At 42.7% G+C, this 288,358-nt stretch overlaps 6 protein-coding genes, 2 long non-coding RNA genes, 1 other non-coding gene and 1 pseudogene across 24 annotated transcripts in view; 3 read left to right on the top strand and 7 right to left on the bottom strand.

Annotated features, from left to right (window-relative positions):
• The window catches only part of SLC31A1 (solute carrier family 31 member 1), a gene marked incomplete at its 5' end in the record, with an annotated part of 40,830 nt that extends 12,334 nt beyond the window's left edge, over positions 1-28,496 (bottom strand). Inside the window, one exon of the mRNA XM_042963495.1 lies at positions 28,132-28,496. Within this exon, the coding sequence (XP_042819429.1) occupies positions 28,132-28,496 (365 nt within the window). The remainder of the gene's footprint in view (positions 1-28,131) is intronic.
• On the top strand, positions 28,440-85,751 carry FKBP15 (FKBP prolyl isomerase family member 15). Of its 5 annotated transcripts, none has more exons than XM_042964967.1 (28): positions 28,440-28,622; positions 37,783-37,898; positions 44,786-44,870; positions 45,319-45,388; positions 49,187-49,261; positions 49,590-49,688; positions 52,019-52,168; positions 52,939-53,007; positions 54,759-54,905; positions 57,160-57,302; positions 57,784-57,859; positions 60,354-60,461; positions 62,671-62,773; positions 63,250-63,356; positions 64,814-64,928; positions 66,560-66,669; positions 66,957-67,064; positions 67,513-67,607; positions 68,416-68,488; positions 73,544-73,715; positions 75,985-76,121; positions 78,056-78,211; positions 78,770-78,922; positions 79,894-80,016; positions 80,611-80,718; positions 81,002-81,672; positions 82,786-82,882; positions 85,128-85,751. In XM_042964967.1, exons 1-28 carry the CDS (start codon positions 28,570-28,572, stop codon positions 85,203-85,205), a joined length of 3,597 nt encoding a protein of 1,198 aa, XP_042820901.1. In that variant the 5' UTR covers positions 28,440-28,569; the 3' UTR covers positions 85,206-85,751. The 5 variants fall into 5 exon arrangements, with proteins under 5 accessions (XP_042820901.1, XP_007094362.2, XP_042820900.1 ...); XM_007094300.3 differs by having other exon boundaries at positions 28,441-28,622; positions 57,802-57,859; positions 68,416-68,518; XM_042964966.1 differs by having other exon boundaries at positions 28,441-28,622; positions 68,416-68,518; positions 78,785-78,922.
• Positions 52,429-52,550, bottom strand: LOC122233361 (annotated as a pseudogene).
• SLC31A2 (solute carrier family 31 member 2) lies at positions 82,331-97,117 on the bottom strand. Of its 2 annotated transcripts, XR_006210743.1 has the most exons (5): positions 97,000-97,117; positions 93,042-93,108; positions 90,323-90,512; positions 87,309-87,564; positions 82,331-82,790 (listed from the first exon to the last, which is right to left on the bottom strand). XR_006210743.1 is itself a non-coding variant. In XM_042964969.1 (4 exons), exons 2-4 carry the CDS (start codon positions 93,106-93,108, stop codon positions 89,143-89,145), a joined length of 426 nt encoding a protein of 141 aa, XP_042820903.1. In that variant the 5' UTR covers positions 97,000-97,114; the 3' UTR covers positions 87,730-89,142. The 2 variants fall into 2 exon arrangements, 1 of the variants encoding a protein (XP_042820903.1); XM_042964969.1 differs by lacking the exons at positions 82,331-82,790; positions 87,309-87,564 and adding an exon at positions 87,730-89,311 and having other exon boundaries at positions 97,000-97,114.
• A 25,893-nt stretch (positions 97,118-123,010) lies between these two features.
• On the bottom strand, positions 123,011-128,176 carry LOC122233256. 3 transcript variants are annotated; one of them, XR_006210789.1, is made up of 5 exons: positions 128,051-128,176; positions 127,929-127,987; positions 127,353-127,480; positions 127,162-127,254; positions 123,011-123,773 (listed from the first exon to the last, which is right to left on the bottom strand). It is a non-coding gene; the product is annotated as an uncharacterized LOC122233256 (long non-coding RNA). The 3 variants fall into 3 exon arrangements; XR_006210790.1 differs by lacking the exon at positions 127,929-127,987 and having other exon boundaries at positions 128,093-128,176; XR_006210791.1 differs by lacking the exons at positions 127,929-127,987; positions 128,051-128,176 and adding an exon at positions 128,012-128,045.
• A 26,932-nt stretch (positions 128,177-155,108) lies between these two features.
• Positions 155,109-200,977, top strand: ZFP37 (ZFP37 zinc finger protein). Of its 8 annotated transcripts, none has more exons than XM_042963975.1 (7): positions 179,654-179,880; positions 181,240-181,318; positions 181,622-181,704; positions 181,893-181,937; positions 187,642-187,792; positions 197,338-197,427; positions 199,206-200,977. In XM_042963975.1, the coding sequence occupies exons 3-7, from the start codon at positions 181,645-181,647 to the stop codon at positions 200,450-200,452; spliced, it is 1,593 nt and encodes a 530-aa protein (XP_042819909.1). In that variant the 5' UTR covers positions 179,654-179,880; positions 181,240-181,318; positions 181,622-181,644; the 3' UTR covers positions 200,453-200,977. The 8 variants fall into 8 exon arrangements, with proteins under 8 accessions (XP_042819914.1, XP_042819907.1, XP_042819909.1 ...); XM_042963974.1 differs by having other exon boundaries at positions 181,237-181,318; XM_042963976.1 differs by lacking the exon at positions 179,654-179,880 and adding an exon at positions 179,883-179,901 and having other exon boundaries at positions 181,237-181,318.
• On the bottom strand, positions 194,821-194,927 carry LOC122233367. The gene has a single exon (XR_006210916.1). It is a non-coding gene; the product is annotated as a U6 spliceosomal RNA (small nuclear RNA).
• Positions 200,978-206,626: 5,649 nt separating the features above from the next.
• On the bottom strand, positions 206,627-209,182 carry LOC107180757 (60S ribosomal protein L32-like). The gene is made up of 2 exons (XM_042963981.1): positions 208,889-209,182; positions 206,627-207,094 (listed from the first exon to the last, which is right to left on the bottom strand). The coding sequence occupies exons 1-2, from the start codon at positions 208,944-208,946 to the stop codon at positions 206,676-206,678; spliced, it is 477 nt and encodes a 158-aa protein (XP_042819915.1). The 5' UTR covers positions 208,947-209,182; the 3' UTR covers positions 206,627-206,675.
• Positions 209,183-209,341: 159 nt separating this feature from the next.
• On the top strand, positions 209,342-242,686 carry LOC102958697 (allergen Fel d 4). The gene is made up of 7 exons (XM_015543007.2): positions 209,342-209,418; positions 239,043-239,178; positions 239,898-239,968; positions 240,697-240,807; positions 241,134-241,235; positions 241,439-241,484; positions 242,410-242,686. The coding sequence occupies exons 2-6, from the start codon at positions 239,111-239,113 to the stop codon at positions 241,474-241,476; spliced, it is 390 nt and encodes a 129-aa protein (XP_015398493.2). The 5' UTR covers positions 209,342-209,418; positions 239,043-239,110; the 3' UTR covers positions 241,477-241,484; positions 242,410-242,686.
• LOC122233024 lies at positions 224,757-244,275 on the bottom strand. 2 transcript variants are annotated; one of them, XR_006210447.1, is made up of 4 exons: positions 244,072-244,275; positions 243,120-243,193; positions 242,432-242,556; positions 224,757-224,863 (listed from the first exon to the last, which is right to left on the bottom strand). It is a non-coding gene; the product is annotated as an uncharacterized LOC122233024 (long non-coding RNA). The 2 variants fall into 2 exon arrangements; XR_006210446.1 differs by lacking the exon at positions 224,757-224,863 and adding an exon at positions 240,822-240,973.
• Between the last annotated feature and the right edge of the window lie 44,083 nt (positions 244,276-288,358).

Genomic DNA, 288,358 nt, shown 5'->3' with positions numbered 1-288,358 from the left:
GCATTGACTTTCCTTTTAATGGATTTATTCTAAACCTCAAATTCTTTTTTATTTTCCTGGTAGTGTACAATGATGGATAAGAAACAATAATCATAGGGACTATGGAGATCAGACCCCACAAAAAGACTACACAGAAGTAGTCAGACATCGGCCACATGGTCCCTTTTCTCCAGCTCAGACATAGTCTGGAACCTTAGACAATTGTTTGAGACTGCCTACAGTGTTTCCTGATAAAGAAAATAAGGAAGAGAGTTTTTATTTTTAAAATGATAAAGGTCATGTTCCTCTTCAGATGTGTAAAACCATAAAACAAAGACAAATCTATCTAGTTGCTCTTCTGCTTTCTGCAGTCATTATTTTTATTGAGGACTTCTAAGCTTTCGGCAAGCACAGATAGGGAAAATTCAAGGTCACAGACACTATGCTACCATAAACAGGGATTCATGCTTATGGACTATGTTCTCATGATCAAGCAACCAGTTAAACTGAACTAATCCTGCCTTTTGATGACCTGTACGGGGTCAGCAGATATTCTGAGAAATGGCTCTGGCCTTGTTTCAAGTGCCCCTATAGGTGAACTTCAAAATTCTCTTGATGACTGTAATTCCACACTATGTTGTCCTTTGGGGAGGGAGGCCTCTAAGGAGACGCAGAGGTAAAGGAGAGATATAATGCAATAACAAAATAGGGTCTAGGTGTACCTCCATCACATGGCATTCCAGCCCAATATACTAGAGTTTTGTTTTGTTTTTTAAGCTTATTTATGTTTGAGAGAGAGTGCACGTGTATGTGCGCTTGCGAGTGGAGGATGGGCAGAGAGAATCCCAAGCAGGTTTGGGGCCCGTTCTTTAAAATAAGAGCCAGATGCTTAACCAACTGCACCACCCAGGCACCCCTACTAGGGTTGTTTTGAGAAAAAGTAGTAGCTCCCAGTAAATAGGAGGGGGAAATATAATGATGAACACATAGGGGAAGACCCTTCCCCTTGAAGGCTATATTGTTGTTCCATTCATCCCTCGGCCCTGGCCTCATTCTGATACCCCAAACTGACTGGCAGAAATATTGGTCATAATTGTATGACCACAATAACCACATAACCCACCTAACGCTTTGGATATTTTAGCTGCCTCTCCTTGGCCTGTGTCCTTCTTGAGGACACTGAATTTTACCAATTTTATTTATAAAAGGCTTGAGTAAATCGTAGGTTTACACAGGTTCTCAGCCAGTACTGGCAAAAACTTATGAAGTTCTGCCGCATCAATGTACTAAATACAGTTAAGTAAAATTATGCAGTAGAGGTAGAGAGAAAATAGGTCAGGTCAATAAGAAAAAAAAAGTAAAAGTCCCTAAAATCACAGACACACACATAGAGCTGTCCCCAGATTAACTCTGACGGGTGATGGGACATGATAGTGATGAGGGAAGGGAGCTTGGGGCAAGCTGAGGGCAAAATACAGGCTGGCACCCCATGCCCCCGCCACCCTGCCGGTGGAATATGTGTGATATTCCTCAGACACTCCCAGCTACCCAAGAACAAAGGAAAGGGGTTTAAGTGCTTGCCATGGCAATCTGGGAAATTAAGGCAAATGAAAAATTAAATTCCCTTATTGCCTACAGCCATTGACAAGTCCTCGAACCAGCAGAGTGACCTTGACCTCCCTCTAGGATCTCAGCTGCCTCAAGGATAACACTTTGCTAGGGGCAAAAGAGAACCTTGGCTTAACATTGTCCCAACTTCACCGATCCTATAAGTCCTAAAAGTCGATCCTATAAGTCCTATAAGTCGACTTCCTTTATCTCAACTGCCCCAGGATATATGCTGGCAATCATATTCCAAGTTTACGCCAACACCCGCCCGCCCCCCCCACCCTTAATATGCATCCGAAGGGTCTCATGACTGAGGTTTTATTAAATGGTAATAAATGGTGTTTACCTAGCAACAGCTAGCCCCTCAAGGTCCTGGAAACCTTGCTTCCAAAATTCCTTAGCGACTTCCTATATCCCTGATCCTCTCCCAACCTGAGGGTATACAATGAGTTACCTCTCACAACCCCAATGCAGCTCTTCCTGACCATGGGTCCTGTCCCCATGCTTTAATAGAATCACCTTTTTGCACCAAAGTCTTCAGGAATTATTTCTTGACCATAGGCTCTGGACCACCCAACCATCAACCCAAAACTTCATCAACAGGGCACTTGCTACGACTAAAGGTTTATCAATGGTCAGAACTCAGGAGTATAACTGCCAAAAACCCACCACTAACACGACTACTACCAATACAAAAACACTTAGATTTTTATCCTTTTAAAAATTCTTCAATGAAACAAAGGCTACTGTTGTCCCTTCTAACTTTTTGCCTTTGTTGATAATAAAAATAACTCCAAGCGATCATCTACAACAAATTCTCACTTTCTTTTCTTCATGGCAATGGCTAGGCTGATCTGATAGAACTGGCAAAGAATTCATGTAGTGATTGTTTGCTAATTTCAGTATTATTTTCTTTTTCTTCACCATCTAGCATACCACTAGATGAGCTCTACCACTTTGCACCATCCCCTGAAAGCGCCTTTCATGGAAAGAAACCAAACTAAGCAGTTTACATACCCAATAAGAGCAGAGTCTATGTGGCTGAATTACTCATATATCAGACTGATGGGCTTCACCAAAGGTAACTGCCAGAGTCATAAAGGGGAAAACTCCTTCAAACAATTACATTTAAAACTTAAAGAGCCTTCATTTATGAGTAGCCAGTGATCTAGGCAAACAAGAAATGTGGCGTGGACTGACAAGTTTTTAGAAAAATAAGAGGAGCCAGGAATTAGTTAGAGTAGCTCTTTACTGAGAAGTTCCTATGTTAATAAAAAAGACTAAGAATATCTATGTTAATAGAAAGGACGATAACTCAGCTGTCCTGAAAATCTCATTCTAACTATCCACAGAAAACACAAGATAGCAGACTCTGATTCTATCTCATTCTAACCATCCACAGAAAAGACAGCAAGACTTGTAATCTGATTCTAATCAAAGCAAGATGAGCACTTTGTTTCCAGATACTGGTTCAAGGTCACCCTTTTCTATCATAAATTTCATCCTCCCACATCTCCGGTCCACCTTATTAAGCTGCTCAGGCTCAGCAAGGTAGATAAGAAACTGGCTGGGGCAGGACAGATCCCGGAGGAACTGATCACATGGAAACCTTTACTGGCAGAGACGGCTATCATTTTCAACAGAAAGTACGCTAAAGACAAACTTAAGTTTTAAAATACTCATTGTCCCATTTCTAGATCACCTAAGCCTTGTGGGCAAGCCTGAATGAACCAGGCTATTACCATGTAAGCAACAAAATATAAAGGCAAGAGAACAAGTTTAAATGTGAAAGGGATGCAGGTGATAAACACTATATTGGGCAAGTAATTTTATATTTTATAGCTTCATTTTCCGTAACTGTATAAACACTGAATTATATGATTAATCAAACTTCACCCAGAGCTAAAACTTAATTCTATATTTTTTCAGTTCAGTTTCCAGAAGAATAGAATGCTTTTCTATCCCTATCCTTATTATTGGGTTGTAAGTTCTATGAGGACCCTGTCTTGTTTATTCATGAATCTCCTGCATTTCCTAACATCCTGCACACCGTAGTAAGTGCTTGCTGAAATAAATTTTTTCTCTGTACTTCTTCCCTGGCAACTTAGACATAAGACAGACAAATCAATTCCTTAACCTGTTAATGACACACTGGGCAAACCTCAATTTCCTCTCTACCACTTTAGTGACTCTGAAATGCTATGTAATAATATTTGATGGATATGCTTAGAAATTATTCAGTAGTTCTACATTAAGAAGTAGCAAAATGTAGTTGATATAGAAGTAACATAGACAAGTTGAACCTAAACATTGTTTCTTTTTTTTTTAATGTTTACTTATTTTTGAGAGAGAGAGCACAGGCACAAGCAGGGGAAGGGCAAAGAGAGAGAGAGACAGAGAGACAGAGAGACACAGACAGAGAGAGACAGAGAAACAAAGGATCCAAAGCAGGCTCTGTGCTGTTAGCCCAGAGCCCTATGCGGGTCCTAACCTCAGGGACCTCGAGATCATGACCTGAGCCAAAGTCCGATGCTTAACCAACCAAGCCACTCAGGTGCTCCTGAACTTTTTTTTTTTTTACTGTTTATTTATTTTTGAGAGAGAGAGAGAGAGCATGGGCACACATGTGCACATGCGTGGGGGAAGGGCAGAGAGCGGGACATAGGGCTGGAATCCATGAACTGTGAGATTATGAGCCAAGCTGAAACCAAGAGTTGGAAGCTAACCAACCGAGCCACCCGGAAAAGTTGAACTTTTTAAGAGTTGGAAGGGGATTATGAATTCATCTAGTCCTACTTATTCATTTCATGGAAGCCTAGAGTATGAAACCACAAAGCACTTGGGAGAATCTAATATTTACATGTTCTGGCCTAATCTGCCTTCACGGATACTTTTATAAAATGTTTGGTGACAAATGTAAGGAGACTGTACACAAAACTCACACCTGTTTTTAAAACGGAAGGAAGAGGACATACTGCTGTTGACCTTCCAGTGGTGTGAAATGCCAAATCCAGATCCTTTATATGAATCAAAATCTCTAGGGCACTAATCCTGGGTAAATGCCACTTCCTTGAAATGGACAGTAGAGAAAACAGACCAAACTGTAAGATAAGATCAACTCGAAAATACTTTTACTCTGCGCATCTACCCAATGAATCACGGTGTGGAACCTGAACAAATGGTATGTGGTATGAAGTAATGGGGTCCCTCACCATCTCTCTTCTCAGAACCAGAGGTGCTGAGAGCTTAAGCAATGCTATTTTAGAAAGCTCTGGAAGCGCCTTTGCTAGAACTTATTATCTATCTTCACTCCCTGCCCAGGACTTAAGTCTTTATTAAATCTGCCTTATTATTTACCCAATGTCACAATTTTGTATCCATTAAATGTCACAGTTTTGATCACCCTTCCTAATCCCAAGTACATTACAAGGTTCACCCAGACTGCTTCCGGTTTTGCCACCAGCGATTCTATTACAAACATGGGTTTTCCTAACAGTACCCCCTACCCCGTTCATCTTAATGTGATACACCAATGACAAATTCATCTACCTAAGGCATGGCTCTACTTATTTGTTAAAAAAATTCCACTGCCTACGAACCTCTCTCCCTTGTCTACTAACCTCCTTGTTCTGAGATCACAGATCTCTAAAATGAAGGCCTCAACCTACCTTTCTGCCTACACATACTTGGAGTTCCAGTCGAACAAGTCTAATAGCCCAAAGCTTTAATTGGACAAACCCCACACTTTTCTGTCTGGTATCTTTGCTCACATTGTTTCTTCAGTCTGGAACGCCCATCCTTACAGCTCTAATGCAACAAACCCTCCTCATCTTTCAAGGTCTCCTGCTAAGCCCTCTGAACATTCAGAGCACATTGTGCCTTTCCTAAGAACTCCAGCTTGGACTAGGTCTCACAAAATACCCTGAAATGTTGTTTTGATCTTTTCAATCTGTGCCTATTTCTGTCATCATGTTGATAGAACAGTATTGAGAAAAGGTAGGGGACACAGTTGAATGGAGTACTTCTCCAAAATTCCTTCTCAGCTTAATCAACTGCAGACATTTAATGAGCTCCTCTTGAATGCTTCTCCTTCTTGGCCCACCCAAGGAGAGAAGCCTAGCTTGGACAATTAGGCCTAGAAAAAGATGCATGGGCCACTTCTTCAACTATATACAGACCACCTGAAATTGAAACTTGAATGCCCTCTTAATCTGTGGGTCATAGAAATCTCACGAAGCATTGGAAGGACCAATCACATGGAGGTCATTGCATGGAGCTCTGCAGTAACATACAAATTCTGTAATAACTGTTTGAACATGTCTAGGAATTTCTCAGGCTAGCATGTTGCTCCCTTCTAGAAATATAATAAAGAAAAGCCTCTCTTTCCAGACAAACCAAGCACAGAAGATGTTCCACAGGAATCTGAATCTTGCTATTTGAGGGTGATGATGTTAACAACCAGTACTCAAAACTAAACCAGTATTTGTACTCCAGGTACTATTTGCATGTATTTCTGGAGCTATAATTGCATTTTAGGCTTCACTCCCCTGAACTACCTACCTACTGTCTGCAAAGAGAAACCTAAGTATCTTTATATCTAACTTTTGATAGTGGGTATGCTTACTTTATGCTCACTCTCTGGCATTTAGGTTTTTCTATCTGTTACTGACTTACTTTCCAGGCTATTTCAAACTAATCCTTTTTGCCAATATTCCACTGAAACTGATCTACTTACTTTTCCTGAATAAACTGAGCACTTTGACATTTGTATGCCTTTTTGGCTTGGGTCATTCCCCTAATTCCTCTCTCTCCCCCATTTCCTGAATATGTGCAAACCATTATTAATTCAACATTTACCCAGTTAAATATACCAGAATTAGGGTGAAGTTAAAACATGGCCCTTGCTCTTCTGAGTTTACAGTCTAGCTCATTCTTTTAAAAAAAAAAATTTTTTTTTTAAATGTTTATTTATTTTTTGAGACAGAGAGAGACAGAGCATGAACGGGGGAGGGTCAGAGAGAGAGGGAGACACAGAATCTGAAACAGGCTCCAGGCTCTGAGCTGTCAGCACAGAGCCCGACGTGGGGCTCGAACTCACGGACCGCAAGATCATGACCTGAGCCAAAGTCGGACGCTTAACCGACTGAGCCACCCAGGCGCCCCCAATCTAGCTCATTCTTAAAGGATTATTTAATATGCCATCTCTTCCATTAGGTTTCCCTTGGAATCTTGACAGAAGAAATCTCTTTTCTGAATTTCCCTGGCAGTCTTCTCTTATGGAAAATTTGACTTACAGTTCTTAAAATACATGATGAAAAACACCATTTTTATACAGCAAGTTCCTTAAGGACAAGTAAACTTTCTAATTTCTACCTCCTTACTGCATCTGGAAGAACATTCAACAGACGTTCATTCATTCCCAAAGTACCATCCACGTAGGTTTCAAGATCTACCCCCAGTGAGCCAGATGCAAAAAGACAAGATTCTTGCCTTCATGGGGCTTACTCTAGGAAGAGAAAGCCCTCATTAAGTATGTAAACAAATAATTATGTGTAAGTGTTTATAATTACAAATCGTGATATATGAAATGAAGGAAATAAATATGGCACTGCAGCGGAGAACAGAAAGAACCAATTTAGATGGCAGGGGAGAGGCATGTGGAGAGAGAGACAAGCCCTCTCTAAGGAGGTAACCTTCAAACAGACTGATAAATAACTGGAGTTGGGTAGAAAGGTAAGGGAACAGCATCCCGGAGGCAAGAAAAGAATCAAGGGCATTCAAGGTCAGTATGAATAGAACACAGTGAGTCATTTTAAGGGGACTATATTTTATTTGAAGGGCAACTGGCAGCTATGAGGGTAATGAGCAGGGAAGGGATATGATTAGATTTATATTTTAATAGAGTACTTTTGCTGCTGTGTAGAGTAACTGGCCTTTATTTGCTCTTCCCTAACATTTTCTGCTCAAGTTCTTCTGTGAGGTATTCACAGGAAAAAAAAAAATCCTTATGGAATCATGGGCTATAATCCTCTGATTTGCCAGAAACCAGAAAGACATCTGTTAAAGCTTTAGAAGGATCAGAAGAACCTTCTAATGTCTGGGTTATAAAATGGTTTGAGGGTCAAAATTGAAGAATATTCTACAAGGACTATCCCGGGTTGTAAGAGCTTTTCAAGTCCCATGCCACCCTTTGTCAATGAGAGTTAAGCTTACAGAATATTGTTAAGAGCATGAGTTTGGAGCCAGATGGCATTCAAATCCTGGCTTGGTTAATTTCCAGCTGAGTGTCATGGTGACATTTCCTATAAAACTTCCCTGGATCTTTAGGTTATTAGTGGGTACTGTGTTCAGAGTATGCTAAAGAGACTGTGTCCAGATTACAATAGTATTTGGATAAATGATTCAAATTTGGTAATGTGCTCAATAGAAAAATATGATAAAAGTACACTAAGCTCTCTGCAGGACATGAACGGCAGACTGAGGTACATGGCAAGTACTTAATAGATTTTTAGTGGATTATACAATCTATACTATACATGGAAACCTTCAACAGTGATAGAAACAACTCCATTTTTCACTTATACCTTTTCCAAACATTAGCAACAAATCCAGAATTTATGTGATTCCAGTTTTTAATTGCTCCAATGTTTTGAGGACAGTGGAACACACATTAGACTGAGTCTAAGATCTGGATTCTGGTCCATGCAACTCCATCGCTTTATGTTCTTTCGGATAAAACACCTATGTCCGAGTTTCTCAATTTTGGCATTACTGACATTTGAAGCTGAATAATTTCATTGTTGAATGAGCTGTCCTGTCCATTGTAGTATGTTTAACAGCACCCCTAGCCTTTACTCACCAAATGCCAGTGGCAGTGTCCCAGTTGTGACAACTAAAAATGTCTCCAGACATTGCCAAAAGTCCCCCGAGGGGCGAAATCACCCTACCTTTCTGAGAACTACTTTGATCTTGGAGTTTCAGTGTCTCATCCAAAACTCGGGGAAACATAGAAATAACATCTGTTCGCCTTTAGGGTTGTTACGTCATTCAAATGAAATAATGAATGGGAAGAAATACTGAGGGGGAAAAAGACCATATAACATATGTAAAAGCATTATTATTCAGTGCGTTATTATTATTTTGAAGTTTTTACTTCTATTCCACTCAGTTACCATACTGTGTAATACCAGCGTCAGGGGCACAATCAGTGACTCGACACCCACACACAACACCTGGTGCTCATCACAACAAGTGCACTCCTTAATTCCCATCACCTGTTTCACCCACCCTGTCCACCTCCCTTCTGGCATCAGTGAGTTATTATCATGCTGAGTGATCAATAATGAGGCTGAAGAAAACTATTCACATCTTGCTTACAGGATGCATCGTAAGGCTTAGGTTAAGGCTGTTATGCTGTCTAATACACCTTCTAGGCATTCAATAAATATTTGTTGATTGACTCTAAGTCTGGGTCCAATAATCACTTCATTTACTTTTGTGGCATGTTCTTAGGTCATTCTGCTGAGCTACAACAGTGTAGTGTGCTTCCAAACTTAACGGCACTTGAAAGATGGGCCTGGGTTAAACGAGAATGGCTACGCACTTTGCAGATGGAAAATTGAGGTACTCAAGGTTAACAGACTGGCTGAGGTCATCATGTGGCAGTCAGTCTGGTGGCAGTCTGCAATTAGAATCCAGATTCTGACCTCTAGCGCTCTATCATTTGTGCCATGGCACTTTCATCCACCCGCCTTGTGTCTCCGTCTCTTAACACAAAGTCAGCTATTCTGCTTTCCAGCTGCAATCCTGGAAAATTGCGATAAGGAAACAGAGTTGCAACTTTTTTTAATTAAAAAAAAAAAAAGTTTATTTCTTTATATTGAGAGAGAGTGAGCAGGAGAGGAGCAGAGAGAGAGGAAGAGAGAGGATCTTAAGCAGGCTCTGCACTCTCAGCACAGAGCCAGACCTGAGGAACCGTGAGATCATGACCTGAGCTGAAATCAAAAGTTAGAAGCTTAACCAACTGAGCCACCCAGGCACTCCTGGGGTTGCAGTTTTTAATGAGAGAGGTTTACAAAGAAAAGTGGACCTATTTTTATTGGGAGGCACACGTGGTTATTCCCTGTCTTCGGGGTAAACCAGTGCCAAGTTATCCAAGCGCCTTGCCAAGTCTCTAAGTCCTTGCCCAGTAAGCTGCCCCAGAGGAACTAAGTCTACTGTTAGCTACCCCTAGAGCAGTTGCACTGCTTTCTACTGTGCTACGGCATACAATTTGGGCTAAAGTTGTAACCTACAGTAATCCTGACTGTTCTACCTCTACATGGCTCTAAGTAAGGTGAGAAAAGACTTCTCTCCTTACCTACTTTCTCACCTAAGTAAGGTGAGAAAAGACATAGCCCGAGCTCCAGGCCACATTTCAGCATTCTGTTAAAATTCACGCAATCCCAAAATGCCATCATTCTACTATAGGTTTTCAGTGTCAGAACCAGAACTCTTACAGAATAACTTGTAAGGGCACCTGGGTGGCTCAGTTGGCTAACTGTCTTGACTTCAGCTCAGGTCATGATCTCAGGGTTCAGGAGATCGAGCCCCTCACTGGGCTGGGCTCTCTGCTGTCAGCGCAGAGCCTGCTTAGGATCCTGTCTCCCTCTCCCGCTCTCTCTCTCTCAAAAATAAACATTAAAAAACAACAACAACAACAACAACAAAAACTAAGGGGCACCTGCAGGGGCTCAGTGGGTTAAGCGACCTACTCTTGATTTCGGCTCAGATCATGATCTCATGATTTGAGCTCTGTGTCCAGCTCTGTGCTGACAGTGCACAACCTGCTTGGGTTTCTCCCTTTCTTCCTATCTCTCTCTCTCTGCTCCTCCTGCTCCCTGCCATGTGCTCTCTCTCTCTCTCTCTCTCTCTCTCCCTCAAAATAAACAAACATGAATAAAGATTTAGAAATAAAATAAAATACCAGATCACCTCTAATTATTATGCCTCTGTACAAGCTTTCAAATGCTGAATATCGTCACAGAGTCATCACTCCCAACCAATCCTCTGGATAAATTGCAGCCACCCTTAATCCTTACCATTATTATAATTTGAAAGAATACTAGAGAGTAAAATCAGGAAATTTTGGTTCTAGCCTAGGTTTTTCCATTATTTCAGGTAATTTAATCTTTATGGGCACAGTTTCCTCAGTAAAGAAAATAACTCATCTTTAGGGCCTATTTCAATTAGAAAAGTTTAGGTATATGTAATATTTTTCAATGAGAAACAAATGCATATCTGTCTTTTCTAGATGCACTGTGAATATTGATATGCTTTAGACATTCTAACATCTCAGTGGCTTTAACACTTATCAAACACATTTCAGAGCATACTGTTCATATCGCCCTGTAACATTTTCCAATTCACCAATCTTAACCATCTCTTCTGAGAGATACCTTGCTGAAGCAGAAACAGTTAAGAGCAAGAGCCCTCTTGGTCTGGGAGTCAGCCTGCTAACTGTTGAAACTCAAAACAAGTTACTGAAACTTTGTGGGATAATAGATCCATAAAAACCAGGAAACAAAATCTCATAATATTTTGAACATCAAAATGTAAAAATACATATGAAAGTGACTGGTACATTAATCACATAGAAAACAGTGTTAATTTCCTCCTAACTCAAGGGTTTCTTTCAGTGTGTCCTAGGACCGCCTGAATCAGAATCATTTAGGATATTTGGCAAAAAATGAAAATTATAGACCCCACTCCAGACTAGTGCATCTTCTCTCAGGGAATGTGCCTCAAGATCTAGACATTTATCAAGCTATATAGGCAATTCTTAACACCCTAAAATCTGAGAACCATAGTTCTGAATTATAGAGATGTATAAAATAGATATATACTACTCAGAATCTAAGGACTGGATGTTTAACAAGTGAGAGCTTAAAGAAAAGAAAGAAAGGAAAAGAAAGCCAAGATTCAACCAGGGACTAAAATAAAGCATTGTTTGTTGTGATATTCCAAAAGGGGAGAGCTAGCCTACCCTCACTTAAAAGGTACACATACCATCACCTAATAATCAAAGAACTTTCTGGGTTAACATTGAATTTAATACCAAATGGCTCATCTTTGGGATTTGAGAGAAGTTTTTCCACCTACTATGTGAATAAAATCTCTGAGTTTCGGATGAAGAGGAATTTATACATCTCTTGTAGTTTTATTTTTCTAGACTAGTTGTGAAATATACTAACTGAACTACTTGAAAGACAAACCTCAAATAGGAAATGCACTGTTTTACTGTCTAAAAACCAAACAAAAACCAAAAATCACCCCCCCAGAAAAAAAAACCAACCCCAAAATACAAACAACAAGACCCACAAAAAAACCAAACCGCCGTGTGAAGAAATTGTTGGATATAGTTCCCAACATGATTAATGAAATTAAGATGGGCTCCCAGGGTCTGTTCCTAACCAACCATTAGCTCCTGCATTGAAACCGGAAACTCTGAGGTCCTGAATAGCCTACCAAAAGCAACCAAAAAAATCATGAGCAGGAAACTGTGGGCAGAAAAGGTATTTTCCCTTTTTTTTTTTTATGGTGGCTCTCCAAGTACACAAGGGAGTATAGCCATTCCCCTAACTGGTAAGACTGTACCTACTGGTTGTGGGCCCTTGGGCAAATTACTTAATATCTCTGTCCCTCAGCGTTGGTAAAATCAGGGTAATAAAAGTAGCTACCTCCTAGGATTATTTTAAGGACTGCTATAAGGAGCTCACTAAGGTGACAGCATAGTAAAGAGGGCAAGTTAGCTTCCTCAGAGATAGGGATGTCAGTGGCACTGACCTCATCACAGTGTGCACCCAAACACATAAAACCCTGGAATACTGTATTGTATTACTTTTTCATCTACTGTTCTTGGCATAAGGGCAATTTTCTGTCTTTGATTTGTCTTTCACCCCCTACTCCATAGCTAGTCTTTCTTCCTAACCTTTGCTATTCTCATTTTGGGAGTTTTTGGGGTGAGCTAGTGAATCCTAGCCACTTACCTTCACACACAGGGTCATCCTTCACCTATGTTGAATTGGGTGGGTCAGTAATTGCTTTAATTTGATCCTAATTTGCATCTCTATTCTTTGAATGTCTCAAGGGGCACCTGAGTGGCTCAGTCAGTTAAGCGTCCCTCAGGTCATGATCTCACGGGTTTGTGAGTTCAAGCCCCACACTGGGCTACGTGCTGACAGCTCAGAGCCTGGAGCCTGCTTTAGACTCTGTCTACTACCCCCCCACCAAATAAATAAATAATAAAAAAAAAAAATCGGAAAGGTCTCAAATCTTCACACTTCTTTCTCCATGTCTTCTAATTATAATTATAAAAGATACTTTCTACGAGTGGTTTCCCCGCCAAGCAATTAAATTCTCCAACACCAGCTGGGTGTCCTACAATTCAAGTGGATTCTGACACTGCGCGGAGACAACATCAGATTCCACAGGTTAAGGGCTTAGTCCTATAAGACTGCCCTCCACGTCAGATGCCAATTACAAACTTAGGTTGTTGCCTGTGTTTCCAACTGGATATAAAATCAAAAGTCTCCACAACCCTTTCTCTTTGGGTTCAGTTAATTTGTTAGAGCAGCCCACAGATCGAACTCAACAGATTACAGATTTATCACAAAGGATATTAATACAAATTACTAGCCTCATGAAGAGAGGGCAAGATCCGGAACAAAGGAGCTTCTGTCCTGGCACATGTAAGCATTCTGGATTCCCAAGCTAAAAGCTCTCTGAACTTTTTTTTTTAAATGGAGGTTCCATGACAGGGGCATGATTGATTAAATGATTGGCCACTGGTGACAACTCGATCTTTAGCCCCATTCCCCTCCTAGGAGATTGGGGGCTGAAAGTCCAATTCTCCAATCATATTGGTTTGCTTCACTGGCAACCAACCTCAGGAGACCTCAGGGCTTTCTAAAAGTTACCTCATTAGAGTTGGATAGAGGCCTGGGAGGAAGGGCAGGCAAGCTGCTGGGTAGGATATAAAGGTAGAGAGAGGATAATATGGTGTGTGGTGGGTCCTTGAAGTTCCAGGAATATTTAGTGTTTTGATTTCACAATCAAAGAAAAACTAAATAAAGTATAATAATTTATTATAAACGTTTTCAATTATCTGCACATTAGACTGAATGGTATAATTAACTCCTATGTACCCACTGCCCAACTTCTACACTTAGCAACTCAAGGCCAGCCTGGTCTCATCTATACCCCATTCATTCCCATGGCCCATATAATTTTGATGCAAATCTTGACTATTATGATATTTTATTCGTATGCATTTCCACATCTCTAAAAGAGGGGGACCTTAGAAAAAAAACAAGAGAAAATACAATACCATTAACTCACCTGAAAAATTAACAATTCTTTATTCATCAAGTGTCCAGTTTGTGTTTGCATTTCCCCAGAGTGTCTTATTCATTTTTTAAGAACATGAACTTTACTTAGAAGGTTAAGTGACTCAAGTTCATGCTCTTGATTTCCTACTAAATTATAGACTGCTAAAAAAGAAGTTACCTCATTATAACATAACACAGGGCACTTATAGCTCTCATCACTTAGGAAATCTCAAGGATTTTAGGAGTTCTGTGCCAGAAATGGGATGCAGACCATATATTTCTTATCATAAATCACAATATCACACTTTAAAAAATGGGTTTTTAAAAAAAATTTTTTTAAATATTTATTCTTTCTGAGAGAGAACCTGAGAGAGTGTGAGCGGGGGAGGGGCAGAAAGAGAGAGAGGGAGACACAGAATCTGAAGCAGGCTCTAGGCTCTGAGCTGTTAGCACAGAGCCTGATGCGGGACTCAAACCCACAGACGGCAAGATCATGACCCGAGCCAAAGTTGGACGCTTAACCGACTGAGCCACCCAGGTACCCCAGAAAACTGTTTATATTTCTATAGTCATTTCACTAAGATTCTGGGAAGGAAAAGAAATGTGCTCAAAATGCCATCTTGAAATGGAAATAGGATACATTATATTTTTACCCATCTCATCTTTTTTACATCCTAATTTAAGAATAGGGAAAGGGTAGTAATACTGCCCCTTAATTCTAAGCTATAACATAGCACCATACACCTTGTGGTATTTCTGAAACCATAATAAAGTAAACTCTTTTCATGTAGCTAATGGCCCTTTAACAAGCTGTCCAAATAACAGGCAGAAAGAAGCCTAGTGAGGCATCTAGCTTGAGCTACCCAGCAGTAACTTCCCTGGGAGCCTGACATTTAGGAAAGCTTATATTTGAAAAGATGGGACCTACCTGGGGAAGCTGTGTGTTCGGCCCTATCATCCTCTCATCTGTAACTTTAGGAGGTATAGTGTACAAGAGGGCTGAGCTATCTCCTATCCCACAGAGTCTTTACGTGTTTAAAGCATGGTTCATAGACAAGTTTCTTTATTCTAAAATCAGAATGGTCAAAGGGCACCTGGGTGGCTCAGTTGGTTGAGCGTCCGACTTTGGCTCAGGTAATGATCTCGAGGTTCATAAATTTGAGATCGGGCTCTGTGCTGACAGCTGGGAGCCTGGAGCCTCTTCAGATTCTGTGTCTCCCTCTCTCTCTGCCCCTCCCCCGCTCATTTTCTCTCTCTCTCTCTCTCTCTCTCTCTCTCTCAAAAACAATAAACATCAAAAAATTTAAAAAAGGGGCACCTAGGTGGCTCAGTTGGTTAAGTGTCCAACTTCGGCTCAGGTCATGATCTCACGGTTTGGGAGTTTGAGCCCCACATCAGGCTCTATATTGACAACTGAGTCTGGAGCTTGCTTCAGATTGTTTCTCCCTCTCTCTGCCCCTTCCCCCGCTCATGCTAGCTCTCCAAAAATAAATAAACATTAAAAAATTTTTTCTAAAAAATCAGAGAAGCCAACACTAATCCAATTGCCTCTTCTAAACATATGACTGCATTTATAAGCCAGAGTTTATATTTATCTAATATTCCCTTTTATTTTTATGATTTCATACACATGAGACTTGTGGGAATAAAAAGATACATGTTTATTTTGAGATGAACCTCCTAGGTTATTGCTAGAGTGTGTCTAACTTCACAGCTGCCACTAGTGTGTAGTTAAGTAAATAAGGTCCACATTTTTAACCACAGTACAAAGAATGGCTGTGGGAGCCAGAAGGAATGTGTGTGTAGATTTACCCAAACACACACCCACCCACACATACACCCTTCTTCAAGACAATTTACTCGACCTTTTGTTCCTTCCGGAATCGTAATAGGTGTGCTCAGGGGTCGGTTGGAAGGTGTGTCATATATGGGGGTGGGGGAGGGAAGGAGAGATATGGCACCTTGAGAGGGTAGCGGGTAGCGGCACCTTGAGAGGGTAGCGGGATAGAGGCTGGATCACTCAGACATCTACTCAACTCAGTTCAACATTCAATTAGTATTAAGTACCCTCTGCCCCAGGGGCTTTAGAGAATGTTGTGATGACGCCCATGGAGGCTCTAATTGAAACCTACTACCTACAGAACAAATTTCACAAATTTGTCTTAAGACACCTAGAAAGAGAATGAGATGGAGGTGAGAAATGGAGGGAAGGTTAGTAGGTCCAGTCAAGAAGTATGAGGGGATGACAGAATTTCGATCTGCTTTGTGCCCCTAGCACCTCAGAAAGACATGTGATTGCTAGAGTATCACCTATTTCACAAAATTATCACATTCCACAATCATCAAAAACCTGGGAAGCCAGTGAAAAACACACACCAACAGACAGATCTCAGTTAGGCTCTACTTTATCTTTCTACTTTCATTCCCTACATAGACTGCCATAAACAGCTAATCTTCTGAATCCTCTATGAGGTGATGAGGGAGCATAAGGTCAGCTCAGGGCAAAGCACAAGCTTAACAACCGTCCCACTCCCACCCCAGGTGGGATATATAGGACACTCCTCAGGCACCCCTGGCTGCCCAAGAACAAAGGGAAGGAAAGAAAACAAATGGCTCACCGATAGAGATCACAGTCATGCAGGACAGGGGTATCCTTCAGTTTACAAATATCTTAGTAAATTACCAGGAAAAGGCAATCTTATCAATAGCCTAATCTCCAGAAACCTATAGACTCAGTTTCCTAGATTCCTTAATATCACCCTCCCCTCTATAGTGATGAAGGGAACAAAGCCAAGAAGGAAATGGCAGATAAAATTAAATTTCCTTATAACCTGCAGTCCATTGACAAATACTTGAGGTAAACACAGAGTATAATATTTCTCCAGGAACCCCCTACAGTCATATTGTTAATGCCTTACTAGAGGAAGAACAACCTTAGCTTGATAATAGTAAGGCCTCTGGCTTCTTTGAGTCCTGTTTAGCATATGAAAGTCCTTCTGGGGGAAAAAAAAAAAAGCCCTTCTGGAGACCTCCCTTTGGCCTTTACCTCCTCCAACTCCATAGTATATAACCAGTCACTCCTCACAACCCCAGCAGCTCTTTCTTCCCAGGGGTCCTGTCCCGGTGTTTTGGGTTTTTAAAAAAAATTTTTTAAACATTTATTTATTTTTGTGAGTGAGAGAGACAGCATAAGCGGGGGAGGGGCAGAGAGACAGAGACACAGAATCCTAAGCAGGCTCCAGGCTCTGAGCTGTCAGCACAGGGCCCCACCCGGGGCTGTAACTCAGGGACTGCGAGATCATGACCTGAGCTGAAGTTGGACGCTTAAAGGACTGAGCCACCCAGGCACCCCTAGGTGTTTTAATAAAATCACCTTTTTTGCACCAAAGAGGTCCCCAGAATTCTTTCTTGGATGGTAGGTCCAAAACCCCACCACTCCAAAACCCCATCGTAAGTACTGGTAAAAGTAGTTAGGCAACAGTTCTCTTTTTGTCCTGAGTTTATAACATAACATTGACCTTACAAATTAACTTCTGAGTAATAGCACACTGAACAGCACTAGAGAAATCTATAGGATTGTAATGTAGTAGGTGACTTTTGTCAAGTTTGCAATTCAACATCATTTTGGTAACATTGCATACTTGGCCTTTACTTGAGATGTAGTCTCTGAATAAAAAGAGATTAAAAATTAAGATGTCTGGGCGCTTGGGTGGCTCAGTTGGTTAAGCGTCTGACTTTGGCTCCAGTCATGATCTCATGGCTTGTGAGTTCAAGCCCCACACTGGGTTCTGTGCTCACAGCTCAGAGCCTGGAGCCTGCTTCAGATTCTGTGTCTCCTCTCCCTGCCCCCCTCCTGCTCGCACTCTCTCTCAAAAATAAACATTAAAAAAAAAATTAAGATGTTTCAAGAAAACGATACCTTCTCATCTCTTTTACTGTTCATTTTCAATTAAAATCTCATAGAATACCAGAACTAGGAGAGTGTTTAATTATCAGTCTGATGTACATACCCTTTGAGCCAGCACTTCAAGTTGACCCTTGAAGAACACAGGGGTTGGGGCATCGACCCACAAGCAGGTGAAAATCTGTGTATGACTTTTGATTCCCCCCAAACTTAACTACTAATAGCCTACTGTTGACCGAAAACCTTACTGATAACATAGTCCACTAATATGTTTTATATCTTATATATATTATGTACTGTATCCTTACAATAAAGTAAACTAGAGAAAACAAAGTTTTATTAAGAAAATCATAAGGAAGGGAAAATACATTTACAGATCAGTACTATAAAAAATCCACCTGTAAGTGGACTCACATAGTTCAAACCTACCATGTTCAAGGGTCAGCTGTATATATCCTAAAGACACATTGAAACATATGTCAACTGTTATAGGAACAAAGTTATCTGTCAGAGGACTGTGATAGCAAAAGATTGAAAATACAGTGTAAATAGGGGTGCCAGGGTGGCTCGGTCAGTTAAGAGTCTGACTTCGGCTCAGGTCATGATCTCATTGTGAGTTTGAACCCCCCATCAGGATGTGTGCCGACAACAGCTCTGAGCCTGGAGCCAGCTTCAGATTATGTCTCCATCTCTGCTCCCCTCCCCTGCTGGCTCTGTCTCTTTTTCTCTAACATAAAACATTAAAAAAATTAAAAAAAAAAATACAACGTAAATGTTCATTGATTGGGCACCGATTAAATAAATAATCATATTTCCATAAAATGGAATACTTTGCAGCCATAAACAATGAGGAAGCTCTTGGGGTGCCTGGGTGGCTCAGTCAGTTAAGTGTCTGACTCTTGGTTTTGGCTCAGGTCATGATCTCATGGTTTGTGAGATGGAGCCCCGCCTTGGGTTTTACACTGACAGGGGGAAGCCTGCTTGGGATTCTCTCTTCCTCTCTCCCTCTGACCCTCCCCCACCCCTGCTCTTTCTCTCAAAATAAATAAATAAACTTAAAAAGTATATACATATTATTTGTAAACATCTATACTATCAGGGTACAAGAAAGTGGTAACTAGGTCCCTAGGAGGGGAACTGGTCAGATGTGGGTAAAGAGTAGAAGGAGCGTTTTTCACTAATATCCTTTTATACATTTTGAATTGTCAACCATGTGAATATATTTCCTATTCAAAAATTATCAAGTCCAACTCCCTTATTTTACAGATGGAGAAACCGAGGCCCACGTTAGTAAACAATAACGCTAATATACTCTTTATTCAACTGAATCCGTAATACTTACTTCTCACATAAGGCTTCTGTAACAGTGGTCTAACCACGTACCCCGACCCTCTCATTTCTTCAGATGGTTCTTCAGATGGGAAGCAGCTAAGCAGGAGGGATTTCTGAGCTTTACATATCCTGCTTTAGTGACAAATAACATAGAAGCTCCTGTTTCTATGGCCCACTCTCACCTTTCCGTACATAGAAGATCAAGTGTACAACATTTTTCACAAAGGCCTTTGGCGAAGCTTTTATTTACCTGGTCTGAATAGGACAACTTAAATTTGATATGTCAAGCAAACAAACTGAAAAGGTCTTTTGGTTATGCAATGATACAAGGGCCTAAGTCCAATGGGGAGTGGACCTCCCAGCTACTATACTCCATTTCTCAGATACCCTTTGTTGTTGGCTAAGCCATATCCTGAAATCCAGCAAGCACAAGATGCACCCTTTCATACTCCTCTTACTGGATCCTTGTGTAGTCTTGACACATTTCCAACGTGCTGACCACAAGTGCTTTAGTATGATTTACATAGATTACAGTGTTTTACAGAGAGTGTGGTAAAAGTAGCAAAAACACTGGACTAGACACAGGTGGCCCCGGGCTACAGACGCATGTGCCATACGTTAGCCACATGACATTAAGCAAATCGCTCAAGCCAACAAATACTAGTTTATTGCAAAATAGATATAAAAATATACCTACACTCCATCAACTCATAGGGTTGGGAGGATCAAATAAAATATGTCAAAATACTTTTGATTCTAAGTTATAGTAAGGATGAAATCCTATTAGTAATAGCTTGCTTACTCATTAGATGACAAAAACTCTGCAAGGAGATGTCCAAATCACACATACGGCTCACTTCCACGTCACTTAAAGTATATAGCCTCTTGGGGGACCTGGGTGGCTCAGTCGGTTGAGCGCCCAACTTTGGCTCAGGTCACGATCTTATGGTTCGTGAGTTCAAGCCCCACATTGGGCTCACTGCTATCAGTGCAGAGCCCGCGCTTCAGGTCCTCTGTCCCCCTCTCTCTGTCCCTCCCCTGCTTACGTTCTCTCTCTCAAAAATAAATAAACATTAAGAAAAATGTATACAGTCCCTTACAGTTTGATTTAAAGAACACAAGCTAGGTTGTAACTGGTGGCTCAGTGGGTTGAGGATCTGACTCTTGATATCGGCTCAGGTCATGATCTCCCGGTGGTGGGACTGAACCCTGCACTGGGCTCAGCACTGAGCATGCAGCTTGCTTGGGATTCTCTCTCCCTTTCTCTCTGTACCTCCCCTACTTAAAGACTCTCTCTCTCTCTCTCTCTCTCAAAGTAAATAAACTTAAAAAAATAAAATAAGATAAAAAAGAACACAAGCTAGTCAGATAAACATACGTTGGCAAAGCATTGCTTTAACTGCCTTCCTGTTATAATCAAAGGCAAAGGTCCCCCTTGCTTAAATTTTCTTTTTTCTTTTTAAGTAGGCTTCCCGCCCAATGTGGGGCTTGAACTCATGACCCTGAGATCAAGAGTCCTATGTTCTACTGACTGAGCCAGACGGGCACCCCTAAATTTTCCTTCGGTTATATTACAAAGGATTTTAATCATCTAGATCATGTTTTTGGTTTGCCTCTGAAGAATACTGGGAATAAATTTGGTGTGAAGCAGAAACTAGAAAGCATCTTATCTGCTACTACTTTACTCCTCCCTCCCTTTAATTAATAAAGGATGATTTAATGAAAATGCACTGAGAGAATGTAAACCAGAAAGAGAAAAGTTGTTTATTACCTCAGATTGAGGTTGCATGGTGTGGTAGAGAAAGTACTGGGCTAGGAATCAGAAGACCTGGGTTCTAGATCTGGCTCTTGGGACTTACTGTATTTGTGACCCTGAGGAACTCACTCACTCACTCACTCATTCATTCATTCATTCATTCATTCAGTATATTGTGTACCTATTGAGTGATGGTACTGTGGTGAACTCTTATCCTCAAGAAGTCCAGTCTGTTGGAGAAGAAATACATACAAACAATAAAAAACAGTAGAAGATGTACTAAGATATAGATCATGCAGAGGGCTGTGTGGGAGCTGATAAAAAGCCATCAGAAAAGGTAGGAGGAAAAAAAAAAGGAAAGAGAGAGGAACAGGGTGGGGGTGGGGGTATACTTAGCATTCCTTTGCCTTTTATTTTATAAACCAAAAGACTAAGTTCCAGGTGCTCTTAAACTGCTTCAAAATTGTGTAAACAGCACATTTTTCACAGCACCTCTACTACCTATTTAGAGAAAAGACTCAACCTGACTAACAAAAAAGGTGCTTTAACGTGTCACTGGTCGCTAGAGTTCTGCTCTCGATAGAGATTCCCTCCAAACCATTTATCCATTTACTTCTGGAATGCAGGTTTCCATGTCAGTATACTGTATTGCATAATGTCCTCAGCCTACAAAAGCAGGTTGTATACAGAAGCCTAGGGCCTTTGTGTAAAAGGAAAAGAGGTAGGGTGGACCCTTCTCAAAGGTTTCCTTCTCTGCAGGGCTTTGCATTCCTAAGGATGGGCCCCTCCTCTGCTTGGGAAGGTCACCTAAATCTGAAATGATATGACTCAAAGCAATGGAACTTCAAAAGCATTTCCTTCCCAGTCCCTACTGTAAGATTTCTTTTGGCATAAAAGGCTCATTTTAAAGTATTAAGTATCACACTTTTGATGACTTCTCATACTTAGTCATGATCTACAAAAAACTTCTGATTTTTAAAGTGGCTTTATTATGCTAAAAGCTGCCTGTGGGAGTGCCAGCATCATCAACCTGCCCTCCCTTCTCCCTCCCCATCCCCCAATCGTGCCAGGCTTGCCAACCTTAAATGGCAGTTATCTGGGGGATGCCTGGTCACTGATTTATCTGACATCTTCCACCAGTTCAAGTCATCTTGCCATTGTAAACACTTGCTTTTCCAGTGATAATTATGCCACCTTCTTCTGTTTTGCAGCACTTCAAAAAGGGATCAACGCAGAGCCAAACCAGAACCGGGAGAGGCAAAGAACAAGGTTCAGAGACTCCTAGGAGTATGGCAAAATTGTTCCCTTTAGAGCATTTAGTTTTATTCACAGTCTAGAACCTTTATTTTTGTCATTCAAAACTGAGATTATAATCCGAAGAAAAACTGGACTGAGGTTTTTAACAGCTAATACCCATGCACCCAGTAGTGTTTACCATGCCTTATCTCATTCAGTCCTCGGGTCAACTCCACGTTCCAGGACTGTTAGAAAAATGAAGTGGATACTCATATGGGGCAGAGCTAGAGAGAATTTTACTTTTTACATCATATACTCTTAAACCACTTAAATTTTTTCATATAACTCATGTCATGTAGGATAAATAATCCCATTTCCCACATGGCTAAATACAAACTTATCCCCTTGGCCTTCAAAGTATTAAACAAATATGGCCCTGCTCTCCTTTTCAATCTTAATCCACTACTTCCTGATGTGTTCTGCTGTCCTACAATATTTTTTAAAAATTTTTTAATGTTTATTTTCGAAGAAGAGAGAGACAGAATGTGAGTGGAGGAGGGGCAGAGAGAGAGGGAGACACAGAATGTGAAGCAGGCTCCAGGCTCTGAGCTATCAGCACAGAGCCCGACGTGGGGTTCGAACACACATACTGTGAGATCATGACCTGAGTCGAAGTTGGACACTCAACCGATTGAGCCACCCAGGCGCTCCTGCTGTCTTATACTCTTAGCAAACCATCCTCACAGAATTCTCTTAACCAATTTAAATAACACAGTAACCAGGCTATTTTCTTTTCTTTCTTTTTTTTTTTTAAATTTTTTAATGTTTATTTATTTTTGAAGGAGAGAGAGACAGAGCATGAGCGGGGGAGGGGGAGAGAGAGAGGGAGACATGGAATCCTAACCGGGCTCCAGGCTCTGGGCTGTCAGCACAGAGCTTAACGTAGGGCTTGAACTCATGAACCACCAGATCATGACCTGAGCTGAAGTCAGATGCTTAACTGAGCCACCCATGTGCCCCTTGGCTATTTTCTAATATCATGGGATTCCCTTAGGGAATTTGTGTGCTTATCAAGAGTATCAGGTATGTTTGTTAATGAATCAACTGGGGGCCTTGGGTAGTTCAGTTAAGCATCTGGCTTCAGCTCTGGTCATGATCTCACAGTGGGTGGGTTGGAGCCCGCATCAGGCTGTCTCCGGCTCTGCACTGACAGCTCAGAGACTCGAGCCTGCTTCAGATTCTCTGTCTCCCTCTCTCTGTCCCTCCGCCACTGGCATGTGAGCATAGTCTCTCTCCAAAAATAAATAAACATTAATAAAAAAAAAAGAAATCAACTTATGCCAATTGTGTTTACTGTTATAAGAATATAATTTAATAAAGTATTATGTAAAGCAATTAAATGTAAGTGAGAAGAGGAAAACAACAGCAGCAGCTAATATTTTCTTACTACCTACCAGATGCTGTTCTAAGTGCTCCACATGAATTGACTCATACAATCTTCACAAGATCCCTAGAGACTGGATACTGTCACTGTCCCTTTTTTCCAAAGGAGAAAACCAAGCAACTTGCTCAAGGACTGCATAACTAATAAACGGCGAAACAATTTGGCTCCAGACATTAAGAGTTTAGCTACTATACTACATAGACTCTCTGGTAGTTACTTCTATGAAAACCAAGTTGAAAGCTTTGCAAAGACTAGATAAAGATGAGTCACACAGATACAGACAACTGTACTTTGTAAGTCAAAGTAGCCATAGATAATATGGCAACAAATAAGCATGGCTGTGTTCCAATGACACTATTTCCAGAAACAGAGGGCTAGGACAAGATTTGGCCGCCATGCTATAGTTTGCAGATCTCTGGGACCCACACCCTAAGAAAAGGCTTATTTTATGAAAACTATTAAATGTTTCTGTTGTTGTTATTGTTTTCTTAAGTAGGGTCCACGCACAATGAGGGGCTTGAAGTCGTGATCCTGAGATCAAGAGTTGGGTGCTCTATGGGCTGAGCCATCCAGGTGTCCCAAGAAAAGCCTTATTCTTTTTTATTTATTTACTTATTTTGAGAGAAAGAGAGGGCATGTACAAGCAGGTGTGCACAGGAGGCGCAGAGAGAATCCCAAGCAGGTAACACATTGTCAGCCTGGAAACAGCTTATTTTAAAGAATGGCAAAAAGATGTTTATGCTTTAAGTTAAAATTAAATGTTTAAGATCTGTGTGTAACTAATATCTGAATGATTCCTTGTTTTAACTTATTTTTGTTGTTGGCCAACTATTGGCCCTAACTGCGTCAGATAAAAGGGCAACTCTTGTGCCATAAGAAATTTGTGACTTCTAGGTTCGAGATTGAGCCTGCACTGACAGAGCTTGGGACTCTCTCTCTCTCTCTCTCTGCCCCTTCCCTGCTTATGCTCAGTCTCTCAAAATAAATAAATAAACATGAAAAAAAATTTTTTTAAAAAAGGAAAGAAAGAAATAAAGAGAAAAAGAAAGAAAGAAAAAGAAAAAGAAATTCGTGCCTTCTTTCCTGCCTTTTTGCTTTTGCCAAAGCCACCCCCTCAACCTGGAAAACCTTACTTTCTCATTTCACTAGGAACCACCCCAGTCATCTTCAAAGGCCATTATCTAGACCCACAAACTCCACCAAACCAGATATGATCTCTTCTTCCTTTGAAATCCCACAATAATTAATTTCTACTTATGGGACTTACTTTGCTATGTCTTCTCAATTATTTGTATACTTCAATTATCCCCGCTATTCAACCATAAGCACTTTGAGGGCAATGACTTATTCGTTTTCCTATTCCTTGCCAATACCCAGCACAGGGCCTTACACATAGAAGGTTTTCAGATATTTCTTGAACTGGGTTCTGACATTCTTCTGTTTTCAGTGACTGAACAGAAAGAACACTATACCAACTCCCCCAAACCTATATTCAATTCATATCACTATCACCACACCTATGATCTAACCTGGTTATAACTTTAAACATTAATAGTTTTTATAGTTTAATATTTACAATGCATTCACTAGTAGACTAGTATGGGTGTGCTTATATACAAGAATTATCATCTCTATGGCAAAATTACTGAGAATTTGAAAGGAATTGTTAAAATTGCCACTTCCTAGCTAATCTTCAGGGTCAATCCATTTCATAAATACACCTAAAAACTGTGTACTTAAAACAAACAAAAATGCTTAATTCACACTTGAGATGAGGGTTGTGCTTTACTTACCTCTGCATCCTCAACAGTACTTAATAGATGTCTGGGTCTAATTCACTCCCAAAGTGTTTAGGGAGTCTGGCCCAAGCTCAGAGTGAGTTAGAAGGGCTGGGATGGGAATTCAGGTTTCTTGATTCCTGGTCCAATATTCCAGTTCAGGAAGACAGTGGCTTTTTAGTGTACCCAATCTTACTGAGGACGCCTTACCATTATCTTCCCCTTTCTCATACAGCTGATCAGAACTAGCAGCTGTGTTCCCACAATGGTGACCTAGGCATGCATGTTTGCGGTGTCTCAAAAATGTTGATCCAGATTTTATGTTCCTGCCTATCTAAAAAGGCTACTTAAGTACCCTGCATGAAAACATTCCCAACTCAAGAATTCAAGATAAGCACTCAAATGATCCTTTAGCATTAAAAAAAAAATGTTTATTTTTAAGAGACAGGGAGAACTAGTGCGTGTGAGTTGGGGAGGGGCAGAGAGATAGAGAGGGAGACAGAGGATTCAAAGTGGGCTCCTCAGATGGCTGTGAGCAGGATGCAGGGCTCAAACTCACAAACAGTGAGATCATGACTTGAGCTGAAGTCAGCTGCTCAACCGACTGAGTCACCCAGGTGCCCCAATCCTTTAGCATTTTTTAAAAGCACTATTCAAGGGTGCCTGGGTGGCCCAGTTGGTTTGAGCTTCTGGCTCTTGATATCTGGATTCTTCTCCTTCTGCCCTCCCCCACTAGCCATCTTTCTCTCTCAAAATAAATAAACATTAAAAAAGAAATAAAACACTATTCTGATGTTTCAGTGCTGGAATGACAATGATCAGTACGAGGAAGAGGAATTAGAAAGAGCTATGTAAATTACTTATGCATTTCATTCTTTCTTTCCCTGAGAGATAGCCAAGTTCATATTCTAAACAGAGCTATGGCAAAGGGTTCCAGTTCTAGTGCTTAGGTTCCAGTGGCATCATTGTTTTCACACTGTCAGCCTTCACTGCTTTAACCATCTTAATCTTTAAAATAAACACAGGAAGCAGACCACAGCCCCATCCCTCGGTTTAACAAAGGAATCCTAACAAAAATTAGTAACACATAATATTTCTAGCTATCCTATTTCCCTCTTTCCCCTCCCCTAGAGCTTTAAACAATAGTAAAATCATCTTCAATTACCAAAAGAGACTAAGCAACCCTGACTGTTCATAGCTAGTACAACATATCTATCTTTCTGGAAGGCAAGAGTCATTGCTGGGCTCACTGGGTCCCACGTGCAAAAAATCCTAAGAGCATAAGTTAAGGAATGGGAACAAGGATGAATTCCATTACTCACTGTAACAAAGAATAAGAAACCATTATTGCCAAGAGGGTACAGTACTCTGTGGCACAGGTGACCTCAAGATGAATAAAACTGTCCCTGCCCTTGAGGAGCTCACACTTTAGTACAAGTACACAAACTATAATAAAAAGCAGAACCAGGGAAGTACCAAGAGGTGGGAAGTTCTCTAGGAGGTGAATCACTATCAATCACTTCACTTCAGTATCATGTTAACAGACTAAAACTTTCAGGTAAGGGACACTTGTTATACTAAACTGTTTGGGAGAAGCCCTGAGTGAAAGAGATCTATGGAAACGGATGCTATGCTACAGAGGCATCTGGGTGGCTCAGTCAGCTAAGCGTCTGATTGTTGGTTTTGGCCCAGGTCATATCTCAGTTCTTGAGTTTCAGCCCTGCATTGGGCTTTGCGCTGACAGTGTGGAGCCTGCTTGGGATTCTCTTTGTCCCTCCTGCGCTCTCTCTCTCAGAATAAACTTTAAAAAACTGTTTAAGAAACGGACGCTACATTATCTGCTTATCTACACCTTGGCTAAATCAGGCCTAACCAGAGATGGTTTCAGTAACTCTACCAGGTTAGTCAAAGAAACACTTACATAAGACACAGAGAGGGTGGAAACTGAAGAAAGAGAAGTCCCCGACAACTGATGTTGACTTAGGTCTGTGGCAAGAAGACGAAGCAAAACCCAGACCAAGACTGGGACTGGGATTTTTGCGCTTCTAAAGTTTTCTCCTTTCCAACACTCACCCCCAGAATATCCCAGCTCTTCTGCACCTCACTTGCATCGAGAGGGGAATTCTCTAAAGATGTATGCCTCAGTCCAGCAATGAGCACTCCGTAAAGGTGCACAGTGCTTAAAACCTGATAAGGTTCTTGCTCACCCATCAGCTTGCTAACTCCTGAACCAAGAGAGGAGGGATCCAGCCCCAGTCTGCCTGCCCTTTACTCTGTGTGACCTAGGACTAGTCATCCAAGGGTTTATTACTCTGTTTCCCTATTGCAAATTCTGGGATTATGAGGGGACTGGGATTGAATTCGATGACCTCTGAGGTCTAAAAGCTTCTTGACCAAGCCGGCACATGGAATTAGTGGACAAATAGCCCGTTGAATAAACAGTGAGGTCGGCCACAGGGCACAAGCGATAGGGACGTCAAGCCCGTTTTATAGACGGGGAAAGTGAGGCACCGAACACCCTGCCCCAAGGTCACTCTCCCTATGTCACTGTGGGGCCTGACCGAAAGCGCAGTTCTCCAGTCTGCCAGTCTCGGGCCCTTTCTCCTTTCACAGAGCGGATTAGAGTCGCATGGAGGGTCCTTGTCCTGGAGGCGAAAGGGCTGTTCCTGTGCCAAAGGTGGGAGAGGGCGGGGGGGGGGGGGGGTGGGGGTGGGTGGGTTGCTTACCTTCCAGATCCAGTCTTGCCACCGGCACCTCCCTCTTGGAACCTTAACCCGTCACCAATCGCACGACTCTTCGGAAGCCCCCTCCACTTATGCCCGGCTCGACGTGTCCACGACAGCCACCGAGGCCGCGGATTCCTGCCCCTGCCCCGCCCCCTGCCTCGTTGGCCAATCCCTGCGCAGGATTTTGGAGCTCCCGCGGATTTCACCGCCTCTGCAGGCTGGAGAAGCTTTACGTCACTGGCGCGCGTGCCTGCGAGGCCCTCCCATTTGCCTTTCCCCCACCTTCTCCAGACCTTAGGCCCCTCCCGGCCGATCAACCGTGCGAGAGTTCGTCCTGCCGGAAAGCAGCACGCCGCCGCGGCATTTCACGACGTCAGCGGGGAAAGGCCCCGAAAACCTTCCGACCTCCCCCCTTGCGGCTGGGTGAAAGGCACCGCGATGTTCGGTGCGGGAGACGAAGACGACACCGACTTCCTCTCGCCTAGCGGCGGGTGAGTGACTGAGAAGCGTGGGACCGAGGGCGTGGCTGAGAGAACCGGGCAAATGGTTGGAGGGGTCGCTCTCAGACTTCTTCCCTACTTCCGGGTCCAGACCCCTGCCACATTCCGGTGCTCTACAGGTTTCAGAATCCCGGCAGAGTTCGAAACTGCGCTGTATCTGTCCACCTCGATTCTGGACCCGGCATGTCCCGTGGCACTCAGTATGGCCCTAGGGTTCGCCTTTTGCTTTGTGGGTCAGTTTCTCCTTCTGTGAAATGGATTACTGATGAGAACATCTGCCTCAGGGTTTTTATAGGAGTCAGTTGAGGTCGATATGACACTTTCTGTTCCCCGGGGACAAGGCAGTGACACTTCAGAATTGGCCCTTCTGGGTCAGCTGCAGCATCCTTCAAGGCCCAGCTCAGATGGCACCTTTTGGTCCTTTCGCTACAGACCCAAGCAGAATGCATTGCTTTCTCTTCCTTATTCCCACAGCTAGGCTGATTACCTCCATCCTTGCAACACCGAACCTATTAGATTATGAACCCTGACGGAACAGGGACTGCTTAGGTCGTTCATCTGTGTCTAGCGCTCAGCGCTGTGCGTAGTGTGTGCTCCGTCAGTGCCTGTTGAATGAATGATAGTTGTGAAATTGCACTCTAAAGCTTAAAACCAGTGTAAGAGACAGCGGTTGCTATTCCCTGCCCCCAGTCATTGTGTCTGTTAGCCTGGGGCACAAGTCTTCACGTGGCAGGATTTTGTCTGTTCTGATAATCAGTTTAGCCTTTTCCCTCAAGTTGTGTCAGTAGACGGCTTGACCTTTGAAAGTGAGCTGCCAGTCCTAATCCTTGAAGAGCCTTTTTTGAACACATGTTTAACAAATTTAAGAATGTACAGAGAATGATGAATACATCAACATACACCCCTCATCTTACTGACTACTAACAGATTAAGCTTCTGTGCCTGCTCTCAAGATGCTTCTACTCCTGTTGGAGAGTTCAGTACAAGAATGACCATAAAATGACTCTGGCTGTCTTGGTCTTCCATAGGATCTTTTGACTTACTCTGTGACTGAATTTGTATTACCTATTCTTAAGTCCTTTCTTCACCCTCACCACCCCATTCCACTCTTGCTTTCACTTTGGATGGCCCACATCCACTGAGTTCCACTTTGGGTTCTTTCAGTTACTCAGTTATTTTAAGAGTTAAGCAATGCTTTGAGGGGCGCCTAGGTGGCTCAGTTGGTTAAGCGTCCAAGTTCGGCTCATGTCATGATCTCATGGTCCGTGAGTTCAAGCCCTGCATCAGGCTCTGCTGACAGCTAGGATCCTGGAACTTGCTTCAGAATCTGTTTCTCCCTCCGTGCCCCTTCCCTGCTCACGCTCTGTCCATCTCTCTCTCTCTCTCTCTCTCTCTCTCAAAATAAATAAACATTAAAAAAAAAAAAAAAGAGTTAAGCAATGCTTTGGTTCCTTTTTCCCTATTCTACCTAAAACACTAAAATTTCTACATAGTCCAGCCAGTTGCTGTTGACATAGTCAGCTTTTTGATTTAGGCCTAACTCACCTATTTAAAACAAACAAAAAAAACCCATTAGATGAGCTAGCAATTAGATCCAGTTAAAAAATAACAAGATGAACCCAATTTAAAAGAGCAAAAGATTTGAATAGATATTTCTCCAAAGAAGATGTACAAATTGACAATAAGTATGTAAGAAGATGCTCAACATCATTAGTTATTAGGGAAATGCAAATCAAAATCACAAGATACCACTAAGACAATAATGGGCCGGTAAGCATGTAGGGAAATAAGAACTAAATATGGGGAGAACTTACTTTGCATGGTAGTGAGTTACTGTAAATATGGCCATGCAAGCTGAAACTGTACAAAGCAAGCTTAATAATCAATGGGAAAGATTATAATTGTTTCACACCCCTTAAAATTTTTGGTTGAAACAAACTGTTGGTACATTGAGATTTAGTGTTTTATTTCTTTTTAAAAAAAACTTATCAAGAAAAAAAGTCAAGTGCTTGACTTCTCTTTGTATAACTTATGATATGGAGTGAGCATTTTTTCTGTTTTGGGAAGTTGTCATATTTCTAAGTTTGGATCAGCTTCTGATATTTTGTCCTTTGTGTTTTCAATGTTGTAAAATACTTGTAAGAGTTCCTTTAATGTGAAGTTTTTGCCTTGTCATTTATTCTAGGACATTTGTCATAACCACTTATTTATATTGATGTTTGCCTTCATTAAATTCCTCCGACTCTACATCTAGAGTCTCTCAAACAGCAGTGGTGTCAATTCCTCAGTTTACATTTCTCTATAACTTCATTTATATATGACCCAAATTCACTTCCAGCATTATCATGTTAGTTTCTGTGCTGCACTTTTATCTTTGTTGGCCAATTCCCTCTTTTGAGTATCTATTTTTGTAAAATGTCGCATAAGTTTATCACTGGGAGACAAGACAGCACAAGCACATGCTTTGCTCTTTGTCTCTTGAACTGGAAAACAGGTGTGCAATATCCAGTCACCAACAGACTGAAAGAAATGACACTCTTGGTCACTGATCATACGTGTGTCTGTCGTGTAGTGATCTGTGGACTGAAGAGCTAGCTGCAGAGTTTGCACTTTATGCATTTACTTACAGTTAATATACCTTTATAAGTGAAATTTGCACTGTGCTGTTGAGGGACGAGTATTAGTTTAATTAAGACATACTAACTGAAGATGCTGCATGTAGGAACTGTGTAAGCTGAGGGCTTCTTGTAGTAGAGCAGCAACTTCCATAAAGCAAAACTACAAGATATAAAAGGACAAATAGACACATTAATAAAGAAGACTGTAACAAACATCTCCCAAACCTAGAATAAGTGGATAAAAAAACTAGTAAGGATATATTTTTTAAAAGAGGGAAAGAGCCTTTTGAATCAGTATTTAAAAAAAGTTTCTTTTTAATATTTTATTTATTTTTTAAAATTTTATTATTTTTTTAAATGCTTATTTATTTTTGAAGGAGAGAGAGACAGGGTGTGAGTGGGGGAGGGGCAGAGAGCGAGGGAGACACAGAATGTGAAGCAGGCTCCAGGCTCCGAGCTGTCAGCACAGAGCCCGACGTGGCGCTCGAACCCATGAGCTGTGAGATCATGACCTGAGCCGAAGTCAGATGCTCAACCGACTGAGCCACCCAGGCGCCCTTAAGATTTTATTTTTAAGTAATCTTTACACCCAAAATGGGGCTCAAACTCCTAACCCCGAGATCAAGAGTCACATGCTCTACCAACTGAGCCAGCCAGGTGCCCCTATAAGAGATACTTTAAATTCACATTCTTCACTAGGTGAAAATATTGGGGAGAAGTCTATAAACGAATGTTAGAGCTCCCAACTTTTATGCAGCGAGCAGTCTGCTACTGACTGAAAAGGACAGGATAAAAACAGTCATGTGCTCTTTGCCAGATTGCTGGCCGGAGATAGTTCTTGGTGGCTCAGCTGTGCTGCTTTTCTGAGTAGGCCCATCAAGGACATGAAACATTTTAGTTCTGGGCATTTATCTATGCTCTTAAACGTAGACAGCAGCTAACTGAATGATAAAAGACTTAGTAAACAAAGTTGTGCATATAACTTATTTTTATTCCCAGTAATAACCAGAAAAAACAAATCAAATTTAAGATTGAGAATATCGTAAGTTTTCCCAGCAGTCTCTGATTTATCTATTCCTTCTTTGTTTTTTCCTGAGGAAGTAGAACATATGACAGTGGGTATTGCAGTTGCTTTCCACTTCCTCTTATAACTGTAGTTTGCTGTAAATATACTTGCTTATTAATTTTCATGTATTTTGACTTGCCTTGATTCCATTTAGGATATTCAGGCCTGGTAGAAGCGGGAGCATTAGTGTCTTGGATGGCTGTCAAGATGATTGATAATCTGTGTTCCAGTTTCCAGGCCTCTTCAAACCCATGCTTAACCTAGAAGTAGTAATCAGGAAGCTTGCCTTTTTTTTTTTTTTTTTTTTTTGGCTCTTTTCCTACCATGGTGACTTTGAAATGAAGAAATGTGTGAGTGTCTGCTTAAGTGTATGGTACTTCACTTCATCCAATACAGATAGGAATAAGGCACAATTCTTGCCCCTAGGAAACTCCCAGTTTAGTAGTGGAATAAAACCAATCCAGTAATAATAATCACAAAGCATTTTTAAGAGGCCAGATATGTAAATACTTGTTTTTTTGTAATACATGTTTTAGACTATATAAAAGGTATATGTAGGCAAATCTGATTAGCATAGTAATGAGAAGCCACCAGTGTAGAGGTAGAAAAAAGAGAAATCTAGGGGCACCTGGGTGGCTCCATTGGTTGAGCATCCAACGTCGGCTCAGGTCATGATCTTGCGGTTTGTGAGTTTGAGCTCCACATTGAACTCTGTGCTGACAGCTCAGAGCCTGGAGCCTGCTTCAGAGTCTGTGGCTCCCTCTCTCTCTGCCCCTCCCCTGCTCGTACTCTCTCAAAAATAAATAAACATTAAAAAAATGCATAAAAAAAGATAAATATGGAACTTGATTATCAGAAAGTATTTTAGGTTCTGTAAAGGATACAGAAAAGTCTAGATTCTAATGTTGATTCTGCCCCCAGTGAGGAGTGTAACTTTAGACAAATCACTTCTCATCTTTGGTTCTCCATACCCTAGTCTATTAAATATTAGGCTTGCCCTAGGTGATCTTTGAGACCTTTTCCAGTTCTATATTTTTGTATTTATGCTAATAGCGTTTTATAGTTACAGGTCAGTTTGTGCCCTGATTGAGCATGCTTTCTCCCTTACAGGGGTATCTGAGTTCAAATTACATTTTAAATATATATATATTTTAAGTTTATTTATTTATTCTTGAGAGAGAAAGGTGGGGGAAGGGCAGAGAGGAAGAGAGAACCCCAAGCAGGTTCCATGCTAACAGCGCAGAGCCTGACATGGGACTTGAACCCACGAACCCTGAGATCATAACCGAAATGAAGAGTCAGACACTTAACTGACAGACACCCTCAAGCAACATTTTTAGGTAACAGGAAATATGCACATGTGTCTAAAATACATACTCTATGCCAGGTACCATACTAAGTATAAATATACATTATCATATTTACTTCTCCCCACCGATCAATTAGGTGGTTTTTACTATTATACCCATTTTACACATGGAAAATTAAGGGTCAGAGAGGTGAGTTGCCCAGGATCACATAACTATAAAGTGAAAGAGCCTGGATTTGAAATCAGGCAATCAGATTTCTACTAGACTGCCATGTGCCCATTATTATTATTGTAAAAGTAGGTGTTTGATGCCATAGTTCATAAAAGAAATACTTTAACAGGGGCGCCTGGGTGGCTTGGTCGGTTAAGCGTCCGACTTCGGCTCAGGTCATGATCTCACGGTCCGTGAGTTCGAGCCCCGCATCAGGCTCTGTGCTGACAGCTCAGAGCCTGGAGCCTGTTTCAGATTCTGTGTCTCCCTCTCTCTCTGCTCCTCCCCTGTTCATGCTCTGTCTCTCTCTGTCTCAAAAATAAAAATAAACGTTAAAAAAAAAATTAAAAAAAAAAAGAAATACTTTAACAACAAAAAATCCCTTTTTATTAAAATATATTAATATAGTATAACTGCTGTGTGTTACTGTTTTTGATGAGAAAAGAAAAGGAGTATGAAACTAAGGCTAGATAAAGACTTTGGCAACTAAATGCATTGGCTAACATTTATTTTTAAAACGTAATTAGTGCCATGATGACTTCCCATAATTATAAACATAGACTCAAGTCCAGAGTTAGCAAGCCCATTCTTGCTACCAAAGAGAAATGTGTACATTTGAGAATACTTTAGAAGTAGAAAAATAATAATTTACAAGAAACTTATGCCCCTAAGTCTATATAGAGTTTATCTAAGAAAATTAATAGAAAATAGAATGGATTTGAGGGGCGCCTGGGTGGCGCAGTCGGTTAAGCGTCCGACTTCAGCCAGGTCACGATCTCGCGGTCCGTGAGTTCGAGCCCCGCGTCAGGCTCTGGCCTGATGGCTCGGAGCCTGGAGCCTGTTTCTGATTCTGTGTCTCCCTCTCTCTCTGCCCCTCCCCCGTTCATGCTCTGTCTCTCTCTGTCCCAAAAATAAATAAAAAATGTTGAAAAAAAAAATTAAAAATAAGAAAATAGAATGGATTTGAAAGATAATTGGGTTGACCTGGCTTTTGGATTGGTTTTGCAGTCATCAAGGCTGGCCTTTAGAGCATGTATGGAAACATAGTTTACATGACATTTCTGTCTTTCCCTTGAGAAAAACATACCTGCAAAATTAAAACAGCAAATCCAATACCCATACCCATACTAAAGATAACAAGGACATTCTTTTCTTGTCACTTATTTGTGCATAAACTCTTCTATGTTAACTAGGTTCTGAGTTTTGTAAATTTTTCACTGTGTTAAAGGCATTGCCCAAATCTCCCAGAATCTTATTCTTTTAGGGAATCTTCCCAGACTGTCTCCATAAAAGGAGAAATCTTGGTTTCCTTTTAATTTTATTAACATTTGTTGATGTCTTATTTAGGCCAGTACTGCTCTTTATGCTTGAAATCTCATTTAAACCTCTTAGTCCTTTAAAGTAGGCATTGTTGGTCCCATTTACAGGAAACTTATAGTACACTATCTTGAAAGAACAGGGTAGTAGTTGCAGATTATATTAAATTTATTTTGCAAAATGTTAGTATGTATTAAACTTTAAAATTATTGAGGGAAAAGACCCAAAAAAGCTGTGTAGTTTCAATATATTTTTTAAGGTTTTGTGTGTGTGTGTGTGTGTGTGTGTGTGTGCGTGTGTGCGTGTGTGCTTTTTAAATTTTTTTTGTTTGTTTTTTTGTTTTTTTTTGTAATCTCTATACTCAACAATGTGGGCTCGAACTCAACCCCAGATTAAGAGTCATACGCTCTACCAACTGAGCCAGCCAGGCACCCCTCAATATTTACATTACCTAAACCAAAGATGCCTTTGGAGAAAAGGAGCTCAGAGCTAGACTAGACTTTGAGTTCATTTATTGAGCCTGTTACATACCAGACCCTAGGCAAAATATTCAGTCAAGTGGTGATTACAATAAATTGTCAATTATCATGTTATATAATTACTGATTGATAACTTATATTAATCTATGTGGAGTATAACTCCATACAACAGCTGCCTGATATATATCTCGTATTATAGTTTGCAATTATTCATTATGTAATGCCAATTTCTTTGTTAGAGTATATAAGCTCCTTGAAAATAGAACCTAGTTTTGCTCATCAGTATATACTCAGCATTTAGCACAGTGTCTGATACATCTTTCTTGAATGAAGGAAGAAGACTCCTATGGGAGTTCCTAAGAAGGTCATCTAACTTAGATGAGATTTGAGATTAGGGGCAGCTTCCAGGGGAAAGAAGGAAGAGGAAGAATGTTTTAAGCAGAAGGAACTGCATATCCAAAGCTAGGGATTAGAAAGAGCTTGCCTTATTTGAGAAACGAAAAGTTCTGTGTAGCACACAGTTGGAGATGAGAAGTGGTCAGATAGGAAGCTGGGAAAGTATGGAGAGGTGAGGTCTTGAAGGGCTTTATAAAGCCATCTTGTGGAGTTTGGATTTTTATCTTGGTAATGTTGAGGTGTTATTGAGGGTTTTAAGTAGGGAAGAGACTTGGTCAAGTTTAGTTTTTAGAAAGAAAACTGTGAATGCAGTGGGGAGAATGGATAAGAAGCAGATAAGACCAGGGCAAGGAGGTGAGTCAAGAGGCTATTGGAGTAATTTAAGCTAGATGGATATCATGGTGACCTGAACCAGGCAAGTGGTAGTAAGAATGGGAAGTGCAAGGGTTCAAAAAGTACTGAGCAAGTAAAATCAAATGGACTCAGGGGTTGGTCATGAACACCAGGGGGGTAAAAGGCAGGGATGATGCCCAGATTTCAGTTTTGGCCGTGTATGTTTGCAGAAGAGTTAACACAGGGGATGTGACAACATCATCCTTAGAAAGTCCTGTTTACAAGGTTGGCTCTTGGCTGGCATCTGGGAACTTAATTGGTAAACAGTTCCACACACTGATACAAGCTTCCCATAAATGATGAAGTGACTTACTGTGCCTAAAGTGTTTATGCAAACAGTATGGTTTGTACTGCACCTTGCCTTCTTTCTGGGAGTGTAGAATTTTGGTTCAGGGGTGCCTAAGTGGCTCAGTCAGTTGAGCGTCCTGACTCTTGATTTCAGCTCAGGTCATGATCCCAGGGTCGTGGGATCGAACCCCCCCCCCCCCAAGGGAGTCTGCTTAAGATTTTCTCTTTCTCTCACCCTCTCCTCTCTCCCCCACTCACACACTTGCTTGCTTTCTCTCTCTCTCTCTCTCTCTCTCTCTCTCTCTCGGAAAAAAAAGGTTGGGCAAAAGAGGAAGAGTTCAAGGAGCTAAACAAGAAGCCAAAGACATGGGAAGATGAGAAGGATCCCATGAGCATTTCTTGATGTCTTACTTGGACCAGTTCCTCCTCCCACCCCTGCAAATATCCCCCCAGAAGTCAAGGGAAGAGTTTGTTTGAAGAAGAACAAATTAGTTGACAGTGTAAAAAGGCAGCATGAAGACCAAATAAGATAATGACTGATAAGCTGTGTTTAGTAACAAAGAGGTTGTTGGTGACCTTAGCAAAAGCAGTTTCCTTGGAATGGTTGGGGCATAGGATTCATTGCAAGGGATGGTAAAAGAATGGTTCTGCCTATTAGGTGAAATGGTAGGACCATGTTTGTTTGATGGAGTAAGTATGGAGTACAGTTTTATTTCAGTGTAATAAATTAGTAAAAGGTAGGAAACTATGACTTGCTAAAGGCAAGAATTTATGGTTTGAAGAGACCACAGAGAGCATCTAGACCAATCACCGCAATTTACATACAGAGAAACTGAGGTCCAAAAAGAAGAAATGCCTTGATCAAAGTCCTGAGGACAGGCAAGGTCATCTGATGCTGTTCAGATCAGAAATACAATCTTGATTTTGAAGACACTTAGCTGTCACTTCCAGTATTGAATGGCGGGATATACAATCAAGGAGGTATTCGTTCAAAGTTGGAGGTGAGCAGCTTTCATAATAATTCCGGGTTTGAGATATGTCAAATGAAATGTCATTTTCATTTTCTACTAACAGTGCCAGATTGGCCTCTCTTTTTGGCCTGGATCAGGCATCTGCTGGCCACGGAAATGAGTTCTTCCAGTACACAGCCCCAAAGCAGCCTAAGAAAGGCCAGGGAACAGCAGCAACAGGTAAGTTATGAGGTTACGATTGGCCCCTAACAGGTTAGTTGGAAGGATGAACAGCCTTCCAAAAGTGACATGCCTCAATCAGTCTGGCCAAGCTCACCGCCAGCGGTGCATTCTCTCTCTAAGCTCTGAGATCGAATTCCAGCAGCTGGACAGAGTGTGTCCTTTGTCGGAAGTTAATGGAGGGAGGTCTCAGGCAAACTCTTTTACCTCCTGTGAACAGCACTCTCTAAAACTGCCTGAGGCACTCTAAGTAGGCACTGTCCAATGTTTTGGCGAAAAGGAAGAGCTGCTTTTCACTTCTTTTACCTGGATAGGTTAGATGTATCCTGACAGTGAATTTTTCCCAGTTAGACAGTGATGCTCAGTGCTATATCCCCCGTACCCTTCATTGTGATGGAGATGCATTGAATGAACATTTGCTGAATGAAAGGAGAGAAAAGGGCAACTAATATTTCTAAAATGCCTGCTATGTGTCTGGTCTCAGATGCTTTACATAGATTGCCTTGTTTAATTATCTCAACAGTGCTGTGAAATAGGTAAGACTACCCCCAGTTTAGAGGCTCAGAGAGGTTTAGGGACTCCATCAAGGTCCTACAGCAGTAAGTGACATAATTGAAATTTGAACCCTAACCTGATTCACTCCAAAGCTCTTCCTCTATATTTTGCTTTCTTTGTGTAAGAACCTGAAGAGGAATGAAGGACCAATAGAAATAACCCTAAGCAGAACAGATGGTAAGGGACATTAAATTAAGTGTTTCCTGAATGAAGATGAAAGTATTGAGTGCCTTTTACATACTAGGCACAATGCTGGCCCTGAGGATGTTGTTGGGGTATTGAGGGTTTCGAAGAATTGCAACGGATATCATATGGCCCATAAGCCTAAATTATTTACTGTTTGGCCCTGTACAGAAAATGTTTGCTGACCTCTGCTCTAAATCTTACCTGTCACTTTTAGCATCTTTGGTGTAGATTTCTGGTCCTGTTCTCCAAGCCATCACCTGGCCAGATTTCTAGTAGGCTATGCCTCTACATTTCCTCTGGCATATCTCTTCATCAGCAGTGTGATTCTGACTCAATTTAAAGTGGTTGAGTTAATGGATGTGGATTAAAATAAACAACCCCAGTCCCCACCCAATGAGGTAACTTGATTTTGTTTTAATCAGAAAACAACAACTATGAGCTAATTACACTTTTAAAGGGAAATTATAGAGGCATTTCAGCTTAAAAATTACCTACACAGTAATGTAAAAACATTACATTTTGTATCTTATGTAAAAACATCAGATACAAAAGACAAACCTATGGATAACATTTACAACAACACCCGTTGAAAAGGTATCTTCATGAATATCCCAAAATATAAGCAGGTCTGGACAAGCCACAAGGCTGTGTAGTATCAGCATTTGCGTGGGAGCATACAGGGTAGTGGTGGGATATCTCCATCAGAAAATGGGAGAACCCCAAGTAGCCACCAAATGTTCTTGGAAAATATGGCAGGCCAAGCTGAAACTGGAAGGCGTTTTGCCCACTCTAATTGTGGCTAAGTACAAGGGGTTGATAACGGGGACTGGAAGAGCTAGAGTAGTCTCACTCCTATGAGCTATTTTTTTTTTTTTTTTTTTCTTTTTAAAAGTAGGCTCCATGCCCAGCATGGGGCTTGAACTCATGACCCTGAGATCAAGAGTCACAGTCTCTACCAACTGAGCCAGCCAGGTGCCCTGCTCCTATGAACTTTTGAAACTCACCCCCTAGCGTGGCCTTCCAGGACAGGCCCCCACACTGAAAAGAACCTTCTGGGAGTGGAATTAAAATTGAAGAAGATAGGGATATATTAGAAGTGAAGAAGAGAAGATCCAAATAAAAGTAGGGATGGGGTGGGGCGCCTGGGTGGCTCAGTTGGTTAAGTGGTCACATTGGGCTCAGATCATGATCTCACAGTTTATGAATTCAAGCCCTGCATCAGACTCAGTCCTGACAGCTCAGAGCCTGGAGCCTGCTTCAGATTCTGTGTCTTCTCCCTGCTCCTTCCCTACTCGTGCTCTGTCTCTCTCTCTCTTGTTCAAAAATAAATAACCCCCCCCAAAAAAAATTAGAAAAAAAAAAAAAGTGTAGGGATGAGGCACCTGGGTGACTCAGTTGGTTGAGCCTTCTACTCTTGATTTCAACTCAGGTCATGTCCCAGGGTTGTGAGATTGAGCCCTGAGTCAGGCTCCACACTGAGCATGGAGCCTGCTTGAGATTTTCTGTCTGTCTCTCTCCCCATCTCCCTCTCCCTCTCTTTCTCCCCCCTCCCCCTTCCCCTCCCCCTCCCTCTCCTTCTCTGCCCCTCTCCCCACTTGTGCTCTCTCTCTCAAATTAAAAAATAATATGGCACAAAAACAGACACTCAGATCAATGGAACAGAATAGAGAACCCAGAAATGGACCCACAAATGTATGGCCAGCTAATCTTTGACAAAGAAGAAAAGAATATCCAATGGAATAAAGACAGTCTTTTCAGCAAGTGGTGCTGGGAAAATTGGACAGCGACTTGCAGAAGAATGCCTGGACCACTTTCTTACACATACACAAAAATAAACTCAAAATGGATGAAAGACCTAAATGTAACGCAGGAAGCCATCAAAATCCTCGAGGAGAAAGCAGGCAAAAACCTCTTTGACCTTGGCCACGGCAACTTCTTACTCAACACGTCTCCAGAGGCAAGGGAAACAAAAGCAAAAATGAACTATTGGGACCTCATCAAAATAAAAAGCTTCTGCATAGCGAAGGAAACAATCAGCACAACTAAAAGGCAACCAATGGAATGGGAGAAGATATCTGCAAACGACATATTAGATAAAGGGTTAGTATCCAAAATCTATAAAGAACTTATCAAACCCGACATGCAAAAAACAAATAATCCAGTGAAGAAATGGGCAAAAGACATGAATAGACACTTCTCCAAAGAAGACATCCAGATGGCCAACCGACACATGAAAAAATGCTCAACATCACTCATCATCAGGGAAATACAAATCAAAACCACAAAGAGATACCTGTCAGAATGGCTAACATTAACAATTCAGGCAACAACAGATGTTGGCAAGGATGTGGAGAAAAAGGATCTCTTTTGCATTGTTGGTGGGAATGCAAGCTGGTGCAGCCTCTCTGGAAAACAGTATGGAGGTTCCCCAAAAAACTAAAAATAGGACTACCCTTCAGCCCAGCAATTGCACTACTAGGTATTTATCCAAGGGATACAGGTATGCTGTTTTGAAGGGACACATGCACCCCGATGTTTATAGCAGCACTATCAACAATAGCCAAAGTAAGGAAAGAGCCCAAATGTCCATTGATGGATGAATGGATAAAGAAAATGTGTGTGTGTGTGTGTATATATATATATATATATATACACACACACATACACAATGGAGTATTATTCGGCAATCAAAAAGAATGAAATCTTGCCATTTACAACTACGTGGATGGAACTGGAGGGTATTATGCTAAGTGACATTAGTCAGAGAAAGACAAAAATCATATGACTTCACTCATATGAGGACTTTAAGAGACAAAACAGATGAACATAAGGGAAGGGAAACAAAAATATAAAAACAGGGAGGGGGACAAAACAGAAGAGACTCATAAATATGGAGAACAAACAGGGTTTCTGGAGGGGTTGTGGGAGGGGGGATGGGCTAAATGGGTAAGGGGCACTAAGGAATCTACTGAAATCATTGTTGCACTATATGCTAACTAATTTGGTTGTAAATTAAAATAATAAAATTTAAAAAAAATTAAAAATAATAAATAAAAATAAAAGTAGGGATAGAAATAGAATCAGGAAGTCTCAGGAGGGAGCCACCATATTTTTTAACTCTGCAAAAGCAACAGAAGAGGGAGCTCTATGAAGTTAGGAAAGCCACTTGAACCCTATCTCCTTCTAAAAATTGAGAAAAGCAGATTTCACGTTAAAATGAGCAGTAGGAACTTAGCAGAATCCAACTCCGTGTAAAATTATAAGAACAAAGAGAGCAAGAAACAGAATAATATCCCTACAGTGAGAGCTGTAGAGATTCTGTGAGAATGTTTCTCAAAAACTACCACCACCTGTTTAACATTAAGAAAGTAATGTAAGACATGAAATGAGAATTAGAAAATCTCAGAAGTAAGTGACAAGACTCAGGCAAGAATTAGAGACGTAAGAATTATTTCAGAAACGAAGGCTAAACGAGCAGGAACACAAGAATGAATACAAAGAGCAGATCATGCCTGAAGAAACAGAAGGTTAACAGAAGGGCATTTTTAAACAATAAGAAATTTGAGAGATAAAAATGTTCCAAAAGAAAGTGTGATAAATATTAAAGATGGCAAAGAAGATCCAATACGTAGTGTGTGTGTGTGTGTGTGTGTGTGTGTGTGTGTGTGTACACAGGAAGGAAAAAAAGGGGGGAAAGAACAGACTTTAAAAACTATAGTTCAAGAAAACTTTACTCAAAAAAAAAAAAAAAAAAAGATTTGAAAGCACATATTAAAAGTCCTTGTCAGTGGGGAATTCAAGAATCTGCAGTACTGATTTCAGAGAGAAGGAAGTGCTGAGCCAATAAGATCCCACGATTGTGAGCACCTGACTTACCTTCTAGCAACTCCGTGAACAACCTTCCCTTTCCAGGGCATTAGACAACCAGAAGAGTATCGTGGGAGAAGCTGAACTAAGCTTCTATCCTGAAGGAGGATGCTAGGCTGACCTTGGGCAGACAGTAATTTTTCTCAGCATTTCACACTTGTCCTAATAACCTGCCTCTGACCTTAGTTACTTTTTTTCTTACAGCTTATCAAGAGAAAAATAATATTGTAGTGTTACATACAACTGGACAGTAGCGGTTGAATTAACAACTATGTTGTAGGTTTTCACAAAATAATAAGGAAAACATGAATAACAGGACAGTAAGCAAACAACGTAAGTGGCAATTCATCTAAACAAAACAAATGACCATTACAAATCTATAGAAAATATTCCATCTCTGCTTCATTGTAATCAGTAAATGCAAATGAAAACAACAATGACCTGGTATCTCCCTTTTTCTATTGCCCAGCTTCGTTGGTAAAGATTTAAAGAAACAGCCCCCTCTTGTTAGCAGGGGTGCAAAGCTGGCATATTCGCACTGCTGGTAGGGGTGTAAACTGATGCCGTAAGGCATTTGGGCAGGACGTAACAAACCTTTAAATGTTTTACACTTCTTCACTCCATAATTCCAGTTGTAAGAATTTGTTCTAAGAAAGTAATTAGTGGTACATACAAAAATGTGTTTTCAGGATGATCATCATAGCATTATTTATAATAGAGGAAAATTAGAAACAGTCCAAAGAAATGTCAAATAATAAGACATTGAATAGGTTCTGGTAGAGTCATAACATAGTATTTCATGTAACCACCAAAAAGTATTTTTAGGATTATTTTATCTTTGTTTTGGAGAATGCTTTAAAAGAAATACTAATACTAAGTAAGAAAAGGAGATTGTCAAATTGGAGTATTAATTTTGTTTAAAAAAATATAGAAAGAAAGCTGTCTTGAAAAAGGAACTAGGAATAAATACATCAAATTATGAACTTTTATTTTTAACTGGTGAGACTACAGGTCATTTTTATCTTCTTTATCCATTTGCCAAGTTTTGCATATTACAGAGTACATGCACTCTATAATCAGAAAAAAAGATGTGTCAATATTGTTAAAAAACAAAATTCAACTGAATAAATTTTAAAGATCTTCCTGACTTTATTCAGTGATTCATAAAATTGGGCAGCCTCCAATCTAGCAGATAGAAAGGAGCTCTGAGGAGTTGAAGGAAAAGGACTCACAGAGAGAAGGAAGTAGGAACGAGGAAGTTACAGGAGGCAAAAAAGCAAGATCGCTATTGCAGGATTACTTTCCTTTAGTGGGTGGCAGGGGTCTATTATGCAGATTGTCTGACTTGTGCTGAGCTGGGAATTCCTGATTAACTGGTTTAAGATTCTGTTTCAGGGAGAGCCAAAACTATGAGTTAGTCTCCGTTTGGTGCCCTGGGGCTTTAGCATAAGTGACTCCATTTTAAACTTGTCATCTTTTTAACAATACAAAAAGAAAGAAAGAAATCAAGCAAGGATACTTTTGAAAGTAAGTTCTTGGTTTCTTGCCTTTACCAGTGTTCTCCCCACATTCATGTGGTGAGTGTAAATATGCAATTTTCTCTTAATATACTGTTTTATTTAAAAAAAATTTTTTTAATGTTTATTTTTGAGAGACCGAGCGTGCGCAGAGGAGGGGCAGAGAAAGAGTGAGACACAGAATCTGAAGCAGGCTTCAGGCTCTGACCTGTCAGCACAGAGTCCAACGCGGGGCTTGAACTCACAAACTATGTGATCATGACCTGAGCTGAAGTCAGATGCTTAACCGACTGAGTCACCCAGGCACCCCTAAATATACTGTTTTAAAACACTAATGTGACCCTGTACCCTGCAAAAGATAAGTAATGGATATGACCTGAATATCATCATAAATTTTCTACCCCAAAATAAGGGCAGGAGAAATAACTTTATTTATGTTTATTATAGCTGGCCAAATATTGGAGAAAAGGAAGTAGATGGGATAGGACCTTGCTGTGTTTGGAGTGGAGGCAGAGTCCTGGATTCTAGTCCTAGGCTTGCTGCTATCATTGTGTAAGACACTGGGGTGCTTAGAGCCTCAGTGTCCTCATCCCCAGATGAGGTCATAGGGTTGTTTTGCAGATCAGATAAGGCTAATGGTCATGAAAGCACTGTACCACTTAACTGTAAAATGTAAACAAGAATGTTGAAGCCGCTTTAGTGGTTAAAATCAGTTTCAGCAAAGACATGAATGACATCTTTTGTTTTTTTCTTCGTCTTCAGGAAATCCGGCAACACCAAAACCAGCACCCAGTACAACAGGCACTTCCACCGTATTGGTTGCAACTGCAGTCCATGCGTATCGATAGTAAGTAGCTGAGAAGGAGTGCTCTCTGGCGGTGGGGTTAGGTGCCCATCTTTTCTCAATAAGCCTCTGTTCATTGTGAAATAAACTGCAGTTAGGCTGCACAGTCCTTCCACAGGCGAAGTATCAGTAATGCTTTTGAACATTTCAGTTCGAGAATTCGGTATGTAAAACCCTGAAAAGCCGTTATCTTGTATACCTTGTGTACTAGGAAGTGCTTGTACCCTCAACAACTGCCTTCTTAAGTGCTGAAAGAAAGCCACTTCACTGAGATATTATGAATAGATATTTAGAGAGTAAAGAAGTTGTAGAAGAGCTTTAAATTACAAACTGCTCACCTGTGTTGTCTTCTTGAGACTGAATGACTAGATTCCCCACTTCTACATGGCAGAAGAGAAAGCTGAGTTTAAAGAATTATTAGTAATACCTGTTATTTTTCTTGCTTCTCTAGCACAAACGGTCAGTATGTAAAGCAGGGCAAGTTTGGTGCTGCAGTCCTGGGGAACCACACAGCCAGAGAGGTGAGAACTCTTGTGTGTTTTCAGGTGTCCCAGATCATACTGTTGAGCTGGTTTGTACCTACGCTTGCCCAGTGTCTCACGTATCAGAGGATTAGAATGATTGTTTGTTTGTATTGAATGTGAATTTTTAATACAAGGTACATAGTAATAGTTATAGTCCTGTCTTGCTTACTATTGTGCATTAAAACAAAGCAACCATTCAGTCTTTTAAGTTTGACCTTTGTGTTATGGAACTAGCTTAAGACTTTGGAGAGTTTTAGAGTAAACCATTTACTAAGGACAATCCTTTGTTAGGTAATGAACAACACTTAGTGTTCTACTTAGAGCATTCTGTCTTTACACCTGAATTAATGACTGGTGTTTATCCTTTGAAAGTTTGACAATGAGTTGGGTAGTTGATCACACAGAATACTATTGGTTTGGATCAAAAAGAAGATATGGCTAGCAGCCCCGAGACTTGATTTCCTTGTGTGGGTTGTCTCTAGCTTCAAGTTCTGCTCCAGAACATTTTAAACGTTGGTGAGAGCAGCCCAAGAAATTATGGAATTTCAGAGGTCCAGTGAACTAAGGGCCATGCTCCTGAGACACTCAGAGACCTAGATAAGATGGCCTGTTCAGGTAACTAATGTAATAGACAACACTCATTTGTATTAAAAACAAACAAAAAAGCCTAACTGGAAATTTGGAAACACACATAAAAATTGTGGGACTAGAATAATGAACCCCCCGAAACCCATTACTAGGTTCTAACAGTTATTAATCTTGTTCCATTGTTTTCTTTTTTTTAATGTTTGTTTATTTATTTATCTTGAGAGAGAGAAAGAGCGCATGCTAGGACGGGGCACAGGGAGAGAGAGAATACCAAGCAGTCTCCATGGACAGCGTCACAACCATGAGATCATGACCTGAGCAGAAACCAAGAGTCAGACACTCAACTGACTGAGCCACTCAGGCTCCCCTCTTCTTAGTTCATCTTAATTCCAGCCTGTCTTCCTTCTTCTTAGTCTTATTTTGACTACATCTCCAGCATACAATTTTACCTGTAAATACTTTAGTATATATCCCAAGATCTTTTTCCTAACATAGCCATTATTCAATTATCACCTAAAAAAACCCACAATAATTTTTTGATCTCATTCACTACCAGCTAGTGTTCAGATTTACCTGATTCTCTCTCTCTCTCTTTTTTTTTTTTAGTTTTAATCAGGATCTAATAAGGTCCATACATTGCAGTTGGCTACCATGTCCCTTAAATCTTTCATTCTCTCATCCAGAGGTACATAGTGTCTAATTATCCCTAATTTTGTTATGTAGTAGCCATCCATGATTATTATCCAGATGTATTAATTCATTAGGAGTTGCCATTGGATTTTAAAAATCTGGTATTGAGACTCCACCAGCCTTCAGCCCCGATAAGATGCAGTAGGTTATGGCAAGCAGCAATTCCCACTGCAACAATTGTAAAAAAAGCAGGTAAATTGAAAAAATTATATTTTAAAATTCACTGGAGAGCTCTAGAAAAGACGTGGACTAGAGGAACTAAAATTTCAAAGAGCGAAAAGCCGATGAGCCAAGTATTTCCTTCTCTTGGTTCTTTTGCTGATGTGCCTAGGGGTGGACCAAGCATCAGGTATGGCCCAATCAGAGAGACCTTGGGGGAAAGAGATACTGGCAGAAGCTAGAGGAGCTCCAAACACAAGATTAGTTTTTCCCCATGGGACATTTGCAGAATTCTGGGGTGGCGTGGAAGTCCAGAGGCTGTGCCAGAAAGGCAGAGGGAAACTTCTGTCATCTTGTGCATAGGAGATAAAGTCCTACTGTAGGGGGAGTACCTGTAATAAGCAGCAAGCAACAACTTTCATCTCAATACATTTGCTAGATTTTGAACTTAAGGGGGAGGAGAACCCAGCTCAGAATGTCTGATGGGCAGAACTTTCAGGACCAAGGAGTCAGAGACCTTCTAGGTTCTTAATCAAAAGTCAGGGAAGATAATGCTTGAGATAGAGACAACCCAGAGGTAGGTCAACTCTTGATAAATCTATGAATCTTCCCTAACCAGTTCAGCCTATAATTGGATTGGATTGAGGTGATCAGCCCCTCACTCTATCTGCCTAACATAGGATAAGAAAGTACTTTCTGGTACCAGATTGTATGTGAGCCCCCAAGTTCTTCCCTCCCCTCTGGAATTGAATTGTAATTATTTGCTTAACTATGATTTTGTGTGTATGTGGTGGGGGGGGGGTTGGGTGGTAAATATAAATGAAACAAAATATTTTCAGGAGCACCTGGGTGGCTCAGTCTCAGTTAAGTGTCTGACCCTTGGTTTTGGCTCAGGTCATGAACTCACAGTTTGTGGGTTCCAACCCTGTGTCGGGCTCTGTGCTGAGAGTGTGGAGCCTGCTTGGAATTCTCTCTCTCTCTCTCTCTCTCTCTCTCTCTCTCTCTGTCTCTCTCTCTCTCTCTCTCTCTCTCTCTCTGTCTGCCCCTCCCCTGCTCGCTCTGTCTCTCTCTCTGTGAAAATAAATAAAATTATAAAAATTAAAAAAGAGAGAAAATATTTGCCATTTTAACCATTTTTAAGTGCACAGTTCAATAGCATTAAGTACATTCATGATACTGAGCAGTGTTCACCACTGTCTATTTCCACTTTTTCATTACTCCAAACAAAAAACTCTGTCACTTTTAAACAAACTTCCCATTCTCCCTTCCCATATCCCCTGGTAATCTTTAATCTTTTCCTTTTTTTAATACTTATTTATTTTAAGAGAGAGGGAGGAAGAGGGAGGGACAGAGAGAGAGAGAGAGAGAGAGAGAGAGAGAGAGAGAGAATTCCAAGCATGCTCTGTGCTGTCAGTGCAGAGCCTGACGGGCTTGATCTCACAAACTGTGAGATCATGACCTAAGCTTAAACCAAGAGTCAGACACTTAACTGAGCCAACCTGGCATCCCTCTAATTTACATTGTCTCTATGAATTTGTCTATTCTAGATATTTCATATAAGCGGAATCATACAATATTTGTCATTTGTCCTTTTATGTCTGGCTTATTTCAATTAGTGTAATGTTCTCAAGATTTATCCATGTTGTAGCATGTTATCAGAATTTCATGCCTTTTCAGGGCTGGATAATATTCTGTTGTATGTAGGTAACACATTTTGTTTATCCATTCATCAGTTGATCGACATTTTTGGTAGTTTCTCCCTTTCAACTGTCGTGAATAATGGTACAGTAAACATTGGTGATTATCTATTTTCAGCTCTTTGGGGGATGCGCTAAAGGTGAAATTGCTGTGTCTTATGGTGATTCTGTTTAGCTTTTTGAGGAGCTGCCAGACTGTTTCCACAGCAACTGTACTGTTTTACATTTTCATAAGCAGTATGTGAGGGTTCCAATTTCTCTAATACCTTGCCACTATTTCATTATTTTTCCTTTTTTAAAAATGGCCATTCTAGTTGGTGTGAAGTGGTACTTTTTTGTGGTTTTAATTTGCATCTCCCTAATGACTAATGATGTGGAGCATCTTTCTATGCACCTGTTGGCCATTTGTAGCTCTCTTGTCACCCCTCATACCAATGGAAACACCGACAAAATAAAGACATTGCTAATTACAGTAAAAGAATAAGGCCAAAATGAGAAGCGATTAAAATGGATATAATTTAAAATCGAAGCTTTCAGCAGTCAACTGAGTTTTGAGTTTTATGCCTCTTTGAAGCACAGCCCCTGACATCTTACTGCTGATTTTGTATTGCCTTTTCACTTCCGTTCTCTTTTTTTTCTGCCTATCTTTACTTGAATACAGTATAGGATTCTTCTTTATATCAGTCAACAACAGCCAGTTACTGTTGCCAGGATTCATCTGAACTTTGAGCTCATGGTAAGACTTCCCATGTTGGAATCATTAGCTCCTTTGGGAAGGGTTTATAGGAGAGATTGGTCTGTGCGTACCTGGTAGGAATTAGATCTACTATTTCAGCCTCTGGACGTCTGTGTGGATGTCTTAACAGAGCCTGTCGAACAAGTCTCTTGCCTGCCTTCTGGGAAATGGACCAAGGGTGGTTGGTGGAGGGCAGGAGGGAAGAAGAAAGTTCCCTATCTCTCTTTGGGTCCACTTCAGTCAAGGCCCTTCTCAATGAGTTTAGGCAGTCAGATGATGCACTGTGCTACCTGTGGTTGGGTTATCCTAGTATCTCTCCTTTCCCCAGGTTCGGCCCAATAACTATAGCACCTTTTATGATGACCAGAGACAAAACTGGTCCATCATGTTTGAGTCGGAAAAGGCTGCTGTGGAGTTCAATAAACAGGTAAATACCATCTTATTCTTATTGTGAAAGGCCAAACACTAGTTTGGATTTCTCTTGATTTAGGAAACTATATGGAAAACTTATAACCTGCTATGTGTTGTTAGTAACAAGCATAAAAAAAAAAACCCACTAAATTTGTCACTTGAGCTTAATGTGGCTCAGAGAAATAATAGGAATGTTTATTGAAATTGCTTGAAAATGTGACTTTCAGAGCGAAAAGGCTTACTGCAAACTTCTTTCAAACATTTTTCACTTTATAAATTATTTTAAGGGATAAATAAAACTATCTTTCAAAAATAGTGTTTCAAAAGAACTTTTATAATGTTATATGATCCTTGTAGAAAATTTAGAAAAGCATTTTTTAAAAAATCACTTGAAATCTTAGTGCCCGAAGGAACCACTATTAATATGTTAGATTTCTTTTTTCTTAAAAAAAAAATTATTTATGTATTTATTTATAAGTTTTTTTTTTTTTTTAACATTTTAATTTCTTTTTGAGAGAGTGCAAGTGGGAAGGGGCAGAGAGAGAGGCAGACACAGAATCCGAAGCAGGCTCTCAGCTGTCAGCTGACATGAGCCTGATGTGGGGCTCAAAACCATGAACTGTGAGATCATGACCTGAGCTGAAGTCAGATGCTTAACTGACTGAGCCACCCAGGCGCCCCTTATTTATTTATTTTTAAGTTTATTTATTTATTTTGAGAGAGAGAGCATGAGGGAGGGAAGGGCAGGGAGAGAGGGAATCCCAAGCAGTTTCTGCACTGCCAGCACGGAGCCCAGTGCGGGGCTCAAACTCACAAACCATGAGATCATGACCTGAGCTGAAACTAAGTCAGAAGCTTAACAGACTGAGCCACCCAGGCCCCTGTTTCCCTTTTTCTATGGGTAATATATGTAAATAGGCATACTCCTTTAAGAGTTCAATATTTTGCTTATTTTTTTTAACAATGTATAATGCGTTTTTCCCCACCTCATGAAAAATTATTTGGAAACATTGTTGAAAGCTGCATAGTATGAATGTTCTTGAATTTATTTAACCATTCCCTTACTTTTAGACATTTAGATTGTTTTCAGTCTGACATGATACTGTAGCAAGCATTGTTGTATATAAGTCTGTGTCTTCTTTTTTTTTTTTTTTCCTGATTATTTACTTGCGCTAGATTTCTAGATGTGGAAGATTGTGTCAGAGTCCAAATATTTTTTGGTTCTATAGACAATTTGGCATACTGCTTTTCAGAGAGATTATAATATTTCACATTCATATCTGTTCTCTCACTATACCTTTGCCAACATTTAGAATCACCTTTTTCTTTTAGTCTGATTTGCTTGGTAAAAAATGTTGTCTCATTGTAATTGATTGCAATTATGAAATCTTGTTTTTTAACTCTATTTATTTATTTTGAGAGAGAGAGAGAGACTGAGTGAGCAGGGAGGGGCAGAGGGAGAGAGAGAGAATCCCAAGCAGGCTCAGCACTAACAGTGCAGAGCCTGATACAAGACTCAAACTCACCAATCATGAGATTATGACCTGAGCCAAGATCAAAAGTCAGATGCTTAATTGACTGAGCCACCCAGGTACCCCATAAAACCTTTCTTTTAAGAAAATGAGTAGCAAATTTTTCATGTGTATCATGTTTAAAAATGACCACAATTATTCATGAAGATGTGTCTGACTCTTTTGTCTAAGATTTGTGCTAAGATAATATGACTAAATCTGTAAGTAGCGAAGATGCAAATTCTGGGAATGCAGCATGATTTTGTAAATGGCCTTTTTTCTAGTTTGTCTTTAGAAATGCCTTTTGAAAGTGTTGTAGAAGCTCTCCTTTCTTTCATAGGTTCCTAAACACTGAAATAGTAAAATCATCAGAGTAATGCTAGCTAATGCTTTTTGTGTACTTACTATTCTTTGCCAGGCACTGTGCCGAGTGCTGTGCTTGTATTAACTACAGATACTCCAGACACAACTACAGATAGTAACTACAGATATGAATACTGTATTTGTATTAACTAAGTTGTATAACTTAACTGCAGAGTTTTTATCTCCATTTTACAAAATAACCTGTATGAAATAAGGTTCACAGAAGTTAAGTTATTTGGCTGAGGCCATAAGTTAATAAGTGGCAGTTGCCCAGATCTGTACCCAGACAGTCTGACTCCAAAGCCTTACTCTTAAGCACTTCGATTCCTGGCAGGATTACTGACTTCAGAGTGGTTTATTCCTAAACACGTAATCAGTTTTGTTAGTGGACAGCACTGTTTAGAAAAGAGCATTAACGATAATATTTCCTGAGCTCGAACTAAGTTTATGCTGCTTTGATTTCGTCTCACAGGTGTGCATTGCCAAGTGCAATAGCACCCCCTCCCTAGATGCAGTGCTCTGCCAGGACCTCGTTGTAGTGGAGGGCCCTGCTGTAGAAGTTGGAGATTCTTTGGAAGTGGCCTATACCAGCTGGCTCTTTCAGAATCATGTGCTGGGCCAGGTAAGGAAAGGTAGCCTGCAAGTGCTTTTGTAACTGAAATAGCATGAGGGCTCTTCATATGTAAAGCATTACTGCTGTGAGTTGCTGCTCTTGGCAAATAGAAATCTTTCAGGGACCCTGCTCTGACTGCTTTTGGTGTATAGTCATGAAATGCTAATATGTTCAATCTGTTCAGTGCCACCTGGTCTCATCTATTTAGAATGGAAACCAGTTTCCTCCTAAGTATCACTTTTGGTAATGGTTTGTGTGTATGTCTTTGTCCTTCTATACTGGTTTCAAACTTGAATTTATTCTGATGGGATTAGGTCTTAAAACTTGTATTAGCAATAATCACACCTCAGATAAACCTCATTGGCTATGATACTGCCAACTGCACAAAGCTTAAAACTTCTTTTTAGACTTTCCTTACAATTGTTTCTTTGTTTTTTTTGTGTAATAGATACTGGAAATAGAATGGACTTTTGTGTTTTAATATCATTACGCTCTCAAAAGCAGTATGATGTGATAGAAAGAACTTTAGACTAAGTCAAAAAAAATGGACATTCAAGTCCCAATTTAGCCATGATGTGGTCCCTTCTTTTTGGGTCTTTTAAGAACTACCCCCCCCCCACCTGCCCCTGCCCAGTATATTTGACATTCCTTATTCCAGGAATACTGTGCTGATCTATATTGACTATCACATTATTATTATTATTATTATTATTATTATTATTATTACTACTATTATTTTTGGAAATTGGCTGACCTCATTTGCTTTGATCAAATTGCAGGTTTTGGATTCTACTGCTAACAAAGATAAGCTGCTTCGCCTGAAATTAGGATCAGGAAAAGTCATCAAGGTACAGTGTTAACTGTGTTCTTTGTATGGCTTTATTAGTTACAGTGGGCTTAATTTAGATTAAATTTGTGAAATTTCTAGCCTGGGTGCATTGAGTCCAGAAAGGTGTGGTTAAAAAGTAGGAAAAAAAAGTTCCACGTGATCTGGAAAACTACATGGGAAAATTTAACCTATGAGAATATATTGAAGATGGGGACTTTTTTTTTTTAAGAATTTTTTTTTTTTAATGCTTATTTTGAGAGAGAGAGACAGAGTGCGAGCTGGCGAGGGGCAGAGAGAGGGAGACACAGAATCCAAAGCAGGCTCCAGGCTCCATGCTGTCACCACAGAGCCTATCGCGGGGCTCGAACTCATGAACTGTGAGATCATGACCTGAACGGAAGTCGGATGCTTAACCAACTGAGCCACTCAGGCGAAGATGAAGACATTTCTTTAATTCCTCCTGTTTCTTTTTCATTGTGTTACTGTGAGGAAATTATTAAGTCCTTCTTGTAGCCTTATAGGGAGAGAAGTGAAACTGTTTCTTCTAGAACTGTATCATACTGGGTGATTTTTATCTGTCTGAGATGCTTTGAATCAGCATTTTCCAATCGTTGTGAGCAGCTATGATATAGCAGGCAGAACACTGGGATTGGAGTCTGAGGACTTGGGTTCACACTGTGAAGTTTTTCCTTACCAACTGTGCAAGTGTTTTATAAAATTCGGAGTATTTTACAAATGTGGGCTATCATTGTGTCAGGAATGTTGAGGTGTTACAAAGTACTCATTGGTAAAAGTACTCATTGCCACTCAAGTGACAAAAAGGTTTTTGGTTTTCTTCATAGCTTTGTTTATCACTCCTTTTCTTAGAATCTTTTGGAGACTTTCTTATAGATCATAGGAGTTAAGGCCTGACCTTTAAAGCTAGATAGATCTAGTGTTACATCTTGGCTTAACAATTCACTAACAATTTGATCTTGGGTTAGTTACTTAAGCCTCCCTAAGCCTCAGTTTTCTTATCTGTAAAATGGGGATAATGCTTCTAACCTTATGAGGTTATTTTAGGGATTAAACAACACAGTCCAAGTAAAGCACGTACCAGAGTACTTGGAAAATGTGTTTAATGAATGATAGCTTTTATTTCTCTCTTTTTAAAAATTTATTTATTTTTTACTTTACATCCAAGTTAGTTAGCATATAGTGCAACAATGATTTCAGGAGTAGATTCCTTAATGCCCCTTACCCATTCAGCCCATTCCCCTCCCACAACCCCTCTAGCAACCCTCAGTTTGTTCTCCATATTTATGAGTCTCTTCTGTTTTGTCCCCCTCCCTGTTTTTATATTATTTTTGCTTCCTTCATCTCTTTGTATCTTAAAGTCCTCATATGAGTGAAGTCATATATTTGTCTTTCTCTGACTAATTTCGCTTAGCATAATACCCTCTAGTTCCATCCACGTAGTTGCAAATTATTTCTCTTTTAATACCATTCTCTCCTCCAGTTTCTCTCATTATCTAAGATAAGTGTATTTCATCTAGCCCCAAATATGCTGGCTTTTACAAGTGAATAGAAGCAGTATTCTAGATATTCTTATAACCGGTGGCGGGGGGTGGGGGGGTTGGCAAGGGGAATAGTTGAACTTGATCTCTCTCTAGGATCTTTAGAGGTCCAAATCTGAAAGTGTGGATGAGAGGATCCTAATCCCAGCACTTCATTTTGTCTTATGAGAAGGCTTGTATCTGATAAGCTTTTCCTCTTGTCTGATTCCTGAAGGCCTGGGAGGATGGGATGCTGGGCATGAAAAAAGGAGGGAAGCGGTTGCTTGTCATCCCTCCAGCCTGTGCTGCCGGCTCTGAAGGGGTAACCGGATGGACTCAGTCGCCAGACTCAATCCTGGTGTATGAGGTGGAGATGAGGCGGGTGAGTGAAATTGTGCTGTTTTGTGTTTGATGAGTCCTTTTTGCCATTAAGTAAAATGAATAAATATGTTTGAAAAACAAGTTCAAAGACTTTTTATTTTATTTTTTATTTTTTAAAGAAATGGTATAGTTGGAAAGAGCTACAGCTTTGGAATCTAAAGACCAAGGTTTATGTCCTTCCTGGTGCTCTGTTGAGTCTAGAAGAGGTAGTGACTGAACAAGTTAGTTCTCTACACTAACTTTTTTACTCTGTCTGTAAAATAGTGGTTCCTATCCAATGTATGTGATTTTTGCCTTAGTATTTCCATGGCTACAAATTTTATTTTGTCTCTATGTTTACATAATAATGCAAAGATATCTGTACATAGATAGAGATACTTAGCTTCCTCTCTCTGCCATGTTGTTTATAATAGTAAAAACTGGAAATAAAATATCCATCATTAAGCAACTGGTAAGTTACGGTTTTTCATGGAGTGGACTTTTATGCATTTCTTACAGAATATGCAAAATCTGTTGTTAAGTGAAAAAAGCAAGTTGCAAATTAGTATGGATAGTATGATCTCGTGTATGCATGTGTATGTAAATATATAAAATATTTATGAACAAACATAAAAATGTATATATACAGTCATACACATGTATATATGTATGTCTGTATCTATACAGATAGATACATGTATATTGCCCATATCTTCATAGGAAATTTCTGGAATGTTAAAAAAAATGATTAAAAGTGACTTTTTCTGGGGAATGGAAATGGAGTTCAGAAACTTTTCTTTTGTACATTCTCCAAAATTTTTATCGTGAATATGTAGAATTTCTACAATAAAATTTGTAACAAATTGTGGTTAAATAAATTAATGCTCCCCTCCAAAAAAAAAAAAAAAAGACCTTGTTTGCTTTTACATTGTGTTTGTTAGGTGTGCTAGTGTTTGTGACTATAAAATATAATATAGAAAATAAAAATTATGATTATCTTCACTGTGGCTGTTCTTTCTGCTGCAACCAATGATATGCTTTTCTTCTCAAGGACTTTCCTAATTGAACACCTTTATCTCTGCTGAGTCATTCCAGCCTTCTTTTACTGATGTGCTTTGAGCTGCCTTTTCCACAACTTTTATATTCTGAGTTTTCCTTTGACTTTGAGGAAGTCATGATTGGTCTTGGATAACAAACCAGGGCACCTATGTGGCTTAGTTTGGTTAAGCGTCTGACTTCGGCCCAGGTCATGATCTCACAGTTCGTGATTTCGTCGGACTCTGTGCTGACAGCTCGGAGCCTGGTGTCTGCTTTGGATTCTGTGTCTCCCTCTCTCTCTGTCCCTTCCCCGCTCACACTCTGTGTCTCTCTCACTCTGTCTCAAAAATAAATAAACATTTAAAAAAAAAAGATAGCAAACCAATTTGAATCCATTAAGACTGGCATTTTGTAACCATGAGGAAAAAAATACTCTATATTACTAATAATCAATGAATTACAAATTGACATGCTTATTAAATTGACCAGGCTGATACAGAATGATAATACCCAGTGTGATGAGCATCAAGAGAACATTACACACTACTTGTGGAGTAGAGAGAGAGGAGTTCACCCTTTGTGGTGTGAAATGTAGTGGTGTATACCAAAAGCCTTAAAAATGAACATACCTTTTCTCCAACTGTTTAACTTCTGGGAATTTATACTTTGGGAAAGATTATGTGCAAAGATATAGATAAAAAGTCATTCATAGAAGTATTGTTTATGATGTGACAGGGAAATTAGAAATGAACTGGATGTCTAACAACTAGGAATTGGTGAAATAAATTTTGTAGCAACATATTTAAGACTTCGGTTTCCATAGTCTTTTAGAGACTTTTTCCTGTAGATAATAGCAGGTATGGGTATGACCCTTGAAGTTAGACATACTCTTCAGTAGTTAAAAATGATGTTGTAGATTGGTAATTTAGTAACATGGAAATGTATTACTGAGTGAGCAAAGCAGGTTTCAAAACAATGTGGTCCCTTTTTTGTAAAAAATATACAAACACATAGATGTGAAACACCGCACAGACTCTAGCAGTGTTATTGTGTCGTGGTTGGATTACGGATGATGATGATGATGATGGAGATGATGATTGGCTTATCTACATTTTCTGATTTGCTACAAGGGAACAGGTAATGACTTGTGTAGTGAAGAATAAGTAAAAGAAAGGAGGGCAGAGAAGACAGGATCTCTTTTTTGTAGCCTGTTCCACCTGTGGTTGATCTCTTCCCAGGTCAAGTTTGCCAGAGATTCTGGCTCTGATGGGCACAGCGTTAGCTCCCGCGATTCCGCCGCCCCTTCTCCCATACCAGGTGCGGACAGCCTCTCTGCTGACCCTGTTGTATCACCACCTACATCGGTGCCTTTCAAATCAGGGTAAGATCCTGAAGTTGTATCATGCTTTTTTATTGTCCATAGAAGCGATCCTTAGAGGGGTTAAGAAATAAGGTATAGTTGCAAACTAAAATAATTTTAAATAATTGGGAAAAAATGAGATGAGGGAAGTGGGGAAAATATTTGCTTGAAGATTTTTCTGACAAAGACTTGATTAATACTCACAGTCTTTTAAACCACTAACTCAGATGTATATGAATACCTGCCAGACCATGGAAGAAAATTGGGTACAAAGGCATAAACATAAAGCACATACTCAAGGGGAAAAAAATGTAAATAATCAAAAAAATTTGAATGGAAAATTATTCATTTTCACCAACTTTCAGAGATTGTACAAACTGAAGAATGATTAAAATTCTCTTTCACAGCAAGTGAATTGACAAATGTTTTCAAAAACAGTTTGCTTATCCAGTATGATTGAGACTTAAGATTATGGATTTGGGATTTTTTTTTTTTATCTTAGCATGTGTGTTACTTTCAGGGAGCCGGCTCTTCGTATCAAATCTAACTCCCTCAATGAACAGCTGACAGTAAATACAGTGAGTATGCAAGTCTGTCTCCCTCACCCCAAGTCTGCTGAAAAGGTTTCATGTGCCTAGGGTAGGATAGACAAAAAAAAAAAAAAAAAAAGTTCACTATTTTATTAATTTCCCCTTCCTTGGAAATTAGTATAAATTAGCTTGGGCTTCTACAAGGACAGACCTGTGTTCAGATCTTTATTCTGGTAAACTTGTGGCCTTGAGAAAATTATCTAACTTCTGGTCCTTAGCTTCTTCATTATTAAAGTGGATATAATTCTCATAGTTCCTTTAAAGGGTTCTTGTGATCTGTTTGTAAAGCACTAAGTTCAGAGCCTACATAAAGTATGCCTTCACTTTATACTTAAGAGATTTTTATGAAGTTTAAATAAAATAATGTCTGTGGAGGTGTTAGCATTGTGTATGGCATACTGTAAGCGTTCACTTAACATTAGCTCTTGTTATTATCATGATTACTGCTAACAATGTGTGGCTTCACGCTTTCATTGTCTTAGACGAATCCTGCACTAATTCACCAGCTAGTTGACTTTGAGGCAGTCACTGGGCCTCTGTGTTTCTCTGACTGCAAGATGAGAAGACTAGCATACGGTTGTAGTAGAATTTGGATTTGAAAGCCTTTGGGAGCATGAACACTGTTCTTGACTGCTGCCCTGCCTGGTCGGTGAAGGCATCTGAGTTTGCCGCATGAGGATGAGATGAAAGCCCTGGGGCCTTCGCCTCCATGCTGGGAAACAAGATAATTGCGTAGAGTGAAACTGATGATTAATTTCTCTCTGGCCCTGGTTTACTTGTTTATAATCAGCCTAAAGCAGGAATTATTAAACAAATAATTGATATGGTATGTATAACGAGTGATCTCCAGAACCCCAAAACTTGAAGCCAGAGAATTAAGAAAATTGAAAAACAATGATAACCTCAGATCTTCAAACGGTCACGAAAATTATTTAGTGTGGGTTCTCTGGTACTTTCTAGGCAGAGCTATTGTTGTCACCTGTTTCTAAGCTTCAGTAACTTCCAGTAGACACTTGGTCTTCAAACTTTTAAAAAATTTTCTTTTGTCTTTTACAGTTGTTTTTTTTTACATTTATTTATTTTTGAGAGAGAGACAGGGCACAAGTGGGGAGGGGCAGAGAATGAAGGAGACAGAATCCGAAGCAGGCTCCAGGCTCTGAGCTGTCAGCACAGAGCCCGACGCGGGGCTCGAACTCACAAACTGTGAGATCATGACCTGAGCCGAAGTCGGACACTCAACTGACTGAGCCACCCAGGCGCCCCAATAGTTTTTTCTTTTTTTTTTTAATTGAGGCAAAACTCACCATCTTCTTCTTTCTTTTTACATTTAAGTTTTTATTTTTTGTTTTGAATAGGTGATTACATTCATATGTTTTGATAATGATCAAAACAATACAAGAAGATATACATTGCGAAGATTCACTCCTGCCCCTAGCCCCATCTACCCCATCCCATCTCCCTCTCCTTTTAGGTAACTGCTTTTATTAGTTTCATATATATTCTTTTAATGTTTTTAATGCAGCTGCAAACAAATAGGAATGTATATCCTATTTTTCCATCCTTTCACAAAAAATGGCATAGTATATGTGTTGTCCTTCATGCTTTTTACATTATGGTATATGTAACAGTATCTTTCCGTGTTAGCATACCGAAAGCTTCCTCGTTCTTTTTTTAATCTCTAGATCGGGCTATGCCACTGTGTGGATATGGTATATCTAGTCCTCTTTTGACGGGCCCGGCTTTCTTTGATTATGTCCCTCTGATCAGTTAAAAAAATGAGAACATGCACCCAATATATATCTGTTTACAAATTGTATAAAGTACTGTCCATCCCTGTAATAAATAAGTTTAATATCTTATGTTTATAACCGCTTAAAATAATCCAAAAATAGAGGTTATGGTCATTTCTTTTTATGCCCAATAGATCATCATATATACCCTCAGGGTATGTACTCTCCACTCTGAAGGCTGCACTTGAACAGATATAGAGGCTTCTAGCACAGGGACTAGTGTGTAGTCAATGCCAAGTCAGAGTTATATGAACCTGAATTTGGAACAAAGAGCTCCTGTTTCCTTCTTTCCCCAAATCTTTTCTGAACATCTATTTGCTGAATTTCTCCCAGGGTTTTCAGAGGGTACTGTCATCTACAATGCCTCTTTCCCTTGATCTGTATATAGTTTTTCACCTGTAAAATGAGAAGAATTACACCTGGTGGGAGACTTGATTGAAATAAGGTAATACATGTGGAACCCCTGTGTTCATTCCAACATACAGGGAATTATTTTTTACTGCTATTATTAATTGTGACCCGTGTGTGCTTTCTTTGGCAAGAAATATTTAATTCTTATTTTGTAGAAGGAATAGTTTCAAATCAACATGGCAGGGGGGCTTACTGAAGGATTTGAGTTAAGAGCCAAAGACATAGGACTAAAGTAGTGAGCCTTGATTATAGTGATTTTTGTGACTCTCTTCTCTTTTTAGAATCCTGATACAGTCAAAGCTAAGTTGATCTCTCGGATGGCTAAAATGGGCCAGCCCATGCTGCCCATCCTTCCACCACAGCTGGATTCCAATGATTCAGAAATTGAGGTATGACCCCCTGTCTCTGTTAGAATGAATAGTGCTAATATTTCTACCTTGTGTCCTTTTGGTTAAAATTATGACTTTTTCTGCCTGTAACCCAGAATCCTGTGGAGAGCTTATATTCAAAACGATGCAGGTTAGTATTGGTACATGTGTTTCCACTGTGATTAGTACTTCCCCTCAGAAATGGAAGCAATCTCATACATCTGCCACAAGAACAGGCAAGTTTTAAGTAGTCAGTTTAGCCTTCTTCTAGAATCTCTATTGTCAGTAAAAACCATGCTTGAGGCAGCATGATGCCCAAACCATGAAAGATGCTCAATTCATATTGGTTGATTGAATGTCGAGATTCTCTTCGGACATGTTGGTGTTCCCACTGACATTACCTTTTGCTGAGGATCGCACTGTTTTGTCTTTTGGCTTTGTGTATGGTGTGGTTGTTTTGAAGTTAAAAAAATTTTTTTTAATTTTTTTATTTATTGCTTTTGAGAAAGTGAGCAGGGAAGGAGCAGAGGCGGGGCGGGGTGGGGGGGGGGGGGTTGGAGGATCCAAAGTGGGCTCTGTGCTGACAGCAGAGATCATGACCTGGGCCAAGACCGGACGCTTCACCAATTGAGCCACCCAGGCACCCCTGAATTTCAAGAATTTTATTGCAATGAATTGTATCAGTTTTTTCCCTATGTCTTTTGCTTTTGACATTATGCTTTGACATTATGTTTTGACATTATGTTTAGAAAGCTTTCTCACTTTCAGATATTATAAATATCACATGTGTTTTCTAAAAGTATTATTTCATATTTTGATCTAAAATTTTTATCCACCTGGAATTTGGTGTATGATATGAAAGTAGCTTAGTTCTAACTTAGCTCTTTTCCTGTTGGTCAGGTCCTTATTGAATAATATCATCCTCTCTCAGTTGAACTGAAACACATAACAGATTGATTTTTAGGATTCTTTGACTTTGATATAAAACAAAGCAAAGGTGATGCTCTTGAAAAAATTTTCCAAAATAGGCTTTATTTTTCATCATTTTGTTTTATTTCTTCCTGGCAAAGCTCTAAGTAGTTTTGAAGTTCAAAATTTTTTAAGAGTTCTTTTTTTTTTTTTTTTTTAAGTTTCTTTCTTTATTTTTGAGAAAGAAGGCACACAGGAGGGGCAGAGAGAGTATCTCAAGCAGGCTCCATGCTGTCAGCACAGAGCCCCACATGGGGCTCAAACTCATGAACTATGAGATCATGACCTGAGCCGAAATTAAGGGTTTGTTGCTTAACCAACTGAGCCACCCTGGTGCCCCAGGCTCTCAGTAGATTTAATGTTTTAAAGGAGGATAGGATTTCTGGGGCCTCTTGTTATAGGTACTCACTGTAAATAATATAATTAACATAAATAAATAAAGCATTGTTTTCTTCAAAGGCAACTCAGTGTTCTGTTAGCTCTATTTTTTAAATTCCTTTCATTCTGTTGTTAGACATTTAGGTGGATTAGAGCTGCAGTGATGTGAAACTGTCATACTTTTCCAGAAATGCATAATACATTTTTGAGAATATGAGGGGACAAGGGGAAGTTCTAAAGTAAAAGAATGTCAAAGAGATTTCACCCTTCGAACTGTAAGATAGCAGATCACAGTCACCATATTTTGTGCCCCAAGTTTGTCTTTTCCTTGTATGAATTGGGCAAATGTTCAGAAGATAATTTTGTTTAGAATTATAGTAGAGACCAACATTGCTTTGATTTTTATGAAAAGAAAGAATGGGGGAAAACACTCTAAAAAGAGACTCAGTGAACCCAATCTGTCTGATTTTAAGTGAGTACCTTGAGGTCTGTGGGGATTATTTGGCAGAAGAGGAGAGGCTATACTGTTCCCCGGGTTTCCTTGCAAGAGAACCCTGTTCTCTGGGAACACACTAGGTCAATTTTAAGGTAACTGCTCGCTTGGAAAATGATACATTCTGGAGAGCAGAGCGGTCACTACAGCTGCTTTAGTCCCTAAAATATCAACAACTTAGAATGTTTGAAGAAATTAACTCTATTTAATTATTTGGTATGATTTATAGGGGGAAGGGATCTCCCACAGCCCACACCCTAAACTCTTGCCTTTCCTTCCTCTTCTTTGCCTAAAAACACTGGGGGTAAGCAGGTTTAGGGTAGACAATCAGCCTCAGTCTTCATTTAAGGACCCAATACATAGTAACCAAAATGTTTGTTCCTGTTTCAGGAAGTGAACACTGTGCAAGGAGCTGGACAGCCGGTGGCAACTCCATCCATGCAGCCCTCTCTCCAGCCAGCACATCCCGTGCTACCGCAGATGACCTCACAAGGTAAGGAACCTCTCTGGCTCTGTGGCCTTGAATTAAGTCAGCACCAGAGTTATCATCCCTGTTCCTTACATTGTTAGGCTGCATTGTTTTAGTATTGAGAACCGGATTAGAGTGTAAAACTTGTCAGTTTGTCCCTGGGTGGGGCGCTTTCAGCCCTGGAGATGGATTCGGTCTGCCTGCTGTGGGATATTGCCAGTTTCGGAAGTGTGCACTCAGCTAAGGAGACACCCCCCTGCATGTAATTCTGTACTTCCCATCAGCTGATGGATGGGACCATAGGTCTGAGTCACATGTGCCCGAGACCCCCAGGTTCCTTGTGCCAGCCCGTTGCTGAGATTCCAGTAGAGTTGGTTTCAGGAGAGTAGATGAGGACAGTGGTCAAGTCCGGAGTGTGTTGTAGCATGTAAAGTTCTAGGCCAGACTTCTGCCAAGGAGGGCAGGATGGATAATGGTGAAAACTTTTTGCTTTATCTTAGCACCTCAGCCATCTGTTTCTGGACTCCAGGCACCCTCTGCTGCCTTAATGCAAGTGGCATCTCTCGATTCCCACTCAGCTGTGTCTGGAAATGCCCAGTCCTTTCAGGTAACAAGGTTTTTAAACCACATCAGTTATAAGCTGTAATTTACTAGGTTCTTGTAAGTGTCTTTTCACCTTCCTGCACAGATTGTACCGTAGCGATTCCCCCCATCAGAATTTATCAGTCTCCCCCTTCCTGAACCGCCACTATCTTATCTCTAAACCAGACAAAGGATCACCTACCTTACAGCTTGTCGTAAAGCAGAAATGTGAGAACAGGCAAAGCACCCGGTACAAGGCCTGGCACATGGTAAAGGCCCAGTCAGTGTTTGTTTTCTTTCCTTTGCACATGTCTCCTTGAAGGGTGTATTCAAGTCCTCTGTGTTCTTTTCTATCTAGCAGCTGATAGGCTAACATTTTGCATTGTACTTAGCAGAACTGTTGTAGGTTGAGGGTGGAGTTATGGAGACTCTTTCTCTAGTTATCTTCCAAAAGAGATCTCCTAAAGTAAGTTTTATTCTGTTTCACAGAAGGCAGTGACAGCAGTCTGTCTCCTCTGCTGACATTTGCTAGGACAGTGGATTCTTTTTACTGCCTTGACATATTTGGTGGATAAAACATACCCCCAGTAATAAGAGGGCCTCACTTCCTTGGTGATCCATAGTGGAAGGGTGGGAGTGATGGCTGGTGAGCTAGGCCCCATTGGTGGGACAGGGTATGTCAAGAGTGAAATAAAGGCCCAACTTGCCCTCTCCCCACTGCCAAGTGGACAATTACTATCCTATAGCCTGAGTTTTTTGTTTGTTTTTTGTTAATAATGGCTGGGTAGGTAGTTTATCTATCCCTGGAAATGAACTGGATTTCCTTAACTCAAGGAAGAGTAACCATCATCATTTAAATGAAAGCTACTGTTTATTGAGCATTTCCTATCTGCCAGGCACTTAACTTACCAGCTGTTAGGAACTTTACATATATATCACTTTGTCTAGTCTACACAACCACCCTGAGTGGAGTTATTTTCATTTTATAGTTGAAGGGACCACAGTTCAGGAGAAAATGAAAGCTCTTGGTCACAAGAGCATCAGAATCTAGCAGGGAAGAGTCATCCTTTGGAGACTGGTGGATTTACTTTGAAATCTCAATGAATACCTGTCCTGTGACCCCAGTGAAGCCTCAGCCATGTTTCTTTAGTTTAAAAATTTCTTAGACCATCAGTAGGCCCAGTGGCTGGGAGATGAATCCCTACTTAATTAAATTCATACTGCCAGAGGACTGGGGAGTGACCTGAGACACACTTCCCTCACTTTCTGGGCAGGACTTTAGTGATCACGCACCACTGGATGACACAGATAACTCTCCTGCTGCAGTGCCTACCCAGTACCGAACTTGATCTACTCTGTCTCCACCCTTAACAAGGTTGCGTCTCCTTCCAGCTTAATCTCTTTATGCCATCAAAGACAGATTAAGCAGAAAAGAAGGACGTGAATGTTTTATAAACTGGCCATAACTTGGCATTTTCTCAGTCCTATGCAGGTATGCAAGCCTACGCTTATCCCCACGCGTCAGCCGTCACCTCCCAGCTGCAGCCCGCGCGGCCCCTGTACCCCACACCGCTCTCTCAGTCTCCCCATTTTCAAGGTAGGGAGCGGACCCCATGGTTTCTCATCTTCTGCTCCCCTTCCCCCCGCCGCCAGCCCGTTTTCATATTCACTCCAATAGATTTCTTCCTTTTTTTTTTTTTTTTTTTTTTTTTTTTTTTTAAATAGCTTTCTTGAGAGGGGTGCCTGGGTGGCTCAGTGGGTTAAACGTCCTGACTTTGGCTCAGGTCATGATCTCACCGCTTGTGGGTTCAGGCCCCGCGTCGGGCTCTGTGCTGACAGCTCAGAGCCTGGAGCCTGCTTCAGATTCTGTGTCTCCCTTTCTCTCCACCCCTCCCCTACTCTCTCTCTCTCTCTCTCACATAAATCAAGGATTTTTTTCAGTAAAATTACAGAGTTGTGCAACCTTCTCGGCAGTCCAATTTTAGAACGTTTCCATCATCCGCAAAAAACCTGTCATGCCCACTTTCTGTTTTGTTTTTGCATTTTCTCCTGCTAGCCCTTTTACATTGCTCTGTCAGAGTGGTTCTGTAGAGTTTATAGAAAACTGTAAGAGAATAACATGTTGGGGAAAATTGTGAGAAAGCATGGTGACTGGGGGTATTCAGTATCTCAAATGGAAGCTACTTTGTTACCATTTTTAAATTATGAAAATAATAAGCTCTGATAAAAAAGTCAACACAAGAGTATAAAGTAAAAACTTCCTGTTCTCCATCATTAATATCCCTGACCGTGGGAAACTGTTGTTAACAGTTACGTGGGTAACTTACAGGTATCTTTCATGCATGTACAAGTGTCTATAAAAACTCATTGGTATAAAAAATAAAACAATAAAATGTAAATTTTGTATTAAAAAACGAAAGAAAATGAAATGTAAATTTTATGTTTAAAAACCAACACAAACTAAAACCTAAATAGCTGGAATGCTATCCTACCTTCTTATTCCGCAGCTCGTCTTAGGACAGCGGTAAGAAGAAGACAGCATATCCTACAACATAATTTATGGTCCCGGAGTGGTAAGGGTTTCATGGATGCTACTGTGTCTGGAGCCCTGCCCCTTCTCCATCTGGGAAACCATCTAATCTCTTCTCCTCTGTGAAATGTTCCCTGCTTGTTAACATCCCTACCTTCTCTCCTCCCACAGACAGAACTGCGTATATGTGTCACCAAAGAGTTAATCTTTGCTTTTCTCTGTGCTCCTTTTGTACCTTGTACATGGTCCATCTCTTGCACTTAAAACACTCTGTTGTAATAATCTGTTTTCATGTGAGTCTCCCCACCAGACTGTGAGCTCGCCAAGGGCAGAACCAGGTTTCATTCGTTGCTGAATCCCTGGTACCTGGTACGATGCCTGGCATGCACTTGGATGAGTGGAGAAGTAATCTGAGCTGTTAGTGCTATGGCAGACCAAAGTGGGCATCCTTGTGCCCTTGGACCAGACTGTCTCCCTCAATGCATTTTGCAGGAGCATAGCTTACTATTAGCTTTGGAGCCCTTTTCCTCTGTGTTCTCTATATCTTCTCCTGACAGTGTGAATCGCCTACAGCATTTCCCAGTATTTTTGAGATGTTAATTTCTTTCTTTCCTTTGCTGCAAGAGCTATTGGTTTTTCCTCATACAGTCTCCTCTGCTCCAGTTTCATAAGGTTCTTTTTGGCTTATGTCTGTTTAGGATCCAGTGACATGGCTTCGTTTCTCATGACTGAAGCCCGGCAACATAACACTGAAATTCGAATGGCAGTCAGCAAAGTGGCTGATAAAATGGATCATCTCATGACCAAGGTGACTGAGTCAGGGTTGGGGCTGTGTTGAAAGTAGGGGAATGAACAGGGGGTGCAAATAGGGAGCAACCAAGACTACGGGTAAACTCTTCCTTGGTTTCCTGTATTCCTAGTAGTTAGTAGTTATTTTCCTAGAAGGTTAGTTTTTATTTTGGAATCCAGGTGGCAGAAGAAAACTAGCTTATGTTCAAGATTGTCTCAGAAACTCTTCAAAAAAGTGGTCAGATCTTGGGTAAGTTTTATTTGTTCATTTAAAAATTTCTCACAAAGTCCTTCCCCCTTTTGTAGGTTGAAGAGTTACAGAAGCACAGTGCTGGCAATTCCCTGCTGCTTCCCAGCATGTCGGTTACAATGGAAACCAGCATGATTATGGGCAACATCCAACGAATTATTCAGGTGAGAGGGATCAAGAAGAGAACACAGCCTGCGGGTCTTGCCCCCTTTTCTTTCAGGATGCACTACGCTTTAAAACCTCTGCAGCACAGATAGAGAGCTTGTGATAAATGCTGCACTGAGTTGGGAAATTCTGGAAAATCCATTATGTCCTAATTTGAGTCCAAGTGCCTCATCAATATAGAGTCACAAGAAAACTTTTCTTTAGACTGTAGTTTGGAATTTTGCTTCATTTTATGTCCATGTATATGTTTAATCTATTGGGCATAGTGATTTGTATTCATCAGGTGTGGTTTGATGTTTTAAATATTATATCTGTATGGACATAAGTTCTAGTTTTTTAATCTCAAATTTTATAACAGTGTTACCTGTCAGTTCAAGCTGATTCCCTTATATTTCTGGCACTTTTCTCTTAAAAGCTCAAGTTATACATCATATATTTTGAATTTAGGAAAATGAAAGATTGAAACAAGAGATCCTCGAAAAGAGTAGTCGCATAGAAGAACAGAATGACAAGATTAGTGAACTAATTGAACGAAATCAGAGGTAATGACAGGTACGGGGCACTGGCTAGGATGGACAGAGGGTTTCATTTGTAAATGCCCAAGTTAGATAAGCATGTTTGTTTAGTGTAGTTTATGTGTACTTCTGCTATTTGTTTCCTGCCTGTCATGTGAATTACTGTTTGTTTTCTGAGAGGCATCTTGGTAGAAAGAGCACAGTAGGCTGTGATATAAGGCAAACCTGTGTTTGAATCCAAGCTCTGCTCTTTTGTTGCGTGGCTTTGTGTATTTATTTATTCCTCTTGGCCATAGTTTTCTCATCTGTAAAAGTGGTGTTAATACGTAGAAAACCCTTAGGAATACTGTCAACTCTTCTCTCTTTTGTGTGGGCTGACTCTATTTCATCAATGAGAACTTCACTGATTTCCATATAAAGCCCAAACATTGTGTAATTTTTCTAGATCCTTCTGAAGATATTAGGGGGCTGGTCAGGGGAACATGTCACAGCATATAGCATTTCACTTAAAGAATCATTCTTCCATATTTCTCTTTTCTAGGGTCTTTTGATTCCCACTTGTGGGGGGATTTGGGAGGGATAAGGGCTTTCTTTTCTTCCTTCCTCTTTTCTCTTTCATTCCCCCTCACCATACATGCTTCCAATTCCTCTTCTCTTCATTATGCAAGGCAATACCTCCAGCCCCGGTTCTTACCTCCAAACTTGATTACTGCAGATCTAAGGAAAACAAAAGTGCTTTCAGATTGTTTTTTGAAGTGTAGAGCAATGTTGTGAGCACTGATTGTGCCCGGTATACATTCGGTGCTCGATAAATGTCTTTTCCCCTATTTCATAGGTATGTTGAGCAGAGTAACCTGATGATGGAGAAGAGGAACAACTCGCTTCAGACAGCCACAGAAAACACACAGGCAAGAGTATTGCATGCTGAACAAGAGAAGGTAAAGTAACAAGGGAGAGGAAAGCCCATCAGGATGTGTAGAGCTCAGGAGTGGTCCTGTGTACGGACTTACCAATCTACTTTTCAGCAAACGTTTTTGCCATCATTGGGAAAAGAACTAGAAAGCATCCAACAGATTTTAGTATATCCACCATCCAGACTTCTGTTTTATAATATGCTTTGCAATGGGTTGACTGAAAAACTATCCTTGATCTTAGTAATTTGATTAAGGTGAGGATTACACCATTTATTAGAAAACGAAATTTATTCTGTTGACACAACAGAAAATTCTTATGCCACATAACAAACACTGTGGTGAAATTTAAGGTTGGTTACTTTGTTCCTTCACCTGCGTCTGCTGGAGCATTTTGAAGTACTGCTGTTTGGCTTTAGTCAGTTCAGAAGTAGGAATTTTGACTGTTCCTGGAGTAGCTATAAGCAAGACTCTAGTGGGCCTTGGGCTGGGCTGGGCTGGTTCGGAAGCTCACTCCTCCTGTCTCTGCTCTGGCAGTACTGTTTATCCGGCATGGATTCCTCCTTGTTTGGGCTACCATTCCTCAGTTGGGAGCCCTTGACCCCATTGTCTGTTACCTCAGGTTTAAGAAATGGTTTACCTTTTCTATTTGAATGTTTCTTGGAAACTTGAAAAGTTGAGTTGAATGCATTTGATAACCTTGTGGAGTTTACCCACTTCCTCACTGGCTGATCATGATGAGGATTCCTTACTTACATCTCATGTAATTTTTCATTCTTTGTGTTCTCTTAGCTATAGTATCCAGGGAAGAAATATCTCCGACCTCTTAGCCTCTGATGAGCAGTGCCTTGCCTAGCACAGCCCCATTCCATCCTGATCCCGGTCCTTCCTCACTGCTACTTTCCACATCCCTTGTTTGTTGTGGCTGACTTGTCTGGCCTGGGTCAAGGTCAGCAGCCTATGACATTGGCATCACCAAACAGTACTGGGGTCACTTCACCACTCCCATTAGCCATACTTTTTATTACTTCTCCTTCCTCTACTTTTATTTTTTCTCTCCTTTACTCTTTCTTTTCTTTTCTTTTCTTTTCTTTTCTTTTCTTTTCTTTTCTCTTTTCTTTTCTTTTCTTTTCTTTTCCTTTCCTTTCTTTCTTTGTTTAATCCATAGGCCTGACAGGGACACCCAAACATGTTTGGTCTAGCTGTTAGACCTGTTATTCAGGTCTAAAATGATTACTAGAACTTCTAGATCAGTTGTTCCCAAATGCTAGTCTGGTTGCCTCAGAACCCTTGAGATGCTTGATTAAAAAATACATTTTCTTAAACTTCATCTTGAGATTCTAATTCAGGATATCTAGCCGAAAGCCAAATCTGAGCTTTTAAAAAGCTCCTTTTGATTCTGATGCACAGCCAGCTAAGGACCCTGCTCTTGTTAGTGGTTTCTTTTGCGGCAATTTCTGGACGTGGCAGCTGGGCACATTTGTTTTTAGTAATTTCACCATGTGATTCTCATGCTGAGTATCAGTGGGGGTGTGTGTGTGAGTTCCAATAAAATTTTATTTACAAAGACAGGCAGCAGGCCAGTTTGGCCCGTGGGTCAGGGTTTGCCAACCCCATGAGTTAGCTTATTAATCCACCCACGTGATTCGTATTGATAAACAGAAATGTCTGGCCCGGTGCCTGTAACTGGTAGATGTTCTGTCTGTAAGAGCAGAAACATTAGTAATAATAACAGTGGTAGCAGCTGCAGTATGTTAAGTACCCACCAGGTTCTAGGCACCCTGCCTGCTTCCGCACATCGGAGAGCATCTCCTGGACTAAGGATCACAGGGCTTGGTGGGCGGGTACCAAGAACCACACGCCTCACTTGGCCACTTTTATTCCAGGGAAACTTTCAAGGCTCGACTCTCCCCTGCTTTTCTTTTGCTCCATGTCTTTCTTACTTAGCAGTCGTCCCTGTGAAAATTCTCCTAAAGGGAGATAATTGAGGTCCTTTAATCCCTGGAGACAGTTCTCTGCCTTCGAACGCAGCTCAGAAAATTTTGGCTGAGTGCTCAGTGGATATTTGGATATTAATCATTATTATTATTATTTTTTTTTCTGTGACAGGGTTAGTATTTCCACATAAAACCCTGGACTAATGCAAGAGCTGTCGGAGGTCACTTGGTTTACAGAGGATCAAACTGCGACCCAGAGAGAGTCAGAGACTTGCTCAGGGCCTCACTTCCAGTCAGCTATGTCCTTTTTCCTTTTGGAAAGGAAAATTGCCATTTTTCTTTGGTACCTTTTCCTGCCTCTAACTTGAATGCTCTTTTTTACTTGTTTTTCTGAATTCTTGGTTCTCCCTGCCTTCTCTTTCCTTTCCTATTACTCATCCCTTCACTGTTTCCTCTGCGCACACATGTGTGTTTGGGTGAAAGTATTGCTTTTCATGCTTCTAACAGGCCTTTCTAGGTAAGGCCCTGAGCTGAAAAGAACTTTTGAGTGACCTTTGACTTCGCTTGTCCTTTGGTGAGGGAGGGACCACCCATCCCACTGCCTCCCCTCCAGGGACGTACAGCCCTTCCAGTGGTCTTAGCTGCTGTGAGTCCTTTGTGAATGGCCCTCGCTCTGATATCTGTGAACTCTCGAGCCACAGACAGACATGATGCTCTGTGGGTGCTGTGTGAGCTCAGGTCCCATTAGGCCACATGTGGCAGGACAGTGACTAAAACTTTTTTTCTACTTGGGGCAGATGAAAACCCGTCTTCTCTCTGGAAGTTCTAGATACCATTGTCCTCTGTGTTTAACAGGTAAAAACCTAAGGCTACCACACAGCAAAAATAAGTATCTTAGAGCTCACTCCAAAGGTCTCATACTGTTAGAAGAAAAAATTATTTGGGCACTTACTGAAATAGTAAGGAAGACTTTATTCAGTATTGTTGCAGAAGGAGAGAAAGATTGGGCTCCTCCAAATACAGTAAGGACAGATGGGGGATTTATAGCTAAGGAGCAGAGTGAGGGTCAGTGCCAGAAAATGACTCAGAGGAGACATCATGGTTAGGGGGATTCTTGGCTAAACTGACCTAGTAGGATTCTTGCTAATGACAGGCCAAGGACTGAGATACCAAAGGTCGAGGATGAAGAACTTGTTCAGATATCAAGGACAGGGGTTGTCTCTGAATGGACATAGCAGGATTCTTGCTAAAACTAGGCTGGGCAGGCCACAGACAGGATGGGAGGCCAAGGTCAGGGGCTCAGAGGAGTCTGACTGAAGTTTGGTCAAGGAGAGAGTCTTTGTCAGGGGGTTCTCAATACTCATTCATAGCCTGTTTCTTTTTATTTTAGATACACTTTTAATTTGCTTTATTTCCCCCACTTTTAGGAGAGCCAGAATATCAGATTTTATTTTATTTTATTTTATTTATTTTATTTTATTTTATTTCATTTTATTTTTTAAACTTTTAAAAATGTTTTATTTATTTTTGAGAGAGAAAGAGAGAGAGAGAGAGACAGAGCATGAGCAGGGGAGGGGCAGAGAGAGAGGGAGACACAGAATCCGAAACTGAGCTGTCACCACAGAGCCTGATGTGGGGCTTGAACCCACAAACCGTGAGATCATGACCTGAGCTAACGTCAGACGCTTAACCAACTGACCCACCCAGGTGCCCCCAGAATATCAGGTTTTAAACATAAGCTAGAGGGGCGCCTGGGTGGCTCAGTCGGTTAAGCGGCCAACTTTGGCTTAGGTCATGATTTTGCGGGCCGTGAGTTCAAGCCCCGCGTCGGGCTCTGTGCTGACAGCTCAGAGCCTGGAACCTGTTTCAGATTCTGTGTCTCCCTCTCTCTGACCCTCCCCTGTTCATGCTCTGTCTCTCCCTGTCTCAAAAATAAATAAAATGTTAAAAAAAAAATTTTAAACATAAGCTAGAAAACCAGTAAAGGCTTTGGAAAGCTTAAATCTGCAGGGGTGCAGTGAATACCATAAGAAGGGACAAGTGACAGTAAGAAAGTAAACAACTATAAATGCACAAGTAGATAGTACAGGAGGAGGAACGGGAGTAGCAGCGTAATAGTATAGGAGAGATGGTCCAACCACATCAATACTTCGCTGTCCAAAATCAAGACTGGTCACCAGCCGAGCAACTGTTCACTGCCTTTCCTGTTATCTCATTTCTCCTCACTTTTATGGGAGCACATCAGTTCAGGTGACGAGACTGTGGTATTTGTCACTTGTTTACCATTCTGTTCCGTTGACCGTCCTCTTAATCATCACGCGTACTGCATAGACTATCATTAGAGGGCTCTCCAGGGTAATCACTGTGGTTTCGCCGGATGTTACTCGAGCACACACACGTAGCTTCCCTTAGGCCAATCCAGGGCACCGTTTGCAATACGTTCAGCCCTCAGAAAAACTGAAACGTTTCCTTCTTTTGTTAGCTCTGTTCTTCCAAGAACCCCCAGCACAGTTGCTCTCATGTGGTTGAGCTTTCCATCGTAATACTGCCAGTGGTCAGGACCTCTAGGGAGAAGCTGCAAACTCACAAGTTGACGGTGTTGAAGGCGTTCAGTTTAAATTTTAAAAGATCCTTTTCTTAGTAAAAAAAAAAAACCATACGTGTTTATCCTAGGAAAGTTAGAAAACGGGCAGGGATACCATTTCTCACGTATCAGATTGGTAACATTTAATAGTAGGCTGTGGCTCTGTCCCCGACGTCTTCTCTCATACCCCGTTCTTGATAGTTGCGTGCAGGATAGATGTATCACAATTTGCTTCATCAAGCCCATTTCCCAGCATTTTATTTTTCCATTCTTTTGCAACTGGAAACAATCGGCAGTGAAGATCTCGTGGCAAAATTTTTGTAATTTCGCTGAATGCTTCCTAAGGACGGATTTCCGCAAGGGAATTCGTGGACCAGAGACGCATATTGAAGGCTTGATTTCGGTTTAATGCATGTTGAGGGTTAGCTCCCTTCCTGCCAGTTCAGTCAGCAGAGTGTGTGCGGTTGGGTCCTCACTTGGAGGCAAGGGACAGCTGTGTTTGAAGTGGCGTCATACTTTGTTACTATTCAGGCCAAGGTGACAGAAGAGTTAACAGCAGCCACCGCTCAAGTCTCTCGTCTGCAGCTGAAGGTGACCGCTCACCAGAAGAAGGAAGCGGAGCTGCAGATGCAGCTGACAGAAAGCTTGAAGGAGACAGACCTCCTCAAGGGCCAGCTCGTCAAACTGCAGGCAGAGCTCTCAGGTGCGTCCTTGGTGGAGGGGCTGCGATGTTTGCCGTTTAAACTTCAGGAATGAAAGTGTGGGGCACCTAGGTGGCTCATTCAGAACAGCACGTGACTCTTGATCTCAGGGTCGTGAGTTCAAGCCTCACGCTGGGGGTAGAGTTTACTTAATAAATAATAATAATAACAATTATTATTATTATTATTATTATTATTATTATTATTATTATAAAAAGGAATTTAACCGTGTCCTTCCTCCCCATCCATTTGTCATGACGCTCATGAACTTTGCTTGGGAGGGACTGAGGCAAAAATGAAAGTAGGCCTGTATCAACCTACACAATTGCTTGACATAAAGGACAACTAAAGAATGGACTACCCGTCTGGATGGACCAGCCGCCACTCTTCTACTTTGTTTGGGCCAGTGTTGCCTTCAGTGCCTTTGAGTTAATGGGTTCCTCTAACTCGTGACTCATTGGAAGTTTAAGGAAGAAATGCTTCCTGTGGCGGTTGCCTTCTTTTTAGAGGGTGGACTCCAGCCCTTCAGTCTGGCTCTCCAGCTTGGCCTACTTCCTCTTATGTTGCTCAGTTCATCTTGGCTCTGGACATCCTAACCAGCCTGCTGCAGCTTCAGCCCATCCTGTGGTTCTTGTCTTGTTTTTCCTCCATGCTCTTCCCTGGACTTGGTGTGTCTGCTGTCACCAATGTTTGCCTCTAATTCTCCAGAATTCATTCTTCAGAAACTTTCTTGGTTTTTTTTCCTACAACATTTGATTTCCTTTAAAATCCTTTACCTCTAAGTACGTTATTCTGACATTATCAGAGTTAGCCTTAGATCAGCACGATTTACATGTCCGTGTTCCCTCCTAGAATACAAGCCTCTGGAGGACAAGGATGGTGTCTTGCTCATCTTCGCTAAGTCCTTTTCTCCAAGTTAGTGTTAGTTCAATGCCTGGCACAAAGGTGCTGCTCAAGACACGGGGCCTTGAATAGAAGATTTGGGAAGCCCAGAGTGCTTCATGCACCTGATTCATGCACCTCGGTGTATAGGAACAAATGTGAAAGGCACAGATGGGACCGGGGGTGGGGCATAGCTGGAGCAGCAGCAGAACTGGGAAGACGCAAAGTTTGCTTGCCTGAAAAGAGCTAAAAACACTGATGTCAGTCATTAGAGTGATACCTTGAAGATATACCCTTTCCCTTTTAGAGTGTCCCCCGGGTGCACCTGAGGGACAGTCTTAGATTTGAATGTTGTGCAGATGTCTTCTTTTCTGCTTTGGTGATGCCCTAGGATGATTACTTCTAAAGCGCCATAAGGGTCTCAAAAGTTTTCCCAACAAATGTAACTTTGAGGTGTTACCTTTTTAAGAAATATTACAAATAGCTTTATTTGAGCATTTATTTGATATTTTATGTTTTATTATTTTTTTTAAAGAGAGAGATAGTGTGAGCTGGTCGGGAGGGTGGGGGGGGGGGGAGAGAGAGAGAGAGAGAGAGAGAGAGAGAGAGAGAGAGAATGAATCTTAAGCAGGTTCCACACTTAGCACAGAACCCAACACAAGGCTCCATCCATGACCCTAGGATAATGACCTGAGCTGAAATCAAGAGACTGAATGAGCCACCCAGCCGCCCCTGTTTGATTTTTTTTTTTTTATGTTTATTTATTTTTGAAAGAGAGAGAGAGGCAGTCTGCAAGTGGGTGAGGGGCAGAGAGAGAGGGAGACAACAGAATCCAGACGGAAGCAGGCTCCAGGCTCTGGGCGGTCAGCACAGAGTCTGATATGGGGCTCAAACCCATCAACTGTGAGGTCATGACCTGAGCCAAAATCGATCGCTTAACTGACTGAGCCACCCAGGTACCCCCCTGTTTGGTGCTTTAAAAGCAAACTCTTGGTAGAATGTCCCAACTACCAAGAAGGTTGGGAGTATCTTACCGGGCGGTGAGACAGGGCCTGGACTAAAGCTAAATAAAGATCAGTTCAGTGTGTGGAGCCGATGACTGAAAGAGGATTGTGGCACTGATACATGTCGCCAGTGGTTTCGGACTGCTTCAAATGTTTCCTTTCAATTTTGTAGAGAAGGTGACACACACAGAGAAATGAGCATGGGTCGGTGAGGGTGTTGGTTCGTGACCTGATACACCTTTTGCTGGTCAGTGAGTTGGTGCCAAAGGGAGTGAGAGGAAGGCGCTCACGTGGTTGAATTGGGAGACCTTGGGGTGCGGTTTGGAGGAGCGGCTGGGATGCCCCTGGTTGTGCGGCTAGTAGTCTCTTTGTCGTTATATCCCAGAGCTCCAGGAAACCTCTGAGCAAGCACAGTCCAAATTCAAAAGTGAAAAGCAAAGCCGGAGACAACTGGAGCTCAAGGTGACCTCCCTGGAGGAGGAGCTGGCAGATCTTCGAGCTGAGAAGGATTCTCTGGAAAAGGTGAGTTCTACAACTAAAGTTTCTCTGTTGGACCCAGGTGGCCAGGATCAGCTTTTAAATTTTTTTTTTTTTAACGTTTATTTATTTTTGAGACAGGGAGAGACAGAGCATGAACAGGGGAGGGTCAGAGAGAGGGAGACACAGAATATGAAGCAGGCTCCAGGCTCTGAGCTGTCAGCACAGAGCCCGACGCGGGGCTAGAACTCACGGACCGCAAGATCATGACCTGAGCCGAAGTTGGCCGCCTAACCGACTGAGCCACCCAGGCGCCCCAGGATCAGCTTTTAATAAACATTTTTATTTTCCTTTAAATGTTAACAGTAGCATGTGTTCATTGTAACAAATACAAATAAGACAGAAAAGTATAAAATCAAAAATAAAATTTATCTTGTTTTCCTCTCCAATCTCAAGCGTTAGAGGTAACAACTGTAAACAACGCATGATTATCCGTGCAGGTTGTTTTCTGTGTGTATAAAACATATGTACACCTGCACTTACGCATACATATATGTACACGGATCATTTTTTAACGATAAGATAATTATGCTTAATGCTTTTTTTTTTTTTTTTTTAACATCCTGGACATTGTACTTCTAAGAATGAGAACTTTCTCATTCCATTTAACTACAGCATAGTAGTCTAGTCTACTGTGAGGTTATACCATAATTTATTTATTCATCTGTTGATGGATATTTATATTTCTGTTTTTTCACAATTTCAGGCATTGCTGCTGTAGACATCCTTGTATTATATATTTATTTTTTGTGAATTTATTTGAGCATTTCCATAACCTTGATTGCTTGAATTAGAATTGCTAGATCACAGGAAATGCTACACATCTAAAGTTTTAAAATGCACATTGCCAGATTATTTTCAAAGAAGGGTATGCTGGCTTACATTTCCAGCATTGTGGAAGCCCGTTTCTCTATATTCTTTCCACCTCGGCTTATGTCAATTTTTCTAATATTCATAGTCTGATAGGTGCGGTATGCTGTCTTGTTTTAACATGTATTTTTGTTAGTAGTAAAGCTTTCATATATTTAATACCTATTTGTATTTCTTCTGTAAATTTTCTTTTTAATGTCCTTTGCTCTCTTTTCCTGTTGTAATATTAGTTTGATTTATAAACATTACTGAGGGTGTTCATCCTTTGTCACTCAGAGATGTTACAAATATTATTTAGTATTTGTATTATCTTTTGTTGTGTTAAAATTTTAAGGTCAGCCTAAACTAGCCCCATTGAACAAAATGGGAACATTCCTGGTTTTTTCCTCTGTTCTGGAACAGTTTAAATATGAAAAGAACAAACTTTTTCTGACATTTCTATAAAACTCTTTAGTAAGGGCTTTGTGGCCTGGTTCCTTTTTAGGGGATAAATCTTGGTTTTCATTTTCAGTTTCTTCTGATTTTATCAGTTTTTTTTTTTTTAACCTAATTCCTTCTGATTTTTGGGGGGGCTGTTTTAGTTTTTCATTGTTACAGATACCACTACAGTGACCACCCTTGTAACACAGTTTTTGTGGGCATGATTTATTGCTTCCTTAAGATAAATGGTAATTTGTGAGATTCCTGGGTGTGTATATTTTGAAATTCCTTTCACAGGACTGCTAAATTGCCATCCAAAGAGAGAATACCTATTTATTTTCCTACTAGCAGGTATGAAAGTGTCCATTTCCCTATGCTCTTACACTGTTAAGATATTTACCATCTCTTAATAGAATTGTAGATAAAACCATTCTTGTTTTCCTTTCTTCTTGTCACAATTTTTCTCGTCCAGTAGCTGAGAATGTTAAATATAGAAGGAAAATTAAATTTAACGTTGAATTGTTTCCAGAAGGACCCAGCAGGGTCCAAAGCTACCACCAATATCACCACCTTCTGCATTGATCCTTGGTCAAACAGCCAGAGCTGACGATGGTTCTCTTATTCCTAAGAACCTCTCTGAAAGGAAAAAGAAGTCTGCTCAAGAGCGCTGTCGGGCCGAGGAGGAGATCGATGAAATCCGTAAGTCCTACCAGGAGGAACTGGACAAGCTTCGGCAGCTCTTGAAAAAGGCTCGGGTGTCCACAGACCAAGCAGCTGCAGAGCAGGTAACGGGAAACTGACGCACTTGGAAATAGGCCTTCAGGTACATGATCATCCTTGGAAAAAAGGGATTTACTTGGGTAAATCAGGCGGGGAAGCCCGGGAGAGTGGCAGGGCACACCTGGATCTCGAGTCCATTTGACAGAGACCTTTCTCCTTGTAAGTTCATAAATTCATATTTGTGCGTCTAACTGTTGAGTAAATTGGTGCCCTCAGTTTGGTCACCTCTGGGAACTTTGACAAAACTGTTTCTTCTGAACCTGTAAGGTTTAGGGCCCAGATTCTGAAAAGTGTGATCACGTCACGGTCCTGTCCTCTCGCAACCTTGCTGGGCAGTCACACCTTTATCTGGTTGGAGTAGTTTTTAGACTCCCGACAGCCAATGACATCTGCGTCCCTACGTTTACAAAGTACATTTACTTTGAAAGTAATCAAGGTCTTTCAAATAGTTGTGTTCCTATGAAGTCTGGGCTGTTAGCTTATTCTTTTTGCCTAATGAAAGATGGGCTTCCCTAGCTGTGACGGCTCTCGCCCGGGATGCGGTCATTCCATTCTCTTGGCAGCTGTCTCTCGTACAGGCTGAGCTGCAGACCCAGTGGGAAGCAAAATGTGAACACCTGTTGGCCTCTGCCAAGGATGAACACCTGCTGCAGTACCAGGAAGTGTGTGCGCAGAGAGACGCCAGCCAGCAGGAGCTGCTCCGCCTTCAGGAAAAGGTAGGTGTTTCTCCTGGGCCAGACAGCTTAGCACGGTTAATGTGACGTGAACACGTGGAGTCTCGTAAATTCTTTTGAACCTAAAAGATGTTACCAGCTCGAAAACCAAAACCAAACCACACTTGCTCAATTCTCCGGTCTGTCAGTAGTCTTACTGATTTGGGATGACAGGTCTGTGACCTCGAGAGAGAAAAGACAGCACTGGTGTTCTGGAAGGTGTTTAATTCCATTATTTGGTCATTTATGACGCAAATCTTTATTGAGTGCCAGTTGGACTCCAGATACCGTTAGGGAAAGGGCTTACAAAGGACTCTGCCCTTGAGAACCTCACAGTCAAGAAAGGGAGACAGACACAGATCAGCACTGAGTGCTGTGAGGCGCAGAAGAGGAAGTGCCTAAGGGAGCAGAGCCAAGAAGGACAAGTGGCCTTGGGAAGGTGAAGAAGGCGGCAGAACACCCTGGGCGGAAGCACACAGATGGGATGGGGCGTGGGTATGGTAGACTCATTGGCACGAAAATGACAGAGCTAGAAGATGGGTAGGGTCTTGGTATGAAAGTCCCCACGTCTGGAGGTCACTGTCCACCCTTACAGTATCTAGTTGAAAATCTTGGACCCACAGGTGATGAAGGCAGTCTTGCAGGTGAATAGGCTGCTTCTAATGACTGGTGTTTATATGTCTGTGTCCCTGGACTTACATCCCCCCTTTTCTCATCATGCTTTTGACCTGGTTAGAACAGTGCGAGTGGCCTTACTGGGGAAGCAGAGACAAAATTGTGAGTTGAGGCTGAGTGATGAGGAAATAGAATGCCCTGAGTCAGCAGGCCTGGGGTGGGCGGGGCGTATGGACACCAGCAGACCTTCCTGAGGTTAACACCGATGCTTAGGATTGTTCTGGTCCTCCTGGGTGTCCTGACTTGGATCTGGCAGTGCAGGCTCCCGAGGCCATGGCCACGGTCTGGTTGTTTTGCAGTGTCTAGCCCTCCAGGCCCAGGTCACAGCCCTGACAGAGCAAAATGAACAGCACACCAAAGACCTGGAGAACAAGTCCCACATGTCTGGGGTTGCAGCTGCTGCCACTGACCCCTCAGAGAAGGTGAGTATTTCGAAGAAGCAGCCCAGGTCGTATCAGGGGATTGATGAGCGTAGCAGGCATTCAGAAAGAATGTGGCCAATGTGTTGTGTTGATAGCTTTATTTTCTGCCTTTAGTGATAGACCACTTGTTTGACTTAAGTAAAAATTAACCCCTTGGAGCCCGTCACTTTGGTGGCAAAGCCCAGAGGGCCCTATCCTGAGGTTTTGACAGATAAGGGAAGTGCCTCTAATTTACAAGAGTGAGGAGCGTGCCCAGCATCTGGTACCACTAATCGTCATAGCCCACAGCAGCTCCGGTGGTGGCCATGGTGGGAAGAAGCAGCAATAAATGCTATTTAAGCAGCTGTGGGCACACGTGTCACAGCTCGCCTGTCCCTGGTAGCCCTTCCATCCAACACGGTTCCTTATTTAACATCATCCTCCACAGTGACAGCCTTCGGCGTCTCAGTTCGTGACCAGCTGTGTTGTCTGATCGGTTCCAGGAGGCTTCATTTCAGCCCTCCAAACGCCTCTCTAGAGCTGACACACGTCCCTTGATCACTCCATTCTGGCAGCATACAAGTTTTGTTTCGCTCTCCTCATGTCTTCACACAGGTCAAGAAGATCATGAACCAGGTGTTCCAGTCCTTACGGGGAGAGTTCGAGCTGGAGGAATCTTACAATGGCAGGGCTGTTCTGGGGACCATCATGAATACCATCAAGGTGTGGCCGGCTGTTGATTGTTTCACTGAAGCGGGTATCTTGTTGCTTAAGTACCTTCCAAGGGATCATAAATTTCAAAGGTATTCCAGACTGTTCATCAATAATTAGGATAATTGGAGTGACTTTTATCTGGATACATAAGGGCAGCCTCCTGTGAGAGGAAGAGGCAAAGTCATTTGAGCTGCATGAGTAGTTGTGTAAACAGGGACCAGGGACGGAAGTGATAGGAATGCCTGCTGTTTTCCTCTTAGCGGTCATCTCCTCCTCCTTGGCTTTTGAACAGATGGTGACTCTTCAGCTGTTAAACCAACACGAGCAAGACAAGGGACAGAGCAGCAGTGAAGAAGAGGAGGAGGAGAAAGAAGAGCGGCCTCGGCAACCTTCAGTCTCAGGCAGTGCTGGACTGCCTCCAGCGCCCCTGAGCAGGGAGATGCAGGGGTCCCCCTCACTGTCACCGGAGCAGGCAGTGCAGGAGGCTGTCCCCCCGCCTCCTCGGGTCCTCCTCACTCCCCAGGAAGAGGTACAGGGAAGGGAAGGGGAGCCCTCAGAAGCAGAGGCGCTCTCAGAGATAGAAGAGGGGTCCCTCTCACCTGAACTGACTTGTGGCCCCTCCCAGAGAGCTCTGGGGCCTCCGACTTCTGTTCCCCCTATGCCTCCGGGCCCTGTACTTGTGGACTCTGAGTGCGAGGAGACACTTGCCAGCCCATTGGAAAATCCCTGTGTTGAGGAGCCAGAAAGCACTGCGAGACTGTCCCTGACTTCACACCTCTTGAAGGGGGACCCACTAGCCTCGGGGTCCGAAAGTCCAGGAGAAGAGCCTCAGCCTCCAGAGCTCAAGAAAGACGAGGATGTCGCTAGCTCCGCTGTTCCCTATAGGGAGCCAGGGGGCGCAGAGGCGGGTTCTCCAGCTGTTGGAGCAGCAGGCGGACCCAACCACTGTTCTCAGCACACCAGGTATGTCTGCCTCAGCAGGGTTTCCAGAACAAGGCGGCTGCATGTGGAGGTTGCCGCTGGTTTTTCTAGGGCTGATAACGCATCCTCAGAGGTGGACTCTCTGATTCGCTTATTCATTCAGTCATGTAATGTGAGAGGCTCTGTGGTTGGCATTGTGATAGGGTGGTAGGCAAGGCAGATTTGGTTCTTGAGTTAAGGAGCTTATAGTCTAGTGGGGAAGACAGACAAATATTTATGTATTATAAAAGTATGATAAGTGCATAAAAAAGAAATTCTCTATTATTATAATAGAGAATAAAGGGGGAATTATTCTACTTTAGATAGAGAGGTTAGGGAAGGATTCTGAGAATGCAATTTTTAAACTGGGACCTAAAGAATGGAAAGGAGGGGCGCCTGGGTGGCTCGGTTGGTTAAGCGTCCGACTTCGGCTCAGGTCATGATCTCACGGTCCGTGAGTTCGAGCCCCGCGTCGGGCTCTGTGCTGACCACTCAGAGCCTGGAGCCTGTTTCAGATTCTGTGTCTCCCTCTCTCTCTGCCCCTCCCCTGTTCATGCTCTGTCTTTCTCTGTCTCAAAAATAAATAAACGTTTAAAAAAAAAAAAAAATTAAAAAAAATAAAATAAAAACCAAACTAATTTAAAAAAAAAAAAAAAAAGAATGGAAAGGAGCCTTCAATGCCAGGAGTGGGAGGAAGAGACTGCAGAAAGCAGGAACAGCACGTGTAAGGGCCCTGTGGTAGAAAGGGACATGACACAATCAAGGAACTAAAGAAGGCACAGTAAGTAGGAGAGTGGTGTTAACCTGAGATTGGAGAATGAAGTAGGGACCGAGTCATGTGAGATTTTGTATCACTCTTAGAAGTTTGGACTTTACCATGAAAAGCTACTAAAGGGATTTAAGCAAAAAAGTGACACGGCCTGATATATTCGTTTTAAAAGATCATGCTGGCTGTAGGTTATGAAGGGAGTAGGAGCGCCAGAGGCTAGCATGGAGGCGGGAGGAGTTCCTGGGTGGTCATCACAGCTGTTGAATTCTTTCCTCGTGTGGGCGCCGTGGGCTGGAACAGGAACAGCAACATTGTCTGTGACTTGATTTTCTTGATTTTTCCTTCAGTCTCTCTGGGGATGAAGAAGATGAACTGTTTAAAGGGGCAACTCTGAAAGTTTCAAGGCCCAAAGCACAGCCTGACGAGGAGGATGAAGATGAGGTGGTAAGGAAATCCCAGACACTGCCGAGTCCTCCTGCCACTACCTGGGGGCCCTTCCCCGCTGGCCCTGAGAAGAGGACCGGAGTCTGTGGGTGGCCCACGCCCTGGGCTCTGTGTGCAGCGCCCTGTGGGAGCAGGCTTGGGGCTGGGAGGGGGCAGCTCTGTAAGCAGAGGGGGGATGGGCAGATACCACTTCACTCCTGAAAAAGGATCACGATCTCCGTCCATGTGGGAATGGTTTCTACTGTCAGTGAAGGAAGTTGCGCCGCTCAGTCCTGCATTAAAACGCTACAGCCTCAGGTTCCCTCAGGTCTGCTCAGAGACCATGTGCATTATACAACCTGAAGGGACTTGGAAGGTCTTGTCTTGCATCCTTATTCATAGAGAAACTGAGGCTCCAAAAGGTGGTTTACCCAAAGCCACAGAGGGAATTAGTGGCAGAGCTGGGCTCCTCCTGAACTGGGCACCTGTTTCTGAGCCTTCCTGCTTCCCCAGCCTGCTTTCCAAGCTGCTGTCTTGTTTTGTCACCACAACACCCAGGGTAGAAAACAGCCTCGCTCTACAGAGCTCCAGGGTGGCGGCCGGAAGCAGCTTGCCCGTGCAGCCTGTCCCCACTCCGCAACGCCAGGCTGTCACTAGGACATTCAGCTGCTCTGATGGGAATGTCACTAGAGGAGGCGTGGATGGAGAACACACACCAGCCTCAGGCTCAGCCTGTCCCAAGGACAGAAACGTGCGGTGACTGGGGGCACATTTTCTCCCCTCACATGTCAGCCAGAGTGGGCTTTGCCTTTGGCCAGAACCAGGGGGTGTGGCAGAGCAAGGAGCTGGCTTGCATCTACCAAAACCTTTCCCTCCTGCCTGTGCCCCTGCGGGACACGCACCATTTCCTCCTGTTAGCCTTCAACAATTACATTTCCGTTCAGGAATTCTGCATATGAATTCTGCACTTAAAAATAAGAACGAAAAACCAATTGAGTATCCCAAGTGGCTGCCCTAAATAGTTGGAGTGTTTAATTAGCAGTATATTATTGGTATTACTATGAATACTACCAAGTTAATTCCTATTTCCGGGGTACTCTGAAAACCTCACAGACATTCTCATTGAATACGCTACTAATCCAGTGAGGTAGGCACTTTTATCCTGTTCTATAGGAAAGAGGACTGAGGCTCAGCAAGTTTAAATAACATGCTCAGGGTTATCATGCTGGTAAATGGAGAGCTGGAATAGAACAGAAGCAGTGAGCCACATTTTTATTCACTACTGTCAGAGCGTAGAGATCACCTAGTTGATGCCCAGCGAGAGGCACAAGGTCTGTTAGTTGGTGGTGGAGATGGGATCAGCCCAGGCACCCCTGACCACATCATGCTGCCTTCTGTTTGGCCGGCCCTGTGAAGACTGACCCTGGGCCAGGGTAGCTCATAGCAGGAAGTATCTTAGTAGGGGGTGGTCTGTGCGTGCCTTTCTCCGGCATCAATCCCTGCTGCCCCCATGGGACCTGGTCCCCACCAAGCCAGAAGAAAAGGCCAGGAGCTCAAGTCATGAAAAGTAGGGGAATTTCCTCCATAGCCCGTTAACCCCCCTTTTCCTACTACCCGGGTGGAGGAAGCGAGGGAAGGGCCAGTGAGATCAAGGATGCGGGGGCCGTGGCCCTGTGCTCCTGGGCTTTCTTCATCTCTTGGCTTCTCCACTTGGTAATGTGGCCAAGCCGCTGAACTCAACTCTCTCTCAAATGGCGGGGTCACATCTAGAACCAGACAGGCCACCATGGGCCACAGCAATGTTTTTTTCGGATGGAGCTGTATTCTTTCCAGCCTCCCTTCATCTTCCTGCATCTTCTCTCTCCCCTTAGGGCTGCTCTGCTTCTCTCTTTCTTCCTCCTGCTCCCATCTCTCCCCTATCGACCCTGCTTTTCCCACACGAAATGTGTAAGTCACTGCATGAGAAGAAACCTGTCAAATCGATACATGTGTTTCACAAATAAATGACCAAATTAGCCAAACAAAGTTGGTCTTCTTGTGTCTGTGTTGGAAGATCGCCTCCCTTCTCTGCCCGCTTGTCTCAGCTTTATCTGGAAGCCCAGGTTTGATGGCCTCGGGGTTAGTCCTTTCAGTAAAACCGTAACCAACACCCTCCTTTCCAACCTGGAGCCGGGAACGGGTGTCAGTTCACTTCCCCTCACACAGGCGGGAAGGCCGTGTGGTGCAGGGACAAGTGAGGACTGACTACTCTTTCCTGTTTTGGCAGAGCTTGAAGGGACGCCCGCCCCCGACACCCCTTTTTGGAGATGATGACGATGATGATGACATTGACTGGCTGGGATGAAGCCCCAGGAAACCGGTGCAAAGGTTTCTCTACCGCCCCTTCCCTAAGCGCGATTTTGCACAGCCAGCCCTGGGTCTAGACGAGCCACAGGGGGAGGTGAAGGTGAGCGTTCTGAGGACAGCGGTGCAGATATCCGAGTTCCCCAGCTTCTGAGCGCCCCGCCCGGCTGGTCCGAGAGGAGCGTGAGCCTGTCTTCACAACGTTGGGGTCTCGCCTCAGTGTCCCGTTGGGAGGAAAGGCTGGTGGGTAGCCTCCAGCCAGTCACCTACAAGTCCCGTCCTCTTGTGAGCTTTTTAGTCTCTTCACTAACTCAGACTGATCTGCCTCCCGATGCTCAACCGTGCACCAGCAACAGAACCTGTCGCCTCGGGTGAGGTCTCCCTGGTGGAACCCAGGGTGGATTACACTGTCTAAACCCCGGTTTGGTTAACAGCCTTCCCTGCAGTCCTGGGACATGTATCTTTTCTCTGCCTTAAATCTGATACAAGAGGTCAATGAATATTTGAAATTAACAAAACTCAAATAAATGTCTGCAATGGAACTTGACACAAGCTCTTGGGGAGAAATCGAATTTGGTGCTAAGGCAGGCCGTGCTCCTCTCTGGGAACCTCAGGGTAAGAGTTGTAACAGACCTGGGTTGGTTAACATGCACAAAAGCATTAAGACATACTCCCTGGGTACCCCGGAACTCAGGCTTTCAAGGAATGTCCCCACTCTGCTGTCCCCATTCGTCCCAGCCGTTGAAGGCTTGGGGCATCGTGGTTATCTGAGAACCCGTCATTTCGTTCACTTGATCTGGCACACTCAGTCTTGCACCCTAGGAAGCTGTGGACAGAAGGTGGGAGGGTCCAAACGCTGCATTATCATTCATCATGGCACCTGAGGGACTGATTCTCCTCCCCCCCTTTTTTTAAGTTTATTTATTTTGAGAGGGGGAGGGAAGGCGGGGTGGAGAGAGAGGGAGAAAGAATCCCAAGTAGCCTCTACACTCAGTGCAGAGCCCGGTGTGGGGCTCGATCTCACGACTGACATCATGACCTGAGCCAAACTTAAGAATCAGATGTTTAACCACCTGAGCCACCCAGGCATCCCTGATTCTTCTCTTTGAGAGCAGCTTTCCTTTCCCTGTGGACTCAGGGCCAGGGCAAATGCCGAGAAGAGTAGTGAGAAAATATACGTGGTCATTTTACTTCTTCCAAAGACCATGCAACCAGTCTTCAAAAAGAATAATTTTAACAAAAACGTTCCCTGGTTTAAAATGTTTGTAAGATAGGCTCCTGAATTCCCATGGCCTGACACCATCCTTTGTGAAGACGGATCTTTTGTGAGCTTGTCTGCCATAAGTGGGGCTGGGCAACAGAACTACCATTGACTCAGCTCTGTTGTTGAGTGCTTTATACAGACTGTCTCATCTCCATGGCCCTTGCAGAAGACACTGTTACCCCATTTTATAGAGACTGAGGCTTCGAGGTAAATTAATTTGTCCAAGGTCACATAGCTATGAAGCAAGAGGACGAGAATTCAGATCCTGGCCAGCCTATTCTAGAGCCTGGACTCTGGTCCACCATGGTGGCGACCATCACTGCGTTGAGGGAAGAGGGCAGTGGTGCTTGTAAGAAATACAGGCTCCTGGGCCCCATCCCAGATCTCCTGGAACAGAATCTCTGGACTGTTGTGGTAAAATACACAGCACGGACTTTTCAGTCCCCACAGTCTACATATAGTCAGCCTCGTGCCACTGGGCATCATGTGGTCCTAGCCAGTTACTCTCTTAGCCTCCCCCTCATCTGTGCTGATGAGCGGATTCGGGCCAGGCTGCCTGGCCCTGCCTCCTAGCTCTGCCACTCAGTGCTCAACTTCCTCTTTTCTGAGACGGACAGATTTCCTACCTTGTTGTGAAGGTTAAATTAGTTAATACTGTAAAGTGCTTAGGACACTGGCATGTACAAAGCTAGGTGTCTGTTAAATTTTTAAAAATTCAGGTTAGTGAAGGTGCTACCTTTTGTGACTTGGCCCTGAAGAATGTCCACATGCTTAGTCTAACTAGCTTCTCTAGAGCATAGATTTTCTAAAAGCCTTCTGTGCTGTTCAGGCCCCACACACCTTTAGAGGCTGTATCAAACCAAAGAGGTTGCCGGTCACCCATGGAAGTGCTCATCTCAGCAGTGCCCAGGGGAGGGAGCCTTAGCCGCTCAGCACGGATAACTGGATACATTGAGGCTGCATCAGCGAGACCACACTGGACACTGGAAACCTTCCATCCGTCATGACACAGAACAGCCTTCCAGTTTCCTGCTGAGGCGCGGAGGTTGTGCTGGTCAATATTGAAGGTGGCACATACTTTCTGTTGCTGTTGTCACTGTAAATTAAAGAGGGGGGTTTGATGTATTTTTGCTTCTGGCCTAGGGAGAGAAGGTGCTTTGCAGTCTGTGTGACAAACCGTTGTTTTTCTCACGGCACAGCCCCCAGTCAGTATTTGGTGTGTGAGCATAAGAATGACTGTCGGCTCGGCTAAGGTTGTGGGGTGTCTGCCTGAGTGCGTGGCGTTTCAGGGCTGGCTTCCCTGAGCACAGAGTTGTCTTCATAGCAGGTGCACAGACTCAGTCTCAGCTCCTGCTGAGTTATAAGGGGTGGGGGTGGGGGGGCGGCGTGTGCTTGCTGTCTCAGTGAGGAGAAACACAAGAATGGTCACACGTCATTTAAAATATATATATTTATTAAAATGTATATTTCTTTTTTAATCCCCAAAGCTTAAGACCGTCTTCCATCTAGCCCGTGAGGTACTTGAACGCAGACATTACAGTATACAGCAGTGATTTTCCCTCCCTGGGTCTCTTATTTCCTTTTTCTGTAACGTGAACTATCTGGAGAGTTCCATCTAAGTCTACAAATGTAATGCTTTGGTTTGATTGCTTATCGTGTCTTCGGTCAGCAGCCCCCATGGCTTACCCAGCATTTCAAGTGAATGAAATCATGTTTCCCCACCAGATGATTATGGCTGAGCAGGAAGTAATAAATAGAGAACGTTAAGTATTGAATATTCAGTGCAGTTCTCCGTTCTGCGTAAAAGAAGGATCCGGTTCAAAGGAGGCATTGGAGCCATGGAAAGTGCCCCAGACACCTCAAGCCCTTAGACTGTCTTCCTCCCTCAGGCAGTGCTGTCTGATGGGAGAAGCTCCCTATCCAGAGGATAAGTCCAGCTCCTCTGCCTTTAATCTGCTGTCACTCACTCTGCCCACAAGAAAGAGAAACAGTTCCCAGCAGAAGTTGCTGTCCATCATGAATAACATGAAGTCATTTCATTAAAAATTTTGTCTCGTATTAGTGTGCAAAATTGCCAACCAGGGGTTCAATGGGGAAAATGAAAAATCTTAGTTTGTTCTCATGATCCACAGCAGGGGACAATCTTTATGTGTCCCAAAGGCAGAAAGGTGAGAAAAAGGAGCCAGTGTGGTCTCCATCCCTCAGACAGAAGAGGTCAGGAAGGCCAGTGGAAGATGCTCCTCTACATAAGGCACAAATCACGAGAGCAGAAGGTATCCAGCTTCCATGACCTTCGTCACCCAGAACCCATCTCCCTGTCTTGAAGATCTTTGGAAATTCTTAATTTTTGAGTCACAGAAATAAATCATCATGGGTTCAGCAACCCTGTCCCCAGGTTCTGGTCTCTCCACTCTCCCTCGGGCCACAGAAGCCTTACTAAGGCACAAAATGACCGTGCCCGGGCCCTGTGCATGATGGCTGAGGACAGAGGTAGCTGCGGTGGCCTCCAAACTCCAGGCAGCAAGTGCCGGCTTCAGCTGAAAGTCTCCAAGAGCTGGGAGCGAGGAGAGGAACCGCCATCAGAAGAAACGGGAGACATGGGACTGGAATTTCAATGTCTGGAAGAGGGGGCCCAGCTCTCTCTAGCACTCGGTGCCCGCAGAGCCCTCACCAGCTAAACCATGCTGAGAAGTGGATAGGCTAGGTAGTATCCTACAGCAGAGCCAAGGATCACGCCGAAGAAAATCCAGGTGTTGTAGGACATGACAGCCAGCATCATGAAGTAGCCTATGACCACCTGAACGACATGGATTAGAGACTGGCCAAAGTGACAGAAAAACCACCTAGATGAAAAGGAGAGCCATGTTAATGTTGGTAATGAGCTGGAAGCTAGGAGCTGGTGTCAGGAAGCAGAAAGCGCAGCTGAGTTACAGGACCAGCTTATTTGTAATTTGTATGCTTCACCCAGAAGAGATTTCTTTTCAAAGAGCTCTATGAGAAACCACTGACGGGACAGGGCCTTGTACAAGGAGCCTTGGATAATCACTTCTTTACTACATTTAGCTCTGAGCTTCCTGGCATCCTAGGCAAAAGGGAAAATGAGACATGTATTCTGTCATGTCTGATAAAGGATAATACAAACTCATCAATCAGTAAAGCAGATTTTTTTTTTTCCTTCTGAATCTACTGTGGGAGGCAATACTACAATGGAAAGAACATGGGCTTTGGTGGCAGATCAGCTCCTGGCTCTGCCACTTAACACAAATAACTTAACCTCTCTGAGGTTTTGTTTCCCTAAACAGGAATAAGAACACTTCCCTTGCAGGGTGGGTGTGTATAGTAGAGACGCCCGTGTAAGGAGCAGACAGGCTCCTGACGCACGGCTGGAGCTGGAGAGAGGGCAGAACTGGGACCCTACGGGACTGCCTTATCAGACTGGGATGGGGAGGAGGGGGAGGAGGGAGGAGGGGGCTCCCTGACCCAGATGGATCCACTGCCGACAGCAATTCTTACTACTTGTGTAGGGACGGCTGCAGATTCCATCCTGGGTTTGGAAACCTTAGTGACCTAAGAAACTGCTGAGATTTGGAGGGGGGCCGGGTGGACACCCGTATTGCTAGGCAGAGGCCTGCACAGAGTTCTGAAGGTCTGAGCCTCCCAAGTGGCTGTTCACAGCTCTGGCCTGGGCATCAGGTGTCCTCACTACTTACTCACGGTAAGCACTTCGGCAAGTTTTGTTCCTTGGGCCTCGATTTGCTTTCTGTGAAGTGGGGCTAATGCCCTGTGGGCCCAGCCTCTCTCTCAGGGTGACTGTGAGTAGTACTCTGCCGTTCCCCACACACTGTGCCTGTTACCTGAGGCGGGCTCTGCTGACCGGGGCCGAGTCTGAGGCTGAAGAATCCTGGTCTGTCTCCTCAGTGAGCTGCTGGCTGGAGAGGACGGACACACTCACTACAGCCTGGTGGAGCAGCTTGGCTTTGCCAACCTTGATGCTTTCGTACAACACGGCCAGGAACAGGACCACCAGCACGGAAAGGGCCATGCCTGTCAAACGAAGCCGAGTTGCAGAGACCGGGCCGGGCAAGCCGTGCTCGCCTTCTGGCAGCTTCCCCTGGGGCCTGGGATAGGAGGCAGGAGACCACCTCCACCCATTCCCTCTGAATCCATCCCATCCGCCTCTCTCGCATCTTCTCCCCCTGCCGTGGGCTCAGAACTTCACTGTCTCTTTCCCTCTCCAGCTCTTTCTTGGAAGGGTTGGCCTATCGGGGTATGGCTTTGAGGTCAGGAAGAGAAGCCCTCTGGGAAAGGTAGGGTCCTAGGGTGAAGAAGACACATGCCACCGCCCCCAGCTGCTCCCCCTGCAGGGGTCACAAGTCTCTGTCAAGACTGCTTTTTTTTTTCTTTTTTTGAGAGAAGGCACAAGCAGGGAAGGGGCAGAGAGCGAATCCCAAGCAGGCTCCGCGCCCAGCGCAGAGCACAATGTGGGACTCTATCTCACGACCTCAAGATCACCGCCTGAGCCGAAATCACGAGTCAGACACTCAACAGGCTGAGCCATCCAGGCGTCCCCTGTCATGACTTCTTGTTAAGGGAAGAGCATGTACAGTGAGGTTCCATTTATGAGTATGTACATAGAAAAGTCTGGAAGAAGGGAGATTCAGCAAAGGAGTCGTAATCATCTTAGCAAATTAGGATATAAGAGATTTATTTTAGAGAGAATGAGCGGGGGAGGGGCAAAGGGAGGGGGGAGAGAGAACCCCAAGCAGGCTCCATGCTCAGTGCAGAGCCCAACATGGGGCTCGATCTCATGACCCTGGGATCATGACCTGAGCCGAAATCAAGAGTCAGACACTCAACCGACTGAGCCACCCAGGCACCCCAGGATATAAGAGAGTTTTATTTTCTTCTCACCTAACTTCCCAAAGTTTCTACTGTGTTTATTGCTTGTATAATAGTTGGGGGGGGGGGGGGAAACCAGTAAGTTATTTTACGGAAAACATTAAGTGCTTACTAGGGCTGCTGTGTAAAATTAGCTGCTAATTGCTACTTTGGTTTTACAAGACAAGAGGAGGGATACTAAATGGTCCAGCTATAGTTATTTTATTGGGCTCCCAGGAGGAAATCATCTACAAAAGATGCAGGTTATTTAAAATATAAAATTACATGTAATTACATGCATATGGTACAAATTCAACTGGTGCAAAAGGGTATACAGTGAAAGGTTAGTCTTCCTCCCAGCCCAGTCCCTAAAACCCCGGTCGTCTCCCTGGAGCGTTTTCCTCCATAGCTTTCCAGGGATCCTCGCTGTCAATATAAGCCTTTGTCTGAACGACAGCATCCTGTCTGTGCATATTCTTCTGCATCTGACGTTGCCATCCAAGTACACCTTGTACAGAGGTTCCCCTTAGTTCACACAGATCTGCCTTATTTCTGGGGTTTCATAGTGTCTGTGATAGAGTCTATTTTCCAAAGACGGCCACCTCACCCTATCCCTGCCAACGTGTTCTGCTTACAATGTCAGCATCCTGCCATCAAGTGGTGGGGTCCATGCCCCCCACCTTTTAGGCTGAGAAGACCTTTGTGACTTCCTCACCCAATATAGGTGGAAGTGAGGCTCTGTGACTTCCAAGACTGGGTCTTAAAAATCCCATGCACTTCTACCTCGTTCTCTTGACACACTCGCTCCTTGGAACCCAGCTGCCCTGCCACAGGAAACCGGGGGGCCATAGGAGACGCCACACGGAGGGCTTCGGCCAACAACCTCCGCTGAGGTCCTCGCTGACAGCCAGCAGCGAGCGGTCGACTGGAACATGAGGAGGTCTTCAGGAGGACTCCAGTCCCAGCCACTGTCTGACTGCACCTGCCTGAGAGGCTTTGAGGGGGACCGCCTGGCAGAGCACAGTCGACTCAGAGCCTTGAGAAGGGGTACTACCGACTGGGATCCCCGGCATGGTAACCTGCTGAAGGCATGATCATGATTTATTTGATCGACGCCTGCAAGGATGGGCATGTGGGCCACTTTCATTCTACTTTTAAAATGCAGTTATTGAAGCTGAACCAGAACTCCATCGTGAATTCGGGCCCAGCTCTGCCTTTTCAAGTCAAAGCCCTATCCTTCTCTTGTAAACTGGTGTCTCGTCTGAAGCCCAGCCAGCAGCGGCTGCTCTGGGTTTCTGAACTGACGCTGGGCATGCTATGAAGGAGGTACTAGGAGACAAGACACCTCGATCTACTTCTGGCTCTGAGGGTTTACTCGCTGTGTGACCCTGGATGAGTCTCTTTCCCTCTCTGGGCTTCAGTTCCTTCTCTTGTAGTAGAGGCAAAAGCTGTATCCTTGGCCTCTCTCTGGGCCTTTGTGACAGTGAGATAACGGTGCCTTTTGGGATCTGAAAAGCAGTGCTTGCAAATGGAATTATAAATGCAAAGTTCCTGCTCAATGTTAATGTAAGAGGAGTCAGGCCCTTACATTTAAGCCCACTTAAATGTCCACAGAGCATAAAGAGAACCCAGGCTGTCCACTGCCTAGAGCTACCAGGCTTTCCAAGCTACAAGCCTAGGCTTCTCAATTCTTACCTGTAGGACTGTGGACACTCCAAAAATCAAACAGAAGCACCACCTCATCGGAGAAAATGAAATGCATCTGAAAGAGAAAGGAATCTGCATTACAGGGGGCTTAGGGCAGTGGAAGTCATGGCCCCTAATGCTCTCCAGCAGCCTCCCCTAAAGGCCCAGAGGAGTGAGGTCACTGGTCTTAAGTGCAGGAAGGGACATTAGCTGTCCCCAGGACCAACTTGAGGCCAGGCCGGGCAGGGACGCACCCAAGGCCCCACAGCAGGTGCACAGCAGAGCTATCATGGAGCTGGTCCTGCTCCAGGTGGAAGTGAGGTGTGGGGACTACCACACAGGTCGGTGTTGTCAGGTCTCGCTGAGATGTCCCCTCTGTGCCCTCCAAACCCAGTGGGGAAGCACCGGACTGTGGAACGGCTGCCTCTCTTACCCCGGGCCCTAGCCATTCTGTTCCAGCCATGTGTATCCTGGAGGGGCCAATGCCGCCGTCTCCACGCTGTGCTCCACATCCGTCTGCTCATTTTACATTAAACATTTGGTGACCCCATTCTGTGCCCAGCATTCTGGACAAAGGTTAACATCTCTGCCCTCGATGAGCTCTCCACCTCGCAGAAAGAAGGAAGGCAGAAGCACAGACCACGCAGCCGCCATCCGAGTGCCCTTCTCAAAGAGCGCCTTGCCCATCCTGTGTCGGCGGGGGGCATCGAGGGTTCTTTATACATAATCTCAGTTCACAACAGCCCTGTGTGTGACAGGGACAATTAGGCCCATCTCATGGAAAGGAAACTTGGGGAAACTAGCCTCAGAGGAGTTAAGTAATCTGCTGAAGGTGCCAAGGCTAGGAAGTTGGCAGAGCTGAGATTCTAAGCCGGGTCTAGTTGGATGCCAAGCCAGGATTCCAGGATGCTATGCTCCCCTTGATCGCCAAGAAAGGAGGACAAGAAGGGAGCCAGGTGGCGATTCTCGATACCCACACCAGGCTTACTGACTGTGTCCGGCAACATTAAAGCCGGAGGGATCAGTATTAGTCCACCGTCTCAGGGAAAGGAAGGTCCTCTCTCATCACTGGGTAAGTAGGACCTCAGTCCTCAGCAGCGGCTCTGCAAATACCGTCAGGGCTCCGCCAGCTAAGGGGACCCTGGCTGAGTGGGATCAGATGACAGAAGCTTTGCCTTCTAAGGCAAGTATTAGAATCCCCCAATGTCAGAGCTAGAGTGTCCTTAGAGAGTTTCTTTTTTTTTTTAATTTTTTTTTTTCATTAACATTTATTTTATTTTTGAGACAGAGAGAGACAGAGCATGAATCGGGGAGGCACAGAGAGAGAGGGAGACACAGAATCGGAAGCAGGCTCCAGGCTCCGAGCCATCAGCCCAGAGCCCGACGCGGGGCTCGAACTCACGGACCGCGAGATTGTGACCCGGGCTGAAGTCGGACGCTTAACCGACAGCCACCCAGGCGCCCCGAGAGTTTCTTTTATTGTGATATAATTAACATGTAACTCTATATTAGTTTCAGATGTACAACATGATTCACTATTTGTATATATTGTGAAATGATCAGCTAGTAAGACTAGCTTAACATCCATTACTGCTCAGTTACAAATTTTCTTCTTGTGATGAGAATTTCTAAGATCTACTCTCTCAGCAAGTCTTAAATATACAATACAGTAGTATTAACTATAGTCACCATGCTGGGCATCACTTTTTTTTTCTCTCAAAGGGTTTTTTTTTTTTTTTAGTCCCCTGGCTTTCAACTCCGTTTTGTTTTGTTCTGTTTTTGGTGTGTGTGTGTGTGTGTGTGTGTGTGTGTGTGTGTTGCCAGGGATCATTGGCAAATAAAATCTTCCTTGTAACTCCACCATATAAAACCCGGGGTTCTGAGTGAGGGGGGGAGAGAGGTCCGAGCTCTGCAGAAACTCAGTGTGAAAAACACTGATCTGGTCCCACTTGGCCCCTCTCTACCTCCATCTCATTCCCAGATGGGGAAAATGAGTCCCAGCAGGGGAAGGGATTTGCCCAAGACCATATAAGAGGAAAAGGGAAACCTAGGAATCATATAAAAATCATGTTGAAGAATTCTGAGATAAAAATAGCTTTTTATCCCCCTAGTGGGAAAGGGGTACCTGCTTAATGTAAAAAGCTGAAACAGTACCAAAAAGAAAGTATAAATCATTTTGAGTCCTACCAGCCAGACATCCCTTGTTAAGATTTCAAAAAGCATATACGTTGACTTGACAAAATGTTCACAAAAGATGGACATATGAAAACAAACAAGTACCAATCGTCCTGTGAGACTCCATTTACACTGGAGTTACGCTCATTCAGCTTGAACAGAAGCCTTGGGCACCATCTCTGCGTTGGGAGCAGAGGGGGTATTGCACCATATGCCCCCTCTCTGGGTTCACTTAATAAAGCGGTTGGCATGACTGGAATGTCCCCAACGGCTAGTTAATCAGAGAAGTTCCCTAACTGGCTTCCTTCTATCATCCTTGGGCCTGGGCCAGCGCTCTCAGGAGCCTCAAACAACTTTTGCTGTGGACTTGAACACCCACAGAGCAATAAATGTAATTCAGCTGACAAACATTGATTTTCGTTTCGCTAGGGATGCAGATGCTGGAGATACGGAGACAAACGAGACAAGTCCTTGGCCCTCACAGAACTAACCATCCATCAGGGGAGAGGGAAGGGAAGAGATCATTACAACAGGTGTATGTAGTTCAGTGCAAGGGAGGCACAGAGGATGCTTCCTGGGGGGTGCTGGGGATTAAGCCCCCTGGGGAGGTACCTAACCCAGCCAGGAAGACAGATGGCTTGGACATCTGAAGCAGGGGGGTGGCGGTGGGGGGGGCGGTGCGCAGGAGGCAGCCAGGGGGAAGACGGAGTTTAGTATGTTCCAAGCTGGAAGTGCCCGGAGAGTGGTTCCACCTACTGGGGAGTGAAGAATCGGGGGAAGACAAAGCCTCGCCTACCCTTGCCTTTTCAACTGGAGAACAAGACTCAAATCAGCAATACTCTGAGTTGGGGCTGCATTTTTCAGTGAAACAGGGCCCTGTGGTCAGATATGCATGAGGCAGCGCCCTACCCTCGTTTCCCCACTTGGGTGGAATCTCAGCCTCCAGACCCCACGTCTAACTTATCTGTGCCTTATTCAGGGCCCCACCCTGGGCAGGGAGAGGCTGTGGTGAAGAAGAGAGCAATCATGGACTTGTTTTCTTTACGTTCTCATCTGCGGTTACTTACACTTTGAGAAGCGCTCTCTCATTTATAAACCCAAGAGTTCAGGGGGGAGCTTATGTCCCCGTCCTGTGCTGCCCGGCTCTTCCCCTCTATTTCCCCTTTTAGAAACCCAGTAGGAGGTGGGGGGTGAGCCTTCGACTAAGTGACCAGTGTTGGCTTCCTGTATCCTCAATTCTATGACATTCTTCGTGGGATGTATTACGATTTCTTCGAAGACCAAAGAGTCTGGCAAGCTGTCATTCTCTCCCAGGTGAACTCCACCTAAAAAAAATAGTCTGAAATGCCACTTCCTACCCAAATGTAGGGAAGATGGAAAGTAGCTGGGTCTGGGCTTTTTTTCCCCCCCAGAGATTCAGACCACAGGCTAGCCGCGACAGAGAGCCCCCCCCACCACCCCCCTCCGGGCGTGTTCTCGGTGCGTGAAGTGCACCGGGCCTTAGCTCCTGATGGGGGCCTTCTCGGAATCTCCGCCAAGTCACTGCCCCCAGGGCAGGGAACCCTCGGCCAAGTCCGTCTTCACCCACCGCGCCTCCACCGCTCGTCCGGTCGGGCCGGACTGACTCCCAGCGGGAGGCACAAATAAGAGAAAACCCCAAAGCAAAGCCACCGCCAGCTCCGCCTCCCGCGTTCCCCCAAGGCTCGCTCCTGGCCAAGGGGCGACGGGCACTCGAGGGTCCCGCCCGGGCCACCCGCCCCGCGTCGTCGCTGTCGGCGGAGCCTGCACTCACCTTTGAGGTGAGCGCGCCGAGCGGGCGCTGGAGCTGCTGCTGCTCGCTCGGGGCTCCCAGCTCCGAGTCCGTCCAGCCGCCGCCGCCGCGATCGCGACCCGGGCGGCGCGGTCACATGTCGGGGTGAGGCGGGCGCGCGGGTGCCTGGGAGTTGTGGTCCCCACGTGAGGCCTCACTCCGGGCGGCCTGGGGCGCACCCACGGGTCCCCGAGCCGGCGGCGCGCCAGCTGGAGTCGCCAGCGCAGCGGGGGCTCCGTCCTGCGCACCGTTTGGCTCCTTACCCAGTTTTGCACTTGACCTGTCTTTGCAATTATCATTTAAAAAGTTTATTGCTCTTCTAATAACGCGAGCAAAGCTTTACACGAGTGAAAAATTATAAAGTCCATTCTATGGGCAAAATAGCAACAAATCAGGAGTAAATTAAATTATGCCCTCGGCTTTTAAATGTGGCTGTTCTTTTTCTATCTTTTCCAATCTGATAAGCAAAAAAGCAACACACGGTTTTAATTTTAACTTGTATTTCTTTGATTACTAGGGTGGTAAACTTTTTTCTTATTGGTATCTCTGTTTGTGTATTGTCTGCCCGTTTTATCCATCCAATTTTTCGAGGTGCAGGGAATTTTCTGGGGGATGAGTGACCTTTAACAGTATTTCATTTTTTTAATGTTTATTTATTTTTAAGAGAGAGAGAGTGCAAGTGGGGGAGGTGTAGAGAGAGAGAGGGAGACACAGAATCCAAAGCAGGCTCCAGGTTCTGAGCTGTCAGCACAGAGCCTGACGCAGGGCTCAAACCCATCAACCATGAGATCATGACCTGAGCTGAAGTCAGACGCTTAACTAACTGAGCCACCCAGGCGCCCTCATTTTTAAATACACAGTTGTCCAGTGGGAAAAAGGAAACCTCAGAGAAATCTTACCAGAGACAGTAATAGTAGAGGACTTGAGCCTGGAGTGTGACCTCAGTTCAAATCCTGAGCCAGCAAGTATTGGCTTTGGGACCTCAGGCAAAAGGTATTGTGTTTCTGAGCCTCAGTTTCCTGGTCAATAAAATGAAAATAATGACAGAATCTATGTCATAGGGATGTTCTAAGGCTTAAATGAAGCCTCGTGTATTAAATTTTCAGTACAGAACCTGGTTATGGGAGCTTGCTCAATAAATGGTAGCCCTTGTCGTCATTAGCACAGATATTTCTGGAGAGGAAGCAGATCGCCAAAGGTCAAGACACTTGCTCAGGGTCAGGCAGTTTGTAAGAGCCTCAGTCTGAAGGATAGTGGGGGTTAGAGGGGTGTCAGGGATCAGGTCAGCCTCAGGGAAAGAATATGGGACTGACATCATGAGGGGGTCTGGGAGGGAGCCCTGCTGAGGGGAATGCTCTGGTCCATGGAGGAAGCTCATGGATATTCTTGAAGCATCTGGGTCGCAAGAGCTTGGGAGGGATTTGGAGATTTGGGTGTAATTTTTCACCTCCCTGGGCCTCACCTGGGAAACAGGAGTAAGAAGACTTGACCTTCACGCAAGCAGGCTCTCTCATGCGTTCCCTTAGCCCACGCCTCCATCCCCCCGTAGAAGAACTGACAACACAGCTTTATTCATTTGCCTGTTTTTGTTGGCTTTGTCACAATCCGGTGACCTTCACACTTAGTTCTAACTTCCTCATGTGTGTTATGGCTATAACACTCTAGCCCTGAAGTTCTAAAGTGCCCCTTTTCTTTCTGAGCCACCAGAGACTCCCCTCCTCCAGACCCCGGGCAGAGAATCTGGTGCTAACCACACACAGAACCCCAGCTCATAAGATCCCACCACAGCCAGTCAAGCCTTGGTCCGCAGCCAAGAGATCATTTCTGGATTCTGTATTTTGACAGTCCTCTCCTCCTGAGGAACAACAAAGATTCTGCCCTTGTCTTTTCCAGCACATACCTAGAGCCCCCAGACAGAATTCTCAGTCAGGAAAGATGACGCTGCCTCGGATGTCGCAGAGATCTGCGAGGGGCCCCTCCAACGGCAGCACTCAGCTCATGTGTGGTCAGTTGGTGGAGGGGAAATCTAACCAGTCATCTCTCCTTCTGATACTCAGTAGAGGAACTTGAGGCCTTGCGAGAAAACTGCGTGCATAAAATGTTACTCCTGCAGCATATCTGGCCTCACTGTGCAGGTAAGGCTGTGGGACCCCAAGGGTGCCACCCTCCATCTCTGGGCCCCAGTGAGGGGCGGAATGGATGACCTTTAACTTCCCCTTCACATGCCGACGATCTGCGGTTAGAAGTGAGCGTGAGGTTGGAAGCCTCGCTTTATGACTAGGACTTTTTTGTAAAGTAGGCACCACACTCAGTGTGTGGCTCGAACTCACAGCCCAGAGATCAAGAGGTGAATGCTCTGCCGACTGAGCCAGCCAGGCGCCCCTGTGGCTAGGACTTTTGTATGTTTTCCATGTTGCCGCATTCAACTAGCCTCCTCTGTTCTCCCCAAACCCTGTTATTTTATGTTTATGCCGTGACTAGCATTATGTATCTGCCACGTGCGACACAGGAAGAGTAGGACATTTGAGGTTGGCCAGTGTGGTGACAGAACATGTGTGCACATGCGTGTGTGTGTGTGTGTGAGACTCTGTTGGTGAGACTGGAGAAAGCAGGATCCAGGCTAGAACAAGCCGAAGGCTATGTTTTAAGTCAGGAATTGATTTGGGGACAAAGGAGAGGCAGCGAAGGGTTTTTCGTGTATGCTTTTCTCGCTGCATTTCCCCCTTGTCTTTCCCGAATGTCACTCTCCTGGTGAGGCCTACCCTGACCACCCTGTTTAAAACTGCCATCCCTCTTGGATTCCCTGTCCTACTTCCTCTGCTCTGTGTCCCCTTAGTACTTACCACCTTGTGACATACTATTTAATTTGGTCATTCATTCCTTCTTTCTCTCTGCTCAAATAGATCAAGGAGAACAGGGATTTATTATTTTTTTTAATGTTTATTTATTTTTGAGAGAGAGAGAGAGAGAGCACAAGTGAGGGAGGGGCAGAGAGAGAGGGAGACACAGAATCCGAAGCAGGCTCCAGGCTCTGAGCTGTCAGCACAGAGCCCGACGCGGGGCTCAAACCCACAAACCGCGAGATCATGACCTGAGCCAAAGTTGGTGGCTTAACAGACTGAGCCACCCAGGTGCCCCAGAACAGGGATTTCTGTCTTTTTGTTCAGGAAGGTACTCCTGGTTACTAAGTAACATAGTTCATGTCACCAAGCAGACTATTAATAAATATTCATTGAACAAACGAATGAATCCCGGCAGGTAGATGGTTTGTGCTTCATTGCATCAGAGGAAGGAAGTGGTAGAAACCCAAGCAACCTGTGAGACACAACAGTTTCGTTTGTCACGAGCGTTTTGGCAGGTTTGGGCAGCTTTTGACAGGGCGAGACAGGCCAAGGAGGAAGGAAGGGGGGAGGTAGTGACAGCTAATGGGTATGGCGTTTCTTCCGAGTGATAAAAATACTCTGAAATTAGATAGTTGTGATGGTTGCACCAGTCTGCGACTATGTTAAAATTGTACACCTTATCGTATGTGAATTATATCTCAAGAAAGTTGTTATTTTTTTTTTTAAGGCACTGAAGATTTTATATATTAGGTCTTTCACTTTCAGAGCTCTGAGTTACCAAGTTAGAAAACAAAAAGGAAAATGTGAGGGGCGCCTGGGTGGCTCAGTCGGTTGAACGTCTTCATTCGGCTCAGGTCATGATCTCACGTTTCATGGGTTCAAGCCCTGCGTTGGGCTTGGTGCTGTCCACCCAGAGCCTGCTTCAGATCCTCTCTTCCTCTCTCTCTGCCCCTCCCCTGCTTACGTTCTCTTTCTCTCAAAAATAAACCTTTCAAAATAAATAAGCAAACATTAAATTAATTAATTAATTAAATAAAATCTGAATTCTCTGAGGCCACCATGTTGTGAGGAAGCCCAAGCCGTATGGAGAGTCTCCGCATAAATGCTCGGGCTGGTGGTGCACTTGTCTCCCAATGTCACCTGGCATCAGACGAGTGAAGCTGTCTTTGATCCCACCCCGTTGAGCCTTCAGATGACTCTGGCCTCCACAGACATCTTAGTGAAATTGCATAAGAGACTCCAAGCAAGAGCTGTCCAGCCAAGTCCTTCTTGAATTCCCACAAGATCTCGGGCAAAATAAAATGGTTGCTTTAAACTGCTAAATTCGGGGATAATCTGGTAAACATTAAAAGAGCTGGAATATTTATAATCCAGCTGATTTCTTCTTCTTCTCTTGGATTCATTTTACAGGAGGTGAGGTGAAACTGGGAGTGGGGAATGTTCTTAACATTTTCTTTTTCTGAAGGTTTTTTTAAAAAAGTAACCATTTGTTTAATAATGTATCCTCCCTCCACACAGAGGCTTTGAAGCAGCTCACAGACAATCAAGAAAAGATAAAAAAATAAGTGAGGGAGGGGCGCCTGGTGGCTCAGTCGGTTAAGCGTCCGACTTCGACTCAGGTCCTGATCTCTCGATTCTTGGGTTTGAGCCTTGCATCAGGCTCTGTGCTGACAGCTCAGAGCCTGGAGCCTGCTTCGGGTTCTGTGTCTCCCTCTCTCTCTGCCCCTCCCTGCTCATGCTCTGTCTTTCTCTCTCAAAAACAAATAAACATTAAAAAAAACTTTTTTTAAATAAGTGAGGGGAAAATTTGCAATGATCAGGGAACCCAAGTGATGAAGTTACTCAGAAGAGCCCCTGGAGAGAGTGACTCTAGCACTGAATGCACAGAGAGTGCTCGCCACCGGGCAGCTGTGACCGGGTCGTGGTGTGGGGTTTCCAGGCCCTGCACGGGCCTCTCCCAGCAAGGACTCTCAGGGCACATGAGGGAATGTGCTAGGAGGAGTCACCTGTGGGCGTCTGTGCATTGTCTTCAACCCTGGGGCTTTGTCCTTCTTGGAGGCTGTGAACTTTGGCTCTGGACCTGGATGTTCTTAAGAATGATGGTCAGAGCCCAAGTTCCTCCCTGCTTGAGACATCTGTCTGCACCGGCTCTGTCACCGCCAGGACTCTGAGCTTCTTCCGGAACATGACCCTGCTCATCCTGGGTTGTTGAGCACGCAGAGGGCAGCTCCTGGGGGTTCCTGTAGTCTGTTTCCAAGTTCTCAGGGAGCCAGGACTGTGCTCTCTTTCTCCCTGCTGGGGAACTTCCCACACTGCATTCCAGGCCTCTGCTCCCCCACGGTCCAGGGTGCACGTAAGTGCCTCTGGCCTCCCCATCCATCTCCTTCCTGATCCAAAGCCTGCTAGGACGAAGGACAGCATGGGCCGGCCAGCCTACCGTGAAGGGGATATTAGTTTCCTATGGCTACTATTAAAAAAATTACCCCCAGTTTGGTGGCTTAAAAACAACGCACATTTACTCTCTCACAGTTCTGGGAGTCGGAAGCCTGAAAACCAGATTCACCGGGGATGAAATTAAGGTATCACTCCTTCCAGAAGTTCTAGGGAAGAGTCCCTTCCTTGTCCTTCCCAGCTTCTGCAGCTGGTCCTGCATTCCTTGCCTTGGGGGAACCTTCCACCATCTCCAAATCCCGAAGGATTGCAACTTCAAATCTCTCTTTAAATCTCACATTGCCTTCTCTCTTGTGTGTCCAGTCTCCTTCTCCTTACTTCTAGAAGACATAGTTTGTGATTATATTTAGGATCTATCCAGATAATCTAGGATAATCTCCCCATCTCAAGATCCTTGATTTAATACTGTGTGCAAGTCTCGTTTGCCAGATAAGGTAACATTCACAGGGGCCAGGAGTTAAGACCTGGATACATTTTAGGACCATTATTCAGCCTAACAGAGGGAACATCAACATTTGTAACTTTACTGCCTGTCTAGAAGGGCCTTCAGCCGGGGGTGCCTGGATGGCTCAGTTGGTTAAGTGTCTGACTTCAGCTCAGGTCATGATCTTGCTGTTTGTGGTTTCTAGCCCCACGTTGGGCTCTGTGTTGACAGTTTAGAGCCTGGAGCCTGCTTCGGATTCTGTGTCTCCCTCTCTCTCTGCCCCTCCCCCTCTCACGTTCTATCTCTCAAAAATAAATACACACACACACACACACACACACACACACACACATAATTTAGAAGGGCCTTCAGCCAAACCAGAGCAAGCAACAGGATGACAGAAGGATGAAAAGGAAAAGACTGGTTTCTTTGGCCTCATTGGCAGGGGCGGTTCTGTGCTGACTCCTTCATTCTCGAGGCCAGGGCCGAGGAGGGGAGCAGCACCACGAATTCTCAGGCACAGGCTCCCTGCTGGACTTCATGGGGACTCTGACCTGAGTTGTCCTGACAGGCTCCTTCCATACCCGCCGTGGGGTTGTCCACCTCAGCTGCAGAAGACTCCCAGGCCTGGCATGCCTGCCTCCTGCAGGAAGAGGGGGGGCTTCGAGCACTTCCCCTCAGAGCTTCGTGGAGCTCGCAGGGCCAGCCCCTCGGACTGTCCCCGCACATGCAGGATCCAAAGGTCTGAAAGACAGAGCTGTCCACATCCCGCTCAGCTGTTGACAGCAGATACACAATACTTTTTTAAAAAATTGTGGTAGGGGCGCCTGGGTGGCTCGGTCGGTTGAGCGTCTGACTTCGGCTCGGGTCATGATCTCGCGGTTCGTGAGTTCAAGCCCCGTGTCAGGCTCTGTGCTGACAGCTCGGAGCCTGGAGCCTGTTTCTGATTCTGTGTCTCCCTCTCTCTCTCTGACCCTCCCCCGTTCATGCTCTGTCTCTCTCTGTCTCAAAAATAAATAAACGTTAAAAAAAAAATTGTGGTAAGATAGACATAACATAAAATTTGCCGACTTAACGATATTTACGGGTTAAGCACATTCACACTGTTGTGCAACCAATCTCCAGAACGTTGCACCTTGCAAAACTGAAACTCTCTCTGTTAAACAACTCCCCATTCCCTCCCCCACTACTCTCCCCCCCCCACCTTCAGCTTCCGGTAACCACCATTCTATTTGCTGTTTCTAGGAGTCCAACTACTCTCAATATGACATATAAGTGGGGTCACACAGTGCCTGTCTTTTTTGTGACTGGATTATTTCACTTGACATAATGTTCTCCAGCTTTACCCATGTTGTAGCATATATGAGGATTTCCTTCCATTTTAAGGCTGAATATATTCCACTGTATGTAGAGACCACATTTTGTTCATCTATTCATCTGTCTGTGGACGCTTGGGTTGTTTCCACCTCTTGGCTATTGTGAACAATGCTGCTTTGAATGTGGCTATACAAACACAAATACTTTTTGTCATTTATTTATTTATTAAATTTTTTTTGAGAAAGAGAGAGAGGCAGAGGGAGAGAGAGAGACAGAGAGACAGCACAAGTGGGGGAGGGGCAGAGAGAGAATGAGGCAGAATCCGAAGCAGGCTCCAGGCTCTGAGCAGTCAGCACAGAACCCTACGAGGGGCTCGAACTCACAAACCGTGAGATCGTGACCTGAGGCGAAGTTAGACACTTAACGGACCCAGCCACTCAGGCACCCCCACAAATACTTTTTAAAAGTAAGTGCTTTCCAAGAGTCTTGACCCTGCACCGCCAGTTCTTATGGAAAGAAACTGTGAACTGACCCCATCTCTCTTTCCCTACGGAGGGCCCATGCTGGGTGCAGAGTCCTGAACGTGTCCCTGAAAATCTTAACTAGATCCCGACTGCACAGTATTCCCTAATTCCTTAATCTTGGGCAGAGCAGACTCCAGCTTGTGTATGGAAATTTTCCTCTTGGTTTTCTCCCCCTGGTAAGAAAGGAAAAAACGGATGTTCATCCCCAGCAGCCTTAAAACAAGCCAGACAGGAACATCTTGGGATGTCCACTTGTTCAGCTAGTGTGTGTATTTTGGCCCTTAGTGGATCATGAATCAAATGATCACTTGATACTGGAGGAAGGACCCCTTGCAAAAACCATTTGGATTTATTTACCTTATCTCTGGGAGTATAGTAAAGCATTCATTTGAAACAGATGAAATTGCTGACGTTTTATCACTCCTAACTCCCCTCACCGGCAATTTCACACAACAGGTCAAGCAACAGCTGGGCCAATGGCTTGGATCTGGCAGGGAAGGGAGTCAGTGGCAGACAAACCCGTTGGCTCTGACTTTGGAGGAGACCAAACTGGTTCTGCTTGGAGAGTAAAGGTTGTTTTTCTGCCTTGGGGGTGGGGATGGAGGTGGGGGTGGGAGACACTGTAGAGTCAGAGCTCTGGTCACAGTCTGAGGCATCAGTGGTTAAATTATATACATACTCATCAGGAAATGTCTTCGAGACATAGCTCTATCCCTTCAGGTCTTTCTGGAGAGGGAAGGTGAGACCCCAGTAGCCCATCAGTGGTCCAGGAGGAACCCCTTCTTACCATGTCTGTTCTGAGCAGCCTCCACTCTAAGAGGCAGCATGCCAGACCTCCACTCTGCACCTGCTGACTGGGGGGGGGGGGGCTGGACAATTAGTGCCGTTTCTATCTTCTTTTGGTTGATATTCCCTACATATAAACACATAAAAAGGGATTCTTTCTTTTAAAAAAAATTTTTTAAGTTTATTTTGAGAGAGACAGAGACAGAGAAGGAGCAGAGGAAGGAGCAGAGAGAAAAAGAGGGAGACAGAGAATTCCAGGCAGGTTCCATGCTCCTGGCGCAGGGCCTGATGTGGGGCTTGAACTCATGAAACCACAAGATCATGATCTGAACCGAAATCCAGTCAGACGCTTCACCCACTGAGCCAGCCAGGTGCCCCTAAAAAGGGATTAATATTAAGGAATGCTTAATTCAGCCAACAAAAAGATGGGTGTAAATTTGGCAGTAAATAACGGAAGCCCCCACAGTGACTCAGAGGCAAACCCGAAGGACCAGATGAGCAGCTCACATTTTATTTGTTCGCTCAACAGACACATCGCACTGTTTGTGCCTCGGATACTGCAGACAAAGAACCACCTGGAGGTTTATCAGTCAGCAAGGTTTTTTGCTTTGAGTACACAGGGGTCCAGGGGGCTCTCTCCCACACATGCCGAATGTCCCCTTCTGACAAATCACAAGTGATGGGCGGGGAGAGGTCGACCACAAAGCATTGTGGATGAGGGGCCACCTGTGTGTATATGAGGAACGGACGTGTGTGTGGTGGGTGCGTGTGCAACTGTGCATGTGTGTTTGGAGGCTGTATGTATGGTTCTACACTTGGGAGTCAGAATGAGCGGTGAGTCTGGGTTTGTGTGAGCTGTCACGTGACGTGGGACTGTGGCTGAGTGTTGGAATGGTGTGTGTGTGTGTGTGTGTGTGCACATAGAGGTCTACGTGAGTGTGGCACTTCCGATGAAGAGGGAGAGAGGAATGGGCAGTGCTCACCGTCGGCCATGAGAAAACCCCCGGGAGGTAAATGTGGGACGCAAATGCTGCAGAGATGATCCATGTCCCCAGTCCCTTGTTTGGCAAACCCGGGGGCTCCCTGCCTTCAGCTGGAGTCAGGGCTGATTTACTAAGCGCTTTAGTAGACCCAGGGCTAGTCTATCTGGGTCCTACTCTCAGCCAGCTGGAGAAATTCTCCTCCCGTTTCTTTGTGCCCTGAGACACCCTCCTCCACAGACCCCTGCCTGGTTTGCAGAGGGGCAGATGAAGTTGTCACCTTCCAGAAAGCTGTCAACACATGTTTCTGTATAAATGGATTGAGCCCAAGAACAGTGGACATCCCCTGCTGGACTGAGACTCAGGAGGCCCGACTCCAGACTGTGCTGTCTATTGCCCTAAAAGCTGAAGAAGGTCATTTCCCTCCTCAGGGACTCTATGGAGGGATAAAGATAATCTATAACACAGAATCTCTAAATTGTCTTCTTTGTCAAAGTTGTTAGTAAATAGTATTGTAATGATCCGTCAGCTTGTCTGTCTCCCCCACTAGAATGTGTTACAGACTGAAGGTTTGTGTCCCCTCCTTCACCCACGCAATTCACATGTCGAAGCTCTGATTCCCTGCGTGATGGCATTGGGAGGCGAGGCCTCTGGGAGATAACTAGGTTTAAATGGGGTTATGAGGGTAAAGCCGCACAATGGGATTAGTGTCCTTATGAAAGAAAGAAAGACCAGATCTCGACCTCTCTCTGCCCTGTGAGGACAGTGGGAAGGCAGCTTTCTGCAAATCGGGAAGGGGGCTCTCCCCAGGAAGGGAATCTGCGGGCACTTTGACCTTGGACTCCCCAGTCTCTGAAACTGTGAGGACAGATATCTGTTGTTCAAGCCACCCAGTCTATGGTATTCTTTTATAGCAGCCTGAGCTGCGTAATACAAATGCGGGGTTTTCTCCTGAATTTCCAGGGCCTGCCCGAATTTCTGGCATATATAAAAGATGACGGTAACAATCTAACAGCGATATCTAACAGTTACCGAGCATTTACTGCGTACCTGATTCTATGTTAACCACTCCACGTGGATTATTTTTTCTAATCAGCACAAAAACCGATGGCATGAATGTTGTGCTCATCCCCATCTTTTTAGAGAGGCCACGTAGCTTGCTCAGGGTACACAGCTGGTAAAGGACAGACCCTAAGCAGTCTGATTCCAGATGCCCCCCTATGGGCCTATGTCTTGCTTGGTTCTGTGTTCCCAATCCACTACCTCTAGATGTTTCCAGACATGCGGTTAGGTGCTTGCTCAATGCTAGGTTGACTGAATAACAAAAGGCCAAGCATCGTTTCTGAAAATGTTCCAAAAGTGACCACAAAGTCAATATGTATAAAACCACTGAGGTATAGAACCATACATGCAGAAGAAAATGTGTGTGTGAATAGAGTTATGGGAAAAACACTTTTTCCTAAAGTGACTCTCACCTTTCCCTCAATTTTGACATCAAAAAAAATTGTTTTAATGTTTATTTATTTTTGAGAGAGAGAGAGTGAGAGAGCGCATGTGAGGAGGGGAGGGGCAGAGAGAGAGAGAGAGAGAGAGAGAGAGAGAGAGATACAGAATCTGAAGCAGGTTCCAGGCTCCAAGCTGTCAGCACCAAGACTGACGCCGGGGTCGAACTCACAAGCTATGAAATCATGACCTGAGCTGAAGTCAGACGCTTAACTGACTGAGCCACCTGGGCACTCTGCCTCAATTTTGACTTCAAAATGATGCAAAACTTAACAATGTATTATTAACGTGTTCACTTAGTGAGACATAGTATACACTTCAGTGAATTTTGACAAATGTATACACCTGTAAAGCCATTACTTCAAGCAAGATATAAACTTTTCCATCATCCTAAAAAGTTACCTTGTGTCAGGGCGCCTGGGTGGCTCAGTTGGTTAAGCAGCTGACTTGATTTTGGCTCAGGTCATGGTCTCACAGTTCACGTGTTCAAGTCCCATGCTCTCTCTCAAAAATTAATAAATAAGACTTAAAAAAAAACAAACAAACAGTTACCTTGTGCCACCTTCTAGTGAATTCTTCCCACCACCCACCCCACTTGCCCTCTACAACTGTTTTGAGTTTTACCACTATAATTTATCTTGTCTGTTCTAGAACGTCATCTAAATAGAATCATGTAGTGAACATTCTTGTGTCTGTCTCCTTTTGGTAAATCTAAGGCATCTGAGATTCATCCCTGTCGTTGTTTGTAGTTCATTCTTTGTATGGCTGAGTAGCATATATCCAACTGTGTGGATATATTATTTCCTGTCAATCCGTATTTGGGTTGTACGTGAACTCTCACGGGCAAGTAATTTTGTGGACATATGCTTTCATTTTCCTTGGCTAAATACCTAGGAGTGGAATTGGTGTGCCAGGCTGTTTTCTTTCATACCCAGAGATCCTTTGTAATTGTTAGGAAAAAAAATGTCCCCCAGAAATATGGCCGCTTAAAAGGGCATGTCTTCATCCTCGGGTCCCGGGGATTTCAAATGTTTTGTGTTCCCCTCACCGGGTATGTTGCGGGGCTCTGTCCCAACACTAGGCAGTACCTTCAGGGTTCAGAGTACGCATAGAAAAAACAGAACAAAGGAAGAGTGTGACAGCACAGAATTGTATGCAGCGTCTCAGCGCGTTTACGGTTTGAGCAGATCGATGGAAGGCGCTAGCAGCCCTTGGTCAGTGCACTCCTTTGGCGCAGAGGCTTGGACGGCACTCAGCGGGAAGTCGGACGGCAGTTAGGGCCTTGTCCGAGCCAGCCGTGTCCCGGCGGGGTGACCTTATAAGAAGTTGCGCAACCATCTCTGCGTCTCGCTTTCTAGCTCGTAGGCCCGGTGAAGTGAAGACAGACATTCTCCGCACCCTGCACGGGGATGAGCAAGGATACGATCTGCCTGAGTCTGACCTTGATAAACTGTAAAGCTCTGTGCAATGTGAGATAGCGTCATGTGGAGAGAGGCGGGAACACGCGCAGAGATTGTTTTGTGCTCTGATGATGGCACTCAGGGCCACGAGGACTCAGCTGCCCCGTTTCCAGGGACTTCGGGCAAGGTCAGGCGCACAGGGACAATAACTCTTTGTGAGCTGCCAGCTGGCCCCGGGTGTCCCTCTCCATTGCATTCATCTCGGCAGGGCATGCAGGGTGGGTGGGTGGAGGGGACTGTCAGGCTCTTTATTCCTTTACACCTGCAAGAGAATCATTCCCCAAATCGCAGCCCCCTCCACACCCTCCGCACGCTGTCTTGTCAACTCTCTCACTGATCGTTCTCAGCCCACCACTGCAGATGACAAAGGGTGAATGTTTCTTGAAAAGTCTGTTTAGGGTAGTTCTAGCCACAGACGTCATGGATACATTTTGAATGGAGATGAACGGCGAGTGCAGGCAGCGTCACATAAGAGCTGCACTTGTTGGGAACTTTCCTCTAAGTGCGAAGTGCTCACCGCGTGAAGTGGGGGCACCACTGTCAGAGTTTATAGATGAGGAAGCGGAGGCACACTTTAAAGGGAAGAACAGAGGTCCAGGAGTCTTGGAACCTGAGGGGCCCCTTGCTGTCACCATCAGAGCTACTGCCTGGCCCACCATCTTGGTTCCTTATCAGTAAAGTAACAGCGGGGATTATCTCCCTTTCATCTCTGACATCTTTCCCAGCACTAACATCCTGTGCGTCCGCGTCTGACTCTGGCTGAGTCCGACGATGTCTCCGAAACCGTTCTCTCCTCTGCAAAATGGGGAGAACCATCGCCCCCCGACTGGTCTTCCGCTCAGAGCTGTGTGACAGTGGCTGTGTGAAGAGCTGAGATGCCCACTATGTGTCTCTGTTGTCCCCTCGAGGCCCCTGAGCTGCTAGGAAATGGTGGGAACCTCTGACGAGCGAGCGGTGAGATCAGGCCCTCCCCTCCAGCTCCCGCCTTCACTTAGAACGGAGAGGACAGAAGAAACAACAGAGGTTATGGGACGCTTTTGGCCCGACAGCACCCTGGGGTCATCTTGTTTAATACTTTCCATTTGATAGAAGAAAAAAAAACGGATGCCAGCAAGGGTAGTGCTTTCTCCAAGGACCCCTAGAGAGCAGGGAAGAGCTGAGGCTGCACTCTGGTTCACTAGTTCCAGCTCAGTTCCTCTGCAGGACGTCAAGAGGCTCAGCGTGCAGAAGAGAATGCTTCATCTCTGGGCCCCATTCTGCCCTGGGCCCCATTCTCTGCCTGGGTTTGATTCCTGTCCAGCCACATTACAAGTAATTAATAGTCACATGTAGCTAGAGGCTACCTTACTAGACAGACAATTGTGGCTCCAGAAAAGAGAGGCTGTTTTATTTATTTGAGAAAGAGACAGGGAGAGAAAACCAGCGGGGGAGGAGCATAGGGGTGGGACAGGGGATCCGAAGCTGTCTCTGTGCTGGCAGCAGAGAGCGCGACGCGGGACTCCAACTCATGAACCGGGAGATCATGCCCTGGTGCCTAAGTCTGATGCTTAACCCACGGAGCCACCCAAGCATTCCAAAGAGAGGCTGTTTTAATGGGGATTGGCCACTGGGTGGCGCTGGTGTTCATTTTGATCAGCGCTCCGGGGAATGTCTTGAGAGCAAGGTAACTGATTACCCCTGTCCTTGCCTCGCTCCACTCCCACTTCAGAAGACCTTTCTCAAAGAACCGCAGCTTGGCCGAGACACAGACTTCCTGAGAGAGGTAGGCGATATCTCATCTCCCCAAAGGCAGAGGGGCTTTGGCGCAGATCAGACGAGCCAGATGGTGGGTTAGAGGTACCACCTGGAGTGGAGTGCCCTCCAGTCCTGTTGGGCTTCCAGGTTACACAGGGAAAGGTGTTATCTTACGGTGCCCAGGGGAAACGTTTGCGGAACTTTACAAAGGAGTTTGGATACCCAAGCAGATGTTATCAAAGCTTTATTAAGAAAAGGCAGATTTTACACACCTGTGACCCATTTCTTAAGAAAAAAACACAAACATTTGAAGAGAGCCCTGACGTGAAATAATCTGATAGGAAATTCTAGATAACCACGAGTTCTCTGGAATTTTAGCCACAAGGCTCCTTCTTGTGCAAGCCTTGCAGATAAGCTTTAATCTATTCTTTGCTCTCTGAAAGAGGAGTACAGAAAGTCATTGCCAATGTATCTTGCATCTAACAAGACTAGGCCTACAAACGAAGCTTGCCCAGTTTCACCCTAGGGCAGAGTAGTCCATAGGAATTTCGTTATTCTCATACTGAAAAAAAAACCCAGTAAATGTGTCGTGAGTCAGGGTAATTATACCCATTTCACAGACTGCGTAGGAAATGTGAATGGAGTGGAAGTGTTGCAACAAAGGACATGGCCCAGTACTGGGCCTGCATTCTGCATTCTGATCTATTGGGAATAGTCTCCTAAGCTTCTTACCTTTCAGACACTGATCTAGCATGAGATCTGAATCTCCCAAGGATACCACAATGGGGGCCATACCCTACGTCTATATTTTGAGAAGGTTGAGAGACGCCCATTTCTCCATTCCTGTACCATTTAGGGATTATACAGAATGACCTACCACCATGTGTGAAAGAAAGCAGTATAAATTCCTACCACTTGCACTATGATCCTTCTCTGAGCTTCTCAAATTTGCTGGGAGACCCCAGTCAAGCTGGGTTCTCTCTAAGGGGGCATTTTCCTCAAGTGTGACCTTCTAGGTGGGCCCAGGGCAGGAGTGCAGCAGAAGGAGGGGGCAGTGCTGGCCAGGGATCTAGGATCAGTCTTGCCAAGGACCCAGCGGCAGATTTGAGCGGGCCCCCAGCCCTGATTTACCACTAGATGGCTTCCATCTGCCCACCTGCTTCTCCGTTGCATCTATCCCACACCGGTGCAATGAATTAAGACCAGCTCAGGGTGTTAGAGGAGCAAAGAGGGTAAGGGAAGAGATATTTGAAGGCTTGGCCTCTGCTGGGACAGTCAACCTTGGCAGGTCTGAGCCGAATATTCCCTGGAGTTGGAGCAGTACACTTGAGAAGGAGAGGGGGGTATTGTCACCGTCCAGACTGGCTTGATCAGTGTAAGAAAGAATCATCACCTCGGCTTCTGAGAAGCTTTAGAGCTCAAATATTGCTTTTATTTTTTTTAAGTTTATTTATTTATTTTGAGAGAGAGAGAGAGAGCGAGCGTGGAGAGTGGAGGAGGGGACACAGAGAGAAAGAGAATCCAAAGCAGGCTCCGTGCTGTCAGTACAGAGCCTGACCCAGGGCTCAAACTCAGGAACCATGAGATTGTGAGTCAAGCAGAAATCGAGGCAGATGCTTAACTGAGCCACCCAGGTGCCCCTCAAATGCTCCTTTTCTACACTTAAAAAACCTGGATCCAGGGACATCTGTCAAATAGCCACAGAAATTATATGTGAAACATTATACCACACGTTCAGGGTCATTTCTTTAGAGAGAATCCCCAGCTTTCATCAGATTCACAAAAAAGAAGACAGCTACAATTCCTGTAGGAAAGATCTCTGAGTAAAGGAGAGAAATTACTTTGGACGGTTGTAGAAAGAATCACTTTGACAATAGTTCTTACGGAAGAATGAAATTCTGTTAGTTTTCTTATTGGAAAAAATAGATTTCATGGCAAGATAGTGTAGAAATATTTGAGATTTGACAGCCACTTAGTGAAGCAATGTGCTTTTTCTTAAAAAAAAAAAACACTTTATTGAGGTATGATTGACATGCAAATCTGACCATATGGAATGTAGGCAAGGTGATGGGTTAGGGGATACGTGTACCCCTGTGAAACCATCACTGGAATCTGTGCCATAAACATATCATCACCTCCAAAAGTTTCTTCCTGCCCAGTTTCTTTTTTTTTTTTAATGTCTATTTTTGAGACAGAGAGAGACAGAATATGAGCAGGGAAGGGGCAGAGAGAGAGGGAGACACAGAATCTGAAGCAGACTCCAGGCTTTGAGCTGTCAGCACAGAGCTGATGTGGGGTTTAAACCCACAAACTGTGAGATCATGACCTGAGCCGAAGTCGGACACTCCACCAGCTGAGCCACCCAGGGGCCCCTCTCCCTGCCCAATTTCTTAATTATTTTTTGCGATACGAACCTTTAACCTGAGATCTACCCTTTTAGCAAATGTTAAAGTATACAATAGAGTATTGTTAACTACAGGCACTGTGCTGGACAGTAGATCTCTAGGAATTCTTCATCTCGTATAATTGAAATTTTGTACCCTTTGACCAACATCTCCCTATTTTCCATTGCTCACAGCCCCTGGCCGCCACCATTCAACTCTTGGCTTCTATGAGTTTGACTATTTTAGATTCTTCATATAAATGATATCACGTAGTATTCGTCCTTCTGTGACTGGCTTATTTCATTTAGCATAATGTCCTCCAGGTTCCCCCATATTGTCACAATGGCAGGATTTTCTTCTTTTGTAATGGCCGAGTAGTATTTGATTGTATATGTGCCACATTTTCTTTGTCTATTCGTCCATCAGTGGATGCTTAGGTTGCTTCCATATCTTGGTTATTATGAATATTGCTTCAATGAATGTGGGAGTGCAATATCTCTTCAATATTTCGATTTTAATCCTTGGGATAGATAACCTAGAAGTGGGATTGCTGGATGATATGGTTGTTCTAATTTTAATTTTTTTGAGGAAATTTATACTATTTTCCACAGTGGTTGCACCAATTTACATTCCCACCAAGAGTGCACAACAGTTCCCTTTTCTTCACATTCTCACCAATGCTTGTTATCTTTTTTTTTTTTTATGATAACCTCTAGATATCTATTTCCATTATGTATTTCAGAGGCCAGAGAAAACCATTCCCAGGGAATATGGGGATCAAGGGTTGGGAGTTGAGCTCAAGTTTGATAAGAATGACATTTCCTCCCTCAGGTGCCAGGCTGGGTGCTGGGCTGGGCTAAGAACTACCTTCCTGACTCCCATGAGAACAGTTGTTCCCCCCCCCGTCCCCCCGCCCCGGGCATTTCATCCTGGCAAACAAGTGAAGCCCCAAGCCCCGGTGCATTGGGGCAGCTCACTAGGAAGCTACATTGCCTTGGTGGCTGGCGTGGCTTCTGTGCTCTGCCTGGCTGGCCCTCCCCAAGTCACACAGTGTCCCAGACATCAGGTGAAGGACCACACAGTGAGCAACAGCACCTGCATTGTCACTATGAGGCCCAAACATGTGAGACTTCTGTACCCTCACTCTGTACCCAACTTCATTAAAACTACGCATTTAAATTTCTTAAAAATTTTTTAAAGTTTTTATTTACTTATATTGAGAGAGACAGAGATAGCACATGAGCAGGGGAGGGGCAGACAGAGAGAGAGGGAGAGAGAGAATCCCAAGCAGACTCCATGCTGTCAGTGCAGAGCCCAATGTGGGCTTGAACTCACAAAACTGTGAGATCATGACCTGAGCCAAAAACAAGAGTCGGATGCTTAACCGACTGAGCCACCCAGGTGCCCCTGTATTTAAATTTCTATATTTCTCTCTGGGAAATGAGATCCCAACAGATAGGAAATGTGTTTTCTATACCTTTATAACCCCAGAGCTTAGCACTAATTAAACGTTACCCACCTTAATCAGAGGAAGGATGTGTGTACTCCCCATGTCCCAATTATAGGGGCATTAACTACCCAAGGTTGAGCAACTACTTCAGATCAAGGTGACACTGTGACTTATTACCTGCCTGGTACTTGCAGATGGTGTAAGACATATAGCAGGTCTCCCATGCCGTAGTTGGTGGTCTGGAGAGGCAGGTACTCAGGGGGCCATATTAGAATGCACTAACACAGAAACAATGAATTAGAGGAGTCCTGGGAAAGTAGTGACTAATTCCAGCTTGGGAGAAGGGGAGGTGGGGACAAGAGAAGACTTCCTGGGCAGTGTCTCTGGGCCATGAACACTAACCATAGACAGGCACTCTGGAAAGGAAAACTGAAGCAAAGGCATGGAGGCTTTACAAAAGGGAAAGACCACCACTGTGGCTCACAAGAGTGCTGTCATGGCCTAGGTGCTTGGTAACTGCTTATTTTGGCTGCCCTGTCTGGGAGCCTGGTGAGCACCAATGTTAGTGGCCTGGACTTACAGAGGCAGTGATGGCCTCTGCCTTGTTCTTGGAGCCCCAGACAGCCACCCCTTCTTCCACATCAATCTGGGAAGAGCTCTGTTGGAGATCTGTCTACAAGACAGCCCCAGGGGTCATTTGACCAAAAACCAGTTGGCTATGGCCAAAGATATAAACAGGGTCACCTCACACACAATGGGCTTTCTTTGAGAAGCAGAGCAGCACTGTGACCTCAGAGGATCTATGTGCACAAGGTCAGTTTCCATTTGTACATGGAGAGACATGTGTTAAGATATCTCTACAAGTGTAAATACATAAGTGTAGTAAACGCATGTGTATATATGAACATGTGGACAAAAGTATGCACACATGCCCACACTTGCAGTGTCACATACCATTTGGGGCCATTTGGAACATTTTGGTAATTGTAGCAGCCCAGTGTCCAACAGACTATGTGCTCCTCACCAGCTTGTGCACAGGAAGTCTGCTGTAGGTACAGTGTTTCAGAGCCCAGTTTTGTAATCCTTCCCAGTTTCTCAAAATGGGCACCTGGCTGCTGACCAAGAAGTTGGCCAGCCTTACCTGGCAGTGGGGAGAGAAATATCATAAGGGCTATCTAAGGGCACAGAGCCCTGTGAAATGGGGCAAAGTCAGAGAGCCACAGATGGTCTGGGCTGGAAGTTGTCTCCTCTATCCCCTCCCAGAGCCTGAATCCCTTCCATGGAGTTCCTCCCAAAGTCCACCACAGAATGGTGAATAAGTGAGGACTCACTTTTTCTTAGGCAGTCAACTTCTCTGATTTGCAATGTGCAGTATTGATCCCAACCATGTGTGCCTCCAACTCTTATGCCAAGAGTAGGGATAATTACTGCCCTCTGGTCTTTTTGGGTCACCATTTACTCCGCTGAGGTGTCTGCTTTCCTTTGTGTTTGGTGGTTCTCACCTTTCTTCTCATTGCCTTTGCTTCATTTACTTCCTATGCCTGATTTTCTGTGACTTTTCTATTGAAGAGTCCTCTGAAACAGCAAAAGGCTGATTGCCAGACTCAAGTAAGTGAGACTTTAGGGAACAGAGGGATACTTCCTAGGCTCATTCTTCTAGGAGTACCTTTTCCTGGGGCTGTTAACTGTTTCTCGCTGTCTAATCTACAGGCAGAGTAAAGAGGTCTGATTCCTCACACTCAGGGGCGATGCAATTGAGGGTCATGCAAATATGGATTTTTTTCAGTTTATTCATTTATTTATATTGAGAGATACAGACGCAGTGCGAGTGGGGGAGGGGCAGAGAGGGAGAGAGAATCTCACGCTGGCTCCACGCTGCCAGTACAGGGCTCTACGTGGGGCTCGAACCCACGAAGCTGTGAGATCATGACCTGAGCCAAAACCAAGAGTTGAACGCTTAAAGGACTGAGCCAGCCGGGTGTCCCCCAATATGGCTTTAAGAGAAGCAATTTAAAATGTTCCTATGATGTGTGCCCTCCCCACCTTGGCATAGCTAAGTTGGCCTGTCTTTGTCAAATCTCTGAAACCAGTATGGTAGAGACCTCCATCTCCAAATTGTATCAACTTGAAAGATGCCATTTCTGGAAGCAACCTCTTTGTGGTCCTTTTTATAAAACAGCTTCTTGTACAGGGATAAATGAGGAACATTGACTGCCTCAGGCAGAGACCTCCACATGGAAAGAGTTATACCTGCAACTTTACACCTTCTCCTGAGGAGTGGACTTCACAATCCACGATAGGTCTTCTTCTGGGATCTCGACACCTTTTGGCCCCCATTAACTCTGAAGGTAGTGTCAAGATATTTAAGAGGCTAGAGGAAGGTATGGTAAGGGGGTTTATTCCTAATTCTTAAAACTAATTCTTTAAATCCAGTGTCTTACTGTTTAGTGAAGAAGGAGGAGGAACAATAATCTAGCACCTTGTTCTATACTTTAGAATGTTAGGTTCCCATACACTTTCTTATACACAGAAACAGATTTTTTACAAGGAACTGGCTCACATGGTTATGGAGACTGACAAGTCCTAGGATCTGCTGGTGAATTGGTAAGCTGGCGACCCAAGAGAACTGAGGTCTAGCTCCAGTCTGAGTCTCAAGGCCCGAAAAGCAAGAGAGCTTATGTTTTACTTCCAGTCCAAAGGCTAGCATGAATCTTCACAGGTACAGAAGTAAGCTTCAGGTATACTCTTTGTGATGGAATGATTTGATTGTACAGCATAACCAGTTTTGTAGCTGCTGTTTTGTAGTGCCAGGTTGAAAGTTTGTTCAGAGGGAGACAAAGGAATATTTAAGTGCATCGTTTTTCCATTATAGTTCCAAAGACATTGTGTTGATTTTTCATAAGATTAGCAAAAGTAACACAGTTATTTTACATCTCTTCAATTGCTAGTGAAGATGTCATTTTTCTCAGTACGTGAGGATCTACCACCTGTATTTTATCTGCACAGTTATTTTTGCATACTTTCTGTGTATATTTGGGTACTAACCTTTTATCAGTTCTCACTCTCTCCCATTCTGTTCCTTTCCTTTTAATATTTTATATTATATATTCATAGTATCATAGAATGTTGGTTCCTAGTGGTATACTCAGCAAGTATTGATGAAGACATCAAGACTCAAACTTGTTGAGTTTGAACTGGCAGGGGCTTTGAAGCCTTCTAGTTGAGGAACCTAAGCATTTATGTGTAGAAAATGAGGCTCAGAGTAGTTCAGTGACTTATCCAAGGTAAGGGCTGGTGAATAAAGAACATTGAATTAGACCTCATTATCCAGTAAAGTCCTAGCCACCACTTCAAAATTTCTCAAACCCCAGAGCTGGGTTTCTCAACCTAAGGCCATTAATTTTTGGGCCAAATTGGCTAGATAAATCTTGGTTGTAGGCTAGATAAATCTGTCCTATGCACTTCAGAATGTTTAGCAGCATCCATGGCCTCTCTCCTCTAGAAATACAGTAACAAATGCCCCCATATTTTATTTGTAGCAACCAAAAATATCTCTAGACATTGGCAAGTGTCCCCTGAGGGACAAAGTTGCCCCCTGTTGAGAGCCACTGCTCTAGCAGGAGCTAAATACTTCTTAGGCTTTGTGGGGTGTGGTGAGCTTCCTCTGCAGAAGTTTAGAGCTAGAGCCTGGCACTCTCTCTGGCAGCGAGAGGTCATGGACAAACCCAGCAAGTTGCCCCATTCTAACTCTCCAGAGCTGGGAGTATGGATGCTGAGAACTCCTATCTCATTATGATGGCTCTGAGTCAACCTTTATTCCACAAGGCTCACAAAAGGGCTGAACTGGCAGGCAGGGAATGGGCAGGGAAGAAGTGTGGTCAGCACACTTATTGCAGGCGAGGCTTCTGGCTAAGATAGAGGCATCGTTCAGACCCCAGGAGAGTGACACAGGTAGAGTACAGAATAGGCCTTCCCAATAGGTGTGTGAGATCAGTACCACGGACAGCTCCCGAGACAGAGGGTTTCAAATCCCAGATTGAAAGGGATGAAAGGAGTCCCTTCAAGCACAGGTAGTTTGGATCTGAATACCCTTTCCCTGCTTCATGAAGAATTGTCTGCTCTTTAACGATAATGTCCAATATATATGTTACTAAGATAACGTTCACAACTATATTATGAGATTGCTACTATAATACTAATGTTACAGAAATTGGAAGCAGGCTTAGAGATTCCCTTGCCCCATGTTATACAGCTAGAAAATTGCAGCCTTCACAGCAGGACTGAGGATACTGGCTTTAATGCTTACTCTTTCCCTAATGCCTCTTCCAGGAAAAAGAAAAAAGGGGGAAAGGAAAATTAAAGTGATGTGTTGAAGATGGTAGATTGTACTAGCGTCCTTCCCAACCTCCTCTACCTTGGATCCCTCAGGAAAGCAGAGGAATATATTGAGTGGGACCCTCCTTTGCCCCTTATGCATTAAGTGTAAGCACATCCTCATGAAGGCATGTAAGCCAGCCCTTCATGTCTTTATCTCCATTTTAGATAACGAATGTTTCAATGACCCATTCCAGTTCTCTGTTAAACCAGGAGTATGATATGTAACATGTCCATTTGATATCTCTTTGCCCATTATGGGCACTATTGGCTGTACAATGTGTTCCTTGAACTGAAGAACTATAACTTAGCAGTCCAAATTGGTACAGTCCTTTCTGTTCCAGCCCCTTTTTAGTACTCTGAGCATTTTCATCTGCTACTGGGTATGTGAAGCTTAGTCTAGTGTCTACTCTTGTCAGGATGCTTTTGTAGTCTCCAGGGCTACCAGCATGAATTTGACTTGCCAGCTATGAATGGAGCCTTCCTCCTGAGAAATCTACCCTATAGCTTTCTGCAGTCTCTCTCTTGCTAATAGGCAGCACTTTTGGCATTTTGTGCATCACAGGGTGCAAAAGAAATATGTCAGCAGTCAGCCCATCTCTGCATTGCTGCAGTACCGTCCTGATGGCCAACTCAACTGAGTGCACCAGAATATTGGCTTGCCAGTTCCATTCACCTTACAGTCCTGAAAGAGGGTTCTTCTGATGGGTATTGACAAATCTTACTTTTATGCACTTCTTAAATTCCCGTAGTGATCTCCCTAGGACTCTGCCCCATACTGGCATTTTTTTTTTACTTGTCTAATTTTCCACTGCTCATCTTCCTAGCCACATGGACAGGCCATTAGCTACCATCCATGAGTTGGTAAAGACCCAAACACAGGGTAAACAATATGCAGTTCAGCCTACTGAGCTGATTTGTTCTTACTTTCTTCTGAGTGTTGGTCTCCAAACATGATGCTATTTGTTCAACTTGGAACTGACATCTATAAACCAAGCAACTCTTTGTTAGTCAATAGAGACATATTCATAGGGCATTTCCCATGTGGTCATGGAATCCAGCAGCTCCTCAGCTGCTTCCAAAGTCAGTGTTAGGGGAAAAGAGGTTATCTGCTTGTGAATATGATGAGTACTTCCTTGCATGCCCCAGTAGCACGTTCCTGCATAAACCTTTTCCATTTTATTCTGGCTACTGCCCTCCACATTAAAGTTTTTCTCCAACATCACTCAACACATTTGTGGGTGTTTCAAGTTTCAATTATTTTATGTCCTTTATAGGGAAGTTTCAATTAAGCAAGCAAGTAATTGTCTCTCAAATGGTTTACATTGTACCACAGTATCCAGAAATTTTCTGGTTCCAGATCTCAGTGGTTGCTGCTGGGTGGCACTCATAGGCTTTTGCCATCAGTCCCAGTCTGTGGCCCACACAAGTCTACTCTATGGAAAATTTTTAGTACCAGAACTCCAGTTTCTAACATGTCACTATCAAGGGATAAGCTTTTTGTCCACCAGGTATCCTTTTTTTAAAAAAATTTTAATGTTTTTATTATTCTAGAAGCTTTATTCTTGATACAAAAGACTTTATGGGCAACATTCTGTTAAATATTGATCATAACTGCATGGTGATACAAAGATGAGATTCAAAGTTTATAACTTTTTCTATAGAATACATGCATTTTCCTAGGCACATATACTAAAACCCATTAAATATTAATCTAAAATACATTATTAACAACATAATATGTGCAACACGTGTACTAATTTTCTCGAGATACCTTATGTAGAAAACCCAAACTCCCTTTTTTAAAAATTCCATTTCAGGGGCACCTGGGTGGCTCAGTCAGTTGAGCATCCGACTTCGGCTCAGGTCATGATCTTGTGGTTTGTGGGTTCAAGCCCCGCTTGGGGCTCTGTGCTGACAGCTCAGAGCCTGGAGCCTGCTTCCGATCCTGTGTCTCCCTCTCTCTCTGCCCCTCCCCCACTCTCACTTTGTCTCACTCTGTCTCTCAAAAATAAATATTAAAAAATTTAAAAAATAAAAATAAAAATAAACAAACAAATAAATAAATAAAAATTCCATGTCAATCTAAAGTTTTGCCTTAATCCCATCAGTTACTGCATCCCCCTATCTTCCCAATCTGATCTAAACCCACCACTAGGACTTCAACAGATTTGGAATCAGTGCATTGGGTTCCTATGCCGATGAGTCTCAGAAGCTTCTTCTCCACTCCTTGGCCCTTTTACCCACACAAGTGCATATGGCTTTGGATCTCAAGTCAGGGACTGGGCCAAGGGACCTTGGCTCTCTGTCAATCCTTATCTTGATTAGTTTGTAGAATCATTGCCCCAGGCTATTTTAGGTCAGGCATTTCCTTGTCATCTTTGCCTTCTGGCTTTTAAAATTCTTCCAAACTGGGGAAAATAGAGATTTATTTAGGGCCCTTTAATGTTGGGGGACCAGTAGGGCTTCCTTCCAATATGCTGCATTAAGACTTTTGTTTTGACTCCACCAATGACCCCTTTATTCGCCCCTTAAAAAAAATCTTTTATCAGGGTTGAAATTCATATAGCATACAACTCAAGTGTACAATTCAGTGGTATTTTGCTTGTGAAACTTTTTATATTGTATTTATATTGTGAAACTATCAGCTCTTTCTAGTTTAGATATTTCATCACCCCATAAAAATACCGGGTATCCATTAGACAGTCACTCTTCATCCCTCCATTCCCCCATCCCCTGGTAAACTCTAATCTCTCCTTCTCTATGGATTTACTGATTCTGAATAGATTATATAAAGGAATCATGTATGAACTTTTGTGTCTGGCCTCTTCCATGTAGCATAATGTTTTTGAGGTTCATAGTTGTAGTGTGCATCAATACTTCATCTCTTTATGGCTGAATAGTATTCCACTGAATGGATATACCACAATTTGTGTATCCATTCATCCACTGATGGACATTTGGGTTGTTTCCACCTTTTGGCCATTATGAATCATGCTGCCGTAAACACATATATACAAGTCTCTGTGCTGATATTTGTTCTCGCTTCTCTTTGGTACATACGTAGGGATGGGCCTGCTGGATTATATGGTAATTCTATGATTAACATTTTGAGAAACAGCCAAACTGTTTCCACAGTGGCTGTACCATTTTACATGCCCACCAGAAATGTTATTCATTTCTTGATGACTCTTCAAAGATTTCCATTCTGCTGGAATGATTCCCTTAGCTCTCTCTTGTCACTCACTCTAATTTCTATAGCCATCTGTTGTTTCACCATAACTTTTCCCTTTGGTAGCAGCTCTGATGCTAGAAGTTATAGCTTTTTAATCAGTCAAAGCCCATGCTTGGCCCAGCATTAGAATCTGTCCCAAACTCTTCTTTATTTTCATCTTAGCTATAGCAATAGCCAAGGGATTGTATATTTAGCTTGTATCTCATTTTGCATTTCCTTATGTATCCAGTGAGCTAACTGCATGGGAGTTGGATCTATTGTTTCTAAATTACACTGGTAATTTTTATCTCTAGTAACTGATAGCAGTGCAGCTGTAATTTCATACCATAGGTGACCCACTGGTCATTCAGAAACCAAAGGTTCATCAAATCCTGCCCCCTCATGTACCCAAATCATGCTTTTGCTATGTGTCACTGAGCCAGGGTTGTTTTAATGAATCCCACTCCACATACCTACTAAATTTTGGGGTTCCCAAGACCAGCTTCAGGTTTTGTAATTAATTAGGACTTACAGAACTCAGAAAAGCTGTTATACTCACATTATGGTTTATTACAGTGAAAGGATACAGACTAAGATCAGCAAAGGGAAGAGGTGCATAGGGCATGGTCCAGGAGAGTTCCAGATATGAGGTTCTAGTTATCCTCTCCCAATGGGATAGTGTGGGTGGTGCATCCTCCCAGCACCAACGCATGGCAGTATGCATGGAGTACCGCCAACTAGGGAAGCCCACCTAAGCCTTGGTGTCCAGGGATTTTATTAGAGATCAGCCATGTGAACATAGGTGATCACCAGCAAGGCTGACTTCTGTCTCTAGCTCCTCCAGGAGTCAAGCTGATACCACATAGCCCAAGGCCCCCAACATAAATCACTTTGTTAGTGTAGACTATCTGACATGGCCCAAGGCCCTAGGTAAACATATCAAGCAGGAAATTCCACAGGTTTAGAGGTTACATACTACGAATTGGGGGCATGAGCAAAACCTTCCTTTGGACAAGGTTAATTCTTCACTCTGCACACAGTAATTCATTGACCAGTCATACGTCACCACCAATTCTCTCTACACCACTATCACCAGTCAATTCTAATCCAACTGAACACTATCCCATGGAGATCAACTTCAGACAAGCTCTCCTGGCTTTCCTCTTCTTTCCCAAACTTGTCAGGAATTGGAATGCTGAAGTCTGCGAATGTCAGCCTCACCAAAAGAGGAAAGCATGTCTTCTAAGCTCAGTTTTCACATCAGGAAGAAGTTAGTGGACATGGCTTTACAGCATATCCATGGTCATGTGTCCTGGAAAAAAATAGCGAGAAAAAAACCCCAATACTCCTTAACCATAATCAAGAGGCATTTCAAGAGTCAGCAATCATGGAAGGTAAAAAAAAAAAAAAAAAAAAAAAAAAAAGAAAAGAAAAGAAAAGAAAAGAAAAATAGCCATTCTGAGTATACATAAGGCTCAAGGGACCAAAGCATGTCCCCAACCTCAAAGAATGTGAGTTTACCAAGTCTGGTTCAGCCACATTTCATGAATATCTGAGTTTCCTCTTTAGGAAAAAAAAAATATCAAAGAATTTAGGAATTTGGGGGGTCAAGAAGATCAAAGAAATAGTCAAGTTCAAACAGCACCATGCTCCTTAAGAACGACTGGGAGACTTTGGGAGACTGTGTCTGGAAAACTGCCATAAGGTAGATGAGATCTACGTGACTTAGGGACTTCAATAAGCAAGCCACACCAGTAACCATGTGGCTTGTAAGATCTGGGGAAACCATGCTTTAAAGAGCAGCTTCTTGCTTACATTAATCTCCCATCAGGCGCAGAATCCCAGCCCTCGCCCCAGGCCAGTCTGATTGCATTGCCCCTAACCTCAGAATGGCCTGGCTCCCACTGTCTCTGAGTCTCATCCCCAGAGCAAGGCCAATCAGGACCTGCAGCTTCCCAGATGCTTGTTGCCAACGGGGTAGCCAGAGAAAGCAGCCAGCATCAGCGGGCACACACTAAGCTTTAGGCTGCCAGAAAGAGCCAGAAAAAGGATGTGGCCCCAAGAGCTGAGAGAGAGGATCCTATGTGACTTGATGAAGGAGAGCACACACGTTGGGAGGCAGAATGGACTGTGGGGCACCCATGTCATAAGAAAAAGCCACCCTGCCCAGGCCAGTAAGATCCTTGTTTGCAGGATTCTGCCAGTCCTGCCATAGAGCACACAGGTTCCTTCCAAATGAACCTGAGTAAAAAGATAATAAGCTATTTTCAGTGGCTTTAGTCCCAGTTAAAAAAAAAAAAAAAAGGCAAGGGACAAGAAGGCCTACTGCAAAAACCCATGGCAGTACCAGCTACTGCGCTAAGTACAAGCCCAGATGAAGACGATGTGGACATTGTGGACCCTGGGGAATCCTGGACCTTGGGGCGCGTGCTGACCTTGGAGCTGACCCTAGGGAAACAAGATGGATGAAAGTGGAGATTTCCAATATGCAAGGAAAGGCAGCACAAGGAGGAAATCCAGGCCTAGGAAGAGCTTTTAGACTGGAATTCCTAATTCCTGTTATCTACAAGGCTCCCTCCTACCCAGACCGAAGGAGAGGGATGCGTGTGGCCTTATGCAACCGTCAAGCGGTCTCTGAGGCCAGAACATCCTTGAGCAGAGGCATCGGCAACCATGAGAGAGGCCGCCACAAAAGTCAGATTCGATGCTCCGTCAGACTGAGTCAGGTTTAGTCTACTTCTACAGTCCTCAGGGGGCTTCTGCACTGAGCCACAAGCTCGGACCCAGGAAACCGGGTTCCTCAGGCCACTTTCCCCAACTGGGCCAGGCTTCCCTTTGGGCGATGGTTTTTCCAGCAAGTTAGGTGGAAATTCTTCCTTATTTCCTGTGCATAGAAATATCTCTAGAAGTAGCATTTGCACGTACTTGGTCAAAAATCAAATAGCCTTGATATTAGCATCCTTTGAAGAGGATGGTCTCTTTCCCATGAGCAAAATATTTTACGGTTTCTTAATATATGTATTTCTTCTAACAGCTGAGTGCTGTCTTCTGTCTATGCTGTGTTCAGGATAGGAGTTTAGGGTAGCCCAGACTGTAGGCTCAGAGAACAAAAGAGGTGAGCTTTGACTCTTCCTGAGGGCCGTCTTTGGCTTCTCAAAGGTGACCAGGGGTGCAGAGAGAGAGATCAACAGAGGTGGCCCGCATCTACACATCCACACCTACTCCAAGGCACAATTAGTTTAAAATTTCTTTTTTTTCTTATATGAGAACAACTGAAAATACTATATAACTGTCAGCAGCTTCTCTCTGTGAGAGCATAAGACTCATCTAAAGACACAGATAAACCAGACTTTGTCCTGCTTTCTCACCCACCTTTCACTTCCTACAGCTGGGAAGGGGCGTGTGTGGCCAGATTGCAAAGAACGGACGCAACCGGCATTCCCCTTCAGCTTTCAAGATGGGTGAGGAACAAGTCACTTTCCATTTCACACAGTTTGGAGGAGCTGGGGGCGAAAGGGCCTGCTTTCTCCATGGCAGGAGAAAACAGTCCCCTGATGAGGGACAGCAGGCAGCTGTCCTCAAGAGCCCTGGCCATCCTCCTGGAGGCCTGACACCTGCAGCGGGTCCCCTCCTCCACCCTCCCGTCCTCTTAGCACAGAAGGGACCAGAAACACCAGCTCTATGGTGTGAGGTGGGGATCAGACAGGGAGGTGGCCGTGGCAGCTCCTCCCCACCTGGCCAAAAGACAGGTGTCTCTTACTCCATGACCTGTTGAAGATTCTGGAACACCCTTTCCTCTGCCAGCCCAGTGTGAGGGCCACAGGATGTGACTATGTGAGGAGTGACCTGGGCCGGCTGAAGTAAACTCCCCAGGTCTGGGGTGGGGGTTGGAGGAGGGTGAGGCAGGACCCTTTACTCCTCTTCCTCTCCCTGACGAGAGAGAAAGAGTGGGGAGAGCAGGAAAAGGTCTTCTTAGCAAAACCAAGAGTGAGGAGCACATGACATTGACAGCTTTACAAGGAATCTCAACATACCCACAAGGAGTGCAGGTTACTTTCCAGCACTGCAGTGGGGACCTACTTCAAAGCCGGGAACACATACTTGAAGTCTACTTCTGCACAGCCCCCATCCCCCTGCCGACCTCACCCCCAGCGGGGAGCTGGGACAGGAGCAATGTCTACTGCCATATGGACAGACGAGGTGCTGGGTGAGCACTGAAGGGGTGAGGGAGGGGGTACCCTGTGGTGGGTTCCAGGCTGAGCCGCCCAGTCCTAGAATCAGGCTCAGGTGCTGTGTTGGTGTCTGCCATGTCTGTGGTCTAACTCTGGACATGACAATGAGCAACGAGGTCTCCCGCTGAGCGCGGACGTTGGGGGGAAAGGAAGCCCTTGCCATGTAGACTCTTCACGTTGGCTGGCTTGATGGCATGACTAGCAGGTCAAAAGGGCCAGTCAGCACTCATGGGTGAGAGTATTCCCCTTGCAGCCACACAGAGTGCCTTGGGGAAGTGAGGCAGAGAGTGAGGAAATGGGTTTGGCTGGCAAAGCCACCTGCTGGTGAATGACAAGGACACCGTGGAGTACGGGGCTCCTTCTTGCAAAGAGCATGTGGTCCTCCATTTGAGCATAAAGACAGCACCCGCAGGGCACTGTTTTCAGGCTGGGATATCCCTCTCTGGTAAGTGTCCTTGCCCTCCTTACACTGTTCCTTGTGACGTTGTGCAGGCTCTCGTCCCCGGTGCAAACAGTTGTCCTTCGGGATGGGGGAGTCCTCTGTGATCCCCCTGTGCTGATCTGTGTGGGGTTTAGGAACAAAATAGGCCATGGGTATTTGTTACGCCTTTGGTTTTACTTTGAACTCGACAATGAGGTCTCCCCACTGAGTGCGATACCTAGAGGAAGGGAGGCCTCCTTTCACGGAGACTCTTCACATTGGCTGGCTGGACGGCGTCATCGCAGGTCAAAAGGATCCGCCAGCCATCAGTGGTGAAAATGTTCCACTTGCCGCCGCACAGAGCACCTTGGGGAAAATGAGGCAGACAGCGAAGAAAAGGTTTGGGCAGCATGAGTGGTAAGAGAGGAAGAAGGAAGGGAAAAGAATGATCAGTCCACGTAAAGGATCGGCATGCCCACGAAACACAACCTCACACACACACCCATGTGCGCACACACCCCTCCACGACGTATCTCCTTGAGGATATGTGTTGCCATCTCTGAAGCGTTTGCATCGGATTTGCATTTAAGCCCAAGAAAAATGTGTGCCTACTCGTCCAGCCTGGGCATCGCCCTCTCTGGGAACAGGGGGTCCGTGCCTGCGTTCCTTCTAACCCCACTTGGTGACAATGGGCAGGGTCTTGTCAATAGGCAGAGTGCCCCCGGGGGAGCTGAGGTGCCATGTTGTGGTCTCTGCATGTTCGCTTAGAATTGTGGAATCTCTGGCCACTAGGAAAAGGCCGCTCCTAACTCACTATTTGCGCAGCCCGGGAGGGACTCGGAGCCTGGGCGGTGGCCCCACGCGCAGCGGGACCTGCAGCCAACCACGCCCGGCTACCCGCCTGGGAAGTGTCACCGCATCGCCCGGCCCCAGGACCTGCAGCCAACCACGCCCGGCTACCCGCCTGGGAAGTGTCACCGCATCGCCCGGCCCCAGGACGCCGCGCTTCTGGCACCCAGTGTGACACCAGTTCGTCCCGAAGCGAGTCGCGACGCCCTCTGCTGGCGGTTGGTGAGCAGCGGAAGACGCGCTGCATCGCGGTTTAGTGGGGGCCGCGCGCCCCCTCGCGGCCATCTCTGGGACTCCCGGAAATTCTCCAGGCCCGATTCCCGCAGACCATTCAGTGGATGGTCCAAGGGACGCTCGGCTACGGAATTGCTTGTTCTCCTTCCAGGGACATGCCTTGGAGCCGTGGTTTGGAAAACAAGAAAACCTTTATGCCTTTGAGATATCTGGAAAGGATCTCTTCTAAGTCATGCCATAATGTCAGGACCGACTTCAAGTTTCATGAGAAAAAGAGGGGATACCAAATCCAGAAGACACAGGCACCTGTTTCCGCCTTGGGAACAATTTTCAACCTGCTGGATAGAGACTAGAGCGCTGCCTGCATTGGACCATTCTGGATAAATTGCTCTCTAGCTTTGTTATAATCAGGAACGACTGGCCCAGAAGGTGGAAGTAGAAAATCTTCAGGTTTGCACCTGTTTAGAATTGTCGAGAGACACTTCCAAGAACTCAGCAGCTATCTGCAGCAGAAGGAATATCGCCAGTTATTTGGCAGTTCGTCAGGGGACACATTGAAGTACGCTTTTCTGTATTTAACAAATCCTGAAGAAAAAAAATCAGAAAATAAAAAAAATTAGAACTCGTAACGCTCTTAATTTTATTAAAGTTTGCTAAGCACAAAAAGGCAACTGCCCTTGTTTTTATTTTTTGTTTTGTTTTGTTTTGTTTTTTGAGAGAGTGTGAGTGGGGGAGAGGCATAGGGAGAGAGAATCTTGAGCAGCCTCCATACTAATGTGAAGCCCAACAAAAGGCTCGATCCCACGACCCTGAGATCATGACCCGAGCTGAAATCAAAAGTTGGACACTCAACTGGCTAAGCTACCCAGGTGCCACTGTCCTTGTATTTCTGCATCAACTCTAAAATCCCAGAAGCCCAAATTGTGCTCATACATCTTCAGTTTCCACAAGAGAGTTTAGAGAGAACAACATGATCTGTATTTCTTAAATAACTTTATGATTTACATTTACCATTTGCCTTTGCAAATCTTCAGGGAGTATTTGCTATTTTCGCAATCTGAAGTAACTTCTTTATGGAGAACTCCGTTTGGGGTACTACTTTGTTTTTTTGTTGTGTTTTGGTTTTTTGCTTTACATCCAAATTAGTTAGCATATAGTGCAACCTTGATTTCAGGAGTAGATTCCTTAGTGCCCCTTACCCATTTAGCCCATCCCCCCTCCCACAACCCCTCCTGTAACCCTCAGTTTGTTCTCCATATTTAAGAGTCTCTTTTGTTTTGTCCCCCTCCCCGTTTTTTTTTATTTTTGTTTCCCTTCCCTTATGTTCATCTGTTTTGTCTCTTAAAATCCTCATATGAGTGAAGTCATACGATATTTGTCTTTCTCTGACTAATTTCACTTAGCATAATACCCTCCAGTTCTGTCCATGTAGTTGAAAATGGCAAGATTTCATTCCTTTTGATTGTTGAGTGATACTCCATTGTATATATATACCACATCTTCTTTATCCATTCATCCATTGATGGACATTTGGGCTCTTTCCATACTTTGGCTATTGTTGATAGTGCTGCTATAAACATGGGGGTGCATGTGTCCCTTCGAGACAGCATACCTGTATCCCTTGGATAAATACCTAGTAGTGCAATTCCTGGGTTGTAGGGTAGTTCTGTTTTTAGTTTTTTGGGGAACCTCCGTACTGTTTTCCAGAGAGGCTGTACCAGCTTGCATTCCCACCAACAATGCAAAAGATATCCTCTTTCTCCGCATCCTCGCCAACATCTGTTGTTGCCTGAGTTGTTAATGTTAGCCATTCTGACAGGTGTGAGGTGGTATCTCATTGTGGTTTTGATTTGTATTTCCCTGATGATGAGTGATGCTGACCATTTTTTTCATGTGTTGGTTGGCCATTTGGATGACTTCTTTGGAGAAGTGCCTATTCATGTCTTTTGTCCATTTCTTCATTGGATTATTTGTTTTTTGGATGTTGAATTTGATAAGTTCTTTATAGATTTTGGATACTAACCCTTTATCCGATATGTCATTTGCAAATATCTTCTCCCATTCTGTTAGTTGCCTTTTAGTTTTGCTGATTGTTTCCTTGACTGTGCAGAAGCTTTTTATTTTGATGAGGTCCCAGTAGTTCATTTTTGCTTTTGTTTCCCTTGCCTCTGGAGACATATTGAGTAAGAAGTTGCTGCAGCCAAGGTCAAAGAGGTTTTTGCCTGCTTTCTCCTCGAGAATTTTGATGGCTTCTTGTCTTATATTTGGGTCTTTCATCCATTTTGAGTTTTTCTGTATGGTGTAAGAAAGTGGTCCAGGTTCATTTTTTTGCATGTCGCTGTCCAGTTTTCCCAGCACCGCTTGCTGAAGAGACTGTCTTTATTCCATTGGATATTCTTTCCTGCTTTATCAAAGATTAGTTGACCATATGTTTTGGGGTCCATTTCTGGGTTCTCTGTTCTGTTCCATTGATTTGAGTGTCTGTTCTTGTACCGGTACCATACTGTCTTGATGATTACAGCTTTGTAATACAGCTTGAAATCCAGGATTGTGATACCTCTTGCTTTGGTTTTCTTTTTCAAGATTGCTTTGGCTATTTGGGGTCTTTTCTGGTTCCATACAAATTTTAGGATTGTTTCATCTGGCTCTGTGAAGAATGCTGATGTTATTTTGATAGGTGTTGCTGTGAATATGTAGATTGCTTCGGGTAGTATTGACATTTTAACAATATTTGTTCTTCCCATCCAGGAGCATGGAATATTTTTCCATTTTTTGGTGTCTTCTTCAATTTCTTTCTTAGCTTTCTATTGTTTTCAGGGTATAGATTTTTCACCTCTTTGGTTAGATTTAGTCCTAGGTATTTTATGGGTTTTGGTGCAATTGTAAATGGGATCGATTCCTTGATTTCTCTTTCTGTTGCTTCGTTGTTGGTGTATAGGAATGCAACTGATTTCTGTGCATTGATTTTATATCCTGCAACTTTGCTGAATTCATGAATCAGTTCTAGCAGCTTTTTGGTGGAATCTTTTGGGTTTCCCATATAGAGTATCATGTCATCTGCAAAGAGTGAAAGTTTGACCTCCTCCTGGCCTGTTTGGATGCTTTTATTTCTTTGTGTTGTCTGATTGCTGAGGCTAAGACTTCCAATACTATTTTGAAGAACGGTGGTGAGAGTGGACATACCTGTCTTGTTCCTGGCCTTAGGGGGAAAGCTCTCAGTTGTTCCCCATTGAGGATGATATTAGTGTTGGGTCTTTTGTTTATTATCTCGATGTATGATCCTCCTATCCCTACTTTCTTGAGGGTTTTTTTTAAAGAAAGGATGCTGTATTTTGTCAAATGCTTTCTCTACATCTGTTGAGAGGATCATATGGTTCTTGTCTTTCTTTCTTTCTTTCTTTCTTTCTTTCTTTCTTTCTTTCTTTCTTCTTTTTTTAGATGTTTTGTTTATTTTTGAGACAGAGAGAGACAGAGTACGAGTGGGGAAGGGGCAGAGAGAGAGAGGGAGTCACAGAATCCGAAGCAGGCTCCAGGCTTTGAGCTGTCAGTACAGAGCCCGACGTGGGGCTTGAACTCATGAACTATGAGATCATGACCTGAGCCAAAGTCGGACACTTAACCAATTGAGCCAACCAGGTGCCCCAGGTTCTTGTCCTTTATTTTATTGATGTGATGAATCACAGTGATTGTTTTTTGGATATTGAACCAGCCCTGCATCCCAGGTATAAATCCCACTTGGTCGTGGTGAATAATTTTTTTTAGCATATTGTTGGATCCGGTTGGCTAATATCTTGTTGAGGATTTTTGCATCCATGTTCATCAGGGAAATTGGTCTATAGTTCTCCTTTTTAGTGGGGTCTTTGTCTGGCTTTGGAATCAAGGCAATGCTGGCTTCATAAAAAGAGTTTGGAAGTTTTCCTTCCATTTCTATTTTTTGGAACAGCTTCAAGAAAATAGGTGTTAACTCTTCCTTAAATGTTTGGTAGAATTCCCCTGGGAAGTCATTTGACCCTGGACTCTTGATTTTTGGGAGATTTTTGATTACTAATTTGATTTCTTTACTTGTTATGGGTCTGTTCAAATTTTCTATTTATTCCTGTTTCAGTTTTGGTAGGGTATATGTTTCTAGGAATTTGTCCATTTCTTCCAGATTGCCCATTTTATTGGTGTATAATTGCTCATAATATTCTCTTATTATTGTTTTTATTTCTGCTGTGTTGATTGTGATCTCTCCTCTTTTATTCTTGATTTTATTTATTTGGGTCCTTTACTTTTTCTTTTTGATCAAACTGGCTAGCAGTTTATCAATTTTGTTAATTCGTTCAAAGAATCAGCTTCTGGTTTCATTGATCTGTTCTACTGTTTTCTTGGTTTAGATAGCATTAATTTCTGCCCTAATCTTGATTATTTTCTGTCTTCTGCTGGTTTTGGGTTTATTTGCTGTTCTTTTTCCAGTTCTTTAAGGTGTGAGTTAGGTTGTGGATCTGAGACCTTTCTTCCTTCTTTAGGAAGGCCTGGATTGCTATATACTTTCCTCTTATGACTGCCTTTGCTGCATCCCAGACGTTTTGGGTTGTGGTGTTATCATTTTCATTGGCTTTCATGTACTTTTTAATTTCCTCCTTAACTTCTTGCTTAGCCCATTCATTCTTTAGTAGGATATTCTTCAGTCTCCAAGTATTTGTTACCTTTCCAAATTTTTTCTTGTGGTTGATTTCGAGTTTCATAGTGTTGTGGTCTGAAAATATGCACGGTATGATCTTGATCTTTTTGTACTTGTTGAGGGCTGATTTGTGTCCCAGTATGTGGTCTATTCTGGAGAACGTTCCATGTGCACTGGAGAAGAATGTATATTCCGCTGCTTTAGGATGAAATGTTCTGAATATATCTGTTAAGTCCATCTGGTCCAGTGTGTCATTCAAAGCCATTGTTTCCTTGTTGATTTTCTGATTAGATGATCTGTCCATTGCTGTAAGTGAGGTGTTGAAGTCTCCTACTATTATGGTATTATTACCAATGAGTTTATGTTTGTGATTAATTGATATGTATTTGGGTGCTCTCACATTTGGAGCATAAATGTTACAATTGTTAGGGGGGTACCCCTTAATTATGTTATTTTTTAAAAATATATGAAATTTATTGTCAAATTGGTTTCCATACAACACCCAGTGCTCATCCCAAAACGTGCCCTCCTCAATACCCATCACTCACCCTCCCCATCCTCCCACCCCCCATCAGCCCTCAGTTTATTCTCAGTTTTTAAGAGTCTCTTATGCTTTGGCTCTCTCCCACTCTAACTTCCTTTTTTTTTACTTCCCCTCCCCCATGGGTTCCTGTTAAGTTTCTCAGGATCCACATAAGAGTGAACACATACGGTATCTGTCTTTCTCTGTATGGCTTATTTCACTTAGCATCACACTCTCCAGTTCCATCCACGTTGCTACAAAGGTCATATTTCATTCTTTCTCATTGCCACGTAGTACTCCATTGTGTATATAAACCACAATTTCTTTATCCATTCATCAGTTAATGGACATTTAGGCTCTTTCCATAATTTGGCTGTTGTTGAGAATGCTGCTATAAACATTGGGGTACAAGTGCCCCTATGCATCAGTACTCCTGTATCCCTTGAGTAAATTCCTAGCAGTGCTACTGCTGGGTCATAGGGTAGGTCTATTTTTAATTTTTTGAAGAACTTTCACACTGTTTTCCAGAGCGGCTGTACCAGTTTGCATTCCCACCAACAGTGCAAGAGGGTTCCCGTTTCTCCACATCCTCTCCAGCATCTATAGTCTCCTGATTTGTTCATTTTGGCCACTCTGACTGGCATGAGGTGATATCTGAGTGTGGTTTTGATTTGTATTTCCCTGATGAGGAGCGACATTGAGTATCTTTTCATGTGCCTGTTGGCCATCCGGATGTCTTCTTTAGAGAAGTGTCTATTCATGTTTTCTGCCCATTTCTTCACTGGATTGTTTGTTTTTCAGGTGTGGAGTTTGGTGAGCTCTTTATAGATTTTGGATACTAGCCCTTTGATATGTCATTTGCAAATAGCTTTTCCCATTCCGTTGGTTGCCTTTAGTTTTGTTGATTGTTTCCTTTGCTGTGCAGAAGCTTTTTATCTTCATGAGGTCCCAATAGTTCATTTTTGCTTTTAATTCCCTTGCTTTTGGGGATGTGTCAAGTAAGAAATTGCTGCGGCTGAGGTCAGAGAGGTTTTTTTCCTGCTTTCTCCTCTAGGGTTTTGATGGTTTCCTGTCTCACATTCAGGTCCTTTATCCATTTTGAGTTTATTTTTGTGAATGGTGTGAGAAAGTGGTCTAGTTTCAACCTTCTGCCTGTTGCTGTCCAGTTCTCCCAGCACCATTTGTTAAAGAGACTGTCTTTTTTCCATTGGATATTCTTTCCTGCTTTGTCAAAGATTAGTTGGCCCTACTTTTGTGGGTCTAGTTCTGGGGTTTCTATTCTATTCTATTGGTCTATGTGTCTGTTTTTGTGTCAATACCATGCTGTCTTGATGATGACAGCTTTGGAGTAGAGGCTAAAGTCTGGGATTGTGATGCCTCCTGCTTTGGTCTTCTTCTTCAAAATTACTTTGGCTATTCAGGGCCTTTTGTGCTTCCATATGAATTTTAGGGTTGCTTGTTCTAGCTTCGAGAAGAAAGCTGGTGCAATTTTGATTTGGATTGCATTGAATGTGCAGATAGCTTTGGGTAGTATTGACATTTTTTTTAACATTTATTTATTTTTGAGACAGAGAGAGAGCGAGCATGAACAGGGGAAGGTCAGAGAAAGAGGGAGACACAGAATCTGAAACAAGCTCCAGGCTCCGAGCTGTCAGCACAGAGCCTGATGCGGGGCTCGAACCCACGGACCACGAGATCATGACCTGAGCCAAAGTCGGACGCTCAACTGACCGAGCCACCCAGGCATCCCTTGACATTTTGACAATATTTATTCTTCCAACCCATGAGCACGGAATGTTTTTCCATTTCTTTATATCTTCTTCAATTTACTTCATAAGCTTTCTATAGTTTTCAGCATACAGATCTTTTACATCTTTGGTTAGATTTATTCGTAGGTATTTTATGATTCTTGGTGCAGTTGTGAATGGGATCAGTTTCTTTATTTGTCTTTCTGTTGCTTCATTATTAGTATATAAGAATGCAGCTGATTTCTGTACATTGATTTTGTCTCCTGCAACTTTGCTGAATTCATGTATCAGTTCTACCAGACTTTTGGTGGAGTCTATTGGGTTTTGCATGTATAAGATCATGTCATCTGCAAAAAGTGAAAGCTTGACTTCATCTTTGCCAATTTTGATGCCTTTGATTTCCTTTTGTTGTCTGATTGCTGATGCTAGCACTTCCAACACTGTTAAACAACAGCGGTGAGAGTGGACATCCCTGTCGTGTTCCTGATCTCAGGCGGAAAACTCTCAGTTTTTCCCCATTGACGATGATGTTAGCTGTGGGCTTTTCATAAATGGCTTTTATGATGTTTAAGTATGTTCCTTCTATCCTGACTTTCTCAAGGGTTTTTATTAAGAAAGGATGCTGGATTTTGTCAAATGCTTTTTCTGCATCGACTGACAGGATCATATGGTTCTTATCTTTTCTTTTATCAATGTGATGTATCACGTTGATTGATTTGCGAATGTTGAAGCAGCCCTGCATCCCAAGAATGAATCCCACTTGATCATGGTGAATAATTCTTTTTATATGCTGTTGAATTCGATTTGCTAGTATCTTATTGAGAATTTTTGCATCCATATTCATCAGGGATATTGGCCTGTAGTTCTTTTTTTACTGGGTCTCTGTCTCGTTTAGGAATCAAAGTAATACTGGCTTCATAGAATGAGTCTGGAAGTTTTCCTTCCCTTTCTATTTTTTGGAACAGCTTGAGAAGGATAGGTATTATCTCTGCTTTAAACGTCTGGTGGAACTCCCCTGGGAAGCCATCTGGTCCTGAACTCTTATTTGTTGGGAGATTTTTGATAACTGATTCAATTTCTTCACTGGTTATGGGTCTGTTCAAGCTGTCTATTTCCTCCTGATTGAGTTTTGGAAGTGTGTGGGTGTTTAGGAATTTGTCTATTTCTTCCAGGTTGTCCAGTTTGTTGGCATATAATTTTTCATAGTATTCCTTGATAATTGCTTGTGTTTCTGAGGGATTGGTTGTAATAATTCCATTTTCATTCATGATTTTATCTATTTCAGCCATCTCCCTTTTCTTTTTGAGAAGCCTGGCTAGAGGTTTGTCAATTTTGTTTATTTTTTCAAAATACCAACTCTTGGTTTCATTAATCTGTTCTACAGTTTTTTTTTTAGATTCTATATTGTTTATTTCTGCTCTAATCTTTATTATTTCTCTTCTTCTGCTGGGTTTAGGGTGTCTTTGCTGTTCTGCTTCTATTTCCTTTCGGTGTTCTGTTAGATTTTGTATTTGGGATTTTTCTTATTTCCTGAAATAGGCCTGGATGGCAATGTATTTTCCTCTTAGGACTGCCTTTGCTGCATCCCAAAGCATTTGGATTGTTGTATTTTCATTTTCATTTGTTTCCATATATTTTTTAATTTCTTCTCTAATTGCCTGGTTGACCCATTCATTCTTTATTAGGGTGTTCTTTAACCTCCATGCTTTTGGAGGTTTTCCAGACTTTTTCCTGTGGTTGATTTCAAGCTTCATAGCATTGTGGTCTGAAAGTGTGCATGGTATGATCTCAATTCTTTTATGCTTATGAAGGGCTGTTCTGTGACTCAGTATGTGATCTGTCTTGGAGAATGTTCCATGTGCCCTCGAGAAGAAAGTATATTCTATTGCTTTGGGATGCAGAGTTCTAAATATATCTGTCAAATCCATCTGATCAAATGTATCATTCAGGGCCTTTGTTTCTTTATTGACCGTGTGTCTAGATGACCTATCCATTGTTGTCAGTGGGGTGTTAAAGTCCCCTGCAATTACCACATTCTTATCAATAAGGTTGCTTATGTTTGTGAGTAATTGTTTTATATATTTGGGGGCTCCCGTATTCAGCGCATAGACATTTATAACTGTTAGCTCTTCCTGATGGATAGACCCTGTAATTATTATATAATGCCCTTCTTCATGCCTTTAATTTAAAGTCTAGTTTGTCTGATATAAGTATGGCTACTCCAGCTCTCTTTTGACTTCTAGTAGCATGATAAATAGTTCTCCATCCCCTCACTTTCAATCTAAAGGTGTCCTCAGGTCTAAAATGAGTCTCTTGTAGACAGCAAATAGATGGGTCTTGTTTTTTTTATCCATTCTGATACCCTATGTCTTTTGGTTGGCGCATTTAGTCCATTTACGTTCAGTGTTATTATAGAAAGATATGAGTTTAGAGTCATTTTGATGTCTGTAGGTTTCACGCTTGTAGCATTGTCTCTGGTACTTTGTCTCACAGGATTCCCCTTAGCATCTCTTGTAGGGCTGGTTTAGTGGTGATGAATTACTTCAGTTTTTGTTTATTTGGGAAGACCTTTATCTCTCCTTCTATTCTAAATGACAGATTTGCTGGATAAAGGATTCTTGGCTGCATATTTTTTCTGTTCATCACATGAAGAGTTCCTGCCATTCCTTTCTGGCCTCCCAAGTTTCAGTAGAGAGATCGGTCACGAGTCTTATAGGTCTCCCTTTATATGTTAGAGCATGTTTATCCCTAGCTGCTTTCAGAATTTTCTCTTTATCCTTGTATTTTGCCAGTTTCACTATGATAGGTCGTGCAGAAGATTGATTCAAGGTACGTCTGAAGGGAGTTCTCTGTGCCTCTTGGATTTCAATGCCTTTTTCCTTCCCCAGATCAGGGAAGTTCTCAGCTATTATTTCTTCAAGTATACCTTCAGCACCTTTCCCTCTCTCTTCCTCCTCTGGAATACCAATTATGCGTAGATTATTTCTCTTTAGTGCATCACTTAGTTCTCTAATTTTCCCCTCATACTCCTGGATTTTTTTATCTCTCTTTTTCTCAGCTTCTTCTTTTTCCATAATTTTATCTTCTAGTTCACCTATTCTCTCCTCTGCCTCTTTGATCTGAGCTGTGGTCGCCTCCATTTTATTTTGCAGCTCATTAATAGCATTTTTTAGCTCCTCCTGGCTGTTCCTTAGTCCCTTGATCTCTGTAGCAATAGATTCTCTGCTGTCCTCTATACTTTTTTCAAGCCCAGCAATTAATTTTATGACTATTATTCTAAATTCACTTTCTGTTATATTGTTTAAATCATTTTTGATCAGTTCGTTAGCTGTCGCTATTTCCTGGAGATTCTTTTGAGGGGAATTCTTCCATTTCGTCATTTTGGATAGTCCCTGGAGTGGTGCGGAACTGCAGAGCACTTCCCCTGTGCTGTCTTGAATAACTTGCGTTGGTGGGCGGGGCCGCAGTCAGACCCTATGTCTGCCCCCAGCCCACCGCTGGAGCCACAGTCAGACTGGTGTGTACTTTCTCTTCCCCTCTGCTAGGGGCGGGATTCACTGTGGGGTGGCATGGCCTGTCTGGGCTACTTGCACATTGCCAGGCTTGTGGTGTTGGGGATCTGGCGTATTAGCTGGGGTGGATCAGCAAGGTGCACGGGGGCGGGAGGAGCAGGCTCAGCTCACTTATCCTTGGGTGATCCGCTTTGAGAGGGGCCCTGCGGCACCAGGAGGGAGTCAGACCCACCACCGGAGGGATGAATCCGCAGAAGCACAGCATTGGGTGTTTGCGCGGTGCAAGCAAGTTCCCTGGCAGGAACTGGTTCCCTTTGGGATTTTGGCTGGGGGATGGGCGAGGGAGATGGCACTGGTGAGCGCCTTTGTTCCCCACCAAGCTGAGCTCTGTCATCCGGGGCTCAACAACTCTCCCTCCCGTTGTCCTCCAGGCTTCCTGCTCTCGAACAGAGCTGTTAACTTATAACCTTCCAGATGTTAAGTCCCGCTTGCTGTCCGAACACACTCTGTCCTGCCCCTCTGCTTTTGCAAGCCAGACTGGGGGGCTCTGCTTTGCCAGTGGGCTGCCCCTCCACCCCGGCTCCCTCCTGCTATTCCATGTAGCATGCACCGCCTCTCCGCCCTTCCTACCCTCTTCCGTGGGCCTCTCTTGTCTGCGCTTTGCTCCGGAGAATCTGTTCTGCTAGTCTTCTGGCGGTTTTCTGGGTTATTTAGGCAGGTGTGGGTGGAATCTAAGTAATCCACAGGACGCGGTGAGCCCAGTGTCCTCCTACGCCACCATCTTCCTCCCTGCTATCCCCAATCAGATTCTGAAATAAGTTAGCTTAAAAGAAATCAAAATTATGAATAAAATTATTTGCAATTTGAATGTTTAATTTTTCTTCCACTAAATTTTTCTCATTGCCAAACACTTAAGATTCACCCAACTTAAAAAATGAAGGAGGCATTTTTCACATACTAGTTTCCAAACGTCTTTTGTTTGGATGCCAGCATAGAGCCTGATGTGGGAGTCGAACCCACAAACCTGTGAGATCATGACCTGAGCAGAAACCAAGAGTCCGATGCTTAATCGCATGAGCCACCCAGGCACTCCTGCTGTAGCTTTTATTGCTGTGACTTATTCATTCTATAACTGGAAGCCTGTGTCTCCCACCCCCTTCATTCATTTTGCCTATCCACCCATCTGGCAACCATCAGTTTGTTCCCTGTATTTATAGATCTGATTCCACTTTTTGTTTGTTTGTTTATTCATTTTTTTTTATTCTACATATGAGTGAAATCCTATGGCTTTTGTCTTTGTCTGACTTATTTCACTTAGCATAACGGGTCCACCCGTGTCTCACAAATGGCAAGATCTCATTCTTTGTAAGGCCATGTAATAGTCCATTATAGACATATTTATATATGCCACATCTTCCTTATGCATCCATCTATCAATGGACTGAATCTCAGAAGAGCGAATCAGTCACTGGCCAGGACAGACATTCACCCCAGCAGGGAGAAGGCAGAGCTACACATGTGGGACCCAAGCAGATCTCCTTCTAACTTTCCTAGCAAAGTTCAAAAGAACTCTTTCCGGGCAGGACTTTTGCATATTTTTGCCACAAGGACAATCTGTCTTCAGCTATACAGGTATAGAGGAAAATTATAAGTTACTTAGTCTCTCTGTACCTCATGTTGCTCATATGTGGATAATAATAGTACATGGTCATAAGTTTTAGTGGCATTAAAATCACGTGACTTGGTACAGTGTCTAATGTATAATTTTTCAACTCAATAATGATGAGCTGTTATGACATATGAGTAGATGTAGAAATATATGAAGGGAGAATAGACAATAGCAGACACATAAATGGCTAGTAAACATTTCAGCCTATTAAGAATCCAAATGGGTAGACTGGGTGGCTCCGTCGGTTAAGTGTCCGATTCTTGATCTCAGCTCAGGTCTCAATCTCAGGTTTGTGAGTTCAAGCCCCACGTTGGGCTCTATGCTGGGAGTGAAGCCCACTTAAAAAAAAACCTAAATGAATGTAAGTTAAAATAACCCATCCTTTTTAAAGGTCAATAAAGCAAAGACCCAAAAAGAATCCTTAGAGTGTCAGAGAAGGGCAAGATGAATTCTCGTCCCTATCTGTCAAAACCTCCTAAATGTCACCAAAATAGCCAATATAATAGGAAATAATAGAAATATTCTTTTTGACTCCCAGCTCTTCTTCCACTTGCTTGCTGGGCACTAGCAGGTGCAGGAGGAAAGATCCCAGCACCAGGCTGTGCAGATTGTTCTATGTGAGGATGAGTTTCTTGTGGTCCAGGAGTGTGAGCTGTGGCTTATTTCCAGCCCAAGATTTCAGAACCATAAGCATGTCCTTGGGAGGAAGGGACTTGCACTGTGGGCTTATGTTTCACACTGCAGGGGAAGAGGCAGGTTTCTAATATGTAGGAAATTCTCAATACCTGGGCTTTGATTTTTACACTTACACTTGGGTAGGATGATTATGCAAGTCACTTTTTAGTATTTGTCTTTAGGCAGCTCTTGTCTCGCAAATTTCCAAATCATCTGCATAAAGAGCTTCCTTTCTCTCTCAGTCTTGTTACCCATGTAACGGACCTCAGGTCCCTTTAGAAACTATGGAGAATACCCAGGAAATAAGACCATGGAAAGGACATTGGCCAACTAGGAGCAGAATAACTCTGCCCAGATATAGCCTGCCTCAATTGGATGGAATAAAATAAATCATAACAAAACTGAAGGACACATGAGTGAGTATAGGATATATACCAACCATCTAAGGATCACCTCACAACCAGGTACAGAAATTGGGTCTGCATCTTTTGTCTGTGTCTGCTGTTTATTTTCCATGGAAAATAACACTTTTACTTGTATTCCATAAAAGAAGGTATTTTTTTTCTGTTCTCTTTCTTCTTTTGTACTGGGCATGGTCATATTTTTCAAGTTGGTCCATAAGGTACAAAAACATGTAACAGGGGACACCTGAGTGGCTCAGTCAATTAAGCGTCCCACTCTTGGTTTGGGCTCAGGTCATGATCTCACAGTTTGTGAGCTCGAGCCCTGTGTCTGCCCCTGTGCTGACAGCATGGAGACTGCTTTGGATTCTCTGTCTCCCTCTCTCTGCCCCTCCCCCACTTGGGTTTTCTCTCTCTCTCTCTCTTTCACTTTCAAAAATAAATAACCATTAAAAACCCCGCATGGCAGGAGTGTGACAGACCTAAGCTAGGATACAGCATTGAAAACAGTGATATTTATTTGAGGCACATCAGGGACACAATTGTTGTTTCTCATTGAGGCCATGTACTGTAGATGGGATCACTGGATGGGTCATGTCCAAAGCAGTGTGATGAGCAGAAGAGGTGGAGAGGAAGAGACTTCTTTGGTTGTTACCACCCCTGCTCCTCCATCAAAACAGCCTCCAGCAACATCCACAGGGCCTGTAGGTCATGTTGCAGCTGCCTGTGGCTGATGAAAGCAGACAAGCCACTTAGAATCTGTCCTTAAAACTGGACTCACACCGAGGCACCTGGGTGGCTCAGTCGATTAAGCATCTGATTTTGGCTCAGGTCATGATCTCACAGTTCATAGGTTGGAATCCTGTCGTCAGGCTCTGTGCTGACAGCTCAGAGCCTGGAGCCTGCATTGGATTCTGGGTCTCCCTCTCTCTCTGCCCCTCCCCCACTCACACTCTCTCTCAAAAATAAATAAACATTAAGAAAAAAAAAAAGTATTGGACTCACACCGGGGTGCCTGGGTGGCTCAGTTGGGTAAGCATCTGATATTGACTCAGGTCATGATCTCACAGTTCATGAGTTCGAGCCCCACGTTGACTCTATGCTGACAGCTCAGAACCTGGAGACTGCTTCAGATTCTGTATCTCCCTCTCCCTCTGCCCCTACCCAGCTCGTGCTCTCTCTCTCTCAAAAACGAATCAACATTTTAAAACATCTTTAAAAAAGAAAGAATTGTACTCATACCAACCCAGATCTCATAGTAAGGAGCTATGTCATATTAATGAGAATGTTTTGTGGTTGCTGAGGCTCCCAGAGTTCTTAACATGTTCTGAGGCTTTATGAAACCATTACTTGGCTCTGTCAGGTATCACAATACTTTTGTAATAATTACCTTGCAGCCCATATTGATAGAGATTGTCACATCTTCTTAGAAAATATGTTACAAGAGTGAGAGATGATTCAAACTCCTCAAATGTATGGAAGGCCTCCATGGCCCATCATCACAGGGTGATCATTGTGATTGTTTGGGTCCCTTTGATTGGAAATTAAATCCTAAAGAGTGATCATAGTGGAGGCACCTGGGTGGCTCAGTTGGTTAAGCTGACAGCTCAGAGCCTGGAGCCTACTTTGGACCCTGTGTCTCCCTCTCTCTGCCCCTCCCCTGCGTGTGTTCTGTCTCTCTCTTTCTCTCAAAAACAAATAAACATTAAAAAAAATTGTGAGGGGCGCCTGGGTGGCTCAGTCAGTTAAGCATCCGACTTCAGCTCCGGTCATGATCTCGTGGCTCATGGGTTCGATCCTTGCATCAGGCTCTGTGCTGACAGAGACATTCTGTGTCTCCATTCTCTCTGTCCCTCATGCTCATGCTCTGTCTCTCTCTGTTTCTCAAAAGTAAATAAGCATTAAAAAAATTAACAAAAAATAGTGATCATGGTGATTGGTCCAGGGGAGGGTAGGCTTCCTGAAGTTCGAAATCCAATATGGCCACTCAAAAAGATGCATATGAGGCAATCAGATTCTTTATAATTTGCTATCAGCTAGGTGAGCTGTACTGACCTATTGTATATACACTTTAGGCACCTGAGTTTCTAACTCTGTTCCTTACATGAGCAGCTCTAATTTTGGCTCTACTATCCAGAATTTCTTATGATAGTCTCTAGGAAATGTCCTACAAACTGATCTCCTATTGAGGTTTTCCCAGAAAGAGAAAGAGAACTGTGTGATCCTGTGTATCAGTGCCTCCTCATTCATTCAATAATCCAAAAAGCAATAAGTATTGATCGGACATCTATTGTACACCAGACACTATGATAGGCATGTGGATACAATGATGAGACACAATGTAAACACAGCTCCTACCTGCAGGGAGCTGAGGATCCAGGGGAAGAGAGCACTATTATTCCAATGAGCACACACTGAAAAGGCGATATGAAAACTAGAGAAGTGCTTTTGGAAATACACAGGGTGCCAGGAGAGCTTGTAACCTAGTCTCAGCATATTCGGAAACTTTCTCTGAAGAGAGGACATTGAAATTGATATCTGAAAGGTGAACAGGAGTGGCCTGAGACCACATTTCAGAGGGAAGGAATTGCATGTGCCAAGGCCAGGGCCACCTCCTAGCCCTCACCTTCACAAAGAAGACCGTGGAACCTTCCCGACCTGCTCTGAGAGCCCTCCTGGGTCTTCACGGACCTCTGTTCCTCCTGCCTTTCCAGGGTCCTCCCCCAGCCCCTTTCTCTGCAAGGCACAGAGAATACACCTTGCCTTGCAGAAAACACCTTCATATTTTCTGGGGAAAGGGCCTCGCCTCCCCAACTTCTCATTCCCCGGGCTCTTGCCACTGTAGCCCGCCCCACATCGTCCACGAACATCACTCTCTTTTATCCAGAGGAAGAGATGAGGGAAGAGTCAAGAAGGAGTGGGGTGCCATGGGAGCAGGAAACTTTATGAATACGCAGGCGGATGCAGAGTGGGACAGGTGAGGCTCTATGTGTCCCAAGGAATTCCTCAAGAGGAGGGACTCAAGGTCAGGGCGTTGACGTTGGGGGTGTAAGGACGGCCAAGTGGCAAGCTAGCGATGTCCCATGTCTCGGTTGGAGTGCTCGTTCTACGGGTTTGTAGTACATCTGTGAGCATCTCAGTGACGTGTGCGGGACACAGACTGTGCGTTCTAGGGTTACAAATAAAATCTCTTTAGTGTTGATACAATGAAGCGCCGAAATAGGAAAACCAAAGATGAATAAAAGATTCAGGAGACTAACAGAATACACTGTCACAGTGGCAGAGGTTTGAAGTAGTAATAACTTTATTGGAACACATGTAAACATAGGGATCCATAAGGAAGGAGACACGTGACTTTCATTCCAGCGTGAGAAACCCTGCAAGGTCCCTCACACATCCGGGCTGCTCATTGGTCTCACAAGACCTGTTGGAGATACCTTCTAGGTGTTCGTCCTGAAGAAACCCGATCTCCAGTAACCCCACCCCCCAAAAAAAAACAAGTGTGTTTTTTTGGAGTGGCGGTCACAACAGGTACACACACACACACACACGCGCGCGCGCGCGCGCATACATGAGGCGTTTTATTTTTGAAATAAAACAGGAAAACACCTAGGGATGAGAAGGCACCAATCCCGTCCCTCACTCCAGCGATCTGAGCCACCAGAGGAAAAGAAGGGTTTTGCTCCGAAGGCTCCCGTTCGCGGGCTGTCTTCTGGAAACCTGGCCGCGCCCCTGAGCTGGCACCGGGTGGGAGCCGAGCTGTGGTCCCACCTAAACCCGATTCGCGGACCGGCGCGTCTGGGCCAGGCTGGGCCCGAGCTCGTCGCGGCGGTGCGCGCCGTGCGGCCGGCCGCGGACGCCTGCCCCGAAGTGGGGCGCGCCGATCCGACCGGCTGGGACAGAGGGGACCCCTGATCGCCACCTCCCCCCACCCCCCCAGATCGGGCCCCCTACGGCCGGGCGCCGCGGGCGCCGAGGGCGGCGGGAGGCTGGCCGGCGGGCGCGGGCTGCTGGGCGAGCAGGGCGTAGAGCAGGGAGGCCGCCCAGTGCAGGGTCGCGCCCGCGTGCGCCAGCTGCCAGGAGAGCCAGGCGCGCTGCGAGGCCGAGGGCTGCGTGCGGCGGGTGGGCACAGGCAGGAAGGCGCCCCCTGGGGCCCGCAGCTCGTCCAGGCCCACCGCCAGCGCGCCCACCCGGTCAAAGAGCCTGCCGGTGACCACCTCCAGGGGCTCGCGCGCCTCCGGCCACAGGTGGCAGCGGCGGCGCTTTGGGGAGGCGGGCCGGGCCTCGCGGCCGTCCTGGCACCGTCCGCGGTGCGTGGTCCTCACGGGCGATCTGCGCCGGGTCCTCCGGTCCTTGTGGCGCCACGGAGAGTGGGCGGCACCTGCGCGGGAGAGCAAAGGAGAGCGGTTTCGGCGAGTGCCCAGGCCCGTGGGGATCGCTTGCCAAGGTCTCCGCCGCCCCTTCCGGGTCTGGACTACCCCGCCCCCACTGGCCACCCCACCCACTGTGCCCCAGCACCCCTGACTCTGGCGGCCCCTTCCAGGATCTGGTGGGAACCGGCGCCAAGGCTTGCACGCCTTCCCCCCAACCCTGGAGCGCTCTAGGAGCATCTCACCCTGGCGGTGTCTGTCTCCTCCCCCGGGGGTACCCGGCTTGCCACTCAGCCCCCACCCAACTCACTACGTCTCGTCAGCTCTGCAGAGGGCCAGCCCAGAAACCTACCTCTTGTGCCATGACCTCTTGGTCCTTCTGCAGGGCAGTCAGACCGGTGGTCTCTTCCCCGTTGGGCCGGAGACGGTCCTCCCCTTCCCTTCTCCTGGCAGCGTCCATTTTCTCTGGAGCTATCGTCAAGGCAGCCATCGGGGCTTCTCCCTCGCTTGTGCCCGGAGCCCTTGGTCTCCTGGCTCTGCCTGGTGATCGCTGCGAGTGGAGAGGAGAGGAATGAGTGGTCTGTGGCCTAACTCTGGACTCTGGGGTTCAATGGATTAGAGGAGGTTCCAAGTCTGACCCTGGTCGCTATTAGCCTCACCCCCACAGGCCGTTCTCCTCCAGCTGCCCACAGCCAGCTCTCCAGGGCCCAGCCTTTTCTGTCACTGTCTATGTGCCCCAGCCGCCTGGTACGCATACTCCAGCAAATGGTCCCTCAAGTTGGCAGAGCCCATGACCACAAGGAATCTGACCTTGGTCTTGGGTTTCTCTCGCCACTTTCAGCATTGTAACCATCAAAGGTAAAATCTTCCTGGGTGTGAAAATCAATGAGGGGAAGCTCATTTAAAATCCAGTTGCCGGGGGGTGGGGGGGGGGTGGGGGGGGGTTGGTGGGAGGGGTGGGGGGGTGGGAGGCTCGATGGGTTAAGGGTCCCACTTCAGCTGGGCTCAGACCCTGGTCTCAGGGTCCTTGGGTTCAAGGCCCGTGTCAGGCTCTGTGCTGGCAGCTCGGAACCCGGATCCTACTTTGGATTCTGTGTCTCCCTCTCTCTCTGCCCCCTCTCCCTCCCCGCTCTCAAAAAAATTTTTTTCTGTAAGTAAATAAAATCCAGTCGGGAGGCCAGAAGGGGTTGTTCTCACACCACAACACTGTCGCCAAGTACAGAATCACCAAATACAAACCCCAAGAGGAAGGAAGAGAAGAGACATGCATCGCTTCTCCTGCAGGACTGGATTAGCCCGGCAACTCAGCTGATGGAAAGCTATTGTGCCATAGCTTTCACGTTCAGAATTGCAATACCCTGAGATCCCCCGATAAACCCATTTTTTGCTGGCACAAAAGGTGACTTTTACCTGTAAGGTCAACAGGGGCCTGCTGCTTTGCCCATCGCCGCCCAATCTCTTGTGCCTCCCAAACCCTCACAGCCATCAGGCCAAAGCCACCCTCCCACAAGAGAAGCTGGAACCCTACCTCCTGTGCTCTTCCAGTCCTCTCTGGCCTCCACGATTCCATTCTTTCTCTGTCTTTCATAGGAATGTGGATCTTCTCCTCTCTCTTCAGAGGATGGGCTTGCCTGGGAGTAACTCCCTTTGTAATTTCTGCGGGAGCAGCCCTGTCTCCTCGGGTGCTCCTGGCCAGGCCTCCCTCCACTCACAGCCGACTCCATTTCATCCAAGTCTCCTACCTGAGCCACACGTCTGGACGCCCAAAGACTGCAGGAGGCAATGGCCAGGCGGGCAGAGGGCACGGTTTTATATGAAGTCCCCAGGGCCTCCGAGGGCCTGCTGGGAGCAGGACCGGACCACACCCAAGGCAGGGGAAGCTATGGGTTGGATTAGGTCCTCTATGGGCTCTCAGTCCTTAAACTCTTCAGCTGGCAGCTTCTGAGCATTCTTCTTGCAGACGTTGGCAAAACCAGTTGGTTCTGTGCTGCATGTTGATTTCAAAGAAAGTACAACATTTTGTTGTTTGTTTTGAGTTGGGGTTTTCATATTTAATAGTTCTACATGAAATCAGTGTTATAAAACTATGTTAGACTTAGGTACACAAAATATAACAAATATATATGTAATTAAGTTTCTAATATATATTTGGTTATATTTCACATATATATTATTTATTTGGTGGAGAGTACAATTCTTCCATTTTGAATCACCCATAGAGGACCTAATCCAACCCATAGCTTCCCCTGCCTTGGGTGTGGTCCGGTCCTGCTCCCAGCAGGCCCTCGGAGGAGGGGCCATGGGCCCCTGGGGACTTCATATAAAACCGTGCCCTCTGCCCGCCTGGCCATTGCCTCCTGCAGTCTTTGGGCGTCCAGACGTGTGGCTCAGGTAGGAGACTTGGATGAAATGGAGTCGGCTGTGAGTGGAGGGAGGCCTGGCCAGGAGCACCCGAGGAGACAGGGCTGCTCCCGCAGAAATTACAAAGGGAGTTACTCCCAGGCAAGCCCATCCTCTGAAGAGAGAGGAGAAGATCCACATTCCTATGAAAGACAGAGAAAGAATGGAATCGTGGAGGCCAGAGAGGACTGGAAGAGCACAGGAGGTAGGGTTCCAGCTTCTCTTGTGGGAGGGTGGCTTTGGCCTGATGGCTGTGAGGGTTTGGGAGGCACAAGAGATTGGGCGGCGATGGGCAAAGCAGCAGGCCCCTGTTGACCTTACAGGTAAAAGTCACCTTTTGTGCCAGCAAAAAATGGGTTTATCGGGGGATCTCAGGGTATTGCAATTCTGAACGTGAAAGCTATGGCACAATAGCTTTCCATCAGCTGAGTTGCCGGGCTAATCCAGTCCTGCAGGAGAAGCGATGCATGTCTCTTCTCTTCCTTCCTCTTGGGGTTTGTATTTGGTGATTCTGTACTTGGCGACAGTGTTGTGGTGTGAGAACAACCCCTTCTGGCCTCCCGACTGGATTTTATTTACTTACAGAAAAAAATTTTTTTGAGAGCGGGGAGGGAGAGGGGGCAGAGAGAGAGGGAGACACAGAATCCAAAGTAGGATCCGGGTTCCGAGCTGCCAGCACAGAGCCTGACACGGGCCTTGAACCCAAGGACCCTGAGACCAGGGTCTGAGCCCAGCTGAAGTGGGACCCTTAACCCATCGAGCCTCCCACCCCCCCACCCCTCCCACCAACCCCCCCCACCCCACCCCACCCCCCCACCCCTCCCCCCCCCGCAACTGGATTTTAAATGAGCTTCCCCTCATTGATTTTCACACCCAGGAAGATTTTACCTTTGATGGTTACAATGCTGAAAGTGGCGAGAGAAACCCAAGACCAAGGTCAGATTCCTTGTGGTCATGGGCTCTGCCAACTTGAGGGACCATTTGCTGGAGTATGCGTACCAGGCGGCTGGGGCACATAGACAGTGATAGAAAAGGCTGGGCCCTGGAGAGCTGGCTGTGGGCAGCTGGAGGAGAACGGCCTGTGGGGGTGAGGCTAATAGCGACCAGGGTCAGACTTGGAACCTCCTCTAATCCATTGAACCCCAGAGTCCAGAGTTAGGCCACAGACCACTCATTCCTCTCCTCTCCACTCGCAGCGATCACCAGGCAGAGCCAGGAGACCAAGGGCTCCGGGCACAAGCGAGGGAGAAGCCCCGATGGCTGCCTTGACGATAGCTCCAGAGAAAATGGACGCTGCCAGGAGAAGGGAAGGGGAGGACCGTCTCCGGCCCAACGGGGAAGAGACCACCGGTCTGACTGCCCTGCAGAAGGACCAAGAGGTCATGGCACAAGAGGTAGGTTTCTGGGCTGGCCCTCTGCAGAGCTGACGAGACGTAGTGAGTTGGGTGGGGGCTGAGTGGCAAGCCGGGTACCCCCGGGGGAGGAGACAGACACCGCCAGGGTGAGATGCTCCTAGAGCGCTCCAGGGTTGGGGGGAAGGCGTGCAAGCCTTGGCGCCGGTTCCCACCAGATCCTGGAAGGGGCCGCCAGAGTCACGGGTGCTGGGGCACAGTGGGTGGGGTGGCCAGTGGGGGCGGGGTAGTCCAGACCCGGAAGGGGCGGCGGAGACCTTGGCAAGCGATCCCCACGGGCCTGGGCACTCGCCGAAACCGCTCTCCTTTGCTCTCCCGCGCAGGTGCCGCCCACTCTCCGTGGCGCCACAAGGACCGGAGGACCCGGCGCAGATCGCCCGTGAGGACCACGCACCGCGGACGGTGCCAGGACGGCCGCGAGGCCCGGCCCGCCTCCCCAAAGCGCCGCCGCTGCCACCTGTGGCCGGAGGCGCGCGAGCCCCTGGAGGTGGTCACCGGCAGGCTCTTTGACCGGGTGGGCGCGCTGGCGGTGGGCCTGGACGAGCTGCGGGCCCCAGGGGGCGCCTTCCTGCCTGTGCCCACCCGCCGCACGCAGCCCTCGGCCTCGCAGCGCGCCTGGCTCTCCTGGCAGCTGGCGCACGCGGGCGCGACCCTGCACTGGGCGGCCTCCCTGCTCTACGCCCTGCTCGCCCAGCAGCCCGCGCCCGCCGGCCAGCCTCCCGCCGCCCTCGGCGCCCGCGGCGCCCGGCCGTAGGGGGCCCGATCTGGGGGGGTGGGGGGAGGTGGCGATCAGGGGTCCCCTCTGTCCCAGCCGGTCGGATCGGCGCGCCCCACTTCGGGGCAGGCGTCCGCGGCCGGCCGCACGGCGCGCACCGCCGCGACGAGCTCGGGCCCAGCCTGGCCCAGACGCGCCGGTCCGCGAATCGGGTTTAGGTGGGACCACAGCTCGGCTCCCACCCGGTGCCAGCTCAGGGGCGCGGCCAGGTTTCCAGAAGACAGCCCGCGAACGGGAGCCTTCGGAGCAAAACCCTTCTTTTCCTCTGGTGGCTCAGATCGCTGGAGTGAGGGACGGGATTGGTGCCTTCTCATCCCTAGGTGTTTTCCTGTTTTATTTCAAAAATAAAACGCCTCATGTATACGCGCGCGCGCGCGCGTGTGTGTGTGTGTGTGTACCTGTTGTGACCGCCACTCCAAAAAAACACACTTGTTTTTTTTGGGGGGGTGGGGTTACTGGAGATCGGGTTTCTTCAGGACGAACACCTAGAAGGTATCTCCAACAGGTCTTGTGAGACCAATGAGCAGCCCGGATGTGTGAGGGACCTTGCAGGGTTTCTCACGCTGGAATGAAAGTCACGTGTCTCCTTCCTTATGGATCCCTATGTTTACATGTGTTCCAATAAAGTTATTACTACTTCAAACCTCTGCCACTGTGACAGTGTATTCTGTTAGTCTCCTGAATCTTTTATTCATCTTTGGTTTTCCTATTTCGGCGCTTCATTGTATCAACACTAAAGAGATTTTATTTGTAACCCTAGAACGCACAGTCTGTGTCCCGCACACGTCACTGAGATGCTCACAGATGTACTACAAACCCGTAGAACGAGCACTCCAACCGAGACATGGGACATCGCTAGCTTGCCACTTGGCCGTCCTTACACCCCCAACGTCAACGCCCTGACCTTGAGTCCCTCCTCTTGAGGAATTCCTTGGGACACATAGAGCCTCACCTGTCCCACTCTGCATCCGCCTGCGTATTCATAAAGTTTCCTGCTCCCATGGCACCCCACTCCTTCTTGACTCTTCCCTCATCTCTTCCTCTGGATAAAAGAGAGTGATGTTCGTGGACGATGTGGGGCGGGCTACAGTGGCAAGAGCCCGGGGAATGAGAAGTTGGGGAGGCGAGGCCCTTTCCCCAGAAAATATGAAGGTGTTTTCTGCAAGGCAAGGTGTATTCTCTGTGCCTTGCAGAGAAAGGGGCTGGGGGAGGACCCTGGAAAGGCAGGAGGAACAGAGGTCCGTGAAGACCCAGGAGGGCTCTCAGAGCAGGTCGGGAAGGTTCCACGGTCTTCTTTGTGAAGGTGAGGGCTAGGAGGTGGCCCTGGCCTTGGCACATGCAATTCCTTCCCTCTGAAATGTGGTCTCAGGCCACTCCTGTTCACCTTTCAGATATCAATTTCAATGTCCTCTCTTCAGAGAAAGTTTCCGAATATGCTGAGACTAGGTTACAAGCTCTCCTGGCACCCTGTGTATTTCCAAAAGCACTTCTCTAGTTTTCATATCGCCTTTTCAGTGTGTGCTCATTGGAATAATAGTGCTCTCTTCCCCTGGATCCTCAGCTCCCTGCAGGTAGGAGCTGTGTTTACATTGTGTCTCATCATTGTATCCACATGCCTATCATAGTGTCTGGTGTACAATAGATGTCCGATCAATACTTATTGCTTTTTGGATTATTGAATGAATGAGGAGGCACTGATACACGGGATCACACAGTTCTCTTTCCTTTTCTGGGAAAACCTTAATAGGGTTTGTAGGACATTTCCTAGAGACTATCGTAAGAAATTCTACATAGTTAACAAGTAACATACAGGCTAATTTAGGAGACAGAGTTAGAAACTCAGGTACCTAAAATATATATATCCAGTAAGGTCAGGTGATAGCAAAGGAAATAATAGAGTTGATCCAAAGCAGAGACACTTTTCCAGGGGTCTCTTTGATATTATGACTTTTTTACTCACTTGAAAATGTCTTACCATGTACAGAAACTCTCATGTAAATAGCAATCCACAATTGATCCTTATTGTATTTACAGAATTAAATTAATTGTAAGATGTTCTCTTTTCCTATTTGTCCTGAATTAGAAAATGGACTCACTCTGCCATGTGGAGAAATGATGGAACTTTTTTTCTAAATTGAAGAGTTTCTGGTCACCATCCTATTCCCACCAAGTGACTTTACTACCTCATTTTGTCTTTGCCATTCTCTCTTCCTTGCTCTCCCTCCTCTTCAGTGCAGCGAATGTCCTTATCCTGTTTCTCCTATCTTTTCCACCCATTTCTTTCTCTCAATACCGTGCTCCCCAAAGGGTATCTGAGGAATACTGGTCATTTACTAGAATTAGGGGGGCTTGGAGAACTGTTCCAATTTAGAACAGCATTACCGTGTATAGATTTGTTGGAATTTGTTTCCATATGTTAAGGAATACTATGTTATAAGCCCACAGAAACTGGCCTGGCTTTCTTCTTTCTGAATTAGTTGTAAGCAGAATGAAAGAGCTATTTTTTTTTAAGTTTTTTTTTTTTTAATGTTTATTTTTGAGAGAGAGAGAGAAACAGAGTGTGAGCAGAGGAGGTGCAGAAAGAGAGGGAAACAGAATCCAAAGCAGGCTCCAGGGTCTGAGCTGTCAGCACAGAGCTGGACAATGGACTGGAACTCACAAACCCTGAGATCATGACCTGAGCTGAAGTCAAACACTTAGCCGACTGAGCCACCCAGACGCTAGAGAGCTATTTTTTTAATGTAAATATTGGAACACTGGGACTGTAACATCAGATCAATTTAAGTAAGGACTGTATTTGAGGAGCATGGGAAGGAACTGCTCACATCCAGGGTACAAGGACAGAAAAATGCTCAGTCTGGAACACAGGGAAGAGGGCTGTGTCCCTTTTTTTTTTTTTTTTTTAACATTTATTTTAAGTTTTGAAAGACAGAGAGAGACAGAGTGTGAGTGGGAGAGAGGCAGAGAGAGAGGAAGTCACAAATTCCAAAGCAGGCTCCAGGCTCTGAGCTGTCAGCACAGAACCCGATACAGGGCTTGAACTCCCAAACTGTGAGATGATGACCTTAGCTGCAGTCGGATACTTAACCAACTGAGCCACCCAGGCACCCCCACCTTCACTTTTCACTGAGTCTTTGCTGCATAAGAAATGATCAGGGGCACCTGGGTGGCTCAGTCGGTTGGGCGTTGGGCTTTGGCTCAGGTCATGATCTCTTGGTTCATGTGATTCATGAGTTCGAGCCCCACTTTGGGCTCTGTGCTGACAGCCTAGAGTCTGGAGCCTGCTTTGGATTCTGTGTCTCCCTCCTCTCTGTCCCTCCCCCACTCACACTCTGTCTCTGTCTCTCTCAAAAATAACACAAATTTATTATCTCAGTGTTGCAGTAGGTCAGAAGTCTGATGGTGGCATGGCTGGATTCCCCACACGAGGTCACACAAAGCTCAATTCAAGCTGCTGGCTGAGTTGTGTACTAAAGAGTCCACTAGAGAAAGATATGCTTGTTAGCTCCCTCAGAATGTTAGTAGAAATCATTTCCTTGCTGTTGAGGACTGAGGTCCTGTTGTCTTGCTCGTTGTAGACCAAAACCCACTCTCAGCTCTGAGAGGCTGATTTCAGGTTCTTGCTGTGTGGCCCCTCCGCAGGCCTGTTCCTATTTGTAATTTCTGACTTCAGGAAGGGTCCAGTCTCTTTCAGGGGCTCACCTGATTAGGTCAGGTCCACCCAGAATCATCTCCACTTTTTTATGAACTCAAAATCAACTCATTTGGGATCTTATATAGGTATGAGATCACAGGTTCCTGAAAGAGAGGGGATCTCTTAAAGGTGTGGTAACAGGGGCAGAGATAATGGGGGCCATATTCGAATTCTGCCTATCACAATATTTACAACAGACTTTGCTAGGCTCTAGAATTGATGCCACAAGACTGGGGAAAGCATTGTTGGGATAGTTGGAAAATAAATGAGAAACACACCACTGTGATTTGTGGAACAACAACAACAAATTATTGTTAGAAAAACTTTTTCAATAATAGGATGGGGAGACTAGGCAGAAAAGTGTCCTGAAATTAGGTGGCCTAAGGAGTCTCAAGAGCTCAGCGAAGGTGCACTGAGAATTGTATTCAGACTAAAGATCGAGCCCGCGAGGGGAACGGATGCAGCCACTGCTGAGGGATAACTAATTGTTCACTCATCTAAATGGAAGGTGCGAAACAGGGTGTGTTTGACTCTGGAAAAAGCAACCACGTATTTGGGATAACTTCACAAGCCCGCTGCCCCATTGTAAATTCCATCAGGGCGAACAAAGGCTGTTTCCATCTGGGTCTCCACTCTTTCCCCATTACCTAGCATAGCACAGCAACTTAGCCGGCACAAAGTAAAAGCTCAACACATAATTGTTAAATGAACGGCGTCGGTACACCAAATAGCTCATTGAGAAATTATTTCTGCTCCAATTGCTTGATTATTTGGCTTCAGCTGACCTCACTGAGGAGTGATGTGTTCATTGAACCTGCTGCTTCATTTTTTTCCCCTCATTGTTCTTATACCGTAAAGGTAAAGACGTGTATTTGGACGATTAGTGCTCTCTCCCTATGAAACAATGGTGTCTGAGCGATCGGGCCTTTTCTCCTTCCTCCTCAGTCTCTCTTACTATCCTGGCTGTCTGGATTCCGCGCTGGGCCTCGTGATTGCGGGGTTCCCGGCAACTGGCTGCAGGGACGGATTCAGAAAGGCGACTCCGAATTCTGCATTTGCGTGGCCGAGCCTCCGGACGCCGGGGCTGGGGTGTCGAACGCCGCGAGGCACCGTGCAGTGGGTCCCGGAGCACGCCTCCTGCCCCCTCGCATCTCAGCTCTCGGGACCCTCCGCGGCGTCCCGGGGCCCCCTGCCCGCGCGCGCGCCGGGAGCGCGGGGCCCCCGCTGTACGGCGGAGCCTCGGTCAAGATGGCCGCGCCCTCCCGCGATACCCAGGGGCGCCGCCATCGCAGGCGCCGGGCTCGCTAAGGCCGCGCTTCGAGCAGCCGCCATGTCGGCCTCCGCCTGCGACCCGATCCTCACAAAGCAGGAGAGCGTGGGCCGGAGGAGGGGTGCGGGAACGGCCGAAGGGGCCGGGTGTGCCGCGGAGATGGCCGTGTCGGAGCCGGGGGGCAGCGCCGCGGTGAGCGCGATGGCGGGGCGGGGCGGCCGGGCGGTCCGCGGTGGGCTAGTTGGGGGTCCGTGATTGGAGGGTGGCCGCGGTCTCTGAGAGGAGCGATTTGGGAATTGGAGGCGAGGCTGGAGGGTCTTCTGGCGGGGGAGGGGTGGTCAGCGTGCTGGGGGAATCTGTGGCGCAGTGATGGGGGGCCTGCGCGGTCCGTGGGTGCCACAGTTTAAGGAAATCCGTGTTTCGAGGTATCTGCGATGACAGTGATTGCGGGGGGCGGGGGGGGGGGGGGGAAGGGTGGTCCGAAAGGCCATGGTTTGGAAGGCTGTGGGGATCAGAAATGGCTTCGTGGTGTGTCAGAGATTGGGGAGGTGTGTGGCAATGTGTGGCCTATGGGAGTCTATTACGGTGCCTGTGGTAGTTGGAGACCGGACTGTCCCTGTCTGTGTGCAGAGGTCCTTTAGGAGTTTATTGAATAGTGAAAGGGAAGCGATGATGATGGTTTAGAATAGGGTCGTAGCAAGGGAATGAAAAATCAGATTCAGAATACATCTAGAGATGAGCCAGTAGGACTTCCTGATGAGCTGATATGAAACATGAGGGAAGAGAAGAATCAAGATTTTACATCTAGACTTTTGGCTTGAGGAACCCGATAAAGGGTGCTTCCTTTTTCTGCGAAAGGGTTGTGTTGAAGACGACCAGATTTGGTGGATATAAATGGGAGCCAGAGTGGATGACAGTGGTTCTGCTTTGGCCACATCAAGACGCCCATTACATGCCCAAGTAGAGATGTTGCATAGTCATTAGATGCATGAATCTAGAATTAGGAGAGGTGTGAGCTGGAGAATTCATAATGAAAGACATCAAGCATAAAGATGGTGCTTGAAGCCATAAGATTGGATGAGGTCACCTGCAGAGAGGACGCAGATAGAGAAGAAAAGAGGGACCAAGGACAGAGCTCTGGGTCACTCATACATTTAGAGGTTTGGAAAAGAACAGAAAAAAAGGGAGAATGAGGAGTAGCCACTGAGATATGATGAAAATTGTAAATGTGATGTCAAAGAAGCTTAAAGAAGAAAGATTTTCAAGACCATGCGAGTCCGTTGTGTCATAAGCTCTTGTGAGTCCCAGACTTATCACTGCAGAGAATTTGACTTTGGCAAGATGTAGCTCAATGGTTATTTTGATTGAGAAGAGGTTTTTTTTGTGGTGCGATGAGGGCAAAATCCTGTTGGAATGAGTTGAAAGAATGGAGGTGATGAAATAGAGACAGAGTATAAACCAGGAGTTTTGCTGGTAAAAGGAGCAAATAAATTGGCATTGGATGGGACATGTGATTAAGAGACAGTTTTCATTGGATGAATGATATTAAGGCAACTTTGTATGTCAATAGGAACGATTCAGTAGAAAGGGAACAATAGGTGGCACAAAAGAGAGAGGTGAATTGCAGGGGGTGAAATCCTCAAGAAAGCAGTTGAGGATAGGATCCAAAGCATAAGTGGAGAAACTGGCCTTCAGTGACAGAAGGGACACGTCTTCCGTTTCAACAGAAAGGAGACAGATTGATAGGGGTTTGGAAACAGATTGGTGGAACTGGTGGTAACAAGGCAAGGTAGTTCTTGTTCACTTACATTTATTTTGTCTTTGAAAGTGTAAGGCAGATTCATCAGCTGACAGTGGGAAAGGAGTAGGTGCTGCAGATTTCAGAGAGAAAGCGGAGAATGTTTGGAATAATCATCTTGGAAAGAGGAACAGGAAGCTCTCAGTATTGGGTGCCCATTTGAGATATGTGTCATAAATTTGAAGTGAGTCCAGTCAGCACAGTTGTTTGACTTTTTTCTTTTGGAATGTTTAACTGCAAGGTTGCAGGCAGAGATTAAGTTGGGTTTAAGTTTGAGGCTTTGCTAGGGAAGTACAGTGGAGAAGAAGAGGGGCAAGGAAGTGAAAGCTGTTTTCCGTGGAGTGTGTATGGTGTTAGAACTAAATCTAAACAGGACAGGTGAAAAGTAAGGCTGCGTGGCAATGGAAGATTGTGAAAAAATGGTTAGGATCGATGGGTATGAGGGCCGAATGTCTTTGGAGAAATATTGACATGGAAGGTACTAGAAGAAGTAAGCTGGCAGGACAGTGTTTTAAGTAGAGATTTTAGAGGTGCTGTAATGTATGTGGCAAGGGTCTAAAGAATGCCTGGGCGACGAATCAGTGGCTGAGTTTGGGTAGAAGAAAAGATTGTTGGAGTCAGGAAAGAGAAAGGCCAGGGTGTGGAAGGGCTCGTCTGCATTGATGCAGTTAGTGGAGGAGCTGTAGGGAAGAGGAAGCTCGTGTTCAGGTCTGCAGTGAATGAGGCAGAATTACTGTGCGGAAGAGTTGACATAAGTGGCCCCTGACAGCTGTCCTTAGAAAAGCCTGCTTGCAAGGTTGACCTTTGGCTGACATCTGAGAACTTAGACTGCAGGAGGCTTTGCACCATTCCCAGAAATGATAACAGTGGCTCCCTGTGCCTGAACTAAACTATGTAGGGGCGCCTGGGTGGCTCCGTCGGTTAAGCGTCCGACTTCGGCTCAGGTCATGATCTCACAATCCATGAGTTTGAGCCCCGCGTCGGGCTCTGTGCTGACAGCTCTGAGCCTGGAGCCTGCTTCAGATTCTGTGTGTGTGTGTGTCTCTCTCTGCCCCTCCCCTCCTCCCGCCCGCTGTCTCTTTCTGTCTCAAAAATAAATAAAACATTTAATAAACTAAACGATGTAAACAATGCGGTTTATGCTGAACTCCTGATTTCCTTCTGGGGATCCGGGACTTTTGTGTGTGCCAGGCAGAGGGTGCCCGTGAGCGCCACTGAGTCTCTACGGTGCTTCCTTGGGAAACACCATTTCACACGTGTTCTCACGATTTATTTCTGGAGGAATCATGTGTGTCCCGTGTGACTCCACTGGAAGAGGACTCTTGGATACTTGTGCCTGGCTTCCTCTAGACTTCACCCCATGCACCTTTTCCTTAGCTGTACTACATCGTAGCTCCGAGTACAACTATATGGTGAGGCTGTGAGTTCTTCTAGTTAATCGTTGAAATGGAGGGTTAATGGGTTGAAGTCTGGTGGTACTCTAAACATGATAGGGATTTTGAAGGATGAATGAAGAATAGTTGAAAGTTATCGTTGACCTCAACTTCAGGCCATGAGGTACACGAGTCATGGTTGGGCCAAACCAAATAACCTCCTCCAGCAGGGAGCCTTGTAAGGGAGCAGGATCCTCAGGAGAAGGTAGATTTCAGGCAAAGCAAGCAGGTGAAGGGAATGGCTAAAGAGATTGAAGGTATAGTGAAGTTGGCTGGTACTGATTCAGGTTTCTGTAAATGCCACTGTTGGTGGAGGTCTGTTGGTGTCAGTGATTGGGGACTGGTAGAGTCGGGATTTGGGGTTGCATCAGAGAAGAGACTGATGTGTTCTTTAGGTATCCATAGTTGAGAGACCTGTGGGATTTTGTGATTGGAGTGTGTGGGGGCGACTGGGGAGATTTGTTGCTGTTACTGATAGGGGACTTTGTTGGGATCAGTCTATCAGTGATTGAGAGGCCAGTGACAGTCAATGATGGGACTTCTTAGATGTCCATGACTGGAGGTTTGTCAGGTCAGAGATTGGTGACATACACAGCTAATTGATTGGTGGTCTATGGAGGTAGGGAGTTATTTTTCAATGTGAAACAAATCTGTTCAAGCGTGTATTCATTAGTGGCAAACTTCTCCAGGAGCTGTGTCTCCTCCTCTCACCTGCCTAATAAGAGGAGATCTTAAACATGCTTTAATTTCTCCCCATCCCCACCTTATATTCCTGTTTATTTTTCTTAAGTCACGCCTCTTTTTTTTTTAAATTTTTTAACATTTATTTATTTCTGAGAGACAGAGTATGAGTGGGGGAGGGGCAGAGAGAGAGGGAGACACAGAATCCTAAGCAGGCTCCAAGCTCCGAGCTGTCAGCACAGAGCCTGATGCGGGGCTTGAACTCATGGACGGCGAGATCATGACCTGAGCCAAAGTCAGACACTTAACCGACTGAGCCACCCAGGTGCCTCTAAGTCACGACTCTTGATTTTAATGACTTTTGTAACAGTTGTACAAGAAGATTATCAAGTTACTTGGATGTAACTCGACATTTGACTGGTTTTATTATTCACAGCTCTTTCTTGTACATTATGTCCTTCCCAATCTTGAAATCTTTATTCTGATTCACTTTTCCTTCTTTTAAAAATCACTCCTCTTCTTCTCCTCCTCCTCCTTCCCTGTCCCTCTCCTTTTCTTTACTTCAAAAATATATACGTATTATATTTTCTGCATCCTTACATGCCTAAAATACATTACTTTTGCTTCCAAATATAGGTGATTTTTTGGCTGGTTCTAAAAATCAAGGATCTCAATTCTTCTACCTCATAAACACTATTCCACTGTTTTTTGTTATAGAAGAAAAGGTAAAGACTGATTCTGTTTGTTTTGGTAATTGTCTTTCTCTCTGATAATTGTATGACTTTTTTCACTCTTTATCGTCTTGAATAAACAAATTCACAAGTGGGACTGTTTTAGTCAGTTTGGGCTGCTACAACGAAGTACCATCAACTGAGTAGCTTATAAACAGCAGAAATTTACTGCTGTCAGTTCTGGAGGCGAGAAGTCCAAGATAGGGTGTGAGCCTGGTTGGGATCTGGTGAGACCATCTGCCAGGTTGCAGACTTCTTGTACCCTCACTTGGCAGAAGGAGCAGAGAGAGGAAGCAAGCTGTCTTGTGACTCTTATATGGGCATTAATCCTATTCATGGAGACTCCACCCTCATGAACTCATCCCATTCTAATTACTTCCTGCAGGCCCTGTCTCCTAATACCATCACATTGGAGGGGAGGGTTTCAGCGTATGAATTTTGGGGATACTCAAACATTCAGTCCATAATAGGGACATTTCTTAATATGATTTTTGCCTCTCAAAAAATGCATAATTGAGTAAAGAATTAGTATCCACTATAACATCATGATCAAATTGAATGGTTGAGCTAAGAACAAATCATTATTATCTTGTCCAAATCACTCACTAATGTGAATAACATTAGACTGAATAGAAGTATTGCTATTACAGGGATCAGTAACATTCAAAGATGTGACTATGGCTTTTACCCAGAAGGAATGGGAGCAACTAGATCCTGCCCAGAGGAACCTGTATAAGGATGTGATGCTGGAGAACTACAGCAGCCTTGCCTCAATGGGTAAGAACAGTTCTTTCATAATTCAAAATGTGTGCATGGTGATACCTTCTCTCTGAAGTTCTTGATAAATTTGGCCATGGTTATTATGAATCAAAGAGTTGTGATCCCTTTTGGGTACAACTCAAGATACTGTGTCCCTGTCTCCAAAATGGAAGGTCTCCTTGGGATAGGGTACATGGGCAGCCATTGTGAAATTTCAGAAGCCGTATATTCTTAATTCTTTCAAGGCTCTGAAGTCCAAATATTAGCGTTTGATTTCTGGGATGTTTGTTTTCCTAACACTCAATTTGTACCATTTCTCATGAGCAGGTTATCAAGCTCCCAAACCAGACATGATCTCCAAGTTGGAAAAAGGAGAAGAGCCATGGTTGGGGAAGGGCAAAAAACCTAGACAAGGTGATCCCAGTGAAACAGCAAGACCCAAGCAAATAGGAACCAATGGAAGTAAGTTCCTAGTTTTTTGGTGGTAACTTTGCGATTCTTCAATGATTGATTGATTGATTGATGTTTATTTTTGAGAGGGAGTGAGCATGAGCAGGGAAGGGGCAGAGAGAGAGGGAGACAGAGGATCCGAAGCAGGCTCCGCTCTGACAGCAGAGGGCCTGATGCGGGGCTCATGAACCATGAGATCATGACCTGAGTCAAAGTCGGACGCTTAACCGACTGAGCCACCCAGCCAACCCAATGAATAATTTATTTTTAAAATCTTAAATATTTGAGACCTTTCTTTCTTAACCAGGAGTAGCAGTTGAAAAATATCCTCTCCTGGGGGAGGAGGAGTTCAAACTACAAAGATTCTCTAACCTTGGAGATTCTAATATCCCTTCTGTCTATGAACCTGTCTACGTGTGAGGTTCTCGTATGAGGTTCACTACAGTTGTAAGCCAGTGTTCACGTATGGGGGTTTGCTTACACCACTTGCATCAGTTAGCTTAGGCTAAGTTATGCTCCATTAAGGAATGACCCCCAAATCCCAGTGGCTTCCAACAAGAAAGATTTGTTTCATGCTCATGCTGTAGCCCTATTCCACATTACCCTTTGGACCTACATCGAAAGAGCAGTCCCTATTTGGCAAATCCTGCTCTCATGTCACAAGGAAAGAAGAATGAGTAGAACCACTTGTTGACTTAAAACTACTGAATGGAAGTGGTAGATATCTCTTTCTGCTCACATTTTATTGGCTGATTGGTTAGAGCAGATCACCTGGCCACTCCTAAGCTCAGCAGGGTAGGAATGTACAGCCCTTCTCCAGGGAGGATTCAAGTGGCATGCAGGGGCCTGGGAGGTACAATCTTTCCACAGGGAACAGTAATACAGTATGCCACACCATTCATATTGTGGTAGGAAAAAGGTGACAACTAGAGTTCTGAACCTTTGATACCATACCTCAGATGCCTAACTGACCTTTCCATATATAGTCAGTCATCTTTCCTCATTTATGCTCTCCATTGCTCAGCTTCCAGGAGGAGCAGTGACTCCTCTTAGCTGTTCTCAAAGTCCCATCACTGCTTACCTTGTTTAAAGCAGTGCTGTTTTTTATTATCTCCTTTTTTATTAATATCCTCAGTATATTTCCCTTCATCCAGTCAAGTTCTGGGACTCCATGATACATTTCTCTCCTTATGTGTTCAAACCTTCTTGGGTCCATCCTCTTTCCAAATCTCTTGGCATGATGCTCCCTGCCTTTAATTACTTTCCACTTCCCTTCTTTCACTGTGAAAGTGCTCCAGACCTGTGGTCTATAATGAATCATCATTTCCATTTGCTCCTTAACCTCTACAGTCAAATCCTACAGATTTTGTGTCTCTAGGTAAATTTCTGGCTTTAAAGTAACCCCTGCTTACCTTCCAGCACATATTTTAATAGTTTCGATCAGCATGAAATTCTTGCCTACTTAGCTTAAATTATATACCACTTAAATCTAATCTTCTAAGTGCTTCTTTACATTTATTTCACCAGATTCTCTTTTTTCCACTTGCTGAAGTATCCCTAAGGTTTTGTCTTCTGCTCTCTGTTCTTTTTTTTTTTTTTCTATTGTATTTTCCTCAAAAGAATCATTTGTGCAAATACAAGCTACTTATTCTACATGGGTGACTTTCAAGAAAAATTTATCTTGTCCAGATAAATCTCCAGTTTCTTTGTGTTGCACTCATATTTTTACCTACTTTACAGGAAAGCTCATTCTCAGAGTGTCAGAAATGGAAAGCTTTATATTTCTTTCTAAATTAGAGCTTCCTTTCACCTTCCATATTTTTATCAGGGTCTACTTTGAAAATTTTTTTAACGTTTATTTTATTTTTGAGAGAGGGGAGGGGGGAAGGGGCAGGCAGAGAGCGAGCCACAGAATCTGAAGCAGGCTCCAGGCTCTGAGCTGTCAGCACAGAGCCTGACGTGGGGTTCGAACTCACGAACTGCAAGAACATGACCTGAGTGGAAGTCGGACCCTTAACCTACTGAGCCACCCAGGTGCCCCGGGTCTACTTTGATTTAAGGCCTGTCTACCATGGAGTTCCGGTGCATCTTTGCTCTCTGCCTTCTCTTTTTCTATCCTCTCCTCAGTTCCTGATTTGTTTGTTTGCTGTCTTCACTTCTCACGGACATCACCCAAATTAGCTTTACATTATCTCATGCCTAAATTGTTCTAATTCTTAGGCTGATTTGTTGAATTCATTTTTTAAGTAATTCATCTTAGGTGTTGCCACCAAATATTAAAATATTCACTTATTATTTACATCACTATAGTCCCCAACTTAGCAGAATGTTTACAGTATATTTTTAAGTGTCCTCTGAATTTTCCAACTCTCCACGAATTCTTGAAACCAGAAGGACTAGTCCTTCAAATGGCGAATGAAGGGACCTCATGGAGTTTTCGATCCATCCATTAGTGGCTCCAATTTTGGCTGTGTTTACTTTTCTCACTGTTACTTGGTGTTGCAACTAAAAAATAATACTGAATCATTTAATGCATCTTTGTCATTGCTATAGTGACTTTCTTCTCAGTTCAGTTTCCTATATAGTACTTGGAATTGCTTCAAGGAAAGACTGTTCTATTCCTTCCAATGATTTGCTGAGTCTATTGAGCTATATACTTCAGTCATTTTAGCTTAAAATTCAGGTGTTAGTTACTCTCTCAGATTCAGGATAAACTTACAGTCTTTTTTTTTTTTTAATGTTTATTTATTTTTGAGAGAGAGAGACAGACAGACAGACAGACAGAATTGGAAGCAGGCTCCAGGCTCTGAGCTGTCACCACAGAGCCCGACGCGGGGCTTAAACTCAATAGACCGCGAGTTTACGACCTGAGCCGAAGTTGGACGCTTAACCGACTGAACCACCCAGGCGCCCCAGGATAAGCTCACAATTGTAATCATATGCTCTATCAGACTCAACTCTCTTCATTATTACCCTATTATTATACCATTTCACTAGTTCAGATTCTATCTTTTCCCCTCATGGTAAATTTCTCTCATAGTGCTTTATATTTTTTCCTGCTGGCCAATCTTCATCATTATAAGAGGTTCTTATAATGTTACACCTCAAGGGGAAAGGTTTGAGTTTTGATCCCTTTCTTCCCAGAAGATTTGCCTCTATCCTCTCCAGAATCCTTGGACATTGGAAGAGGCCACCTTTGTCTTGCTCTTGTTCTACCCTTTCCCCCAAAATGCTTGTACCACTTAAAGTTTCCTAAAGGAAAAAGCAGCTGGCAACTCTACCTCTCCCTGTTATATCTATACCACTATATCTATACCTACAAAAATTGATTTTTTTACCCCATGGGAACTAATCTCTTCAAAGTCCTCCATGAAAGTAATGGTGTTTCCTGGCTTATATCCAAATACTAAAACTCTTTTCTGTTTGATCCCGGTTTTCACTTTATCCATGTGTTGTTCCTTTATGACCAAGGCAGCTGTTCAGTTTCTTATATTCTTTGAGACTCTTACATCTGTTTCTCTCTTTGAGTCTGTTTAATTCCCATCCTAAAGCTTTTTCTGCTTTTCCACCCACATAACTGAAGAAAGCTGCCTCAAAATGGTAGTCCCAACTCTTAAGTTTTTGGATTTTTACACATGTCGTATCCATACCTAGCTAAAAGAGGTCTTTGAATTTCAATTCTAAATTCTTAGGAGAAAGAATAGTATTAGTCTAGTTTGGGCCCTATGTTTACCACTGTTCAATCAATTGTTTTCAACCAGAGTTTGGATCATAATGGTACAAACATAATTGCCCCCATGTGTCAGTGTGGGTGGTGGACTCAGAGAAGGAAAACACACACTGGGAAGGTATCTTAAAATGTGTAATTGTATAATGTGTGGAAGGAAGGACGTGAGCAATCACTTAAAGCTGGGAATAAGCTTAAAATTTATGATTAGTAATTAGTAGAGTGACCTGACAGAAACAAAGGTATGCTCCATAGCAAACTGTAGGAAAACAGATACATGTGTACATTGTAACTCTAAATGGTGTAAGTCTCATTTCTATGAATTTTATCATGGTAAAAGCATCAGGGGACTCAGAAACTGTAGGGTTGTTTTTTGTTTGGTTGGTTTTTTAGTTTTTCGGGGGTTTTTTGGTTGTTTGTTTGTTTGTTTGTTTTAGTACAGGAATGTCGTTATTATATTGATCGTAGGTGGTAGCACTGGAACACCCTTTCCTGCTTATTCCCTTAGTCACCTATAAGCTGTTCAGTATTTCTTGGTAGACTTCCCTTATTTTCTCTATTTTGGCTCTTTGGAGGGCAGTAACAAAAATTTACTCAGGCTAGCCTAAGTAAATCAAGGAATTTACTATAAGGACTTAGGTTTATCTCTTGTAACCTAAAGGTGGATATGTCACCCTGACCCTACCAGGGATTAGAACTAGGAACTGGAAAGCCATCCAGAATTGGGATTAGACAAATGGTCTCTTTGAGAACATGTGATCTCACATCTCTGCTTCTTTGTGGATGTATGCTTCGTTCTTCATACTGATGAACTTTCTGTTTACACAGGGAAGATATGACTTTACTATTACTCGTTTTATATCATTGTAAAAACCCAATGGAGACAAACTAGAGTCTAAATATTTAGGAGGAAGACTCATATTGGACACTTTGGCTTGAGCCAGATGTGTCTCCAATTGTGACCATAGAGAGCTGAATTAATGTAGTACAGGCTGTGGGAGCCAAATACTGTGAATGAATTGGCAGTTATCAAAGCTGGGAAGCTTGGGCTGTGGAGAAACCTCAAAAAATACCAACCACAATCACAAGCTCTTTTAACTTCATCTATTACCTAGTCACTGCTCCTTCAGTTTATCTTATCATCTATCCCAGGTTACAAGGTTATATTTGTAAACAGGCAAAATTTTTTCTAATTACTATTGTCAATTATCTTTTCTTGGATAAGCACTTGGAAGTGCTCTCTACAGCACTTTCCCCTCAAGTCCAAAAGCTTAGGGACATTTACACTTGATATTTCATTCACCTTGGGATGTGAAGCTTGAATAAAGATTCAGCCCCACAATAGGGCATTTGTTTTATAACTTGTAGTTCAAAATATGAGAGTGAAAAGATTCATAAGAATGTCTCATTGAATTCCATTTTAGAAGAAGTCCAGCAAGATAACGACCAGCTAGTGAATCACCAGGAATCTCAAAACAAACTCCTTAGGGAAGTTGCATTCAAGAAAAAAAGTCTGACTAAGAAGAAAGGCCATGAATGTAGCTCACTGGGGGAAATAAATGTGAGTACAAAACATGTTCCTTCAAAAAGAAAGCTTAAATTTGATTCACATGGAAAGAGTTTGAAACAGAATTTAGACTTACTTGGTCATATAAGAAACTATGCAAAAAAGAAACCTAATGTAACTAAAGAGCACAAGAAATCTTTCAGCCATAGCTTACCTGATACAAAGAAAAACAAAAATCAAACTGGAAAGAAACAGAAATTATCCAACCATAGCTTATCTAATAAGCATGACAGAACTCAAACTGGCAAGAAACATGAGAAATTATCTCATCATAGCTCATCCCATACTAAATGCGACAAAATTCAAACTGGAAAGAAACATGAGAAATCATCCAGCCGTAGCTCATCTACTAAGTGTGACAAAACTCAAGCTAAAGCCAAACCCTATGAATGTAATCAATGTGGGAAGGTTCTCAGTCACAAGCAAGGACTCACTGACCATCAGAGAATTCATACTGGGGAGAAACCCTATGAATGCGATGAATGTGGGATAGCCTTTAGCCAAAAGTCACACCTCGTTGTGCATCAGAGAACTCACACTGGAGAAAAGCCATATGAGTGTACTCAGTGTGGCAAAGCCCACAGTCATAAACATGCCCTCACTGACCATCTGAGAGTTCATACTGGGGAAAAGCCCTATAAATGTACTGAGTGTGGGAAAACCTTTAGACACAGCTCAAACCTTATTCAACATGTAAGATCTCATACAGGTGAGAAGCCCTATGAATGTAAGGAATGTGGAAAATCCTTTAGGTATAACTCATCTCTTACAGAACATGTGAGGACTCATACAGGTGAAATACCATATGAATGTCATGAATGTGGAAAGGCTTTTAAGTATAGCTCATCCCTTACTAAACATATGAGAATTCATACAGGTGAGAAGCCCTTTGAATGTAATGACTGTGGGAAAGCTTTCAGCAAGAAGTCACACCTCATTATACATCAAAGAACTCATACTAAGGAGAAACCCTACAAATGTAATGAATGTGGAAAAGCATTTGGACATAGCTCATCTCTTACTTACCACACGAGAACTCATACAGGTGAAAGTCCTTTTGAATGTAACCAGTGTGGAAAGGCCTTCAAACAAATTGAAGGCCTTACTCAACATCAGAGAGTTCATACTGGGGAAAAACCCTATGAATGTAATGAATGTGGGAAAGCTTTTAGCCAAAAGTCACATCTCATTGTACATCAGAGGACTCATACTGGGGAGAAACCTTTTGAATGTAATGAATGTGGAAAAGCTTTCAATGTAAAGTCACAACTTGTTATACATCAGAGATCCCACACTGGAGAGAAACCCTATGAATGTAATGAATGTGGAAAAGCTTTCAAACAAAATGCATCCCTTACCAAACATGTGAAAACTCATTCAGAAGAAAAATCTCAGTGAAATTAATCTGGGAAAACCTTTTAACAAGAGGTTTTATTTAACCTTAGAAGAAGTCTGAATTTTAAGGATGTTAGAAAGCCTTTAATAAGAAGTCACACCTCACTACATACGAGAGAATTTGAAAATGAATCTTACAGGGAAGCAATGGATGGAGAGTTTAAACTTGATACCAACCTTTTATAGAACATACTGTTTTAAAAGTACTCAATTATTAATTATTTATGTATTCAGACCAAAATATAAAGCTTTTAAAAATGTTAATAAGCTGAAAAATCAGAGCAGTAGAGAAGCAAATTACAAATGCTAAATTCCTGAGTTGCTTGAGTTTTGTGTACTTAAGCACCACATATGAGAATTGAATTTGCATATCTGTTAATTTCCATGTATAAATGTATGTGGCCACTGGTATGAGCCTGATCTTTGATATTATCACCTCTCTCTTTCTTAATGTCTTTGTTAGCTTCTACATCAGCTGCAAACTTCCTAAAGGTTATTTATGTAAAAAATATTAACAGAAAATTAAGAGAAAAAATGAAAGCAGCTGAGGATGCACAGGTGCTGGTGGGGAATGATGTCCAAGATACATCGTTAAGTGAAAAAAGCAGATTGCTGAACTGTGTGTATAGTATGTTCCCACTTTTGTACAAAAGGGTGTGCATTTGCCTGTCTCTGTGTGTGTATATATGTATGTGTGTATATATGTATACGTATATTTGTATGTAAATAGACTTGGTTTGAAAAAATATATAAGAAAACTTATAGTGGTTTCTATGAGCACAGGAGTACAGGAATGGGAGCTGGGACTGGAGGGAGACCTCCTTTTTATTATATCCTGTATACGAATTTTTGAACAATGTAAATGTATTATTTTCACAACTAAAGTCCTTTTAATATGCATACATCAACACTGATTAAAATTTTCACTGAGCCCACTCCATGGTGTTGTTTACAAAGTAAAAGTTTCTATGCCTATTAGGAAGGGTGGTGAATGAGGATATGGCATTAAACTTGATATTGAATTCACAAAGACTTTTCCTATCAAACACACGTCCTTTTATTAAAATAATGAATTACAACTATAATTCTGTACTGTGTTTCTTCTATATGCCATTTTTTAAAACGACTGAAGATAAATTTTGATTTTAGGTGAATGAAAGTGCTTTTCTGAACAGTCACTCCGTTTTGTCTCATATTCAGAGCACGTATATACAAACACCTCAATCTGGGGTTTCAAATGTATTGTAACAAATGCCACTACTTCCTGTTCTTGCCCAATAGCAAACATTGCTAATGGGTCACCACACTCATTCTGAGTGAATCTAGACGTGGCCTCAGAATCATTCTTAAGCATGTATTCCAGGGGCACCTGGGTGGCTCAGTTGGTTAAGCGCCCAATTTCAGCTGAGGTCATGATCTCACAGTTTATGGGTTTGAGCCCCACATCAGGCTCTGTGCTGACAGCTCAGAGCCTGGAGCCTGCTTCGGATTCTGTGTCTCCCTCTCTCTCTGCCCCTCCTCTGCTCATGCTGTGTCTCCCTCACTCTCAAAAATAAGTAAACATTAAAAAAAAAAAAAAGCATGCATTCCAGAGGTTACTATGGATCAATTTGAGTTTGCACATGAGACCTATTTTCCACTGCATATTTATTTATTTTTTTAATTAAAAATAATATTTTTTATTAAAAATTTTTTTAACGTTTATTCATTTTTGAGAGACAGAGAGAGACAGAGCATGAGCGGGGAAGGGGCAGAGAGAGGGAGACACAGAATCTGAAATAGGCTCCAGGCTTTGAGCTGTCAGCACAGAGCCCGACACGGGGCTCAAACTCACAAACTGTGAGATCCTGACCTGAGCTGAAGTCGGACGCTCAACCGACTGAGCCACCCAGTCGCCCCTAAAAATAATTTTTTAATGTTTATTTGAGAGAGAGAGAGAGACAGAGCGCAAGCAGGGAAGGGGCAGAGAGAGAGGGAGACACAGAATCCAAAGCAGGCTCCAGGCTCTGAGCTATCAGCACAGAGCCTGCTGCAGGGCTTGAACTCACGAACTGTGAGATCCTGACCTGAGCTGAAGTTGGACACTTCACCGACTGAGCCACCCAGGTGCCCCTATTATTATTATTTTTTATTCACAAGTCATAGATAAAAAACACAGCTGAATTGTATTAAAATTTAAGTTGTTACACTAAAAACAGCGACTTAAGCACAAAAATGGTTTCATAATATAAGGTAATAATAATATTTGGCATGTATGTCACCTTTTACATTTTTACAGCACATTTACTACATTACCTCATTTGTTCTTCAGAAGAAGCATACGGGTTAATAAGCAAGACTTTTTTAGTGGTCAGTTCTGCTCAATAAATATTTCATCTGGATACTAGGCTAGTATAATGATGGCCCCTCAGCGAATATGTGGTTAAGTGTCATCTTTGCAAATATTTCCCATTCAAATTCCTGCCTTCTTGATTTCCTCACTTCAGAGAATTAACAGATATAGGTATTGAGAATGAAATGTGTGTGTATATACACGTGTGTGTTGAAAAATCAACTCATGAATGTTATACCCTCATTTCTAAGTAACTTACTTACTTTCAGAGAAGGAAAATGCAATGTGAAAGCCATTTTCCATCAGTAATTTGTAACCAGGTGGAACCCTGGCACCAAACACAGAATGAATCTTCACTTTCCAGAGCTGTGGAAAGTCTGCACTTTTTAGAAGGATAAAACAGTTGCATGTGATGACTAGGTCAAATTTCCCACACCTTGTGGAGAACCCATAATAGTACCATACCTGGGACAGTGAGGAATATAGGTATGTATGCCTGAGCAGTGGAAATAAGTGTTTGAAAGCCAACGTGTACGGTAAAAAAGGAATTAAATGTTAGCATCAATGACTGAAGAAAGGATGTCTAAAAAATTATTGGAGATGAAGAATGAAAGAAAATAGACATACAGAGGTGAGTTTAAATGATAGCATGTGTCAAAATTGACTGGAGGGCTTGTTAAAACACAGACATTAGAAATGGGCCCCATCCACAAAGTTTCTGACTCAGTAGGTCTGGGACAGTAGGGGGTGGGAGGCTGAGAATTTGCATTTTTAATAACTTCCCAGGAGATGCTGATGGTGCTGGTCTGGGGACCACACTTTGAGAAACACTGGTATAAATCATTGTTAAATTGTTAAAATTTAAGAGTATTTGAAAATGTTTCTGAGACATTTCTTTAATATAAAGATAATGTTTATACACACAAATACATATGTTAGAAAATGCAAAATATCACTATCATTATGTGGATGGTGATTCAAGATTGTCAGTTTAAGAGTAAGTTTTATGTTTTTCTAAGTAATTTTTCTATTTTCATGAATTGATTTTATTTTATTGTAATGAGTTTTCATTACTGGTATGGCCAAGTAGATTCCTACTGATCCTGACCCTCCACAGATAACAGTTATAAACTCTGGAAAACCACACACACACACAACCAATGACCTGAAGGTACTAGAGAGTGAACAAAAGCAGATTATGGAAAAGAGTTGAAATTTGGAAGAAGGGAATGGTAAGTTAGATCACAGCTTTTATCCTGAGGATATGCTAAAGTTGGTGTGGCAGAGGTGGGTAATTTGATAGAAAACATTCAGTCTTTTGGAGATGAAAAAGTACAGGGCTGAGTTTCAGGGAAACCACAGCCACTGAAAAGTGAAAGGAAAATCCCAGAAAAGAAAGACTCAAAGAAGGAGCAACCCAAATTCTGTGAATAAACTCTGCCCAAATCCCTGTCTGATCTCTGAACCATGCATATTTGGCACAGACTCCTAATGTTTCAACTAAAGACAAGGGAACTGAGCTTTTATTTGTGCTGCTGCCCCACAGAATTAGTTTGAAGTTTGAGTTCAACCATGCTAATTACTTGCTAAAACAAAAATGTTAACACTCTTCAGAGAAATATAACAGAATCCAAACTCTCCACAACTTATCATTCATGATATCTAGGATACAAGAAAAATTTACTTGACAGTTAAGCAATTAGGAAAATGTGACCCTATTCAAGAAAAGAGACAACCAATCCAAAAGTTGGGATGAGCATATGAGGATATTAATATAAGTATTATAATACTGCTTAGTGAAATAAAGATATGCTCACAGTGAATACACATTTTTTAAGAACTAAGCAAATAAATAGAAATTGGAGAAAAACCAAAAGAAAACTCTAGAACTTAGAAGTACAATGTCTGAAATTTAAAATTCACTGGAGGGGTGTCTGAGTGGCTCAATTGGTTAAGCATCTGACTTTGGCTCAGGTCATGATCTTGTGGTTTGTGAGTTCGAGCCCCATCTCTGCTGTCAGCGTGGAGCCTGCTTCAGATCATCTGTCCCCCTCTATCTCTGCCCCTCCCCTACTTGCACACTCACTTTCTCTCAAAATTAAAACAAATATTTTTAAAAAGTTTTTTAATTCACTGGATAAGTTTACCAGCAGAATGTAAATGACAGGGAAGTCATTGAACTTGAAATAGGTCAGTAGAAAAAAATTTTTTTAATTTTAAAATTCATAATGGAGGGGTACCTGGGTAGCTCAGTCAGTTAAGCATCCAACTCTTGGTTTCAGCTTAGGTCATGATCTCACAGTTTTGTGAGTTCGAGCCCTGTGTGGAGCTATGCTCCGGCAGCACAGAGCCTGTTTGGGGTTCTTTCTCTGCTCTTTCTGCCCCTCCCCAACTTGTGCTGTCTCTGTCTCTCTCAAAATAAATAAACTTAAAAAAATGCATAATAGAAGTAGGAAGGGAGATGCAAAAGAAGAAAATCAAAGGAGACAAACAATAGAAATAATAACATAGTAGACCTAAACCCAATCTTAACAATCATTACTTTAGAAGTTAGTTGACAAAACTCTCAAATTAAAAGGCAGAGATTTTCATAATGGATAAAAAGGCAAGACCCAGTTTTAGCTCTGCACAAGATCTATACTTTAAAAAGACACAGAGGGGCGCTGGGGTGGCTTAGTTGGTTAAGTGTCCGACTTTGCCTCAGGTCATGCTCTCGCAGTTCATGAGTTCAAGACCCGTGTCGGGATCTGTGCTGACAGCTCAGAGCCTGGAGCCTGCTTCAGATACTGTGTCTCCCTCTCTGCCCCTTCCCCACTTGTGCTCACTCTCTCAAAAGTAAAAATTTTAAATAAATAAATAAAAAGACACAAGTCAAAATTAAATGGATTAAAATGATATATCACACAAATAGTAAGCATACAAAGGCATAAATGGCTATATTTATAGCAGACAAAACAGACTTCTCAGTGAAACTATTAACAGATAAAGAGGGCCAATTTAAAAAGATTAAAAGAGGGGCGCCTGGGTGGCTCAGTTGGTTAAAAGTCCGACTTCAGCTCAGGTCATGATCTTGTGGTCCGTCAGTTCGAGCCCCGTGTCGGGCTTTGGGCTGATGGCTCAGAGCCTGGAGCCTGCTTCCGATTCTGTGTCTCCCTCTCTCTCTGCCCCTCCCCCGTTCATGCTCTGTCTCTCTCCATCTCAAAAATAAACAAACATTAAAAAAAATTTTTTTTAAAGATTAAAAGATTAATTCATCAGGAAGACAAAACATTCATAAACATTTATGCACCTAAAACAGAGCTCTAAAGTATAAGAAGCAAACGTGGAAAGAATTAAGGAGAAATATAAACAATTCCACAATCATAATTGATTTTCACATCCTTCTCTAGGCAGCTGATAAAACAGCTAGACAGAACGTTAGTAAAGACCCTGTTAACTAACTGGTATTTAAATTAAAATTTTTAAAAAAGGAAAAATTAGTAAGCACATATATTACCTAAAGAACATTATAAAACATCTTGACCTAATTGGTGTTTATAGAACACTAACTCTAGGGGCGCCTGGGTGGCTCAGTCAGTTAAGCATCCGACTTCAGCTCAGGTCATGATCTTGTGGTTCAGGAGTTCGAGCCCCACGTTGGGCTCTGTGCTGACAGCTCAGAGCCTGGAGCCTGCTTCGGATTCTGTGTCCCTCTCTCTCTGCTCCTCCCCTGTTCGCGCTCTGTCTCGCTCTCTTTCAAAAATAAATCAAAACATTTAAAAAAAACCCAGTATCTATGAAAGGAAGGAGGAAATGCAGGATTGGACAAAGGACGAAGTTTACATACATTGCAGGCCCAACAAAGCTTCTGCGAACCTGGTGAAGAGCTCTGAAGTGAGTGTTTTTCCCACTCACTGTATTAGGCCTCTGGACCCCCGTCTTGCTCATTCACCAGATGCAGGCTGCACTGCAAAGGGCATGACCTTGGGTGAGGCAGCTCTCTGTAACGGAGTCCTAGTTCTAAGTAGCTGACAGCTAGAAGTTGTCTTCTTAGTGCACTCCCCCCAGCCAAACATCAAGTCCTTCCTTAAAGAAGAGTCTGGATATGCAACTTTATGTCTATCATACTACTTCCCTTGCTCTGTTTAGATATACTGGTTTTTATATATCGGTGAAGTACTTCCTCCAGAATTCCTGAGTCCCTCTTTGCCTGTGGGGAGAAGTCAGAAGGGAGAGATTAGTGGGATAAACCACAGCTCCTGCTGCTATAGTGGTCCCAGGGTTATAGTAGATAACTCATCACCTCACTTCTCCACTATCCATTTGCAGCGACCTCTGCTGACCTAAGACACTGGCCATAATGCCCTTCTCAGACCTGAACCTGTACATTTACAGTCACAGTTGGGCCAGAGGTACTAAGTGGATCACTGAGTTCTATGTTTTCTTCCCTGCCCACATTGTGTGATAGCCCACTTTCTACTGATATCGGGGTTATTTACCTCTTCTGAAATAGTGCTGCCTCCTTTTGCCTACTGGTTGTTTGCACACAAAGAGCTGAGAGTATTTACGCATCAACCTGAAGTCCTTGTAGGGGATGCTGATGTAACAGTGGTGGGTGCCATGAGCTTGCTTATGCCGGCCGTTGCTGAATGTACCACTTCCACCTTAAAATGGATGTTTTCTAAACCCACTTAATTCATGATTTGATGGTTTTGACAGGTTCTACCTCATAATGGGTAGTTCTGGTGGAGTAGTCATTTAGTGTCCCATGGGCATGCATTCTGTTTTTACCAGGATGCAATAGTATGCAAGGAGATGTTTTACAAAAGCATCTAATTGTCCACTGCAGATGGCCCGGCCTTGCTTCAAAACTCCAGGAGCTTATGGTGTTCTCCTATTGGGGCTTGCCACAAACTCCACATGTCATCTCTGCCCACCACTGGCACTACCGATACCAAGGGTTAAATAGACATCAGCTGAGTATGTATGTGGCAGTCTATTTCTGGACTCTCTGTTCCATTTATCTATTGATTTACTTTCATGCCAATATTACCTTGCATTGATTCCTGTAAACCAATAGTAAGTTTTGAAGTCAGGTAAAGAAAGTAAGCCCTCCCACTTTGTTTTTCTTTTCTTTTTTTAAAGTTTATTTATTTATTTTGAGAGAGAGAGTAGGGAGGGGCAGAGTGGGGAGAGAGAATCCCAAGCAGGCTCCATGCTGTCAGCACAAAGGCTAATGTGGGTCTTGAACTCATGAACTACGAGAGCATGACCTGAGCCAATATCAAGAGTCGGACGCTTTAGCGACTGAGCCACACAGGCGTCCCTGTTTTTCTTTTTTCAAGTTGTTTTGGCACATATTCAATTTGAGAGTATTGCTAGATTGTCTGCCACCCATCTATGCATATGGGTGAATAATTCCATACTTGATTTTTTTCATATTGGATACTATCAACTTAAAATTTTATCAATATGGGGGTGCCTGGGTGGCTCAGTCGGTTGAGTGTCTGACTTTAGCTCAGGTCATGATCTCACAGTTCATGAGTTCAAGCCCCGCATCAGGCTGTGTGCTGACAGCTCGGGGCCTGGAACCTGCTTCCAATTCTGTGTCTCCCTCTCTCTCTGTCCCTCTCTCCCTCAGGCTCTGTCTCTTTCTCTCAAAAATAAATAAACGTTAAAAAAATTAAAAAAAATTTTTTTATCAATATGGAAAAGTTCATTGTTTAATTTACATATCTTTAATTATTATTGAGGTACCAGCCTGTTTTTCTATTGGGTTTTTGATCTGTGTCTTTATAGTTGTCTGAAGACATATGTGTCTCAGGACATAATTCAGTCCTTGACCTGCTTAAATTATTTTGTATATTAAAAATACCAGCTTGTAACCTGATTCATCATCTTTCTCTCCTTTAATATACAAGCTTCTTGAAAATTGGTATTACCTTGGTGTTTCTACTTCCTCAGTCCACATTTATATTTCAGTAGAATTCCGTAGGGCTCTGTCTTCATCATTACTGTGAGACAATTTCTAAAAAGGCCATCTTACACTTATCAAATCCAAGGGACATTTTTTTTCCTTATCGTAGTGGATTTTTGGTTGCATCTGACATTTAATGCTTCCCTCTTCTTGAAATATTTTGCTGTTAGTTCCTCTGACACCATTCCCCCTTGATCTTCTTCTCTCTCCCTCTCTCCTCCGTTCCCATCATCAAGCCCTCTTTCTCTTATCCCTCACCACTTGGAATTTTCCAGGGCTCCATCCTTGGTGTCTTGTTTTTTCCATTGTATGTGCTTTCCCTGATTGATTGCATATCCTTTCTAGAATAATCTATAAGAACCACCAGTTTTAGATGTATTTTTATTGTATTTGATTGACTGAAGGCAATATTTGGCTTATAAATTCATATCAAAGTAAGAGGCTATCACACATCTGCACACGTTTGCTGCACAGAAGATTCTACACGTTTTTTTCCTCCTGTGCATAATGCCATTTCTATGGATTGTCTGGCCCATGTTTCCTCTCACCTTATAAGCCACCTGAGAGTAGAGTGGAATACTAAACAGAACTCCCGCCCTCCCCCATCCCCCCCCACACATACAGCATGAATAACTTGGAGTATTTGGGCAGTAAGAATTATTTTTATTGTTTAAGCAAGATGAAGTGTCATAAGCTAATGAGAGTAACATAAGAATTCACAAGAAAGTATTCTTAATGTATATGTGTATGACTATAAAGCAAGAAAGTACACTTATTTGGCTTATGAAATAAAATAAAACATCTTTCATAATTTTGTCTATCTATTCTGCTCTGTCTTGTGTATCTCTGTTCCTATCTCTAGGGTGATCACACATCACAGATTGTTCAGGAGAGGCTTTATGTCCCATGTCCAGATATAGTGACTAATTGCACCTCTTTTCACTATCAAAGCTGTCCTGGTTTGGATGACAAGTTACATTGATAATTATATTAATTATATTTGCCTCTTTACCAAAAGAAATTAATTGATATTCAAAAGACATTCATTAAAGCGTAGTGTAGCGTAGTCGGTTAGGAGCATAAGCTCTCAGTCAGACTTTGGGAGTTTACATCGTGGCTGCACCACTAACAAGCTGTGTGACCTTTTGGTGCCTGAAGTTCCTTTTCTGTATAAGGGGATAATAATGGTTTCTCCCCTCAGCATGAAATTGGATCAGGGGTCAGCAAACTTTTTTCTGTGAAGGAATAAACAGCAAATATTTTAGACTTGGTGGGCCATATGGTTCTTGTCACAACTACTCAACAGTGTCATTATAGCACAAAAGCAACCATAGACAATATCTAAATGAATGAGCATTATGGTGTTCCAATAAAACTTTATCAAAACAGACAGCAGGCCAGATTTGCCTAAGTGTTGTAGATTGAAGACCCCTGCGTTATTTAAACATGTAAAAAACTATTAATTTAGGACCTCACAAGGCACGAGACTCCCCTGATTTTTGGCATGGAATCTCCCCCCAAAATAGGAGTGTGTGGGTATTCCTAACATAGGGAGCCATCTGAGCAAAGATGTAGAGGTGGGATCACTTTGCTCTCAGGTATGTGAGAAGTGGTATATATCTGCTGTTCTGTTGACACTTTCCTTCTTAATCTTGTTTTCCTGACAAACTCCATCCCACACCCCAACCACCACTACCACTCCAGTCCCTGACCAAGTTATTTACCTCTCACTGTGCCCTACAGCACCAGTCATGCCTCTATCAGGTCACTAGTCACACTACATTGTCACTATCAGATTCTGAGCTCGTTCCTTGCATTACCAAGCAAGACAATAACGAATTGTGTGAGTGAAGGAATGAATGAGCTTTACACTATGGTGGGACTCAATAGACATAAATATGTTTTTAACAAAAAAGGGAAAACTAGGCTGATACTGACACAGGCTTGCCCTGAGTAGCTGTCAGACAAAAGGGGAGAAAAGACAAACACTGGAAATCCCAGTTCTTGGCAATGATGACTGTCATAGTAGAAGGCATATGCAGCTGTGCCCATGAAAAGGCACAGATGCCAGGGGACTCTGGGAAAAAACTTAAAACAGGATATTGGCTCCCAGTTTTGAAGCAGGAATAGAAGTTTTCCCGACATATGGTTGGGAAGGACATTCCAGAAGCATCATGGCCACTGTATATGACTTTAAAGAGCTGAGTGAACCCCAAGAATTAATCCATAGTGTCTTTAGGCATTAGTTAGGGCTGGATATTCTGTAGTGATGTTCAAAGACAGACTAAGACATACTAAAATTTTTAAGTTTATTTGAGCAAAAACTCTCTAATTGGGCAGCACCAAACCACAAGGGTAAGAAGTGCTCCACTGACAAGAGCTAGAGGCAAGACTTTTACAGAGAAGCCGCAGAAGCAAAGCAAGGAAATTATTTGATTGCCTATAGTTTAAACAGTTGTCTTATTTGGAAAAGCCTCATTTGTGATTGGTTGGCCTTAGGTTTTGATTTCGTAACCTTGAGGCATTTACAGGCTTAGGTTTTGGTTTGCTTGGGAGGGTTGCTAAGGCATTCGAACCACCTAAGTCTAATAGTCTCCTTGTTTAATTAATTTAACAGTAATAACACTATTACATGGTATTTATTATTTTTTAAAAACTGCGCAGATTCTGAAGTGCTTTCAGCAAACATTGAAACACCCAAATGAATATTTCACAACCTTCCTCTTCTTGACAAATGAGAGAACTGAGGGAAAGCAGCTGGCCCAAAGCCACAGAGCAAGTTCAAGACCAGGTTGAGAGGAGGTTTCAGGGGTTTGGGATTATCCTTCAGAGTTTATCCTCAAACACTTCCCCTCTGCTGCCATCTGAGGTGTCTTTAGCAGTGGCTGAGTTTTCCCATCCCAATCTGGGACAGCATTCCCAGGAGGGGAACATTTGAATTCCATTTTCCAGGATGACTGGCTGGAGGTCACCAGATGAAAGCATTCTGACTTTCCCTCTCCCAGTGCTCGGTCTCAGGGAGAATACTGCTCCATCCTGACTTTTCCACCCCAATTGAAACCTAAATTAAATAACCTACCTCAGTAAGCATATTTTATCATTATTTTACCTAATATTGGGGAAGTGAGGCAATGTGTTGTAGATCAACTGACTCTGGCTGAGCCTCACGCTCCTCTTTGGCTTAATAACGGGAGCGGCTTCTCCTATTCCCCCACCCCACTTCCCCATCTTTATTTGCACCTTGCACTGCGTGTCTCTTTTCTACACATCTTAGCGGGAGCGGTTCCCTGACTCTATCCTCAGAAACCTGGGATTCTTTGTTGCTCCCGCATTGTCCCAGTACATCTTTTCTGTAGCTCCCGTATTCCACTTCTACCTTGCCTTGCTCTCAGGATTCTCTGCTGTACGGCACTAACACCTACTCGAAATATGGCGCCTCCCGTTCCGTCACACTCTCCGCTCACTAGGCGCAGCCATATTAATCTTCCTGGCTCAGCCCGACTAAACACCTGGAAAGTCTCGCGATAGAAGCAGGTCGAGGGCTGCGCCTGCTTCCGCCGTTAACACCCGAGAGTCCACAGCCCTCACGGTGGGAGGGGGTGGCCTTGTCGCTCAGCTGAGGTCCCCGCAGGAGAGGCTGGGAGTTGAGGGGTCCGGTTCACAGAAAACGAGGTTTCAGTCACTGGCTGCGGTATTGGGAGTAAGGGCATCATGTTTGATCAGCGATTGAGCATCTCTAGCGGTCCGTAATTTTCGGTCTTTGGTTAGTAATTAAGCGGGCCTGCCCCAAATCACGATTGCCGCCCGGTATAGGTTGGTTTTTAGTGATGCTGCTGGTAGTAGTGGACTCTGAGGAGGGTCAGCGACTGATTGGGAATTTGTGGGACTAGTGATGGCGCGTGTCTTTGTGATTCTGAGTCCCTCGGGTTGGGGTCACATAAAAATCAATGATTGGGCCCTGAAGACAGATATCCGTCTTTAGGGTTATGTTAGGTCAATGTGTGGGGGGCTGTATTGGGCAGCTGTTAGGAGCTTGTGTGATAGCTTAGGGAGCAGATGGTTTGCGACTAGTGATTGGGGCTCCAGCCCTGAATTGTAACGGTTTGCATTCAGGCTGCATTCCACACGCATATTGTGCTGGGTTTTCTTGCATGGGTTTATGCCTGTAAGGATGTGAGGGTCAGGGAGAGTTCCCATCCTTCCCCCAAAGGTTTTGTTTCCACTCTTGGATCTATCTGGTCAATAGACTTGAGGCAGTTTATATTCTCTGCTACTGTCTTGTAGCTAGCTAAGTACTTCAAGCCAAAGCCTCTCAAAAACCCTCTCTCAAAGCTCCTTTGCTTTCTCCCTGTCTTCTTTCAATGCATGTGCTCTCTCTGGACAGTTTCAACCACACTCATTGCATCACCTTCCACCTTGAAAGCCATGACTTGCCAATCTATAGCACCAGCCTAGACATTTCTAATAAGCTCCAGATTCACAGTAGCCAGCTGTCTCCTACACATCCCTGTGGGGTTCACTCACAGAACCTCAATCTTAACATGATAGAAATAGAATATATCTTCTTAGTTCTCCATACTTCACCTGCTCATCCTACTATGTTCATCATCATGAAGAGTCACCCTTACTTCAGATGGCCATAGTAAAAATCCTGTAGACATCTAGTTTTCTCCCCAGCCTTCTTCTCCCCATGTCCAATCAATCTTCTGATCATGGTGATTTAGCCTCCCTGACATCTCTCCAGTTTGTCCTCCCCATTCCCACTGCTGTGGTCCTAGTTCAGACTGCATCTTCCCTTGCCCTAAATTTGTATCAGGAAGCCCTTGTAGCAGAGTGTTGCAAACTAAGGGAAAGTCAGAGGAAGGAATGGCTGATTCTATCCAGGAAAGGCTTTTTAGAGGAGGTGACATTTGAACTGAGCCTATACATTTGAAGTGGTCCTGTAAGTCTGTTGATGACAGTGACTATTATGGCTTATTAAATGTATCAAGCTAGTGAATTGTGCCCTTTAGGACTTCATTGATAAGAGTTTGGGTTAAGAGGTCAGTAGGACAATAGCTGCTAAAAATAACAATCTTTTTTTTTTTAATTTAAAAAGTAGCCGTTTATTTTAGAAAAACTGGAAAATGAAAATGCTAAATACAAGTCAATAGAAATCACTTTTAATCCTACCACCAAAGGTAACCATAACATTTTGATGTATGTCCTTTCAGACATATTTTTGTTCCTTTCAAATATATTTCTTTTCAGTATATATATTGTTTTATAACCTATTTTTTTTTGCTTTGTAATACAACAAGAATATTTTTCCAAGTCTGTAAATTCTTCTCTAAGATACTTTAATGATTGTCTAGTATTCTGTCCTTCCATAACTGATTTAACCAGTCCCTATTGTTGAACATCTAGGTAGTGATAAAGCAGCATTGTGATGAATATCCTTGCATATATATCTTTATGTGTGTCCATGCTTTTTTTTTTTTTAGGATAAATATCTAATTATAGATTTATGGGGCCAAAGGAGGAGGAGAAACTTTTTAAATGTATAAAGGAATACACATTCACAAAGGTAAAACATACCGTGACCTGACCTTTTCAGAACTGTAAGTTAATAAGTTGATGTTATCACAGCATAATCTTTTGTGGTCTCTCTGAAAGACACTTTTGAAAGGGGCAGGAATTCACAGGGCAGGCCCAGACTCTTAAGGTGGTCTTCTTTTTATCCCCTCCCTGCTCATCCCAGCTCTGTCTTTACAGATACCTGTGCCTTCTGAAGAGAAACAGAAAATGACCAAGTCTCAGGTGAGTGAGTTATTTATACCCCATTTTGTTTTCCATTGTATTTGAGGCAGTTTAAAATAATTAATTCAATTAAATGAAAAAAAATGTTAATAGAAATCAGGAAAAATAAAATAGAAGGTCTAGACCAAGGAAATGCAAAATATAGTGATACAAGTTATAGGATCTTTTTCATAGTTCATTAAAGTTGAGCATATCCTCTGCAAAGATATGATTTACATTACACATTATGATACTTTCTTGAGGGAATGAAAGCATTTTTGTCATTTAGGTTTAAAGTTATTCTCTTGATGGGTCTGCATACATATGATATAGTAGGCAGTATCCTTATAACACTTAACCAACCCTTGATAAATTCTGTAGGAGGCTTCTCCATAGCTATTTCTTAAACCGTCTCTCAAAATAACAATAGGGCATAATAACAAGGCATAATCCAATTTGAAGGCAGTAAAATCATGGGGCCCAAGTACATAGCTGCCAAAAAATTTACCTTGATCCACAAATTAAAGGTTGTAAAATTGGTCCAAGGAATTAACATTATTAAAGATCATAATAGTATCAATTTTAATTTGCAGTTTTTAACCAATAAATAATCAAATATTTTTCCTTTAAAATGCAATAGGTTGAGACCCTCAAAGTGTATATCAAGTGAGTATGCTTCATGGATAGTGGAAATCAAGTGAATTTGCTCATTTCTGTTGGTTTATTGCTCAGCTAAACACTGCTAGCAAACATCTTAATGGTTATGATTGTCACATGGTTTTAAATGTTTTTATTTGAAGGTATATATTATTGAATTTTTATCTGTAATGTTTCATTGGTTATACCCACCATGTAGCACACAGTTTGAGTGAGTATAGTCGTCTTCAAAGTGGGGAGCATCCATTCCTAGAAGATGTGCAAGATGATGCATTGGGGTATGGGGAGAAAAGAGAATTATGTACATATATTCTTAATGTCATAATATCTCAGTGTTGAAGTGTTTATATATAATTTATGGGGGTTTTTTTTGAAAAAGGTATATATTATTGATGTGCGTGCTTGTTTTTTAACTGAAAAATATCAAGAGTCACCTCATTAGAACAAAAGACACTCCTATCACCCAAGAAATTCCGAGGATTTTAGGAGCCCTGTGTCAAGAACCAGAGTCAAAGACCAAATACGAGAACAAAAGATGCTTATCACACCTTTATTGCTTAGGAAATTACAAAAGTTTTAGGAATTCTGACTAGGAGCCAGGGATGAAGACCAAAATATATATTTCTTATTGTATCACAGTATCCAGTGTCTGATTTTAAAAGTCTGGGGGCTACTGGGTTATGTACCTGTAATTCTGCACCCAATTCTAATGTGTGGGTGTTCTTTCCTATACCACTGAGCAATCTTCTGACACCAGCTGGCTGTCCTACAATTCAGCTCAATTTTGACACTACCTGATGAAGTTTGGGGGTGATGGTGGGGTGGTCTGGAGCCAACGGCCAAGAAAGAATTCTTGAAGATGTCTTTGGTGCAAAAAGGTGATCTTATCAAAGCATGGGAACAGGGCCTCTGGGTAGAAAAAGCTGAACTGGGGTCATGACGGGTAACTCATTATATGCCCTCAGGTTGGGAGGGGATCAGGGTAGAGTAAGTCTGTAAGGAATTTTGGAAGCAAGGTTCCAGGACCTTGAGGGGCTAGCTGTTGCTAGGGAAGTGCCATTTATCACTGTTTAATAAAACCACAGTCGTGAGACCCTTCCGATATATATCAGGGGGCCATAAGCTTGGAGTATGATTGCCAGCATATATTTTGGGGCAGTTGAGATAAAGGAAGTACACTTACAGGATCCTCGAGGTTGGGATAATGTTAAGCTAATGTTCCCTTTTGCCCCCAGCAAAGGGTCATCCTTGAGGCAGCTGAGCTTCTAGAGGGAGGTCACTCTGCTAGTCTCAAGGACTTGTCAGTGGGCTATAGGCAGTAAGGGAATTTTTCATTTGCCTTAGTTTCCCACATTACCATGGCAAGCACTTAAACCCCTTTCCTTTGTTCTTGGGTAGCTAGCAGTGTCCAAGAATATCACACATATTCCACTGGGTGGAAGGGATGGTGTGCCAGCCTGTATTTTGCCCCCAGCTTGCCGCATGCTCCCTCATCACTACCCACCTAGAGGTAGTATCAGATACTATAGGTCAAGGGCTCCCACAAGACTGCCCTTCACTTCAGATTCTGATCGGTAGAGAAAAATCTGTTATAAGATGGCCGACAGGACTGATAGAAAAATTCCAGTCCCCGACCAAAGACTCCCCTTCCAGGTTCTTCTTCCTACTCTGCTTGCCGCACACATGCACCAGATTAGTACTAATGCGGAATGTGGAAGTAACAGACTATAAATTGTTCCCGCCTGTTCATTCAGGGCTCAGACCTCTGGAGAGTGATCTCCTGTAGCGTGTTGGTGTGAAATAAACCTCCTGCCTTTCAAGATCTCTGATTGCCATTTGGTTCTTCTGCTGGGTGATCCAGACCAGGTTCCATTACATGGTCACTAGTCTTAAGTTGTTACCTCTGCTTCTGACTGACTAGCTATAAACAGAGGTTCCCACAACCCCCTCCTTTGGTTTTATTAATTTGCTAGAGTGGCTCATAATGAGGACTCAGAAAACCAATTTACCCACTAGATTGCCAGTTTATTACAAAGGATATTAAAGGATACAAATCAACAGTCAGATGAAGACATATATAAGACAGAGTCCTGAACAAAGGAGAATGGAGTTGAAGGCCTGGCACGTGGAAGCATTCTGGTTCATGAACTTGGAGGTTCTCTGAATTCTCTCCACTTGGGTCTTTGTGGAGGCTTTATTAGGTGGGCATGATTGATTAAATCATTGGCCATTGGTGATCCATTGAACCTCCCAACTCCACCTCCCTCTCCAAAAATCAGGAGTAGGACTGGAAGTTTCAATTCTCTATTCTTGGTTGGCTCCCCTGGTGACCAGCCCCACCCTCTCCTTAGGTGCCCCCCCCCCCCCCCCCCCCCCCCCCCCCCGCAAGCCATCTCATTAACATAATAAGAGAACTTTATCGCTTTCAGCACAGGAAATTCCAAGGGTTTTAATTTTTTTTATGTTTATTTATTTTTGAGAGAGAGGGAGACACAGAATCCAAAGAAGGCTCCAGGCTCTGAGCTGTCAGCACAGAGCCTGACTCGGGGCTCGAACCCACGAACCATGAGACCATGGTTAGCCGAAGTCGGATGCTTGACCACCGACGTAGCCACCCAGGCACCCCTCCAAGGGTTTTAGGAGCTCTATGCTAGGAACTACAAAGACCAAATATAAATTTCTTATTATAAATCACATTATCACCGTACTTTTGGTACTGTAACCGAACTAACATGAGTTTGCTCCTTGGTGAGTCAGAGATAGAAACTACACCAGGTAGAGTTATTGCACAAAGGAAACTTTTATTTGCAGTAAATAAGGAGATCCCAGGGAATAACTTCCAAAGCTGTGACACCCTGAGCAGGGGTGTGTGGGCTCTTTTTATTTAGGGTTTAGGATGAATATTGAGAAAGTGGAGCTTTGCCATTGCACGTAAAGGCAGGCAGAAGTTTGTAGAGGCGTACTTAGAAAACATGCCTATGCATGCATCATATGTTAACCTCGAGGAAGCTTGTGCTTCTTTTAGGGCAGACACTTTAACATTATAATGGGGAGGTCAGACAAGGGTAAGGGGCTGTGGGCAAGCTCTGAGAGCCAGTAAAAACTGGATGGGGTCTTGGGTTCCTTACCTTGGGTAAGAAATTCAGGGCCTTGCTTACTTTTGAAACAGCACTGGGAGTTTTACCATTGATTTACGGTTAGGCTGTTTCCTAGCCTGGTAGAGACTGTTGGTTTTCTGCATTCCCTTTGTTCCCTTAAAATCCTTAACTACTGAGGTTTTTGCATTTAATTCTAACCTTAGGAAACTCTGCAAGAAATGTGCACAGGCAAGTAGAACCCAGAGGGCGTAGAACGAGGGAAAACAGTTGGGGGCCTAAAATGACTTCTCACAGAAGCTCTGTCTTGTCTTTTTCTGGGGACCTTTAACTCCTTCTGCTTCCAGTACCAGCGTATCTCCTCATTTCCGGACATCGTTTTCCTCTATCCCATCTCAACCAACTTCCATAGTCCTATTCTAGATATATAATCACCAATAACTGTACCTCCAAGCATTTCATTCTGGCCATTATTTCTGTTTCTGGTTTGTTTACGGTAGTACCTTGACTCCAGTAATTTTCCACTTTCATCCAAAGCTCTGATCCATTGATCCTCCACTTTTTCAGTGTCCTTTACACCCCACTCCCTACTTCTTACTTCTCGCTTTTCTCAGCTTGAATTCCATGCCTCATGGTTTTTATCTGAGCCACCGTCATCCCACTATAATCTAATTGCCTAGTCATTATTGCCACTTGGCCAGATCTACAAGATCTATTATAATAGGCTATCTCAAAGTTAATTTGGACCAATAGAATTTTTATGGTAAAATCCATATAACATAAAATTTTCCATTTTAATTATTTTTAAGTGTGCAATTCAGTAGTATTAATTATGTTCACAATTTGTGAATCCATCACCATTATTTCCAAAACTTTTTCATCACTCCAAACAGAAACTCTGTACCCATTGAGCAATAACTCACTTTTCTACCTTACCCCCACAGCCCTCGGTCACCTCAAAACTACTTCTGGCTCTGTGAGTTTGCTTATTCTAGATATTTCGCTCCAGGCTCTGAGCTGTCAGCACAGAGCCTGACATGAGGCTCCAACTCCCATGAGATCATGACCTGAGCCAAAGTCGGGTGCTTAGCCGACTGAGCCACCCAGGCACCCCTGTTCTCTAGAGTATTTTAAAGCAAATCTCATGTATGGCATTTCATCAGTATATACTTGTTTTACAGATTTTTGTTGTCTTCATTTTATGAACTGATACTGGTTTTCCCTATAGTGGTTTCCTTTTAAAATCATGAATTTAAGTCAAAAAGTTGAATTGAAACTCTTAAGTCAGTAATAGTGCAAGTGACATGCAGATATGTAAAAATTGTGAAAGCAGCGTATGAATAAATGATTTCTGAGAGCATTATTCTGAAGTACTTAAAATTCCTTGAGTTTGCCATGTTCTTTTTCATGTCGCCATAGCTTTTTTCATATGCCTTTCTCCATCTAGAATGATCTTTCTTCCTCTTCCATATCTTACTGGAGTTTACGCCATTCATTTTTTACATTTCAAAAAGTTATTTTATCTTTACTTTTTTTAAAATTATTTTTACATTTTTCATTATTCATTTTGCCTAACTACATCTTCTACAAAGCCCAACTCAACCTCCCAAAGTAGAATCATTCTTTCTTTCCTATTTGTATTGTAACTTATTTAACACCCTGTAGCTTTTATATATTTACTTGTTTGCCTCCATCTACTAGTCTGTAAACTTCCTGTCTTTTGTTCATACTAGTATTCTGAGCACCAAATAATGCTGGCTGTGTGGTTGCCTAGTAAGTGCTTATTGATGGAAAGAGAGGATGAATGGTTCTCCATAGCAAAGGTTTCCTAGTAGGTGTTCTGCTTCTCCCACATAGTAAAACTGGCCTCATAGTATAAACATCTTTAATTTATTAAGATGGACTCTGCATGATTAAAACAGCAGTGACTCCTGGTACATGCTTTACACATCACCTAGCGTTTTTCACTTTAGATTGAACAGGAACGTCCTGTACAGAGATTTGTGTCATTCAAGGATGTGACTGTGGACTTCACTTGGGAGGAGTGGCAGCAGCTGGATTCTGCTCAAAGAAACCTGTACAGGGATGTGATGCTGGAGAACTATAGCAACCTTGTCTCAGTGGGTAAGTGTCATAGACTCTGAGTCTAAAGTTCTTTCTTGGCCAGCAAGAAAGCAGAGACAGGATTAAAATAGGAGAGATGGCAAATGTCCAGGAAAAGACAAGAGCCCCAAATAAGGGACCTTGCTCCATATTTATTAAGATCAGAAGGCTTACAAATGTGATGGGCATGCATGAAGAGACAATGAATCTGTGAACATTAACTCATGGGCATGAAGGAAAGGGGGTTTTGAAGATATACGGTGTTTGGGGGTTTGGCTCAATATAAAACAAAATCCTGGCACCAGGCAGATGGGCCGATGGTTGTTAACAGCAGACAGGAGGCGCTGTGTCTGTTTCTCTTAGCTAGCCCAAGGCATAAGACAGAGCACCTCAGGGTTAACAAGGCACCTTTCTTTTGTTAATCAGCTCCCTTCTGGGCAGCATCACCTGCAGCACAGCAGTCTATAGCCCTATTTACCTGTTTACCTAATTTGGTCCTTCCTGTGAAAGCAGCTTTCTGCCATAGTACTAAATTGGGGGTGCTTTTTCCCTGAATACCTAATCTTGCTTACCTCATATACCTTTGTATAGGGGGTTTTTGCCCCCCTTTCTATTCTGGGGGCATTTGCCCCCCCCCCCCCCCGCTTTATTCTGGGGGCCTAATCTTGTTTACCCAAGCTTGGGTGTGAGCATCCCATGGCTTTGTAATTCTTTATGCCTTGTTAGCCCATCAGTACAGGCTCAGGGAATTCCTAAGCTTATTCCTCACAGGTAAGGACATCACTCAGAGGGTACTAGGGACTAATTACCTATTGCTATGTAACAATCACTTCAAAATTTAGTAGCTTAAAACAAACAATTTTTACTAACAATTTCTGTAGGTCAGGAATTTGGAAGGGCTTAGCTGGGTGGTTCTGGCATGTGGTCCCCTATGGTTGTAATCAGATATTAGCAGGGACTGCAGTCATTTGAAGGCTTGACTGACAGAGTAGGATCCATTTCTTTTCTTTACTTTTTTTTTTTAAAGAAGTTGCAATTTATTTATTTTTAATTAAAAAAATTGTTTATGTTTATTTATTTATTTTTTTAAATATGAAATTTATTGTCAAATTGGTTTCCATATAACACCCAGTGCTCATCCCAACAGGTGCCCTCCTCAATGCCCATCACCCACCCTCCCCTCCCTCCCACCCCCCATCAACTCTCAGTTTGTTCTCAGTTTTCAAGAGTCTCTTATGTTTTGGCTCCCTACCTCTCTAACCTTTTTTTTTTTTTTTTATGCCTTCCCCTCCCTCATGGTCTTCTGTTAAGTTTCTCAGGATCCACATAAGAGTGAAAACATATGGTATCTGTCTTTCTCTGTATGACTTATTTCACTTAGCATCACACTCTCCAGTTCCATCCACGTTGCTACAAAGGGCCATATTTCATTCTTTCTCATTGCCACGTAGTACTCCATTGTGTATATAAACCACAATTTCTTTATCCATTCATCAGTTGATGGACATTTAGGCTCTTTCCATAATTTGGCTATTATTGAGAGTGCTGCTATAAACATTGGGGGTACAAGTGCCCCCACGCATCAGCACTCCTGTATCCCTTGGGTAAATTCCTAGCAGTGCTATTGTTGGGTCATAGGGTAGATCTATTTTTAATTTTTTGAGGAACCTCCACACTTTTCCAGAGCGGCTGCACCAGTTTGCATTCCCACCAACAGTGCAAGAGGGTTCCCGTTTCTCCACATCCTCTCCAGCGTCTATAGTCTCCCGATTTGTTCATTTTGGCCACTCTGACTGGCGTGAGGTGATATCTGAGTGTGGTTTTGATTTGTATTTCCCTGACGAGGAGCGATGTTGAGCATCTTTACATGTGCCTGTTGGCCATCCGGATGTCTTCTTTAGAGAAGTGTCTATTCATGTTTTCTGCCCATTTCTTCACTGGATTGTTTGTTTTTCAGGTGTGGAGTTTGGTGAGCTCTTTATAGATTTTGGATACTAGCCCTTTGTCTGATATGTCATTTGCAAATATCTTTTCCTATTCCGTTGGTTGCCTTTTAGTTTTGTTGATTGTTTCCTTTTCAGTGCAGAAGCTTTTTGTCTTCATGAGGTCCCAATAGTTCATTTTTGCTTTTAATTCCCTTGCCTTTGGGGATGTGTCAGGTAAGAAATTGCTGAGGCTGAGGTCAGAGAGGTCTTTTCCTGCTTTCTGCTCTAGGGTTTTGATGGTTTCCTGTCTCACATTCAGGTCCTTTATCCATTTTGAGTTTATTTTTGTGAATGGTGTAAGAGAGTGGTCTAATTTCATCCTTCTGCAGGTTGCTGTCCAGTTCTCCCAGCACCATTTGTTAAAGAGACTGTCTTTTTTCCATTGGATATTCTTTCCTGCTTTGTCAAAGATTAGTTAGCCATACTTTTGTGGGTCTAATTCTGGGGTTTCTATTCTATTCCATTGGTCTATGTGTCTGTTTTTGTGCCAGTACCATGCTGTCTTGATGATTACAGCTTTGTAGTAGAGGCTAAAGTCTGGGATTGTGATGCCTCCCGCTTTGGTCTTCTTCACTACCACTTTGGCTATTCGGGATCTTTTGTGGTTCCATACAAATTTTAGGATTGCTTGTTCTAGCTTCGAGAAGAATGCTGGTGCAATTTTGATTGGGATTGCATAGAATGTGTTTGTAGACTGCTTTGGGTAGTATTGACATTTTAACAATATTTATTCTTCCAATCTATGAGCATGGAATGTTTTTCCATTTCTTTATATCTTCTTCAATTTACTTCATAAGCTTTCTATAGTTTTCAGCATACAGATCTTTTACATCTTTGGTTAGGTTTATTCCTAGGTATTTTATGCTTCTTGGTGCAATTGTGAATGGGATCAGTTTCTTTATTTGTCTTTCTGTTGCTTCATTGTTAGTGTATAAGAATGCAGCTGATTTCTGTACATTGATTTTGTCTCCTGCAACTTTGCTGAATTCATGTATCAGTTCTAGCAGACTTTTGGTGGAGTCTATCAGGTTTTGCATGTATAAGATCATGTCATCTGCAAAAGTGAAAGCTTGACTTTCTTTGCCAATTTTGATGCCTTGATTTCCTTTTGTTGTCTGATTGCTGATACTAGCACTTCCAACACTGTTAAACAACAGCGGTGAGAGTGGACATCCCTGTCGTGTTCCTGATCTCAGGCGGAAAACTCTCAGTTTTTCCCCATTGACGATGATATTAGCTGTGGGCTTTTCATAAATGGCTTTTATGATGTTTAAGTATGTTCCTTCTATCCCGACTTTCTCAAGGGTTTTTATTAAGAAAGGATGCTGAATTTTGTCAAATGCTTTTTCTGCATCGATTGACAAGATCATATGGCTCTTATCTTTTCTTTTATTAATGGGATGTATCACATTGATTGATTTGTGAATGTTGAAGCAGCCCTGCATCCCAGGAATGAATCCCATTTGATCATGGTGAATAGTTCTTTTTATATGCTGTTGAATTCGATTTGTTAGTGTCTTATTGAGAATTTTTGCATCCATATTCATCAGGGATATTGGCCTGTGGTTCTCTTTTTTTTGCTGGGTCTCTGTCTGGTTTAGGAATCAAAGTAATTCTGGCTTCATAGAATGAGTCTGGAAGTTTTCTTTCCCTTTCTATTTTTTGGAACAGCTTGAGAAGGATAGGTATTATCTCTGCTTTAAATGTCTGGTGGAACTCCCCTGGGAAGCCATCTGGTCCTGGACTCTTATTTGTTGGGAGATTTTTGATTCAATTTCTTTGCTGGTTACAGGTCTGTTCAAGTTTTCTATTTCTTCCTGTTTGAGTTTTGGAAGTGTGTGGGTGCTAAGGAATTTGTCCATTTCTTCCAGGTTGTCCAGTTTGTTGGCATATAATTTTTCATAGTATTCCCTGATAATTGCTTGTGTTTCTGAGGGATTGGTTGTAATAATTCCATTTTCATTCATGATTTTATATATTTGTGTCATCTCCCTTTTCTTTTTGAGAAGGCTGGCTGGAGGTTTGTCAATTTTGTTTAATTTTTCAAAGAAACCAACTCTTGGTTTCATTAATCTGCTCTACAATTTTTTAAAATTCTATATTGTTTATTTCTGCTCTGATCTTTATTATTTCTCTTCTTCTGCTGGGTTTGGGGTGTCTTTGCTGTTCTGCTTCTATTTCCTTTAGGTGTGCTGTTAGATTTTGTATTTGGGATTTTTCTTGTTTCTTGAGATAGGCCTGGATGGCAATGTATTTTCCTCTCAGGACTGCCTTCGCTGCATCCCAAAGCATTTGGATTGTTGTATTTTCATTTTCATTTGTTTCCATATATTTTTTTATTTCTTCTCTAATTGCCTGGTTGACCCATTCATTCTTTATTAGGGTGTTCTTTAACCTCCATGCTTTTGGAGGTTTTCCAGACTTTTTCCTGTGGTTGATTTCAAGCTTCATAGCATTGTGGTCTGAAAGTGTGCATGGTATGATCTCAATTCTTATATACTTATGAAGGGCTCTTCTGTGACACAGTATGTGATCTATCTTGGAGAATGTTCCTTGTGCACTCGAGAAGAAAGTATATTCTGTTGCTTTGGGATGCAGAGTTCTAAATATATCTGTCAAGTCCATCTGATCCAATGTATCATTCAGGGCCCTTGTTTCTTTAGTGATCCTGTGTCTAGATGATCTATCCATTGTTGTAAGTGGAGTATTAAAGTCCCCTGCAATTACCACATTCTTATCAATAAGGTTGCTTATGTTTGTGATTGTTTTATATATTTGGGGTCTTCCATATTCGGTGCATAGATATTTATAATTGCTAGCTCTTCCTGAGGGATAGACCCTGTAATTATTATATAATGCCCTTCTTCATCTCTTGTTACAGTCTTTAATTTAAAGTCTAGTTTGTCTGATGTAAGTATGGCTACTCCAGCTTTCTTTTTACTTCCAGTAGCATGATAGATAGTTCTCCATCCACTCACTTTCAATCTGAAGGTGTCCTCAGGTCTAAAATGAGTCTCTGGTAGACAGAAAATAGATGGGTCTTGTTTTTTTTATCCATTCTGATACCCTATGTCTTTTGGTTGCAGCATTTAGTCCATTTACATTCAATGTTATTATTGAAAGATACAGGTTTAGAGTCACTGTGATGTCTGTAGGTATCATGCTTGTAGTGATGTCTCTGGTACTCTGTGGTCCTTGCAACATTTCACTCACAGAATCCCCCTTAAGATCTCTTATAGGGCTGGTTTAGTGGTGATGAATTCCTTCCGTTTTTGTTTGTTTGGGAAGACCTTTATCTCTCCTATTCTGAATGATAGACTTGCTGGATAAAGAATTCTTGGCTACATATTTTTTTCTGTTCATCACATTGAAGATTTCCTGCCATTCCTTTCTGGCCTGCCAAGTTTCAGTAGATAAGTCTGCCACTAGTTTTATCGGTCTCCCTTTATATGTTAGGGCACGTTTATCCCTCGCTGCTTTCAGAATTTTTTCTTTATCCTTGTATTTTGCCAGTTTCACTATGATATGTCGTGGAGAAGATCGATTCAAGGTATGTCTGAAGGGAGTTCTCTGTGCCTTTTGGATTTCAATGCCTTTTTCCTTCCCCAGATCAGGGTAGTTATCAGCTATGATTTGTTCAAGTACGCCTTCAGCCTCTTTCTCTCATGCTTCCTCTTCTGGAATTCCTATTATACAGATATTGTTCCGTTTGATTGCATCACTTAGTTCTCTAATTCTTCCCTCATACTCCTGGATTTTTTTATCTCTCTTTTTCTCAGCTTCCTCTTTTCCATAATTTTATCTTCTAAATCACCTATTCTCTCCTCTGCCTCTTCAGAGGCTGCCTCTGGCGAGCTGCAGTCGCCTCCATTTTATTTTGCACCTTATTTATAGCATTTTTAGCTCCTCATGACTATTTCTTAGTCCCTTGATCTCTGTAGCAATAGATTCTCTGCTGTCCTGTATACTTTTTTCAAGCTCAGCAATTAATATTATGACTATTATTCTAAATTCATGGTCCATTATATTGCTTAAATTGTTTTTGATCAATTCGTTAGCTGTCGCTACTGCCTGGAGTTTCTTTTGAGGAGAATTCTTCCATTTCGTCATTTTGGATAGTCCCTGAGGTGGCGTGGAACTGTAGGGCACTTCCTCTATGCTGTCTGAAGTAACTTGTGTTGGTGGGTGGGGCCGTAGTCAGACCTGATGCTGTCCCCAGCCCACCGCTGGGGCCACAGTCAGACTGGTGTGTACCTTATCTTCCCCTCGCCCAGGGGCAGGACTCACTGTGGAGTGGTGTGGCCCCTGTCTGGGCTACTTTCACAATGCCAGGCTTGTGGTGCTGGTTTGATGGGATCTGGTATATTAGCCAGGGTGGATCTGCAGAGTGCACAGGGGCGGGAGGGGTAGGCTTAGCTCGCTTTCCCATTGGCGGTCCCCTGTGGGAGGGGCCCTGCAGCACCAGGAGGAAGGCAGACCCATTGGAGGGATGGATCCACAGAAGCACAGCATTGGGTGTTTGCGTGGTGCAAGCAAGTTCAGTGACAGGACAGGAATTCCCTTTGGGATTTCGGCTGGGGGATGGGAGAGGGAGATGGCACTGGCCAGCGCCTTTGTTCCCTGCCAAGCTGAGCTCTGTCTTCCAGGGCTCAACACCGGTGTCCTCTCGCCCTCCCACTCTCCAAGCAGAGCTGTTGACTTATAATATTCCTGATGTTAAGTCCCGCTGGCTGTCAGAACTCACGCAGTCTGACCCCTCCGCTTTTGCAAGTCAGACTCGGGGGCTCTGCCTTGCTGGGCGGGCTGCCCCTCCACCACCTGGCTCCCTCCCACCAGTCCATGTAGCATGCACTGCCTCTCCGCCCTTCCTACCTTCTTCCATGGGCCTCTTGTCTACACTTGGCTCCAGAGAGTCCATTCTGCTAGTCTTACGGCTGTTTTCTGGGTTATTTAGGCAGATATGAGTGGAATCTAAGTGATCAGCAGGACGAGATGAGCTCAGCATCCTCCTACGCCGCCATCTTCCCCTTTCTACTATGTTTGTTCATTTTTTTTAATTATTTTTTTTTTATGGAATGCTTCATGAATTTGCGTGTCATCCTTGCGCAGGGGCCATGCTAATCTTCTCTGTGTCGTTCCAATTTTAGTATATGTGCTACTGAAGCGAGCACTATGTTTGTTTATTTTTTAAAAAAATTTTTTTTAACATTTATTTTTGAGACAGAGAGAGACAGAGCATGAACGGGGGAGGGTCAGAGAGAGGGAGACACAGAATCTGAAACAGGCTCCAGGCTCTGAGATGTCAGCACAGAGCCTGACGCGGGGCTCGAACTCACGGACCGCGAGATCATGACCTGAGCCGAAGTCAGCTGCCCAACCGACTGAGCCACCCAGGCGCCCCTGTTTATTTATTTTTAAAGGAGAGTGCAAGTGAGGCAGGGGCATAGAAAAGGGGACAGAGAGGGGGACATCAGGCTCACGCTGACAGCAGTGAGCCTGATGTGGGGCTCGAACTTGCGAACTGCAAGATCATGACCTGAGCTAAAGTCAAATGCTCAACCAATGGAGCCACCAGGGTGCCCCTGTAGGATCCAGTTTCTGAGATAACTCACATGGCTGTTGACAGGAGCCTTTAGTTCCTTGCTGTCCATTGGCAAGAGATCTCAATTTCTCACCATGTGCACCCGTTTTTATGACATGGCAAACTTCCCCCAGATAGAGTGAGCTGAGAGAAAGCCAGGAGGAAGTCACAGTGCCTTTTATGACCAGGTCTCTGAAATCACATACCATCACCTCTACCTTCTTGTGTTTATTAGAAATGAGTTACTAAGTCCAGCCCATGTTTAAGGGGAGGAGAGAATCTCTTGAAGGGAAGAGTGTCGGGGCGCCTGGGTGGCTCAGTTGGTTAAATGTCCGACTTCAGCTCAGGTCACGATCTCACTGTCCGTGAGTTCGAGCCCCGCGTCGGGCTCTGGGCTGATGGCTCAGAGCCTGGAGCCTGCTTCGGATTCTGTGTCTCCCTCTCTCTCTGCCCCTCCCCCATTCATGCTCTGTCTCTCTCTGTCTCAAAAATAAATAAACGTTAAAAAAAAACAAAAAAGAGTTTGAAGGGAAGAGTGCCAAAGAAGTTATGAACATATTAAAACCACCAGAGTACCCAATTGCCTGCCTTTCCTTTCTTATTTACTGAAAACTGCTGGGTCTCTGAATATTTAATGAGCTTCATTTCAAGCTATAAAGGTCTAAAGAATATTAATTTTGAGTACCAAATATTCCAGTGGACTTGGATGAAAAGAAAATGGGTGATGCATCCTGCTCATTCTTTGGAGGTTAAAGATGATGGGCTGTGCCTACGTTCCTAGTTTTTATAAGATTAGTTTACATAGAACATATATAGTAAATAGCCCGAATCTTAAATGTACAGATTGATGCTTTTTTTCCCTATGTTATTTAAGCACTGCCCAGATCAATGTATAAAACATTTCAGGCACCCCAGCAAGCTCCCATGGACCCCTTGCCATTTATCTCCTCAACTTGTGATAACAACTTGTGGCTTTTATCACCATAGATTAGTTTTGTCTGTTCTTGGACTTCATCTAAGTGTAACCACACAGTATATAAGTTTTTATTGTCTGGCATCTTTCTTTTTTTTTTTTTAATTTTTTAATGTTTATTTTTTATTTGTTTTTGAGAGAGAGAAAGAGAGAACATGCACCAATGCGGGGAGGCAGAGAGAGAGGGAGACACAGAATCTGAAGCAGGTTCCAGGCTCTGAGCTGTGAGCACAGAGCCTGATGCAGGGCTTGAACATACAGACTGTGAGATCATGACCTGAGCTGAAGTTGGACGCTTAACTGACTGAGCCACCCGGGCACCCCTGGCAGCTCTGTTTAACATAGTATCTGTGAAATTCATCCATGTTGTTGCAATTGACAGTAGCCTGTTTCTCCTTACTGTTTCATCATACTCCATTCAGTGAGTTTGGAGTAATTCATCAACGTATCCATTCTACTGTTGGTAGTCATCTGGCTTGTTTCAGATTTGGGCCATTGAATAAAGCTGTATGGACATTCTTATATACACCTTCTAGTGAAAATAAACATTCTATTTCTGTTGGGTATATATACAGGAGTGGAGTTTCTGAATCATGGCACATGTATATTTAGCTTTAGATGCTACTACCAGGCAGTTTTCCATAGAGGTTATACCAGTTTATTTCCTACTAGCATTATGGCAGCTCCATCAACATTTGGTAATGTTGGCATTTTTTAAAAGTTTATTTATTTATTTTGAATGAGACAGAGCGCAAGTGGGGTAGGGGCAGAGAGAAGGAGAATTCCAAGCAGGCTCCACACAGTCAACATAGAGCCTGATGCCAGGCTCGAGAACTCAGGTAACTGTGAGATCGTGACCTGAGCCAAAATCAAGAGTCAGACGTTTAACTGACTAAGCCATCCAGACACCCCTGGTAATGTTAGTCTTTTTAATTTTGGCTATTCTGGTGCATACGTAGTGGGCTCGAGTTCTAGGATCGTTGGATGTCCACTAATGCCCAAGTTCTATATCCTTTCCCATAAACAGGGTATCAGTATCTGAAGTCAGATGTAGTCTTATTGAAGCAAGGAGAACCATGGATGGAGGGGGGAGAAATCTCAAATTGGGCCTATCCAGGTAAGTGAGAACCTGGTATATGGGAAACAGGGATGTAAGATTAGTATTGATTAGTGAGACATTTATCTTTGAAATATTTTTTAGGAAATCATTCTTTTAAGGCCATAGAGGTCTCAAAATGGCCAAAGACTGTTGGTGTGAGATAGTCAAATACCTAAATAACACTTCTACATATCAAACACCCACGCAATCCATTTTCTTTGCTTAACTTTTAGAGAGAGAGGTAACCCCCTTATCTGTTCTTTGTATCTTATTTATGCCCATATCATTTAGGACATTCTTAATTAGTTAACCTCTCTTTGGCTAACATCTACAGCACCCTATTCTTCCAAAATGGGCTTATACTCTGCCCATTACACATTTACCCAGACTTAGATATGCCCTCTATCAAAGTAACTTACCAAATGATATTCATATCCTTTTTAATTACCTTGTTTTATTCATCTTCCTTTTAGTGTCATATGTCTTGATATTATAACGTCCTGTTTTGTGTTTTTTCAGTTTTCAGATACTCCAGTAATATAAATATTCTTCCTTTGTCAGTCTTCTTTTTCTACTTTCTTTGTGACCATTTTCACTTGATTCTTTATGTCATTTTTATTATCTTGGTTGTTTTCCTATCTTTTTTCAGTGCTTCTTATTAAATTCTTCTTACCTCCCTGCCCACACCTTGTAATTTAATCTTTCATTTTCCCCCTGAGTTTAACCAATTCTTTTTCATCTCTCCATTTTTTGTTTGTTTACTTCTTTGTTTTTTTAAATAAGTTCTGCTTCATGGTGGTTTTCCAGGTCCTCAGATGCTTGTTTGAATATATTCTGTTTGGAGTTCAGACAATATTTTCTTCTGGTTCATGGCTAGTTATTTTTGTGTTTTGCAGGGGACAGTTTCCTCTCTTGATATCTGCACAAATTTATTTCCTGATTTTCTGTAGTAGTTCTCTATGGACTGTACTTTTATTCTGTTCATTTTATTACATCACAGTGTTTTGGTAAGATTTCTAAATTTTATGGAGTTCTTTTCTGTTAGTATAGTAGGGTCTTTTCCCCTCCTTCCTTTATTCTGGGATTGGAGAAGAGTTTTGGCTTTTCTGGTTTTGTGGTTTTCTTTGTCTTCCAGGACCCATATTTTCCTTTTCTTTCTTTCCTCATTACCACCACCCAGTTATGAGCAAGTATGTCTTCCTTGTTTTTTGCCTTCTTTCTCCCTCTGAAACTGTCTGTTTTTCTACCTCAGAACCATCCCCTTTAAATAGACCCTGTCCTATTCCATGCATTTTTATGTCATCTGCCTCTTTAAGATGCATATATGTGGAAATCCCTATCCTGTAGTTGTGCTCTAATATGCTTGGTTACTTATAAAATACTTATAACTGTTTTTATGTTTAGTGTGGATTTAATTTTTCTGCTGGTCACTTCTGCTCATTCTCAGTCCTCTTTGCTAGCATCCTTCCTTTGTCTTTCCTGAAATGATTTTTGGATTTGCCTCTGTTCTTCACAGAGCCTTGTGGTGTATTGGGGCTGGTGCCATGTGGGAACTGTGACACTGAGTTCATCAACTCTTCTTTTTCCATTGCATCTTGCTAACTTCTTTTTTTTATGCCTGTTTATTCTTCTATCTTTGAATTTTAAGCTTACCTTTATTTCAAAACTGACTGTACTCATTATCAGATTTCTATCTATTTCTATTAAAACAAAGAATGTTATTTTTTATTTTTGTGTTTTGTATTTTTCAAAGCTCAGGAATGAAGTAAGATCACTTACACTTGGGCTTTTTTCAGACTTTGAAACTGGAATGAAAGAATTAACACAGAAGAGCATTTCTGAAGAAGTGGTACTCTATAACATGATTGTATACTCAACCTTTGAAGACTGGAAACTTGAAGATGAGATAAATCACCAGGAAAACCAGGACAATTTTTTGAACCAAGTTGCATTCATTAACAATAAGCCCCTGACTGAGGAGATAGATTGTGAATGTAACAGTGCACTGGGGAAAGGAATTCATCTGAACAGAACATCTAGTGAACACAACAGAGCCTTCATGCAAAAGCCACACCTTTTTGCACAGCCGAAAATTCTAACCAGTGAGAAATCATATAAATGTGTTCAGTGTGGAAAAGCCTTCAGTGGAAAGTCGGGACTTATTGTACATCAGAGAATTCATACTGGAGAGAAACCATACAAATGTAATGAATGTGAAAAAGCCTTTATTCAGAAGTCACAACTCACTGTACATCAGAGAACTCATACAGGAGAGAAACCCTATGAATGTAATGAATGTGGGAAAGCATTCATCCAGAAGTCAAACCTCATTATTCATCAGAGGATTCACACAGGGGAAAAACCATATGAATGCAATGAATGTGGGAAAGCTTTCATCAAGAAATCAACACTTAGTGTTCATCAAAGAGCTCATACTGGGGAGAAACCATATGAATGTAGTGACTGTGGGAAAGCCTTCATCTGGCAGTCACAGCTCATTGTACATCAGAGAATTCATACTGGGGAGAAACCCCATGGATGTAATGAATGTGGAAAAGCCTTCAACAGGAAGTCAGAACTAAGTGTACATCACAGAATTCACACTGGAGAGAAACCCTTTGAGTGTAATGAATGTAAAAAAGCCTTCATTCAAAAGTCAGATCTCATTGTACATCAGAGAACTCACACTGGGGACAAAAGGTATCAATGCAATGATTGTGGGAAAGCCTTCATCCGGAGCTCACAGTTCATTGAACATCAGAGAATTCATACTGGGGAGAAACCCTATGAATGCAGTGAATGCAGAAAAGCTTTTATCCAGAAATCACAACTCATTGTGCATCAAAGAATCCATACTGGGATGAAGCCATATGAATGCATTGAGTGTGGAAAAGCCTTTAGTAAGAAGTCACACCTCACTGTGCATCATAGAATACATACTGGAGAAAAACCCTATGCATGTAGTAATTGTAGAAAAGCTTTCAGCAAGAAATCTACTCTCATTGTTCATCAGAGAATTCATATTGAACACAAATCCTTTTAATGGAATGAGAAAACTTTGATTCAGCGATCAAAGTTTCATCACACATCCTAGAATTCATTAAGCCTAAAAATTCTATGAATGTACTAAACTTGAGGACCCTTCAACAATAGCTCCCAAACTATTAAGCACCAAAAATAAATACCAAGAAGCAACTTTGAGAAATCATGTTTCCAAAAAAAAATTACATTGGACATCTTGGTTCAGGCCTGATAGTAAAAGTTTTTTTTTAAGTATGATAGAAAAATCTCAACCACATGTGATTGACTTGTTCACTGTGTAGTACAAGTTTTTTTAAATGAGTGAGTATAGTTGGCATTTGAGCAACATGGGTTAGGGGCACCATTGCCCTATGCAGTTGAAAATTCATGTGTAACTTAACTCTCCAAAAACTTAACTAATAAATAGCCTCCTACTATTGACTGGAAACCTTACTGGTAACATAACCATTGATTAACACGTTTTTATATTATATGTATCATATATTGTATTCTTACAATTAAGTAAGCTATAAAAAGAAAATGTTATTAAAAAGTCATAAGGGGGTGCCAATGGGGCTCAGTCAGTGGAGCATGCGACTCTTAATCTTGGGGTTGTGAGTTAGAGCCCCACATTAGATGTAGAGATTATTTAAAAATCTTTTTAAAAAGTCATAAGGAAGAGAAAATACATGTATAGTATTGTACTGTATTTATAAAAAAAATCCAAGGACCCTCATAGTTCAAACCTGTATTGTTGAAGGGCCACCTTCAAATTGATTAATCAGGACAACGAAATGACAACTATATGTGATTATCCTACAAATCATGTAGGAATGGTGTACATAACCCAAATTATCTGTCATTTGGAAGTGGCTATGGATATTCATTCCTGCTTTACTTTCCACACTAAATGACACCATTTTCCCCACATCTTAAAAAATGTAAAAGGATACATTGTAACTAAATTACAACTAGCTCTTCCCCCCACTCTTTCTTGATGTGTATAGAATTACGAGAAGATGAAACCAGTGTATTTATAAAGACATCAAAAGTTTGGTGTCTTTGATACTTTTATACTTTTGAAAATATTGCTTGATGTAAAGCATTCAGAAGTAAGAAATACATCAAACAACAGACAAAGCAAGTAGTGGATGTAGACAATGTTGGCATACTCAACATATGACAAAAATTGTTCTACACAAAGGAATTCCTCCTGTTCATAGCCCTTTTTCAGCTCATGGTATTTACATGCATACTCTTATGCATATCTTGAGATCTTTATATCCTTGTGATTATCAGAAGTGAATTTTTTAAAAGCCTTCTAGATTGGATATTTCTACCACACTTTCTGCTAAGTAATTTTACATGTACTTTCTCATTTAATCCTTTCAACAAATGCATGAAACTGAGATTATCACCATTTTATAGGTGAGGCAAGCCTAGAGAAGTTTCTTGACCTGGCTAAACCCATGTGGCTAATAAGTGGAAGGTTGGGATTCAGATCAACCTCTCAGCCTCCACACAATTCTGTCCCACTGGAGACATGGAGGAGTTGGTGTCATGTCACTTCAGCTCGACAGAATTTAAATGAACTTGACATAATATGGTATTCTGTATCCTGTCCCTACATTATGCTAAATAAATTAACAAGAAACATGCATTTTAAAAACTGTTTATTTATTTTGACAGAGAGAGAGAGCAAGCAGGGGAGGGGCAGAGAGAGAATCCCAAGCAGGCTTTGCACTGACGGTACAGAGCTTGACACGGGGCTCAAACCCACAAACCTTGAGATCATGACCTAAGTTGAAATCAAGAGTTAGACACTTAACTGACTGAGCCACCCAGTTGCTCCAAGAAACATGCATTTTGAAGGGACTATTAAATTGTAGTTTCTTATATGTAGAAGCTCTTGGAGATACATTTTGAGGGGTATCTATTTTGCTGCCCTATACGTTTTCTTGTGACCAGCCTGAACATAGAAATAATACTATTATTTTATAGTTTGTTTGCAAATTAAGTCTTTGTTTTGTTGAGTTGTCATTTTATCACAAATAACTTTTCTTAGAAATTCTATTATCCAAGGCATCCTTTCCTTTTAGTTTTTATTATTTTATTTTATTTTTAAGTGTTTTATTTATCTTTGAGAGATAAAGCACACATAGGGAAGGGGCAGAGACAGAAGGGGACAGAGGATCCGAAGCAGGCTCTGCACTGAGAGCAGTGAGCCAGATGCAGGGCTTGAGCTCACAAACCATGAGATCATGACCTGAGCCGAAGTAGGGCGCTCAACCAGCTGAGCCACCCAAGCACCCTGGCATTCTTTCCTTTTAAAGAACAATAACTTCATATAAGTTGTAAATATTGTTGTCAAGTAATATTATGAAAAGAGAGGTTCATATCAAAAACCTTTCAGCCTTTCCCTAAAATGAAGGTGAAGCTGATATTGAGCTTGATCCTAAGTTTTTGTTTCGTTTTGTCAGAGAGAGAGAGAGAGAGAGAGAGAGAGAGAGAGAGAGAACATATGTGGAAGCTGGGTAGGAGCAGAGGAGGAAGGAGAATCTGAAGCAGGCTCCACAGCCAGCACAGAGCCTGATGTGAGGCTCCATCTCATGACTGATATCATGACCTGAGCTGAAATCAAGAGTCGGATACTTAACCAACTGAGCCACCCAGGCTCCCTGATCCTAAATTTTTATCAAATATTTTTTCTTAGATTTTAAATTAAAAGTAATATTTTAAAATAGGAAGTGTCAATAATAGTCATGATTTTTACTGTAGATTTTAACTTTGCAATAATGGTTTTAAACTAATAAGTGAATTGCAGTCATGTAATTCTTTATTAGTCATTTTTTATTAGTCACTTTTGAAGATAAATACCAGGGGTGCCTGGGTGGTTCAGTTGGTTGAGTGTCCAACTTCGACTCAGGTCATGATCTTCACAGTTTGTGAGTTCAAGCCCTGCATCAGGCTCTGTGCTGACAGCTCAGAGCCTGGAGCCTGCTTCGAATTCTCTCTCTCTCTCCCTCTCTGCTCCTCCCCCACTCATGCTCTCTCTGTCTCTCCTTCAAAAATTAAATAATTAAGTAATTAATTAATTTAAAAAAAGAATATTGAAGATAAATACTGAGTTGGGATGTAAATGTATGAAATTAATTTTCTAAACAAATATCAGGAACTAAAATATTCACATGTATCTTGCCCTTCAATGTTTGCATCTTGGAAACTATATGATAATGCCACTTATGCAGTTATGCCAATCATTTATGGAATTCCTCTCTCTTAGAACTTCTCTCAGATCCAGCTTGCCTGTTAGGCCTCATATGGAACTATGTAGTATTTTCAGAGACCCTTCATTCATTAGAATACATTGTTTTTCTAGCCCTTCTCCCTCCTCACTATCATCCCATTAATTCTGTATATGACTTCAGCAAGAAGAAAGCTTGTGCCCCTTCTATAGGCATTTCAAGTCTCAGACCCTTAGAAGATTCAGTATCTCTATTTTCAATGTCTTGTCTTCTATTTAATGGTTTCCTTTACATAGCTACCATCACCATGAGCATAAAATAGGTAGGAAATTCTTACAGTTTTTTTTTAACTTTCCTCCTGTATTTTGACATCTGAGCCTATTGTATTCTCTTTAAATGGATACTTCATACTGCCTCCTTTCTACTCCAGTAGTATTACTAATAGGTATTTTTTGGGCACTATGAATTAGGTACTAGTGTCTTCAACAACTGGAATTTAAGGGATTACACAGGACACCACGATTCATACCCAGGGACTCTGAAACATTATACTGTACATAAACTCACAGATATTTCAGAGTTTCCAGGCAGAGTTAAAAGTTGAAACAAATGGGAGCACCTGGGTAGCTCAGTTGGTTAAGTGTCCGATTCTTGATTTTGGCTCAGGTCATGATCTGGAGTTGTAAGATTGGGACCCACATTAGGCTCCATGCGGAGCCCCCTTAAGATTCTCTCTCACTCTCCCTTTGCCCCTCTCTGCCACTTGAGCTTGCTCTCTCTCTCAAAAAAAAAATTAAACAAATGGAACTACTCTAGTAATGCTGAAAATATGGTTTAAAATGGTTTGCAAATTAAAGAATTGCAATGTTTACATGCTTGCTGTTGAGATTTACTTGAAGCTATGTATGCTGATGGTCACCCAAATGCTTAGATACTATGTTTATTTCAACTTCAAAATGTTGTCACAGTTGCACACTTCACAGTCGAATCTCCCATATTTTAGACATTCTTAGAGTATAACAGATCAAAATGGTATTATGCAAGTGTGTGAGTGGGTATGGTTAGGATGGGAGGGAGGCACACCATGGGTTTTTTCTGAAAAGGTGGAGAAAATCAAATTTCCATTTGTTAGCCTAAGTAGAGATGAATCACAAGAAAAAATAAAAAAAGTTAAATGATATTGAAATGAAAATAAAATATATCAAAGTATTGGAAATGCCACTAAACCAGAGCTTGGAGTAAAATTTATAGTGTCAAATGTTTTACTAGAAAAGAAGAAATGTGTAAAATTAATTAGTCAAGCTTCCTTCTTATGAAGATATGAACAAATGAAACCCCAAATACTGTTAATTTTCCAAATTATTTTGGCTCTTGCATTTCCATCTCTGTTTTACACTTTTGTGTGTTTTCTAACCCATTAAAAATATAAAAATACAGTCAATTTTATTTCTTGACTTTTTAAAATTTCATGACATTTTTCATGTTAACCCAATCTTATATTCCTGAGGTAAACCCTACTTGTTCATGACATATTATTTTTATATATTGCTGTGTAGCTCACTTCTCTCAAGTAGTCTGATTGGAGTAGTCTAAACTCTGGCTTCCCTCATGTCTGATCTCTTTCTCCTCAACTTAGTGAACCCCTGGGCTCTCTTTAAGATATTCCTCCCTGAGGATTTATCCTGGAGGCAATCATAGAGGTCACTTTATTTTTCTCTTAAGGATCACAGTTCTGTGCTGTTATTCAGCGTCTGGAAACCATTGTTCTGTGTTTTGTCCGGTTTCCTATTTTATTCTATCGTGGATGGTAGTAGAATTCTTACCTCTACCTCAACCCCATAGGTTTAAAAAAAATAGTTATCACATTTATTTTCAACTTCATCTGAAATTGCAAATGCAAAAAATAGCCCAAAACTTATTGGCAAAGAACATTCACAGAAGAATTTTCCTATCTGATAAACCTATTTTAAAATTTAAAATAAGTAAAGTACTATGGTATGGGCACAGAAATAGCTCAACGGTAAAAAAATGGGGGCTAAAAATTATATATGTAATATATATAGATATAGACTTGGCATTTCAAATCCTAATCCATAAAAGTGGGATTGATAGATTTGAACAAATAAGCAAAAATACTGTATTTACAGATAGAAAAACAAGACTGGTAGGGACTGTTGTTCTGCATACAACAGAAAAGATATTAATGTTCAGAATATAGCTAAGTTCCTATCAGTAAGACAGATAAAGATAACCTATACAGAAGAAAACTTTCCTTGGGCACCTGGGTGACTTAGTTGGTTAAGCAACAGACTTTTGGTTTCTGCTCAGGTCAACGATTTCATGGTTTGTGAGATCAAGCCCCGCGTGGGGCTCTGCACTGACAGCAAGGAACCTGCTTAGGATTCTCTCTCTCCTCTCTCTCTCTCCCTCCCCTGCTTGTGCACGTACTTGCACACACACTCTCTCATAGTAAACCTTAAAAAAAAAAAGGAGTGCCTAGGTAGCTCAGTCGATTAAGCATCTGACTTCAGCTCTAGTCATGATTTCTTTTTACAGATTGTGAGTTCGAGCCCCATGTGCGGCTCTGTGCTGACAGCTCAGAGCCTGGAGCCTGGTTTGGATTCTGTGTCTCCCTCTCTCTCTGCCCCTTCCTGGCTTGTGCTCTGTCTCTCCCTTGCTCTCAAAAATAAATATGAAAAAAATTTTTTGTGTGTGTATGTAGTTTTATGGGTTTAAAAAAATGTTTTTAAAAATGTTTTTATTTATTTTTGAGAGAGAGAGATAGATCATGAGCAGTGGAGGGGCAGAGAGAGAGAGGGAGACCAAGAATCTGAAGCAGGCTCCAAGCTCTGAGCTGTCATCACAGAACCTGACACAGGGCTTGAACTCATGAACCGTGCGATCATGATCTGAGCTGAAGTCAGAAGCTTAACCAACTGAACCAACTGTCCCATACTTTTATGGTTTTATTAATACAATTATGACGTGCACATAAGGTGTCTATTCATTTTCTTCACTGTGCAGCCTGGCCTTCAGCTGGGCTGCTTTTCCACAATGGCTTTGTGGTTCTTGGGGGGAGGTATTGTGATCAATCTCTGCACAGCAAGATTTGTTGCACATTAGCAGCACTTCGAGCTCCTTGACGTTGTGGACCAGGAACTCCTGGAAGCCACTGGGCAGCATGTGCTTTGTTTTCTTGTTGCTCCCATAACCAGTGTTGGGCATCAAGACCTGGTCCTTGAATCTTTTGCACACCCTATTGTCAGTGCCTCTGGGTTTCTGCCAGTTGTGCTTAATTTTGACATACTGGTCTGACTGGTCCAGGATGAACTTCTTGGTCTTCTTTTGAATGATTTTGGGCTTCATCAGAGGTCTAAGGGTGGCTATGATGTGGATGGCTGCCACCTCCACAAGTATCGCTGAGGAAGAGGGAAAAGAAAAAATTTCAAATGATGAAATATGTAATCAATGAAATGAACATGTAAATGATACCTAACTTTACTAATCAGGTAAAGTAAAATCAAGAAAACATCAAATAGGCAAAAGTAATTTTTATTTATTTAAAAACAGTTTTTACGTTTATTTATTTTTGAGACAGAGCACAAGTGAGGGAGGGGCAGAGAGACAATGAGACACAGAATCCAAAGCAGGCTCCAGGCTCTGAGCTGTCAGCACAGAGCCCGACGTGGGTCTTGAACCCACAAACTGTGAGATGACCTGAGCTGAAGCTCAGACACTTAACCAACTGAGCCACTCAGGTGCCCCTTAAAGTAATTTTTAAAGTTAATATATAAGGCAGATTCCAGTCAGGAAAATAGAACCTATACTAGGTAGTTGAATAAAGGGACTTTAATACAGGGAAGTTGTTGCAAAGGTATAAGGACACCTAAAAATGCAAAAAGGGGACAGTGAGACACGAGAGAGTGACAACAATAGCTTCCAGAGGCTGTATGTTTGTTGCTCCCAAAATTCATATGTTGAGACCTAATCCTCAAAGTCATGGTATTTGGTTTTAGACTTTCCAGACTTCAGAACTCTGAGAAATTTCTATTGTTTACAAGCCGCCCAGTCTAGGGCATGTGTCCTGTGATAGCAGCCCAAATGGACTAAGATACATGCACTGCTGGTGAAAGAATAAATTATTATAGCTTTATAGAAAGATAGTTTCATGATATCTAAAATTTATTTAATCCTCTGTGATTTTGTCCTAATCAAATAAGGGTGTGGAGAAAGATTTAGCTATAAGCATATTTATTTCATATTTTCTTATAATAGGAAAAATTGGAAATTATATGCTACCACTCAAATATTTAGACTCAGTTTGACAGAAAGTTGTGCTAACGTTAATGTAGAATAATATTTAAAGACATGAAGGAATGTTTACAAGAAATTAAATTTTAAAAGCACTTTCAAGGCACCTGGTCGGCTCAGTCAGTTAAGCATCTGACTCTTGATTTCGGCTCAGGTCATGATCCTAGGGTTGTGGGATCAAGCCCCACCTCAGGCTCAGTGCTGAGTGTGGAGCCTGCTTGGGATTCTCTCTCCCTCTGCCCCCTTCCCCCTCTCACGCTTGCCCTCTCTCTCAAAATAAATAAATAAACCTTTAAATAAGTAAAAGCAGTTTCATTGTATGTTTGTATGTATGTATGTATGTATGTATGTATGTATTTTAAGGTTTATTTACTTATTTTGAGAGAGAGGGAGACAGAGAATTTCAAGCAGGCTCCTGGTTGTCAGAGCAGAGCCCAGTTTGGGCCTCTAACTCACTGTGAGATAATGACCACAGCCAAAACCAAGAGTCAGAGGCTTAACCCACTGAGCCACCCAGGCGCCCCATGTTGCTCTATTTTTAATTTCAGAAGTATCTACAGTACACACTTAACAAGTAAATATGTATTTACATATATGTAACACATATACAGTGCAGGTAATATTTAAATATATAATAGTGGGCTTTTACCTGATTTTAATCTTTTTTCCTTATCTCTATTCTCTACAACCCACTATATTCCTTGTATAGAAAAAAGTAAGGTATGCACATTCCCTTTCAATTAAAGTTATTTATTGGGCTCTACTCAAGAAGAGATGTGGAGGAGGACACAATTTACAAGGATTCATCAAAGCACTGTTTTGAGTGCCATTAAAATGAACATAACCTAAACACGTAACAGACAAAAAAGCTAGACAATATATTACAAGAAAAGTAGTTTTACCTTTTTCTTGCCTGCAATCATTCTTTCTCTTTTCATACCCCGCGCCCTCCCAACACATGAAGAATGGGGCTGTCTGTATTTTTAGAATACTATACGCACACCACGGTGTCAACAGGGATTGTCCCTTTGTTAAGGAATTCCATCTAGTTTGTGGGGGGTTTTTTACAGTCCCTTTCGCTTGTTGAATAAAACGTTATTACTATAATGTATAGGCGTTCCTTTTGTGTAAAGGTTAACGAAAAATCTGCATGCCTTTGGATTCATACTAGTCTACAATGAAAGAAGAAGCTTATCCTCTCCTCTTCTCTTTTTATGTGAATAACGAAGGAAAACTAGTCCCACTCCCAAGGCGCCACGAGATAGAAAGTCAACCAGCCTTCGCGTGTAAGACTCCGCGGCCGCGCGCCCTGCCTTTGCAGAGCATGCTGGGAATGTAGTCCCAGACGGCCGCTTGCGCAGGCGCACTTCCTGGCTCGCGCGGTGAAGGCTCTGGGTGGTCGGAGGGTGTTCTTCATTTCTTCGTGGAGCTGGTGAGTACGTTTTTTCCCTGACGCCTGCACTCGGGTGGTAGCCAGGAAGGGGCCTCCGCCCAGGACTCCTCCAGACCCTGGGGGATGAGGTGGAGCGCGAGTAGCCTGTGGAGCGTCTCTTCCCGGCTCAATGGCGGGGGCGGAAGAAAGGCGGAGAATTGGAGGTCGCGGTTCGCGTCCGCGTTGAGGCGCGAAGCGGTGTCTTGGGCTCCGCGACAGGGTTTAAGCCGGCCTAGGGCTGTCTCTGGGTTAGGGGAAGCAGAGCCCTGGTTGGGCACCCCAGCTTTAAGGGTCAAGGTTTGGGCTCTCACTTGGGGGTTGGGGGTAGGAGGGCAGGTTGGGAAGACGAGCGAGGTCTGCGGGGTCTTTGGCTGTGGTGGGATCAGATACTAAAAGGAGAGGGACCGCCGCTCCAGCCCTTGTTTGAGAATTGGAGGAAAACTGATCTAGGAACTTAGGACCCCCCCCCCCCCCCGCCCACCGCCCGTCCCCAGTGTAGGCCTTCTGACATCCACTTCTTTGCTCTTTCCTCTGAAATGCGGCTTCACCAAAGGGTTTTTTGTTTTGTTGTTTTGTAGATAAATTTCTGAAGCCTTTTCTGTCGGGAGTTGTGGAATTGATTCCCTATTCTTATGGGCTGTGAAGAGCAGTGACTGTTGTGTTACATCCAGGTAGTCAGACAGGATTCTTATAGAGACAGTCCTGACTTCCCAGGGCCCCTTTTTCAGCTCTGCTTTCTCAGGTCTCTATTTAACTAGACAAGATGTCATTAAGGAGGACATGACTACATTATCTTTGGTGAGCAAAACTTTGCAAGGCAATTTGTACCTTAAGCTGGTTTTAATTTCTAAAATTACTGCCTGAAGTTTGATACATCACATGTAGTTAAATATCCTTTGTAATTTTCTTAAATTGCTCATATTTATATGTGCATATTACATGTGTGTATTTATGCAGTAATATATGTATACATGTATCCAAATATGTTCTTTAAACATCAGAATAACTCTTAGCATGGCAAGATGCTCACTTATGAGAGGCATGTGAGAAGCGAGACTGAGGAAACAGCAGAATCTTCCATCTCACACTTAACTCCCAGTAGTATATACTTTCTTGAGTCTCTTTGGCAATGTTATATGCATAAAACATACAAGTGAGTCTATTATGCAATGTGATTTTTACTTTTTCTTCCCTGAAATATCATCTCTGTGCCCAGAGGGAAGAAAGAAAGATCTTTCTTTTTTGTCGTTGAGTAAATGTTAATGGCCTGCTTTTTGCCAGATAGTGTGTGAGGCACTGGGGACACAGTGGTGAACAAAACAAAACATTCTGCGTCCATGGAACTGATGGTCTAGGATGGGAACACAGATAATAAATAAGTAAATATACAGCGTGTCAGATAGTGACTAGCAGAGGAAACTACGCTAGAGTAATGGGCTTAGGGGAGGCTCAGGACAGCTGTTATTTCACGTAGTGTGACACTGAGTAGAGATTTGAAAAAAACGAGGGGCTGAGCCTTGCAGATAGCTGAGGTTGCGGTGGGGAATTCATAGAGGGAGGAGCAAATGCAAAGACCCAGAGGCTCAAATGCACTGAGCCTTTATGGAGGCCACTGTGGACAGAAGAGTAAGTTGATGTTGACAGTAGATGACAGTAGATGTTGAGATGAGAGAGGTAAGAGGGCTCCACATCACAGGGCTGAGTAGGAGTTTGGCTTTTACTCTGAGATGAGAAGCCATAGGAAGGTGGTTTGTAGTAGTTTTTGTTTAATCAGCTCTGTTGAGGTATAATTTACGTGCAATTTACCAGTTTTTGTAGGAGGGTTTTTGAGGAGAGAAGTGACATGATTTGACTTGTATGTTAAAGGAACCATTTTGGATGCTCGGTTGAGAATAAACTCCATGGGAGCAAGACATAGGACATTTAGTTAGGAAGCTAAGGCAGTGATCCAGTGCCCCATTCCTGCCAACCATTTGATACGTTGCTCACATCAGACCTCCAGCTCCTTGCCCGCCTTCACCGTCAGCTGATGATCCTGGTTCCTATTTCACTGAGACACGAGAACCAGAAAAGAACTTCCAAAGGCTCTCACCCTTACATCCACCAGCCTTCCTGGAAGTATTTTCCTGTCGTTCGTCCTCCTGTTACTATAGAGAAAAGGTCTGTGCTCCAATGTATGGCTAACCGCTCTACTTGTGCATTAGATCCCGCTTCCTCTCATGTACCCAGGCCACTGTCTGGGATCATCATTGGGCAGAATTCCTGATAGTTCTGCAACTCATATATATTTTTTATTTGGATATACCAACAACACTAATTTTTCCAGAAAAAATAAAAAAATTCAAATGCAGATTAAAAATATTATAAATGAGATAATATTCATCAACACTAATTTGCTCTGGAAGAAATCTCTACTGTTTTTTCATGCATCTATCATCCTTGAGTTACAAGGGACTTCCGTTCAAAGAGTTCAACTATAGCCCTGTTGGAACAGAACTAATGCATGGAATTTCCTTCTCTTCCAAGTACAACTCATTTTCAGTTTGGTTTATGTCAAATATAGAAAAGACAAGACATCTCAGCCAATTGTCAAAGCTTTGCTATCTATGTTTTCAGCTTGGGCTGAGACCATTGAAATGCATATTGATTTCCCTTAAGTTGAGTACAGATTCCATTGTCATTCGTGAATGGAGATTTGCTTTACAGCCATTCAAGTTGCATGTGGCAACCATGAGGCTGTCCATTAAAGCTGCTTACAGCTGTCTATGCATTCGATTAAAAATGAATACAGTGTTACAATTATTTAAAAACTTAATTTATAATGTATTCCTGTCTTTAGAAAGACTCACGGAAACTTGAATAGCCCATTGCTCTTTCAAAAAATTTCTACAGGGGCACATGGGTGGCTCAGTTGGTTAAGTGTCTGACTCTTGATTTTGGCTCAGGTCACAATCTTATGAGATCGAGCCCCTGGGTTGAGCTCAGTGTGGAGCATGGAACCTGCTTGGGTTTCTCTCTATCTGCCTCTCTCTCTCTCTTTCTCTCTCTCTCTCTCTCTTAAAATAAAAAACTTAAAATAGTTCTATAGACTTCTAAACTTTTTCCTCTATGAATTTGACTAATAATTCAAAATTATTCTTTTGGTCATTCTTGTCATTTTTTTCCCCCAAAAGTAGTGCTTGGGCTATTTTTAAATAGAAATAATACTGAACTTGAGAACAGATGAGAGGAATATAGTGCTAGCCATACCTGGCTAACTGTGTGACCTTAGGCAAGTTACTTAATTATTGTTGGCTTGAATTGTGTCTTGGGCAAACTAGGAAGTTAGTCTTCATGTTTCCTGAGCCTCTTTCTAGTTCAAGTGCTTGGCATCATGACATCCTTTGTGAGGTTCAGAAAGTAAAAGCCTCTAGAATCTGGTCCTTGTGTTCATCTTTTTGTCTTTACTGCTCTATCAACAGCAGAGTCAGCCTGGAAAAAAACCCAAAGGATTCACAGTTGGATGATCTGAGGGATGTGGCAAAGTTTAGGACAGTCACACATCTTTGCGTGGTCAATTGTGGGGATGGTTCTGAGTTGAAAGAATAGTAACCACAGAGTTTTAATAACATGTCAGGTCACTAGCATACTAGGAAGTAAGAACAACAGGGTCTAAGATTACATTTTTGGAGGGTTGTCATGGGTCTGTCTGGCTACACAGATCCAGACTTCACAGATTCAGCAGCAACAGCAGAGGTATGGTTTAGAATTTTGAGATGCAGGCTTCCAGAAACTAAGCTGATAAAGGATTAAATATCAGTCTGTAGACTGTTAATCAACAAGTACTCATTGAAACATCTAGAATGCAAGGTGCACCCTACCAAGTGCATGGGGATTAAAAAAAAAAAAAATTCGTGATTATAGTCCTTGTATAGAAATAGGAAAGTGTACCACAGGAAGCATTAACTCTACATTTCCTTTGCAGTTAGAGTATGTTCAGTAAATGTTAAAGTGAGAAACATAGTGAGTAATGGTTTAGCTGTAGGTAGGCCTGCATAGAGGAAGGGGGAACAGATAAGATGAAATTTTAGGATCCTAATCCTGTTCAATTCTGAATTTTCTGGTAGTATCACAATGCAGTCTGTACACTTTGACTGTTGAGGCATAGGGAAAAATAGTGTCTTAAATTACACTTCTTTAAGCTAGGTAGCAGGTTTAACTGGTAGGATGGTATAGTATGAAGACCAGCAGATTGGGAATCAAGAGAAGTCTTCACAAATAAATATTTGTTGGATGTATGATATATGCCAGGTTCTGTGTATGGTACTAAAGACAGAAGAGTAAGTTAGTGTCACTGTCCTCCAGAAGCGCATAGTCTGGGAAGGAAGACAAAACATTGGAAGTAGAACATTGTAGTATAATAAATGTAGTAGAGCAAGTATAATATGCCATGGGTTAATTTTTGCAGATAACATAATTATTATTAAAATATATGATTCAAGCAAAGAGAAATTACTGTCATGAACCTGCTATGATTATAATGAGGCTTTAATACATATAAATAAGCACCCTTTTCAAAAAAGATCCCCTCCTGAAACAGCTATTGCATTTTAAACACCCACTAATGGTATATGAGAGCACCTGTTTCCCCACATATGTAAGCAGTACTGGATATTACCTGTTTTTAACATTTTTGCCAGTCTGATGTTTGAAAAATGAGATCTCATTTTAATTTGTATCTCCATGATTAAAAATGAGGTTGAAAATCTTTTCCTTTGTTGGCCTTTTCGTAAATTTACTGTTTGTTACCATTGCTCATATTTGTATTGCATTATATTTTTTTCTATGACTTGTAGAAATTCTGTATAATACAGCTAATGGTCCTTTTGTTTTATTGGTTGCAAATATTTATTCCTAATATGACTTTTTTCTTTTAGTTTCATTGATTGCCTTGTAGGTTTGTGTAGTCCAATCTGAGTCATTCCTGTATAAGCTCCAGTTTTTACATTTTTAAAGGACTTCCCCACTGCAAGATTATGAAAATATTTTCTAATATGTTTTCTGGTTATTTTGTAGTTTTATTTTTAATGTTTGACTCGAATTCACCAATTATTTTTATAAGGCAATAGTGTAAAGTTTATTTTTCTCTAAATGGATAGGCCAGTTGTCCCAAGATCGTTAATTGAATCTCCATCTTTCCCCAAATATTTGAGATGCCATATTTATCATGTAATAATTCCTATAAAAGAATAGGCCTATTTCCAGGCTTTTAATTCTGTTTTACTTTTTCTGTCGATTCTTGTGTCAGGACTACCCTGTTTTAATTAACATAACTGTATGCTTTAATGTATAGTATGGACATATCCCCCTCAGCCTCATTTTGTTTTTCTTTTTCAAAAATATATGTTCTGTAAGTAAAATTGGGAGGTATATTAGTTTCATAGAGCTTCTGTAGCAAAGTACCACAAACTGGGTGGTTTAAAACAACAGAAATGTATCATCTTACAGTTCTGGAGGCTGGAAGTCCAAAATCTACATGTTGGCCAGGCCATGCTGCCTGTGAAACATGTAGGGGAATCCTTCTTGGCTTTCGGTGTTTTGCTGGCAGTCTTTGGCATTTCTTGCTCACAGCTGTATAACTTTAATCTGTGCTTTCATTGTCACATGGTGTACTCCCTGTGTGTCTTTGGTCCTCACATGACCATCTTCTTTCAAAGATACCAGTCATGCTGGATTAGGGGCTTGCCCTACTGTGGTATCTCATATGTATCTGCATTGACTCTTACCAAATAGGGTCACATTCTGAGGTACTAGGGGTTAGGACTTCAGCGTATGAGGGGGGTGGTACCTTCAACTCATAAGAGAGAACTGGCATCTTTAAAATATTGAGTCATTTCATCCAGAAACATGCATTTTTCCAGTTGATGCTCTTTAATTGCTGAGAAGTGAGCAGTGTGCTATTTTGAACTTGCCGTGCCTGTTTCTTAAACTGCTTTTAAGATTGTTCTTTTTGTCAAGAATGAAATCTTGCTATTTGCAACTACATGGATGGAACTGGAGGGTATTATGCTAAGCAAAATTAGAGAAAGACAAATATCATATGACTTTACTCATATGAGGACTTTAAGAGACAAAACAGATGAACATAAGGGAAGGGAAACAATATAAGAACAGGGAAGGGGACAAAACATAAGAGACTCTTAAATATGGAGAACAAACAGGGTTACTGGAGGGGTTGTGGGGGGGGGGTGGGCTAAATGGGTAAGGGGCATTAAGGAATCCACTCCTGAAGTCATTGTTGCACTGTATGCTAATTCGGATGTAAATTAAAAAAAAATAAAAGGAAAAAAAAGATTGTTGCTGATTTTCAGAAGTTAGGCTATGATATCCTTGGATGTGCTTTTCTTTGTATTTAGCTTGCTTATGGTTTGGGACTTCTTGAATCTGTGAGTCATCAATTGGGAAAATCTTCCATCCTTATTCCTTCAAATATTGCAACATTTCTGGGGCGCCTGGGTAGTTTAGTCTGTTGGTTGTCTGACTTCGACTCAGGTCATGATCTCACCGTTAGTGAGTTCAGGCCCCACGTCAGACTGTGCTGACAATTCAGAGCCTGGAGCCTGCTTCGGATTCTGTGTCTGCCCCTCTCTCTGCCCCTCCCCAGCTTGCTCTCGCGCGCGATCTGTCTCTCAAGAATAAATATTAAAATGTGTGTGTGTGTGTGTGTGTGTGTGTGTGTGTGTGTGTGTAGTAATATTCTCAATGTCTCCTCTTGTTTTGCTTCTCTGTACTCCATAGATATATAATGGTAACAAATAATGTACTTTTAATCACTTTTTTACTTAGAACCCTGAGTCCTCTTTGTACAACTTTCTAGCTCTCCACTTTGTTAATTTCAGTTCTTAGCTTTACTCTTCTTTCATAAATGGTTGCATAAGTGATCCTTTAGTGAGTAGGTATTTGATGTTTTAGGAACCAGTGGCATTGGAGGATGTGCTAGTGAACTTTACCTTACAGGAAAGAAAAGAGCTGGATCATTCTCAGACACCATAAGGGATGCAATGACAATTGCAGGAGGCTTGTCTCTTTGGATAAGTAAAGCTTTGTAACTGCTACAGATTACAGTGACTCTTCCCCTGAAATGTCAAAATATATTTTATAAGTGCATATTTGAGATTGGGCTTTGAGTTTTGGGACCAGAGATTTTTAATTTTATTTGTGCACAGAGATAAGGTATTTCTTTTACTATTAAACGGGTGATACCTCTTTTCTTTAAAGCATTATAAATGGATAGCTTTATTATGTTACCTTAGCATCAACATTGTGTATCTCAGAGTTCCTGAAGACAACATAGGACACACTTGTGAGGTCCATCAAATCACCCAAGCCTATGTTATCTTTCAAGTAGGAAGAACCATATTTATGGTTAACAGGAAAGAATGGAGAAATGTCACAAAATACTTAACCAAGAAAAAATCAGATAGCTAAGTAACAACCAAATAGCTAGAAATCCTTGTAAGCAATAGTCCATCTATCCATTGTGGTGGTGGTGGTAACAATGTTGGTACTAGGAGGTAGATTTGGAAATGTTGGTTAGTGCCCACTGTGCAGAGCCCTTTTACTGGTGTAGAAAACAGAGTTTGTCTAATGTGAACATCAACTTCGTTTCTACATATCTTTATTCATCTTCTCACATAACTCTGATCTCAGAGAAAAAGATACCTCTCTATCTATACTCCCAGATTCCATTCTTACTCATCAAGGTTTTATGGCCTTGATTTAATGATTATTTCATGATTCAGTCACTTCCAGTTCTAATTTCAGGCAGTCAAAAGTTTGTCTTTTAAAAGAACACCTTGCATAACAATAATTTAATTTTTATGCACCTTTCAATTTTATTCTCTCCTTTCATTACTAGACTAGTAGCTACAGCCTGAATTCCTATTCTGTTGTAGTCTTTGAAGTTAGATTCTTCTATTTTTATATTAACATTATTTGGAAGACACTCCTGAATCCTGAATTCTTCCTTGATGGCACCCTAATCTTAGTCCTTTCTGTATTCAGACTTATTGCTGCATTTGGTGTTTTTTTCTTTGCTTGTGTGACATCAGTGGACTCTTTTTTGTTCTAGTCCCTTTCCAAATGCTTTTTAATTAAGCTTCATTTTCTCCCTAACGCAAACGCATGTGCTTTTTTTACTCTAATTTTTAATGTTTATTTCTTTTTGAAGGAGAGAGAGACAGAGCATGATGGGGGAGAGGCAGAGAGGGAGACACAGAATCCGAAACGGGCTCCAGGCTCTGAGCTGTCAGCACAGAGCCTGATCGATGCAGGGCTCGAACTCATGAACCATGAGATCATGACCTGAGCCAAAGTTGGACGCTCAGCCGACTGCTGACTGAGCCACCCAGGCGCCCCAACTTTAGATCACTTTAAATTCGATATGGTGAAAAATGAAATCACCAACTTTCGCTTTTCCTTCAATATTTCATTAGTACCACTATTAGGGTGTTAATAGTTCTTCTGTTAGTACCACAATTATTACCATTATTCGTTCCAAATTTATTGGCTAGAAACTATTGTATCTGTATTAATTTCATTTTGTAAAAATTCCCCATAATCAGTGTCCATTTTCTTTTCTTTTATGTTTTATATTTACTCCTATACTAAATTACTATTACTACTATCCCAGTCCGGGCCCATATCATTTATGTTATACTGTTTCACTAAATTCAGTAGCTTTATTTTCTTATTATCCACTTTAGATTAAGTTAAGCATCTTCATCTAAAACATCTCATATTTATCATGTTAACCACTATGACAAAACTTTAATTTTCCTATCCTATTATATAGCATTGAATTTCTGTGCTTGTCAGAGTTTTTATTGTCTAATCCCATTCACTTTGCCTTTTTTTTTTTTTAAACCTCTGCTTCCCAAAGACATTCATTTGAATTAGTGTCACTTTTTGTCATGTCATGTACTTTTCTGCATCTTCATTTTTGATTATGCTATGTATTTTGCCTCAATACTTCCATTTTTTTTTACCATACTTATCTATTTTAATCTTTCCCTTCTTTAAACTTGCATATTAATCTGCACCTATCTTGTATAATCTTTTGTGTCATCATAGCACTAGTTCATTTTTATTTTTATTATATTTTTCTGTAACTGATGAGCGAGTTTTAGTTTTTCCTTTTATATTCTAGAGGGAAGAGATACTGTCTTCTGTTTAATCCTGGATACTATATCCAAAGTCAGAACATCAGCTCCAAAGCAGAAAGCTTCTGAAAAACAAATAGTGTCATGGCATGGTTGTAGACATTTTTCTAAATGATGGTTCCTAAAATTTTGCATTAGAAGAATTGGAGTTAGATAACCAGTTTGAGAAACACTAGTAAAACCAAGTTACAAAGATAAGAGGAAGATCATTACTGTAATAATTTTGAGGAAATACTTAACCTGAGCTCAACTCTTTTTAAACGACTGAGAGTTTTCTAAAGATAATGACATAATCATGCCAAAAATGATGGGAGCTTAAAGCATAGTTCTGTTTCAGTTGATTTTTTTAAAGGCAACTTATAAATGGAAAATAGCTTATTAGATATAAGAAAAGATGAATTTTTACCTCAAACTTTACTTATTCTGGAAACAATTTAAAAAATGTAAAGCCATATTTCAGTGCTAATGGAACCTGAGAAAGTCTTTGTGAGAGAGAAACATGAATGGAAAATGTGGTAAATCCTTCAGCCAGACCACTAATCTTATTCAACATCAAAGAGTCCATACTGGTGAGAAACCTTATGAGTGTAATGAATGTGAAAAAATATTTAGTTATAGGTCATCCCTTAGAAATCATGAGAGAATTCATACCAGAGAAAAACCCTATCCTTGTCATGAATGTGGGCAGGCTTTTAGCCATATTTCAGCCCATACTCAACATCACAGAATTCACACTGGAAAGAAACCATATGCGTGTACTGAATGTAGGAAAACTTTCAGCTGGAGCACACATCTTATTGAACATCAGGGAATTCATTCTGGGGAAAAATCCTACCAATGTAAGGAATGTCGCAAAATTTTTTGCCATAGCACATCACTAATCCAACATCAGAGAACTCACACAGGAGAAAAGCCCTATAAATGTAATGAATTTGGAACAGCCTTCAGTCATACCCCAGCCTTCATTCAACATCAGAGAATTCATATGGGAGAGAATCCCTATGAATGTAATGAATGTGGAAAGGCCTTCAATTGGAGCGCACATCTTACTCAACACCAGAGAACTCATACTGGAGAGAAACCTTATGTTTGCAAGGAATGTGGAAAGACCTTCAGCCGAAGAACACACCTTACTGAACATCTAAAAATTCCTTCTGGGGAGAAACCCTATCAATGTAATCTATGTCAAAAATTATTTTGCTATAGAACATCATTAATTCGACATCAGAGAACTCATACAGGAGAGAAACCCTACCAATGTAATGAATGTAGGAAATCTTTCGGCTTAAGCTCAGCCCTTACTAAACATAAGCGAACACACACAGGGGAGAAACCTTATCAATGTGATAAATGTAGTGATGTTTTTTGTCATGGTACATAATTTAATTTGACACCAAAGAATTCATTTTAGAAATGAAATCTTATCAGAGTAATGAATTTGGGAAAGCCTGCAGCCATATGTCCTCACATATACCTGAGCACTCAGTGGTAAATTGTTATGCAAGAAAAACTTTAGGTAAAATGCTCATTTACTCAATATTATGTTTGTATGGAGAAAAAACACTATTCTTGCAATTAATTCTGAAAAAAAAGTGTTATCATTGAGAGAAAAACTTATAATGGAATTATCCCCAAACTGGTTTGTTGTTAAAAATATATTTAGAAGATTATTTTTAGAAATAATTTATTACAAGTATACATATTTGCTTATAATAAAAGGCTTTTCAGGTACACAGAAGTTGTAGTGGGATAATGAAAGTTGTTTATATATCATCCTTTATATTTTTAGTAATTCTCCTATTATTTTTCAATGTTAAAAAAATACCTTCATAGTGGGTTTGAGTTTTTTAAATTAACAAGTTTGTGTAATAGCCATATAAGAGAATGCTTTCCTCCACAGAGAAGTATGCATTATTTTCCAGTATTCATGGAATTTTTTTTAACAGGCTATATATAGATACAAAGAAAATCTCCCCAAGGGAAATAGTCAAGCCCATCCTATTTTGTTTTGTTTTGTTTTTTTAACTACAATGATATAAAAGTAGATGAACAACTTAAAATAGCACCACAAAGTTATTTAGAAATTAAAAAATAATTTTATAAGTAACTTTGGTGTTAAAGAATAAATCCAAACAGAAAAAAATATAATTATTAGAAAATAATAAAATTTAAACATAAATGAAGTAGTCAGTTTTTTAAAAGAGGAAATAGAATAATGATACAAACCCCAGAAAAATAAAAGGAATGCATTAATAAACACAAAAATATACATTATTAATTAAATAGATACAAAAAATATGTTTGATGAGTCAATAGACAAACTCTAGGACAACAGGAAAAAAAAAACAACATCTAGAAGAAAAGGAACATAAAAGGGAAGTTACATTTTCTAATTCAGTGATTAACAGGTCAAATCTAGCAGTTTAGTAAAATCAATACTGAGATCATAAGATTTCCAAACTAGTTCAAAAGTAGAAATGTACATTAATAAAGATAATATACTTAATACGTAATGTAAAAGTATTTGGCAAAATTTTACAGGCTTTGTGTTTTTTTTGAGGCAAAATATATGGTTTATTTTTGAAGAAATCTGTCAACATAAATCTGAAATTTGACATAGATTATGGATTTTTTAAATTTTTAAATTTTTTTAATTTAATATTTTTAATTTACACCCAAATTAGTTAGCATATAGTGCAACAGTGATTTCAGGAGTAGATTCCCTAACGCCCCCTACCCATTACCCCATCCCCCCCTCCCACAATCCCTCCAGTAACCCTCTGTTTGTTCTCCGTATTTAAGAGTCTCTTCTGTTTTGTCCCCCTCCCTGTTTTTATATTATTTTTGCTTACCATCCCTTATGTTCATCTGTTCTGTGTCTTAAAGTCCTCATATGAGCGAAATCACATGATATTTCTCTAATTTCGCTTAGCATAATACTCTCTAGTTCCATCCACGTTGTTGCAAATGGCAAGATTTCATTTTTTTTATTGCCAAATGATACTCTATTGTGTATGTGTGTATGTGTATGTATATATATATATATATATACACACACACATATATGTGTGTGTATATATATATGTATATATATATATACACACACATATATATATACACACCACATCTTTATTCATTCATCCATCAAGGGACATTTGGGCTCTTTCCATATTTTGGGTATTGTTGATAGTGCTGCTATAAACATCGGGGTGCATGTGCCCCTCTGAAACAGCATACTTGTATTCCTTGGATAAATACTTAGTATTGCAATTGCTGGGTCATAGGGTAGTTCTAGTTTTAATTTTTTGAGGAACCTCCATACTGTTTTCCAGAGTGGCTGTACCAGCTTGCATTCCCACCAGCAGTGCAAAAAGAGATCCTCTTTCTCCGCATCCTCACCAACATCTGTTGTTGCCTGAATTGTTAATGTTAGCCATTCTGACCGGTGTAGGGTGGTATCTCATTGTGGTTTTGATTTGTATTTCCCTGATGATGAGTGATGTTGAGCATGTTTTCATGTGTCGGTTGGCCATCTGGATGTCTTCTTTGGAGAAGTGTCTATTCATGTCTTTGCCCATTTCTTAACTGGATTATTTGTTTTTTGGGTGTTGAGTTTGGTAAATTCTTTGTAGATTTTGGATACTAACCCTTTATCTGATATGTCATTTGCAAATATCTTCTCCCATTCTTGTCAGTTGCCTGTTTGTTTTGCTGATTGTTTCCTTCGCTGTGCAGAAGCTTTTTATTTTGATGAGGTCCCAATAGTTCATTTTTGCTTTTGTTTCCCTTGCCTCCAGAGCCGTGTTGAGTAAGAAGTTGCTGCAGCCAAGATCAGATAGGTTTTTGCTTGCTTTCTTCTTGAGGATTTTGATGGCTTCCTGTCTTACATTTAGGTATTTTATCCATTTTGAGTTTATTTTTGTATATGGTGTAAGAAAGTGGTCCAGGTTCATTCTTCTGCATGCCGCTGTCTAGTTTTCCCAGCACCACTTGCTGAAGAGACTGTCTTTATTCCACTGGATATCCTTTCCTGCTTTGTCAAAGATTAGTTGGCCATACGTTTGTGGGTTCTGTATTCTGTTCCATTGATCTAAGTGTCTGTTTTTGTGCCATGGTGTTTTTTGAAGTTAGGGATAGAAGGGAACTTACAGGATATTTACCAGAAACTTATGTAAACATTGTGAATAGAAGCATTCTTACCAGAAGCAGTAATGAGAAATGATTTTTCATGTCACTACTATTAGCATTGCTCTGAAGGTCCCAGATAATAGAAAAAAAAAAAAAAAACCGAGCTGGTAATATTTCAAAAGAAGAGAAAAAGAACTGATATCATTTGAAATGATATGTTGGGTGACTAGAAAATCCAACTCGTAGAACTAGTAAGGTGGAGATATATAAACTATCAACAGTGTATAAGTAAAAAGCTGTCTTAAATAGAAGAAATAGAAAATGTAATGGGAAAAAGTGACTGTCACAATATTGACAACAAATTTTAAAATACCAGAAATAAGAAATAATCCAAGAGATGTTTATAGGATAAATCTTTCCTGAAGAACATAGAATAATGTAACAACAAGAGGAACATATTTGGAAAAATAGTTGTCAGTTTATTTCAAATTTATCTTTGTAACTCAATGAAATTTTTTAAAATAACATTTTTATTGTGATATTCTCACACCACACAGTTCACTCTTTTAAAGTACAGTTCATTGGTTTTTAGTATATTCAGAGTTGTGGGATCATCACCACTATCTAATTTCAGAACATTTTCATCACCTCAAAAAGAAACCCCATACCCATTAGCAGTAATTCACGATTGCCCTTCTCCCTCCAGCCTCAGGTGACCACTCATTTACTTTCTCTTTCTGTGGGTTTTTCTACTATGGTCTTTTCATATCAGTGAAATAACAGAATATGTAGCCTTTTGTGGCTGGCTTCTTTCACTTAGCGTAATATTTTCAAGATTCATCCATGTAATAAGTATCAGTACTTCATTTTGCTTTATAGCTAAATAAAACTCCATTGTATGGATCTACCACAGTTCATTCATGAGTTGATGGACATTTCCGTTATTTCCACTTTTTGGTTATTATAGATAATGCAGCTGTAAACACTCATGTATAATTTTGTGTGTGGACATGTTTTCAGTTCTCTTGGATATGTGCCTTGGAGAGAGAGAGTTGAGTCACAAGTTAACTCTGTTTACCTGTTTGAGGAAATGCCAGATTATTTTCTAAGGTAGCTGCACCATTTTACAAGCCAACCAGCAACATGTGAGGGTTCCTATTTTTCCACATCCTTGTCAACACTTGTTTTCTCTGTAGAAGATATGTGCATATTTTCAAAAATATTTAAACATATATACAGTAGGTATATTTTCATAAATATTTTTATAAATATACATATATGTATGTTTTCTTTGAAGAAATGTTCAGATCCCTTGCCCATTTTAAATTAGATTGTCTTTATTTAAAAAGTTTTAAATGTTTTTATTTATTTTTGAGAGAGAGAGAGAGAGCGTGCACAAGTAGAGGAGGGGCAGAGAGAGAGGCAGACACAGAATCTGAAGCAGTCTCCAGGCTCTGAGCTGTCCGTACAGAGCCTGACCCAGGGCCCAAACTTGTAAACCACACGATCATGACCTGAGCCAAAGTCATACATTTAACTGACTGAGCCACCCAGGCTTCCCAGATTAATTGTCTTTTTATTGTTGAATTGTAAGAGTTCTTTATGTATTCTAGATACTAAAACCCTTACAATTTGCAAATATCTGTCCCATTTTGTGTGTTTTCTTTGGACGTTCTTTGAGGCAGAAAAGGTCTTAATTTTGATGTAGTCCAACTTATTTATTTTTTCTTTTATTGTTTGTCCCTTTGGTGTAATGGAAAGTTGAAGATTTATGTATTCTAAGAGTTTACAGTTTTAGTGTTTACTGTTAGATTTATCATCCATTTTGATTTAACTTTTTTGTATATGGTGTGAGATAGGAGTCCAACATCATTCTTCATGATATTCAGTTGTCCCAGTACCTTTGTTGAAAAGACTATTTCCCACATTTAATTGTCTGAGCATCCTTGTCATTCAGTGAGATTTAAAAATTTTAGCACACTAAATATAAGTATATTTGAGTAATTAAAAGAATGTTAAAAATTAGGAACAACAAATGGGGCTTGTCTTCCAAGCAAATCACACAGTAGCCTGTCGGAAACAAAATAGTTGGTACACCATAGATGAAACCATTGGATCTGGAGAATCGAAAACAGAAAAATGTGTATATATGAGAATTTAGTTTATGGTAACAGCATAGAATAGTAGAGAAAGAATAGACTAGTCGTTAAATGATATTGGGATGATTGGCTGTTTACTTGGAAAAACAATTACCTCAGCATACACAAAACTAAATTCTAGAAGGGAATAAATGAACGCTATTTTATGGTAGTTTTCCATTAGAAAGCTGGGCACATAAGTCTGAAGTTTTCTTCAGATCATTCCACAACCATTATTGGATAAACACAAATTTAAGAAGAATTTTGAAAAAGTTTTATTATAACCACTGACAGAATTATGGCATGAATCTCTGATTTGTGGGGCCCAGGGCAAAATGAAAATTCAGGAATCCTTGAAAATCAGGAATCCTTGTTCAAAAATGTGCCCTGAAAGGTACAAAAATATTAAGAGGTTTTTTTTCCTTTCTGTGGTCTTTTTGGTGTTTTTTAATTTTCTATTTAATACCATTCTAACTAAAGCAAAATTTAAAGTATTAACATAAATTTTGCTTTTATCTTTCTGTTGTGCAATGTCAGCTTTAAATGCAACAAACAGCATTCAACTCATATGTGGGATCACCAAAATTAAGCAAGTTGGGTTTTGTAATTCACATATGCACATGCATTTCATTCTCCCAGAAGAGTAGGAAAATGTTGCACAAAACGAATACTCTTTATTTCACTTCTTGACATGTGCACATTCTACCAACACTCTTTCCCTCCAGCTTCCTGATGAGTAAGGACCAAGAGGAAAAGGAACTATGTGTCGTACTACCTTTTCTTTTCTGTCTGTGTCATAATTTTCAGCATCAGTAAATGCAAGTATGTAACTCTAGTGACAAAAGCTAAGATATGGTTCCTTGGTATCGTTTGTATTTCTTAAACCATTGCTTGCTTTCTGAGATGGAAATGAATTTCTCATTCAAACAGCTCCGCCTACTTTCGCTGTCACCACCTGTACTTATTCAGTTGTAGATACAAAACACTTAACCTTTCTTAAGTCTCAACTGAATTCCTACATGCTGTGGGTCTACTGCAATTCTCTGTTCATGGGACGGGGAAAACATCATGTGCAAAGGGATGGTAGGGAATGGCAGACATAAGTACTGTGCATATATCCTCTGTCCATGCACATGCTCCATTGTCCCAATGGGTTGCACTCTTGTGAAACAAGCCCTGCAGGTGCACAGCCCAATACATTTGATTCATCTAGTCAGTTTACAGATTGATCCCTGCTGCCTAACTGGTGAGTGGAGCATGCAGCATGGCGATGGCCTAGTTCAAGGCTGCTCCAGGGGAGGGTCAACTCACCACTGAGCCAGCTACACTGCAGGGCTGGACTGTGTACCCACTGACAGGAGGGTGAGCCTCCAGCTTGTCCAGGGCTACTTGCAGTATTCTTCCATGTGTGAAGAACATGAACATCAGGCTGGGTGTGCAGGCTTCCAGACAGGTGGCTGTGCTGAAGTCTTTACTTGGTTCTTTTTAATATGAGGTATGCTGGAACTTTGTAGTGTAATGTTATTACACATCTTTTCTTCGCAAAACTTCCATTTTCCTGAGAGTCACTTATTGCTTTGTAGTTTTATTTTCTTTATGTATGTCTCCCCTATTCATTAAGTATCTGGCAGAAGTATAAGTTGCTTTTTCTTTCTTGAAAAAAATTTTTTTAAGTTTATTTATTTATTTTGAGAGAGTGAGAGAGCACAAGCAGGGGAAGAACAGAGAGAGTGGGAGAGAGAGAATCCCAAGCAGGCTCTGCACTGTCAGCACAGAGCCCAATGTGGGGCTTGAACTCATGAACCGTGAGCTCATGACCTGAGCCAAAATCAGGAGTCATCGCTCAAGTGACTGAGCCATCCAAACTCCCCGCCTTTTAATTATTTCTTTTCTTCCTCTTCTTTCTGTTTTTTTTTCTCCTCCTCCTCCTTCTTTTAAACTTGAAGACACATTCCTGGCACTCTTCCCCCTTGCTCTTATGCTAACTTTGTCGCTCTTAGAACATTCCTTTGCCATTATTCCAAGAGTTCCCTTTGCTTCTCTCTTATGTACCATCCCATTTCCACATCTTTCTTGTTCTTTGCTTCCTTCCTCATTTTATGACTCTCTTCTACCAGAAACTTCCCAATAAAGGATTCATGGAAATGAAAATGTTCAACTTTTCCTATGTGAAACAGTGTTCATCCTATTCCTACATTTGATTGGCTGTATTTTGTAAACTCTAGGTTAAAAATGACTTTCAGACCTTTGAAGTTATTTTGCCATCATTTTTTAGCTTCTAATGTTTCTGTTTAAGAATGCCATCTGATTGGGGCACCTGGGTGGCTCAGTCAGTTGAGCACTTGACTTTGCCTTGGGGCATGATCTCACTGTTTGTGGGTTTAAACCCCCCCTGTTGGGCTCTGTGCCAACACTCAGAGCCTGGAGGCTGCTTTGGATTCTGTGTCTTCCTCTCTCTCTGCCCCTCCCCTGCTCCTGCTCTGTGTCTCTCTCAAAAATAAACATTAAAAAATTTTTTTAAAAAAAATGCCATCCTATTTTGCATGTGACATTTTTTTCTTGTTTCCTTTTTTTAAAAAAATTTTAATCCAAGGTAGTGTAATAATGATTTCAGGAATAGAATTTAATGACTCATCACTTACATATGACACCAGTGCTCATCCCAACAAGTGCCCTCTTTAATTCCCATCACCCATTTAGTCCATCCCCCTCACCCACCTCCCCTCCAGCAGCCCTCAGAAAACCCCTCCAGAAAACCCTTGTTTTCTGTATTTAAGAGTCTCTTGTGGCTTGTCTCCCTCTCTGTTTTTATCTTATTTTTACTTCCCTTACTGTATGTTCATCTGTTTTGCTTCCTAAATTCCACATATGAATGAAATCATGTGATATTTGTCTTTCTGTGATTGACTCATTTGGTTTAGCATAATACACTCTAGTTCTATCCACATTGTTGCAAATGGCAAGATTTCATTCTTTTTGACAGACAAGTAATATTCCATATGTATATATGTACATATCGACATACATATACTACATCTTCTTTATCCATTCATTAGTCAGTGGACATTTGGACTGTTTCCATAGTTTGGCTATTGTTGATAGTGCTACTATAAACATTGGGGGAGGGTGTGTGTGCCCCTTCAAAACAGCATTTTTGTATCCTTTGGATAAATACCTAGTAGTGCAATTGCTGGGTTGTAGGGTAGTTCTATTTTTAATTTTTTGAGGAACCTCCATACTGTTTTCCAGAGTGGCTGCACCAGTTTGCATTCCCACCAGCAGTGCAAAAGAGATCCTCTTTCTCTGCATCCTTGCCAATATCTGTTGTTACCTGAGTTGTTGATGTTAGCTATTCTGACAGGTGTGAGGTGGTAGCTCATTGTGGTTGTGATTTGTATTTCCCTTACGAGGAGTAATGTTGAGCATCTCTTTGTGTGTCTGGTAGCTATCTGGATGTCTTCTTTGGAGAAGTGTCTATTCATGTCTTTGCCCGTTTCCTCACTGGATTACTTGTTTTTTGGGTGTTGAGTTTAAGAAGTTCTTTGTAGATTTTGGATACTAACCCTTTATCTGATACATCATTTGTAAATATCTTCTCCCATTCTGTTTGTTGCCTTTTAGTTTTGTTGATTGTTTCCTTCGCTGTGCAGAAGCTTTTTATCTTGATGAGGTCCCAGTAGTTCATTTTTGCTTTTATTTCCCTTGCCTTTGGAGATGTGATGAGTAGGAAGTTACTGTGGCTGAGGTCAAAGAGGTTGTTGCCTGTTTTCTCCTCTAGGATTTGATGGCTTCCTGTGTTTATGTCTTCCATCCATTTTGAGTTTATTTTTTGTGTATGGTATAAGAAAATAGTCCAGGTTCATTCTTCTTCATGTTGCTGTCTATTTTTCCCAACACCATTTGTTGAAGAGACTGTCTTATTTCCATTGTATGTTCTTTTCTGCTTTGTCAAAGATTAGCTGGCCATACATTTGTGGGTTCATTTCTGGGTTCTCTTATTCTGTTCCATTGATCTATCTGTGTCTCTCTTTTTGTGCCAGTACGATAATGTCTTGACGATTACAGCTTTGTCATACAGCTAAGTCCTAATTGTGATGCCTCCAGCTTTGGTTTTCTTTTTCAACATTACTTTGGCTATTCAGGGTCTTTTCTGGTTCCACGCAGATTTTAGAATTGTTTGTTCTAGCCCTGTAAAGAATGCTGGTGTTACTTTGATAGGGAATGCATTGAATATGTAGATTTCTTTGGGCAGTATCGACATTTTAACGATATTTGTTCTTCCAATCCATGAGCATGGACTGTTTTTCCATTTTTTTTGTGTCTTCAATTTCTTTCATAAGCTTTCTTCTATAGTTTTCACTGTACAGATTTTTCGCCTCTTTGGTTGGGTTTATTCCTAGGTATTTTATAGTTTTTGGTGTCATTATAAATGGAACTGATTCCTTGATTTCTCTTTCTGCTGCTTTGTTACTGATGTATAGAAATGCAACTGATTTCTGTACATTGATTTTATATCCTGTGACTTTGCTGAATTCATGGGTCAGTTTTAGCAGCTTTTTGGTGGAATCTATTGGGTTTCCCATATAGAGTATCATGTCATCTGCAAAGAGTGAAAGTTTGACCTCTTCCTGGCCGATTTGGATGCCTTTTATTTCTTTGTGTTGTCTGATTGCTGAGGCTAAGACTTCCAATACTATGTTGAATAACAGTGGTGAGAGTGGACATCCCTGTCTTGTTCCTGACCTTAGGGGGAAGCTCTCAGTTTTTCCCCATTGAGGATGATATTAACTATGGGTCTTCTGTATATGGCTTTTATGATCTTAAGGTATATTCCTTCTATTCCTACTTTCTTAAGCGTTTTGATCAAGAAAGGGTGCTATGGTTTTTCAAATGACATTTTTTTTATATAACTCTCAGATTCTTTTTCTCTAGTGTTCTCATTTAAGTGTGGTATTCCTTGATTTTGGTTTCTTCCATTCACTGTCCTATAAATCCATTGTTATCACTTTATTTTATTTTATTTTTTTAACTTAAAAAATATTTTAAATGTTTATTTAAAAAAATTTTTTTAATGTTTATTCATTTTTGAAAGACAGAGACAGAGCACAAGCAGGGGTGGGGCAGAGAGAGAAGGGGACACAGAATCTGAAGCAGGCTCCAGGCTCTGAGCTGTCAGCACAGAGCCCAACGTGCGGCTCGAACTCACAAACTGCAAAATCATGACCTGAGCTGAAGTCAGATGCTCAACTGACTGAGCCACCCAGGTGCCCCTAAATGTTTATTTGTTTTTGAGAGAGAGAGAGAGAAAGCGGGGGAGGGGCAGAGAGAGAGGGGGACAGAGGATCCCAAGTGGGCTCCGCGCTGACAGCAGACAGCCCAACATGGGCTCATACTCACAAACCATGAGATCATGACCTGAGCTGAAGTTGGACACTTAACTGACTGAGCCACCCAGGTGCCCCATTGTATCATTCTACATTCTACCAACAACGTATGGAAATTCTTCTGGTGTGTGTTGCTGTCAGGTGTTTAGTTTTGATTTTGTTTTTGCCATTCTCATTAGTGTATAGAAATAGGTCATTGTAGTTTTCATTTTAAAATGTAAACAAACAGGGGCGCCTGGGTGGCTCAGTCGGTTGAGCATCCAGCTTTGGCTCAGGTCATGGTCTCACAGTTTGTGAGTTTGAGTCCCGTGTCAGGCTCTGTGCTGACAGCTCAGAGCCTGGAGCCTGTTTTGGATTCTGTGTCTCCCTCTCTCTCTCTTCCTCCCCCCGCTCGTGCTCTGTCTCTCTCAAAAATAAATAAACATTAAAAAGAATTTTTAAACGTAAACAACAAAAATATCAAAATGTCATTTAGGTTCACTTCCTCCCCGTACGAAAAAGAGTAGTAATAATCCTTTTTGGTTGAGGAATTTGGAAATGAGACTTTTATGTATTGTTGCTAAAGTATCTATCTGTGCAGGCCTTTTGGATGGGAATTATCTATTAAATAAATCTTCACTTCCTGTCTACTATGCCAGGCACTGTCCTAAGCACTAAGTACAATGGGGGATAAGACAAAGTCAGTCTTAATGAGAAAAACAGATGATAAAACAAACACAAGATCTTCTATATCGTCGTCACTGCTAAGAAGAAAGTAAATGGTATGCCACAAAGTAAAGATTGGAGGTTGGCAAACCTAGATGGCAGGGTCATAGAAGGCCCTTCAAGAAGATGATATGTAAGCAATTTGGATTCTTAACTAAAAGTAAAATGTGTTTACCTCTTTTTTTTTTTTTTTAATTTACATCCAAATTAGTTACCATATAGTGCAACAATGATTTCAGGAGTAGATTCCTTAGTGCCCCTTACCCATTTAGCCCATCCCCCCTCCCACAACCCCTCCAGTAACCCCATTTGTTCTCCATATTTATGAGTCTCCTCTGTTTTGTCCCCCTCCCTGTTTTTATATTGTTTTTGTTTCCCTTCCCTTATGTTCATCTGTTTTGTCTCTTAAAGTCCTCACATGAGTGAAGTCATATGATTTTTGTCTTTCTCTAATTTCACTCAGCATAATACCCTCCAGTTCCATCCACATAGTTGCAAATGGCAAGATTTCATTCTTTTTGATTGCCGGAATATGTATGTATACACACACACGCATATATATATAGATATATATACACATATGTATGTATATATACACATACACACATACATACATACACACACACCACATTTTCTTTATCCATTCATCCATCGATGGACATTTGGGCTCTTTCCATACTGTGGCTATTGTCGATAGTGCTGCTGTAAACATGGGGGTGCAGGTGTCCCTTCAAAACAGCACACCTGTACCCCTTGGATAAATGCCTAGTAGTGTAATTGCTGGGTTGTAGGGTAGTTCTATTTTTAGTTTTTTGGGGCACCTCCATACTGTTTTCCAGAGTGGATGCACCAGCTTGCATTCCCACCAACAGTGCAAAAGGGTTCCTCTTTCTCTGCATCCTAGCCAACATCTGTTGTTGCCTGAGTTGTTAATGTTAGCCATTCTGACAGGTGTGAGGTGGTATCTCATTGTGGTTTTGATTTGTATTTCCCTGATGATGCGATGTTGAGCATGTTTTCATGTGTCGGTTGGCCATCTGGATGTCTTCGATATGTTTACCTCTTGATCAAGAGATTTCTCCTGTAGAAATCCAGATTACAGAAATATACACACCTACACACAAGTGTGCAAGGGTTTCACAAGTGTTTCCTCTCTTGTCCCACTGCAGTGCATTCTAGTTCACAGCAGCCAGGGGTCACCTCTGAAAACTCAAATCCCATCATATCACTTCCCTGCTTATAAAACCCTTCAATGACTTGTACTTGAGGTAAAATCTAAACTCCTCGTCTTATAAAACCCATTCCCTATTTCTAGCTTAATTTTGTTTCATACCCTTTACCCCCTCTCTCTTTAGCATCCAGCCACCCTGGTCTGTTTTTTCTTCTTCACATAAGCTAAGCCTTCGCACTTACTCCTCCCTGTGTCTGAAAGCTGTTGCCTACATACTTCCTGTGTTTGGCACATTCTCAGCCTTCTGGTCTCAGCTCAGGACTTGACTTGAGTCGTCTTCTTGACCACATGGTGGCTGGTGTTCCATCAACTTGGTTAAACCGAGAACCAGATTACTCAGCAATGCTTCCTCTATATAGTTCCGGTTAGAGTTGGCCAAAAGAAGAGCTTGCATGACATTTTGGAAGGCAGAAGTAAAGCAATGACCATTACTCTCTGAAGTTCATTATAGTCAGATGAGGTGGTGGACAGATAGATGCAGACACACCCAGCTTGTACTTGACCTCCCTACCCTTGCTGTACTTCTGCCATTTTTGGCATGGAATAACCTGGGAATTGCTGAAATGTTTTAAAATAAAGTATACTTTTCTTTAAGCAAAACAGGCCTTTGTAGTGCAGCTGTGATCACCCATCCTTTGGGAAAAAACACCAGAGAAACATCAATTGGTTGTTAGATGGTGAAATTTGCCAAGCCCTATAGAGATCATTCAATGCTTCCTAATGGGGGTGCTATTGATATGTTGGATGAAATAGTTCTGTGGGGGACCAGCCTAGGTATGGCAGAAGGGTTAGCATCCCTGGATTCTGGTCACCAAATGTCAGTAGCACTCTCCAGTTACTGTAAAAAACAAAAATGTCACACTCCTCCCCCATTTCCAAAACCTCCCAGGACTAGTGCCCTCCATAGTTATGAACTACTGAATCTTTGCATTTTTATCCCAGGTAAATGGAGGCCGGAGAAGGGAAAGAACTTGCCCAAGTCACAGACAAGATGTATATAAAATAATCAGAGAAGATTTATTGATAACTTGCTACCTGGAGCCCAGGCATTCTACTAGAAGCTGGCTGGGGTGGGGAGGGGGAAGAACACAAGAAATACAAAACGTGGTCTCTAGCCTCAGAAGAGAGGAAGAGAGTGCAAAGACTAATTTTTATTAGGAACTTATTGCATTCTAGCACTTTCAAACCTTTTCTGTTATCTTTGCAACAATTCTTTGAGGAAACCAAAGGCTCACAGGGGTTAATTGTAGTCAGAATTTGAACCCAGTTTTTTTATGACTCCAAAGTCACTATTGTCTTTTCAATGGAAAGATGGCCTTCTGGGTAACCTGGAGCCGTATGTACATAATTACTTGCTGAATTTCAATGGGTGGATCTGGAGGCAACTATCACTGGATTCTTGGTTTGCTTACCTACAGGGAGTCCTCATGCTGTGGTAGAAACTTTAAATTAGAAAAGAAGGTAAAGGCTTATGTTTTCACCCCTGCTCCTACTCTATGTGGGAAGAGAACTCTGGACTTCTTTTGAGAAGACTACTTATTTCTAGATATTAGGATGGTGTGCCAGACGTAAAGATGTATTACTCAGATTCTCCTTCCAAGAAAGTGCTCATGGCTGAGCTGTGAGAGTGAGGTTAGCTGGTAGCCTCCACTGTTAACTCATTGAGATTTGCCTCAGTTCTTGAGCTAAGGTACTGGTCTTCTTGGGGTGGCCCAGCCAATGACTGAGCACTCCTGTGGTACAAGGTCCTATCTGTGTCTGCCTAATGCAGGATGCTTCTAACATGCTTCAGAGCTTCCCACTGGCCTGAGATGTTGTCAGCTCTATGTCATCTTTTCCTAATCCTTCCATAGTCTTGCTGCCTCCTTTTTCCTTTCACAAATGTTATTCCCTAATAAGCCTTTTATACCACTAAATCTGTCTCAGCATCTGCTTTTTGAAGACCCAGCTACCACAGATGGATTGTGGTTAGCTCCAAACAACCTTTCATCAGTGAAGGGAGTGGATATTTTAGAACTGGATTTGAGCTGGTACTGGCAGAATGGGTGCTGGGAACCAAGAAATACTTCTACTCTGGCACATGAATTAAATAAACTTGTGTTTCTTCCTGTTGTTCTTGGCACTGGTAATGTCTTGGTATTATATAACATGGCTTGAATGTTCCCACTGGCTTTCTCAATGAGTGATTTGTTCAATTAGTCAAGAGTGTGACTGAAGACAAGGTCACTAAGTCCATTTCCAGCCAGCCAGTTGGCGTGAGTCAAGTTGCTGGGCTATAAATTGACGGTTATCTATTTATATATGGATTCCATAAGCGCCAGTCATTTGGGGGCTTGTATGCCAATCATTTCTCAACCACCTGGCAGACTGTCCCCCTTCCTTTGGGTCACTTATAAAATGCCCTGTATTTGGCATTGAGTGAGGAAGTCTTAATGTGGTTAGTGACCAAGTTAACTTAACTTGAAGCCATGAATGGAAAAGAATAGTTTTTGCTTTTTGGTATGGAAGTATCTCCTAATTCCTTATGAGAAGAACAGTACTCCAAATCATCAGTCCAACCATTCATCTTTCAAATATTTGTTTACTAAAAAGAGTTGTTACTTGTCCTTCACTTGATCAGGCTCTTGGCAGCTACAACCACAGAACTGTATTTTTGAGGAATCTACACGCAGCTTCTTCAGTAGTAACTACAAAGCAGACGCCTCTGAGGGTCTAAAGCATTACTATTTCCTGTTCCGTTGGTCCTTCATGTCAGAAACATTAAGCTTTGACCTGTGCAGTGAAGTCATGAGAGTAGGGAGTCTGGGGTCAGACAGTCTTGGATTCAAATATGGGTTCTCCCACAGACTGGCTGTGTGATCTTGGTTGGTTTACTTAACCTCTCTTAAGTCTTAGTTCATACCTCTGTAAAACAGGAAACCTATCATATAGAGGTATTATGAGGATTATATGAAAGACTATTTGTAAAGCACTTATCTAGTATGGAGCTCTTTATTTCTGACATTAAAATATTATTTTTACATATCAGGCCCTTGGACAGAGGATACTTGTACTGCTGTATCCTCATTGTAACTATTTGCCTTAGTAAGTGGATTCTGGCACAGTCCAATCCTTGAACTTTTAAAAGTGACTTTGAACAAGGCCTTCTTTCTTTGATTACCAAATTGTTCCCAAGTTTGATGAACTCTAAAAGCTTTAAATATAACAGTTGCTGATGCAACTTGACTGTAATATAGCAGTTTGGATTCAGGTGTCATGTTTAAAATGTGGCTATATGATTGCATATTAGCTCTCTGGTCTTAAGAGGTCGGTAGGTATTTGGGGCCTAGGAAGTTCAGCCCTGGAATAACTGGCTACCCTTAACAAGAATGAGGACCATCTCAGCTGACCCCATAGAGGAGAAGGTGCAAAGGTCAGCTCCCCAGGACAGCAGCAGAGGCCATGAGGTACACTTAGTCCATCTGCTGCTGTTGTGCTGAGACCGGCTCATCAGAAGTGCTGTTTGTCTGCTAGCAGAGAGGAAGGAGTCCATTTCCTTGGGGCTCATCGGCTAGCAAACCAAGTCAATTCTCACAAAACCTTTCTCCACAAAACCTTTACTTTCCAGAGACCCTCTCTACCCCTCTTCACTGGACTGGGAGAGGGCTGAAGTCTTTTAAAGCGTGTGTTCCTTAGATGAAGCTTCAGTCATCTGGAGGGAAAAAATTCTGGCTCTGTACCTGAAATTAAGTGATTAGTTTTTAATTGAATCAAATTATGTTTTTTTCTCCTTTTATTCTTCATCTTCATTACTATTGGCTTCTCTGTTTTTATATATGTGTGTGTGCATATATATACATTTTATACACACGTGTGTGTGTGTGTGTGTATATTTTTTTTTTTTGCCAGTATTTTCTCCCAGTCTGTGGCTTGTCTTTCGTCTTCATTACAGTAGGCTTCTGTTTTTATATATGTGTGTGTGTGTGTATAAATATATATATGTATATATATTTGCCAGTATTTTCTCCCGGTCTGTGGCTTGTCTTTCATTCCTTTTAAAGAATGACTTTTAAAGAACAGAACTATTTGATTTTGATGATATCCAATTTATGACTCATGCTTTTGGTATTGTATCTAGGATATCTTTGCCTAACGTAGGGTCACAGAGGTTTTCTTCTCTGTTTTTGAAAAGTTTTGTAGGGGCACCTGGGTGGCTCAATTGGTTAAGTGTCCGACCTTGGCTCAGGTCACCATGTACGGTTTGTGGGTTCAAGCCCCACGTCGGGCTCTGCACTGACAGCTCAGAGCCTGGAGCCTGCTTCAGATTCTGTCTTTCTCTCTCTGCCCCTCCCCTGCTTGTGCTCTCAAAAATAGACATTAAAAAAAGTTTTGTAGCTTTAGATTTTTCAATTTGTGTCTATGATCCATTTTGAGTTAATTTTTGTATACAACATAAGGATTGAACTCCCATCTCACTGCATGGACAGCCAGGTGTTCCAGCATCATTTGTTGAGAATATATCCTTTGTCAGAAATCAGTCGTTCATTAATACAACACTGTCTTTATTATGATAGCTTTATTTTAAAAATCTTGAAATAGAACAATGTTTATCTGCCAACTTGTTCATCAATTTCAAATTTATTTTAGCTATTCTAGACCCTTTGCATTTTCAAATAAATTTTAAAATATATTTGCCAATTTCTAGCAAAAAATGACTACAGGGATATTGATTTTTGGTTAATCAAACGGAGGGAATAAAGTACACAGACTTTGCCACCAATTGAAGGTCAGTTCTCCCATCTCAAGGGATAGAAAACCCATAACCAGCCCATAATGGCTAAAATTATATAGACCTCAAAATACCAGTGCCTGGATATCAGTTGAACATAAATTAGGAATGGCCACACAGGAGCTGGCAAGACTTTTTAAAGCGAGCCACAGATTGAATGCCACAACCCCTAGGTTCACTGCCCTCTACCCAGCTCCTTCTTTGATACCAACCTCTTTCCGTTATACCAACCTCTTTCTGTTTGGGGGAAGTGAAAAAGGGGACAAGGCACAAGGCAGAAATGAACCATAACTTTAACAAGCCCCTTTCTAACTTTCAAGACCTATGCTAAGTCCCACCTTCTCCAGAAATAATTCTCTGACCCTACCAGCCCAATATGTGCTAAACATGATGAGGGTTCTATACACATCATCTCATTGAATCCCTATAGTAATCTATGAGGCATGTATAAGGAAACTAAGTATCAGAGGAAGTTAAATCTGTCCTCATGCTTCAAAATGACAGAAATAGGAAGGAAGCCCAGATCTATATAACTCCAAAGTCATGCTCCCTCTTTTTTTTAAATGTTCACTTATTTGGGGGGTGGGGAGGGGGAGAGAGAGAGAATGAATGAATCCTAACCAGGCTCCATGATGTCAGTGCAGAGCCAGAACTCATGAACTGTGAGATCATGACCTGAGTCGAAATCAAGAGTCAGATGCTTAACCAACTGAGCCACTCAGGCACCCCCAAAGCCGTGCTCTTAAGCCCTTTCTACGTGATACCACCTCTCTAGTGTCACTCCTTTTCTGACCTACAATGGTATGGACTTAATCCCACTCAGTTGGGTTATTTCATATGCTTGTAGTGTCAGGTTTTTATTGATTATATGAAGTATTTCCCCAACTCCATTGATAGTTACTTGAAGCAAGGGATGATATCTTGTACTTCTCCATTTCTCTTATGGGGCATATGGTATAGTGAGGTATACTCAGTGATTAAACACTTGTCCATTCATTGTGGGGAAAGAAAAAAACGTAGTGATTGAGTTCAGAGAATAAGGAAAAGAAATTAAAATATACTGAATAGAAGCCATATTTCATTATTTTATTCAAACCTGTTTTGATCAACTCTGTTTTACTGCTTTGTGGAAGGTACTATCATCTTTGGTAGAGGCAGTGTCTTTGCTTCTGAAATTAGTAAAATTGAAGTGATGCACCCAATTCTGCGCACCATGTGAACAATGGAACATAGATTCCCTACACATTCCCTTTCCAAGTTTTATTCCATTCCTGCCTCACATAATTGGCTCTCTGATTCCAAGCCAGATCCACAGTTAAATCTGGTTCCAAAAGGCAGGGTTTTTTCCACTATTTTTCTTGAGTGTGTGTTTTGAGAAATTTAAGGTCATTAAGTAGATCTAAAAGAGAGGAGATTGCCAAGTTCCAAAAGGGCAAGAACAGTCTTTGGCCTCACACCAGTGAATGATATACCATTTCGTGGAGTGGGAGGAGGGAAGGTGGTGTCCAATGGACAAAAAAACTGGACCCAGAGCAGATATAAAAACAGAGGAGCCGGGGAGTTGAGCCACCATCAGGGAGAGACTCGCTCCCAGTGACTGTAGGGAAGACCGTGCTATTTCCTGCCAAGATGAAGCTGCTGTTGCTGTGTCTAGGGCTGATTCTAGTCTGTGCCCATGAGGAAGAAAACGTTGTGAGAAGCAACATCGATATTTCAAAGGTAGAGTCTGTATAGTAGCTTCTGCCCTTGTGGGGTAGCGTGGAGGATTCTGAAGTAACGTGGCCCTACCAGAGGACAGGAGTTCTTTGATGTATTAGACCAAAGGGGTGGTTTCAGACTTTTGACTAAGAGCAATTGTACCATATTAAAAGAGAACACTTGGGGACCTCTGTTCTCGCTTTAGGGATGGTGGAAAGAGCCCTAGATGTAGTACCAATTGACCTGAGTTCTAATTCCATCTTCACATCATTATTATGAGTCTGGCGCACAGGCCAGGTTCAAGGAGACAAGTATTCCTATGGAGTTCCCTGTCCCCTTTTCTTACCCAATCATTTTACTGATTTATTGCAGATTTCAGGAGAGTGGTATTCCATTCTCTTGGCCTCAGATGTTAAGGAAAAGATAGGAGAAATGGTAGCATGAGGGTTTTTGTCAAACACATCAAAGCCCTGGACAACTCTTCTCTGTCCTTTGTATTTCATACAAAGTAAGTGTGGTCTTTGTCACTTGGGAGAGGAAACACGGGAGTCTGAATATGGTGTTGGAACTCTGTGTGTGTGAGGGTACACATACCTTCTGGGTTTGTATTGAGAATAAGAGTCCATTATCTGACACTGATCCAGGACCTGAAGAACCTGGGCCTTTTCTAGATTCAAAGATAAGAATTTTGACAGAAACAAATTCAAATAGGAGTAGAGGAAGTATGGACGGGGTAGAGGGTATCAGAATCATAAGTAATGTGACAGTACAGCATAAGTTTGGAGCACAGGACTTGGAATTGACAGCCTCTCTCTTGAATCTCTTATGTATGACCAAGAAACTTCATCTGTTTCCACCCCAGTTTTCCCTTGGGTAAAGAGGATGATAATTCTCTTTAATGGTTTATTTTTTTTTGCAAGGACCATGTGAGGTAATGTTTGGAGAGCACTTCTGTGAGAGGCTGGCACATGGTGAACACTAAGCTAATTATCTAGACAGGTGGTTGTAGTGATAATAGTGGGAAGTAGTGGCAGAGTGACAGTAATGGAAGTAGTTGACTCATTCTTAAAGTATCACAAAGTAAAATAATGTAAATAAAAGCTCTTTGGAAACTGTACTCCAAAAATGTTCAACAGTGAAGTGGAATCAGAAACCCAAATTATAGGTAGAGTGTGAGGGAGCTGGGGCATCAATATCTCTCGGACATCAGCTTATTCTGTTTTACAGAGAGAACGGAAAGTGTACTGAAATATTTCTGGTTGCTGACAAAACAGAGGATGGTGTATATAGTGTTGTGTGTAAGTATATTAAAAAGTCTTTCTAAATTCTACTTCCACTCCAAGAATTTAATAAACGCCAATATCTTCAAGATCTTGACCAATTCCTGATCAATAGCTTATGTACATTATATAATGAGGGGCCATCTAATAGCCAAATCCTGAATCTGGAAGAACCTTGGGTAAAAAAAAGTCAATGCCTGGCACATAATACCATCAGATAAAGAAGGTAGTTTGCTTATATGTACCTCCAGCAAGAAAATTGACAAAAAAATAAGTGGTGGGACAGCTTCTCATTCCCTGCCTACTTTCTGATGATGTCTGCTGGTCATTGCTATAGCACATCATCGCTCAGGATATAGAGCACTGGGTATGTAATGCCAGCGGGCCTATAGAGAGGATAGAGACACACAGTTGGCAGAAATGGTCAAGGGAGGTGGGTGAGTCTCAGGGAGGATGATAGAGCATAAGTTGCTGCTATGGCTGAATTTTTCTACTACTGGTAGTCAAATACCAGTATCCCTTGGATGTCGCCTCATGAAGCCCAGGGAGATGTAAATAAAGACATTAAATATTACTCTATTACTCTCTATATCTTCCAGGATATGCACTTGAATTTGTTTCGTGGTTGAAAATAGGTAAAGGGGTTTCCTTACTTCCCGTGGATCTAACAAGCTCTGACCTATCAAGCTCTGAGAGGCCGGCGCACGGTGGCACAAGTTCTGAACTGTGTTCTGTTTCCTCCACAGATGATGGATACAATGTATTTAGCATAGTTGAAACGGTCTATGATGAGTATATCCTGTTACATCTTGTGAATTTCGACAAGAAGAAACCATTCCAACTGGTAGAGTTCTATGGTACGGTATTTTCATGCTGACACTCATCTTGGGGTGGGGAGGGGGGGGGGAAGGAAGGTAAACCTGGAGACAAAGTGGTCCTCCCAATTTTTATCCTGGAATGTCTCTCCTCCTCTGAAGACAGATGCTCACCTTTGGTAATCTGTCTTCCTGCCAGAACCATATCCTAAAGATGTCAAATTCAAGACAGGTTATAACCCATCCCCAAGACTTCTGCCTAAGCACCCAATCAGTGCTGTCCATTTTCCATCCATCTGGAGCCACCCCCTTATGAGCCTCAGTGACAAATACATAAGACACAGCAGTTACTGTCACTCTCCCCACAGCCCGAGAACCAGATGTGAGTCAAAAACTCAAGGAAAAGTTTGTGAAATATTGCCAAGAACATGGGATTGTTAAGGAAAACATACTTGACCTGACTGAAATTGGTAAGTATTGTTATTTTCTAGTTTTCTCTTCTTAAATTCCCATGTTACTGAAGGGGGGAAAGAACAATAACAACAACAACAAAAAAAAAACAAGAGAAGGCAGTACCCCCAATCAGTCCCCTTTGCCTTAACCTAGAGAATCATTTGGTTTCTCTCTGGCAAATAAACTGGGTTTGGTGTTTGTATGTGTTCTGTCTCTACAGATCGCTGTTTACAGGCCCGAGGAAGTGAAGTGGCCTAGGACTCCAGGTTGGTGATCTCTGATGGAAAGGGGGTGGCCCTGGGATCAGTGCCTTCCAAAAGCATTAGGAGTTTGTGTTCAAAGATGACAATAAAAATAATTTGGTAAGGAAGCTTGTGAGGAGAGCTTGAGATGTGGAATTGGAGGAGCTGGGTTCAGGACTCCTTCCTACCATGAACTTCTGAACAAATGACCTAAGCATTTACCAAGGGAATAATGATGTCTACCCTGCAGAGTTACCATGTGGACATAATGCTGGCAAAAGACATCAGTAATTGATGACATGCTAAAAATCATTAAGTCTTAAAATTTGAAATGGAGAAAGAGTAATAGGACATGAGTATGCAACTCACATCCGTTTCTGTGTTTATGGTTGGTCTTCCAAGCCCAGAAGGCATTTCACCCTCCCAATTTACAACAAACATTTCTTCCTTTGATCTTTGTACATCCTTAACTTTTCACCTGGGAATAGAGCTGTCTGAACTTCCAGTTGTCTTTTAAGCTGGAAAACAGACACTGAATCTTCTCATCAGTTTCCTACCTTAGATTTATTGTGGAGCTTCATTCAGATAATGTAGCTTGCATAAAGCAAACATTTAATAAAAGGTAGCTATCGCTTTGCCATTATCTCTCAATTTATCTAAAACTCTTCAAAACTTCTAGTGCTGAAGGTGGCAGAACAAGCCTAGGATCCTTCATTGCTTTTTTTCATAGATTCAGTTTGGGGACAATAAATAGGAGATCAGCAGTAGAAAAAATGGGGGGCATTTATTCATTGCCCTCCCTCCCCTATTCTGGCAAATAACATGTTACAGTACAGCTTGACATCTACTAGTCACCATTTGTCTCTATAACAGAAGTTCTGTTTGCCTCAGTTCAATCCAAGAAATGCTTAATAAGTTTCTGTGTTCTCTTTTTCATTTGCTTATTTAGTGTTGAGTGAATGCTTCCTTACCTGGGCTCCAGGATCTTCCCTTCTGTGGTCCCCACACCATCTAGTGACAAGTGCTGTGACCTGATTTCCATCATAATCACATAGGAAAGCATTATCTCTGCATCTTCAGAATCTTCCTTAATTGTCTAGGAAAACATCAACCAACCAGGATTTCAAGATTTTCTCCAAATTTTCCAGCTGTCTTTCCCATACCTAGGGGAACTCTATCATGAATAAGAACTTCCTATACCTGGTCAATAAATGATTAGGCTTGCAGACCTGTGGTTTGTCTTTGTGTATATGGGAGTGTGGGGCCGACAAAAAGCAAATGGGGGGACCTCCTTGGCTCTGCACCCATAATCCTTCTCTAGCTTCTCAGAATCTTTCCTGAGTTTCTCCCTCTGCAGTAATTCTCTGTCCCCATGAGTGCTGGTTGCCCTTTGATTTGCCTGTTTCTTGGTGATCTGATAAGATAAACTTTCCCATAATTTTCCCCGTCTTAGAATTCTCTTTCTCCATGGAGTGTTGCTGAGGCTGGTACCAGCTCAACATGTTTCAGGACATGTCCCCATATTTTAGCTTCTCTGTGTCATCCGTCCTACTAGATGGTTAGTGTCCTTCCATACTCTTGGAAAAGTTCCTTCAATCACCACTGTTATCTGTTGTGAACATATTAAGTGAGATTCCATTAAGTGTGAGCAATACCTACCTTCAATAATCTGGGCTTGGTACAGTCAGGAGGCATCAAGGAGGCAAAATGCTATCAGCCTCTTCTTTTGGGAGCTTCCAGGGAAAGGGAAAAGGAAATTAATGATCTTCTTCCACTTACAATCCTTTTGCAACAGTGTAAAACTTACACATGGGTGTTGGGGCAGAGCAAGACCTGGGTGGGAGTTGTCATACAAAAAGAATGACTCAGTCATTATGAACATACGGTTAATTAGGGAGAGCTTTATAGGCATGTGACCCTCCCCACATCTTACTCTGCCTCCAGGTCAGAAGAATAAGTTAGGTTCAGATTTAATTGCTCCAGACTTAAGCATTTGGTCTTACTGGCTGAAATATGTCAACAGGCTTTGTAGAAAGTCAACCCGTCATGCATGCGAAGATCCTTTTTTTAATTGAAGTGTGGTTGACAGACAATGCTGTTGTTAGTATCAGGTATACAACACAGTGATTAAACAAGTCTACCAAAATGATGTAGCCATCTCCCTGATGCCAGAACTCAAGAAAATCTAGGACCCCTCATTTTTAAATGTTAGCACTTAAAGGATAGAAGAGCTGTTACCCAGAGGGGCATGGCCCAACATAACCCTGAGAGTGCTTAAGACATTACCAGCAATAACAATCAGTGCAAGGAGGGCCACGATGATTGATGAGGGAAGATGGCTGGGTGTGCCACATGTCAGCCAAGAGGGAAGCACAAAAAGACCCTCTGTTGTTCCTAGGTCAAGATGGCAGCTGGAGCTCACACTGAAACTCTTACCTGTACTTCCCAACTCCCACAAAGTTATTTTCATCCATGAGTGGTTGCTAAAATAGGTGTTTCTGTTGGGGTATGCGATGAGGGGTCACACCGCCTATTCCACCATCTTGCGGATGTCAACCCAGATTAGCTCACCAAAAAGACACAGACAGAGAAGGACATTGAGTTTTCAAACCTGTTTTCTAGAGTATCAAATGAATCAGGCATCAGATGAAAGTTATGGTGGAAGCAGCCATCGCGGGGAGCTATGCTATTGTTTCTTCGTACACTGTTCAGGAACTGGAGGGCCAATCCCCTTGGGAATTTTCCACCATCATATTTAAATTCTTAGTTGTTTTTTAATAGTTTCTTATCACCTCATTGCCCATCAGCACATTCTTGGGTCTGAAAACAAATTGAGCTGATTAAAGGAAGGGAAATAAATCTGCAATGAGCACCACAGAATAATACTCCAAATGCAGGCAAGTGTGAATTAAGATTACTCTGTAGATCATATGTACTACGTTTCCTTCCAAGAGTTAAAAGTATATGCGAGGAAACTCTGCTTGTACATCAAATGCAGTGAGGACTCTTCTTTGGCATTCAGCTGGACAGGAGAAATGGGTCCCGGATTGATTTTCTGTTCACTGTAACAAATCACTACAAATTTAGTGGCTTCAAAACAGCACAAGTTTTGGAGGTCAGAAGACTGACACAGGGCTCACTGGGCCAAAACCAAGTGAACCCCAAGTCTGTCAATTTATTCAGATAATCTTCTATGTCCTTTCTTAGAGTTTTTAAGTTTTCTCTTTAGTAATGTTTTTTATTTTTGAGAAAGAGTGAGTGAGCAGGGGAGGAACAGAGGGAGACAGAGGATCCCAAGCAGGCTCTGTGCTGACAACAGAGAGCCTGATGTGGAGCTCGAACTCACGAATTGTATGATCATGCCGTGAGCCAAAGTCAGAGGCTTAACCGACTGAGCCACCCAGGCGCCCTTCTCCTTAGTAATTTTCTAATTTTCTTGTGTGTTCTTGGTTGTTGGTTCCCATATACTTTCACTGTTTGTTTTGTTTTCTGGGTTTTTTAACCATTAGTTATTATCATGAGTTTTTGCTGGTATAGAGAAATGTTATTGATTTTTGTAAGTTGATCTCTTTAGCAACCTTGATGGCATTTTTTTATTACGATAAAATCAATCTAATACTTTATGAATTCTGTTGGTTTTATAGATATGGTCATATTATCTGCAAATACATGTTAATGTAGGTCTTCCAATCCTTACACGTCTCTTTCTCTTTTTTCTCTTTTCTCCCTGTAACATTAGCCAGAACCTCAGGAATACTTTAAACATTGAAACCATACTTTCTTTACTAGGGGTTGGCAAACTGTAGCCCACAGGCCAATCCTTCCCTCTGCCTATTTTTGGATAGCCCGTGAGCCAAGAACATTTGCAATCCATGTGATATTAGAAATACTAATTTTCAACCCCAATTAAGCAAAATGTTATTCCCTCCTCCAATTCCATTCTTCTAATAGACCTATATTAAAATAAATTATGCTCAATATATTTTAAATTGCATCAGAAATATGAAAATATGTTTTCTGTGTTATTATATTGGTACCTACATAATATTTTTGATTTTCACCTCTTGGCCTGCAAAGCCTAAAATATTTATTATGTGGTCTTTTAGAGAAAGAAGTTTGCCGGTCCTCTTTTCTATACATGGCCTCTCCCTTGACTGTTATTTACTATTGTTATTTGTGCTACATTTCCCCCTCAAACAGGTTTGCCAAACTGAACCCCTCAGAGTGCTTTCAGTAAGATAGGCATTCGATTATACATGATTGTGGGATGAAAGAGACATTTATAAGCTGTCCCATTACTGCTCTTCTTCAAATATCATGACTTACTTAAACCTGAATGGAGGAAATTTAGATAAATGTCAAATAAACTCCCAGAGTAAATATCAAACTAGGACACCCTGAGGTTATTTGGAGATTTCAAGGACAAGGATAAAGATTCCAAATCTCTGTTCTTGGCTTAGAGGACTTTGTCATTTGATTTCTCCTGTCCTAGAACTTCAGTTGAAACTGTCTGCTCCTGGAAGCAAACCCATCAAGATACTAGCTGTTGTTGTTAAAAATTAGCATTTCAGAAACACTGTTCTGTTGGTTTCAAGAAATTTATGATGGATATGTTTTGGTTATTAGAATAATAGACAATTTTGGTAAAGAAAGAGGGCTGGAGTGCCAGATTGTTCAGGAGAGCCTGGCCAGGAAATAAGACCTGGTCAACAGCACAGACAACGATTATCCAGCTGCCAGGTTTCCCACAACCTAACATAGCTACCTTCATTCTCTGTGTTTCTGTCAAGGCTGAATTAGTTATGCACATAATTTTTTGCATTTTCTAGAGATTTATGTCAATGCTGTCACCAGTATGTATGCTTCTTTTGTTGTTCTGGCTAATTTCAGCTGGCATAATTATATTGAGGCTCATTCATTTTGTGCTTGTCAGTAGTCTGTTCCTTTTTATTGCTGAATAGTGTCCTGTTTTACAATGTACTAAAATTTTTAATCTATTCATCTGTTAGTGGACACTTGGCTTTAATAACTAAAGCACAATGAAAATTCACGTATAAGTCTATCTATGGACATGCTTCTTTTGGGTCATACCTAGGAGCGGAATAGCTGGGCCATTTACTAGGTGTGTGTTTAAGTTTTTAAGGAAATTGACAGACTCTAGAGTGGCTGTATCATTTTACGTTTCCATCAGCAGTGTATGAGATTTCCAGTTCTTCCATATCCTCACCAACACCTGGTATTTTAATGTTTATTTTTGAGAGAGAGACAGACAGAACGCTAGTGGGGAAGGGGCAGAGAGAGAGGGAGACACAGAATCCGAAGCAGGCTTCAGGCTCTGAGCTGTCAGCACAGAGCCTGACACAGGGCTAGATCTCACGAACTGTGTGACACTGACCTGAAGTCAGAAATTTAACCAACTGGGCCACCCAGGCGCCCCCACTTGGTATTTTAGGTAGGAAAAATTAATAATGTGTTACACAGAACCCCAAACTTCCCAACGTTCCCTAAAATCCAAGGAAAACACATTAAGTGCCTATATGGAAATGAAACTGGTAACCAAAGGGTTAACAGATGTACTAAGTACCTTTGCAACTTATTACCCAGACCTTTTTTTTTTTTTTCCTCCTTTGCCTTTAAATATCCCTGACTACAGGAAAGAATATCCAATGGAAAGAAGATGGTCTCTTTAGCAAGTGGTGCTGGGAGAACTGGATAGCAACATGAAGGGGAATGAAACTGGACCACTCTCTTACACCATACACAAAAATAAACTCAAAATGGATGAAAGACCTAAATGTGAGACAGGAAACCATCAAAACCCTAGAGGACAAAACAGGCAACAATCTCTTTGACCTCAGCTGCAGCAATTTCTTACTCCACATGTCTCCCAAGGCAAGGAATATAAAAGCAAAAATGAACTATTGGGACCTCATCAAGATAAAAAGCTTCTGCACAGCAAAGGAAACAATCAGCAAAACTAAAAGGCAACCAACAGAATGAGATAGTTGCAAATGACATATCGGATAAAGGGTTAGTATTCAAAATCTATAAAGAACTTACCAAACTCAACACCCAAAAAAAATAATCCAGTGAAAAAATGGGTAAAAGACATGAATAGACACTTTTCCAAAGAAGACATCCAGATGGCCAACAGACACATGAAAAGATGCTCAACAGCACTCACCATCAGAAATACAAATCAAAACCACAATGAGATACCACCTCACACTGGTCAGAATGGCTAAAATGAACAACCCAGGCAACAACAGATGGTGGTGAGGATGTGGAGAAATGGGAACCCTCTTGCACTGTTGGTGGGAATGCAAACTGGTACATCCGCTCTGGAAAACAGCGTGGAGTTTCCTCAAAAAATTAAAAATAGAATTACCCTACGACCCAGCAATAGCACTACTAGGAATTTATCTAAAGGATACAGGAGTGCTGATTCATAGGGGCCCATGTACCCCGATGTTTATAGCAGCACTTTCAACAATAGTCAAATTATGGAAAGAGCCCAAATGTCCATCAACTGATGAACGGATAAAGAAGATGTGGTTTATAGACACAATGGAATATCACTTGTCAACGAGAAAGAATGAAATCTTGCCATTTGCAACAGTGTGGATGGAACTGGAGGGTATTATGCTAAGTGAAATAAACCAGTCAGAGAAAGACATGTTTTCACTCCTATGTGGAATTTGAGAAACTTAACAGAAGACCATGGGAGAAGGGAAGGGAAAAAATAGTCTCAAAGAAAGAGGGAGACAAACCATAAGAGACTCTTAAATGCAGAGAACAAACTGAGGGTTGATGGGGCTGGGGGGTGGGGGGGTGCGGGGAGGAGATAGAGAGGAAAATGGATGATGGGCATTGAGGAGGGCATTTGTTGGGATGAGCACTGGGTGTTGTAAGTGATGAATCATGGGAATCTACTCTCGAAGCCAAGAGTATGCTGTATATACTGTGTGTTTGCTAGCTTGACAATAAATTATACTTAAAAATAAAAAAATATTAACTAGCTAGCTATCTCTGACTGTCCTGCTTCTGGGAGACAGATTTGAGGCTTGTTCTCCCATCTCCTCATTTGACTGCCTTGGTATCCCACAGTCTGGCTTTGCTGTGTGTCAGGCTCACAAAGCCAGGGTCAGTTACAAATTAGGCAAGCGAGCCACATGCTCTTTGCCTGTGGTTCATGGGTCCCCAGCTGTAACACAAGTCCCATGAGGAAGCAAGCAGCTGCCTAGGCTCTTTGTCCTAGGGACTGTCCCCAGGACTCCACCCTGACAGAGGGCCACCAACCTTCTTTGATGCTTAATTTAATTCTTGTGGCAAAGAAACCTGTTTCTGGGTCTTTTTTAGTTTCCATTTGGCAAGTACCCCGTGAGGGTAGGTTCTCCTTCCTCCCATGTGGGTTGGCTCTCTTACCCTCTTTTTTCTTGCTCCTTAATGGAGCAAGAAGGGGTTAACTAGAAAGCCATTTGGTTCAATTGATGAAACCCTGACTTTCAGAGAGGAACACATGAATGCTCACAGAGGTACTCTGAGCTTCTTTGGTTTGTTGCCACAGCTTTTGGTATCTTTAGATAAAACCAGCCACGTTCTAACTGGAAAATGGGAAATGACAATTCATTTCCCGCCTGCAGCCCCTTTGGGCTGTATTCTCCAAAACTGGGCAATTTTTTTTTGTAACATTGTTTAACAGAAATATTCATTTAATTCTGGAGAAAAACGGCAAATAACGGATCTGTAAATTACACCATCTTGCAATTTTACTTTGTAGAAGGGAGATATTTGGAAATTGGGCCTTTAAGATTTTGTTTGCACCTGATTTGCATATTTGTATGTGGTCATGTATGTTGTCAGTGTGAGATATTTTCTCTAACCTTCGGTGGTATTGCTGAGATCAGCTTGTAAAAGAGCTTTATTTCCTTGGTTTAAAGGCAAGCACTTGTAAGAATTAGCCATTCTAAAACTCAGAGGCAGGTTTGAGGCATGCTCTCCAGACTCTTAATTTGACTGCCCTTTCTTTCTGCATCCTTGAAGTCTCCAGGGTTGGCTTTGCTGCCCATTGGGCAGATGAACGTGGGTTCAGTTACAAAACCAGTAAATTGTAATATTGGCATGTAAAAAGCTTAAAACATTGCTTCATCACCAGAAATGAACGTGGTTGCTTTGTGTTCAGTAAGACTGGGATACTTTTCCTAGAACATCAAAGATGTGTATCCCTTTTGATTCTGAAGTTCTACCAATTGTATTTGGAATATAATTCAATCTTTCCCCACAGATTAAAAATGTGGGTTGTTTTTTTTTTTTTGCTTTTTCTCGTATTTAATTTAGTTTACAGTGTAATAATGATTTCAGGAACAGAATTTAGTGATTCATCACTTACATATAACACCCAGTGCTCATCCCAACAAGTGCCCTCCTTGATGCCCCTTGTCCATTTAGCCCATCCCCCCACCCAATACCCTTCTAGCAACCCTCAGTTTGTTCTCTGCATTCAAGAGTCTCTTATGGTTTGCCTCCCTGTTTTTATCTTATTTTTACTTGCCTTTCCTTATGTTCATCTGTTTCTTAAATTCCACAAGTGAAATCATGATATTTGTCTTTATTTTGCTTAGTTCCATCCATGTTGTTGCAAATGGCAAGATCTCATTCTTTTGATCACAGAGTAATATTCCCTTGTATAGATCTATACCACATCTTCTTTACCCATTCATCAGTTGGACATTTGGGCTGTTGATAACACTGCTATAAACATTGGAGTGCATGTGCCCCTTCAAAACAGCATTTTTTTTTTTTATCCTTTGGATAAATACCTAGTAGTGCAATTTCTGGGTTATAGGGTAGTTCTAATTTTTTGAAGGAACCTCCATACTGTTTTCCAGAGTGGCTGTACCAGTGTGCATTCCCACCAACAGTGAAAAATCATTCTCTGCATCCTCAAAAAATGTGGTTTTTAAATGTAAGTTTTCCCTAAACATTTGTCCCCAAACCCATTATTCTGATACAACTATTCCATGAACATTTGGGTATTGCAAACTAGAAGACCAGGAACATTGTCTAGTGTATGCCTTTATTTCTGGTTTTCCCCTGGGGTACATCCTAGTATCACTCTCTCCACTCACCCACCCACCCCTGCACCACACGTCTTGGAGCTGGGTGTGACCATGTGGCTTGTTCGAGCAGTAATCATTAGAAGTGATGTACATCACTTTCTGGAAGGAGTTTTGAGAGCCAGTATGCATTTTATCCATCTCTTCCTTTGCCACATTGCCAGTACTCAATAGTCACTCTATCTACCTGGTCCCAGAGGGTGATGACCCAAAGCTCCAACTTGTGATGGTGGTTTGCTTTGAGAAAGAAATCTTTATGGCATTGAGCCACTGGGATTTGAAGGCTGTTATCACAGTGTAACATGGTCTACCCTGCCCAATACATGGGAGTCCATTATGGACACTCAGGTTTTGCTAGGAAAGCAAAATTCCTTTAAGTTTTCAAGTATATGGCCATGGAGTTATTATTAGTTATGTTGCCTTTCTTAATCTAATTCTACTCTTGTGCTATCTGAATCAACCTATTGACAAAAACGAACAAACTTTTATTTTAAAGACAAAAGTTTTATTGGAGCCTAAGTTAGGGCAGCTGCCTGGGCACAAAGAGTGCTCCAGTGAAGGAACATTTAGTACAGGGTTATAGGTGTTTTTTTATAAAAAGTTACAAATGACAAAGAACATTCCAGAACGTTACAGGATTTATCTTATGTTCTTAGTATGTACAAGCCTGTATAACTTTAATCTTATGGGAACAAGGTTTCTTTTAAATTTTTGTGTTAATTTTTTTAATATGAAGTTTATTGTCAAATTGGTTTCCATTGGTGTTTTTTTTTTTTTTAAACAAAGCTGTTTCGAAGGGGTACCTGCACCCCAGTGTTTACAGCAGTGCTATCAATAGCCAAAGTGTGGAAAGAACCCAAATGTCCATCAGTTGAGGAGTGGATAAAGATACATGTGTGTACATATATACACATATACCTACATAATGGAGTATTACTTGGCAATCAAAAGGAATGGAAATCTTGCCATTTGAAAACTACATGGATGGAACTAGAGAGTATTATGCTAAGCAAAATTAGAGGAAGACAAATATAACTTCACTCATGAATTTAAGGTACAGAACAGAAGAACATAAGGGAGAAGCAAAAATGTAAGAACAAGGAAGGGGACAACACATAAGAGACTTCAAATACAGAGAACTGAGGGTTGCTGGAGGGGTTGTGGGTGGAGGGATGGGCTAAATGGGTAAGGGGCATTAAGGAGGACACCTGTTGGGATGAGCACTGTGTTATACGTAGGGGATGAATCACTGGAATCTACTCCTGAAATTACTGCACTATTATGCTAACTTATATGTAAGTTAAGAAAAGAGGGGCACCTGGGTAGCTCAGGAACTTGATTCAAGTGGAATTTAAGGGGGAAGAAAAACCGTTTTGTTTTTGTAACTCCAGTATACCACATGCAGTAGGAAGTCCTACTGAGCACCAAAAATATGACAATATGCAGGAAGATTTGTAGAAAAGCACATGGATAAGAGAACCATGTTATCACAAAATAGGTATAAACAGAACAAAGCACAAATTTACTGTTAGAGTTCTACATCCAGGTGACTCTTAGATGTTACCTGCATTAGAAATCTTAGCCTCCATCTTCAAAATGCTTCAGCCTTCTCAGGCCACCCTCTAGATGGATTTAACATTAGTTTTAAGCTTAAGTTTCCAGCAATGTTCTTACTGCTTCAAGGCATGTTTACAAATACATCTGTAAAATGCTTGGAGAATGTGTTAAGGGAATAGCACAATTAGCTATGTGGCCTGGAAGGCTGCTTCTATTTACAAGATTACTGCTAGGGCTCCCAGTTAAACATGGTAACTTGGACACAGGATTACCTGTGTTCCATCCTGAAACCCCAACTATAGTGAACTTAGATGTTTGAGAGGAGAATGGAGGCAGAATCCCTTAAAAACCAAAGAATAAGAGGAGGTAGTAGAAAAGAAAACAGATTTGGGAGTTAGCAAGCAGAACATCAAAGGCTGTGTTAGCAAACCAGAGAGAGTCAGAATGCAGCATCTGCTGGGGAAAGAGAAAGCTAAGAAGAATTGGGATCTTTTATGCAGCACTCTGGAAAGGCCCCAGCCAGGGACGAAAGGAACATCTGGTACGAGAGATCTGAAATGCCCTATGGCACTACCCCTGCGGCAAGCCAAGAAAGGAGATGGTCCAGATTGGTACCAGGGGGAGAGTAGCAAGGGCAGTGAGGAGTAGCAAGGGCAGTGAGGAGTAGCAAGTTTCTGGATGTATTTTGAAAGACAACCAATAGGATTTCTTGATGGTATGTGTAGGAAGAGAAAAAGAATGACATCTTAGGTTTTTGCCCAAGCAACAGGAAAAGTGGAGTTGACGTTAGTTGAAAGAAAATTACAAGTTTAAAAGAGACCAGGCATTCACATGTAGACAAGTTTGAGATGCCTATTGGACATCCAAGTGGCAATGGTGAGCCATTATCCGTTGTTATCAGTGGTCAAGAAACTAACATGCCTTCTACCCTTCTGTCTTCCCAGCCCGTCACCCAGGCACGTGAAAAAATCCAGATGTGAGTGATCACAACATATACGGAAATGCCATTGAAGATTGGCTGCTCCCCTCCCCAAACAATATTCACTCATCATTTCTATATCGTCTTGGCTTCTGGCAAGTTTTCCTATGAAAAATCATAATGGTTCACTGACTGGCATAGTTAAGCCAACAGGAGTCAAGACCAGATCCATTCAGTTTGTACTCTAACAATATCAGAATCTGCAATATTGTCCTCAGGTGTACCCCAGGGTTCCAGCTGAAGCAAGCCCACGAAGCCATTAGTGGGCATCTACACAAGTGGCTCTTTCCTTAGGTTTCTGTATCAACTAAAGCATTAATCCACAAGGTACAGGATGTATTAACAATTGCAGTTACCTTGGCCCCCAAGGGGGAAGTCTAGGGTAATTCCCTCATCCATAACAACCCAAGCCAGAGAATTAAGGCTGACCTGGGTGCCCACTAGGACCAAGGAGGTGCTTCCTTAAACACTGCCAGGTGATCTCTTCAGGTGTAAGCCACTGTTTTAGGAAAGAGAAAAGCTGATGTGTAGCTTCCACATAAGCCATACAATCCCAGGAGAGAATATAGTGCCCTTGGAAGAGTTTAGTTTTGGGAAGTTTCCTGAACTAGGATCTACATTCTGCAGAAAGCACAGGTTGACAGCAGCTCCAACATGGCCTCCTAGCCGACGGAAAGTCTTTGGGTCTCCAGCTCATCCATTTGGAAGGTCTGAAGACCATTTAGTTTGTCCCAGCGCTAGCTGGGTCACATCTATCTACGTCATAGAATGGTCAGAGCCATCTGACCAAGGAGGGCAGACTCAGCCAGTAAATTTCTTTCACCCATTTGGGAGGGACCTACTGTGGACTTTCCCCTACAACACAGCTGAGGACAGTTCTGAAAGACAGGTCATTAATACCCTTCCTCCCCCCACCTGAGCTGCTTTGTTGTTTCCCCGCCACCCAGTTCTTCTGTCCCATGCCAGTAGCTATAAGCCACTTTCTGTCCAGTCATCCCTTAATCATTCGAGCTTTTCATCAAGAATCAGGTGAGAGACCTTTTTATAAAACTTGATACTTAAGTTGGAATCCCTTTCAGGGAAGAGGCTGATAAACAACCTGAAGTACCATCAGGGGCAAGACAGGCCCTGACTGCCACAGGTGGAGGTGGTCAAAAGGCTGCTGAAATCCATCTGTAAAGCAGGAGAAGGGGAAACCTCCCTTGAAATATGGCCATCACCACTGTGGGACAAGCAGGTCAACTTACGGCTCAAGTCACAGGCTGACGTGCAACAGTAGCCTCTGCATCAAGAGCAGGGTTAGGTTCGATCAGACAGTTGATCCCAGTAGGTCTCAGATGCCTGGGCATAAGCCAGTTCTGAGTGACCCAGACAGTTCAATCAGCAAGCGTAACATCTTTGATTGTTCTTCCACGTGGAGAAGTACAGCCTGCCCAGACAGCCAGGCCACTGACAACAGCCCACATGTCTGTTCTGCCCAATGGGGTGACCACATCTACTTCTACTGCAGGGCTGGCTCTGAGGGGGAACAGCTATACCAGCTCAGTGGACACTGCTAGGTTTCAACTTCTCCAAAACCTCATCAAGCCAGTGTGTGGTAGGCTCAGAAGATGGCCCCACTGGGCTAGGGTCTTTGGCTCCATCTGGGGACAAACGGGGTGTGTGCAGTAACTGAAGCTTCCATAAGGAATTGTGTGCTTTTTCCCCCAAGACAAGATACTGCTGGGGTCAAGACAGCAATGTTCTTGAATAGATGAGGCCATTCCTTGACAAGACTTTTGGGCTTTTTCTCCCTTGTTAGTCTCAGAGTCCAAGTTAACCAACCCCAGAATGGCAGTTTGAGAACTGAGCATCACAAGGCCTTCACAGATCAATTATTCCAACTCACTAAGAGCTAAGAGCAGCTTTCCAAAAGGAGTCCCTCTGATGTGGCTACAAGTCTTAAAACCCCAAGGGCAAGTCCAGGTAAAATCTGTCTCCCTTTGTTAAAGGTTCTAATCTGAAGAGTCAAACTTGTTCGGTCTCAAATGCTTAAAGAATCTAAGGTGTTAGGGGTCCTTTGTTTGTGGGGTTAGGATGTAGAAGTTAGGGTAAAGATAGCCCCTTTTCCCCTTTGAGTGCTAGAGAGATGAAATATCCTGAACCCACCCATACGGACAGAAGAAATTTTACCTGGCACCCAGCCCCTCGGATTTTTTCAGATTTGTCAACCACCCCTGCTGACAGAAGTGTGTAACACTGGTCAGGGCCATGGAGACAGAGGTCTTGTTGGTTGGCAGTCAGAAGCCTATGTAGTGAGAACTTCGGACATCAGAGGGTAGAGGCTCCCATGATGAATTCTGACCCTCATACTGGCAGCAAATGGCAGTGGAGTTAGTCCTACTAGCCCTTTTCTATATAGAGCTCTTCCCCTAAGCAGGCTAATCCCCTCTGGGATGGGGAAAGGCGAGCATATAACAACTCTTACAGGATGCAGCCGAAGTGGTTCTAAGAGGGACGTTTATAGCAATACAGGTCTACCTCAAGAAAAATTGCGACCTAACCTTACACCTACATCTGAAGGGCTGGTGGGGGGTGGCGTTTTGGGGGTGGGGGGACACACACACACACACACAACCATAGGCCAATATCTCACAAATATAGATGCAAAAATCCTCAAAATTTAAGCAAACCAAATCCAAGTAAACATTTAAAAAATCCTACAGCACGATCAAGTGGGATTTATTCCTGGGATGCAAGACTGGTTCAGTTTTCACTTATCAACATGATACATTACATCAGTAAGACAAAGCATGATCAAATAGATGCAGAAAAAGCATTTGACAAAGTATAACATGTATTCACGTTAAAAACTCTGCCAAGTTTAGAGAAAACATACCTCAACATAACAAAGGCCATGTATGAAAAACCCACAGTGAACATCATACTCAATAGTGAAAAACAGTTTTCCCCTAAGGTCAGGAATAAGACAAGGATGTCCACTTTTATTCAACATAGTGCTGTAAGTCCTAGCCATAGCAATCAGACAGTGTAAATCAAAGGCATCCAATTTAGCAAAGAAATAAAACTACTTGTAGATGACCTACTGTATGTAAAAAACCTTAAAGCTCCACCAAAAACTATTAGAACTGATTATTGTATTCTGTAAAGTCACAGGATATGAAATCAGTATACAGGGGCACCTGGCTGGCTCAGTTAGTGCATGCAACTCTTGATCTTGGGGTGGTGAATTTGAACCCCATATGGGAGGTAGGAGGAGTTTAAAGAAAAACCATTTTAAACATCAGCATACAGAAATTTGTATTTGTCTCCACTAGTAACAAAGCAGCAGAAAGTGAAATTAAGCAGACAATCCCATTCACGGGGTGCCTGAGTGGCTCAGTTAAGCATCCAACTTCGTCTCAGGTCATGATCACACAGTTTGGGAGTTTGAGCCTTGCATTGGGCTCTGACAGCTCAGAGTGGAGCTTCTTCAGAATCTGGGTCTCCTCCCTGCCCCTCCCCCGCTCATACTCTCAAAAATAAGCATTAAAAGATTTACAAAGAAAACCATCCCATTCACAACTGCACCGAAGACAGTAAATTATTGAATAAACTTATCCAAAGAGGTGAAAGACCTGTACTCCAAAAGCTAACAGATGAAATTCAAGATGCAAAGAAATGGAAAGACATTCCATACTTGAGTTGAAAGAATATCATTAAGATGTCTATACTACACAAAACAATCTGCAGGTTTAATACAATCCCTGTCAAAAATACCAACAGTATTTTTTCACAAAACTAGAACAATCCTAAAGTGTATGGAACCCTAAGATTTGTATGGAACCATAGAAGACCTCAAATAGCCAAAGAAATCTTGGAAAAGAAAAACCAAATGAGAAGTATCAATTCTAGATTAAGTTATATATTATAAAGCAGTAATAATTAAGACAGTATGGAACTGGCACAAAAGTAAACAAAGATCAATGGAATAGGGCAGAAAAACCTAGAAATAACCCACAATTATGTGGTCAATTAATCTTTAATAAGGAGGTATGAACATACAATGGGAAAAAGTCTCAACAAGTGGTACTGGGAAACTGGACAGCTACATGCAAAAGAATGAAACTGGACCACTATCTTTCACCATGAACAAAAACTCAGTAACGGATTAAAGACCTAAGTGGGAGACCTAAAACCACAAAAATCCTTGAGAGCACAGGCAGTAATTTGACATCAGCTACAGCAATGTTTTTCTAGATCAGTCTCCTAAGGCAAAAACAAAAATACAACACAACTATTGTGACTACCCCAAAATAGAGTTCCTGCACAGTGAAGGAATGGGAGAAGATATTTGCAAGTGATGTATCCAACAAAGTAACAAAAATACATAAAGAACAGCGACAACTTAACACCCAAAAAATAGTCCATTTAAAAAGTGGGCAGATGTCGACATTTACTCCAAAGAGGACATAGAGATGGCCAACAGACATGAAAATATGTTCAACCTCACTCATCATATGGAAAATGCAAATCAAAACAGTGAGATATCACCTCAGTCCTATCAGGATGGCGCGCACGCGCGAAGAAAGTGTTAGCAAGGATGTGGAGACAAAGGAACCATTGTATATTGGTGGGAATACAGACTGATGTAACAGCTCTGGAAAACTGCATGAAGCTTCCTCAAAAAGTTAAAAATCTAACTACCTTAGTTCCAGTAATTGCACTACTGGGTATTTACCCAGAGAACACACACACACACACACACACACACACACACACACACACACACACACACACACACAAATTCAAAGGGATACATACACTTCAGTGTTTATTGCATTATTTACAATAGCCAGGATATGTAAGGTGTCCGTGTCCATCGATGGATGAACGGATAAATATGTGGTATGTGATTATTCAGCCATAATGAAATCTTGCCATTTGCAACAACATGGCTAGAGCTACAGAGTACAATGCTATGTGACAAGTCAGAGAAAGACAAATACCAGATGATCTCACTCATGTGGAATTTAAACAAATGAGCGAAGAAAAAGACTTAACTAAAGAGAACTGATGGTTACCAGAAAGGGGGGCGGGGGGGGGGGGGGGGAGAATAGGTCAGATAAGTGAAGGGGATTAAGCAGTACACTTATGATGAATAAAAAATGAAATTTAAACTCCCACAGTCAGATGTAGACACAACAAAGAAAGCATATTGGGTCAGCCCAAAGGATCCCGTAACCCAAGATCACATTAGTTTTTCTCCTCACCAGGACCTTGAGCCCCATCCAGGCATCCCTTCCTGCCCTCGACCCAAGTAGGATGGAGACTTTGGCGCCTGTGTCCCCACCCTGCCCCCATCCAGTATTCCCTAGATGTGGCTTTTTCCTTAGAGTGGCTGGTGGGAGGGATGCAGGAGCAGCAGAGAGGGAGAGACCAGCTCTGCACCAGCAAGCAAGGCCTATGTACTGTTTCCAACAGCCCGTCAACTGCTCATAGCATCTCCCAGTGGAAGAGTGAGCCACCACCAACAGCACTATTTGGGTTTCAGGTTTCAATCCCACCTTGCACCGGTCAGTCTCCTTCACAGGTAGGCCAGAGAGAGGCTCTCAGCCCATCACCACTTGGGCCAAGAGCACTTGCTACCAGATCCCAGGGTATTTGCTTCTCCTATCCCCTAACCCAGGCTGCAAAGGGTCTTGTCCTTTCTTTCCCAGAAAGCCACGTTTCATTCAGCATCCCACTCTATCAAAACGATCAAGAACTGTGGAGAGTCTGAGACTATCTTGCTTGCAAGCTAAGGAGACCTGCCACGTTCTACATGCTTCCCAGCAGATGGCAGGAGCTTCACATTTGGAGTCCCTTTGCCCCCACCCCCCACCCCCACCCCAAGTCCCCTGGCAGCAAAGTGGAATAGGCTTAGGTTGATGCTATGCACAGAGTGGCTGTCACAGGAACCTTAATATCCAGAAACCCCACCAGTTTAAAGAGGCTGCCAACAAAATGGCGGATTTCAGCCACCTATCAAAAGAACATTTCCTCAGGAGTATTCAGGAAAAAAACAGCTTAGTTTTCAGTGACTTAAAAATGGAATTCCGGTGAGATATGGATCTCTGCAATAGAGGTACCAGTGCCTACCAGTTCCTACTGCTCTCCTCCCACATCTTGCTAGATCCTCCAACACCAGCCCTCAGCTTGGGTATGGCTGAAATCCAGAGCCCATTTTGTTCTCCATCAGCTCTGTGCTGTGGTTCTGACAACATGGCCTGGCCTCCTCCTTGTATAGGAGATTCCATTTTTTTCTTTGAGGATGTGGTCCCTTGACTTGCTCAGTGCTGTGGGTGGGACCTGTGGAAGCAAACTTACATCACACAGGGGATACTCCTTCCCCTTTCCCAGGGGGTGTTCTCCTGGGAAGAACCAGGGGACCTACCTTGTCCTGACAGGAGTGCTCTCTTCCCATTCCCTCCAAATGAAGATTACTTTTTAATGGTCTTCGCGGTCCCCCATTAGTATTTAACTTCCTCAAATTCCAGGTTTGAGGCCTTCGGAGTCTGGGGTCTGTCAGGAAAGTCTGCTGGTTTGGTGAGAGCGAAGAGGGTCGCAGGGGCCTGGTATTTCAGCTGGCAGAATGGGACTGGGGGATATGGAGAAGTCTGAGTTTTAACTCAGGCCTACACTGCACTCATTTTTCAGGAGAGGCTCTCCGATGACAAAGGCTGCCCTAGGGAATCCTTGAATTCGAAGCCAATTAGGAGAGTGAAGAAGAAAAGTGGAGGTGTTTGTTAAAAAAGAAAACAATTTAAGTTTCGAGAGAGCTAGAGCAAGCACACGAGCAGGCAGGGAGAGAGGCAGGGAGAGAGGCAGGGAGAGAGGCAGGGAGAGAGGCAGGGAGAGAGGCAGGGAGAGAGGCAGGGAGAGAGGCAGGGAGAGAGGCAGGGAGAGAGGCAGGGAGAGAGGCAGGGAGAGAGGCAGGGAGAGAGGCAGGGAGAGAGGCAGGGAGAGAGGCAGGGAGAGAGGCAGGGAGAGAGGCAGGGAGAGAGGCAGGGAGAGAGGCAGGGAGAGAGGCAGGGAGAGAGGATCCCAAGCAGGCTTTGCGCTGAGTGTGGAGCCTACTTGGGATTCTGTCTCTCTTCCTCTCTGCCCCTCACGTCCTCTCTCAAAATTAACTTAAAACCACCCCCCACCCTGGAAGTGAACAGGTGAAACTTGCCAAGTGCTTGACCTCAGCATACAGCCAGGCCTCATCATCCTCACACTTCCTACTTGGGTCCAGGCTCCAGGTGTTTTCCTTTGTGTCCCGGTCCCAACCCAACGAATGGGAGAAGAGAGCCTTAGCAAAGTGGCTCTCCATGGGGAGTGATTTCTGCCCCCAGGGGACGTTTGGCAACAGATACATGTTTTGGTTATTGCAGCTAGGAAGGGGATGCTACTGACATCTAGTGGATGGAGGCCAGAATTGTTGTTAAACATCCCAAGTGCGTAAGATAGTCCACCTGCCCCCCACAGTAAAGAATTACACAGTCCCGGGGCGCCTGGGTGGCGCAGTCGGTTGAGCGTCCGACTTCGGCCAGGTCACGATCTCGCGGTCCGTGAGTTCGAGCCCCGCGTCAGGCTCTGGGCTGACGGCTCGGAGCCTGGAGCCTGTTTCCGATTCTGTGTCTCCCTCTCTCTGCCCCTCCCCCGTTCATGCTCAGTCTCTCTCTGTACCAAAAATAAATTAAAGAATTACACAGTCCCAAGGATCAGTAGTGCCGAGGAGGAGAAACCTTGCAAGGGGTGAGTGTAAGTCTACCCTCAGATGAGCTCGGTTGGGGTTTAAGGCACAGAAATCCCTCATTCAGACACATCATACAGGTGCACTGAGTTTTTTAGATGTATTTTTAAAAGCTTGTTATTTTTGAGAGAAAGCATGAGGAGAGAAGCAGAGGGAGAGAGGGGGACAGAAGTTCGGAAGCAGACTCTGCACTGACAAACCATGAGATCATGGCCTGAGCCGAAGTGGGATGCTCAACCAACCGAGCCACCCAGGTGCCCTGGGTGCACGGAACATCCCCTATTAGGCTTAAAGAGAATTATTTTCTGTAATTTTCTCTGAAGCTCCACTGTCTAACTCCAGCAGAAAATAGTCTTCCTGATTTCAAAATAGACTTTGACCCTTTCTATTTGAGATTGAATCTCTTTTGGATTAGTACCCCATGCTTTCAGGATTTCTCCCTTATTTTTGTTTCTCACTCCCTGAAGAAAATTCCTAGGGGGGATTGTTCTCACTTTGGGGAGACGGCAGTGACAGCCATCAAGTGCCCTCTGGCTCGTGCTGACTTTCAGGGGCATCCGGCCCCTGCTGCCCCCAATGCTAAAGCCCTTCCCAGCCCCGTGTCCTCTCCCCTCCACTTCCCTGGTCTCTTTTCAGCTGCTCTTCCTAAGAAGGGGGCCAGTGCAGGTACCCCACTCCTCTTTCTGGGAGAATCACCATTCCCAAGCAGTGAGAAATGGTCTCCCGCTCGCCCTACAACACTCCAGAGCCCAGAGGACTGCTGGGGGGGTGGGGGGGGGGGGAGTGGGTTTCTCTCACCTCTCACTTCCCCACCTCCGGCCACCATCCCGCTCTGCTGCGGTGGCCTAGCTGGAGGTGCTTTCCGTACAAGTCACCTTCATTCTCTGCCTCTCCCCAAACTCCCCCAGAAATCTGGTCTGGGGCTTCTGTTGTGACCCCACTCCTTAGTACTGGGGGGCACCAGAAAGAGGTAGCTCAGGGTCACTCAGAAACACTCACCAACACAGAACGCTCTTAACATTCCCTTCCAATTCTCAGGCCAACTCACATCCTCCTTCTGTGGATAGAAGCAGCTTTCTTCCAGGTCCTTGGTTATTTGTAAGGCAATAGACCCCTACGCCAGGGCACCTGGGGGTGTACAGAATCCAGAACAAGTGGTCACACTCTGGCCTCAGTTTCAGACCTCCATAATTGGAAGCCCTGAGGGGAAAAGCAGCCTCTTGGGTGTTGAGCTGTGACGGTGGTAAGAGGAAGGGGAAGAAAAGGACACAAATAGGGAGGAAAAGTTACCTTGATGGTCACAGCTGACAATTGAGGGGAAGGAGGCTGGTGCTGGGATCCTGAGGACCACCGGGAGCTGTCACGTACAAACTCTGCCAGAGCTTCATACTTTTCCAAGAAAAGCCAGCAACCTGGAGATGTACGTGAAATGTCTTGGTTTTAAGTAATGCCGAGATCTTGTAGACCAAGGGAGACTGGTCTGGTGGCCTGATCTGTCCTGTGTGCTGTAGGCTGGTCTCAGCCTGCCCTCTGGCAACCACAGAGGGTACGTGGGAGGGAGAGAGAGAGAGAGAGACAGAGCCATTCTTCCAAACCCCAGGACAGAGCTTACCATCTGAAGTTTCCCCCCAAGACAGGAATCTCACTGCCAGCAGCTTGAAGTCCATGTTCACTGTTGTCGGAACCGCTAAGACCAAGAGTTTCAATGCCCTAGCAGGGGCAGGCGCCTGTGCTTAAATACTTTCCCCCAGATGAGCCCCAAGCTGGAGCGGGGCTGGACTGCAGGCTACAGGTGAGTCAACTGACCCCAGCTGTGCAGATGGGCGGCAGCAATCCCTGATCCATGGCTGATTGGTTCAGGAGCCTTCTAGGAGCCAACCTACCAGTGAGGATGATTCTGCCTCTCTCAGTAAGATACTGGTGCACCTGGGCTTAAATTGTAAGTCCTTGTGCATGAAAAAAGGGGTTTTTTTCCTCTTAAAGGAAAATATGTCCCATTCATATGTTAAGCCTTTTGCTGCATATACATAAGCCTTTTCCTCCTTGAAAAATAGCGTGTTTTGCATGAATTAAAATTTTATGTCGATGTGGCATCACACTTTTCCTTCTGCAACTGCTTTTTCCCATTCACATCCTGGTTGTAAGATTTAAATAAACAGAAACGGGTAAAATCGTAACCATAAGGAAATTTTTTTTTTATTGTGGTAAAACACACATGATATAAACTTTACCCTCTTAACTATTTTCAAGTATACCGTTTTAGCAGGTGCTAAGTACATTCACAGTGTTGTGCAACCATCATTACCACCCACCTCCAAAATGTTTTCCAGCTTATAATATTAAAACTCTATACCCATCATTATAGAATATTTTAATTTGGAAAATTCCAGATTAAATAACAAAATATAAGGATATAGAAAATTTAGATAATCATTATTAATAATCCAAATATTATATATATACATATATATATATAGAGAGAGAGAGAGAGGACTATGAAAATAGCATATATTCACTATTTTGGGGGGTAAAATACCTGTGGTCATGGGTTTATTTTATTTTATTTTTTTAAATTTACATCCAAGTTAGTTAGAATATAATACAACAATGATTTCAGGAGTAGATTCCTTAGTGCCCCTTACCCATTTAGCCCATCCCCCCTCCCACAACCCCTCCAGTAACCCTGTTTGTTCTCCATATTTATGAGTCTCTTCTGTTTTGTCCCCCTCCCTGTTTTTTATATATTTTTTTGTTTCCCTTCTCTTATGTTCATCTGTTTTGTCTCTTAAAGTCCTCATATGAATGAAATCATATGATATTTGTTTTTCTCTGACTGAGTAATTTCACTTAGCATAATACCCTTCAGTTCCATCCACATAGTTGTAAATGGCAAGATTTCATTCTTTTTGATTGCTGAGTAATACTCCATCATATCCATCTATATCTATATAGATATATCTATCTATGTATATATATAGATAGATATATCTATAGATATAGATATATCTATATAGATATAGATAGATAGATATCACATTTTCTTTATCCATTCATCCATCAATGGACATTTGGGCACTTTCCATACTTTGGCTATTGTCAATAGTGCTGCTGCAAACATTGGGGTGCATGTGTCCCTTCGAAACAGCATACCTGTATCCCTTGGATAAATACCTAGTAGTGCAATTGCTGGGTCCTAGGGTAGTTCTATTTTTAGTTTTTTTGAGGAACCTCCATACTGTTTTCCAGAGTGGCTGCACCAGCTTGCACTCCCAACCTGTGGTCATGTTTTAGGCCACAAGGAAATTATTCATTAATTCCGTGGTTATAGAAAATTTAAAACTTTGATTTAATCTTTTAAAACTCTTTTTAAATATTTGTTTGTTTATTTATTTATTTATTTATTTTGATAGTGTGCACGTGAGCAGGGGAGGGGAAGTGAGAGAAGGAGACAAAGAACCCCAAGCAGGCTCCGTGCTCAGTGCAGAGCCTGACCTGGGGATTGATCTTACGAACTCAAGATCATGACCTGAGCCAAAATCAAGAGTCAGACACTTAACCAACTGAGCCACCCAGACACCCCTAAAAAAAAATCTTTAAATTTTTTTTTTGATGTTTACTTATTTTTGAGAGAGAGAGAGTAAACAGGGAAGGGGCAGAGAGAGATAGAGACATAGAATCCGAAGCAGGCTCTAGGCTCTGAGCTGTCAGCACAGAGCCCGATGCAGGGCTCGAACTCACAGATGAGGGGCTTGAACTCACAGACCAGGAGATCATGACCTGGGCCAAAGTTGCACACTTAACCAACTGAGTCACGTAGGCACCCCCTAATAAAATCTTTTAAAACTCTAGATGTTAAGTCACAGTGCTATTAAATGGGAAACCTTGAGACATTATAGCCTTGTTCATACAAGTACTTTAAGAATTAAGAGTTCAGTGACACTTCCTGGTGCTAAACATGTCTTTTGCACATCATGCTCTGAGGTGACTGTCCCCACAAATAACAGGGCTCAGGAGGGGAGTGTTGAAAGCCTGCCTATACAAATGTCTGTAAGCTAAGAACTGACTGCAAACTTCCTGCTCCTCATGGGATGTGACCTTCTGGTTCATAAAAGGGACCAATTGTTTATAGGAATGCAGTCTGTTCAGTTGGACTAATCAAGCATCGACCAAAAAACAGGCGAATCACTAAATAGAAAGGCCAATGGAGAAAACAAAACAGAAAATCCAGATATGTAACCAAGTGCATATGGGAATTTTATATAAAATAAGGCAGTATATCCCATCACCGGGGAAAGGGTAGACTTTTAATAAGTGGTGTTGCCATGACTGACTAGGTCCATGGAAAAAGAGAACACTAGGATATGCTTCAAAATGGATCAGAGAGCTACAGATAAGGGGGGAGAAACCAGAAGAACGAGAAGCAATAAGAAAATATTGATAAAATTGACTACACAAAAAAATCAGAAAGCTTTTGCATGACAAAATATACTCTATGGAACAATCAAAAGATAACTGACAAACTGAGAAAAAAATGTTGGTAACATATCACAAAGTGTGAATATCCCTAATTTTCTTAAAAGCTTTTAAAATTCAAAAAGAAAATAATCGATGTCAGGATGAGAAAAAATGGGGAAAAAATAGGAACAGACCACAGAAGCATAAATGCAGATGACCCTTAAATATGAAGAGGTAATGCACCTCACTCAGAGGAGAAAAACAAGTTAAAATTATACCGAGGTACAATTTCTTACCCATCCAATTGGCAGAAACTCCCCAGTCCGACCATCTGCTGTGTTGGTGAGGCAACGGGCAGACAGGTGCTCTCAGAAGCCGCAGGTGGTCCTCTGGGGGTCTTTCTCTGGAGGTTCATGTAAACCAGCCAGCAGGACTATAGCACCACCTGCTGCAAATGTCAAATTAAAAAAAAAAAAAAAAAAGCAGATGACCTTTTTTTAAAAAGTTGAAACAACTGGTAGAAAGGATTTGAAATCCTCCCCCCCCTTTTTTGTCTTCTTTAAATCACTGGAGATAATGTGTGTATTAAGCCTTTTAAATTATTTTTGCTGAATTTTACTTTTCTAAGAAAACTTTCATCACTTTCCTCTAACTAAAACCATTGCCTGATTTATGTTTCCAACTGTGACAGGCCTCATTCCGTTAAGAAAGTCACATGTGCACACACTACCAGCTTTTATTGATAATAATAAATCTTCAGTGATCTTTAAATGTAAATATATTGCTGAGGAGCACCAAAAGAAATGATGACTGCAATGGACTGAACATGGCAACATGAAAATCCATGCATTAGGTGTCTAACATAATGCTGTGCCTTTTGTTTTCTATATGTTTGAGTCACAGATGAACAGAGCGCTGCATCAAGATGACAAGAGAGCTCCAAATCCATTACAGTATGGGGTCAAGAGTATTTGTCAATGAGAATACTTTTCAAGCAACCCCACTGGTCGCTTCAGAATTCCAAAATGAAAACTGTTACAATGGCGACATCTGGTGGTCACCCTCTTAACCAAACGACTAAATTAAGCACCACCAACAGTGGAACAATCTGAGATGATGTGTCTCCTTGTGTGATATACTAGGAAGCACACTGCATCACCTATGACAAATTCTTGCCCGAAATGTTTAACTTGAAGTTAATAGGGCCTTTAGCCCTAGGCTCCAGTTTACAGGACATGCAAGGGATACAGGAACAGGTTAAATAGCACAATGGGGAAACAGACCATTCCAGAAGGTAGAGTATTAAAACAAAACAAAACAAAACAAAAAACAAACACCTGGCCTATTCTCTTCAAAAAGTCAAAATCGTGGCGGCAAAAAGTCAATGATGTAGGGAAAACAGTAGGAGGATTGTTCTCAGGGTACTATTGATCACTGATCTGTTACTTGAAGTTTCTGATAAAGGTTCACTGTAGCCAATAGAGTCACATTTTTTGGTAGATGAGGTAAAGAACTGCATGGTGCCTACATTTGACAAAATCCCAGAAAGCTGCAAGACGTTACTAAGTTGTGGAGTTGAAAGGAACTCTTCTAAACCATCAGTTATAAAACTACTGTACCGTCAAAAAGTGATCAGTGTGCAACAAACCTGAAGGGGAAAAAAACCCAATATTACAGAGATGTGTCAGGCAGTTAATACAATTTGTGATATTTGAAGTATGTTTTAGCTTTGTGATATTTGAGGTACAGTTTAGCTTTGTGACATTTGCAATTTGTTGTGATTTATTTTCCCATTTTTTTTAAAGCTCCATGCTCAGCAGGACTTGAACTCACAACCCTGAGATCAAGAGTCACATGCTTAACCAACTGAGCCACCCAAGCACCCCTATTTTCTCATTCTTAATAAGTACTCATTCCGGGGTCTAATTTCGTTTGAGTAATTTTAAATTTTGTTAAGAAGGTCCCCAAAATTATATAAGCTCAGGTCCTACAAAACTTGGGTCTGAATGTGATGTCAGACAAGGTGCTTTCCCTCCAAGCCTGGAGAGTGGGGAGGGGCGGTGGGAAAGGGACAGTAATGAAGCTGGAGAAGGGAACCGAGGGCAAGCCACAAAAGGTCTTGATGCTAAGGGGCTTTTCTCTTGCAGAAAACAGGGAGCCAAGAAGAGCCCTAGGCAAGGGAGTAACGTGATCAGAGATCAGAACTTCCACGAGCCTTGTAGGGGAGCTCCGGATCAGGGAGACCCAGGGCCACCTAATGCAAGAGTCCAAGTGGGAAAAGGTGAGGACACGTTTTCAAGAGCTAGGGATCCAGCCGTGAGCTTTACCCAAACTTCAGGAGAGACCGCAACGAGAAGGGTTGTTTAAAACCTGATAGAACATTCCCCTTTAAGATGGTTCTTTAGGGGCGCCTGGGTGGCTCGGGTTGGTAAGTGCCTGACTCTTGATTTCGCCTCAGGTCATGATCTCACGGTTTCATGAATTCAAGCCCCGAGTCAGGGTCTGTGCTGACAGTGTGGAACCTGCTTGGGATTCTCTCTCCCTCTCTCTCTGCTCCTCCCCCTTCCTCCCTCCCTTCTCCCCCTCTCAAAATAAATAAATAAACTTAAAAAATTTTTTTTCATGTTTATTTAGTCATATACTTGGATTTCCTGTCCCTTTAAGCTATCTCCGTAGAAACGATTCATTATATGATTCCACAACTTAATCGGTTTGCTAACAGTTTTTCGATCAGGTGTTTACACACGGGGGTTTACTTCATTTCACTTACAAGCAATACTATAAAGGTGCCTTAACTCAAGCATCAGACCACCTTTTGGCATAACATACAGCATAAAACATTTTTTAAAAATGCTAGCGGTACAGCTTGTAAATCAAATTAGCTCACAATGTGCACACGTGTTTCCCGTAGGGGAGCAGTATTGTTGCCATACCACAGTCAACCTGGGCCCACTCCCTACGTTACAAAACAAAAAACTACCTAGCACTATTGATTTAAAATGCCTTTTTGTTCTGAGATTGCCCCAAATCACCACTGTTTGTGACAGCAAGTTCAGCCATTTACTGTTTTTCTTCAGAGAGAAACAGACACTCTTCTTTTAAGCTCCACACCCAGCAGGGGGCTTGAACTCATGACCCCGAGATCAACAGTCACAGGCTCCACCAGCTGAACCAGCCAGGCATCCTGAGAAACAGACACTCTCAATAACCATCTTTGCCCTCTGTCTACCAGGTGGGCCTGCGCTGGCAGCAGCTGTTTGGGGCAGCACAGATGAGAAAACAATCACCTTAAAAGGATTATCCACGGGGCGCCTGGGTGACTGCGGCTCAGGGCATGACCTTGCAGTTTGTGAGTTCGAGCCCCGCGTTGGGCTCTGTGCTGACAGCTCGGAGCCTGCTTCAGATTCCGTGTCTCCCTCTCTCCCTACCCCTCCTCCCCCACACATGCTCTCTCTCTCTCACTGTCTCAGAAATAACATTCTTTTAAAAATATTATTAAAATTTATATTTTAATATAATATTAATTATTAAATTAAAAAATAAATAATACTGTGTATTATCTGTTACACGGTAGTGTTGTGTAATACTCTGATTCAGCAGCTAAACTAATATGTCTCTGGCCTTAATTTCCCAAATGCCAGAATCCTTAAAGGTTTTGATTAGGCATGAGCAAACGAGAAAGATAAGGAACTCTTACACAGAAAAGCTGAACTTGAGGGACTTTTCTGTTGATTCTCAGATCATGTTTACTTATTTATTTATTTATTGAAAGTTTATTTATCTATTTTTGAGAGAGAGAGAGCACGAGAGAGCATGAGCACGAGCAGGGGAGGAGCAGAGAGAGAGGGAGAGAGACAGAAAATCCCAAACAGGCTCCACGCGGTCAGCACGGAGCCCAATGCAGGGCTCAAACTCACAAACCGCGAGATCATGACCTGAGCTGAAATCAAGAGTCAGACATTTAACCCACTGAGTCACCAGGCGCCCCTCGGATCATGTTTTTAAATAAAAAGCCTTTTATCCTAATTCACCTGGTAAAGTACGAATAAAGAAATGACTCTTTTCAAATATTTGATCGGAAAGTGAGCACGTATATTTAACAGAATTCCTGATATGTAATAATACATTGTGAGATGCTAAATTATATGCTATTTTAATCATGTAGACAACATCTAAACTGATCAAAACTCTGAGAAATTTTTATATGGCTTTACATGGGGGAGCTCAAATGTTAATAAACTTGTATTTTCTACATACTCACCCCAAATAAAGTGGATTCTCGTGAGATGTTGTGCAAAGCTGGAAATAGACAATGCTGGCAGGACGCTTCTGGCTGATCAGGCTGAGCACGCCGGTCCAAGACCTCAAAAGCATGTGAGAGGCAGGGGTGGCTGCAGGCCAAGGAAGAGAAGATCAAACCTTTATGCAAGGAGGGAGAGAGGTAGAATTAAGTCTCTGCCCCTCTCCTGTTTGCACAGTGCCCTCATCAAAAATAGAGCATTAAATAAAACCCATCTTTATACACCAGGGGTTACTTTAGGTCACATAGTCTTAAACCTGAAATTAGAATGTCCCCTTCAATATATTCATTGACATTTTGATGTTCATTGCACAAATAGGTCTTCTCCCTTCTCCTAGGGCTGAGGCCAACTGCAGACTTCAGGGGAATGCCTTTTTCTCTTTTTTCCTGCTACTTGTCCCTCAGATTCCTGACGGCAGCTCCTAGCCTGTCTGAGGTTGGATTGTAGGGAGAAGTGAAAAGGTTAGTGCTTGGCCGATACTACAGAAGATGGCTTTGTGTTCTCTGACCTTGGCAGGTGGTCAAAGCTGACACTTTCTTGCGTGGGTGCCCACGAGGGGTTGTCCTAACTGCTACCCCATGCTGTAGCCAGGGCTCCTTTGACTTGCTTCTTCCTGTCCGTACGTCCATCTCCAGCATCTTCCTATAATATGTCCTAGAATCTTCCCTGGAAGGTCATCCTCTTGGATTAATCATGGTCAATATTTTCTGTAACCATTTCTGAGAATCTGTGGGTTTTGTCCTGCCTTTTGTGGGGAATACAGTTGTTTTCCAAGTGCACACTCTACTGTGTTCCATGGCCACGTTGGCATATTCAGCTCTGGATCAGACACCGGTTCCCTGGGTCCCCAATATCAGAGAACAGGTGTTCAGATCCATCAGATGGACAGGATCCCTGAAGGAGGCCTTTGCCCCCAGTTACTGAGAGGTGACCACTAGGCCCTTAGAATATCCCACCTGATAGGAGTGCTTTGGTTTACCTATGGGCCTTGGGCTATACCAGATAGTCTAACAGTGTGGCTTATGATGGGGGGTTGAGGCCACACAGTTTCAGCTGGACCTCCAAGGGACTAGAGACTAAAGAAAGTTCAGCCACACAGGCTCCCAACTCTGTCTGCATGATGGAGCTCTAATAATAACTCTGAATACCAAGGCTCAGGTGAGTTTCTCCGGTTGGCAATACTCCGCGCATATTGTCACACATTTTTTCCAGAAGAGTAAAACCAATGTTGTCCATGGCTCCCCTGGGAGAAGACAGCTGTAGGCTCTGTCCTATGCACTGTTTCCCTTGGATGACTTCGATCTGTATCCTTCTGCTGTAATCAAGCATAACTGTGAGTATCACAGCTTTCATTGAATTCTGCGAGTCTTTTGAATGAATTATTAGACCTGCAGGTCGTCTTGGGAACTCTCCAAACTCACCATTGGTGTCAAAAGTGAGGGTCTTGGAGACAGTCTCCCTTACATTGCAAGTATCTTGCACAAGCAGATGTTCAATAAACGTTTTTTCTTTCCTTTTTTTAAGTTTATTTCTTTATTTCGAGAGAGAGAGCACAAGTGGGGGAGGGGCAGTGAGGAAAGACAGAATCCCAAGCAGGCTCCCCCCTGCCAGCACAGGACCCGATGTGGGGCCCGAACTCATCAACTGTGAGATCATGACCTGAGCTGTGATCAAGAGTCAGATGCTTAACCGACGGAGCCACCCAGGCGCTCCAGTATTTTTTGAATGAAGGAGAAATGAAGCAATCTGTATATACTAACAGAGGAGGCCAGGCCAGTTACCTAAGGGTAGTGTTTTCTCAAATACAGTATGATAAAATTTTGTGTTCACATGACTTGCATGACAAAATTAAACTTTTTAATCCTGTGGGTTTTCTTCCCAAGTACACTTGGACTTTTCCGGTCAAATCTCAAACATATTTCCATTGCTACACGACTTTAAAGTCGAAACACCAAACCGTTTTCTGCCTGAAGAGGGGGAATAACAGCGATATTAGAAAGCTCTGTACAGATCATAGGAGGGTTTGAGGCTGGCCTCGCAGCAAGGTGTACTTTCCTCCAGAGCTACTCCAGTGTGGACACCCAGAGGGCAGCTAGCCAAAGGAGAGACAGACCTTCCACTGATACCTGGCAAGTGCTTCACACAGTCAGGAATGACCATGCCAAGAAGCCTCAGGAGTACAAAGCTCCTGGCTGTGGACAAAGTGAGGTCTTCTCTCAGTATGAGACCATAATATTTGTGACCCCAGAGAAGGATAAAGCCTAGAGATGTAACTTTGAGGGCTTCCTCCCTGCTCTCCTTCCTTTGGGAACACCAGGAAAGCTCTCTGTCTCCTTTGGCACCTTTGACCTCAGGGACAGGTTACTTTCCATAGACATTTCAGGGCCATCATTTCCTTCTACAGTACTTTCCAGAGTGAATAGCTGTGAGGCAGTTGCCATAGAATCATATGAGAGAACAGAGCGTTCGTATGACAATGAAGCCCAGACGTGGAGAAAAGAACTTCACATTCCTGATTCCTATCAGCTTTGTGATGGTGTGAGTTCTTCCAGAAAGCAATTCTGGCCTCAGAAATCACCAAAGAAATATTGGCTACATTATCCAAGACGTGGGATCACTGCCCTTTCAACTTTCGGGTTTCCAATTGAGGGATAAAGTTTTGATCAGATCTCCTCAGGTAATGCAAAATTTTACTTCAGATTCCCATACTGTCCTTTGAAGAATTCTCACTTCAACTCTAGAAATTTAAAGTCATCTTCCACTTTCAAACTTCAGTGGGTCAGTTCTTCATTAATGTAATCCATGTGTGAGGTGGTGCCTCCTAGCCCTTTAATTTCTAGAGAACACTGGCTTGCACCCCCCCTCAACAGTCTATAGAAGTCCAAAGCTTTCTCAACATTCCCTACAAGTTCCCAGGGGGTCCTCAAGTTTTCCTGGCTTCCAGCCTCGTTGTGGGCTGCTTTTCTCTGCTCAGCCTCTTCTACAATTTTCACAGAATTCCCATGTTCACAAACAATTTTAAGTGTTTTATATTTTCTCAAACATTTGGCGCAAGTTCAGTAGTGGAAGCAACCTCATATTGAACTTGAGATATCACCATTCTCAAAAATATCCACCTGGGTGGCTCAGTCAGTTAAGCATCTGACTCTTGATTTTGGCTCAGGTCATGATCTCATGATTCATGGGATCAAGCTCCGCATCAGGCTCCATGCTGATGGCATGGAGCCTGCTTGGGATTCTCTCTCCCTCACTCTCTGCCCCTCCCCTGCTCATGCCCACTCTTTATCTTTCTCAAAATAAATAAATAAACTTTAAAAACTATATATACTTTAAATCCCCACACAAAACACCTCATCTAATTGTACCATCTCTCTCCATCCTTTCTTCTCCGACCTATCCCAACATATTTCATCATTGTAGCAGAGTCATTTAATCATCCTACTTTGTCACCATCGTTCTTGCTCTTGAGTCCCATTCTCTATGAATCAGTTTATCAAGACATTTGCCTAAACAACAGACAGTTCTCTGAGTGAAAAGAACCCTGTGTAAACAATTAAAGTGTTTTTTTCTTCATTAGATAAAGAACTGCTGGGTTCAACCAATCAATGATTATCCCTGCAGACCGTTCATTCATGGAAACAGACACTGTTTTATACTGGGTTCCCTCAGGACAGACTCTGAAACAGAGCATGTAGAAGGTCTGTCAAGGAGTGTTCTTGGAGGTACCCCTGTGAGGAAATCAGGAAGGCAGGATTGGGCAGAAGCAGAGAGATTGCAGTAGGATTGCAACGGACACCATAGCTCTGGAGCTGTGCTTCCTGGGAATGACATGGAAATTCGGGCAAAATGGTTCATTGTGCCGAGTGTGATTATGTGATTACTAGGGAGAAATACAGCTGTGGGCCGGCAATATTGCCCAGCAGCCAATATTAGATGCATTTGCCCTGAAGAGGGGATCTGAGTAAATTCTACAATATCCACTGAAGCTCATGCTTTGCCTCTCAGATGCATCTGGGAAAGACTTCTCCACAATTCTGGTTGGCTTGGTTTGCTGGGAAACTTACAAAACAAGGGCTGGTGAGAAAAACTATAGACCCCCCTCCCCCCCCCCACACACACTGCCACAGCTAAATTGAGGGTATAAATGATACTCATCATCCCCTCTCCACCTCCCATTACATATTCCCCTCAGCCCCCGCTGATCTGCGTAACTTACCTGGAGAGATGACCAAGACCATCATCCCTAAGGTGGCTGTGCCTAAATCTATTGTCTTTCCCAGGCTTTGGCTACTACCCGTGTCCACTTACCATTAAAACTGGCCCTTCATGGATCTTTCGAGCACTAAACATATCCTTCCCTGCCCCACTGAGTAGCAGCAGCACTAATTACTCCTGAATTTCCTTTCTTGCCTGCTATTCTCTTGACACACGAGGCTAGAAGTGCCTGAGCAAGAGCCATAGCTTAAAGTTGGATGGCATTCTTACTGTGTTTCCTGATGGAAGTGGTCCCTTCCAGACCCGCAAAGTGAAAGCTACAGGGACGGGAAGCACAAATTCCCCCAAGGGGGTCACTTGGAGTGATGGTAAGTGGAGCCATTTCTACTTCCATCTTTTGGTTTCCGGAGCTATACATTCTGCCTTCTGGGAACAGGGAACAGCACCTTCTAATGGTCACTGATTTAGGATGTCCTGGATATGGTACCTCATCCTGATAGGATGTTAACTCTAAACTGAGATCTTGGCTGGTCTTACAAAGACCATTCTACCGCTCTACCAGGCTGGTGACCTCTCGGTGATGAAATATGTGATAGAACTAGCGGATCCCACGACCGTGCACCAGCTACCATGTTTCTTTTGCTGCAAAGTAGGACCCTTTGATCACTTGCTGAAACCAGTCCATAAGGTCTCAGGGGGTGGTGCTGGCTGAGACCCCAGATCAGGGAAGATAGACCCATATAAAGAATATGTATTGATCCTGGTCAAGGCGATAGCTGCCCCTTCTAGTGCACAAGGGACATATTACAGTCAAGTTGCCGTCAAGTGGCTGGTTAGTTTCCGTGGGGATGATGCTCTGTCAGGGGCTCAGTGCTGGTCTCTGCTTCCAACAGGCCGGACTTTCAGCAGACGCAACATTCCTACCTTGGCAAACTTACACAACCAGCTATACCTCCCAGAAATTTTCTGTTGGGAGGACTTCCTGCTCTCTAGCAGCACCACTCCTGAGAGAGGCGCTGGTACAGCAGCAGACCCTCGGCTTGCGTGGGCTTATTAAATGGACACATTTGTGAACCGACCTCAACTTTCTTTGCCCCTCCATCAGCTGTCCTAAGAAATCCCTCAGGCAGCTAGTGCTGAGAGAGAGGCACTGGATGACATGGGATCTGGGCCACCTGTTCGTGCAGCGAGCTCGCCGTCCTCTGGCCCTCCTTGTGCCCCATCCCAGTGTACCCCCTTCATCTTATGACAGGTGGCTCTAGGCCCACCCAACCTCACAGTTCGCTAGTCTATAGATGGCATAGCCTTTCTCCAGTAAGTGCAATATCCACTACGTTCTCCTTCATGGAATTTGGAATTCGAGTAGGTTAACAGAGTTTTAATCATATTGCTCTCTCTGGCCTGGGTTACATTTTAATCCCAGAGGCCAGAAATATTCTTCCTCAGGGGCGCCTGGGTGGCTTAGCGGGTTAAGCGTGCGACTTCGGCTCAGGTCATGATCTATTTGTGAGTTCGAGCCCCACGTCGGGCTCTGTGCTGACAGCTCAGAGCCTGGAGCCTGCTTCAGATTCTGTGTCTCCCTCTCTCTCTGCCCTTCCCTGACTCGAGCTCTGTCTCTCAAAAATAAGCATTAGGGGTGCCTGGGTGGCTCAGTGGGTTAAGTGTCCGACTTTGGCTCGGGTCATGATCTCACAGTTTGCGGGCTCAAGCCCCATGTCAGGCTCTGTGCTGACAGCTTGCTCGGGGCCTGGAGGCTGCTCCGGATTCTGTCTCCCTTTCTCTCTGCCCCTCCCCGGCTCACACCCTGTCTCTGTCTCTCTCAAAAATAAACAAACATTTAAAAATATATAAATAAGTAAACATTAAACGTGTTTAAAAAATATTCTTTTTTTGGTCATTGATAGTTGGTCACTGCATATTTTATCTTTATCACTACTATTATGCCTCTAAGCTTCTCCCCACTAGTCAAAAGAGCCAAATTTCCTAACCCTGTGGTAAGGAATCTTCACCAGAATGTCTTTGCCCCTCCTGTGGACTTCAGAGCCAAGCTTTAAGTAAGTTCTGTAAATTCTCATGGGAAAAGCCTTCCAGGAACAATGGTATTGAGCTTTCCTTAAATACAGTTTATTCTATGTATTTTATATTAATTTTCCTGTGAGCTGGCCGAATTATTGGGTTCTTTATGTACACTCTTTCTGAGTGATCACATTTATTCCCATGGCTTCTACTACCAGTATGCCATGTCTTAGATCAATCACCATTACCATCCCAGGATCTAAAAGTATGCTAGCTATAACTCCGTTATTCATGACCCATCGTTTTTATTAAATCACAAATCTGATAGGCTAAGAGTGCTATGCTGTTTATTTTGCACACGGCACTACTTATGAGGCTGAACACTTGTTCAAGGTGAAAATTACTTTTTCCTATTTGAATCGACTCTTCTGGTCACTGTAGTGGAATCTGTGGCACTCTCCCCAGCTCGCTCTTCAGGGACTGACACATTAAGCCCCTCAGATGCTAAGAGGGTTCATGGCTGTCAGCGGTCAGCTGAGTCCCCTCTGGGAACAGATTTCAGCTGAGGAGAGAGCTGCTTCACCGGAAGTCACACCCCCTTCTCCAGGACAGTCTGAACCCAGTGGCTGATCAAGTTGTGGGGAGGGAGACATAAACTTAACAGAAGACCAGGGGGGAGGGGAAGAAAAAAAAAAGGTTAGAGAGGGAGGGAGCCACAACATAAGAGACTCCTAAAAACTGAGAACAAACTGAGGGTTTATGGGGGGTGGGAGGGAGGGGAGGGTGGGTGATGGGTATTGAGGAGGGCACCTGTTGGGATGAGCACTGGGTGTTGTATGGAAACCAATTTGACAATAAATTTCATTAAAAAAAAAAAAAAGGCTTAGCAGCCTTGCCTCAAGCTGGGCCAGCTCTGAAGGATCATCCCACCTCCCCATAAGGTCAGCTGAGGCCTTATCGCAACTGCATTGCAGTTCACCTCCACCCTCTGACTGACGGCCCTTCTCCCTCTCCCTCATGGTGATGGTCCCCGCAGCACTCCACGATAAACCTCCCACACACAAATCTCTATCTCAGAGTCCGCTCCATAGGGAACCCAACGTATGCGCCCATTTTTGAAACCTGAGAATGTTTGTCTTGTTGTTAAAAAATTTTTTTTAATGTTTATTCATTTTTTGAGAGACTGAGAGAGACAGAGCATGAGTGGGGGAGGGGCACAGGGAGAAAGGGAGACACAGAATCCGAAGCAGGCTCCAGGCTTTGAGCTGTCAGCACAGAGCCTGATGCAGGGCTTGAACTCATGAACCGTGAGATCATGACCTGAGCAGAAGTCGGATGCTCAACGAACTGAGCCACCCAGGTGCCTCCTCTCTTATCCTTTATTATGGGACTGTCCTCACCTTCCTTCCCCATCTTGCTCTTCTGAGCTAAGATATGATATGGAAGAGATTGTTGACCCAAATTGGGGTCACTTGCCAACTCCTGAACTGGGGCTTCAGTCTCTGATCCCTTCTCTAAAATGGGTGCTCTGGTGTCTTGGTCCTTAGAGGTGGTAAGGTGGTGAGAAATTGAGCCCTGTCTACCTACCTCTAAAGAAAAACTGAGGCCTCAGCTAAAAAAGGTTGAGGTCCAAAGTACCGAAATAGGACAGTATAAGCCTGGGGTTTTGGAAAAAGAAGGACTATGTGCTGACAGGGAATTGGGAGAGAGTTCTCACACTGAGGGAAGTGAGCCAGTAGAAAGGAACTCCTGTGTGTCCTCTGAGCCCAAACCCCGTGAAAAGTCTAGGCTTACACTTGTTGGTCTCCTATATGACAAGGGGACAGAGGCAGGAATCTCTGATTTCAGAAAACAATTAGAGCAGGTCTCCTATTCTCGGTGAAATGTGGTAAATTTGAGAAAACTTGCCTCACGTGATATTTTCCTAAGACATGTTCAGTGAAAAAGTATTTATCTTTGAGTAGTTTAAAAGCTCAAAACTGCCCAGAACACAAGATGTTCTCCCCTAGGGTGCCTTCTTCCCACATAATACCTCACGTACATGTGGCCCATAGTACCTTCTTCCCTGTGGCCTCCAGTGCCTCCAGTCCTTCCTCTTTACTGTAGAATCCTGATCCGTTGCTTGATCCCTCACCATCCTAATTCTTCAACGGGCTCCTTTCCAGTGGCTCTCTTCCCGCTGTCCCAAATCCTCCCCAATAACCACGCTTGAAGGCCAACATCATGTTGCAGAATTCCACAAGGCACCACTGACACCAAGGTCTATGTGAATGGCACCTCCTGGAGCTGAGGAGGGCACACGATGGGGCGCGTCAACAGTGATGGATGGGGAAGGGAGCTCCCTCTGCTCACTAGGTGGCGCTCAGGCAGTTTTCAACTGCACGATGTGACGATGGTTCAGGGATTGACTAAACCGATTTGGTGAGTTTATTACCATTTTTTAAGTCAAGAAACCCTCTATTACGAGGGTCCTGGGATTATAGACTCAGATTCTTTATTTTATTTTTATTATTATATTTTTTTATTTGAGAGAGAGGGAGCACAAGCGGGGGACAGGGGCAGAGGGAGAGAGAGAGAATTCCAAGCAGGCTCCACGCTCAGCGCAGAGCCTGATGTGGGGCTCGATTCCACAATCTTGAGATCATGACCTGAGAGGAAACAAAGAGTCAGACGCTCAACTGACCGAGCCACCCAGGCATCCCTAGACTCAGAGTCTTTAAAAAAGTTTTGAGTTTGCATATCCTCAGCTTTAAACATCTCTAGTAGAAGCAGTATAATTCCTACTAAAACAGCTTATCTGCTGTTCAGTCATTTGCCTGTACATTCATTCAAGAAGCATTTACTGAGCACCTACTATGTATCAGGCACTGTGCTCTATAATGAGGATTCAGGTGAGGATAAAAAGAAAAAAAGCATGATGTCTACACTTATGGACCTTGCAGGCATTAATCAAAAATTCATACAAATACCATTAAACTGTAACGGTGGAAAGAACTGCAGATGAGAGGTACATGATGCTACGAGAACACTTAATCGCTCAAGACATGAAGTCCAAGGAAGGCTTCCTTGAGAATGGATGACTGAGTTAACATCTGAAGGGAGAGTAGGCGTTGATGAGATAAAATGGAAGTGGAATGTCCTGAGCAGAGATAAAAGCGTGAGGGGAGTTTGAGGAAGCAAATGATGAAGACCGGTGTGGGTGGACCACTGTGAGCAAAGGAGTGTTGAGTGGGGGTGAGGGCAGACAGGAGCAGTAGGGAGAGCCAGACCCAATAAGCCTTCCAGGCCATGACACAGACTGTGGTCTTTATTCCGAGAATAATTGGAAACCGCTGAAAGGTAATAAGTAGGAAAATGATTTGATCATGTCTGCACTTTACAAAAAGAACTTTGGCTGCAGCATGGCTAAGATAGTGGAGGGGCCTTACTGATGTGGGAAATAACTTATAAGATTATTGTAGTAGATTGGGAGAGAGAAGTTGGTGGCTTGGACCGAGGTAGGTGTTTGCAAGGAATTCTTGCCTTAGAGCAAAGCAAAACTTACCTCTAGTGGCCCCGGCAATTTCTTCTGGGATCACAAAGAACAAGTCAACTCCCCATCAACATGGCGGTCCTTTAAGTAGATTAAGGAATGTCCCACCTCCTTTTCACTTGAGCTCATTGAGGGATTTTGCCTTTTTTGGCCAACTGAGACTGTTCCATCTTGCCCTCGTCACTTAGTCCTCCTTTCTTCCTGTTTAAGAAAGTATGATTCTTCTTACAAGTCCTCAAATGTACTAAATATTAACTCACTGTCTTCACCGCCCCTTTTGGAACAATCTTAGTCGGCCAATAAAGACCAAATCCCTCAATGGGCCCAAGCTTCTGGAAGATTAATATGAACACAAAAGATGGCATTGAGATGGTGCCCTGATTACAGTACGAAGACAAACAAGAAAGAGTTAAACCTACAACCTGGCAGCTAGAAAATCAGAAATGAACACCCTAGTCTCCATCAGGCTGACAATAACAAAAATCAACAGTTATTGAGACTATTTTAAACATATTACATACTTTAACTCACTTTGTCCTCACGACAACCCTTAGGGTAGGTCCTAACATTGTTCCCATTCTACTAATGAGGAAAAAAGGTAGGGGAGACTAAAATCACACGGCCGGTAGGCATCAGAGCCAGGACGCAAAGACTAGCCTGACTTCAAGGGCCTGTGCTCTGAGCGACCACACTACCCTGCCTTCCTGGACGAGGAAAATTATCTTCAAACTTGAGAGGGAAAAATAAATATGATGAAAAGGAATTAACCCAAAATGGCTTAGAGAAGAAGATAACCAAAGAATTCAGAATCACTTGATTAAATTCCAATGTAACACCAAAATGAAAAATATTTTAAGACAACAAACGAAGAGCCATATATCAATCCAAAATAAGTCGCTCATCTTTAAGAAATATTGGAAGATGGCTGGAGATGCTCAACAAATTAAAAAGACAAATTTCCAAAACAGAGAAAGGATCGCTTTTAAGGAACTGACTTCCTTTATATTTCTCTCCATCTTACCTCACTTCCCTACTAGTATCTTTTATCATTGTCCGGGAAGTACCAAATAGCTTTAGAAAAGGCTCTGAAATTCTGGCTCTTTTAACCAGTTACCCACTCATTTTTCACAAATATTTCTTGAAAATCTGCTCCAAGCCACACAGACTGCTTGGTGCTAGAGAGTTGAAACAGGGTTCCTATCCTCAAGCAACTTTCTAGTGAGTCATATCATTACTGATACAGTAATTACATAAATGGGGGCATAATTATCAACTGAGTCATAAACCGAATGTGCTATAGTTAAGAAATTGGTCCCAGAGAAGTTTCTGGTTTTTTAGTGAAAAGCCAGACTGCAAATGGCTCTTCTATTATATTATTTTAATGAAATGTACACAATGGAAATCCATATTTAAAATCTTCCAATGCCATTAAAAGTTGGAGCGTAGTCTTACAGGAAGATTATGCCTAAAATTTGAATAAAAATTAAGGTTCTAAAATTATACTACACAAATCATTGAAACATCGTTAAAAACCTTAATTTAAAAACTGAAAGTGAAGAATGTGCTTTATAAGTCAGTTTTAAGACTTACTGAGATATACTTCATATGCCATAAAAGTCATTCTCTTTAATGGTACAATGTAGTGGATTTTAGTACATTCACAAGGTTCTGCAGCCACTGCCACAAATTCAGCACCCTTTCTATTGCCACCTCCCTACAGGCCCCGGTGACCACAGATCTATTTTCTGTCTCTATGGATTTGCCTAACCTGGATATTGCATATAAATGAAATCACAGAATGTGAGGCCTTTTCCGTCCGACTTCTTTCACTCAGAATACATTCAAGGTTCATCCATGTTATAGCATGTACGTGCACGTCATTGCTTTTTATGATGGCATAATATCCTATTGTAGGGACATGTCACATTTTATCTGTTCATCAGTCGATGGAAATGTGGGTTGTTCGCACTTTTTGGCTATTATACATAATGCTGCTACGAACTTTTATGTTCAAGTTTTTGTGTGGACATATGCTTTCTATTTTCTGGGGTATATACCTAGGAGTAGAACTGCTGGATCACATGCTGAGTCTATGTCTAGCCTTTTGAGGATTTGCCAGAATGTTTCCCAAAGTGGCTACACCATTTTCCACTCCACCAGCAGTATGCAAGGCAACATTTGTTATTGTCTTTCTTTTTCTTATTATAGCCATCCTAGGGGGTGTGAAGTGATATCTCATGTAGTTTTAATTTGCATTTCCCTGACGGCTAATGATGTTGAGCATATTTTCATGTGCTGATTGGTCATTTGTATATGTGCTCTGGAGAAGCATCTATTGGTATCCTTTGCCCATATATATATATATATATTTTTTTTTTTTGAGAGAGAGAGAGAGAGAAAGCACACATGAGTGAGGGTTAGAATCAGAGAGAGAGAAAGAGAAGGAAAGAAAGAAAAAAACAAAGAAGAAAGAGAGAAAGAAAGAAGGAAAGAAGAAGGAAAGAAAAAGAAAGAAACAAGGAAAAAAAGAGAAAGAAAGAAAGAAACAAAGAAAGAAACAAAGAAATAAAGAAACAAAGAAGGAAAGAAAGAGAAAGAAAGAGAGAGAGAGAAGTGGGGCTTACCTGAAGTGGGGCTCAAGCTCACCCGATATGGGACTCAAACTCATGAAGCATAAGATTGTTACCTGAGCTGAAGTCAGATGCTTAACACCTGAGCCACCCAGGTGCCCATCCTTTGCCAATTTTTAAACTGGGCCATCTATCCTTTTATTATTGAGTTGTAGGCATTCTTTATATATCCTAGATACAAGTCCTTTATTATATATATGATTTGTAAACATTTTCTCTCATTCTGTGGGTTGTTTTTTAATTTTCTTGAAGGTGTTCTTTAGAACACAAAAGTTTCTGATCTGGATGAAATCCAATTGGCCAGTGAGTTTTGAGCATAAGTGGTGGATGGATGTCACTTCCTGGGCCAACTATTTAATTGCCAATGTGAGTATCTCTAGAACTCTCTTTAAATGGTGACCAGAAGTGTTTTAGTTGGTGGTGGTCCTGAAGGATTACAGTGAGCAGAGCCCTCCTGCTAACCCATGGTAATAGAAATGTAGCCTGAGAGAGAAATAAATCTTTGTCATTTTAAGTCACTGAGATTTGGAAATTATTTGTTACCACAGCATAACCAAGCCTATCATGACTGATACACATGTCTTTTGTAATTCATTAGTTATCAGAATATTAGCTCTATGAACTATCGAGTACTTTATATTTCTTTCCATATTCAATCAAGAATTTCATATAGTCATTTCATGATATGGGAAAATGCCCTTGATATATTAAGTGAGAATACAAACTTTCAAATTTAAACTTTTTACAAGTTTATTTATTTTTGAGAGAGCGAGAGAGCGAAAGAGAGCATGAGCAGGGGAGGGGCAGAGAGAGAGAGAGAGAGAGAGGAAGAGAGAGAGAGAATTCCAAGCAGACTCTATGCTGTCAGCACTGAGCCCGATGTGGGGCTCGAACTCATGAACCATGAGATCATGACCTAGCCGAAGTCAAGAGTCAGACCTTTGACTGAGCCACCCAAGCACCCCAAAAACTTTTAAATTTAAAAACAAAGTGCTAGAGTATTGACAGTGGTCATGTCTCTCTGTTGGATTGGATTTTTATTTTTTCTTCAGAGCTTGTCTATATGTTGACATTTATTTTTATAATTTTATATTCAATATTCACCTATTTAAAACATACATCTACCTTAGAAATGGCATTTATATGTTTATTATTAGAAGAAAATCTAGGGGTGTTAGGGTGGCTCAATTGGTTGAACATGAGACTCTTGATTTCAGCTCAGGTCATGATCCCAGGGTTAAGGGTTCGAGCCTCATGTAAGGCTCCTTGCTGAGAACTTAAGGTTCTCTCTCTCTCTCTCCCTCTACCCCTGGCTTGTGTGCTCTCTCTCTCTCTTCTAAGGAAGAAGAAGAAGAAGAGGGGTCCCTGGGTGGCTCAGTCACTTAGACTTCAGCTCAGGTCATGACATCCCAGTTTGTGAGTTCGAGCCCCATGTCGGGCTCTGTGCTGACAGCTCAGAGCCTGGAGCCTGCTTCAGATTCTGTGTCTCCCTCTCTGTGCCCCTCCCTGCCTTACACTCTGTCTCTCTCAAAAATAAATAAGCATTAAAAAAGTGTTTTTAGGGACACTTAGGTGGCTCAGTGGGTTAAGCGTCCGACTTCAGTTCAGGTCATGATCTCACAGTTCATGGGTTTGAGCCCCGCATCGGGCTCTGTGCTGACAGCTCAGAGCCTGGAGCCTGCTTCGGGTTCTCTGTGCCCCTCCTTCACTCGCACTCTGTGTCTCTCTCTCTCTCTCAAAAATAAATAAATGTTAAAAAAATTAAAAATGTTTTTAATAAAAAGAAGAAGAAAATTGAGCATGAAAGATGTCAACCATTCTGTATATTTTTATCTCGCCATCTAACATTTATAGAAGATTATGACAAGAATTGTTATCTCATATCAACAGAATACATCTCCTACACATTTAAGTGATCAGCCAGAGGACACAATTTTACATGCACTGAGTACCAGTGCAATGGATCACACTAATTTCATATTTTTCATTTAATGTTCTGGAATCGGGAGTTACGTAACATAATCACAAATATAGGTTTATGTCAAATGAGCTGCAGATTATCTTTATTATATGAAAGCCTGTCCAAGATATAATATGGCTTTTATCTCAAGATGATGAGTGGATATACGCATTACCCCTTCTTCCACTCAAAATATTATTGAATGCAGAGGGAATACAAGCATAAATAAGAATAGCTCCATTGAGTCAAAAACAAACAGGATAGAGGCCATCAGTGACCCAGGATGATCAAGGAACATCTGGGAAATGCTGAGCAGATAGAATCCGATTGAAGGCAGAACACATGGAGCAGAGAAGTCCCCAAAAGCAAACCAGTCGAAAGAGGAGAGAGAGAGAGTGCCGTTCTGCCCCTTTATTAAAGGGAAGTCATGTGACAAACTCCCACTGCAATGACTCAACCCAAATGTTCCACACACTGACCTGACTTCTGGAAGGGGAAGCAGAGGCATATTATTTTCTTCTTGGCCCTTCTGTGATTCTGCAGGTTTCACAATATCCACATGTGGGAAATCCCCTTAGCTGTTCCATTTCTTCCTCAGCCTTTTACACCAGGTTTGTGTGTCCCTGACACTTTCACTCCCTGAAACCAGAAAGTGACTATGTGCCTAATCAGCTACAGAGCTGTTTCCAGGACAGTGTGATGGCCATGCTTCTCCACGATCTACTTTTTCTATTTCACAAAGCGAGATCTGACTGAGAAAATAATAGTTCAGGCAAGCAGATACTGAGTCAGGGTGACTCATATGCACACATATTTCAGTTTGAAAATAGAAGGAATGCTGCCCTTTTTTTCTTGCTTTCTGTCTTCCCTAAATAACATGACATGGATTTTGAGACAGGGCTTAGGTACTTAGGAAAGGAAACTCTATTCTCATTTCTTAATTTTTTTTTTTTTAACATTGTGAGCATTTTTCACTTTGAGGTAGCTGATCACGTGTTGGGTGAGGAGTAGAGCTCAGAGCCCCACTCCCTAAATTAGGGAAGTTCAAGTCTCCATCAGCACCTGACAGGTGGGATCTTTCATCCTAGAGAATCCCTGTGGTGAAGCTCCTGAGGGGATAGAGGTTGGGGGGGGGGGAGGGTGGTTAGGGTGGTTAAGCTGAGCTGAGAAGCACAAATGTGTGTGTGTGTGTGAAGAGTTGTTATATCCCGACCAAAGAGGATCAGCCAGAGCTGGTTAGCTGAGGTGAGTGTGATCCCAAAGGCTCCTTTGCCAGAAAGGTTTCTTGGTGTATATATGAGGAGCCACCAGGAGGTAACGAGACAGGAAATATGGAAATGCGGGCTGTAGCTCCTGGCTGTACATCCGGCCCCACTGCAAAGCTTTCAATAAATCGGGGCTTGGAGAAATTTAGCAGAATTCGGAGTTGGCCTTTGTAGATTTTACTGAGCAGTGACAATCTGTCCAAAGTGAGTACTGATGAGGCTAAGAGTCTCATCCCAAAGGATGTTAAACTTAGCCCCATGGCCACATGCTACTCTGCTGCAAATCCATGCTAAGATGCCGGAGGGTTAAGTTTAGTGTTATCCACCATCACTGCTGGAGACAGGGAGAGTAATGCTATGGAAGGTCTGAGTCACAGAACTTAAAGACTAGTCCTTACTAACGAGGACTTGGGGCCTCAGCTTTTTCAGGAGGCTGGTCTAAATAATAACTAACATTTCGCCTTCCTGTCTCTAAAAGTCTAAACCCATGGGTTCCCCAGATAACATCAACGGAGTGTATTTATTCACTTATTTGACAAACACGAATCGCATGCTGCTAGGTGCCAGATGATGTGTTTTCGCTTTGATGGCAACAAGAACGTGGTCCCAGCCCTCGTTGATTTTAGAGTCCAATGGCACCAAATATATGAATCAAATTTATCACCAGAGCCACTGTAAAAATTGCAACTGTGACAAGAAAAGGAGTTATATAGTACCAAGGACCCCTATAATGGGGGCAGGGGAACAATGACTTATCTAGAAAAGTCAGCAAATGCTTTCCTGAGGAAGTGGGACTGGAGCTGAGGCCCAAACGATAAGTAGATGGTAGCTAGGCAAAACACAGGACATTAGCCTGTTCTAGATAGAAGTAACAGCATGTGCAAAGGCCTGTGGTAGGAAGAGCAAAGAACACTTGGGAAGCCAATATGGCTGGAGTAAAGACAATAAGAAGGGAACATGGTACAAGATGAAGGGGGAAAAGTAAGTAATGACCAGACGATGCAAGGCTGGCAGGCCACTGGTATGGGGACTCAGCTTTAGAACAGAACGTGTATTGTGTAGAGATAAATCTGGTTTTAGTCCTGGAGAGGAATGAAAATGGATACAGATAAACCAATTAGTAGTTTATTGTGTTGGGCCAAGCAGGAGATGACAACTCAAAGTAGGGTGCTGCGCTAAAAACAGAAAGAAGTGGCTAGAATCTAGAGATATTTAGGAGGTTAAATCAATATGCTTTTGTAAGGGATTGTGTCAAGAAGGCTAGAGAAAGATATCAAGTGTATCTTTCATCTTCTAGCTTATACATCTGGATGAATGACAGTGCTGTCACAGTGATAGGGAATGCTGTAATGGGGGTGAGTTTGGTCTTATGTTGAGAAGACATCCAGCAGGTAGTTCGTGGGTCTCTCTTGGAGACAACTTAAGTCATCTACATACACACGGTAGTTAAAGCTACATGTGTGGATGAGATTATTTAGAGGAGAGACTAAGGAGAAAGCCTATGAAAGGAGCCTGAGGAATTCTAACTTTAAAGACTGATTCGAGTTTGAGGAATCTCCAAAAGTGAAAGAGAAGAGTGGTCATAGAGATAAGCCAGGAGGGTGTGGTGTCACCTAAACAAGAGAATGAACTCAAAGGTCTAGGAAAGAGGTCAAAATGCTCAAAGTTTGCTCAGAGTCAGGTAGGGTGATGTGGGATCACTGGTGACCTCAGAAAACCTGTTTTCTGACACGAAAGAGCTGGAAGTAAAGTAGAATATGGTAGAAGGGCTTGAAAGCTTGAGAAGAACGGCTAAAGTCTGAACGTATGATTTTGGAGAATGAAAGACTGAGGGTTGGCTGGAGAAACAAGGCAGGACTGTGGACTGTGAAACAGTTGGACTGTCACTGGAGTTAGTGAAGGTATCATTCAAATCTGCCCTACGGTGACACTTCCCCCAACAGTCCTCAGTTATTTGAATGCCAGCGGGTCATTGGGTTCATCAAGGGGTTGATGTGAGTTGAAAAGACAGAAGCACCAGAGAGTTTGATCTATTTTAGAGGGTGTTGTTGAAATAATGTTCCAAGAAATCAAAGATAAATAGTAGAGGAAGGGAAGAGAAGGAAAAGGCTATGGTTTGGAAAATCATACATTAGTATAGGGTTATGTGGCTCCTGATTGGACCATACAATCACGGACGTGAAAGCAGTTGAACAAGCAACACAGAAGAAGAGGCTGTAGTCAGAGTGGGATCTTCGCATGGATGGTTTTGGAGGTGACACAGCTATAGCTGATGAACAGATCCAGAATCCAAGGGGGTCTGTGACTCACGAAGGGGTAAGTTCACGAGAGATGAGAGGCCATGGGTTTGACTCCATCAAATCTCTGCCATTTGCAATTGATAGAAAACCAGAATCGAACTGGCAATTACGAAAGAGAATGCAGAAGCTTTTGTTACTAGAAGGGAGAGGGAGTGGTTTAGCCTCAGGCATAGCTCGATGTGCTCTCCTCAGGCTCTCCTCTGTACAGGTTCCCATCTCTGGCGAGCTCCTCTCCGGTGGCAGCAAAACAGCTGCCAGCACCAGGCTTTTACCCTCACCAGTCTGAGACCAGAGGAGAATAATCCTCTCTTCCCTAACTATTTAAGCCAAAGTCCTGGGCCTCAGTCTTATTGGTCTGAATCTGGGTCACATTTCCTTCTCTAAACCAATCACTGTGATCCCAAGACACTCACTGTGATGGGCCGGAGCTGAGTGTTGTTACCAGAGTAAGGGTCAATGTATCCTGACCGGCAAAACCAGCAGATGTCTTTCTTCTTCTGCAGTGTTGAGCAGGTTGTTCAAGAAGCTATTCCGGTTGGAAGCATAGCCTGGGGTAGAGAGGAATCCTATAAAGCCAGAGTCTGTGATGAAAGAAGAGCCTGGTCTGGCCTGGCATCAGTGACTTCATGTGTGAAGCAGAACTGGAGTATTAGTACAAGTACCTTTTGATAACTCTACAGACTGAAACATCTTTGAGGACAGAGGATCTTGCATCCCTGGTACTTTCTAGGGGGCTTGATATTTAAAAAATGCTTGTATATGGATGGATGGATGGATGGATGGATGGATAGGTAGATGGGTGGGTGGATGGAT

The sequence above is a fragment of the Panthera tigris genome, chromosome D4 (assembly GCF_018350195.1).
Source record: "Panthera tigris isolate Pti1 chromosome D4, P.tigris_Pti1_mat1.1, whole genome shotgun sequence".
Taxonomy (NCBI): Eukaryota; Metazoa; Chordata; class Mammalia; order Carnivora; family Felidae; genus Panthera; species Panthera tigris.
Note: the sequence above shows the minus strand (reverse complement) of the source record. Positions and strands in the feature narration are given on the sequence as shown.

What these genes read in the sequence shown, in the direction of transcription:
- LOC102958697 (XM_015543007.2), top strand. Translation starts at nt 239,111, where the DNA reads ATGAGGGTTTTTGTCAAACACATCAAAGCCCTGGACAACTCTTCTCTG. An exon ending in TGGTGTATATAGTGTTGTGT is followed by an intron (nt 239,969 to 240,696) that starts GTAAGTATATTA and finishes TTTCCTCCACAG; the next exon opens with ATGATGGATACAATGTATTT. An exon ending in CCAACTGGTAGAGTTCTATG is followed by an intron (nt 240,808 to 241,133) that starts GTACGGTATTTT and finishes CTCTCCCCACAG; the next exon opens with CCCGAGAACCAGATGTGAGT.
- SLC31A2 (XM_042964969.1), bottom strand. Translation starts at nt 93,108, where the DNA reads ATGCATTTCATTTTCTCCGATGAGGTGGTGCTTCTGTTTGATTTTTGG. An exon ending in GAGTGTCCACAGTCCTACAG is followed by an intron (nt 90,513 to 93,041) that starts GTAAGAATTGAG and finishes TTCGTTTGACAG; the next exon opens with GCATGGCCCTTTCCGTGCTG. An exon ending in GTCAGCAGAGCCCGCCTCAG is followed by an intron (nt 89,312 to 90,322) that starts GTAACAGGCACA and finishes CTTTTCATCTAG; the next exon opens with GTGGTTTTTCTGTCACTTTG.
- FKBP15 (XM_042964965.1), top strand. Translation starts at nt 28,570, where the DNA reads ATGTTCGGTGCGGGAGACGAAGACGACACCGACTTCCTCTCGCCTAGC. An exon ending in ATGAGGTGGAGATGAGGCGG is followed by an intron (nt 54,906 to 57,159) that starts GTGAGTGAAATT and finishes ATCTCTTCCCAG; the next exon opens with GTCAAGTTTGCCAGAGATTC. An exon ending in AGAAGGATTCTCTGGAAAAG is followed by an intron (nt 76,122 to 78,055) that starts GTGAGTTCTACA and finishes CTTATTCCTAAG; the next exon opens with AACCTCTCTGAAAGGAAAAA.
- LOC107180757 (XM_042963981.1), bottom strand. Translation starts at nt 208,946, where the DNA reads ATGTGTTGGGAGGGCGCGGGGTATGAAAAGAGAAAGAATGATTGCAGG. An exon ending in TGATTGCAGGCAAGAAAAAG is followed by an intron (nt 207,095 to 208,888) that starts GTAAAACTACTT and finishes CCTCTTCCTCAG; the next exon opens with CGATACTTGTGGAGGTGGCA.
- ZFP37 (XM_042963980.1), top strand. Translation starts at nt 155,370, where the DNA reads ATGTCGGCCTCCGCCTGCGACCCGATCCTCACAAAGCAGGAGAGCGTG. An exon ending in AGCCGGGGGGCAGCGCCGCG is followed by an intron (nt 155,502 to 160,602) that starts GTGAGCGCGATG and finishes TTGCTATTACAG; the next exon opens with GGATCAGTAACATTCAAAGA. An exon ending in ATGCATCCCTTACCAAACAT is followed by an intron (nt 167,821 to 199,495) that starts GTGAAAACTCAT and finishes CTTTTTGCACAG; the next exon opens with CCGAAAATTCTAACCAGTGA.